This window comes from Schistocerca nitens, chromosome 8 (genome assembly GCF_023898315.1).
Source record: "Schistocerca nitens isolate TAMUIC-IGC-003100 chromosome 8, iqSchNite1.1, whole genome shotgun sequence".
Taxonomy (NCBI): domain Eukaryota; kingdom Metazoa; phylum Arthropoda; class Insecta; order Orthoptera; family Acrididae; genus Schistocerca; species Schistocerca nitens.
In genome coordinates this window covers 584826484-585114841 of record NC_064621.1, presented here as the reverse complement: position 1 = coordinate 585114841, position 288358 = coordinate 584826484, and positions in this window count along the sequence as shown.

The following is a 288358-nucleotide window of genomic DNA, read 5'->3' as shown; positions in this document are numbered from 1 at the left end:
GTAATGAGTGCAGAATATGGACTGAGAGTAAATCGAAGAAAGAGAAAGTAATGAGAAGTAGCAGAAATAAGAACAGCGAGAAACTTAACATCAGGATTGGTGATCACGAAGTAGATGAAGTTAAGGAACTCTGCTGCCTAGGCATCGAAATAACCCATGACAGACGGAGCAGGATGGATAGAAAAAGCAGACTAGTACTGGAAGAAAGGGCATTCCTGGCCAAAAGAAGTTTACTAATATCAAACAAAGGCCTTAACTTGAGGAAGAAATTTCTGAGAATGTACGTTCGGAGCACAGTATTTTATGGCAGTGAAATTGGACTATGGGAAAACCGGAAAAGAAGAGAATCGAAACATTTGAGATGTGGGTTGTAGAGAAGAATCTTGAAAATTAGGTTGACTGATAAGGTAAGGAATGAGGAGGTTCTTTACAGAATCGAAGAGGAAATGACTATATGGAAAACACGGACAAGAACAAGGGACTGGTAGGACATCTGTTAAGACATCAGGGGGTAACTTCCTTGGTACTAGAGTAAGCTGTAGAGGATAAAAACTGTAGAGAAAGACATTCAGGAAATAACTGAGGACGTAGGTTGCAAGTGCTAATCTGAGACAAAGGGATTCGCACAGGAGAGAAATTCGTGGCGGGCCGCATCAAACTAGTCAGAGGACTGATCACTCAGAACAACAAGAACAACAAATCACTTCTCCCTCCCCCTATCTTTTTCCTGTCCCAGTCGCGGATTGTGATCGGAAAAACGACTGCTGTCATGCTTCCGTACGAGATCGAAACTATCTAATTTCACCTACATGGTCTCTTTGTGAGATATACTTCGGAGGAAGCAGTATGTTGGGTGACTCATTAAGGAAAGTACGTTCTCGGAATCTGAACAGTAAAGCACACCACTATGCACAATGCCCTTTTTTAGTGTCTGCTACTTGGTTCAAATGGCTCTGAGCACTATGGGACTTAACATCTGAGGTCATCAGTCCCCTAGAACTTAGAACTACTTAAACCTAACTAACCTAAGGACATCACAAACATCCATGCCCGAGGCAGGATTCGAACCTGCGACCGTAGCGGTCGCGCGGTTCCAGACTGAAGCGCCAGAACCGCTCGGCCACCACGACCGGTAGTGTCTGCTACTGAAGTTAGAATAACATCTCCGTGGAACATTCGCTCGTATTAAACGAACTTGATACGAATGCTGCAGCTCTTCTTTGGAACTCCTGTATTTCCCTGACGAATCCTGTGTGGCAAGGGTCCAGGCCTGACGAGTAACAATCATACATCGGTTGATGGAGAGTTTTGTAATCCACTTCCTTCGTGGGTGGACCACCTTTCCAGAGGATTCTTCCCATGAATCTGTTTGGTATCTGCCTTTCCTTCGATTACTTTTATGTCGTTGTTGCACTTTGACTCTCTTCGTAAGCGTACTCCCAGATATTTGACGGATTCACGTTTCCAGTGCTCGTTCGCAGGCGTGTAACCATTGCCCTTTCTGCCTGTTTGTGCGCAATGTGTTACGTTTGTTTATGATGAGGGTCAACTGCTAATACTGCACAAAGTGTCGATCCTCTGCAGGTCAACCTGCACTGCGCTTCAGTTTTCCAGCGTTGCCACCTCTCCTGTAAAGGGCAGCATGGCGCTTTCCAGAACATCATTTGTAATGATGAGGTCCCATACTCCAAGGAGCGTAGGGGGACAATGCGGGAGACACGCACTGCCGACTAGGCAAGGTGCTAGCGGAGGTGGTTTACCATTGCCTTCCTCCGACCGTAATGGGGGTGAATGATGATGATGATAAGAACACAACAACACCCAGTCATCTCGAGGCAGGGAAAATCCCTGACCCCGCTGTGAATCGAACCTGGGACCCCATGCGTGGGAACCGAGAACACTACCGCAAGACCACGAGCTGCAGACTATCGTTTGTATGTACAGGGTAATTCCGTCAGGATGTTACGAATTTTCAGAGATGACGGAGACGAGAAAATTTCAGTTTGATGTAAGGGACCCTGGTCCGGAAACGATCGAGTCGAAAACTATGAGAGAAAATCGTTCTCAAACTTCCCACAGTGGAATACATGCACCAGTACTGTTGTTGCTAAGATGTAGGGTAGACAACTTTGAGAGCTGGTAGGATGTTCCAAACAAGAAAAAAATGTCTGGTAAACATGGCCTCCGAAATACATACACTTGAGCACATGTTCATCTTCAATACTGTGAAACAAATCTACTGCAACCCCTTTGTTTTCCATAATTTTGGGAGGAGATACTTGAGCCATGCTCACTCCGAACTATGCATTTCATTGAACTTGGCTGGCTATCTGAGTTTGGTTTCCCGCCGTTGTTGCCGTTATGCCATGGTTCTTCCTCCTTCTACAAGTGGCAGCAGCGATGTATATTGATAATTGCACCGTGTACCATCTTTGGTCTTGAAACTTCCTGACAGATTAAATCTGTGTGCCGGACCGAGACTCGAACTCGGGACCTTTGCCTTCGCGGGCAAGTGCTCTACCGACTGAGCTGCCCAAGCACGACTCACGCCCCGTCCTCACAGCTTTACTTCTGCCAGTACCTCGTCTCCTACCAGTCGAAGGTAGGAGACGACTGTCTCTTGGTTGGGTTACCAACAGATCAAGTGTAGTTGGGCCCATCACCTGTCTCAGCTAAGTGAACGTTAATGTTTCCTGGGCAGCCCTTTCCACCCCCCCCCCCCCCTGGAGGCGTCTGTGCCGTTGTCTATACTGTCCTTTTCATGGGTGTTTAAAGTTCTGTTGGTAATCTATTATAGCCAATGCTTTAAAAAAAATTTTATTGTGTTTTATGTAAATCAAGGGTCTTCAGCCATATAATTAAGTTTGAATTCTGGCAAGTGGATATTTTGCTGAAAGTTACTGTCGTTGTGCTATCTTTACATTTAGTGCGCTGTCAGCTACTTAAAATTTAAAAGTATAAGGTACTTTGAATGTGTGGAAAATCAATTGTGGGCCTTCAGCCGCTTAAAGCCTTATCCTTAAAATTTCCCCTTAAGCGAAAACATTTCGGCCTTTTGCCTTAAAAGATTATGGTAATATATTTTTAAATTATTATATACATATATATATATATATATATATATATATATATATATATATATATATTTGCAATTTTAACTGCGTGTCTTCAGTCACTTGAAATTTATCTTGTTGATTTTTAAGCTTCGTGTTTGGAGGACTTCAACCGTGAAAGAATTGGATTTTGAAACTCGTTGTTGCAAAGGTTCGGCTATGTGCAGTTTTGGTTTAAATGTGTTATTAAATTACAATAAATTACAATTTTGAAGTGAAACTGACCGCCACCTTATTTGGCCCTTTCCACAATCCTAATCACCTGTTCTGCCCGGCGGGTTTAGCGGGCGTTTTAACAATGTGGATCAAAACAATAAACACTGTCTGGTAAATGTAGATTCTAAAATACAGGGTGCCCGTAATTAAAGTTGCAGTTTCAAAATATTGTAGAAAGAGTACCACAGCTCAGAATGGCATCAAATTTGAACAGTATATTACTGATGCAGGTGGAAACGCTGTGGAACAAAGTAATTTAACGAAACTTTTACCAACAGATGGCTATGTGAGCGTCTTTACACAAATCGGATCGGCTACAAATGACATATGAATCGCAATAAGACGGCTGTAGCTTGAGTTACACATTACACCATGTGTATTGTTCATTGTGAATGACTGTGTAAGTTCGGCCGTTAACCATTGTGGCACTGTTAGTAGGAAGAGCCCATCAACCAATGCAAGGTTTTACCGGATTGTAAAAATCGGTTTTTAATCTTTCTGAGGCCAAAAACCGCATAGAAAGCATAATGACATCGGTTTTTGATTGTCCTGGAGCCAAAAAACGCATAAAAATCAAAATGACATTGGTTTCTACTTGCCGTGAGACTGGCAATAAACATGTTCAGTATGCTGTCCACCATTTTCTGCAACAAGTTGAAATCGAGAAACAGCTTTGGAATGTCTCGGGCGTCACGTTCAGAACGTGTTACGCAATGCAAGCCTTCAATGCAGCCTTGTTCGTAACTGGAACACCGAACACAACTTCTTTCAGATAACCCCATATCCAAAAGCCAAACGGTTTAAGATCAGGTGGTCAGGACGGCCAGGCTGTAGGAAAAACGACCGCTGGTAATTCTAGCATTTCCTAACTACCTCTGCAGCAGCCGAAGCACTGGCTGTGCAATGTGCGGAGAAGCGCTGTCTTGCACAGAAATTATCCTACCCACAAAATACTCTCATAGCGTTTACCAGTGACGATACAGGTAAGAAGGCCCCCAGGACTCATCTCCTCGAAACAATATGGCCCTACGATAAACGATGTTATCAACGCTCATCACTCACTCGCTTTGCAGAATTAAGTGGTACCGGTAGATGTTTACTTGCGGATTTTCGTTGCCCGTATTCTGCAGTTCTACGTATTTACATTTCCTTGGAGACGAAAATGGGCTTCGTCTGTCAATAGAATGTTCCATGGCCGTTCATTGTCCGTTTACATGATACCAAGAAATTCCAGAGCGAGCTTTTAGCTTGCTGGGACATCAGGAGGAAGCAACTTCTGAACATGGGTGATTTTGTATGGATAGCAATGCAGGATGTTTCGTTCCATTTTATGTACCGTGCTGGCAGGCATGTCCAACGTTCGGACAATTCCCCTTGCACTGGATCTTTGCACATCGCTGCTCGACCCCTTCTGCATTGCTGTGGTAACGTCTTCGACAGACGTCGTATTACTTTTCTCCTTCTGGTACACTGCAATTCAAAAGAACCTGTCTCTTCGAATTCTGTAATCATTTTCTCCAGGCCCTTAGCAGACATCCACCGTTCTAGTAAAAGAGTTTTACCAGCAGCGCGAGATCCTTCGTGGAGATAGTCATGATGCGCGTCTCGGACTGAAATTGAGGAACAGGCGCCTGCCGCGCGATGTTGATGTGCAGCTTCTGACGCTTACAGCGCCATCTATTTGTCAAATTTTCGCTAATTTTTCCATGACTTTTCCCCCTACGTCAGTAATATGCTGTTCAAATTTGACGTCATTCTGAGCAGTGGTTCCCTTTCTACAGCGTTTTGAAACTGGATCTTTAATTCTGGACACCCTGTACAAATCTTAAGAGCCAAGAGCACTTATTCAGTATAAGCGATGTGTTTCACAGTAGCAAAGTTGAACAAGTGCTCAGAACTCTTAAGGTATGCATTTAGAAGTCCATGTTTACAAGCCTTTCTTTTTCTTGTTTTGGTTGGTAAGACCACCCCTGAAAGTTGCCTACCCTACAATCTTAGCGACAACAGTAGCAGTACATGCATTCCACTGTGAGAGGTATCAAGGCGATTTTCTCTTATAACTTTCGACTCAGTCGTTTCCATACAGGGTCCCTGTGATGTTTTTAACATAATCACGCGATTACCCTATATATTGCGAACAGTAATGACCCCATGGCACTCCCTTAGGTACCCCCCACGCTGTTTTTACGCACTGTGATATCTCAGAAAGGAATTCTTTCTGTCTGGTTCTTTACTCAATGCCGAATAAAGTTTATACCACCATTCTATGAGGCTATGTTGCCTGTCAAGATGAACTGCGTCCTGCCTACAAAAGGGACATTACTGTGACTACATGTAAGAAAGAGAAGCAGAACTAATCCATGGTCGCATCGACGATATTACAAGGAGACCAGGAATATATGAGAGCTTCCACAATAATACAAGTGCGACATAATCGCAGCAAAAATCCACATCGATTCGGGAAGATATTTTTATATTTATTCCATTTACGGACTATGATAACCAGCTTCGTCCTTACAAAACAATGCAGTAGAGGTGTTTTGCCTTGTAAAGTGCACCAAACTTGCAAAGCAGTACAACCAAAAATTAATTTACACGTAACTGAGACTTCACATACCTGAATATAAACAGTTTTCCAAGCACATCAAGCCAACAAAAATGAATATGATGCAGTCAAATCAATAAGAAAAGCAAGGTTCGTTGTTGTTATTTGAATATTTACGTGCGACATACACTATTCTAACAAGAATTTTGACTCAATGAAACCTGTTAATGGACTGCCGTGAAACGATGACGGACGTGCCTGACGTACAGCGCTCTGGGTGTCGCTGCAACAAATCCAATTCATACGAATTTCACGTAAGTTATTTATGGGAAAACAGAAGCTCACAACCGTTTCAATAAGAGTCAATAAACTTGCTACAAGTGCATTCAGCAGAAATCATATTACATAGAAGTACAAACAGGAGAGAGACTTTTTTAATAGAAGTAACAAATATTACAAAACAGACAGTAAAAACTCAACATTGCGTAATTTGAAACAGTCGGTAACAAAAACCAGCTTTAAGTAACATTTCTAATGCAACATGAAATCAATATCAAACTAAAAATCTCCCCCTAGCGGAAAATTTGAAAAGTGAAACTATCGATGTATGTACATGAATAAAATTAACATCCACTTATTGTACGCCTATGATTTGAGTGTTTGATAGTTTCTGGTAATTTTTAAAATACATTTCTCGTCATAATGAAGAGGTGCCAATACAAAAATAAAATGTAATAGTTCTTCGTGGGCCAAGATTTCAACTAAGACGAGTGCAATACGACAATCTATCTTCTGACAAAAAGTAATAAGCAGCCAGTTTTATAAATGCATGTTGGCTCTGATAGGTTGGTGACAAGCGGAACTTAATCTTTAGTATAACTCTCTTGATTGATGATAATCGCCGGCCGGTGTGGCCACGCGGTTAAAGGCGCTACAGTCTGGAACCGCGTGACCGCTACGGTCGCAGGTTCGAATCCTGCCTCGGGCATGGATGTGTGTGATGTCCTTAGGTTAGTTAGGTTTAAGTAGTTCTAAGTTCTAGGGGACTCATGACCTGAGATGTTAAGTCCCATAGTGCTCAGAGCCATTTGAACCATTTTTTTTTTTTTTTTTTGATTGATGATAATCCATTTGCCTTGAACCATAACGTCGCGTTTTCAAACTTTCACTAGCTGCCTTTTCACGAAAAGGAGTGCTAGTCGTATACTTGTGTTATCTATAAAAGAAACAAAACTAGGATCTTCTGATAGTGCAAGTGGAACGTCATTTGTGTGTACGACAAAACTTCGAGGCACCTAAAATAAAAACTGCGATATGTCAAATCTGATTGCTTCCAATTCTGAGTGCCTTTCGCTATGTGATTGAAATGGAACAGGACACGATACTTTCTGACAGGCTGTTAAAATATACTTGATGTGTGTCGTATTCCGTAATATGTTGTCAGTTGCATCTGTCTTGCTAGCCATCAGTCTCACTGAAATGTATCATAAGTATCATTATAAACGATAAGTTAAGTCTTAAGTCTCTCAACAGCCGCTGTAGTAACTCTAATAAATCATTTTGATCCTTTTGTGAAAGAGCTACTATAACAGATATTTATGGCGAATAGTGCGATTTATAGTAGCAGCTGTTCTGTCTCACATGAAGCGGAAAATATCATGTGCAAAAAGAGTGTAAATAATAGAGAGCACGAAAGACTTGTTCCACCCCAAAGGACACCATTAGACCAAAGTCCTGTCGGTCTGTTTGATCCTCCAGTTCGCTTTCTGCAAATTAGCCGGTTCTTTCCGGTGTTTTTCTGCCTCCATCCTTTTCATAGCCTCTGGGTCCCCTACGTCGCTTCACGGTCGGGCGGGAACATATTCTGTCGGCGAACCCGGACGGGGTAAATACTGCGTGCTCTGGCGACGCCAGCGCTGCGGCGAGAATTATGGGTGTAGTTCGCGTTGACAATACGGTCGAGGGGTGGGGTCGCGGCCCACGCGCGCGTCCCCACAGTCCGCTGGGAATTTTTATCGCTGCGCCTGTCTCAAATGTGTAGGTTCATAACAGCGCTCTCTTAGACAAATTGTCCGTTCGTCCTCCTGCCTGCTGTATCTTTTTATTTTTTTTTATTTTGCAGGGTGTGTTCTGCCCCTTACACTGCATGCGAGAACAGCTAGCTGCAGCGGAATGGTATGCAGCAGTTATGTTCTCGGCACTGTTTAATGATGCAGAATGAGGAAGATTAACATTTTCACGCCATCAGGCACTGAGAATGGCTTGCGTTGACCCTGAAATTCAAGCTTTAACCTGTATGCCACTAAGCTTAAACCTGTATGCCACTCGAACCTCTGTCTCCGCTGTTACTTTCCCATTTGAGATCTGTTGATGATTAAAATACACTAAAATTATTATGCCTAGCAGCAGTGCTCATTATATAGGGCAGCCCTCTACAAGACTTACGTCAATATAACTTATAGCTAACGGTTCGACACGCATTGGCATTACTGAAAAGCCTTTTCTCAAAAGGTACATTACACAAATTCTTTCACTACTGGTAATGCGTTGCTGAAGACGTTCACGTAAGCTCCTCATTACGTTGTCAAACATTCCTTGAGAAATGGCATCTGTCTCTTCCTGTATTGTCGATCGCAGCTTGGCTTGCAACTCATCAGTATTGTGAAGTCGCCGAAAGATACTTTTCTCTCTAGATGACATCTCAGAAAACAAATCTGGAGCTGAAAGATAAGGTCACTTCGCCGGTCATTGTTTGTGTCCGAAAAATATCGGTAGTTTATTTGCAGACGAGCCCATTCTGATGACAGTTTGCCTCTTCAAAAACGACAAAATTTGAAACTTCGTGGTATATTACAACTATGCGCCGGACTAGGACCTTTGGATTCTGCGGGCAAGTGCTCTATCGACTAAGCTAGCCGAGCGCATGCCCACAAAAGACAAAGATCCCGGGTTCGAGTCCCACACTGCCATAGTTTTAATCTTCCAGAAAGTTTAATTTCAGCGCACACCCAGCTGCAGAGTAAAAATTCATTCTGGATCAGTTTTTTTGTAAGAAAGGTGTCATCGTGGACAACTCTGTACAGTACTGTTGTGCAGAAATTGCGTGAAACTTTAAATACTGTTACACAATCTTGTGCAAAGACTTGAGACAGATCTGTGATGTTCTGGAACGGCAACTGAGATATCGCTATGGGTTTCGTTGCGAAGTTGCACGAACGCTTCGGATATTTCCCGGTGTTCGAGCTGTCGTTGCAGGTCCCTTATGCTTCACATAGGTTATGTAACACGTCTCACCTCATTTTCTAGCCGCAAGGATATTTTCATCCGTTTGGAACAGGGAAATGGTGGTTCCTTCCAAGGCACTTCGGACAGCTGCAACAATCTGCACACGACAGAACTCCTCTACTGCCTCAATACGAGCCTTCACTGCCAAGTTCCCACGGGTCTGTACAGCATACTGCACTGCTCAAAAGAATTAGGGGAACATGACTTTGGGCGTCTGCCATACTCCACTGAAAAGTAATTGAGGACCGGGTATGTTACCAAGTTATATCTTTATCTTTCAAAAATTAAGTACTCAACAAAACGTCATTACATCCTTGATCGTTTACATAAAAACAATTTAAATGTCCGTCAGTTGTCGAAAGCAAAGTCTAAACAATCATTTATCCTGTCATTGGACTCTATGAGCTTCAATAATGTGTATGTCCACAGCTTGTCACGTACGTGGCATGCCCCGTATGCCTGCGGAGATCACCCTATGGTATCCGTTCCCATTCATCACTGAGAATCTATGAGAAAAGTTTTTGGAGAGGCTGTGATGGAACAGGACGCCCAAGAACGGTTGTGTCAAGAATGTACCACATATGCTCGATTAGGATTTAGGTCGGGACTCATCGCCGATTATTCCATTACTTCAATGTCAGGCTTAACAAGACATCCCTGCTGACGTACGCACAAATCAAACCATTACCCAGGAGAGGAAATAGGAGTTATCCGCCGAATTACAGATGCTTATTACCAACGTCGATTTGCAGTAGGATTTTGGAACATATATCGTGCTAGAACATTATGAATTACCACGAAGAAAACAACAGCGTAGATTTCCAGAACGCTTTTGACACCGTTCCTTACAAGCAGCTTCTAAACAAACAGCGTGCCTATGAATTATCATCTCAATTATGTGACTGGATTCGTGATTTACTGTCAGAAAGGACACAGTCTACAGTAACTGACGGAAAGTCGTCAAGTAAAACAGAAATAATACCTGGCGTTACCCAAGAGAGTGCTATAGGCCTTCTGCTGTTGCCATGATGAATTAGGGGACAATCTGAGCAGCCCTCTTAGATTGTTTGCAGATGGTGCTGCCATTTACCCTCTTGTAAACTCATTAGATGATCAAACGAATTGCAAAATGATTTAGACAAGATATCTGTATGGTGCGAAAAATGGTAATAACCCTAGTTAATAGAAATTGTGAAGTCATCCACTAAAAGGAATACGCTAAATTTCGGTTACGCGATAAATCGCATAATTCTAAAGACAGTAAACTTAACTAAATACCCAAGGATTATAATTATCAATAACTTAAATTGGAGCGATCACACAGATAATGTGGAGGGGAAAGCAAACCAAAGACTACTGTTTATTGGCAGAACACTTAGAAAATGTAACAGGCCTACCAAAGAGACCGCTTACGCTACATTTGTCCGCCCACTTCTGAAATACTGGGATCTGCATCAAATAGGATTGACGGAGGACATCGAAAAATTTCAAAGAAGGTCCGCTCACTTTGTACTACCGTGAAACAGGGAGAGATTGCCACGGATGTGGTACACGAATTGTGGCGGCAGTCATTAAAACAAAGGCGGTTTTCGCTGTGGCAGGACCTACTCCCAAAATTTCAATAGCCAACGTTCTCCTCAGAGTGTGAAAATATTTTGCTGACGCCTAGCTACATAGGGATAAACGATCATCGTAATAAAATAAGGGAAATCGGAGCTCACACGGAAAGATTTAATTGTTCGTTTTTCCGGCGCGCCATTCGAGAGTGGGACGCTAGAGAAGTGGCTTGAAGGTGGTTTCGATTAACTCCCTGTCAGGCATTTCAATGTGAACTACAGAGTAATCATGTAGATGTAGATGTAGACGTAGATGTAGATCAATAAGAGTTTTGTAAGTGACATCTTTCATGCATGAATAACACTTCTCCAGGATTTTTCGGATAACCGTTAGTGTGGCATGCACCTTAGTTACGAACTGATGTAAGTGGTTGTTGTACTTGTAATTACTAGGGTCAAAGCAGATTCACCACCGCCCAGTCGTCAACGGGCAAAGTAATATCGAATATTTTTTGGGACTCCCATGGTGACACGCCAAGGGATTATACTCGTTAGGGGCTAACCGCCGCTGGCATGTATTTCCGAAATCCCCTGGCGAGGTTACAGGAAGCTGCCAAATCACAGCATCTCGATAGTTGACCGAGGGAGCGTGTACGCTCCACGACAAGACACACATCATACTGCTGAGCACATACTTAACTTTTTTCGCCTCCCCCCTCTCTGCCCTAGCCCCTCCCCCCTCCCTCAAAAGTATAGCGTTACACCAAATGATTCATTCGTTTTCGTGGTACAAATATGATTGATGGACCAATATGACTGATGCAAGAATAGAACCATAAACTCACCAGGTTTGCATTTTCCACACTATAGTTGCTCTATGAGAGCCCCTCTGGTCACACGATACACGTCCACGCGATAGGTTCGTTCCATATCCTGTGTAGCAACATTCTGTCAGTGGTCATCATAGCCGCACTGCTGCGTTCTCTGAGGTGTTCTAATGTTCTTTGCAGTGGGGATACGTAAACATGGGGCTTAATGTAGCCCTAAGAATAAAGTCACAAGGCATTACGTCAGTCGACTTGGGGAGCCAAAGGGAACAGAGTCACATCATCTTTACCACTATGCCCAATCCAGCAGTGCGTTTAGGTATCGACGAACATCGATGCTCCAGTGAGAGGGTGCTCCATCTTACTGTAAGGTTAATCCTCGGTATCAGCAGTCAGTTATGGAAACAACTACAACTGCAACATATCGAGGTATGAGGTACCCGTCACAATTTCCTCACAGAAGAAGAGCGGCCTACGCAGCTTGCACAGATAAGATCAGCGAATCTCGTTCATGCACCACGAAGCCATAAAGATATTCAGTGCCCTACGTTCTCACATGGTGGTGATCAACCTCTCCAGAAAATGGAAAGTTGCTTCATCGCTGAATTCCAACTTGGAGGCGAAATGTTCAGCCTCAAGTGCTTCCTGCATCGCGATGCAAAATTGAAAGCGCCGGCCATAATCTTCCGATTTTAATTCTCTGCGTACGAAAATTTCCCTCGCTTTCTTGACAGTTGCATCTGGCACACTTGGTCGACAGGCACTTTTCCGTTTACAGAGAAAACCAGTGTCCTTAAACTGTCGATGACTGCGCAAAATGGACTAACTGCTTGGCGCTTCATTTCCGTATTTCCCTCTGAATACACGCTATGCTATTGTAACCAACTGATGGGCACAATACCAACTCGGTGAGTTTATGGTTTAGTTCGTGCAACATACATATGTACAAATGTAACACTGTGGAATTCACGCGGCAGTCACATTTGTAGATGAAATACTATGGAAAATATATAATCTTGAAAACGAGTCATCTACAGTAGCCTCGTATTTTCCTGACAAAGCACCCGACTACTTGCTTCTTCCTCGGATGAGAAACCAACTGCATTTTAGAAAGACGACGAGGTGGTTTTCGAGATGGAATGGCTTCTGAACAGCCAAAATTTGGACTTATGTGATCGACGTCTTTGTCAAGTCATCCATCATTGGAAAAAATGCGTCACACTTCCCGGCGATTTGGTTTGCATTCAGTGATCTGTCGCTCGGCTATCATTAAAACAGCTGACAGTATATGAGGGTTACAGCATAAGTTTGCGCTTAGCACCCGCCCAGGAAAAGTAAGCTCTATCTTACAGATCTCAAAACTTCCTCTACGACTGATGAGAACAGTTTTTATGTATGGTTTGTCTTCGACTATCTCGTCTTTTAATTCTAAATTCCCCACTTTCCCGATCAAGTTTAGTTGAGTCTGTAGCACTCATGAAAGTGTTATTCAATATACTGGCATAAAATGAATGAATTCCCACTTTCTCAAGAGACGTTCATACTGATTTTATTGAAACAAAGCCAAAAATTTTCTCAAAAATCCATGACCCCCAAGAATTGTGATAATTCACACTCATTGCTCTGTTCTTCATTGTCGTACAAGGCTTTTAAATGGTCATTGCACCATTAGAACTTCTAAAGCCAGTTTTTTTCTTATTTTCATCAAAATCTAGCATTTGTTTCTATTCTGCTGGCAATGATTTTAGTGAATGTTGGTACATGTATAGTTTTTACGTCTTGTCTATCCACTTTATTACAGCAGTGTTCTCATTTTGCGGACTTGTCTTTTACCATAGATAGTTTGTAATTAATTTGCCAAGTTCATTTTTTATTATGTTTTCCTTTTTTTTCTCTGCTGGATCATTATCATCTACAAGTGCCAATCCTTTCTTCATGCCTCAAATGATGTCATATATTAGTCCGGCATTAGTTTCTGAATGTCATTTCTATTATTAGTTGTCTACAGTTCTAATTCATCTCTTGAGCTATACGAGTCTTTACAGGAATCTTCAAGTACTTGACTGTTTTCTCCTTTTCATTAGTTACTATTCCTCCTACAATATTAATCGATGCAAAGTGATACCTACCTGATATAGATCTCTATTTCGTTTCCTTCATATTCTTATTGTTTCCAGTTGTTTTCTCTTATGAAATTTTCATTCCTTTGTCTCCCATCGTCTTGAAATCATTTCGAATAATTTCGTTTGGTTCAGCATACTCTAATACAAACTTATCATTGAGTGTTTTAAATTCTCGCCTTTTCTTTAACAGTTAACTGATTTCATTTTTGATTTTATTTTCTTTCCCTTTCTTCACACCAGCAGTGTCTCTCAAATAGCTGCCCCTTTCGTCTACGTAAAAGCTTCATTTTTCAAGGTTTTGAATTTTTTCCTAATTTGGTTTTGGTACATCTCCCTGTTCTTAGTGAAACTGTGGTAGGGGATGGCCTGGCATGGTTGTCACATTTTTTATTTCAATTATTTCACGCCATCACCAACATAAACATTCGCACTCTTATTTAAATAATTTGTATTCTACATTTTTTACAGTCTCTATAAAAATAATTTATGGCTTCATAATTATTATGATGAAATTAGCATTGCCTTTTCTATTACGCGATGTCTGTGACTTCCGTCTCCAGGACTGGGATTGTTGTCACAGCAATCAGGATTGCTCGTCACGAATCAATATTACGTGAAAGACACAGGTGTTTGAAGAAACTAAATCCTCCCTGCATTCATATAAGTTACTTCAAGCCAAGTGAGTATTCAAAATTGAAACCTAACTAACCTATTTAACATAGTGACAACCAAAATAATTCTCATGATTGTACACAAAAAGTTCAGTTGTTGAAATCACACAAGGGAAAAATAACTTAAAAGCTAATATCATTTGCCTACAACAATACCCTTCAGTGAAAACTGATAACAGCCGTGAAATAAAATTGTTAGGACTCTATAAAATTAATCTGAAAAACCATTCTGGTAATTTTGACAAGTAAAATGGGCACCTCCTGATGTACATTTCTCATATGCCCATTTCTTGCGGTCTGTACATTGTACCCACATTTTCCTTGATCTGCTATTTCTTTTATTGCTTTTCCTTCTTAGTTTTAGTTTTTTTCAGCTGTGGAAAGACGTTTCTTGATATACGAGGAACTTCGCTTTTTTTTTCCTTTCGAGTTCCTCTTTCACAGGAGTGTCTGTGAAGACTGCCGAGCATCTATTTCTGTTGTTGTTGCTTCGTTGTTTTCTTTCTCCAGCTTTACGGGAAGGTCTGGTGTCTTTTGGAGAAACAATAGTAGTCCTAGACTAAACATTCTCCAAGCCACTGCTAGAAGGCTGGGACTCAGTTTGCCTATGTCATTAATTTGGTTCGTTCAAACCTCCAAGGTTGAATTTGGTTGTCCCCTTCTTCTATGTCGTCAGCACTTAGAGCAGTAGGCCTATTTAGTGTTTGATCGATCTGTTACGAAGCCAGGAGCAAATTTGTCTCGCCAAAAACGTCTCTATTGAAAGCACAAATGCCACAAGTCTTGTAACTTTTTTGGTATTTGATAGCAGAAAGGCAAGAGGATACGCAGAAGTCACTATTCCTGGAATTCCATACATTGTCATCGCGTAACCCGGATGATTTAATATCCACGAATCACTTGCAGTATTCACGCACTTCTTTAATGATCCGTACACTGTCTAGTCTAATGTGTGCAATCTATGGGAACATTGAGAATGAAATGACAAGAAAACAATGCCATTATCTTTCGCGTAGTTCAGCGTATTAATCAACAGATGAGAACTAAGGTTATCAAGGAGAAGAAGACACGGAAAATGTTTACAACGCTTTGTGTTAATAACAAAGAGTTTCAAAATCTCGCAAAAATGTTCTTTCATCATCCATTCAGAACGGTTACTCGCTCCATACGAATGTTCTTCGAAGTGTACCCGAGGAAAAATGAAGAATGGTGGAATAGAGTTCCCAGTAGCAGAAACAGCAGCAGCTAATGTAACAAGGCTACCTCGTTCTCCAGATGTGACTGACCCCACTTGTTTGAAACTATTTCGTGACACAATACGGTTTGCCTTTTGGCCTGTTGTAATACCATTCTCACCAATGTTCCAAGTATCTTTCGATTCAAAGTTGTACCGTTTTATTACAGTAGCCAGGTTACCGAAAAAGGGGCCGAAATTTGTTTTATTGGAGCTAGAAGCTCGGGTTAAGCTGGTAGCTTCAGGAGTCCTAACAGACAAGTGTTTGTATCTCTTCATGAACCCAGAAAACCAACCAGACCCGGTTTGTCGAGTTTCAGCCCATTTTGCCGGTACTTCCCGCCCATTAGAAATAGCTGACTGATAACACAATTTTCGCACTTCTTTTGGAATGAGACCGAAGTATATATCAGACGCAGCTTTTATGCATTCTGCCAGTTCATTTTCAAGAGCAACTGTCAATAGTAAGTCTGTTACAGTAGTAGCCTACATGCAGTGAAGGGCAGGTGACACCATTTCTTATATCCTCATAAGAAAACTTTTTACAGTAACGAGCCAATGTCCGGTACTTTATATCGCAATCATTGGCAACACTACGCATGGATTTATTTTCCAATATCACTATTCGAGCCAGTTTCAACATAGTGTCTGCGGGTGTTAGACCCTTATCTGTTTTACCTTCGAAATTTCTAGGTATCTTGATACTGAAAACAACAAAAAGATAGAATGGTATCAGAATTTGAAACGCAAATACCTTCGCGGGGATGGTTGTCCCGTTGGTTGTGTGACAAGCAAACGCGAAACGCCATTATGAAAGCTTTAGCTAGTATCCAGCATTGTGTGTTTCATAACGATTTAGAAAGACCGTACAAAATTTATTAAATTATACGCTACATGACTAGAATCCGATCGTCAGTGCAGCAAAAAGTTCTGTAGTTAAATCGAAAGAAAATAATGCATCATATTTTACTCGCCAGCACTAGCAACACAAAAAATGTGGATAGCTCCTCACTCAAGTGAAGGAAACAACTAAACCTTCACACAGCATACGCCAACAGTGCTGCCACTCTCAACAAAGTCATTCCAGTGCAGTGTGACATCTAGTGGCCGAGTTATTAACTGTGGGACAACCAACTTGTGTGACTACTATACCCGGTCTCCACTAATCTAAATTTTTAATTTTCAGCCTGATGAGTTTGTTCCTTTCCAGTTTTGTGTCTACTTTTCCTATGAATCATCATCCTAGGCTATGATCACTTGAAATTTTAAAGTCACGCCACATCTGGTACAATTATTTCATTCTTTAATAAAATATAGTAAATCTTAATTTATGTTCTATTTGGTATTTATCAAATCTGCTGCCTATTTGTTTTCTTCCGAAATGAACATGTTTTTCTTCTCCACAAATTCTGCTAATGTACGACGTCTGTCATTTCTGGTAACATACTCAAAGTTTCAGACTTTTTCTAGTTTTCGTTCTGGTTTTACATGAAAGTTTCCCATTATCGCATATCAGTGAGAAATGCTGTCAATAATACTTTCTATAACCGTTCATAAAAGACTTCCGCCTCTCAGCAAAGCCTGAGCAAGTTGTTGGATAGGCTTAAACGACTCCTGTTTGCCTTTCGTATACTCTCAGATTTCTGTGGACCAAATTAACTTTTTCAATGGAAATCAGCATGGCTTCTGAAAAAGAGGATCACGCAATACTCAGATCACCTCTTCTCACCGTGCGTCTCCTTAGCGGTGCTGTGGATAGAGTAAAGAAGACAGATTCTGTATGTCTACAACTTAGAAAATTTTTTGATTCGTCTACACCAAAAATTAAAATGCGCTGCCTGACGAAAGAATTAAGCACCCAGAATTGAAGAAGGAAATGAAATGAAACTCAACAACTTTCAGCATGCTGGAGAAATTGCAGGGCAGCAACTTTTGTTCGTAAGTACAACGGAAAAGCAGCCAGAGCTGCTAATCTCACTTTTATTTACTTGATGACTAGTTTCTAGTTGGCACCAACGACGCCTGTCGCACGGGTTCTGAGGCGATCCGCAGTTCATACAGGCGGCTGGTGGAGATGGTGAAGACTGAGGGGTGCACACAGAGCTCGCAATCTGCAGCAGCGTCCCAGGAGTTGGTCGGGAACCGAGTGGAGGATCCCAACCAAAGAATTCGTCGACTCTGTGACTGTCTTGGCTGCCAATTTCTAGACATGCATTATCGTGTGGGGATTTGTAGGACGCCCCTTGATAGGTCAGGGGTGCACTACGCAAAGGAAGGAGCTATTCGGGTAGCAGAATAATTGTGGAGTCCAGATGAGGGTTTTTTAGGTTAGGCTCTGATCAACACTCGCCGGTTGGTATACAGCAAGGGCAGTAAAATGACGTTCAGAATAATTTTATCTGTAAACTATTGAAGTATTCGTAATAAAGTTCCAGAATTTACTAGCGCTCAAACTATTCTTGGAACCAAGAGCTGGCTGAAACCCGAAGTGGAAAGCTCCGAGATATTTGACGAGTCGTGGAATGTATATCTAAAAAAAAAGATTAGATTCAGTAGGAGACGGAATATTCATTGTTGTTCAAAAAAATAGTGTCTATTGAGGTTGAAGTTGAGTGTGCCAGTGAAGTCATCCGGTCAAGTATAACAGGTGTAGGTGAAGCCAAGTTAAGTGTTGAATGTTTTTACCGGGCGCCCGAGTCAGCTGAAATTGTTCTTAGAGTCATTCAAAGAAACTCGACGTCAATGGCGCGTAAATAGCCAGATCACGCAATACTAGTTGGAGGCAAGTTTAACCTATCGAGTATCACAAATTCTCCAAGAGAGGCGATCTTTTACAGAAGCTCGAAATTTAGTGCAGACATCAATGCGAGATGCCTATAACAGTTTCTACAACGAAACTTTGTCTCGAAATCAGGCAGAAAATCCAAAGAGATTCTAGTCGTATGTAAAGTATACTAAAGTGCGCGTCATTTATGTTGGCGCCCGAGTTTAGGTTCGTCCTGCGCATCTGACGTCGCAAAACACAGTCAGCCAATGAACAGAGAACGACGTTGCCAGATCTCGACTGCAGTGCAGAGCACAGACGAGTGCCTTCAGTTTTAGAAACGTTCAGTCATAAATAAAGTAATAGAACAAAAGCAATGTCTTGATAGCAGACGTTCTTTTATAGAAAGTTTGGAAAAATCATTCTTTATACCAATTGCTTCATATTCTATTAATTCAAGCAATAAGACTCCTAATTCAGGCGATAGCAAGGAAAGGTGTTTGTATCAATCTCACGAACCGCTTTTTCGCAATAAAGAACAGCGGTAATTGTTTATTTCCTATTGTACTTCGACGAAGCGTGAGTAATTCATAGTCATACCAACAGTGTTTATCAGTATTTTGCGTGGCGTGTTAGAGGCCTCTGGCATTCTGTCATCAGACGAGTTACTCAGTTCCGTTTCAGCCGCGCTCGCGAGTGGCCGCTGTTAACTGTTGCGCTGCACTTCACTTCAGTGTTTACATCGCTGCACTTGTGCTCCGCCGAGTGCCGTCCGTCCGTTATCTCCGTGTTCGTTCCTGTTCCTTGTGATCTGATCGCTCTTTCTGGTCTTGCTGCTGCTACTTGGAATTTCGGTTGTTTAACCGAAATTGCTTCGCTGGATTAACCATGGCTACGAACCTCAGGAAGAATACTCTGGTATTTGCTTTTGACAAGGAATCCCGTCCTGTTCAGCCGACAGCCCTGGAAATAGATGACTGGATTACACAGGTAATTGGTCTAAATTCTGAAACCGTTCATGCCTGGCAACTGGATCAGGAAAAATACTGTGTTTTTGTCAAGTTAATCAGTGCTTCGACTGTTGATAGAGTGTTACGAAAGTGGGGCTATGAAGTAGATTTTGTGCATAAAAATGGTTATAAAAGTAAGGTTTCCATCTATAGAGCGGACATTCATTACAAAACCGTTCGTGTCTTGAATCTTCCCATCGAAATTGAAAATGATATGATTAAGGAAGCTCTTTCAAACTACTGAGACGTTAAATCAATTGCAAATGAAAGATGGTCGCCTCGCTTTAAACTGCAGTGTTTTAACGGGGTCCGCTGTGTAGAGATGGACGTTAAGACGAATATTCCGTCTCACATAACTGTTTGTGGGTATAAGGCACAAATTGTTTATACAGGTCAGGAAGCTACATGTCATATATGTAACGAAACCGGCCACTTCAGACAGGAATGGCCGCCGCGAACTGTTGTTCTTAAAAGTAATTTGATACAGCGTCAGAAGCTTACCTTAAATGATCTGTTACCAAAGAATAGCCCGGAACAACTGGTTGAGGATGTTAACGCAGCGGGCCAAGCTGATGTCTCCCTTCACGATAACAGTCAATTTCCCCCGTTAACAACAAAAGGAAACCCTGTTGCCACTACTCGTGAAACTGAAACGCAACCGAAAAAACGACCTCTGGAGATAACTGATAGTTGTTCAGAGGACGAGCTGTCTTATCCCACTCCCTCACTTCGCAAGCAAAAAGAGTGCGATGAGGAGGCAGAGGAACCTGAAGGCAAAATGCGAATGGAAACTAATGAACAGAAAGATAATACACATACGGTACCAGAAAATAAAGGGGGTGTAAGCAGCATTAATTTGCAAGAAACAACAGGTGCAGTAGCCGATTGCAAAGATCAGAATCTATCTGTTAATAAACAAATTCAGGGAGAGGTTGCAAAACTGCAGTCTCCACTTGTTTCCCTCGATCAGAAAGTGAGTGAAATTAATAAAGAACGAGGAAGTGGTGGCCAAACTGAAATCACGGTCAACACCTCAGGGCAGGCGCCGGCAACCGAAATTGCGAAAGCGTCTGCTGCTGCTCCAGATAAGCCGCTAAGTAAAATACCGACGCAACCAAATGAGAATGTAGCTCGTAACCAAGGGAAGGGAAAATCCGGTAGGGGCGACCCAAGCCCAAAGAATGTTCAGTCCGAAACGGTCGTACACGAATCACTGGAGGAAAAATCAGAAAGTTTACCAGGAAATCAGTCTGCTTGCGTTACAAGAGAAAACATCAGAACCAGAAAAAAACGGGACAGTAACTAATAAACTGATTGAAGTGTTATTCCATGTTCAGCCTTCCGAGAAAACTGTTACAGCTTAACTGAACCCCGAACCACATGAAACTATATTAGTTCATCAAAACAACTACATAGTGACAGCACAATGACGCAATCTTATTCTGTCACCACTATAAACATAAATAAAATCACGACCGGTTTGAAATTATCGGCCCTTAAGGAATTTTTGTACGAATCCGCGACTGATATTGCCCTGTTACAAGAAGTTCAAATTTCGGATTTGGTAATTCCCGGTTTTGTCAGTTACATAAATGTGTCTCCCGAAACAAGTGTTGGAACAGCTATTTTGGTGAGGGAAGGGATTACAGTAAGCGAGGTGGAACGACTGGAATCCGGAAGAGGAATAGGACTAAATATCTATGATGTGACTATCGTCAACTTGTACGCCCCTTCAGGAAGTTCTCATCGAGCTGACAGGGCACGTTTCTTCAAAGATGCCCGCATCTCGTGGTCGTGCGGTAGCGTTATCGCTTCCCACGCCCGGGTTCCCGGGTTCGATTCCCGGCGGGGTCAGGGATTTTCTCTGCCTCGTGATGGCTGGGTGTTGTGTGCTGTCCTTAGGTTAGTTAGGTTTAAGTAGTTCTAAGTTCTAGGGGACTTATGACCACAGCAGTTGAGTCCCATAGTGCTCAGAGCCATTTGAACCATTTTTTTTTTTTCTTCAAAGATGACCTGATATACTTGTTAAGGAAATCGCCAAGACAGTTATTACTTGGAGGTGATTTTAATTCTGTTTTAAATCGAAAAGATCAGTTACCTAATTTTAATTTTTCAAGTGAACTAAAACAACTAGTTACTGGTTTAAAATTAAAGGATGTATGGGAAATCAAATACCCCTCCAGTGTTGAGTTCACTTATGTCACGGCAATATCACGCAGCAGGATTGATAGACTATATATTTCTAAAAATCTTGAAACTTCCGTGACAAAAGTAGAAACCATTCCTACGTACTTTTCAGACCATTCAAGTGTCTTAGCTTGCATAAATCTAACAAGACAGCCGGTTCGCCGATTCAAGAATCAGTGGAATTTGAACACTTCCTTGTTAGTAAATCATGATTTAGAAGATCTGATTAAAGAAACATGGGCAATATGCCTCCGAGCCCGTAGTAGATATGCCACTGCTATTGAGTGGTGGGTTAAAATGGCAAAGCCAAGGTTGAGGAAAGTTCTTATTCAATACAGTGTCCAGAGCGCAAGGGAAATGAAATGCACTATAGAGTATTACTATTCCGTTTTGAGAGATCTATATGATCAAGTCTCACAGGGTTCCTCACTTCGGATAGCAGACATCAAAAAAGTCAAAGCCAAGTTACTTAATATCAAGAGAAGTCAAATGGAAGGGTTGAAAATAAAATCGAAGGCAAATCTGTGTCAGAAGATGAAACTACTTCCCTATATCATTTAGTGAAGCATTCGAAAAACGGGAGAAGGACTTTTATTGATGAAATTCGAACAAAACACGGTACAATTCTCAGAACCCAGCAGGATATCATGGACGAGATTTATCGCTATTATTGCGAGCTATATTCTGTACATCAAAGTAGAGATGCTTCCTTGGAAGAATTCGTTGACATCCTAGCCCCACAGCTGACAGAAGATGACAACGAAAATTTTCTCGAGGTTGTCACTGAAGAAGACCTGTATGAGACTCTGTGCGCCTCACCACCAAAAAAATCCCCAGGACCGGATGATCTGCCAGCAGAGTTTTACATCCGTTGCTGGCCAATAGTAGGTGCAAAAATCACGGACATTCTAAATGAGGTTATTCAGGGTAAAATGATTCCGGCTGAGTTTAAGGAGAGTAAAATTGTTCTGGTGCCAAAAAATAATGGAAACAAAGATTTAAATAATTTTCGTCCAATTTCACTGCTGAATTCTGATTATAAATTAATACCTAGAATAATAAACAAGAGAATTTCATGCCTTACAGATAAAATTATTAGTCAACATCAGAACTGTGCGCAAGGCAGAACCATTTTTCAAAATCTAGCGGAATTCAGGGATATCATTGCAATAACTTCTGTAACAAACATAAAGTGTGCTTTATTGTTTTTAGATTTTTATAAAGCGTTCGATGTAGTAAATCATGAATATCTTCTACAGACATTGAAGAAAATAGGTTTCAACGATAGGGTCATACAGCTGATTAAGAACATAGCAACTGGAATAAATGCTAAAATAGCGGTGAATTGTCTACAATCCAGGCCGATGCAAATACAACGAGGTGTTCCTCAAGGAAGTCCTCTGTCCATGTCGCTCTTCGCCATTTCGCTGGAACCTTTCCTCCGACATGTCCATGCTAGATTAAAAGGCTTAACATTATCAGGAAATAAAACAGTTATAAGAGCCTATGCTGACGATATAGGGGTCATTATAAGGAATAATGACGAGGTAACCACGCTAGCAACGGTGATTGATTCGTACTGTAGAGCATCTGGAGCCAATGCAAACGAAAAAAAAGTAAGATGTTAAATCTCAGAGGTTTGATAATTTCAACGTCGAGTGGGCAAAAATAGTCCGACAACATAAAACACTTGGGTTCACCCTGACAGCATGTCCTATGAAAATGACGGCTTTAAATTGGAAAGATGCAGCAGATAAAGTGCAAGGAGCCATTGTAGAGAATTTAACTCGATATATGAACCAAGTTCAAAGAACACAGTATATCAACTCATGCATCCTTGCTAAGGCTTATTATACTGCCCAGCTGTTTCCAATACCGAGAATGATAGCGAGGAGAATAATGTCCAAAATCACCAACTTTTTGTGGAGAGGTGAAGTGTTCAGAGTACCTGCTAAAGTAGCCACTTTAGATCCTAAAAATGGTGGACTAGGATTAACTGATATAGCGGATAAAGCCTCTGCTCTTTTTATCAAAAGGCAAGTTAATTTAATAAGAGACTCGCGAGAAAGCATAACCAGCCAATTTTTCGAGATCATGAAACCTCCAAGCCTGCTTCCCCGATTGACGTGCAGAATATCAACAGTCGCTTACAGCACGTGAGGATTTTCTATGTTGAGTTTAGTTATGTCAGTGTCGAACTCAGGCAGTCACGACACTTAATATCGAGAGCCATAATGCGGGAACGAAAGAAAAGCGAAGGAAGAAACAAAATAGAACGACAGTTTCCAAACATTGAGTGGACTGAGATTTGGAAAAACATTAGTTCTAATGTGCTCACGTCTAACATAAAAACGGCATGGTACAAGACAGTTAACAACATAGTTAGCACCAATGAAAGACTGCACGCAATCGGACTCTGTGAAAAAAATTTATGTCAACAATGTTATCTAGTTGACACAGTAATTCACAGATATAAATGCAGTGGTCACATGAATAGTTGGAAGTGGGTCCGAGAGCAAATAGCTCTGATTACAAGAACATCCCCTGAGTATATATCGCTGTCATTGATACACAGGCCTGACGCACGCTATTTCCCAGAAGCAAAAAATAGCGCTGTGTACTAGTTGCTGGGAAATTTTGTTAACTACGTCCTTAACAAATTAGGATCCGATAGCATCATAGAGTTCAAGGTACACATGCTATGTGAGTTTCACAAAATTAGAAGCTATTCGAATCACAAGAAAAAGTTCGGTAATATGTTAAAAATTGTGTTTGAAAGAATAGGCATTGGTTAATATAAAAAAGAAGACTGCGTTGACAGTGATGTAGTTACCTTAAGGATACTATTTAAGATTACAGTATATTTATGATGTGTACTTTTTCTACTTCAGAGAGTAGTTTTTGCAACTTATAAGCTAATGTACAGAACTTATGTGACATTGAGATTGTGTGTCTAAATAGTGTCAAAACACAAAACATTAAAGGTGCATTATTGGCTTATACTAGAAATTTGGAAATAGACAGTTTTTATAGAAATGTCCTTATCGATTATTTAAAACCATAAGATTCTATCTGATAAATGTAATATTCAATGGCTGGCACATTGTCCTGTTAATTTTTGCACTGCGATGTGTTAAGTCAGTTTCTCAGTGAAAGACTGATTATATAGATCTGATCCAGTGAAAAACTGATTATATAGATCTGATCACTTCAGATACTTAAGATTCGATAAATGTCCAGAAAGTGTAGTTGGAAGGCTAGTCAACTTTATTATATATCTCCTTTCCGCCATTCTCAAGTATTTCAGAAATTATCTAATATGATTATCAAATTGTTTTATCATACAATGTAAACTTTCACGGCCGGTATTGACTTCACTTAAAACTTCCGGGCTGATAGGCCGTGGTCGAAGTATAAAACTGTCTCCTAACGTTTCGTCGCCGCTTTACCTCCGATGATGTCTCCCGCAGTCGGAGACGAAACGTTAGGAGACAGTTTTATACTTCGACCACGGCCTATCAGCCCGGAAGTTTTAAGTGAAATTGTTTTATATTAAAATTATCCCATCAACTTGCTGATATCCATCATAAAGAAATTATGCTTCTGTAAAGATTGCACCTCATGTAATTCAAAGTGCAGATTTTACTTCTTTGAAAGAAGTTTGACTGTCTTTAAAAATTTTGTTCTTGATGTTTAAATTAATTCTTTCTGGTAATTAGTCAGTAACACAATCCTCTGTTGTCTATCCTTAACGTCAGCGTAACTGAAATGATCAAACCGTTTTGTTTAAATAACTTCATGTATGCATAACTTAGTATGTATTTGGAGTGTAACATTGTTTTTTTAATAAATGTTTTTATAAAAAAAAAAGTTGCCATAGCGTAACGGTTAAGGTGTTGGGCTTCTACGCGAAAGGTTATGAGTTCAAACCTTGTGCGGTGCTTAATATTTTCATTCTTTAAAAATAATATCTAAGTGCCGTTCTTCATGAATTATATTCGTTTGAATGCAATTTTTTGAAATTTCTAGTGCTTTGTCTCTTCATTAACCCTTTCGCTGCTGCAGACACGTGCTCTCCGCATTCCGCGCTGTGCGCGATTTTGTCATCACTGCACTGCTCGCCGGTGCAGACACATGATGTTCTCACTGCTTTGACACACGTATCATTCGATTTCACAAAAACTATTTGTCCCAAAAATTTGATTTTTACAGTTCTTCTTGACTGATACCTTCCCCCCATAAATGACTTAATTTTGTTTCGATGTTCAACGCAGTTATTATGCAGCATTAAATGTAGTAAACCATTGCCCGAAATTTTGAAGAGTTTGCAGAGGTATAAGTCCATAGCGTATACTTTCCGTATGGTCGATTTTAGTTGCCACAATGTTGAGAATGAAATGTGGACAAGATACCTAAATTTCATATAAAATTTACTGTATAACAATATCTCATTTAATTTAAGTACCACATAGGTGTCGTATGTAATATTGAGAAATATTCCGTTCTTCGCGACTGTAATAAAAGTTTTATTTACACCGGACGCGTTTGGCTTTATTTTAAAGCACTTGAATCAATTAAAGGTATGGCACATACACAATGGTACTCATATTCTCTTTCTTGTTTTTGTTCCACAGTCGCAGTTTTACCAATGGTACTGAAATATATTCCTCTTCTGCAACTGTAATAAGCGACTTATTTAGACCAGACGCGTTTTTCTCTTTTGAAGCATCTTCAGTGGACAGTATTTTGTCTCCTCCATTACCAAGTCACCTTTCGTAGTTTTGTCCTGCGGTAACACAATATTCAACGTTTGTGTTGGTTGATCAGTGTTTTAGCAAATAAATGATGTTTGTGTGTGCCACACACAAAAATTGTATTTGACATAGCTCAGAGCACTTCACTGATAGACGGTATATTCAAGTCCTAATGTTTTTGTAAGTCCACAGTTTTGTTTAATGTATTTTGTCTACTTCCTTTTGATTGATTGAAGTGCTTTAAAATAAAGCCAAACGTGCTCAGTGTAAATAAAACTTTTGTTACAGTCGCGAAAGACGGAATATTTCTCAATATTACATACGACACCTATGTGGTACTTAAATGAGATATTGTTATACAGTAAATTTTATATGAAATTTAGGTATCTTGTCCACATTTCATTCTCAACATTGTGGCAACTAAAATCAACCATACGGAAAGTATACTCTATGGACTTTTACCTCTGCAAACTCTTCAAAATTTAGTGTAATGGTTTACTATATTTAATGCTGCATAATAACTGCGTTGAACATCGAAACAAAATTAAGTCATTTATGGGGGGAAGGTATCAGTCAAGAAGACGTGTAAAAATCTAATTTTTGGGCCAAATAATTTTTGTGGAATCGAATGATAAGAGTGTCAAAGCAGTCGGAACACGATGTGTCTGCACAGGCGAGCAGTGCAGTGACAAAATCGCGCACAGCGCGGAATGCAGGGAGCACGTCTTTGTAGCAGAGAAAGGGTTAATGCGGCCGTGGTGGCTTTACTTCATGAACTGCGCGCTCCCCCCTAAACGTAAGCTTGCGAACTATGCTATACTATGGCGCTGCTTCTATTGGCGCGTGTGTCGTGTGCAACTGGCAACGCAGCAATCTCCCGCGTCTGGGCGGGCATGCGCGAGCCGCCAAGATAAAAGAATTGAACTATAGTGGCAAGACACAATCGACGCCTTCTCTGCGTGATAGCAATGGAAATACTATGGACGGCAGTGCTGCCAAAGCAGAATTGCTAAACACAGCCTTCCGAACATCCTTCGCCAAAGGCGAAGTAAATATTCCAGCCTTCGAATCAAGAACAGCTGCCACCATGAGCGACTTAAAAGTAGATATCATCGGAGTAGTGAGGCAACTTAAAGCACTTAATAAAAGCAAGTCTTCTGGTCCACACTGTATACCAGTAAGGTTCATTTCAGAGTAGGCTGATGCAGTAACGCCATACTTAATAATCATATACAACCGCTCGCTCGGGGAATAGTTCCGTAGACAAAGACTGGAAAGTTGCACAGGTCACAACAGTATTCAAGAAAGGCAATAGGAGTAGGTCACTAAATTACAGGTCCATCCATATCATTAACGTCGATACGCAGCACGATTTTGGAACATATATTGTATATGAACATTATGAATTACCTCGCACAGAAAGGTCTATTGACATACAGTCAACACGGATTTAGGAAACGTCGTTCTCGTGAAACACAACTAGCTCTGTACTCACACGAACTGCTATTGACAAGGATTTCAGATTGATTCCGTATTTCTTGATTTCCAGAAGGCTTTTGACACTGTACCATACACGCAGCTTGTAATGAAATGGCATGCTTATGAAATATCGTCTCGGTTGTGTGACTGGATTCGTGATTTCCTGTCAGAGAGGTCATAGTTCGTAGTCATCGGGTAAAACAGAAGTCATTTCTGGCGTTCCAAAAGGTAGTGTTATAGGCCCTCTGCAGTTCCTTATCTTTATAAACGATTTAAGAGACAGTCTGAGAAGCCGTCTTAGGTTGATTGCAGATGATGACGTCGTTTATCATTTAGTGAAGGCATTAGAAGAGTGCAAATTGCAAAACAGTTTAGAAAAGATATCTGTATGGTGTAAAAATTGGCAATTGACTGTAATTCATGTAAAGTGTGAGGTCATCCACGTGAGTGTTAAAAGGAATCCGTTAAACTTCGGTTACAAGCTAAATCAGTCAAATCTGAAGGCCGTAAATTCAACGAAATACTAGTAAATACAATTACAAACCACTTAAATTGGAAAGAACAAAAATGGTTCAAATGGTTCTGAGCACTATGGGGCTTAACATCTGTGGCCATCAGCCCCCTAGAACTTAGAACTACCTAAACCTAACTAACCTAAGGACATCACACACATCCATGCTCGAGGCAGGATTCGAACCTGCGACCGTAGCAGTCGCGCGGTTCCGGACTGTGCGCCTAGAACCGCGAGACCACAGCGGCCGGCTGGAAAGAACACATGGAAAACGTTGTGGGGAAGGCAATCCAAAGACTTCGTTTTAGTGTCAGAATACTTAGAATATGCAACAGATCTACTAAAGAGATTCCTTACACTACCCCTTCTCTGTCCTCTTTTGGAGTACTGCTGCGCGGTGTGGGATCCTTACCACACAGGATTAACGGAGTACATCGGGAAAGTCCAAAGAAAAGAAGCACTTTTTGCATTATTCCGAAATAGGGAGACAGTGTCACTGACGTAATACAGGATATGGGGTGGACATCATTAAAACAAAGGCGTTTATCGTTGCGGCGGAATCTGCACACGAAATTTCGGTCACCAACTTTTGTCCTCCGAATGCGAAAATATTCAATAACATTGTAAAACAAGGAGGGTACAAAATAATCTACTGGTACCGATATGTGGATGGCATAATCTCTCCTGTAGATGAAACACATAACAGGATAGAAGATCTGAAGAGCTATACGGTAGCATCAACACAGTACACCCTCAAATCCACTTCACAATGGAATTAGAAAATTGGATCTTACAATCACAAGAAACAACCACCAACATGAATTCTCCATCTACAGAAAACCCACATCCACAAGCACTGTCATCCACAGCTCATCCAACCACCCGACAGTGCATAAATATGCCAGTTTCACACACATGCTCCACAACATAAACAGAACACCTCTTAAACCAGAAAACTACACACAGAAACGAAACGTAATCAAACAAATTGCTGTTGAAAACGACTCCAAAACAGACATCATAAACACACTCAACAACAAGGTAAAATGGAAACATGCAGTACACACAGACAACACAGTAGACCACACCACTTCAGAAAAAAAAATGGTTCAAATGGTTCTGAGCACTATGGGACTTAACATCTGTGGTCATCAGTCCCTAGAACTTAGAACAACTTAAACCTAACTAACCTAAGGACATCACACACATCCATGCCCGAGGCAGGATTCGAACCTGCGACCGTAGCAGTCGCGCGGTTCCGGACTGCGCGCCTAGAACCGCTAGACCACCGCGGCCGGCTTCAGAAAAAAGAGAGATGGTACACACTAACATACAATAACAAAATATCGCATAGAATAGGAAACATCTTAAAAAAGCAAGGGATCCCAATAACATTCAGAACAAGCAATACAGTTCAGAAAAGACAAAGACCAGTCAGAAATACCTCAGACAAATTCAGCAACGCTGGTCTATATCAACTCACTTGCTACTCCTGTCAGGCCCACTACATAGGACAAACAAGCAGAAATTTCCGAACGAAGTATATAGAACACATGAGAACTCTAAAAAGTGACAGCACACATTTAACGTTTGCAGAACATCTAATGAATAAAAACCATAGCCCCACTAATATCGAAAACGATCTACGCATACTGAGAAACAGCATCAGTCTATACCGACAACTAACAATAAAAGAAAATTAGGGTCTAGTTTAGCAGCGGATACAACCCGTCGGCTTTGACCAATGACGTCATACATTAGTCATAGATAGTAAGGTCTTCACTTCGAGGCATAGATAATAAAACAGTTCTGTGTTCCGGATAAGCGCTATCATTGTACATTAAAATAATTATTCGTAATGATATTGAGGTAATTTGGAGTATTAGTTTGTTATTGAAGAACAATTTTTAGTGTCTTATTTTCGTTTATAGAAATGGATTTGCCTGTTTGTGGGTACGTAATTTTCGTTACTGTCTGTCTAGACGAGCTTCGGTTATTCCTCGATATTTCCGTGTGGTAAGCTCACTTTTCCATTTGCTTCTTTCACTGTATTTCACAATTTTGACATATTTCACAGTTTTATTCCACCAATATGTGTGTTTTCGTGTTGTGAAGTACGTAATAGAAAATCGTCAGGTGTCGGTCTTCTTTCGTTTCACAGCACTAGTATCAGTTCGACATTTACGAATGTGTACTTGCTATATTACAGGCGAAACTCCCGACACAACTAAAATTTGTATCCCGTCCTTCACTTCTCCTTTACACTGACGACACAACTATAATTTGTATCCCGTCCTTCACTTCGCCTTTACACTGACACTATATATGTCAATTGGCGAGCAAGATACAAATGTTGCGTATAGCTATATAGCTCAAGTAACGAATGGGATACTATTAGCGTCCAAGGCAACAAGAAAACTGTACCCCATAGTGAAGTACGGGATGCAAATTGTACATGTGTCGTCTTCTTGTCTCCGTGTAGTTCAATTGAGGTACAGGTTGCAAATGTAACGTACATGTATTTCCATCTTTTCGTTACCAGTGTACATATATCGAGGTCAATGGAAGTCTGGTATACATATATTACATACGTAGGTCCTTCTGTCATCAGTAATACTGATATGTACGTAAGAAAAGACTGTTAGTAATAGCGGAGACGAAATAAACAGCACATCTACAATTTGTATCCCGTGTTCCACTTAGGGTTTACTGAAGCGGAGGATACATCGTTCAGGTGAAAAACAGGACAGTAATGCTAGTGAAAACGAAGAAATCGACTTGCGACAAACTCGTATTCCGGACTGTACTTAAGCAACACACTTCGAATGAGCTTTTAATATGTATCGGGTGTTTCATTTGCGGTTTAGTGAAGCAAGGGATACATAGTTCAAGAGAACAACAGGACAGCAATGCTAGTTGAAACTAAGAAATCGACTACGCTGAACTTGTATCCCGTACCGCACTTAAGCAATACAGTTCGAAAGACTTTCGAGATACAACTGACATACATGTAACGTGATGTACTCTTTGCTAGTAACATATTTCATTCATTTCTTTCCATTGTATTTTGCGGAGAAATACTAAGATACAAACACGCTATATCGTTAACGTGAAAATACTACTGGCCCTTACATATGTGAAGTACAGTTTTTCTCTCTGGCATTCCTTTGTTTCTGAACATTCTTCTCAGCTCTTTCATCTTTGTAATACATGCTCTCTGGCGAATTCTGACGTCATTGGTCAAAGCCGACGGGTTGTATCCCCTGCTAAACTAGACCCGAAAATTACTAAATATAAAACGCTATAGCCGAAGGGAAAAATGTAATAAATGAAAACACAACACACCCTTTACCGCTCTGAGAGAACTGACCAAGGACACACAACAGAAAGCACACACACACAAAAGAACCACTTCCCCATCACACACAGAGACACAAATAATGAGCAGAAGTCGTCATAATTCGCGCTACAGTTTTTCATAGCCTTTCTCGCCACATGCGATACGCCTCTCACGACACACGCGAACAACAAGATGGCGTAATATTCTGGATCAGAAACAAAGTGCAAAAGTCTTGTTTTTTCTGCGTATAACAGCAGCCACATACCATCATACGAACGTGAATACACGAATAACTAAGCAACAGCTCGGTACACACCAAATAACTGGTTTCCACAACACTACCACAACTCCAAGTATAAACTGTTGACATACGAAGTTCACCTTTTAGTATTTGTTTACTAACAGCCTCTCACATGGTTGCAGGTGACATGATGTTCGCTAAGTAAAAAGACGGCAACAGACAAAAAGAGCACAGAAAATATGTCGCAAACAGCGCCAATAATTACTTAAAACATGCTGTAACATACAATACATAAGTTAGTATGAAAGTATCAATAGAAAACTATATTTCAAAAGACGAATTGTAAAAATGTAATAATGTTTTACTGTGTTTGTACAACCATGCCATTTTCTGCATGTTTTAGATTAAAAAACCCAAGATAATATTATTAGACTGTTTTCTTTTGTTAGAAATATGGTTAGGTTAGGTTGTTACTGTGACTGATTACATCCAGAAAAGAAAACGTTTTCGGTCAATATTCTCTCAAAATAATTGTTATATATATGTATATATATATCAGGTGTTTCGGCTCTGCTTACGTATATTACATGAGTTTGAAATGTCGTTACTAGTGCTTTTGTGTACTTTTTCCCACAAATGGGTTAGTTAGTAATTATCGAAACGTGTTTACAACTTTCAAGTAACAACGGAAAACAATTATGTGAAGCCATATATTGGAAACCTTCCAAATTATCGCGCATTTATGACTTAAGCCACACTGTTTGGCAACGAAGTCAGCCTACGTTCCTCTACACAATACTACAAGAATTGAGCATTGTGTGTCCCTGATTTGGCGTGGCCAAGTGGTGCCGGCACAGTAGCTCAGCGTGTTCGGTCAGAGGGTTAGCTACCCTCTGTAATACGAGTTGAGTGAACCGATCAACGAACAACCTGAACAGGTGTCATGAGACGTCCGCCCCAAACATTTACAACGAACAAAATAGAGCAAAATGAGATCAACAAAAAAGGAAGTTGTTAGTGCGCGGGAATACGATACGTAAGGTCACGGGTTCGCGCATGGGTGGATGCAAAATTATTTATTCCTCTTCATATATGCAGATCGTTCTGTGACATTGTTATTAGTGTAAGTTAAGATTTTTCTGCAATATTCGTTATTAAATGTAAGAGCGCTCTTCCTCAGTAATGATTCCGTGATTTCTGTGTATTTAAAATACGAAATATGAAATTGCTGTGAGCGAAACAACCGACAGTGACCTTTATATTTTTTCTTGTCAGAAATAATTCACCATTTTTTTCCGAATATGTAGCGTTTTCCAAGTATGCTGTTAGACAGGTATCTAAGAGCACAGCTTAAATTACTGGGAATGTAACTAGCAGCAGTCATTTTTATAATCTTGCTTGTCACAAGTATTTATCCGCGATCGAATCCTCAATCACAGTAGACAGAGATGAAAGATCTCTGCCGCAATATTTTTAGTTGCAGCACCATATACGAAACATTTTCATTCATGAGATGCATGTTATACACTTCGACAAACTTCAGGAGCTCTCGAAAATTTTTTTTTTTTTTTAAAGAATCAAATCGTTGACGTATCATATAGAGAAGTGGGCTACTTATCATTTGGATCTCTAGGAGCAAGTTATAACCACATTCTGTTTATCTTCTTATTCTTTGAAAATCTCAGAACCAATTTTTCGGGTGTTTTTATAGATGTATTAGTACAATGTGGTACTACAGACTATTCCTGACTCGTTTTCCGAAACGTAAAAACCAAAACACGATGTCAGTGTAAATGAGAATAAGATGACATAACGCGACATTTACGACAATCTGCAGAATACAGTCAAATACGCTATCGTTAATATGCATGCATGGAAACATGCGATCAGAGAAACTGTAAAAATTTTTATGCATTTCAGCTGAGAATCATGGAAATGGATATACTGCACCTGATACAGTTAAGGAGGAGGCTAGGGCGATGAAGCACGTCAGCTCGATGGAATGCAGCGTCATGCATTATGGCAATGTAAACGCAATTTTCGGTACTTCGAAGAATAGCGCACCTGTGTCGTCTGCTAGCCGCTTTGTGTTCATGGCGCTGTGCGCGCTGCAGTGCGCATGCGCGGATCTGTGGCCGCTTGCTTTTGATTGGCTCGTGGGACGCTAACCGACAACAGGACTTTGGTTCTCTAGACTCGAACGGTATCGCTACCGAAATTCATATGGAGTAATGCAGGGACTCTAATTCGAGTACTAGACCGTTCGGTGCTCTTGAGTACCAAACGATCGCCACAATGGCGAAAAGGCACCCTGGGATCTAGAACCTGTTGTATACCATGCACAAAGCGGGCCAGCTGTGTCTCGCATGGCCGCTGTTTCCTAAAACTGTGCTGGTTTCTGCAGATGAGCTTCTCAGAGTCTAGAAAGGTCATTATGTCTGAACAAAAAAAAAAAAAAAAGAAAGTTCCATGATCCTACAACAAATCAATGTCAGTGAAATTGCCGGTAATTATGTGCATCCGATTTTCAACCCTTTTCATAGATTGCCATGACCTGGGCCTTCTTCCAGCCCTGTGGAACTTTCTGCTGTTCCAATGATCTCTGATAGATGATGGATAAGAATTGTGCTATATTTATAGCATAGTCAACATAAAATCTTATGGAGATGCTGTCTGGGCCAGATGCCTTCCTGGCATCTAAGGATCTTAACTGTTTTACACAACACTACATCAGCCATCCTTTCGTTTGTTCGATAATTGAAAGGAAGAATGGTGCTGCAGTCCTCTACCATAAACGAGTTTATAAAGTCTACTTTTAGAATTTCGGCCTTCTGTTTATCATCATCAGTTACATTACCCATACTGTCAGCAAGAGAAGGTATTGAATTTTTTGTAGCGTTCATAGATTTTACATACGACCAAAATTAAAATGTAGATTTCTTAAAAGATATGAATAGGAAAAATGAGCTAGAATCTTTGTTTGGTTATTTCAATCTAGTATGTATCGTAAATTTTCCAACTCGTGTGCAGCAGGATAGTAGGTCACTTATCGATACCATTTTCATAGACAGTGCTCAGGCAGAAACAATTAATGTGTACCCATTTGTTAATGGGCTATCTGATCATGATTCACAGTTAATGGAAATAACATACACAGCACCTTACAGGCTTCAGGCAGGTTCATACAAGGCAGGGAAGCTTATTGATGAGGACAGGGTACAGTGTTTTAAGAGCAGCCTAGAAGAGGTAGAATGGGATGAAGTACACACAGAAAATTATGCTGATGCCAAATTCAATTTATTCCACCGTAAATATGTCTCAATATTTGAGAGTTGCTTTCCTGAAAGGTTATCCAATAAATCCATTACAAACTAAGCCATGGATTACTAAGGGAATTAAGGTATCGTGTAAGAGGAAGAGGGAAATATATGGACAGACCAGAATAAGTCAGGATCCGACATTACTTGCTTACCACAAAAGATACTGTAATATTTTAAGGAAAGTTATTAAGAAGTCGAGAAGCTTATGTGTTCTGACAGAAATTAATAATGCAGATAATAAGATTAACAATATATGAAATATTGTCAAATGGGACATGGGGTAGCCTGACAGTTCACTGCATACCATAGCAATAAAGCTAAATGATTATGTTGTGAGTGATAATTCACAAGTTGCAAGTATTTTTAACAATCACTTTCTGAATGTAGCAGCAAAAATTGGGTTAAAGGGCAAAAAAATATATTAAAAATGTCATTCGTCAGGACTTTAGAAATAGCACCAACATCCCCCACTGAAATTAAGGGAATTATGAATATATTGAAAAACAAGAGCTCATGTGTTGTTGATGTGTTGTTGATGGACTCTCTAATAGAATTTTGAAGTGTTGTTCTAAGTTAATAAGTGGAGTCTCTAGTGATATGTGTAATGCCTCTCTGGCACAGGGAATTTTTCCAGACAGACTGAATTACACAGTTGTCAAATCTAGTCATAAGAAAGGGGACAAGAGTGACTTAAATAGTTATAGATAAATCTCACTGCTGACTTCATTTTCTAAAATATTTGAAAAAGTTATGTATTCAAGAGTAGTCTCACATTTAAGTGAAAGTAATTTACTCAGCATGTCACAGTTCAGATTCAGGAAGGGTTACTCAACTGAGAATGCTATCTACACATTTACCCATCAAACAGTACAAGTCCTAAATATCGCCAGTTGGTATTTTTTGTTATCTTTCCAAGGCATTTGACTGTGTGGATCATGTCACACTCATAGAAAAACTCAGGTTTTATGGAATTGAAGGCTATACACACGGCTGATTTGAATCATACTTAACGAACAGAAAGCAAAAAATTGTGCTGAATAACACAAATATTGTTGGGAGGGTGGTAAATTCTAGCGAATGGGGAGTTATGACAAGGGAGTCCCACAGGGTTCGATTTTGGGTCCTCTGTTGTTCCTGATTCATATGAATGACCTCTCACTTAACGTTCAGCAAGCATAACTAGTACTCTTTGCAGATGATTCAAGTGTTATAATAAATCCCATTCCAGAAAAAGCAGCTGAAGATGTAGTTAAGGATGTCTTTCAAAGAATTATTAAGTGGCTCTCAGAAAATGGACTATGTCTTAATTTTGAAAAAACTCACTATATTCAGTTCTGTACACCGAATAGCATCATACCGACAATTAATGTAGCATATGAACAGAGCTCAGTTAACAGGGCAGATTTCTCCAAATTTTTAGGTGTTCACATCGATGACAACTTGAACTGGAAGAAGCATATTACTGAGCTTCTCAAACAATGAAGTTCAGCTTCTTTCGCTCTTCGTATAATCGCTAGTCTTGGTAATAAACAGATCAGCATCCTAACGTACGTTGCACTAGTTTTGTGGGGTAACTCACCATTTAGACATAAAGTATTGATTGCACAAAAGAGAGCAGTGAGAATAATTAGTGGTGGTCACCCAAGGACGTCACGTAGGCACCTATTCAAGGAGTTAGGTATTTTAACTGCACCATCAGAGTACATATATTAGCCAATGAAATTCTTTATAAATAATCCATCACAATTCGTGAAGAACAGTGATGTTCATACATACAATACTTGAGGGAAAAATGACCTTTCCTATCCGTTATTGAAGCTGTCAGTTGATCAAATAGGAGTACATTATTCAGCAACAAAAATCTTTGAACATCTGCCCAACATCAAGTGTCTGGCAGGTATCAGATAAAGTTTTAAATCTAGCTTAAAATCATTTCTTTTGGACAAATCCTTCTATTTCATGGACAAGTTTCTGTTTCAGAACTGGTAAATGTAGTTGCATGTGTAGAACTAAAAATTTCAGTAATATTAATATTAGCACCATTCATATATATATATATATATATATATATATATATATATATATATATATATATATATATATTGTAATCTGACTTGTTCCACATCATATCGATAAAATAATCGTAAAACTGATCTAAGGAACATGACATAACTAAACTAAGGAATCTATAATAGAAATTCTGCAAAATCTCAGTCGACATACACTCGGAGACAGACGCATTACGTTTTATAAGGCCTGCTTTGAAAACTTCAAAAACAGTTTTTCAAGCTAAAAGTTACGAATATTCTTCCGTCCACTATGTGTCTGTCGAATCAACCGCTCATATAAAACCAGGCATGTAACAGCTAGCACAGAGGTGTATATGCAGTTGTTCTTCCAATGTTCCAATCGTGAATGGAAGTGGGACCACGCACTTCGTACGGTTCGCAAGTGTAGTTGTAGATGTAAAAACTTTACGTATTTGAATTGCTCCACGGGCAGTGAAAAGACAATGAACCGTGCAGATAGACCAGTGAAGCGGCAGAAAGCACAGTGCTTTGGGCTCACTCGCTCCCGCGTGTTCCGACATTTCGTTGCCCAGAGGCCAAACGAGTGACGTCTTTTGTCGTCACGGCCGCCCACGCGGCGACGCCACTTCAACCCGCATCGCGCTCGCCAGCTGTTTGTGTTCATGCTCTGATGAGCGTCAGTGCCGCATTCTTCCTCTTACAATGTCTGACTGCCGCAGGACGAAAAACAGCACGGAGTCTTTCCGCAGAGGAAACAAACAGGATGCCTAGCTTCCACTTCTGGGCATATGAAGTGGTAGCAAGACGGTGTAAATGCTTGACGCAGCCATGTGTGTGTGTGTGTGTGTGTGTGTGTGTGTGTGTGTGTGTGTGTGTGTCAACAGAACGCCCTTGCAGAATGGGTATTCGTTAGCTTGTTTCAGTACTGTATACGAAATACCACAAAATCTAGAATTTTTAGTATCCCTCAATTCACTACATTTATTGTTTGAGCAACTCACGTAACAATTTCTTCAAGAGGAAGGTGCACTATGTAGAACTAATGAAGCAGGTTGTCTCTAACTGTCGTAAATTCTCTCATACTTGAGCATGCCCGAGTCGGATAACTATAAATTAACATTCAAGTCTGCAAGTCTCCAAGCCACCTTAAGGTGTGTGGTGGAGGGTACTTCTGGTACCACTGTCATTAAACCTCTTCCCTATTCCTTAAGTGAATGGGGTGTGCGAGAGACGACTATTCTGATCTCTCCGATATTCTGGCCGTGCTTGTTTGACGAGACGTACGTGGAACAATATATGTTGTCCGACTGTTCTTGGAGCACACTGCGTAGGAATTTCGACTGTAAACCTCTCCTTGATACATAGTTCATCGCTTACAGCGTCTGCCATTGAAGTTTGTCGAGCATCCAAGTAATGTTCTTGCATTCACTGAGAGAACCTATGACGAAATGTGCCGCTCTTCATTGCATCTCCTACATCTATTAATCCAACTTACTAAGGATCTCAGACTTACGGGCAGAACTTGTGAGCCGTTTCTTTCGTGGACGAATTACATTTCCTTAACATTCGTCCAGTGAGTATCAGTCTGACATTTGCTTTTCCTACGAGTAGTTCTATGTGGTCTTAACGCTTTTGGTCGCTCCAGACCGACGTATTTGACAGATGTCTCCCCCCCCCCCCTTCCCCAATTTCTGTCAGTCATGTTAGCTGACTGGCATAATGTTTGATTTATACTCCTGCTGAATTACTTAGTTAAAGCTGTTTATGGGGTGCTTAAAGTCGAACCCGTTGGCGCTGTTCAATCGCTGACTGCCTATTTTGTGGAAATTGCCGTGCTCTTCCACTGACTAAATCAATAAATGATGAAGCGTTGAGCCCTCCCTTGAATCTTTCTGTCTCTTCCATTAATACAGATGGGTAATGGTTTCAGACTGATGAACAGCGTTCAAGTATTAGTCCAGCACGTCTTTTGTTACAACTTTTGGTCTTGGGCGGAACCATGTATCCCAGTTTTCGGTCTAGAAATCTTCCTAGCAAGTCAAACATATTTCAAGGTGGTTTTTTTATTTTAGTGCTTCAATAATAAAAATTATTGTGCAACCGAAGCATGAGACGCTAGTGTCAGTCAACACAGCAACAAGAAGAATTTGCCAAAAATAATGAATATAATTGTGTCAGACTTGACAAGACAAATATTATCACATAGCATTAAAGAGTCATCATCAGGCAACAATAATTTATGTATCTAACCACAAATAACCATGGAGAAAAAGATATCAAGTTTAGCAAAGCAGCAAATCACTTAAAAGTAACCCTAACCTCACACCTTCTATAGGAGAAAAGAATATCATCATGAAATCCCAAGAAAATATCATCATCATCTACACAGTCTCTCCTTAACATGGTATCTTCAAAATAAATATATTGTAATGACCCATTATAATACTAGAAATACGTACAGAATATCATAAACATCATACCATTTGCCGACATCGGCAAAGCCCGACATATTCTCAATCCAGTACCTGCTGAGAAATGGATAAGTACAAACTTGGAAATTCCATTGGGTGTAAAACCATGAAACATGGTCTGCCAAAGCGTCTGCCACATGACCACTAACCATTTACTTCTGTATGTACCAAGCTGACTGTACTAAGGTGCTGAAGTATATAGAGCTGTCAATCCTTAACAAAACTAAGACGATGGTAAAAAAAAGGGAACATTTACAAGCACAAGGTGGATCTGCAACAGTAAAGTGCATAGGATTAAAATTTGCAAGTGGTAAAAAATTGGTTCATCATAAACATCAAAGAAAATATATGCCATAGTCTATAACGTATATGCCTATAGGTAATAAACCAACTGCAAAGCACTCTACAATCTGTCCAAAACACAAGACAAGTAAAGCATAGTATGACCTGCATACAACATTCTTGAAAAGACAATGCATGAGTATGGAAAATTATAAGATACAAATTAGGTGTAGTAGTATCAGTTGTGTGTGTATGTTGTCTGTCAAGATGTTTATGTGTTTCCTAATTCACTCAGCACATGTGAGAAAATCGTAGCTTCCACAAGTACAAATAGGCAAGATAATGCAGTAGGTTATTACTGTGCAAGAAAAGAAAATGTCACAGTACACAGTAGTAATTAGACCAGAAATGTACATTGCTGTAAGATGTAGCATGGCTGTAGCCTGTTGTATTGCTCTCATGGAAAAAAAATATTCATCAAGTATATCCAAGGTTGCATAAAAACTTCAAGAAAGTGACAACTGCATATCATACAAAAGAAACTTTAGTGTAGTACCAAATAGATGCAGAAAAGTTACTACTGTCAACCTGCCATGACTGATCTAAACTCATCTTTTATACTTGTTGTCGTCTTCAGTCCTGAGACTGGTTTGATGCAGCTTTCCATGCTACTCTATCCTGTGCAAGCTTCTTCATCTCCCAGTACCTACTGCAACCTACATCCTTCTGAATCTGCTTAGTGTATTCATCTCTTGGTCTCTCTCTACGATTTTTACCCTCCACGCTGCCCTCCAATGCTAAATTTGTGATCCCTTGATGCCTCAATACATGTCCTACCAACCGATCCCTTCTTCTAGTCAAGTTGTGCCACAAACGTCTCTTCTCTCCAGTCCTATTCAATACCTCCTCATTAGTTACGTGATCTACCCACCTTATCTTCAGCATTCTTCTGTAGCACCACATTTCGAAAGCTTCTATTCTCTTCTTGTCCAAACTGGTTATCGTCCATGTTTCACTTCCATACATGGCTACACTCCATACAAATACTTTCAGAAACGACTTCCTGACACTTAAATCTATACTCGATGTTAACAAATTTCTCTTCTTCACAAACAATTTCCTTGCCATTGCCAGTCTACATTTTATATCCTCTCTACTTCGACCATCATCAGTTATTTTGCTCCCTAAATAGCAAAACTCCTTTACTACTTTAAGTGTCTCATTTCCTAATCTAATCCCCTCAGCAGCACCCGATTTAATTCGACTACATTCCATTATCCTCGTTTTGCTTTTGTTGATGTTCATCTTATATCCTCCTTTCAAGACACTGTCCATTCCGTTCAACTGCTCTTCCAAGTCCTTTGCTGCCTCTGACAGAATTACAATGTCATCGGCGAACCTGAAAGTTTTTACTTCTTCTCCATGAATTTTAATACCTACCCCGAATTTTTCTTTTGTTCCCTTTACTGCTTGCTCAATATACAGATTGAATAACATCGGGGAGAGGCTGCAACCCTGTCTCACTCCTTTCCCAACCACTGCTTCCCTTTCATGCCCCTCGACTCTTATAACTGCCATCTGGTTTCTGTACAAATTGTAAATAGCCTTTCGCTCACTGTATTTTACCCCTACCACCTTCATAATTTGAAAGAGAGTATTCCAGTTAACATTGTCAAAAGCTTTCTCTAAGTCTACAAATGCTAGAAACGTAGGTTTGCATTTTCTTAATCTTTCTTCTAAGATAAGTCGTAAGGTTAGTATTGCCTCACGTGTTCCAACATTTCTACGGAATCCAAACTGATCTTCCCCAAGGTCCGCTTCTACCAGTTTTTCCATTCGTCTGTAAAGAATTCGCGTTAATATTTTGCAGCTGTGACTTATTAAACTGATAGTTCGGTAATTTTCACATCTGTCAACACCTGCTTTCTTTGGGATTGGAATTATTATATTCTTCTTGAAGTCTGAGGGTATTTCGTCTGTCCCATACATCTTGCTCACCAGATGGTCGAGTTTTGTCATGTCTGGCTCTTCCAAGGCCATCAGTAGTTCTAATGGAATGTTGTCTACTCCCGGGGCCTTGTTTCGACTCAGGTCTTTCAGTACTCTGTCAAACTCTTCACGCAGTATCTTATCTCCCATTTCATCTTCATCTACATCCTCTTCCATTTCCATAATATTGTCCTCAAGTACATCGCCCTTGTATACACCCTCTATATACTCCTTCCACCTTTCTGCCTTCCCTTCTTTGCTTAGAACTGGGTTGCCATCTGAGCTCTTGATATTCGTACAAGTGGTTCTCTTCTCTCCAAAGGTCTCTTTAATTTTCCTGTAGGCAGTATCTATCTTACCCCTAGTGAGACAAGCCTCTACATCCTTACATTTGTCCTCTAGCCATCCCTGCTTAGCCATTTTGCACTTCCTGTCGATCTCATTTTTGAGACGTTTGTATTCCTTTTTGCCTGCTTCATTTACTGCATTTTTATATTTTCTCCTTTCATCAATTAAATTCAATATTTCTTCTGTTACCCAAGGATTTCTATTAGCCCTCGTCTTTTTACCTACTTGATCCTCTGCAGCCTTCACTACTTCATCCCTCAGAGCTACCCATTCTTCTTCTACTGTATTTCTTTCCCCCATTCCTGTCAATTGTTCCCTTATGCTCTCCCTGAAACTCTCTACAACCTCTGGTTCTTTCAGTTTATCCAGGTCCCATCTCCTTAAATTCCCACCTTTTTGCAGTTTCTTCAGTTTCAATCTGCAGTTCATAACCAATAGATTGTGGTCAGAATCCACATCTGCCCCTGGAAATGTCTTACAATTTAAAACCTGGTTCCTAAATCTCTGTCTTACCATTATATAATCTATCTGATACCTTTTAGTATCTCCAGGATTCTTACAGGTATACAACCTTCTTTTATGATTCTTGAACCAAGTGTTAGCTATGATTAAGTTATGCTCTGTGCAAAATTCTACAAGGCGGCTTCCTCTTTCATTTCTTAGCCCCAATCCATATTCACCTACTATGTTTCCTTCTCTCCCTTTTCCTACTGACGAATTCCAGTCACCCATGACTATTAAATTTTCGTCTCCCTTCACTACCTGAATAATTTCTTTTATCTCGTCATACATTTCATCAATTTCTTCATCATCTGCAGAGCTAGTTGCCATATAAACTTGTACTACTGTAGTAGGCATGGGCTTTGTGTCTATCTTGGCCACAATAATGCGTTCACTATGCTGTTTGTAGTAGCTAACCCGCACTCCTATTTTTTTTATTCATTATTAAACCTACTCCTGCATTACCCCTATTTGATTTTGTATTTATAACCCTGTAATCACCTGACCAAAAGTCTTGTTCCTCCTGCCACCGAACTTCACTAACTCCCACTATATCTAACTTTAACCTATCCATTTCCCTTTTTAAATTTTCTAACCTACCTGCCTGATTAAGGGATCTGACATTCCACGCTCCGATCCGTAGAATGCCAGTTTTCTTTCTCCTGATAACGACGTCCTCCTAGTCGTCCCCGCCCGGAGATCCGAATGGGGGACTATTTTACCTCCGGAATATTTTACCCAAGAGGACGCCATCATCATTTAATCTTACAGTAAAGCTGCATGTCCTCGGGAAAAATTACGGCTGTAGTTTCCCCTTGCTTTCAGCCGTTCGCAGTACCAGCACAGCAAGGCCGTTTTGGTTAATGTTGCAAGGCCAGATCAGTCAATCATCCAGACTGTTGCCCCTGCAACTACTGAAAAGGCTGCTGCCCCTCTTCAGGAACCACATGTTTTTTTATACTTATAAACCAGAAATATCATCACATGCAATAAAATCGACTTCAACGAAAACAGGGTCACTAAACCCTAACCATTACCTCAATAATACTCATCATCATCATTATCATCTTCTCATCAGTAGCTTCACGTAATACATAATATATGTAAGCCACATAAATCATAATCATATACCTCATTAAACATCATCAGTAATCATCATCATCAAATACACAAATATGCAGTAACTTCATTATACAACACATCTGACATCTACCAAAATAAAATTCCCTGTTCTGTCTACATCAGTTGTTTCCCACAAAAAAAAAACCTCATAGCCATAAGTATAAAACATCCAAATACTGTACACAAAACACTTGCAATGACAATAGATCCTGAGAAAAAGTAATTGCAGCTCTTAGCAAATATTCCTTCTAACAGTAGACAACAAAGTATGAAAGCAACAGGCTGTAGATAGCATCAAATAAATGGTAGAAAATTCTTCTGAGCAACGGCAAAGTAAATCCAAATATAAGTACAAGTCCAGAGTTATAAGATACGACAAATAGGCTGTAGTGATATCAATCCAGTAGTAATCCAGATCGCAGAGTAAGTGTGTTGTCTGTAAAGCTGTGTCTATGTGTCCTATTCAAAGAACTCTTTGACAAGTTACAAAATCAGGGAAAATCGAACATTATAAAGCAATAAATAACAAAGTAGGTTGTGGTCATACCAATCCAATAGCAAACAAATTCTCAGCGTAGGTACGTTGTCTGTAAAGCTGTGTGTATCCTATTCGTGAAATTCTTTGACATTCGTAATATGGTGAAAACTCAGACTACGTTTGGTTCTCTTCCAAAACATTCGGATGACAAATTCGATTAATTCTGTATGGTCCGTTACAGCAAAGAAAGTATTTGCCGAATAAGCGTTTTCCTTTATTAGACAATCTTTGTGATCTGACGAGTACTTTTTTACCTACCGGAAATGTTCGTTTGAATCCCGAAGGCTGCTGGCGTTTAATCCCCCTTTCCTCAGCTCGTTTGACGTTGCGTAAAGCTATTTCCACGATTTGATGGTGTCGTAAGCATCGTGATATAGGTATCGGCACAAGCTCTGATTCTGTCAGGCGGCAGTTAGTTTTTCAGTACAAGGTACGGAGAAACTAACAAGGGCTCCTCCCGATCGCACCCCCCACAGATTTAGTTATAAGTTGGCATGTCCTGGAATTTTGGAGAGCGAAGTTGATTATGTGTGAGTGCCTGAACTTTGATAATTGCCTGAAAATAAAAAATTAATTTTTTCACTCGGTGGAAGACTTGATTGAACTAAGGACCTCCCGTTCCGCAGCTGCTCACGCTAACCACGGGACCACGGCGCTCGTGAGCTCACACGGTCCTTGATGTTGCCTATCTTGCGCATGGACTACTCAGTTTGTAAATTTTGCTTATTTTTTTCATAGTTCCACACAACTTCTTCCTGTTTTCTCGATTGATCTGTGTTCAGTTTTTCAAGGCCTATCCACTGTGCCAACTTATAACTGAATCTGAGGGGTTGCGATGGGGAGGTTCACTTGTAAGGAAGAAGCGTTGGGAATAGAGTTGATAACATTCTAAAATGTGTAAATGTATTTGTCCCAATCACTGTGTTTCTGGTGGCAATACAATATGCATAGTTTACCCATCTCTTTTCATAATGCGTTCAGATGGATTTGAAGAAGCGTCATAACGGTAAATGTAAATGGGTTTGATTTTCCTGCTCGAGAGAGTGCAAGTCCAGTAACTTGACTTAAATTGCGGATAACAAAGGCGGCGGACACAGTTTTGCCAGTAGCTTTACGCAAAGGTGTGAATGAAACAAATTTCGGGGTGAGCTCTTCAGCTACGAAAATATAATTAAGAAGCCTTGTCTGCTGGTAACAATAGAACCATATAAGTCAACGGTTGCTGTTGTTGTTGTTGTGGTCTTCAGTCCTGAGACTGGTTTGATGCAGCTCTCCATGCTACTCTATCCTGTGCAAGATCTCCCAGTACCTACTGCAACCTACATCCTTCTGAATCTGCTTAGTTTATTCATCTCTTGGTCTCCCTCTACGATTTTTACCCTCCACGCTGCCCTCCAATACTAAATTGGTGATCCCTTGATGCCTCAGAACATGTCCTACCAACCGATCCCTTCTTCTGGTCAAGTTGTGCCACAAACTTCTCTTCTCCCCAATCCTATTCAATACTTCCTCATTAGTTATGTGATCTACCCATCTAATCTTCAGCATTCTTCTGTAGCACCACATTTCGAAAGCTTCTATTCTCTTCTTGTCCAAACTATTTATCGTCCATGTTTCACTTCCATACATGGCTACACTCCATACAAATACTTTCAGAAATGACTTCCTGACACTTAAATCTATACTCGATGTTAACAAATTTCTCTTCTTCAGAAACAATTTCCTTGCCATTGCCAGTCTACATTTTATATCCTCTCTACTTCGACCATCATCGGTTATTTTGCTCCCCAAATAGCAAAACTCCTTTACTACTGTAAGTGTCTCATTTCCTAATCTAATTCCCTCAGCATCACCCGACTTAATTAGACTACATTCCATTATCCTTGTTTTGCTTTTGTTGATGTTCATCTTATATCCTCCTTTCAAGACACTGTCCATTCCGTTCAACTGCTCTTCCAAGTCTTTTGCTGTCTCTGACAGAATTACAATGTCATCGGCGAACCTCAAAGTTTTTATTTCTTATCCATGAATTTTAATACCTACTCCGAATTTTTCTTTTGATTCCTTTACTGCTTGCTCAATATACAGATTGAACAACATCGGGGAGAGGCTACAACCCTGTCTCACTCCCTTCCCAACCACTGCTTGCCTTTCATGCCCCTCGACTCTTATAACTGCCATCTGGTTTCTGTACAAATTGTAAATAGCCTTTCGCTCCCTGTATTTTACCCCTGCCACCTTTAGAATTTGAAAGAGAGTATTCCAGTCAACATTGTCAAAAGCTTTCTCTAAGTCTACAAATGCTAGAAACGTAGGTTTGCCTTTCCTTAATCTTTCTTCTAAGATAAGTCGTAAGGTCAGTATTGCCTCACGTGTTCCAGTGTTTCTACGGAATCCAAACTGATCTTCCCCGAGGTTGGCTTCTACTAGTTTTTTCCATTCGTCTGTAAAGAATTCGTGTTAGTATTTTGCAGCTGTGACTTATTAAACTGATAGTTCGGTAATTTTCACATCTGTCAACACCTGTTTTCTTTGGGATTGGAATTATTATATTCTTCTTGAAGTCTGAGGGTATTTCGCCTGTTTCATACATCTTGCTCACCAGATGGTAGAGTTTTGTCAGGACTGGCTCTCCCAAGGCCGTCAGTAGTTCCAATGGAATGGAACGGTTGCCAGATGACATAATTTCACAGGATACAACTGAGTATAAAAGGAAGATATTGTTGTCTTGGCTTTCTGGCATGATCTGCACTTCATAAGAACACGACGAATGCGTTTCTCCATATTAAAAATAAATAAATAAAACGTTTGACGAAGAATGAAAAAGCACCTGCGGGCTCGAGAATGAGCGTATGTATGTACCACATTAGTTTGTTAACTGGATGCTAGGGAATGCAGAAATCCAGGTAGGACTGTCAGGTGTTGACCGTTTAAACAAGATATTATTCCGAACGAGATAGTACAGTCTGATAGAAGATTTGGTTTTGTCGCGCCATTGCCGTTTGTTGTCTTTCCAGATCGGATCCTTGTCTTGCTCTTTAGCAACATCGGTCATCGCCGAAGAAATAAATTTTTCGAAAGCTACCTGTTGAATGTATAACACACTGAAATTGGATTGACAAAATTCTGTTGAAGAACCAGACGGAGTACTACTAACTGAGCGAGATAATGCATCATCGACATTATTTTCAACACTGGGAATATAGATGACCGTAAAGCGAAATTGTTGTAAACAATTAGCCCAATGAAGTAAACGCTCATGAAAAGTTTTGCTGACCTAAGAAATTGCAACGCTCTGTGAGCAGTATAAATCTTTGTATGTTTGCACAAATAAGAAGTGAAGGAATTTGAAAAAGGCCCACAGGACTGCTAAACATTCAAGTTCTGTTGTAGAATAGTTACGTTCAGCAAGAGACAAAACGCGGCTAGCGAATATTTTTTTTTTTTAACAACAAAATGCCGTGTTCTTCGATCTCTTGAAACAGAGAGACACCAATGGCCGTTTTACAACTGTCAGTAGCCAAACAGGAGTCATGTGGAATATCATGATGAGAAAGTAGAGGAGCGTTCAATAAAGCTTGTTTTAAACTGACAGATTCTTGTTGAGCTTGTTCTTCCCAGAACCAGTTGGAGTTTTTGCCGCTAAGTTGGCACAAACGTGGGGTATCGAGAGCCTTGTAGTACATAAAACGATGGAAAAAGCTGAACAAACCGAGAAAACTTCTGACTTGACGTTTGGAAGTGGGTGTGGTGATGTCACGGATAGCTTGCAACTTATCCGGGTCACTTTCAGTGTCAGAAACAGACGTGACGTGACCCAAAAATTTGATGTTGGATTTGTAAAATTCAGATTTGCTCAGGTTGACTGTAACACCACGGTCAGAAAATACTTGTAATAAAGAATTCAGGGTATCATTGTGCCCATCTCAGGACTTTTCGAACAGGAGAATATGATCGACATAAGTGGTAATCTTATTTTTCAAATGATCTGGTAAAATAGAATTTAAACCTCTGATGAATGGTGCAGACGAAATGTTTTATCCAAAAAGAAGTTTAGGGAACTGTTAGCATATGCCAAAACAGACAAAGGCCGTATATTTGTGGCCATTAGGGAGCAATTCAGTCCGCCAGAAACTATATTTTAAATCAAGGGAGGAGAAAATTGTGACGCCATGAAATTTCTTAAGAATCTCTTCCAAGGTTTGTGGTCTATCAGTTTCCGGTATAATAATGTTGTTAATTTCCCTCTAAGCGAGAACAAGACTCAGCGAACTATCTTTGTTTCGCACAATATGAAGCGGACTGTTATAAGGGCTGGTTGCCGGCAACCAGCCGGCTTAATAACACCTTGTTGAAGCATGGAATTAATTTCTTCTTTAACTTTCTGACGATAAATAAAATGGATGGTATAGTGTCGTCCAACAAAAGTATTGCGTGGCTTAACTTGAAATTCATAAAGAAAACCACGAATAGAGCCAGGTGCATTATCAAAAATGTGAGCATGAGTTTGTAAGATTTTCCGTAATTGTTGTTTATGAAAATCAGAGGTGACTTTACAGTTATCAACTTCTGAATCGTGTCAAAAATGTCAATCACAATGCCGTCAACGTTGTGGTCACAGTACGGGCCAGCAGAAATAAAGTGTGTGGTGTACCAGTCGATATTTCTATTTGAAGAAAGAAAATGCAGGTGACTGATATCTTGTTCCTCGCTAGAGAGGCTCTGATCAAAATTTAAAGATATGTTGTCGTCATTTTTTAATGAAATACAAGAGTTGTTAAAATCGAGCACTGCTTTATTTCTGTTTAAGAAATCGATGCCCAGAATGACTTTAGTTGTTAATAATGGAACTATAAGAAAGTTGGCGAAAAATGTGTGACTTGAGTAGAAAATTGTAAATGAGTTTGCAATTTAGCTTCAACGCTTTTACCAAGTACAGCATTCGGGAGGACGACGGTTCAATCCCGCGTCCGGCCATCCTGATTTAGGTTTTCCGTGATTTCCCTAAATCGCTCCAGGCAAATGCCGGGATGGTTCCTTTCAAGGGGCACGGCCGACTTCCTTCCCCGTCCTTCTCTAACCCGATGAGACCGATGACCTCGCTGTCTGGTCTCCTTCCCCAAAACAACCAACCAACCAAGTACAGCACCATTTATTTTAATTTTATTAAGAAGTAACATGGGACAAGAATCATCAGAATTGCAACGGTTGAATGCTGTGTGACTCATGACAGTAATGGGAGAACCAGAATCCAGAACTGCTTTTAATACGTGTTTGCCAACTTGAACGATTTCAACAGGATGATAAAAATGTTTCCAAGACTGTTCAGGTTCACGTAACAGTTAATCCTTGATGTCTTCTAAGCGGGTCATATGCTCGATGATGTGTGTAGAATGCGACGTACCCTGTGTGGGCGCGGCGTGGCATCATCTGACACCTTGTCCGCTAGTCATTGTTGCGTAGTCTGCACCGTTCGGTGTGCTGGCAGAAGTGACTACAATGATTTGAATAGTGTGCTGAGGTTCTGAATGATTTAGATTACCTTGTCGCGAATGAAAATGTGAATCTGGTTCATTTAAGCATAAGGACTGGTTGTTATTAAAGTGCCCTTTACTCCTGAAATTATGATTAAAATTTCTATTTCCCGGCTTGTGACCTTGAAAATGCTGGGCATTGCCATAAGAGATTTGCTGGTACGGCTGCTGTCTGTAATGGAAAGTGTTCTGTGTATAAAATTATTACCAGAATCATTTTGCGAGAATGGTTGCTGCTGTGACAGCTGTTGCGGCAAAGAATGATTCATGTGTTGTTCGGAATTAACATATTGCTGACTATAATGTTGAAAATTGTGATTCTGCTGTCGGTAGTCATTAGGAAGACTTTGGTTCTGCTGAAAATGTCGTTGCTGATTACCATTAAAATTCTGGTGGTTGTCAAAATTTCTGTTACTTTTTCATTCCCAAAATAGTTACTCTTATTGTGATTGAAAAACGTACCAGAAGGACCACCGTTGTTTGTAGCGAAAATTGTGGTTGTTGTTAGAAAATTTATTATTATTATTCTGCTGAGTAATTGTAAAACGTCACTAAAAGCATGTATGTTAGATGTTTGTTACCCTGCTCTTAACGCACATTTCAAGCTTCCTGGAAGTTTTGAAATACAGAGGTGGGTCAAACCTGACGGGCTGAGTGGCTCAAATAAATGCTGGTTTTGTTGTACCATGTGTTCAAAGCATTTTGTTAGCGTTTCAAAATTCGAATTTTATCAGTTTGTCTTTTACAGCACTCTGTGTCGTCTCAGACCAGTACGCTGCAAGGAAAGCGCTTTGAAATTCTTCAACTAAAAAACACTGGCGTGCAATAGGTCGCATTCTCGTTGATAGTTTCCCTTCCAAAAAGCTACATATAAATTCTAATTTGTGAGAAACAGGACAGTTTGGTGGCAAAGGAGGACATTGCTGAATCCAATCTAAGGGATGTAGACAATTAGAACCATTACGAAATACTTCGAATTTTCTGACACACAAAAAATTCATTGTAGTCGAAACCATCGGTTCTAAAATTACACTGGGGCGCAATTTGTAACTTAATTTCTGTTAACTTCGATTCTTAAGCTGGTTTAGAGGTAAATGGACATGCTGATTCCAAAATTATAATTAGTTTTTTTCCTATCACGTCAAGTTTTGTTTCTACCGTTGTTGCGCATGCGATTACGCTTCTGACAGGTAACTTGTTTGTTACAGAAAGCAGTGCTGCACTCCGTCGGCGAACCTTAAACTAGTGACGACTGGAGGGGATAGTGACGCGGCGCGACAGGTTTAGATTCATATTGCCTAGACCAGGGGTTCCCAACAAAATTTTCTTGAGGACCCCCTCATCGACCATGATTGGTACCTTGTCATATCACAGTATCAAGTACCTAAAAAAGCCAAATTAAGAGTCTTTTTATACGTTTTCTATGTTTGGTACTTAGAAAAAAAATTGGCATATTCATTATTGAAAAAATATTGAGCTTAAAACGTTTTCAATTTAGCCATCATTGTTATTGTTAAAGTTTGATTATTGTTCAACATCTTTGTCCTCAAATCTGGGTGTTTAGTATAACAAACTCCTTTAAAAAAATAAAAATTGAGTGTGAACTGAAAATGACAGGAAAAAATTTAAACTGAGTGACGTACTTGCTTGAACATCAAATGCATTATCTTCCTCTTCATCTGTAGGCCTTTCTCGTTTTAACGAACCACTTTTTAACGAACGGTCCTTTTTTAATTACGCGAACTGTAGCTTCCGTGAAAAATAACGCTTTACAAATACTACGGTTTTAATACAGAATATTGAATATGTAAACAACAAGGTGTGTGAAAGCACTGGCAATAAGTTAACAATGGCCGATTGTCGTCTGAAATGCGAGTTTCTGTGTAAAAAGTGACTGTCAGTTGTCAGATGCAAAGAGGCAGCGCGCGCAGTCTAACGGCATACAGCAGAACTATTTGCCTCTGTCCAATTCTAGTTTTGCGCTAGAATGTGCTAGTGTCAGTTGGCTCTAAGAAGGCGCTAGACGCAGAAGTTAGCGTTCGCTAAAGCTCTGCTCCTGCAGGAAGCGGCCAAAACAAAAAATTGTTTCACACTAAATATATTTAATACATTTTTTATTCTAATAGCATCTTGCGGACCCCTCTAGCATAGCTCGCGGACCCCTGGGGGTCCGCGGACCACCTATTGGGAACCAGTGGTCTACACTACAGTGATCAGTTACGCATGAGACGCTGTAGTCAACAGGTGTACTTGTCGCTCTGATATAGTGTAGCCGGCTTCCGACGCGTAGTGCAAGAATTTATAGTTACACAAGATTAGCAGTATTTACTTCTTATTTATATATAAACGAAAAAGTTTCTATATGTCTGCCGCTGGTAGTTCGCGTCGTAAGTGCTTAAACAGTCCCGATTCGTTTTATATATGTGGCAGTTTTACCATTCCCAGTCAACGGACAAACATCAGTAATTTTCTCAGGGAAGCCTATTTTGCTTATTTTAAAGTAAAAATTGGCGACCAAGATAAATCTTGGGCGCCTCACAAAGTCTGCAAGCAGTGTTTGGAGGGTTTGAGAATGCGGACAAAAGGAACACGCGATAAACTTCCGTTACGTAGCCATCTTGCTAACTTTCCAGAAAATCTTGGTGCTGTTAGAGATGAAGAGGGTGAGCGATTCCACCAAGATCTGAAGGTCACGGAAGCAAGGTATCAAGGTAGATGGGATGTCGGTATGATGGCTGACTACTGCTGGAGCATCAAGCGATAATGTCCCCAGATGGAACATTGTAGGAAAAGTTATAAGCGAAAATTTGTACCCTAATATCTTTGTTTTTATTATTTGTATATACACGGTGTTACTTTGAATATTATAATAACCTTTGAATTAATGAAATATTCTAATATGCTACTACGTTTGGTTAGTACCCACTTTATTTTCCTTTGTATGCCCAGTTTTAGTGACTTTTAGCGTAAAGAGTGAGTATCCTGTAGTTTAAAAACTTGACGTGATAGAGAAAAACTGCTAACAGTTTTGAATTCAGAGACCAAAAATTAGTTAAGAACAAGTCACAGATCTAGGACAACAAAATGGCTGTTCCCCAGTGTTATCAAAAGAATGCTGTCGGTTGAAAAAGGTGCCAGAGTTGTCATGTGATTGTAAAGCGTCTCTTTATCTGACCGGTTTAGTAAACTGAGATTGCTGAGAATGTTCTGTATTCTGATCGGGACAAAGAGTGGCAAAATTATGTGAGCAGTCCTGAGAAGTGGTATCGTTCTTACTGTCAGACTAGCGAGCATTAAGATTGTTAAGTTCATGTTTGATTTGACGATTAACTTGCATCTGTTCCTCCCGAAAGTTTTCAGGTGGTTGAAATTCTTCAGTGTCAGTGAATTTTAATTGTGCTACAGTGTCGACGAGTTTTCATCATATTCGGCTTTCAGATTGTCGTATTGGTCGTGAATTTTCGTAGTATCATCTTTAAATGACTGTAACTGTACAGCATGACTACGCGTTTTCTTTTGCAGAGTAGCAACAATTTCAATGGGTATCGACTTTCTAACTTTAGCAGTAAGTAGTGCTTTGTCTTGCCGCTGAGTTTCAGAAATGGTATTACGTTGTTCATCAACGGCTGCTTCTCTGTCTGGCATAAGTTGATGAAGGTCGTCATGAGCTGTAGTTAGTTTGCTTAAACGAGATGTGACATTGATAACCTCTGCTGTAATATCATTTATGCGATCTGCTAAAGCTTTCTAACTGTCTTTTAATTCGTCAGAGAGTGCTTTCTGATTATCACGGAGAGCATCTAAAGATTTTTTATGCTCTTCGAATTTGTGATTAAGCTCTTCCAAATGAGTAGCCTGTGCATCAGAACGTGCTGTAAGAGATTCACGATTAGTACATTTGTCAGTAAGTTCTTGAAGTTGCTTTGTAAGGGACTCGTTACTGTTTTTAAGGTCGTCAAAACGAGTGGACTGTTTATCAAAACGTTTCGTAAGTGTGTTATTGTTTTCTTTAAATTATTCAGCAAAACGCTTGGATTGTTCCTCAAAACGTTTATTATTGTTTTTATATTTCACCTAAGAACTGAAACAAAGGATCGAAATGAGCTTGGTGCTCGAAATTCATATTATCTGTACTCAGATGAAGCTGTTGCGTGACAGTTCTGTCGAAAAAATTCCATAAGGCTGGGTGTCTAATTTTGGAAAGGTTGTGAATCTTACATAGTTATGTGTGTGATACTACTTTTCTCAGAAAATAAAACATCAGAGTTACAACAAACGTTACTATTGAATGCAGAATAATGTCACTATGAAGAGTGTATACAATGTTCGTGACTTGACTATCCGGTTCCAAAAACACAGCGTCAGAAATATGTTTAGTATTAGTAGCTACAGAATGATCAGCCAAGTTATTATTGTTGCTGTCGGTTGCATTTTGCAAATCAGATTTTTGCGAATTCGACGTAGTGCGTGATTTGCCGACAAACGTACTACGTGGCATGAGGATAGAGAAATATAAAAACAAATCACAAAATCACAGATGTAAAGGACAACGTAGAGAACAATAATATCAAAGCTGAAAGGCAAAAAACAGTATTAACAAAATATGCTTTTTCCTAAAGTACAATAATAGTTAAAGTAAGATGGAGCTGTATACAATATCTGGTTGTTTCTCAAAACATTCCTACGTCGCCCCTACTGTACAAGGACATCGCCAAGTGCAAGTTACCTAAATAAATAAAAATATTATGTTGCAAGTTATCTAAATAAACAAAAATATGTCTGAAGTACTCTGTTTCTGATTGAAAGCCTGAGCTGTGATAATAAATGAATTGTCGTAATGAAACTTGTACTGTCATGATGTGAAAGCAAAGCTGCACTGTAATAATACTTAACTATCGTAATAAAAAGGGAAGTCTCTCATACTGTAAAAGTTAGCAATGTGACTGCAAGAATTTTGAACAGTATGAACTGCCTGAATAATTAACTTGGACATGAAACGTAGAGTAATTGACTTTGCAAAATTTGATCACTAAAACGGTCTCTGAATAACGTAAGATGGCCCTAATTGAATAAATAAAAAAGGACATAATATTTTCTCATTACTTCTATTCTGCGCAAATCTGGATAACGCGTTGCAGTACTCTCCTCTGTCTTGCGCGCCGCTAAGCTAACGCTCTAAATTAATATATCTACACAGACACCTGAGAGGTGCAATGAGTTCTCTGTTAACTGCAAATCGAAATGTTTATCGAACATACTTCGTTGGATAATCCATTAAAAAGAACTGCAAGAGAAAGTTGGCAAGAAAACGAAATTGCGCATAAATGACAACACCGTGGTTTTTTTGTATGTTGAGAAAAAGTGCTGTAGGCAGACTTTAGATTCAATGAACTTCTCTATATCCAAACAATACACTTTCCGAACTCTGAAATTTAACTACTTCCAGTACAATAACCAAGTTATTTCGATGCTGCAGCAACAGTGCAAAAAAGTAATATCATTATTGCATTTACCTGACGTTCCATTGGATTTCTTCCTTCACAAATCAGTTTCATCATCATGTCGACTGAACAAATTTTTGAGACTTTAAATTTGAATCATAATATTGCCACAGCTTCCCTGCTTGCCTAACTCTAACACAGTTGATCTTCGACAGCTCTCTCTATCAAAGCTAAACATTGTCTGCTCCACTGCGCCCTCGTGCAGCTCAAAGATACTCATTTAACATCTGTGATACAGCTTAGAACATCGCTGCTCGCTCACGGTCGATTCAGATACCAAAAAATTCCGATACCAAAATTATACATGACACCTGTGAACTCTTTCATTTTTCTACGACCATTTGGTTTAGGTTAGGTATTACTTGAGATAATCGAAGATTAACTACGTTCATCACCTGAAAAGCTGAATAGCATTTTCATCATCTCGGAGGGTTTAACTTTTACAAAATCATTTTTTAAAAGTTATCTTAATTATATAGTAAATGTCCTATCAACATTTCACGTTCCTAGGACTAATTGTTTAGACTGGTCATTCATACATCGACAGAACTTTGAACAACCATTCAACCAACTTACAGGTTGAATTTTGGGAAACAGTTCCTTAGTGTGCATCTAAGTTTGGTGTATCTTGGACCAGAGTTCTAGGCTGGGCATCTATTCGGCAAAAAACTTCATCAGTGGATCAAGTTCGAAAATCTTCATAGTGAGCACTTACGCCATGCGCAAAATATTCACGCCAAACTTTACAGTTATGCGGCCAGTAGAGTAAGCAGCACGTTGTTATGTCCATCAGTCAGTTTCTTCTTCTTTTGCTTAATACAAGCTTCACACAGATAGCACTAAGTATTAACGACTGGACGTCCTGTTCGGCGTCGCGTTAATTTTGTAAGTGGACCACTGCATAGAGTTCAGATTTCAACAACGTTAGGTAATTGAATATTGTTGTTGTGGTCTTCAGTACGAAGATTAGTTTGGTACAGCTTTCCTTGCTACTCTGTCCTGTGCAAGCCTCTTCATCTGCGAATAACTACATCCTTCTGAATCTGCTTACTATATTCATCTCTTGGTCTCCCTCTACAATTTTTGTCTACCGCACTTCCCTCCAGAACTAAACTTGTGATCTCTTGATGTCTCAGAAAGTGCCCCATCAACTAATTCCTTCTTCTAGCTAGATTGTGTTATAAATTTGTTTTCTCCCCAATTCTTTTCAGTACTTCCTCGTTATTTACGTAATCTACCCTCTAACCTTCAGCATTCTTCTGCAGCAGTACATTTCGAAAGCTTCTATTCTTTTCTTGCCTAAAATACCTATATTTTATGTTTCACTTCCATATATGACCACATCTCATACCATTACTTTCAGAAAAGACTACCTTGAACTTAAATCTATATTCAGTGTTAACAAATTTCTCTTCTTTAAAAACGCTTTTCTTGCCACTGTCAGTCAGCATTTTATATCCTTATTACTTCACCCATCGACAGTTATTTTGCTGGCCAAATAGCAAAATTCATCTACAACTTGTAGTGTCTCGTTTCCTAATCTAAAGCCTTCAGCATCCCCTGATTTAATGAGACTACAATCTTTGTTAGCTTTTGTTGATGATCATCGAAAACCATGCTTTCAAGACTCTGTCCTTTCCATTGAACTGCTCTCCCAAGTAATTTGCTGTCCCTGGCAGAATTACAGTGTTATCAAAAAACCTCAATTTTTTTCTTTGTCCTTGACTGTTATTCATACTTCAAATTTTTCTTTGGTTTCTTTTACTGTTTACTCTAAGTAGATATTAAATAACATTGGAGATAAGCTACAATCCTGTCTCATTCCCTTCTCAACCATAACAGCAGGGCAATGGGGATACAAGCACAATATATTTATGTGGGTTGCATACATTCAGGGGCAGGCATACACTCATGGGCAAACCTAATGTATGCTAATTGATTTATGACTCCATGGGGTTGATTTATGATCCCCCAAAGGATAATATAGCCTTATGAGAAACCCTCAAACCTCCCCCTGCTCCTTCCCTTCTCCTCAGTGAAATCCCAAACCATCCCTCTCCCCTGCAGCAATACGAGCACACTTTTGATATCAAATTAGTTGACTAATTAGCGAAATTGATCAGTAAATTACTCCCTCTTCCTCCTGGGAAACCTCCCAGCCCTCCCCTCCTCTCCCCAACTCGCCGTCTCCCCCATCTGGAAATTGGTCGTAAAAAGACTAGGGTCTGTGCTGAGAGAGGAAAGACATAGAGTACTTTACTTTTTTATTTTGGGTGCAACACTGTTGGCAATTGTCAGGAACAGTCCCTCCCCTCTGCCCCTTCTCATCTCCCTTAACCATCTCTTCATGCTGATACAACTGCTCTTTTTGAATTTCATGCGCTTTTAAAGGGAGTTTCTGGTGCACTTTCTTTGTGATCACCCCCTTAACCTATTGTTCTGTTCCATGTCACTACATCTGATATCAAATTAATTAACTAATTAATTAAACTGATCAAAAATGGTGGGAATAGCTCAGTTAGGGTACTCTCTTAACCTGTTGTGCCTCTTTCGCTATTCTGTCGAACACGAGCTGCTTCAGGTCAGACCTGAGTTAATCAAATAGCCCCCATCCACACTATCAATTAGCTTGACTAATTAATTAAATCAGTACCCTTTTTGTGTCCGTGGTAGCTACAGACCCCTTCTGGAAATATTGATTGACAGTCTGAACGAACCAAGAGGCTGCACTACATGCTGGCTGCTGGAAGCTGCAGTCCACCCGGGCCATAAGACTACACCGCAACACAAGAGATGCCAGCCATCTGCTATTAAGTACGCATCTACCGGTATTAGCATGTTGCACATACAGGGATTGTTAATCAATATTAAAATTACATGATGCATACTCAGTACCCAGAGAGCATCATTGCCCTCAACTAGGGACACAAGCTCCATTTTTTGTGACTGTCTGGCAGCCAGGTCATCCCCCAGTCATGGTCTCCCATGTTTTTGACAGTGTACTCTGCTGGGGAATTTCTGTCTAGGTCCACTTGCAGCACCTTCACAATCTACTCCCAAACAAAAATCTTCCACACCAGGCCAGTGGAAGTAACTGCTCCCTGTTCTCAACCTACTGTTCTAACATTCTGCGTGGTGTCTGTTTGTTCTAAGTTGTGTCTCCCTACCACTTTCGCGCGATGACGCTCTGAGCGTATTTTTTAGGGAATTGACTAGTTTGAACCTGGGACCTGTTGCTGGTAAGGAGACGCCAGACAACACATGACATGTAGAGTTCAGAAGAGTTCAGTGAGACTAGCGATGATATAACCAAATACTTAATGATTTCAGCATCAGCTCCACTGCACTCACTGTAAAAGAATCTTAATGCTAACTAAATTTAGTAGAAGGGGTTCAAGGCTTTCCTATTTTTAGTTAGCTGGTAAAATAATGTCGAAAAAGCAGTTAAGTTTACCACTGGAAATTTTATTCTACTCACAAAACATTGTTTATAAATTGCACTATTGATAAAAGGAAATGTTTTAATACAGGATGATAAAAACCAACTGCGTTCAACAAAAATGTGAACGAATATTCCCTGAATGGGTTTCCAAGTTCTACAATGGATCGAAGGATGACCTATGCCATCTCACATCTATAATCTAGGTTTAAATTAAGTTTCACAAAAGAGAAAACTATCAAAATGGTCTACAGTGACCCTCAATAATCTTTAATTAATTTAACTTGTCGTAAATTACAGTGGCTGATGTGGCTTCTCAATAATTATATAACAGAAAAATCATCGCGTTTCAGATTTTTACTTCAAGTAGCAAATGTGAACACCATGAGATTTAATTGACGATCGACACTAGTAATACGTAAAAAGGGGGTGTAACAGATGAGACTTTTGCAGTTCTGAGTGAAGCTTTATGCGCTGTTATGCGGCATCACGTGTGTTCATTACCTTGTCGTTGGTTAGGCAGCGTCAGGGGTGGCGGGCAGCACAGCTCCATGCAGCTCGCCGTCTCGGAAGCAACTCTCTCCTAACTTCTCCTTACTACAATTTACCGAAGTTGGTTTAAAAAAAACTAGCTGGCTGTGTTTTCATCTGACCAATCAGGGTCTCAATGTTAACCTTAAGCTCCGCCTACAAAAATTCTGTCTATCCAATGAGAAACATTATACTTTTCATGTGGGGCAATGTTTTTAACGTTTGCAACGTAACGGAGACGTGAAAAAGTCTCACGCTAAAACTTGCAGCTGGTGTGGCCCTTTTAGTGTTATCGTAAGATCTATACTGTTCTTCTGGAGGGCTCTATCTTTTAACATTGGCTGGGGGGAAGTCCTGGCGGTTGGCTGGCCACGTGGGTGTCCGTCCCTTATCGTAGGGCCTTCTAGCTTAACACGGTTCTGCTCTCGGCTTCTGTTCTCGTTTCTCACCTCGGAACTGCGTTTGTTTCACGGTGGGTAGGTATGACATGCATTTAGGCGTTCTTGTGTTAGTCTGTGGTATTCCATTTGCTCACTCGTTGATCGTATTACTTTGGTTAATTTAATGTCAGGATTTATTCGGAGCTATGTGACATACTGCCGGATTTGCTTATCATGTCATGGAAGGTGTTGGATTTGCCTGACACCTTACACTGTGCAGATACTGACTAAGTTAGTTCATAACACTACCAGCAGAGGACGCTGGGAGAAGCAATCTCCCCAGCACTCCTCACTCTAATCCCTTCCTCCACTCCCCCTCACTACAGTTACTTCCTGTTGAAAAAAGCGTTAGATGACAGCAACTCTTTGTTATTGCCACCAGAGAAATTCCTGCCAAAACACATTCTCAATCCTCCACTCTCCCCCACACTCTGTCCCACTCTCCTCCACTCTCCCCCTTCTCACCCACTCTGCCCCATTCCTCCAGCTCACCCTCACACTCACCCACATTACCTCACTCTCCCCCTCTCCTCCTGTCCTCACCTAATCTCCCCCTGCCCTCTCCAATGCTCACTGTTCCTCCCCCCCCCCACTGCCCTTCAGTAGGCCCCACGACCCACCCTCACACCAACTTTCACTCTCGCTATTTCACCCCCCTCCCCCCCCCAGTCTTCCCCTTGCCCTTCTCCTGGCTTTGCCCCAGGTATCCCACCACCCGAATACCCATTCCCTGCTTAGCAGGTTCAGGAGGTTAGCACCTTAAATTGGAAAAGCCCATTCGTTCGTCACTGGCTTCCTCTGTGATACGCTCTTACTCCAGGCAGAGCAGTAATAAAAACCAACCACACTGAACAATGAATTTACTTTCAAAATCTTTTCTTAAAGAATTAACTTTATTTACTAGCGATTCATCAAGAACGTTAACACATTTAATCACACTATATGAGCATGGAAGCAGTTGCCAGTGGGTAGCCGATGAAAACAAATTTCTTTCAACAAATGGAAATTTTATTCCTAAAAACCTTTTCTTTAAAAAAAAGATTTAAAAATTATAATCAGAAAGCACCCTCTAAATATCAAGTTACAACTTATTCAGAGGCAGAAATAACTTTTTTTTTTTGACACTATGAGCTTTCGGGCTGAGAAGCTTGCTGCTCCCCTTTAACACGACCATAGTCACGACCACTCACAACGATCTCTGGAAGACTACACTGGTGCAAATCTGCAACACACTGGACTACTTTAAACTAAAAATTTTAACAACTCACACAAATACATAAACTATGCACCCTGTAGGACGGATGGAAATGGTACAAAACACTCACAAAAAATTACTTGCCACCGAAGGTGTAACTTGTTTTTAAAAGAAAACTCTAAGGGTGGAAGGGTGGCAACTTCATATACTAAAATTACCATTTAAGTAAGAACCCATGAAATGCCGTCTTACATAAAATGTACAAACATGCTCTACATTACACATATACCGCCTCTCAAGATGGTAGGCAAGATTAAAACATATTAAGGAATTCGGCCTTTACACCTTAAGCAATAAATTCGTTAACACCGAATCCGACAAACATGACACAGGCAGCTATTAACGTACGGCAGACCGACAGACAGACAGACAGATACTAACTGCCCAACAACTGCGGACGGGGAACAGACGAGCAGGCTGGCGACGAGAGACTGACCAAGAAAACAAGTAGAGTTTAACAAGTAAATGAAACAACATATCACGAATCACTTAACTTCTAATAAACTGCGATGTCTGGCGAAGACCTGGCGGAGCACCCCCAAAACGCTCTCCCGAACCGTCCGCTGCCAGCCGCTTCAACGGACGCAGGAAGGCACGCCGATCTCCCGTCTCACGGCGTCGCAGCTCGCACCAGCCAGCCCGACGTCGTGGGTTGACTTCTGTCGCTCTCGTGTCGGCCGCGAAGCCACTACCCCTCGCTATACGGTGCGGCCCACTGGACTCACGTGGCGACCTTACATGCGCCGACGCTCAATGCGGACAAGTCATCTTGTGTCTCAGTGCGCGACCGACTAACCGATCGATCCAACCGCCAATGACCGTTGCCTGAGCAACTCGAGCAGACTGGAGGCCTGACACATACTAGCACTCAGGACGACAGACAGACATTAACTGCCTCACCAATGCGGACGAGAGACACCAGCAACTGGTGACGCGAGACTGACCCAGACTTACTCCGACTGACCAACTGACAGCTTGGCAAGCTTTTTTTTTTTTCTTTATTGTGATTTTAAACACCTTATACAAAGGCAGGCTGTCAGCAGCACAATACGCCGCTCTTCAGCCTTGAGGTCGACAACAAGTAATACATAAAGGTGGCACAGAGTAGACGGTAAAAACGGTGGGCAAAAAATGTAGACACTAAAAATCGAAAAAACATGGAACCGTTCACGCTGGACGAGAAACATCACTAACACTCGGCGACACGGTGCACAAAACATGGATGATGGTGACGGCACGTGAACGGTGGTGGCGTGACGGCGAACAACACTACACACAAACGAAGGCACACCCACGAAACACTGACAGCGATAATCTCCGGCGCGCGAATGTTCACTGAGCGTGTACGAGTCCGGGGACCTGCCAAGAGAGGAGGAGGAGGAGGAAGGGGAGTGGGAGAGCGAGAGGGGAGACCAGAGATGCCACAGGTAGGGGAGAGAGGGGAAGGGAGGAAGGGGGAGGGGAAGCCTGGGGGAAGAGGGGTCGAGGGAGGGGACAGGTGAAAAGGAAAGAGAAGGGAAGGGAAGAGAAGGGAGGGAGGGTGCCTAAAGGAAAGGACACCGGAAGTGGGGGGTGGGGCAGGGTCACAGTTGATAGGAGGGGTAGATGGAGGGGAGGAGGACATCATCAGGGAGGGGGAGCTGGCGGAAGCCACCTTAGGAGAGGGTAAGGAGGGTGGAGAGATGGAGACTGGGTGGGACGTGGGAATACAGGCGCGGCAGCGGGCGGGGGTGGGAGAGGATCGGGGAGACTAGTGGGTGGGGAGGATCTAGTTTACGGGAGGTGTACAGGATCCATATCCTTTCAAGGAAAAGGAAGAGGTGGGGGAAGGGGATGAGATCGTACAGGATCCGCGTGGGGGAGGGGAGACGGATGCGATAGGCGAGGCGGAGAGCATGGTGTTCAAGGACTTGGAGGGATTTGTAAAAGGTAGGGGAGGCGGAGATCCAAGCCGGATGGGCATAACAAAGGATAGGGCGGATGAGGGATTTACAGGTGTGGAGGATGGTGGAGGGGTCCAGACCCCACGTACGGCCGGAGAGGAGTTTGAGGAGACTGAGTTGGGAGTGAGCCTTGGCTTGGATTGTCCGGAGGTGGGGAGTCCAGGAGAGGCGACGGTCGAGGGTGACGCCAAGGTACTTAAGGGTGGGAGTGAGGGCGATAGGACGGCCATAGATGGTGAGATAGAAATCAAGGAGACGGAAGGAAGGGGTGGTTTTGCCTACAATGATCGCCTGGGTTTTGGAGGGATTGACCCTGAGCAACCACTGGTTGCACCAAGCGGTGAGCCGGTCAAGATGGGATTGGAGAAGGTGTTGAGAGCGCTGCAGGGTGGGGCAAGGGCAAGGAAGGCGGTGTCATCGGTAAACTGGAGAAGGTGGACGGGGGCTGACGGCGGCGGCATGTCCGCCGTGTACAAAAGGTACAGAAGGGGGGAGAGGACGGAGCCTTGGGGCACACCGGCGGAGCGGGAAAAGGTGTAGGAATCCATGTTATGGATGGTGACATAGGAAGGACGGCGGGAGAGAAAGGAGCCGATCAGACGGACGTAGTTAATGGGAAGGGCGAAGGTTTGGAGCTTGAAGAGGAGGCCGGAATGCCATACGCGGTCATAAGCGCGTTCGAGGTCCAGGGAGAGGAAGATTGCGGAGCGACGGGAATTAAGCTTTTCGGAAAGGAGATGAGTGAGGTGAAGGAGAAGGTCGTCGGAAGAGAAGGACGGCCGAAAGCCACACTGGGTAACGGGAAGGAGGCGGTGCTGGTGGAGATGCTGGTGGATGCGTCGGGTGAGGATAGATTCCAGGACCTTGCTGAAGACCGAGGTAAGGCTGATGGGACGGTAGGAGGAGACGGCGGACGGCGGTTTGCCAGGTTTAAGGAACATGAGGATACGGGAGGTTTTCCACAGGTCGGGGTAGTAACCGGTGGACAGGACAACATTATAGAGCCTTGCCAGGGTGGAGAGGAAAGAGACAGGAGCTTCACGAAGGTGACGGTAGGTGACACGATCGTGACCAGGAGCGGTGTTGCGTTTCGTCTTGGCAAGCTTATCGCGCCCCCTTAAATGCACGTGAACAGGCAACGTCTCCCCCTTTTCCACCAGAGGGAGACACCAAAGCTGCGATTGCCACAGCGGCGCCACCCCCAGAAACGGAGGGCGACTGCTTCACACAACGCGGTGCGGCGCGCTCTTCAAAACAGCAAATTTTACCACGGTTCACACATATTTATTGGTGTAATTATAGTTGAATATTACGATCGTAGCCACAATCTGGTGACATTCAACAATGAGTGAAGTATCGGAAATATCTCTTCCTTACGACTGTGGCTCCGGAAATATCAGTTTCTCATGTTAATCTATATCCTCCTCATGACTGGACATAATTTTCCAAGTAAAATCTTTCATCCAACTTATGGTTATCAATGCGTTGAAGTCGCACTTTTCCACGTCAGATCTGTACCTCCCTAACGACCAGATGTAGTCACACCCTCGTCATTTTCTTTAGGCACTCTGAACACATTTACGTTACGTTCCAGCAGCATAATATTTCCAGTTATCGTTTCTATGTGCGTATGGGATCCGAAAAAGTTAGGTGTATCCACACTCACACTAGCTCAGTATCGTTTCGCACTGCCCAATAGCAGAACACCTCCGCCACATCGTCGTTATCATATTTGTTGAGGAATAAATGGCGTAATTACAATTAAAAAGCTCTCGCGTCTTTTATTTATTTATTTCAAGTACGTTCTTGCGCGATATCCAGCATTCGACGTACCATGAAGAACTGACACTACCAGCTAAGTCACAGACCACTGCTAATTCTCTCGAAATTTCATCATGTCTCACAGCACTGTTCCCTATTAGAAGGCTGTCTATCCTCCTTCCGTCCACTGACTTTGTAGAGAGATATCACAGCGAGAAAAATAGCACACTAATTTGCAAGAGGAAATTCACAAACATGTAGAGCATATGCGGACTGCATAAAGAAATTCAGAAGAATAACACCTACAATTCATTGATAACGAATGAGAGTGTATAAATATCCTCATGTACATGTCCTAATCTCCTCTATTTTATTCCTGTAATTACTACGCTAGAAATACGACAGTGTAAAGGTGTCAAAGTCTCCTCTGACTTCACAGTGTCTTATTATCCTCCATCAATGAGAAAAGAGGAAAAGTGATAAAATGGACAATGGATATAAACCTTCTGAAAGACGGTGAAACTAATGTGGATCCTCCAGAAATAGCAAGTATTTTCGTCAAATATTTCGCAACTTCAGCATATAAAAGCAACAATATAAAAGATAATGGATAATGTGTGCAATCTAGAAAAAATCTCAATGAATTCCATGGCATTCATACAGAAGCATAGACAGGTTTCAAGTACAATAAGACATCTAGAATTTCCACTTTCATCTCCCCCAGAAGCTGTTAAATCATATCTCACAAAAGGAGTGGAGGGGAAATTTACTAAAACCTTTAAAATATGTGTTGAATGCTGTAGTAGAGCAAGTTACTTTTCCAGATTTACTAAAACTAATTAAAATAAATTCCGTGTTTCACTAAGAGGTGAATTAGGAAACTACAGGCCGATATAATTGATTTCCATTTTTGCAGACCTCTATGAAACAATAATAAAGAACGGAATTACAATATAGATTTAGTCATATATGTTCTGAGGACACTATGAAGACAACGTAAGAGTTATGTGGTTCTAGTGGACCTGTTTAATCCATTCGACTGTATGAGTCATACCCGACTAATGGAGAAAAAGTGAACCACGGTGTATTGTACGATTCTGTACTCAATACAATAAATACGTAAAATACTTCTCACACATTATTAATCAGAAGCTTATAGTGCATGCTGATGACATGACGATTATCTGCACAACTCATACAAAAGAGAAGGTTAAAAACAAAGCAGTCCTGAATATTGAAAATGTGAGCAGATCTATGCCTCTACTACAACACCATCTTTTTATAAAATCAGTCAAAAACAGTTTATGTAAGGTTCATATTGTGGAGTTCATAGCGTTTGATCTCAAGCGTGCATTGATACTGAACTGCAGTAGTACTTTATACATTTATTTCTGAAAAACAAAAGGCTACTTGCTTTGCCTATGTATGCGCAAACAGAGCGGCAAAGTCAGCTGCTACTTTCCGCAGGTAAATACCGTAGCTAAATTAATACTTACTGCTTAAATACAAACGAAAGCGCAGTGAGAAAACTGAGGAGTAAGACACTGCGACGCAAAGAATGAGAACCAACAAATTATAGTAGACTACGTTCTGATCATTTTCGTTAGGCTGATATTGATTGAAAGCCGTTGTAATACGTTTAGGCAAGAGACTCGGTCGTACATAAAGAATGTAAGTTGCACTAGACGTTTCTTAAGTGATTGTAATGCTTCATTGTGTCATGTATTTGCCGCACTTTGGTGTTAGTAGAATTGTACTCTGTGGTCATGACAACAGATGTGGGTGCACTGTATATATTTAAATGTTTATATCTGTAGCTAATCCAGGAAGTGAATTTTGTCGCCAGGAAAGAAATCATTCCTTCAACATATGATTTTATTTTTGTTCACATGTGGTTGTCGTGTTCTGTGTTGATGTGTATGTGGAGTGATTCCTACTTCTCTTGAAAGAACTGTACATAGCGTTAGGTTGCATTGTGTATGTACCTGTTTTAGCAAAATTGATAAGGTGTAAGATCGGAACGTAACTTATAAATGGTGTTGTAAATTTCGGTTGAATACATATTCATTTCTGAACTGTTTACGACTGTGTAACTAAGGAATATGATGCATGCTGTGATAAGATGACCGATGTAGAGAAACTTTCTCTTATAACAACATAAATCGGTTGATATGGACTTGAATCTGGTTTCTCTTTTATTTCATTTAAAAGTTCGTTTTATCTGGTACATAAATAAATCTGCCTGTTACTGCAAAATTCAAGTAGTATTCCGTAACTAAACGAAAAAAAATATTGTATTGCCTATTTCTAGTTTAAGGTCTGTTTGTTTAAACAGACAATACAAAATAGTTGTGTGTTTTGCAGGGATACTTTGAAGGGTAGTAGGTGTAAATAGTGGTTTTCATTAATCTACATTTGTCATTAGTACATAGTTTTATAAGCCCATGTCTTTTACTGTGGTGACAGCTTAAGTAAGCACAATTAACAAGTATTGTTCATTGTATCCCTGCAGCTGTTTCTATTAAAAAAATTAACACAGTCTGAAATTTAATTGGAATGTCTCTGAGGTTATGTTTTGCTATATTTAAAAATAAATCTGCTTAAGTCCTTGTATCAGACAATTAACATCAGCTATACTCCCTAGTTACTGCCTGTATTTAAACTTCAGTACATAATTTTTCGAAGTCTTATAATGTTTTATATTCTGATAACGCCCCTATGAATTACACAACTCCATTATATTCCAAAATGTATACATATTCAGAATTAAGGTCTTGGGCACGGCTTGTTTAACATATGTTGCATTCTGATAACGTTGCACGTTTCCAAACAGAGACGTATTTTGGAGGAACAATCACCTGAAATGACATCTGTGAGATGTAATGAAGAAGATGAGTAGCCATCAGGTTCCGAAGAAGATAAGGCTTTTTTTAAAGTGTCAGTCTACTTGTACAGTGGTTCCCAACCTTTTCTTCTCCTGTGTAGCTCTTTTTCAGACCGATTTTCTATGGCAGAGCTCCTTCAATTTGCTGAATATCTCACCTCTTACTTGTGTTTAAGAGTAGTGTTATGAAGGAGTGAGTTTGAAGAAACGTGTTACTGGTCTGAAATACATTATCAAGACGCCGCAGAAGAAAAACTATTTACAGGAAGATCAAGCTGTTAAAATTTGCATTTTTACTCTCAGAAAAATATTCATCAAATCTTTCAGCTTGAACAGCACCTTCCTTTTTTTCTTTTAATAACTCGTTTGCTACCTTGTGTACCACAGAGCTTCTTCAGGCCGCTCATCGTCTGCGATAAGCTCATACTACTAAAAAATATAATACTAGCTTAAGTATGCTATCACGACAACTGACAAAGCGAAGCGTGGGCTATCCATCTTTTCAAACAGCAGGCTGTTCTTTGTGTGTGTGTGTGTGTGTTTGAGACCAAGTCACGCAGTCTACATGAACACTCTGCCAGGCACTTGAATCTGATTTACAGAGTATCTACGTACATGTAGATATAGATGTTTTCTGTGATAGGTCCGATGCTACTATCCTTGTAAAGTTCCTTGAATTCTACCTGCGCTGGCCAACCAGGAGTCCTGTTTGCCATCTGACGTCACAAGTCTATCACTTCATTAATGGTGATAGTTATTGTGATATTTCGAGATTAAGTAAACTACAGCGAGAATTGCGTTTGGTGCATGTTAGATCATATGTTGCTGTCTATTAAATGTAGCTAACGTATTGAACCATTATTTAAACTGTCTATCACCAATCTTGAGGAAATGGATTTATGTAAAGCGCTTCACCGCGACCTCGCCCGCCAGTGAAACAGCCAGAATCAAATATTCATAACATTCCTCTTACCTCATAAACGGTTTGAGATAACGAAACAAGATTTTGCCAAACGATAGTGTGCAAAGGGCAGAGTATTTTGGCATATGATCAGTATGCAAAACTTTCTTATCTAGTGTGATATTCAAGCAACTACAGATTTTTGCAATGAAATAATGTGGTTTTTGAGGCTCATCGATAGCTGGTGAAACGAGAATTGTTGTAGGTTTGGGACAACATATGAGAAGAATTGACAATTTATTTTTATGTAGTGAATGGGCATTTTCGTAAACTATTGACTTGACTTTCCCTCAGTTGCTGTTCTAATAATTCTGTCGCAGTTTCAACTGTATTATAATATCAATGGGATGAATATTTATGAAACACTCCGTTTTGGCAACATAAGTAAATTTTAACGTGGCCGCAAGGCAACTTCCGTATTTCTGAAAACTGATCCCTGGCATATGTATAAAAACAAAAGGAATAGTCTGGACAAAATAAATTGCTACTTCTGTTGAAATTTTGGCGGAACTTTATGTGATCTAGTGTATTTTAAATAATGAATGGTATGGACTGAAACTGGCCCACAGTTTTTATTTCTTTGTTTCAGTTATCTAAGGAATATGAAAACAATTAACAGCATGCAGTGTGCTATCTTTTCTTTCTTGTCCCTACTCAGAATAAAGGATCGAACTTTTTCGCCATAAACGTCTTTTAGTTCGTCGAAGACGTTGATAATCTGTTTACATATCGATGGTTAGCTTACAGGATTCTGCAGATTTGAATGTCCTCATGTTTCAAAGATCTTTGAGATATATAAATAAAATCCATTGCCCATTTTCAGTGCATATCATTCAGTACTAAAAATATTTTGAAACTTCAATAGAAGTAGTGATTTATTTTCGCCCCACTTGTTATTCCTTTTTTTCCTTCAGAGAAACATTACCAGTGACAAGGTTTGAGTAATACCTCAGTTACCTTGTTGCCTTGTTAAAACCTGCTTCTCTTGCCAAAGCACAGCAGAGCCTACAATTATCCATCTCATTCACATTCTAAAATAGTTGAAATTTCGACAGAATACTGAAACTGTGTATTGCTAAACTAGCTACTGACGGAAAGAAATGTCAATAGTTTATGAAAATTCCAATTCACAGTAAAACTTTAAGTTCTTCACATATATTGTTCCAAACGCACAGCAATTCTCGTTTCATCTGCAATCGATGGCTCTTACAAGTTACGTTATTTCATTAAGGAAAGCTGTAGTTGCATGAATATCGCGCTAGATATGGATGTTCCGCATATTAATCATATAGCAAAGTACTCTCCTCTTTGCACACTATCATTCGCCAAAACCTTTTTGCGATATTGCAACCCGTTTATAAGATACAAGGAATGTTACGAATATTTCATTCTGGATTTTTCGCTGGCGCGTGAGTTAGGTATCATGTGCTTTACATAAATTACATTTTCGTGAGACTCGTGACACATAGCAATGTTCTTCCAAGTTTAAAGAATAATTCATTCCGTTGGCTACATTTCATATATGCAGCAACATATGACCTAACATGCACCAAACGCAAATTCATACCAATCCCTATCTTTAAATGCAGTTTTTCCGAAATTCTTGCTGTCGTTTACTTACCCTCGAAATATCACAGTAACAATGAATCAACGAAATGATAGGCAGTTATGATGTAACTGACGAATTTAGCTATGAGATGTGTGAGAATCAATTTTTTTCTGCCGAGTAGTTTGTTTACAATTGTTTGAAAAACATCGGCGATCGGCGAACTTGCGCACCCTGTTGTTCACGAAGTCATACGAGCCTACTAAGCATCTGCGCTGAATTTCGCACTATGTGAGAGAAGTTCAGCGTGCGAGGTAGCCGTAGACCTCCCTGCTGGCCGGCAGTCAGGCACACCGTCCAGCAAACTTGAGAGATGGTCTTAACTTGAAACGTCCCTTAGAAAAATTATACATGACTGTGCTTAAACTGACACACAATATTTTTAGCGCAACGCAATCTGACTTTCAAAAATCCCTACAAAAGAATGGCCCTGACTAACATTAACCTATACCTTTCATGAATCACTTACCTCACAAAAATCTTTGTTACACGAACTACTGCAATACAGCGAGCGCCACTACTGCCAGCTAAATAAAAGATTCCAACTACTGAAGGCACTAACTACAGATAGGCATAGTTAGCAAATGAAAGATTTTGATAGAGAACAAACAATGTATTTACCTTAATAGTGTTCAAAAGTCATAATATATATAGCAGTTCATGACATCCAGTCTTACAAATTTCAAAACTCCGCCATTTCTCTCCCCACATCCACCACTGCTGGCGGCTCACCTCCAACTGCGCAGCGCTACGCGCTGATAACATCCAGCTGCCCAACACTACAATGGCAGGCAACAATGCAAACTAGCCACAGACTGCACACAGCACAGCCAGTGATTTTCATACAGAGCGCTATGTGGCGTTACCAATACGAAAACCTAAACAGCCTGCTTACATAGCCCCCATGCTCCCCACAAAAAATTTTACAAATTGTTTTGGGCAGTGGCCAATACATATTTGTTAAATTTTTTTCACAGTTACAATAACAATGAAATCAAATGCACACACTTATTGATACAATGTTGGTCAAAAGATAAAATTTTCTCACAGTCCATAAAGACAGTCCTGATCGTTCATCACAGTAAAATAGCAGTGTTTTTCTCAAAGTCTGAGCAGTAAAACAAAATGTACACAGAAGTAGAGGATTTCCATGCAGTCTTGAAGTAGTAGTGTTGTCCTTTCAACGGAAAGACAGTGCTGACTCTAGACATGCAGACTGGTAATGGGCCACAACAGAGCAAACCCACAGCAGAGTCAGTCGACGTTTTGAAGAATATTGGTAGGTAGGTCATCACAGAGCAGACCTACTGTAGTCCTGGTAGAGATTATGGTATTGGTGGGCCACCAAAGATGCAGACCCAGTGCAGTCCTTGTAGAAATAATGGTATTGGTGGGTCATCAAAGATGCAGACCCACTTCAGTCCTTGTAGAGACGACCAGCAGCCATCTGTTGCGACTGTGCAGGTGCACCATCAAAGAGTCTTGTGGACAATATAGCAAGTCCATGAACCACCACTTGTGCACTCACAAAATTTTTTTTTGAAATGTCCTTAGAACCAGCAATGCTGTTATCCAGTCCCTTGCTGAATTATTAACACACGTGCAAACACTAACAGTCCCTACTTCTCACATATTGTCCATATACTATGACCAACAGAAACGTGTGCAGTGAAATAGAACTTACAAGTTAATAATATGATGAACTGGTGTCAATTACAATTTTAAACATAAGAATACAATTACAAAGGTACAAAATACATCATTAAAGAACATAACAATACAGATAACATTTGTAAAAAACAGGCTTTACAAAAGAACAGAAATAAGCATGTACATCAGTGTTACAGGAATTATGACATAAGTAAATATATAAAATAATGAGAACAGTTTTCGAAACATTAATGTCACACTTGAGCATAGAAACAGAACAGAATTAATAATGTCTAAACATCTTTACAAAGTGAATAACATATTATTAATGCAAATTATATCTGAGGATAACAGTATTCCTCATCCTAGTGAATGTACCTTAGTACTAGAAAAATTCTACAACATAAATCGTATTAGCTAAACACATAAAGACAGGAAGAGCACAAATATACAAGAGTACACAAACACATAGCGGAATAACAGAAAGGGAAAGGACAGGATTTGTTTTACTACAGTATCTTGCAAACAAAACTTTCTTTACTTCTTGGAGATCTCCCTTCGTTCGTCATTATTGCACAAGGTGCTATCTATACCTGCTTTCTGTACTTTTTTCGTAAAACTTCTCAATGCATTTCTTCCAATTCATCGCAACTCATTCTCTTATATAGTCTACCCCTCTTAAGCTAACTTAAATCTACTGAGCTCAGATGCTAAACTAAGGGACGAGGCAATGCAGCAGCACAAAACAATTAATACAAACATCAATGAAAAAAATGCAAATTGGCAAAGCTAGCAGCAGTAAATGTAATAACTTATACCTAAACATGACAAACCCACAAGCAGAAAAAATAGTACACTGAAGACAACAATGCAGATAAGGGAAATATATATTCACATCTTAATGTCTATGTAATTAAAGTGGTCCACCACAAAAACTAATTCTACAAAAAAATACCAAGTAATTGAAAAGAAAATTATATATGCAGTTACTGTTATTAGTCCCTTCTTATTGTTCTTTCCATTCCAAGAGCTCCTTTTTCGAAGAATGTGGATCATAAAATAATTATTTAATAGATCTGTTGACAGAAAGTGTTCACATTAGCAAATGCATTTAAGTTTATTTTATAAAACCAATGCTGCAACACAGCTGGAAAACAGATATCAAATGAAATAAGCAATTACGCAAACCAAAGCATAAAAACATCATTCAACAGCTATGTGGCATTTCATAAGTCAGTAGAAATTCTCTCAATTCTCGTAGAGAGACACTTGTCATAATCAGGTATGCAGATGTACGAATATTTCCCATCAATTCATAAGCATTTCAGTAAGTAGCACAAAGTACGAGTAATCATGTTTCCAAGTAATGAGCGTGTCGTATTTGCGATGCTTTCTACAAAGAAATGTCAATAGCGAGGATAACGGCCTCTTTTTTTCTCCACCTGTGCCTCTGAAAGGCACACACTAATGGCTTTTTTCCAGGCAGGTGGTACAGCTGGGCGTCCACGACGCATTACGTGAAGGTCACTTAACTTTCTTACCGAAATATTTACGACAGCAGTGACAGTCTCATATAAAAAATTTCACAGGTCAAGAATTTGCGTTACAAATCTCTAGAAACAAAATCCTATTGATATAACAGTGTCCAAAATAATTTTTGTAGGCATTGTAATACATTCATGCATTTACATTGAAACACGTATGTATTCAGTGTATTCATTAACAGTGATGGCGAGGCATGACAGAATCTCTGACCAGAGAGTTATTTATCGTTGATAGTATGCACTTGACCACGCGAGTGTTCAGTTGCACTCTGTCTGCAGTAGTAGTTCAGTTGCGAGTAGGAGTTGCATGTAGGGAGTCGCGAGGAACAGTTGAGAGTTGGACTCAGTTCAGTTGCGTGTAGCGAGTCGGCAGGAACAGTAGTAGTGTGTGAGGAGTCGGCTGAGTGAGTTGTCAGTTGTGAGTTGCTGTCAGTCGGCAGCGCTAGTAGCGAGTGGACGGTTGTACTGAGCGGGCGTCGACTTGGGTCGGCGGCGTGCTCTCTTTGCATCTCTGGTCAAGGTTCTGGACAAGGTATATTGTTATCGAAGGTAATGAAGCAGCATTGCGCTTAGCTAATAACATATGTTAATTGTAATTAATTTGTTCAAGAATTGCCCCAATAATAATTTTTCTACAAAGTAACCCTTTTTAAAGAAAAAGATTCATTTCAAGTTAAATAATATTTCCTATGCATTCCCTCTAAGAATCAAAATTAAACATGGGCCAGCATTGCACGGAGCTGTGCCGATAAATAAGAGCAGATATAGATGCAGTTTACTGAGGTAAGAATTTTGGTTTTTGTGTTCAGGTTTAATTATTGCACAGGGCCGAAGGTCAGCGTAGCTGCCCTTATAAAATTTATCAGGTTCATCTTAACGTTAATTTTGTGGGGACTTAACATTTTTGCACATTTTTATTACCACTGAGTTTTATTACTGTGGCTCTATTTGCATTTACATTCAATTCTTTTCATTTATTATTTTTGCGGGGAGTTTACATTTGGGTCATTATTATTCTTTAATTTTGCAAGAAGTTTACGCTTGATTTATTTTATTATGCAGTTTTGTGGGAAGACAACATTTGAGACAATTTCAGTAACATTGTCTTTTTTTTTAAATTTTACGGGGAGGTTACACTTGGCGACATCCGGACCAGGATCGTATTTCTTGGAGAATCTTCTGAAAAGTAGTCAGATATCGGCTGTTATTTACTAAAATATAATTAGCATTTGGCGCAACGCTTTTACTAATTTTGTGACTTTCTCCCACAGGTCATCGGCAATTCGTTGCTCTTTGTTGGATTTTGCATTGTCTTTGTCTCATTTGTGAATAATTGTGACTAGTGTAAAAATGCCGCGAAAGACTGTTAATAATGCATCGCGAGGTATAAAGAGTGAAATAACCGACTTAAACAACTTGACCGATAGTAATTGTGACACGCAATGTAGTGATGACAATCCTCCATTTAGTGACAATCAGTGTGTACCGACCACCAATGTTGATTTTGATCTTATTGATGAACAGATAAATTCAATTGCGTCGTCTGTTAATTTGACGACAATTGATGACGCGGGGCGTTCTGTTGCAATGAGCGCTGCCCAGCTTAACGTACCTGGTTTGCAGGATTTACGTGACGAACGGACAGATTTTTTTAATGAAAATGAACAGTGTAATCAGAATGCGTCGGATCTATTTAATTCCAAGGTAGTGACGCACAGTGCACATCCTATTGGCAAACCTTTCTGTAAATTACAGAGTGACCAAATGGTCACACAGAACGTGACAATTGCAGGTACGCCGTCAAACAGCACAGAGAATAGAGTAGGTAATGTTACTGTGGATCAAGCTATCGCAATTTTACTAAAATTAGGTGATGAACTAGACAACAAATTCAAACAACTTAGTGAGAAAATAGACAACAATTCCAAACAACAGAGTGAAGATTTTAAACAACTACTTGATGAACATTTCAAACAACAGAACGAAAGTTTCGACAACCATTTCAAACAACTTAGCGAAACAATTGATGAAAATTTCGAACTGACGAACGAAAAACAAGACCAGCTTAACCAACAGAACAAACAAGTTAGGGAACAGATTACAGCGGTTACCGTGCAATGTCATGACACTAAAGTACAATTACGTGAGGATACTAAGGCTTGTGCTAGTAACAGTAATGAAGAAGTTGGAACTGTTGCACAAGAATTAGATAATAGACATGTAACCACAACAGAATCACATATAGACGAAATTAGTGCGGTCGCTGAACAATGTCCTAAAAACGCAACACAGTTACGCGACGAGTTTAATTTAAAGTCACCAGAAGTTTCACACACTCTGAATACGGAAGTCGATAATAAATGTGAACAACAGAACAACCAAATTGACGAAAGTATTAAAGTAGCAGAAATGAAAATTATAACAGTTAATAACACGTCACAGAATACGCCACGTTGCGAATATCTCTCACACTCACACAGCCAGTGTAACTTAAACAATTTACAGAGACTACGCGACTTAAAATCCGAAAAGGTACGCGACTTAAAATCTGAAAAGCTACGCAACTTGAAATCCGAAATGACACAGACAAACAGATTCTCACATAAACCTGAACGTGTTCTCAAATTCAGAGACAAGAACGTAGATTACAAGCAATTTTTATCCATAAGAAAATCTAAGGAATTTAATAATGACAGAACACAGGTACACGCTTTGAACTGGATACGTCGATTTATTTTTGTATTTTCAATAGCATTGCCTGTAATACAGAAACTACAATTAGCATGGATACAGCAATTTATTTTTGAATTTTTACCGCCATTGCATGTAACGCAAAAGCTAAAATTTATTTGCAGCGCGTAATAGACCTCAGGGGATTCATTACGCTTTAATGAATATGTGCCGTAGCGTGCATAGGGCCCCGAGCTGTAGTAGTGCTGTTTCATCTTTAGTTTTCTGCACTGCTGCCTTCCTTCTACTATCCTTTATATCTATCAAAATAGCTCTTTAACTATTGCTCTACCTAGTATTAAGAAAAGTGAGTAAAGAAAACCCGACAAGACAAGTTATACCGAAAGTGACACTTTTTCATTAGACGCTCCAGAAATGACAACTACGAGAACTTTAATATCAGAGAAAATCTTAAATCATCAGTATGTACAAAATTTTCAGTAGTCGCAACCACATTTTAGTAACAATAGACGTTTTTCACCGCAACAGCATGAAAGTCAGCCGGTTAGCATACCTAACCAACAATGCAGTCTACAAGGTCAACCATACTTTAATGTTTCGCCGCGTGCACGTATAGTCCCATCTACAACAAATAGTAACGCACGGCAGCAAGGAAATAACTACGTACAGAAAACACAATATTTCAATTCCTGTGGCAATGCACCATATAGAAATGACTATCATGACAGACGTAAAATTAATGAGCACAATTTTCAGCGTACATTTAATAACAGTAGGTCTTATCAGCAGCAAGAACATCCGCCACAACATATTATCATGAATGAACCAGACAGTAGGTGTCATCCATAGCGTAAGACGTCAGGAAGAAATAACAGAACAGTACAAATAGTGGAACTGCCACAGCATCCTCCCGAAAATAATAACACGTCAGATGGAATTTGACTGGTTACAGTACAGATTGCATATTCCAGTAACGCAATCAATAATTTTGACACGCAGAATCTTGTTCACGAAAACGTTATCTGAAACATGCTTTGTTGAATGCACTACTTTTATCACACCCAGATCTTACCAAAAAGTTTTCCATTGCCACCGACAGTTCTAACACCGCTTTAGGCGTACATATTTTCCAGGAAATTGAAGAAGATGGTTCTACAAGAATTAAAAACATCGCATTTGCAAGTCGCATTCTGTCACCTGCAGAATGAAATTATTCTGTTACAGAACTGGAAACGTTATGTGTTGTTTGGGTTTTTACGAGATTTCGGCACTTTCTTTATGGCAGACATACCACCGTATACACAGACCACAGAGCGATTCAATTTTTACTTTCGGCTAAATTCACACACGACAGAGTAAGTAGATGGAAGCTTTATCTACAGGAATTTAATTTTACAATTGTTCACATTACCGGCACACAAAATGTTATAGCAGACGCACTATCTCGTTCTCTCGGCAACAATCAGCAAGACGTCGCAACCATCTTCTGCAAAGCAAATTCCAGCGTCATGTACATTCAACAAGTTGCATTTGAAAATTTTATTTCGTCGTCATTACAGGACATAGCACAAGAGCAGAGTAAAGACAATGTGTGGAAAGAGATTAAACACCTCTGGCAAGATAGGAATAATGTTACGATTAGAAACCATTACACTGTACGCAATGACATTCTATTTCGCCGCTCTCATCCTGACAGCAACAATTGGTTATTATGCATTCCTGACGAGCTGGTTAACAAATTAATCTGGTATACTCATTTAAGTTATGCACATTACGGAGCTAGAAAATGTTTTCTTATACTGAGACAGAACTGTTATTTTACGAACATGGAGAAACGTATACGACGAGTTTTGGCGTCATGTAAAATCTGCCAGAAACCTAAGTCAGACACAACTTCACATATTCCTCCATTATATCCCACTGTACCTGTTAAATTGAGACATATGGCCGCTGTAGACATTTTTGGTCCGATTCCCAGAACTAATAGAGGTTTACGTTACATCTTTGTCGCTGTTGAACTTACTTCAAAATTTGTTACCTTCACTCCGTTACGCAAAGCTACTGCTAAACCTGTTTCGAAAGCATTTGTAAAACATTTTCTATTTCATGTAGGGCATGTGATGAAAGTAATTTCCGACAATGGATCACAGTTTCGTTCTGCTATATGGACACGTATGTTACGAGCTAGAAACATTTCTCCGATCTATATATCTAAGTACCATGCTTCTTCGAACCCTTGTGAACGATTAATGAAAGAAATTGGTAAACTGTGTAGAATATACTGCCATAAAAGACATATTGATTGGGACACACACATACTCTCATTTCAGGATGTAATTAATGCCATACCAAATGAATCCACTATGCTATCTCCGTCTGTTATACTGAAAAATGCTGAACCACCTAACAAAATTAAAGAATTAGTAAACTTTCCTACATCTCGTCGACTACGACACCATGAAATAATTGACATTGCACTGAACAACATCAAACGTGCCGCAGAGCGCCGGAGAACACAACAAAAACAGGTTTGTATACGCCGTGACTTTCATATTGGACAGAAGATATTAGTACGTACACACCATTTATCTAATAAAGGAAAAGGTAGGTGCAGTAAATTTGAACTTCTATACGCAGGTCCATATCGGATTCGCAGCATTCCTCACCCCAATGTTGTACACGTCAAAACTTTGAGAACCAGAAAATCGAAAGGAAACCACCACTGGTCAAACATCAAACCTTTTATTGAATAAAGATACTTTATGATTTAACATGCTATAATGCCATTTGCTAATTTTATGATCACTTATGCAATTATATTCACATGACTACTTACTGATGATTATCGTATTTTTTCTTGGCAAGTGCCCGGCAAGGTAAGGTTAGCAGGTCGCTCTTCTTGTCGTTACATATCAGACTGTGCACATTTTCCAGATAAAATTACGTATGCTATGAATAATTATGCAATTTTATCTAGAGACATATTAATTTTATTAAATTCTCTCTCCATTAAAGTCTTTAATTCTCGCCTCTATTAACTACACAACATACAAGCTGAAATCGAAGAAGGTCACATTTCTTGTCATCATTTTTTTTATGTATGTACGATTGTTTTCATATTTTGTTTGTATGCACTGTGAAATAGTTAAGAAAAAACACACACCAGTTGACTTGGACATTTTGCCTTATGACATCTCAACATCGTGACTATTTTGCTGCTGCATTGTGATATTCTGTGTACATTCTTGCATTTGAACACTGTCTATTTTTTTTGACATATTACGTTTTCTGTCATGGTATGCTGTATGCTTAATTATGTTACCATAAACCAATCATTATTTAGTGAGTATGTGATGTAAATGCAAGACATTAATCTTTGTTCATCAATTTCAGAAAGAAATGATGCGTAAAAGAAATAAATTAAACAGAATGGGAATTTCACCTTCGGAATGAACGAAAGAAGATGCAAACCTCGTGATGAAGAGTAAATGGATCAGGATTAACAAGCATTAACAAGAATATACTATACACATCGTAGAATAGCAGTCTTAACTAATTTTTTCTTTCAGAATACGAAGCGATTGATGCAGGCTGTCTGACAGAACTACACATCTTAGTTTTAGTGATGAAATATGGTAGAAATAATGAATATTTGTATAATGAATAATGAAGTGATTTTTTGCAGATGATAATGAATGCTGATGAATAATGATGAAGAATATGCTACTATGGATAATGAAGTTTTTCTTTACAGGTGATGATGATAATGGAGTTATGATAATATAGATAATGATGTGATGGATAATGAAGTTTTTTCTTTACAGATGAGGATAATGTTGGAGTTATGTATTTATGCTATGTAGTTATTTAAGTATTTGTTGTAGTTCGTTTTGACAGTAGGTATTATATTGCATAGTATGATGACTGAAGGTTTTGGAAGGGACAGCTATGGAACACAATTTTATACACATTTCATTACCTGTTAATCCGAAGTTCACTACTTTTCAGCATAAAATTCGTTTCTTCTTTCAGTTTAATAATCCATTTTGTATTTTTTGCAGGAGAAATTATTCATGAAATTAATGTGCTATAAGCAGTTGGTCATTAAACCTGTGTCACTTATGATTGTGATTACATATACTCTATTTGTTTCATAATCTTGCTACAGCTGACTCATGACGAATGATGTTACACATTTTCATTTACAGCAACAACCCAAAAGCAATTTTTTTATCTTTCCCCTGTAATTACCCAACGCAATGCATTGCTAACAAAAAAATGTATTACCAGACCCAAATAATGATACCAGTTTAAGAAAGTTATGAGTACTACTGCTCAGCTCTGAATAGTATGTCACTTGAATAATGAATAATAATGCTTTGTAACTGGGAAATGAATGCTACTGATTACTGTATTGACATGAGCAATGATTAATTATGAACATTATTCTGTAATACTATGTTATTGACTACCTCCTGTTTTAAGTTATGACTTCTGATGATTTGTAATTAGAAAATGAGTGCCTATGTTTTCTGTAAATCATTATATGAATATTATTGTGTAATGACTTCTGATGATTTGTAATTAGGTAATGAGTACCAATGTTCTCTGTAAAGCACCACATGAATATAATGACTTCTGATGATTTGTAATTAGGAAATGAGTGCCTATGTTCTCTTTAAATCATTATATGAATATTATTATGTAATGACTTCTGATGATTTGTAATTAGGAAATGAGTACCAATGATCTCTGTAAAACACCACATTAATATTTCTGATGACTTATAATTAGGAAATGAGTACCAGTGTTCTTTGTAAAGCACCACATGAATATAATGACTTCTGATGATTTGTAATTAGGAAATGAGTACCAATGTTCTCTGTAACACACCACATGAATATAATGACTTCTGATGACTTATAATTAGGAAATGAGTACCAGTGTTCTCTGTAAAGCACCACATGAATATAATGACTTCTGATGATTTATAATTAGACAATGAGTGCCAATGTTCTGTGTAAAACGCCAATTTATGAACATTATTCTGTAATACTACATACATGGTACAGAAATGTTCAATAACTGGGCAATGAATGCCGCAAACTACTAATGTAATTCTCAGTGAAGACTAATATGTGACTTAATGTCCTTCACCTTCTGGCCTAACTACCCTGAATTACTGCAATATCCGTTTATCCTATATATCCTCTTGATCATGGAGCACTATATTTGGTTTTTGCACTAATTCTACGTTGGTGTACCTTACAAGAACGTGGTGTTGACACGACATGCTGTCCACCACCTTGAGCGATGGAGATGTTATTATGGTCCCACTGTTTGGTGTACCTAAAGTACTGCTAAAATGATAACATGGAATATTACTACATTTCAGTGTCTTGGCTACGCTGATAAATACTTCTGGGAAAAGAACTTCAGATTGTTTCACTTGGTGTTGTGCTACAGTAGAAAGATATGGACTTTCAGTGCAGCTGCGTGCAATCTAAAGTGCTACAAGCATGATGCAATCCTTCCCTTTCATATCCTAATTCTTGTAACATAGTGAAAATCATTTTTTGCTAATATGATTTATATTCATGACCAATACATTTTTTTTTGATTTGCTGATATATTCTGAATTATAGTGCGTGTGCACTTTTGTCATTTTTCTAACATGATTTCTACTCATTGTATGTACATTTTTTTTCATTTGCTGATATGTTCTGAACTACAGTACATGTGCACTTATGTCATTTGTCAATGAGATTTGTACTCATTATGTCTATTTGTTGTGAAGACTTTGAAGAATTTTTCAGTACATGTGCACTTATGTCATTTGTTAATATGTTTTGTGCTAAACTTCAGTGAGTGTGCACTTTTGTCATTTCTCAATATGATTTGTACTCGTTGCCTAGACATTTGTGATTTCCTGATATGTTCACTACTTCAGTAAGTGTGCACTTTTGTCATTTATCAATATGATTTGTATATACATTTTTTGTGATTTGCTGATATGTTCTGTACTCATTGTATATATATTTTTTGTCATTGTCTGATATGTTTTGTACTCGGTGCATGTGCACCATATTTACTTCATGTTCTACATCTGTTTGTAAAGTTAATTAGTTAAGAAAAAATTTGTTGCTCATGGTAAGTCCAAATGACTCACCATCGCTGCCAAATTTTTGCCCCCCCCCCCCCCCCCCGTGGAGGGTTATGAAACACGTATGTATTCAGTGTATTCATTAACAGCGATGGCGAGGCATGACAGAATCTCTGACCAGAGAGTTATTTATCGTTGCTAGTCTGCACTTGACCGCGCGTGTGCTCAGTTACACTCTGTCTGCAGTAGTAGTTCAGTTGCAAGTAGGAGTTGCGTGTAGGGAGTCGCGAGGAACAGTTGAGAGTTGGACTCAGTTCAGTTGCGTGTAGCGAGTCGGCAGGAACAGTAGTAGTGTGTGAGGAGTCGGCTGAGTGAGTTGTCAGTTGCGAGTTGCTGTCAGTCGGCAGCGCTAGTAGCGAGTGGACGGTTGTACTGAGCGGGCGTCGACTTGGGTCGGCGGCGTGCTCTCCTTGCATCTCTGGTCACGGTTCTGGACAAGGTATATTGTTATCGAAGGTAATGAAGCAGCATTGCGCTTAGCTAATAACATATGTTAATTGTAATTAATTTGTTCAAGAATTGCCCCAATAATAATTTTTCTACAAAGTAACCCTTTTCAAAGAAAAAGATTCATTTCAAGTTAAATAATATTTCCTATGCATTCCCTCTAAGAATCAAAATTAAACATGGGCCAGCATTGCACGGAGCTGTGCCGATAAATAAGAGCAGATATAGATGCAGTTTACTGAGGTAAGAATTTTGGTTTTTGTGTTCAGGTTTAATTATTGCACAGGGCCGAAGGTCAGCGTAGCTGCCCTTATAAAATTTATCAGGTTCATCTTAACGTTAATTTTGTGGGGACTTAACATTTTTGCACATTTTTATTACCACTGAGTTTTATTACTGTGGCTCTATTTGCATTTACATTCAATTCTTTTCATTTATTATTTTTGCGGGGAGTTTACATTTGGGTCATTATTATTCTTTAATTTTGCAAGAAGGTTACGCTTGACTTATTTTATTATGCAGTTTTGTGGGAAGACAACATTTGAGACAATTTCAGTAACATTGTCTTTTTTTTAAATTTCACAGGGAGGTTACAACATACATTTCATAATTTTTAAAGTACGATTCTTGGTTTCCAACATCCTTTTTCACAAGTCAGAGTTCCTAACCACTACTCCTTATTCCTTACCTTATTACACATATGCATATTCATCAACACGTCTGCAATGTTTCATCATAATAAATACATAGCATAATCAGATTCCTCATATAGCATCATCTCATTGATCATAAACATACCTCAACAGCATAATACACATCGTCGTCGTAATAATAACATCATAACAGATCAATCACATCTCAAAATCGTCGTAGCTTTCTGAATATTTTAAAACCTAAAAAAAATTCTCTGCTCATTTCAAAAGTGTTATCTACCTCAAACGTACTTTAAAAATCATGATCCCATACCAAATACGTCATTCAAAGCTCTCATAGTATCACAATGGTTCTGAAAAAATATGAAGAATTCACAAAGTACAGACAAAATACAATTTCATAAGTGTGAAGTTATCCAACGGTGTAATTACGTAAACATCTGTCACTGATGTAGTAAAATAAATGTTTGTCCCTCTCAGTTAAATAATCAGACAGCTGTGTAATTTATGTGTTAGAGAAATATGGTACTGATGTGTAAAGTTGTATAAGCAAATACCATATTAGTCTAGGGCTCCTTGTGCTTGCCAAACACATGGTACACAAAGTCAGCGTGTAACACCCTGGGGATTAATGTTATTATACCCTCAGGTGTTACAGATTACAGCAATGGAATGAAATGTATCATGGAAAACCTTTGTATCATTGTACTTCAAAAATCTTTAAAAATAAATGTTTTAAGTACAAAATTAATCACTCAAATGCGTGTCCTGTAGTGCTAAATTGTGCGTCTTGTTGTAACATAATCTCTGTCATTACTTAATGGTAAAAAATGTGCCAAGTGTCGTAATTATCGTCCTCCGAAAGCTAAATTCTGCAGAAGTCAATGTACTTACCTCATGATAAACAAAAGTGAAATGCTTTGCATATCTTACTTATTACGCTTATTGCCGTAATGAAGAAAGTACTGTGCTGTAGCGTATTGTTGTGCTACGGAAAAGGCTGTCTCATTGTAGCTATACCACAAAAGTTACTACTAATACATGTATTCCTTTCCAGAAGAATTCAGAATTCTGTGCAGATACACCGCAAAAGCAACCATGTAAATTGTGTCACACATTAGTCGCGTCGTGATATAGTCGTGTAGCTGTCACATAAACTAACCACTGTGTCATCTGGTATCTCTCAGAAAGCACTTTAAATCCAGAATGTATTTTCAAGTAACTCAAAATGTTGCATTAAAATCTCATTAACAGTACCAGTATATGTTCTAAGTATGTAAGCCTTATAGTCGTTACATAATCGTGCAACTAACAAACAAGAATGTACACACACAATAACACTGTGTTGTCAGTTCACTATAACAATGCATTTGTAATACTTGTCTAAATAAGTTGCCCAGTTTCTTGACTGGATAGTTAACTTTAAATCATTGTTGCATGTTAACAGTTTCTATGTGTGACAAAGCATACTAGTAACGTGAAGTGAAAAATTTTATAGCAAAGACTAAGTTAAAAAGCAGATTATCTCTCAATAAGCAGTTTTACATGTGAAATGTGGTGTAATTCTTTACCTTTCCTCAGTACACAGCAAATCAACTTGAACGCAATTATCATGCGGTATACGTCGGTAAAGAATACTGGAAGTTTCCTCAGGGTTAGCGTCTATGTTATTTTTCTCTGAGCCAGCCGGTGCACGTGGCTGCCTGCGGTGCGAGTCACTGTCTGTCTCTTTGTTGGCGCGCATCGTTAGGATTAGGAGACCTAACTTCTACAAGTTCACCTTGTCGAGAGGGCCCTGCCGTGTTTGAATCTCACCAGTTCTGATGCAATTAAGGTCTGTCGTTACGATTATATCGTCTGTCGTCATGTTGGTAGATGCCAGTTTCTTTCTTGTCGGTCACGTGGTGGAGAATTTCTCCCTGAATCGTAACTGCGCGGTGGACCGTTGCGTCTGAAGTTATTCTGTCTCCCTTGATAATAATTGTTTTGGTTCCCATATTGTCTGTTTCTATGGTTCTCTCTGTCATATTCACTACTACGGAAATGCGATCTTTCTCTGTAACTATTACTACCTTGCCAACGGTTGTCAAACGCGTGGTATCTGTTTTGGTCACGATTTGTGTTGTGAGAAAAGCCTTGTCGTGTATTATTTCTGTCATCGCGGAATTGTGACAGATGTGACCTGTAATTGTTGTGCTCCTGTTTTCGCATTCCGCGATTGTCAGTGTCAATTTCCAGTTCTTGCAACAGTCCCTGAAAAGTTTCAATGTCGTCTTTGCAACGTCCTGCTAAAATAATATGTCGTAAATGTTCAGGCAATTGGATTAAGCAAATGCGGATGAGTTCTGAGGGGCTGTATGGGTATGAAAGATACTGATTCTTATGCAACATGTCTTCAAAATATTTCATAAGACTGGAAAATTCGGATTGTTCGAAAAGTTTCATCATTATGATGCTATGTTTTACTCGGTCTTGTGTAGCTTGAGACCAAAACGCTGAGAGGAAGGCATGATAAAATTCTCCTTCACTGTGACAATCGTGAATGACCGATCGCATTCTTACAGCTGGTTCATTCTCCAAGTAGCCACACATAATTTCTAACCTGTGCTCCAATGACCAGTTGGGAGGAAAAACAATGAGAGAATTGATGAAGCCATGCTTGTGGATGAATGTCGTTGTCATAATTCTTAAATGTTTTGAATTTACGTGTAGTAATGAACAGCTTATAGTCAAAATCATCGTGTCGGCGAGTCGCACATCGCTCATTGTTACTTCGTTTCGGCGGTTCCATCTCAAAATGCAATGCGCCTTGCCTATTTCTTTCATAATTTCCGAAGTGTCCTGTGTTATTATTTTGTGGTTGTTCCGTATTTCTATGTCCCTCTTCCTGTACTGGAAAGCGAGTGTCCTCTGAAATATGTAATTCTTGTATTACTTGTGCCAACTGATCTTGTACTTCCCGGATTTCTCTTTTGTACTGTGTATTGATTTGATGTCGATTTTGTTTGAATTTTCTAATTTGTTCATACTCTTCAGTGTCTGTGAAGGCTACAGGCCTTGTGTCATTCAGATCATCATCTACCTTTGTAGATAAGTTAGTGAACTGATCTGAAAGTTCGGCTACTTTATCCGATAGTGAAATTATTTCCTCTGTGTATTTTTCTGAACCAAGTTTCAGAGTGTCCATTTGTGTTGAAAAAGTATCTACTGTGTCCTTTAAGTTTTCCTGAGTTTTTGCATGTTGCGTAACCGAATCGGTAGATGCAATTGAGTCAGTTTTAGCTTGCAAGGTGTCGTGATTTTCATGAACAATAGTTTGCAGTTCTTTTATGGCTGCTTCGTGATTCTGTAATGCATTTTCATGACGCGAAAAAATAGGTTGGAAATGCTCACAAATTTGTGTTTTTACGTCATTACAGACTTTTTGACATTTCGATTCAATGTTATGTAACTCAGTAGTTAAATCTTCACGTGTTTGTTCAAGTGTGGTGTCTAACTTCCGAAGATTTTGTTCCCTTGTGTCTAACTTTTGAAGCTTTTGCTGTGTTTGTCTCTGATTTTGTTCCATTGTGTCTAACTGTTGCTGTGTTTGTCTCTGGTGTTGTTCCATTGTGTCTAACTTTTGAAGATTTTGTTCCATTGTGTCTAACTTTTGAAGATTTTGTGCCATTTGTTTCTGAATTTGTTCATGCGTTGTGTCTAACTGTTGTAGCCTTTGTCCCATTTGTTGCATTAACTGTAATAACAGTGCACTGTTATCTGAAACATGTTCCTCAGTGCTATTCGGCAGTGCATTTGAACCGGCAATATTCGCATTTTGAAAAGCAGAAAATGTGTCTTGATTTATTTGAGAAAACGGTGAGGACGCAAAACCTGAATCTACAGTATTTGTAAGATTGTGTCCTGTCATTTCGGAATCCTGAGGCGAGCTGTTGCCGACCGATCGATCGATAATGCTTCCCTGTTCACTAATTGTTTCACTGCCTACACCATTATTTGCAGCCCGCTCCATTTCCCTATTCACAATTACCAAATTACTACTTTGAACATTAGTTAATTCATTACATGGTGGCGCTAACACACTGCTTTCGTCTTCACTGTCATTTCTCAGTTTACTTTGGAGCCTAGTATTACGTTTTTCACACGCCATTATTGTCACAATATTTCACACGACAACACAGAAAAACACAATTTGAAGAGCAAAATAAGAAAACACATTAACATAGCAATGGAAATAATATCTACTTAATTGCAAGCGCAGCTGCGAAATACTTGGTGCAAATCTACATGCATGTGACAACTGTTTTACTGTACAACAATGAAAAACTACAATTACAAAGGAAATTCTCTCTATGATTACGCGCTAGCAATAAAGAAAGGCTACACTAATTACACAAACTACAAGAAAAAATCAGAAGATTCCAGTGAGGTATCCTAGGCTAAGGGTCGACATATGCAACGTCTCCTTAGAACAATTATACAAGACTGTGCTTAAACTGACACACGATGTTTTTAGCGCAACGCAATCTGACTTTCAATAATCCCTACAAAAGAATGGCCCTGACTAACATTAACCTATACCTTTCATGAATCACTTACCTCACAAAAATCTTCGTTACACGAACTACTGCAATACAGCGAGCGCCACTACTGCCAGCTAAATAAAAGATTCTAACTACTGAAGGCACTAACTACAGATAGGCATAGTTAGCAAATGAAAGATTTTGATAGAGAACAAACAATGTATTTACCTTAATAGTGTTCAAAAGTCATAATATATATAGCAGTTCATGACATCCAGTCTTACAAATTTCAAAACTCCGCCATTTCTCTCCCCACATCCACCACTGCTGGCGGCTCACCTCCAACTGCGCAACGCTACGCGCTGTTAACATCCAGCTGCCCAACACTACAATGGCAGTCAACAATGCAAACTAGCCACAGACTGCACACAGCACAGCCAGTGATTTTCATACAGAGCGCTACGTGGCGTTACCAATAAGAAAACCTAAACAGCCTGCTTACAAACTCCACACCTGTACAGGGCCAGTACAAGAGCAAGTGACTTATCATTTGGCACTCACCCTTTTTCCCTCATACACTTTCGGCTATGTTATTTTTTGCTACGAATTGTAATACACACTGGACACGGACCTTACATCTGAGCTCCTGTGGCACCCCTGTTAGCCTGGAGCCAGAAACAGCCCCTGTTAATCATGATACATCCTGTACAGAAGTATTACAGCTTAGCGCCCCAAGTGGCGTCTTACGTCGCTTGGGGCTTAAACCGATCCTCGCCCACATAAAAATGAACTACGATGTCCATCAGTAGTGGTAGTTGATCTGCCTATGACGAATAATATGCAAAAGTCAAAATTTATCAAACAGTATTATTGAGAACTATATGTCACCCAATATGCAAATATTTGGACCTGCTTTTTACACTACTTACCTTTAAAAAATTATTAAAAGTATCTTTAACTTTTGTAATTTCTTTGAACAGTGCATTATTTACTGGTCAATCTCTACTTGCATCTACATCTACAGGACTACTCTGAATTCACAATTAAGTGTTTGGCAGAGGATCATCGAACCACTTCCGAGCTATTTTTCTACATTTCCATTCTCCAACTTACTTTTAAGTAACTTACTCATTTATTTCATATCGTTTTCCTATCCCACTTTTTATTATTTTTCGAATTGTTTTTCTACAGTTGCTGGAGGAGAATCCCCCTTTTCATGAAAATACCTATATCGATTCTCTGATGATCGTTCTTCATATTTACTTTACATGGTACTCTAATACTGTTGCAACCAGATTTTAGAAGCATTTATTACACTTGCAAATGTTGTTTCTTAGGACAACAATTTTCTAAGTAGCTTTTGACTGTTACAGAGTACATTGTATCTTTCCAATCTGTATGTTGGAAATACATTCTGAAGTTCTAAATTATTGTTTCATTTACTAGGTTCGTAATGCAATATTACGCGGACTGCTGTTCCCACATCCGTTCTATTTCATTCATCTATGCGGAAATGCGCATGGTGGCTGCTGAAAAAGAATGTTGGTAATTCAGAAGAGAGCAGTGAGGTACTTACAGTAAAAATATCACTCACATATAGGATGTTTCCGTAAGAGAATGCAAAAATGTAACAAAACATAGAGAATGCTCCACTGAACAATTTGAGGTAGGGAACCTGGGATCGGAGTAAACTTGTCTACGGTAGTCAAGTCTAGCATTACTCTTTTCCAGCTTATTTACAACTAACGTGGGTACAAGATCACACGTACTGTGCTCACGCTATAGTGGAGTCACACCATCAAGTACGTTTTGCTGTGAATATCTGGGCCGGCACTGTAGACGAAAATCTCACTGGGCCATATGTTCTACCTGGCCGTCTGAATGGGCACCTGTACTTGAGGTTCGTGCAGAGTGTTCGACCTGCGTTGTTGGATATAGTACAAATGGTACGTTCATTGTGTCAATGATGGTATTCGCAGCTAACTGTACTAATGTAAATAAAAAAGTACACAGCAATATGATTTTACTCCTATTATCTCCTTACGCTGGTTTCTCTGATCCCAGATTCCCAACCTCAAATAATCTGAAAAGCTTGTAAGAGGTTGCAGGGTAGGTTGTACCGAGAAAAAATTATTAAGAAAAAAATTAGATGCGTTGCGCCGATTCCGATTTAATTAGCACTGAAATTAGCCAATCACTTCCTTCGTCAAACTGAATAAACGTAGCTTTCGCGCACCTAGCTTCAATTTAACACTCCCGAAAAGGGACATTTTAACTGACAATGAGCTTTTCAACAAATGGTAACTCACTGGCCCACTGACGTATGTACATTACCACATTTTAGTGCGGGCAAGAGCTTGAATTTGCACGAACAGTGACCCGATTGGCTAACGACAATACTAATTAAACCAGAAACAACTTTGATGTGTAGAAAGGTCTTGATCGCAATATTCTTTATTAAGCATTATGCGTTTCAAAATTTCGTCATCAGACTGAAGTTGTGGAATTAAGTGTACAAGGAAATTAACAATAGCAAATATGTGCACTATAACACAAATATGCATATTAGTATTCCACATACAATAATTTCAGTTGGTATTGCATATTTAAATCAAATTTTAGTAACAATCTCATGAAAGTGAGGACATAGACTGAATATCATGCATATCTCATCTCATATAAGCATATTTGACGATGCCTTTGTTTATCCGAAGAGAACCAGTGCCAAACTGACTGTCACCGAGCGACGTGGCGTAGTGGTTAGCACACTGGACTCGCATTCCAGAGGACAACGGTTCAAACCCACGTCCGCCCATCCAGATTGAGGTTTTCCGTGATTTCCCTAAACCGCTTCAGGCAAATGCCGGGATGCTTCCTTTGAAAGGGCACGGGCGATTTCCTTCCGCATCCTTTCCTAATTCGAGCTTGTGCTCCGTCCCTAATTACCTCGTTGTCGACGGGACGTTAAACACTAATCTCCTCCTCCTCCAAACTGAGTGTGGCGATTAAATTATCTAAGAAGTAAACGGAGGTCAGTAGGTGGTGCTAGCATTATCAGTGAAGTCAGTGAATAAGTTTACAGACAACTATACATTGCGATGAACTACATGCCAGAACATAACGAACAACTTAACAAAGCTATATCTGTACTACTTTTATGGAGGAGAAACTCATACATTGACAGCATCAAATGTGCGTTGTTAGATAGCATCGTGAACGTCTTTACAGAGATAGTCGTTAGTCAATAATCAAAACAGAAGACATATTTGCACATATTGGTACGGCACAATATAAACATAAAACTGACACTTATCAGAAATAAAATATAAGTTGTGAAAGAATAAGTTTACAATCATCACTATATAAAATTTGCATGCACTGATGAGCCAAAATATTATGACCACCTGTTTGTAGCGTGTTGGTCCATTTTTCAAACACAGTAAAGCAAAGATTCTGCTTGGCATAGATTCTACAAGTCTTTGATAGGTTTTTAGTAGTATATTGCTTCAAATGTCTACTTGCAGGTGACTAAATTCCAGCAAATTACGGGACGTTGGTTTGTGGGCACACAGCTGACGCCCGATACGTGTTCCAATGGGCATAGATCAGGGGCATTGCTGGCTAAGACGTCAATGTGAATTCACTATCGTGCTCCTCAAACCAATTCAGCACGATTCTGGCCTTGTGTCGGGGAGAGTTATCTTTCTGAAAGATGTCGTCGCCATCAGAGAGGGCTTCAACAACGATAGCGTGCAGGTGGTCTGCAGTATTGTTCACATAGTTCACTGCTGCCATGGCGTCTTCAAGTGCTACCACGGGTCCCATAGAAGTCCAACTCAGTGCACCCCGTAGCATAGTTCTGCTGTCGCCGGCCTGCATCTGTGGCGCGGTTCACATTTCAAGCAGCCATTCGCCTGGATGACAACACGTAAGGCCCTAACCATCGATGTGGTGTAATAAGAAATGCGATTCCTCGTATTTCTATGTCTTGTGATTATGCGTTATTCCACCATCATTCAACAACTTTTCATAGGGACTAACGACAGTGGTACGCCAACAGCCGACCACTTTCGCAGTTTGAGAGATTACCGTTTCCAGCTACAGTGCCACAACAATGTGCCCTTTTTCAAAACTACTTACATCAATGGATTTCCGCATTTACGACCCGTATCTTCGCTAAAATGACTGCCCAATCGTCTTTCTTCTGTTTATCGTTTCTTACTGCGTCACATGCCCGCAACACCACCAGGAGGCATTCAACCTCGCGGTGGGCAGTGGTCATAATGTTTGGACACATCAGTGTAGGCCTATGCATAACCAGATGTAGTCCTACTAAAATAGTCGAAGATATAATAAATGACATACGACAGAATGATTTAGGTAAGCCTAGATTAGTGGCAACAGGAAATTTAAAAGAGAGAAGTTATTAGGATAAAAGGAACTTTTAAATTTTTTTAAAAACTTTAAGGGTACAATATTAGATCTTAATAACAGTTCGGCTGTTAACAGTTTACGACCATCACAATATCAAACATTACAAGAGTATGACTAACTGTAGTCCTATTACAATACCCGAACGAGCAACGGATGATACTCAGATACCATTTAGATAAGCTTAGTGGTGGTGGTAGTGGTTAGTGTTTAACGTCCCGTCGACAACGAGGTCATTAGAGACGGGGCGCAAGCTCGGGTTAGGGAAGGATTGGGAAGGAAATCGGGCGTGCCCTTTCAAAGTAACCATCCTGGCATTTGCCTGAAACGATTTAGGGAAATCACGGAAAACCTAAATCAGGATGATCGGAGACGGGATTGAACCATTGTCCTCCCGAATGCGAGTCCAGTGTGCTAACCACTGCGCCAAGGTAAGCTTAGATGAGTGGCAAAAATCTGAAATGAAACAGAAGCTAACATCAAAATTTTCTTTTCTCTCTCTTATTTCTTTTCATTTATTTCGTGTTAAATATTCTAAAGATATAATACTAGAATGTATAACAGCCTAGCTCGAAGTAGACGGGTGAGGACAAAAAAACCAGTCCCCTAGAACTTAGAGCTACTAAAACCTAACCAACCTAAGGACATCGAGTCAGGATTCGAACCTGCAACCGCAGCGGTCACGCGGTTCCAGACTGTAGCGCCTAGAACCGCTCGGCCACTCCGGCCGGCACCCAAAAAATATACTAGCATATTGTGGTTAGGACGTAGATTGTCTAGGCAATCGTAATGCTGAAATAGTAGTCACAGTGTTTCGGGATTAATGTATTCCCTTTGGACATGTAGTTATATGCAATGTAAAGCGAACGTGTATAACAGTGTGGAAATGTCGAATTATACCTAACAAAAATAAGGTCTTTGAAATGGTAGCGAAACACGAATGTTCAACTTTCATAATGTTCATTTTATTGTTAGTTCATCGTCACACGTCTCATATGGTTCAAATGGCTCTGAGCCCTATGGGACTTAACATCTGTGGTCATCAGTCCCCTAGAACTTAGAACTACTTAAACCTAACTAACCTAAGGACATCACACACATCCATGCCCGAGGCAGGATCCGAACCTGCGACCGTAGCAGTCGCGCGGTTCCCGACTGAAGCACCTAAAACCTCTCGGCCACCGAAGCCGGCACACGCCTCATATGGGAGGTGGGATAACCTAACAGCGGTACAGGTAACCTGCTCTTCAGCCAAGGGACAACAGAATAGTAAAGTAGATGAGAAACAAGAAACCAATAGTAGAGATACATAAATTGAATTTAAAACTTTTTAAAGACGAAACATAAAATGGAACTTTTGAGATTCACGATGGATGACTTTTTACACTGATAGTTAACAACAGTAATAAGAAAAGGTAAAATGAAATACAATAAGAGCATGTTTAGAACATTTAAAACATGTTGCCGAAACACTAATATGTAAAAGAAGCACTTTCCTGTCACTATAAGCACATGCTACAGGGTAGGGAGTCAATTGCTGAAGGAGAAAAGGTTGGCTGGTGAAGAGACTAGAAACGTGGTGGCATGAAGATGGAGGACTGGTGCATTGCAGCGATGGGGTAAGAGTGGATGCTGGGACAGAATAATGTGTGGTGTAAAGTGGGGAATTGGTGACACCAGTGGTAATTGGAAAAAGGAGGTAGGGAAAGAAAGGTAAAAAGGAAAAAAAGGGAGTGAGGAGAGAGGAAGCCCTGATAAGTTGGACTGGGTGAGGTGGACAGCCTTGCCGCAGTGGTAACACCGGTTCCCGTTAGATCACCGAAGTTAAGCACTGTTGGGCTGGGCTAGCACTTGGATGGCTGACTATCCGGTCTGGCGAGCGCTGTTGGCAAGAGCCCTTGTGAGGGAAACTGAGGAGCTACTTGATTGAGAAGAAGCAGCTCCGGTCTCGTAAACTGATATACGGCCGGGGAGCAGTGTGCTGACCACATGCCCCTCCATATCTGCATCCAGTGATGCCTGTGGGCTGACGATGACACGGCGGCCGGTCGGTACCGTTGGGCCTTCATGGCCTGTTCGGACGGAGTTTAGTTTCTAGTTTAGGGTGAGGTGGACCTATAGCTGGTAGGATGGGTAAATGTTAGGGTGGAGTTTATAATCTCAAAGGGGGAGATGGTTGAAGTTTCTTTGGGAGAGCATGTGCGGTGTGTAAGTAGAGGGTGGATGGAATATATCGGTTAGGGCGTGGCAGCGTGTGATGATTAGGAAGTAGAGGGGAAACAATAGGGTTATTGGAGCCGAGTTTGCGGACGGAGTAGATTGTCAAGAGATGTTCAATGTGAGCGAGGAGAGGCAGGAATGAGACGAGCTGCTAAAGCAGATGTAGAAAGGGAGGTGGAGTGCATGGTGGTCGAGGATCTGGAGGGACCATGTAGCATTTGCATAGCAAAGGATGGGGTAGATTAGGGATTTGTATGTGTGAAAGACAATGGAGTCAATGAAGACGTTTTACTCTGTCGGCTTTCTGTTGGATGGTTGGTAGGTGGGGCTTCCATATCAGTTACTGTAGGCGGGGCTTCCAACTGAGTTACCGGTTGAACGTTAGTCCTAGGTATTTTATTGTGTTAGTTAGCTGGACAGGACAGTCGTAAATGGTGAGGTAGAGGTCATGGAGACGGAAACTGCGAGTGGTGCAGCTATAAGTATTGCCTAGGTTGGAGGGGTTAATCTTAAGGAGCCGTTGGTTCCACCAGGAGATAAAGAGATTGAGGTGGATTTGGAGGAATCGTTGGGATTTCTGGAGCATAGGACAGAAGGTGACAAAAGCAGTGTCATCAGAATACTGAAGAAGGTGGGTGGAAGCAGGTGGTCTGGTCGTATCAGCAGTGTATAAGGGGTAAGGAAAAGGGGAGAGAACAGAACCTTGGGGTACTCCTGCAGTGAGTTGGAAGGTAAACGAATTGGTGTTATTAACAAGAACATAGGATGAGCGACTGCAGAGGAAGAATGTAATAAAGTGGACATAGTTGATGGGAAGTGCATAAGTCGGGAGTTCTCTAAGTCAAGGGAGAGAAAGATGGAGGATTTAGGGTTTTAGCTGTTGGAATAGGAGATAGTTGAAGTTCAGGAATTGATCATCACCAGAGGAGGAGGGACAGAAGCCACACGGGTAATAGGAAGCAAATGGTGGTGAATGCAATGGAAGAGGATTGATTTAATGACCTTGCTAAACACTGAGGTGAGTTAAATGGGGCAGTATGAGGAGGTATTGGGGACGGAGTCTGTTTGGTTTGAGGAAAAGTGGGATTTAGAAGTTTTCCACAGGTCAGGATAGTAGCCTGTGGAAAAGAATAGTGTTATACAGGGTTGCAAGGGTCATGAGAAAGGAAATAGGTGGCGACAGGTAATACAATTTTCTGTGAAATACTTGTTTTATGTCCTGTGCTGTGATTGGAATGTTTAATTCTGTTTCTGGTATGTCGTTCAGGTACTGGAATTTGGGAACCAGTTTTGGGACACAGATCTGTGCATTCATGGACAGCAGAAAATGGGAGTAGTCAAGTGAGGGTCGTCAGGGATGGAGCGGTTGTCAGAGACACCTGGCTTTGCTCAGGTCGTCAGATAAGGGAAGGTTGTTGTGAAGGATTGGTAGTGAGGGATTGGATGGGTACCGGTAATTTGGTGGAATGCATTCCAGTATTTAGAAGAGTTAATAGGGAATGTAGCATTTCGACTGGTGCATGTCTGGCGCTAGTTCCGAAGTTTTTTTGCACTGAATAAATTTCTAATGTGTCGCTGCTGTTGCCAGTGGCGTGTGAGTGTATCCTGGTCATGAGTCTGGAAGAAGGAGTGATATAAGCCTTAAAATTCATACAGGAGTACAGCTGATGGTGGGAGAGGGGGCCGATGAGGTTATATAGCTGTAATAGGCGGAAACAGCATCTGACAAGGTCTGCTGCACGAAGGCTGTGGCATATGGGACATCGTCAGGTTGCTGGATAGTTAACGATGGCTTCCTATCTGGGTATCTATGGATTCCTGGTAGGCATGGGAGTAGTTATAGACCATTTTTGCATGGAGATGGGGATGTCACACATGAGGATGAAGTAGTGTGTAGGATATGGTGAGGATGAGCAGTAGGTGGTCACTTCCTGTTGAGTCAAGGACTTCCACAGTGACACTTCCAAGGAGGTTGGTAGAAGCGAGGATGAAATCCTATGTGGCATTGCTTCCAGGATGGGTGTGCTGTGGGACGGGAACAATGTCAGTCTGTAAAGTGATGCTGCTGCCGGCTTTCTGCAACGGATATGCTATGTATGTTAAGATCAATCTCAATAATGTATGCGGAAAAGGTACAGTCATGGTTGAGTAAATCATGGGGGTTGGGTGTATTAGGTTAGATGTAGACAGTAGCACAGGTAACAGTTACGGTTTTGAAGAAGAGGCTAAGGATAAAGTGTTCAGTGGGAATATTGAGTAAGGGTTGTCAACAAGAAGGGATGTTTTTGTGGTGGCCGATTGCAACTCCACTTCTGGCCAGGGGGAGTGGATTATCTGTACAAGGGAGGATATAGGGAGAAATTCGAATGATATGATATCGTTAGAGGAAGGCATTGAAGTTTTTTGGGAGAGTGTGTGCCTCAAAAGAGGCTTGTTAAAGGGTGGGGAGTGGATGTTGTAGTATTGTATGCTGTATTCCTGTCACACCAGGATGAGAGGCAGGGTTGTGTAGGTGAGGAAGTGGCGAGGTTTAAATAAGGGTGTTGAGATTGGTGGAAACGAAGTGTACTTGGTTTCAGGTAGTAGGTGGCTTGGCTGCTGAGGTGCGAAAAACAGCAGGTGGGAAGAGAAATTTGTCACAGGGTATGTGGTCGTTGGAAAGGGTGGCTATTTTAGAGGACAATGGTGAGGAATCTGATGTTTTCAGTACTGGGAGATGGATGGAGTGACTTATTGAGACGATCAACAGGACAGATGGGTACTCTTAATTCTGGTTTGATTTTTGGATATTTAGCCTTGCGCTTGACAGAGCAGATAGGTAGGCATCGTTGCAGCTGTTGCAGGGGGGGGGGGGGGGGGAGAGAGAGAAGCGAGGTTGGGATAGTGTATGAGAAAGTGGGAATCTTTCAAAAATGGTTCAAATGGCTCTGAGCACTATGGGACTCAACATCTTAGGTCATAAGTCCCCTAGAACTTAGAACTACTTAAACCTAACTAACCTAAGGACATCACATACACCCATGCCCGAGGCAGGATTCGAACCTGCGACCGTAGCAGTCCCGCGGTTCCGGACTGCAGCGCCAGAACCGCTAGACCACCGCGGCCTGGGAATCTTTACACTGAAGTGGGGAGGAGGGGAGTCTTACAGTCGGGAATGAGATGGTCATTATAAACAGTGCATGTTTGGAAACGGTAGGACTGGAGAGGGGGGGGGGATTTGGAGAGATCGATTTTATGCTAGCAGTTGTAAATCAGGGCTCCCTCCATGAGGAGGTGATCGGTGGAGGGGGAGAGACTGTGGAAACTCGCATTAGGTAGGTGGGACCTGAGTCATCTTAGATACAGGTGGCTGCACAGATGTTTAAAGCAGCATTGGAAGTGGCTTCAGAAACCACCTCCTCTGTCACAATCTCAGGACCTATCTTTGTTATCACAGCAGTGAATGTGCAAGGATGGTGAGGAAGCTGTAGTTGTTTGGATGTGAAAGTGGTGCTAAAGGGAGTGAGGATGGCATGAGAGACAAAGATAACACACGGGATTTTGGGGAGGAAATCAGAGTGGAAGTCGGGATTCATGGATTGACAGAACCTTTTTAGGGAATGATTTGAACGATCGGAACGTGAGGGATGTATTTTCGAATTTTGGCATTTACGTATTTGGGGTCAGGTATGGAGAGAAAGAAAGTGGAAACAGCCAGAGGAGAAGATCCAGGGGGTGCAGTGTCCATGTGTTTGGTAGGATCTGGAGTTTTTTGTGGTTTTTTGGTTATGTTGCTAGTAATGGCGTCAGCGTTAGGGCGCTTCTGTGGTTTTTTGGTGATCGTCAGATAGGGTAGGGTTGAGGAACTGGAGGAGCTGGGATGTGACCTTACAGTAGGCTCTAGTAGGTTCGGTCACATGTCGATGATAATGTGGTTTCAGGTGTTGCGACGGTAGCTTGGCAAATAGTTATTGTAGTGGGAGTTGCAGGGAAGGAGGTTGGTGTGGGAAACGTTGGAAGTGGTGTAATATGTGGTAGAGATCGTAGTAAGGGCAGTGTAGGCGAAAGAAGCGACTGTGGATGGGGACAATACTGTTGGAAAAGGAGGGTGGATGTAGATCGGTGCGCCAGAGGAAGTGCTCCACATAGTGATTGTGGCAGCAGAGTAGGGGGTTGTGAAATAATGGAACTGGAGTGTCTATGTGAGCAAAAGAAAGCAGGGAACAGAAGATCGACGATAATTAACCGCGGCGGAGCGCCACTGGGATGGCGGGGAATGACGGCAGTGACGTCCTGTGTGATACAATGACAGCAGATAAGGATAGCAGCGGCAGTGAAGATGAAGACGACGGCGACGAGTAGACTGTGGTGGTGGCGGCAGCGAAGACAGCGACAGAAACGACGACGGTGACAAACGAGGTGGAGGGACGTCTGCGGCGACGATCGGAAGACAACTGCAGGTGGCGATGGCAACGGTGGCAGCGACAAGAAAACAGACACACAAGAAAATGATGTAAACACACAGAAGATAGGCTCGACGACAGAAGCAAATCATGTAGGTGAACATATACATACGCAAAGCACAACGGAGTGGCCCCTACGTGACTATGTACAACAAGAGTAGCAGCAAACGAATGTAGAGGCAGAGACCTCCACTCAGTTGATACTGACGTGCTGTTCATAAGTTTTTTTTTTCTTTATTGAGTTTCGATTACCCCAAAGGGGGTCCGTTGGCATCAGCTTAGTATACTGCTCTTCAGCCTACAGAGTTTTTAAAACATAATAAAAAGGTAATAAATAATAAAAGCAGGCGATATAAATGGTGACTCTTGTAAAATGGCGGAAATTTGTGGAAGTTAAAATACAAACATCAAAAAAAGTTTTGCATCACCCAGGTTCCCAGAACTCCTGAAGACAGACGTTGACTGTTGATATTGTATCACAGACACAGTCCCTTAGACTGTTCACAGATGTCACTAACCCCGCCCAAAGATGTAAACAACCATGCATGAGCAGCCCCTATTAGACGGAGGAGGTCCGACAGCCGATCAATTCCAGTCATTCCGCCAGGAAGGAGGTACATGGCTCATGTTGTCTGTAGTTCAACCATGCGCAACTTTACTCCCAACGTTCATGGTGAAGTCCATCTTTGCAACCACGACACCATGCAGCCCGGTAGATGGGCCCAACAACATGCAAAATAGAGCGCTCAGGATTGGCATCACGTTCTCGTCAACGATGAGTGTTGCGTATGCCTTCAACCAGACAATCGTCGGAGACATGTTTGGAGGCAAACCAGTCAGGCTGAACACCTTAGACACACTGTCCAGCGACTGCAGCAAGGTGGAGGTTCTCTGCTGTTTTGGGGTGGCGTTATGTGGGGCCAACGTACGCCGCTGGTGGTCATGGTAGGCGCCGTAATGGCTGTACGACACGTGAATGCCATCCTCTGACTGATAGTGCAACCATATCAGCAGTATATTGGCGAGGCATTCGTCTTCATGGACGACAATTCGCGCTCCCCTCGTGCACATCTTGTGAATGACTTCCTTCAGGATAACGACACCGCTCGACTAGAGCGGCCAGCATGTTCCCTATAGAACATGCCTGGGATAGAATGAAAAGGGCTGTTTATGGACGACGTGACGCACCAACCACTCTGAGGGATCTACGCCGAATCGCCGTTGAGGACAATCTGGACCAACAGTGCCTTGATGAACTTGTGTATAGTATACCACGACAGATACAGGCATGCATCAATATAAGAGGACGTGCTACCAGGTATTAGAAGCACTGGAGTGTACAGCTATCTGGACCACCACCACTGAAGGCCTCGCTGTATGGTGGTACAACAGGCAATGTGTGGTTTTCATTAGCAATAAAAAGGGCGGAAATGATGTTTACGTTGATCTCTTTTCCAATTTTCTGTACAGGTTCCAGAACTCTCGGAACCGAAGTGATGCAAAACTTTTTTTGATGTGTATCTAAAACAAAGGGTTGATGGTGCTAATTAAATACACAGGAAGCAGACAGGTACAATAGTAGATAGACAATTAAAAAACACGGTGACAGTCTGTTTTCTATTTGCAAGAGATAAAAAAATCAGAGCCAGCGACAGCATGGTTTCTGTTCGCTACACTTCGGAACAGATGCATAACACTTAACACTCACTTAAAACACTGCACTTAAAAGTTGTCACAAAGATGACACACCTCAGCTGAGGGCAGATGGTGGGGGACCTGGACAGATGGGAGGGAAAAAAGTGAGTAGGAGAGGAAAAAAGCAAAGTGGTGGGAGGAGCCGATAGAGGGAGAGGTCTCATAACAGTGGGTGGGGCTGGGTGGGCAGGGCAGATGCGAGAGGGAGTGGGGAAAAGCAGAGGAGGGTAATACAACAGGGGAGATAGGGGAGTCAAAGAGAATGTAGGTGGGGAAGAGGGAAAACAGGATGGGGGGGATGAGGGAACCTAGGAAAAGGACAGAGGTAGGGAAGGGGAGTTGAGGATCAGAGTTGACAGGAGAGGTAAATAGAGGGAGAGAGGGCATCATCTGGGAGGGGAGTTGACAGAAGCCACCTTGGGAAATGAGATGAAGGTTGTAGAGGTGGAGGGTAGGTGGGACACAATGGTGAAGCCATGGCAGTGGGTGGGGGTTGGAGAGGAGAGGAGCAATCAAGGGACAGGGTGATCAAGTCCATGGGAGGTTTAGAGGACTCAGATATGTTCAAGGAAAAGGAACAGATGGGGGAAAGGAATCAGGTCATAGAGGATCGGCGTGGGGGATGGAAGGCATATACAGAAGGTGAGGTGGAGTGCATGGTGCTCGAGGATCAGGAGGAATTTTGGGGGAGGGCAGACATTCAAGCAGGACTGTCATAGCAGAGGATGGGATGGATCAAGGACTTGTAGGTGTAGAGGATGGTAGAGGGGTTCAGCAGCCATGCCCAGCCAGAAAGGAGTTTAAGGAGATGGAGGCGATTGTGGGCTTTGGATTGGATAGAGCAGAGATGGGGGGTCCTGGTAAGGTGACGATCAATTGGGAGTCCAGCATAGGTGAGGGTGGGGGAGAGGCGGATAGGACACTTGTAGATGGTAAGGGAAAAATCAAGGAGCCAGAAGGAGGGAGTGATATGATCTATGATGATTGCCTCGGTCTTGGAAGGATTGATTGTTAGGAGCCACTGGTTACACCAAGTGGTGAAAAGGTCAAGGTGATTCTGGAGAAGGCGTTGGGATTGCTGAAGGGTAGGAGTGAGGGCAAGGAAGGTGGTGCCAACGGCACACTGCAGGAGGTGGCCTAGAGTGGTGGGTTGGGGCTTATCTGCTGTGTACAGGAGGTAGAGGAGAGGAGAGAGGACAGAGCCTTGGGACACACCTGTGGAGGGGTAGAAGGTGCAGGAATTTATGTTATGGACAGTGACATAGGAGGGGCACCAATGGAGGAAAGAGGCAATCAGACAGACACAGTTGATAGGAAGAGCGTAGGTCTGGAGTTTAAACAGGAGACATGGGTGTCATGCATGGTCATAGAACTTCCTGAGGTCTAGGGATACAAGAATGGCAGAATTACAGGAGCTAAGCTGGAGGGAGAAAATATGGGTGAGGCGTAGGAGTTAGTCGTCGGCAGAGAAGGAAGGTCAAAAGCTACATTGGGTGTTGGGGAGGAGGTGCTGCTGGAGGAGGTGGTGATGGATGCGCCGGGTGAGGATGGATTCTAAGAGCTTGCAGAACATTGAGGTGAGACAAATAGGGTGATAGGAGGAGGCATGAGATGGAAGCTTGTTAGGTTTGGGGAACATAAAGATATGAGAGGTTTTCCACAGGTTGGAGTAGAAGCTGGTGGCAAGGATTATGTTGTAAATGAAAGCTAGGACTGCAAGGAAGGAGGAAGGGCAGTGTTTGAGATGGTGGTAGATAATGCAGTCATGGCTGGGGGCAGTGTTGCGTTTAGTGCAGAGTGTGAGGATGATGGCCTGTGTAGTGATGGGAGTATTAAATTCCGATGGTAGTGTGTGGCCCAAGTACTGGAAAGAGACATTGGGGAAGAGGGAATAATCAAATTGGGGATCATCTGGAAAGACTTCAGCTAGGTGGGAGGCAAAGTGGTTGGCCTTACTGAGGTTGTCAGTAAGGGGATGGTCATCATGGAGGAGAGAGTATAGCAGGGTAGGACGATTCCCAGTAAGACAGTGGAAAGCAGACCAATATTTGAAAGAGTTTATTTGGAGCCTGGCGTTGAGTTGTGTGCATGTCTGTCGCCAGGCACAGTGTTCCTTCGCAGTAAGCACGTTGTGGATATGACGCTGTAATTGCCAGTGGTGAGTGAGTGTGTCCCAGTCATGAGTGTGGAGGAAGAACTTGTAGAGGAGACGGGATTCAAGAAAAAGGATGGCCTGTGGAGACAGGGCTGGAGGTTGTGGTGTTCGACCTAGGTGTGTATGGAGTTCTAGTAGCCATCCAGTTGGCGTGGGAGTAATCGTGGACTAGTTTAGCAGGAATGTCGGGTTGAGGAATGGGGCAGGGAAGGCGACCATCAGAAATAGTAGGAGGACAGGGGTGTGATCACTGCCAGTGATGTCAAGGACTTCTGTAGTGATGCGCCCAAGGAGGTTAAGAGAGGATAGGATCACATCAGGAGTGGTGTTGAATTCAGGTTGGGTTTGTTGGGGATGGGGAACTAGGTCTCCCTGGAGGGTGGTGATAAACCGATGCCACCGCTGGAGATAAGCAGGAAAACAGTTGTGATATTGAGGTCTGTGGCAGTCATGTAGGTGGAGAAGGTGTGATCAGTGTGGGCCAGGAAATCACATGGGATAGGGATGTGAGAGCAGATATAGTATGGGTGGGGAAGAAGAGGCTGAGGGATTGTTGAGCAAAGGTTGGGGCCGAACAGGAAGTTGTTTAAGGTGGCCGATAGCAACCCCACCACACACTAGGGGTATGGTTTATCAGTGTGGTGAAGGGTGTAAGGGGCTGTGGAGATGGAGAGATGGGGTTGGATGAAGGTTTCATTTAGTATAAAGGCATCCATGGGGTGTTGATTGAAGGTGAGCAGGAAGAGGTGTTCGTGGATGGGCAGGGAGCAGATATTATGGTAAAGGATACTGAGATGTTGTGAGGGTGGTGAGGGGGTGAAGGTGAAGTGGGTCTGTTTGTGAGAGTAGGTGGAATAGGTGGTGAGATGAAAGATGGAATGGGCAGCGAGGGCAATTTGGGAAAGGGTGTGGGAGCATTGGAAAGGGTGGATGTTTTGTAGGACAATGGTGATGAAGTGGATTATGTCCCCTGTAGTTGGAGGAGGGCAGAGGGAGTTGTTGGGGTGGATGGAATCTGGATGAATGGAAATGATGAGCTCTGGGGTGATGGGAGGAGGCTTTGCTTTGCATTTATATGAGTAGGTAGGATGGGAGTCATGCAGGTATTACAGGAGGCAGGAGAGGCAAGGTTGGGACAGTTCTTGAGGAAGTGTGATTGTTTGCAGTGGGAACAGGTAGGGGCACTCTTACAATTGGCAGTGACACGCACATTATATTTAAGACATTGTTGGCTGCAGTAGGATTGGAGGGAGCAACAGGAGGGGTCAACTTTGTGGCGTCTGTCAAGGATGAATCCTCCCTCTGTAAGAAGGTAGTCAGTGGAGGAGGAGGATTCGGTGAACATTTTCATAGGGTAAGTCAACCCAGCATCATTAAAGATGTGATGGGTCGAGTGGATTTCAATGTCAGGGTGGGAATTGAGTTCCGCCAATACCTCAGCATCCATGACCATGGGGCTAAACTTCCTGATCATGGCGCTGAATGTTGGCAGACGTCAGGGAGGCTGAGGCTGAGGCTTTAAGAGAGAGGAGGGGGTGTTGTAGGGGGTGAGGGTGGCTTGTGGGCCAAAGTGAACAAGTGGGATTTTTGAAAGGAGATCGGTGTGGAAGGATGCATTGGGGGATTTGATGAAGACTGAGTTCTTGCAAGAAATGAGAAGGAAGAGGGGGCTTTGGCAAAGTATTAACGGATGGTCAGGGTTAGGGTGCAGGCATCAAGGAACGGAGGGTCAAAATTTGAGATGATAAATGTTTGGGTCAAAGGAGATGTAGAGGTGGGGGTTGGAGTCACATCGATGCGGGTGGGTGGGTCACAGGGATCAGGGGGTTTCTTCGTGAATAGGGTGGGAGCAGGGTCAACATTAGGGCATTTCGTAGGTTTCTTGGATAGGACAGGTTGGGAAGGGGCTGGGGGATGGGTTGGAGGGTTAGGTGTCAGGGGATAGGTGCTCCCTGAGGAGCAGATGATGTAGGGTATGGGGGTATGGGTGTGGCAGAGACTGTGTGCATTATACTGAGATTTGTGCTGGCTAGGAGCCTGATATAGTTAGTGCAGAGAGTGGTGGGAATTCTGAAGATGGCAATGGAGTTGCAGCTAAGGGTGGGGAAAGTGACAGTAGAAAACAGTGCAGGAGTAGGGAGGACATGGAGGCAAGGGATAACAGAGATGGGGTCTGTAGATGAACTCCATGTGGTGGTGGTTGGAGCAGTGGAAGGGCAGTTGAAAATGATGGAGGTGGTAGGGTGGACCATGTTGGTGGTGAATATGGCGATGGTGGTGATGGCGACAGTGGTGGTGATGGTGGCAGAAATGAAACAACAGCGGCGATGACAGCTGTGTTGGCAAAGGACAGTGGCAGTGGCGGCAGCAGCAGAAGTGACAAAGTACCCCTCAGCAAGGGAGGGCAGTGGAGGCTTGACCTGGGCAGTGCGGCTGCCCCTCTGACAAACAATGAAAGCAGTCTGTCAAATCCCTCCAGGTAGTGGCTGGACGATGATGGCAACAGGGGCAGTTTGGTATCCACAACTGGGGACAGTGGCGATGGCAGGAACTTGGGTGGGGCAGAGGTCCACCAGGGTGGCGGCAGCTCATGAGTGGACGGCAGCCAGCTGGATAGACGGACAGAGATGGCAGTGGCGGCGGCATTGGCAGCAGCAGTGGGCTCTCCCAAAAGCGTTGATTGCACCCTGAGAGTAGCACAGGCAGTGTAATTCTCCAATTTGGAGGTGAGGGGATCCAACCCTCGAGATGCTGTTCATATTTTTTTTTTTTCTTTATTGTACTTCAATTCCCCATCTGGGGCAGGCTGGCAGCAGCATAGGAGCTGCTCTTCAGCAAAAAGACATTAATTATACAACAGAAGACGTTTAAAATAACATAAAGGAGAAAATATGGCGGTATAGATGGGGGAACATTATGGAAGAGAACAAACAAAAAGGGGGCGACTGTAAAATGGAGACACAAACCTTAATAAAGTAGCGCACACAAGAAGCCGCACACTGGGACAATTACAGGAACACAAGGTGAAGTATGGCAGGAGCATAAAAGTTGTGATGGGCAGTGTATCACAGGATAATCATGGACAGCAACATTATGTACAAGTCCAGTGCACAATTAAAATCACAGCTCCTGACAGCACTGGAGAACAGCATCAAACACAACACAGATGAAGTACATCAACTACGACAAACAAACTGCAAGGATCTGCCAGTGGTACGGAGACGATGGAGAAGGTAAGAAAGTGGCACAGGCAGTGCTAGAGGGGGGAGAGAGGGGGAGAAGGGCGTGGGCGAGCCGAAGTGGGCCAGGGCAGGAGGGACAGGGGAGGGAAACTGCTGAGGATGGGGTGCAGAGGGGGTGGGAGGAAAAACTGTTCTGGGGGAAGGAGGGGAGAGGAAACAGGGGGGCCCTGGGGAGAAGGGGGACAAGGCCAGCCTACAGTTGGTAGGAAGGGTAGATGTCATGGTGAAGTTCGTCATCCTGGAGGGGGAGGTGCTGGAAATTGCCATGTTGAAGGAGATGGAGGGTGTGGAGGTGGAGAGAGGGAGGGATACAGCGAGAGAGGTGTGGGAACAAGTGGGGGGTGGAGAGGAAGGAGGAACCAGGGGGGCAGGGATAAGCCTGTGGACAGTGTAAAGGATGCTGAGGAAAAGGAGGAGGTGGGGGAAGGGGATGAGGTCATACAGGAGTCGTGTTGGGGATGGAAGGCGGATATGGAAGGCAAGGCGGAGCAAGTGGCCTTCTAGGATGTGGAGGGCCTCATAAGAGCAGGGATGGGTGGAGTTCCAGGCAACACTGGCATAACAGAGGATACAACAGATGAGGGATTTGCAGGTGTGGAGGATGGTGGAAAGATGCAATCCCCATGTCCGGCCAGACAGGATTTTTAGGAGGTGGAGGCGGGAATGGGCCTTCTGCTGGATGGTCAGGACATGAGGGGTCCATGTAAGGTGATGGTCGTGGGTGAGGCCACGGTATCTCAGGGTGGGGTTGAGCTGGCTGGGACGACCATAAATGGTGAGATAGAAATCATGGAGACGGAAGGAGTGGGTGGTGTGGCCTATGATATTGCCTGGAGTTTGGAGGGGTTGATAGGAAGGAACCACCGATTGCACCAAGTGGTGAACAGGTCAAGGTGGGTTTGGAGGACGCGTTGGGACTATCGAAGGGTAGGATAGAGAGCCAGAAAGGCGGTGTCATCAGCATATTGGAGTAGGTGGTCAGGTGGGGGTGGCTTGAGCATATTGTTCATAAGGTTAACCACAATGAAATGTACATGTAATGTAACTACATTCAAGACGAGGAGATAAATTTACTGCACCCATAATGTGGAACCATGGCAAGAAACCATTTACATGCTGCGAAAAACTTTAAAGTAAGTCAAATGAATTGCATAAAGTACTAATGTTGGTGAAATGCGAAGTACTGATCCACTACACAGAGACTGTAACTAAAAGAGCTTCACAGCGAGATAGGTACATTGTGATGGCGGCCTGCGAGAACAGTAGCTCCGTCTCTTGAGGTGGAGTGAATCTATAGAGAAAGCCTGGCAAGATAGCTACGGTACATCAGAACAGCCCATGAAAATTGTGGCACCATCTAACAGGGCATAAGTTACTAACGTCCATTCAGCTATAATGGCTGCATCGTATATAGTTCACGAATTCTAGATGATTATTGCTATTCTAAGCGCTCTTACAAAGCTTGTATCAAGTCTGAGGTACATTTTATATAGTGTCATCAAATACATCTAAGAACCAATTCCTGCTGAAACACTCCTGCTCATTAAGTAACTGATGAGATTGACAATTTTAGTTGAAGACAAAGAAATATCTCGAAACCTACACATCGAATCAAAGAAGTTACGATTCCACTTGGAGACACATCCAATAATACCACACTCGACTCCTGACCCCACCTATTGTTCTAATGGGAACCCGCGTTTTTTTATTGCAGGTTACGATTCTGCGGCAGAATTTATCTACGTTTTGTCTGAAGCATTTTCTTCATTGAGTCACAGATGGCGCTGTAATGGGAGGAATAGAACTGGGTATACAATCATAATTTATGACATACCACTCAACGGCCCTTGAAGATTCAATATAGAACCGGTAGTTCCTGTTCAAAAAACGTTCGATATTTTCAACCATTCAGCGTGCCGTCGACAAAATATGGACTACTGACTTTCTTCCCCATGATGCCACACCATACGTTAAGCGACCTAGGACGTTGATGGTCGACTTGCCGTAACGAATGGGGATTGTCTGCACTCCAGTAATGCATGTTATGCAGCTTAACGCTGCCATGGTTTGTGAATGTAGACTCTTCAGAAAACCGTACCTCAGCAAAGAACGTGAGGGGTTGCTTGCGTTTGTTGACGTGCCCATTCGCAAAACACGACCCAGTTATGGAAATCGGTGCCATGAAGTTCTTGATGCAGTGACATGTGGTACGGATGATACTTATGACGATACAGTTCTGTGACAATACCACTTGTAGACATACTACGTAAAATCGTGGTGCAACTGTCAGACGCTTATCCGTGGGTTGTGATCCACTACCGTTAGTACAGCTATTTCATTAGCTTCTCCTGTAACACGTTTGCTTCGTTTCCCTTTACCAGTCTGTACACTGCCATCACACATAAATGGGTTCACGACCTTGTAGAAGAACGAACGTGAGGGAGCTTTCTCTGGAAAAAAGCAGTCTCAACATTTCTCCTACATTCTTTGTAGATCAGGATCATTTCAATTATTTCTTCTGTGGTTACAACACTCGTACATCTGTACTCCAGATGGTAGGTAGGTAGGTTTGCAGGCAATAAACACTGCGCGAGTATTGTAACGTGTAGAGCCGCTATCTGTCCCACTTCTGCACGACATGTCAGCAGTGTACTGCCTGTTACGATATAGTTGGCTACACGGCCACGGTGACGCGTTCATTAGTCCCCTCTTCGATATTTCAGAGGAAAACAATGTTGCGAATGAGGTTCTCAATTAGAAGTTAAGAAATCCTGGCGTGTCCCACCACCGCAGCAAGTGGGGTCCCACGTGTCATTGGATATTCAAGGGCCATTGAGCAGCATGTCCTAAATTACGGTTGTGTATCCATTTCTATTCCTCGGATTACACTGCCATCTGCGGCGAAAAGAAGAAAATGCTTCAGACAAAACGTATGTAGATTCTGCGGTAGATTCGTAATCTGTAATTAAAAAACTTGGGTTCCCATTGGAGATTTCAAATTTGCCTCCCGTCATCCACGCACAGGAATGGGTGGGGGTTTCGAGACAAATAAATTGGAATTATAACTTTTTTTGATCCGATGTCTAGTTTCAGAAACACTTCAATGTCTTTAGTTGAAATGAACACTCTGTATATATTTCGAGTTCTTCCAAAATGTCTGACAGATAACAATGGGGGGTGACGTGCAAAACCTCAAGTACGTAAGCTATTGGAAACAAGCCGTTCTTCTTCGTTTTCAAATGTTGTCCCAGAGCACTGGCATCACTGGGATTAGCAATGAATTCTCTCCCGACCATACCAATATAAATATCATCACAATCACCACACTGTATCTTATATACACCAGATTTACCCAAAATACTTCTTGATTTCAGTCCTACGTCACGCCTTAATCATATGTGTAAATTATCTCTCGTTTTAAACGAAACATCATCAGCCGTTTTCAAAACTTTCGCAATTTTGTCACAGTGGAGACCATTGTAGACTAACAAAACGCCCTTTTTTATCCACTTTTTGAGTACCTTGGATTCTGCTTCTGTACAGGATAAAACAGTTTACGAATACTTTTAGTTTTATACCCAATTGCAATACTACTTGAACAACCCTCTTCAATTGCTTACATCTTGCCTCCTGATTAATGTCGAACCTCAAAATTCGTGTATCAGGGAGGGAAAATAAGCCCATTTGTAGATTCGTGAATGACATGTATCGTTACTAATTATAACATCGATGCAAGTGGGTTTACAAAATACTCCGAAAGTAAGATTGTCTCTTCTAGTAACAGAGCTCTAAATAATTAAAGGAATTGCTCACTTCCACTTCGAAAGTAAATTCAATGTTTGGGTGCATGGAAATGAAATGGGCGCATAAATTAGAACTACCCTTCATGCAATAGTAATATGTCATCTACATAACGATAAAATGATTTAACTTTGGTGCAAACTTTGCATGTGATTCAAAAAATGTGCTTTACAAGTGACTGACAAAAATCTGTGCCAAGGTACCAGAAGGTAAATTACCCATAGCTAAGCCATTTTGTTGTGAGTAGATTTTGTTATTGAGGGTAAAGGCGTTGGGAGACAAGGATACCTCTAGCAAATCAATTAATTCCATAGCCTCACCATGGGAAAGCACATTATGGGTCAATAAATGCTTCCCAATAATATCAAGAGTTTCATTAAGTAGTATACATGAGTACAAGTAACCAATATCCAGTGATACAAAAAGGATGCCATCTAGGACTTGAAGGGTTTTGATTTTGTCTGTGAATTCATAAGAATTTTTTACACAAAAAAGGAGACCAGACAGCGAGGTCATCGGTCTCATCGGATTAGGGAAGGACGGGGAAGGGAGACCTATCTACGACAATATTTCTTTGCTTGAAGAAGTGAAAATGAAAATTAATGAAGCGCCAGGTGAAGTAGGGGAAAAAGTACACAAACGGTTTTGCAGAAGAACACTGGCCTGAAGGAGTTGTGTGCAGCTGCCGACATACTTAGTGGAAAATGCAGCACTCCTGACTGCAGCATTCCTGTCCAACGTGTGCCGAAAATGAAGTACGCCCCTGTCACATCTGTTGATGTAGAACGTTCTTTTTCAGCGTATAAATTGATTCTGATTGACAAGTGCCACATTTATTCTCTAGAAAACCTAGAAAAGATTTTGGTTAATGAAGCCAACTATGGTCAGAATATGTTAAACTACGAATGTATTAATTAAACCATTGCCATATCTTTTTTACGGAGATCTTTATCTTGCAAGAACTCAAAAATATTTGGAGTTTCGTTCAACATTAATGTTGTAGATTGCTGTGCTCTGTAACTGTGTAAATATTCATTCTCCTTGTTTTAATGACTAATAAGATGTTCATACTGTCAACACTGTGTATTTTAATTTATTTTTATTTTCTCTGCATCATTTTTATTAGAGCCTATTTTAGGTTTTATAAAGCCTAAATGAACTAGTGAAGGAGCCTATTTTAGGTGCCTAAAACACTTTTTTATGGCCTAATCCGTGGTCTAGTAATTAATGCTACTCCACGATAACTCCCGCCCGCATTCTACTAGACTGACGAAAAACACTATACAGGAGTTGTATTGGCCAAGTCATTCCGCATCCATCTTATGCACCTTATCTTTCACCTGCAGATTATCACCTTTTTCGCGCTCTATCGAACAACCTTCAAGAAACTTGTTTTCCGGATGAAAATGCGCTCCGAACATGGCTGGTCGAGTTCTTCACTTCAAAACCAAGTGATTCCTACAGTTGTGTAATTGAAAAATTCTGCTACGTGTATCTATTGTATTTACTAAACTTACGGAAAAACTCTACGAACTTATGCACCAACCCAATATCTTCAACGATAATGTAGGCATCAGTAGACATTTTACAGCGATGGACACAAGTAGAACAGAAGATGCTGTGAGCTGTGCATTCCACTGTTCCGCAACGGGGTGCTTGGAAAAGTTTAAATTTCCTCTACGGACTTCCATTTACAAGGTGAAGTCTATTGAGTCTATTGAAATACCGAAGACAGTGCAGTACGCTTCTGCTCTTACGGACGCAATGACGTTGACACCATCAGATGCAAGAAATGTGCTCCAGTCTGTTGAACAGCAAAAATGATGAACATGTATAGATAAATCCGTGATGCATATATGGTCTCTGTCCAGAGAGCTCTCCCGCAGAAATAATATATTTATTTCGTCTGGATAAAGGCACCTGTAGGATGCTACAACAGTAAAATAGTGAATAATCTGCCAACGGAGGCTACTACGTCCGGAGACCTCTCAGTATACGTTCGGGAGACCTCTCAGTATCAAAAGACCGTTTACAGATCTGTTGCAACACGTACACACCAATATTAAAAAGTTCTGGACGGGAAACAGTGAAAAGTCAAATAAATAGGTTCAGTATTATGCTTCAGTCCAAGTAGAGATTCCACTTTGGCCCGGGTACGACTCAGTAGGTTGTCGAGAAGTTACCACATCAGTGGTATGTGATTTAACCATGACAGTTCCCCACAACATTTCACCCTTGAACTTAAATGGTACGGATGTGCATGTAGCGATTTCTGCGTACAAGAGTGGTGTAGACCGTTTGTTTTTTAAAAGAAGAAAAATGTGAGAGGTAGGGGAAACCAGTAATCGAATTAAAAAAAATTGAAAATAGCCTTCCTGTTAATATTCAGTGGCTTCTGGCATCAAACATTCTAAATGCTTACAGATTTACAAATATTTTGTTTTAGGAAGTGGTCTAAAAATTTAAAATCAGAATGTTATTGTTGATCGCTCCTCATACTTTTATCTCTGTTATGAACGAGACTTTCATTAAATATTTGTAGGTTATTACCGATAGCTTTTGCAATTCGCATCATATGTCTTAAATTATTTGTAATCTTTATAAATTAACTGTGAAAATCATGTGAATATGCTCGTCCAAAACTATCATCAATATCTTTTGTAATATGAATTTTTCATTGTATAAGGTAATGACTGGATGATGCAGCAGCACGGAAAGCCAAGTAAATCAGTATAAAAAACACTGGTGATTGTTCCGCTGCAGTAACTAGCGAACATTTTACTATCGGTGTGATGCTTAAATTGGTTGGTACGGTACATGAATAGCTGAGACGCCGCTAGTTACATTTTCATCCTGAAACAAGTTTAATTTCAATGTACTTTCAGGCATAGCAATATTAGAGCATCTGTACTGTCAGAATTAATCGTAATACGGGAAGAAATACGCCACAACAACATATGATGGTCCAACAAAGCTGTGGTAAGTTTCATACAGCGGTAATTTGGTGTCATTTCACTGTTCAGTGGATTATTATTTTCAGAAGTACCATTAACATACATATTAGTGACAGTCAACGTTTCCATCTGTGTGCTACCGTATACTATTTTAAATGTTTAACTTCAGGTCAAAAAAACTGCACTTGCAAATCCTCTGACAGCCACCATGGCGAATAATTTAGTGCTTAACTCGCAAATAAGTTAACTGATAACAATAAGAAAAATAAGTTACTACTGGTACTTAATTTCAAAATCCTACATTTAAATTATGTAAACAAATTAAACAAATTTTAACCAAATAACTATGGTTTGCAATGTGTTTTATCAAAATCTGAGTTAGAAATCCTTTAGTTGTTAGGCCTACCCCCAGCTTGAACGAATAGCTGTCAAATTCGACATGTTTGCAAACTACAGTTATTCGCCTGGAATAAAAATCATTGTGCGGAAGATGTTGTGGGATGTTTAAAAAAAGACTGTAGTTTCACTTTAATCCTAAATCTAAAGTGGCAGTGAATTTCGCCGTCGCTAAAAACACTGGCGTGCAAATCTTAAGAACCAAAGTAACTTTTACTGCCAAGTAACAGCTCGTCATACTTGTGCCATACACATAAAGAATAGCTACGGTATGTACAAAAAGTTAAGTAAAAGTAATACAGAATAAGTCATTCCATGTGAAAACTACCAATAAAAAAATAATTTTTGAAACTATGATGATTTAGAATTTTGTATTTTTTTGTCATTTTATTAATGATTTAAAATTTTGTAATTTTTTGTCATATTATTCTGCCCATTAGAATATGATAAAATCCAAAATTAAAGGTATTTTGGTCATTTCGTTTACGACGAAAAATTTTTAAGTTTCCGAAACAGTGCGCTTTTTGTGGTATTTTGAAACATTAATATGGCTATTTCTCACACAATAGTTGATGTACAGACATGGAATTTATACCATTTTATTCAGTTAATTGTAAGATTTAAAACCGTGTGATGCTTGACCAAATTCATTAAAACGCAAAATTTTTCGAAACCAACCCTTTTAAAAATTTTGAAAACTTCAAACTCGGATTTTTTGTTTTGGAAAAGAAATGTACGTTAGTCGTACACTACTACATAAAGTGGTAAAACAGAAGATTTTTACAAACGGAACATAGATAAATTACTTTTATTTTACAGCTATTTGTGTTGTCGACTGTACGTCAACTGCACTGGCTTACGAAGCTGCTGTTTCGTTGACAGTAATTCACTTAAGTAGACACGAATTGTTGAGGTAAAATTAGTTAAACACTAGTGAGGGAAAAATGGACCAGGGTTCTGTGTGCATGCATAATTCATTAAGCACATGTTCTCAGGGAATAGAGTGGCAAAAAAACTGTGACAGAAAAGTATTTCTCTCTTAATTTAAAATGCTTAATAATCCAATAAAATTTTGAAGTCACTTCGAATACAAGTGTCAGAACGAATGAAGTGCAATTTGTACTTGCTATATTCCAGCAAGTACTGTTCAACATTTTATTGGGAAATTAAGGATTTTAAATCATGAAGCTGTCTCATTTGTGCCACTGTCACCTGAGGCTCTCATATATGGTTTAATAAATGCGCATAAAAGTCGAAGTGTTTTCATAACATGCATATTAGGCCTAATCAGTTGTGGAAGTACAACATGATCAAATATTATCAGCCTTATAGTTGTTTGAGTGTGGTAATGCAAATATATACCATCCATCACTTTTTCTGTGTGACAAATGATGAACATATGCAGCATTTATTTATTTATTTATTTATTTATTCTTTGCCCATGGACTCCAGCTGAAAATTCAGCTGAGAGTATTGGGTGTGTCATACAATAAGCTATTAACATCATACTTGATTTCATTATATATAAATGAAACAAATGATTAAACAGAAATAGTCCATAATCATACAAAGGTATTACATGTTTCACATTATATGTACACACAAATCCAAACAACATACATGATAATTTTAAACGTACATTTCAGTAATGATATATCATATTAAACACCATCTTAGTATTCACTCAAACTGTATATACATTTCTCTGTGAGATACAGTTTCAAATGATTTTTAAAACATTTTAGGTCTGTTTCTTTTTTAATGATTTTGGGGAGTTTATTAAAAAACCTTTTGCCTGCTTCTTCTGGGGCAGTCATAGACAGTTTTAGATTTCTGTTTATCATGTAGTAATTTTCATTTCCTCTTGTACCGTGTTTGTGTATATCTTTATTTAGGAGGTGTTTATCACTTGACCTTACTGCCATTATGCTTTGGTATATGTACAGTGAATATACTGTCATAATATTATAGTGTACAAAAGCTTGCCTACAGGTCTGTCTTGGTGGTATTTTTGCAATGCATCTCACTGCCCTTTTCTGAATTGTGAATATTCTTTTTAGGTAGCCAGCTTGTGCACTTCCCCATACATGAACTGAATAAGACAAATGTGGGAAGACAAGTCCATAATACATTGATCTGAGGATTTTATCATCCACAGTCTTAGCTGTTTTATGCATGATGAAGATCTGTTTGTTTATCTTTTTACACAGTGCATCTATGTGCTCCCCCATCCCAAATGTTTGTCTATTATAGTTCCTAAAAAATTTGTGCTGGTTACTTCTTTAATAGTCTTTCCATTTACATTAACATTTATATTATAATTTTCACTATGCTTGGTCTGAAATACTACATTCATTGTTTTAGACTGATTCATAAACAGGTTGTTTTGTGTTAAATATTTATTTGCATTTTCGATAGTCAGGAGAACTTCCTTCTCAAGCTCCTCCTTTGTGTCAGCTGTGCAAATGATTGTTGTGTCATCAGCATACATTATAAGTTTCTGATTTATATAGCTAGGGAAGTCATTTACGTAGAGTATAAATAGTATTGGCCCAAGCACAGACCCTTGAGGCACACCGTGTTTAACTGTTTGTAATTCTGATCTGTAGTTTGTTATATTTCCCCCACTAGTATGTCTGATTTCTGTGCATTGTTTCCTATTTGTAATGTATGATTTAAGTATGTCATAGCATTTTCCTCTAATTCCATACTGATATAATTTCATCATTAATTTTGAGTGGTTCACACAATCAAATGCCTTAGATAGGTCCATAAAAATCCCACAAGTCTTTTGTTGCCTGTCAAGTAAATTAAGAATGTGCTCAATTATATCTGTTGATGCTGTTTTTGTTGACTTCCCTTCTCTGAAACCATGTTGTGATGAATGCAGTATACTGTACTTTGTTATAAAACTTACAATTCTATTCTTTATTATCATTTCATAGATTTTAGCAAATGTTGAGATCAATGATATTGGCCTGTAATTTCCTAGTTCATCCCTGTTCCCTTTCTTAAATATTGGTTTCACTTTACTTACTTTCAATGAATCTGGAAATATACCTTCTTCTATCGCAGCATTCAGCATGTGTGTCAATGGTTTTAAAATACATTCTCTGCATTCCTTTACGAGATGTGATGTAACACCATCCAAGCCAGATGAATGTTTAATTTTAAGTTGTTTTATTAGGTTTGACACTTCTGCATCCGTTGTAGGTATGAAAACCATAGTGTGATTTGTATGTGGGGGGTTTAACAATTTACTTACTGCATTTGTTTTATTTTGACTTATTAATTCGTCTGCTACAGTAATATAATATCTGTTAAAAGTATTGGCTACTTCTAGAGGGTTTGCGTTGCTTTTCCCACTCATCAGTGGGCAGATGTCCTCTGCCCGATTTGTTACTTTCCCTCTCTCTTCATTAATGAACGACCATAAGCCTATTGAGTGGTTCTTTCCCTTATCTATGGACATCCTGATGAACGATGCTTTAGTTTTTCTGATAAAACTACAGTACTCTTTCTTTTTTATTTTATACAGTGTGTTGTAGGCCTCAGTATTTTTTTGTTTGGATAGGTCATAATACACTCTCAGATTATTTCTGGCATGGATTACTTCTCCAGTCACCCAGCTTTTCTTTTTTTGTTGCTGTTTGACAAGCCTTTTACTAACGGGACATGTAACATCATAATAATAATTGAATAAAGAAAAAAATTGGTTCCATTTGGTGTTTGCATCTTTAGCTGCATATATTGTTTCCCAGTTTTCTGCCTCTAACATCTTTTTTAGCAGATTTATGTTATGTGGGTAGTTCTGTCTTCCCATCTCCCATATCTTCTGCACTGAATCACTATTCTTTATATTTATGTCTATCATGATTGCAAAATGGTCTACTAATGTGGAGTTTATTACCTGTGTGTCACAATAGCATGTAGGAATATTTGTTATTACATGATCAATTATAGTTTCACTATGCTTTGTTACTCTGGTTGGTTTATCTATTTTTATTTTTAGGTTGTATATGCACAATAAGTCCAATAGGGTCTTAGTATTGTCTGTATTTTTACTTGTGTCTATGTTCAGATCTCCTATAATTATCAAATAAGCATATGTTTTTGAGAGGTGTTGTATTATATCTTCCAGCTGTTCAAAGAAGGTTTTCATTATACCATTTGGTGATCGATACAAACCTAATACACAACATAAATTCCCAGCAATTTTAGTTTCCAGTGCTGTAGCTTCAAAGCTCAATTCTATAGCATATTTTGTTATATTTATGGCTTTAGTTGATTTATAGTTAGAAAAAATGGCAACCCCACCACCTTTATAGGAAGTTCTGCAAAAACTGGCTACTCTCACATAATTCTTCAAGTTGTACATTCCTATGTGATTTTCTTTTAGCCCATGTTCTGTAACTACTAGAATGTTTGGCCTATACTCCTGTAATATTACCTCTAGTTCCTCTGTTTTATTGTTTATGTATTGAACATTTTGGTGAAGTATTCTAACAGTTGGCTTTAAATGTAATAGTTCCCCTTCCTGTAATATACTAAGCACTTCACTTGCTGCCTTTGCTACTGGTACTATGCAATGTTTTTTTTCAGTTTGTGTCATTAAACCTGGATCGTATCTTTGTCCGGTGTTTATGTTCCTCTCACTATTGTCACACTGGTATTTAAGATGGACAGTTTTACTTACATCTTTTTCCATGTTCTCTTCCTGCTTACTCGGTACCATAAAAAATCCTCACTTAGTGTAGCAGGTCTCCTAGTTCTCAGGCATCTGTCTTGATTGGAACCTGCTTCTGCTGTTGATCTCCCAGGCCTCAGGTACCTCTTCTGTGTGGTTGCTGTTGCAGGTGGCTCCTGTGCTCCCCGACTTGGTGACTGCCCTTCTTTGTTAGCTGCTGCGGCTAATGACCCTTGTATGTTTTCCTCACATGCATTTTCATTGCCTTGAGGTAGTATTATGGGGTCTGCTGTTCTGGATGCTGTTGCTGATGACGACAACTCTGCTGATGATTGTGGTGATTCTGCTGCTATTGGTTTATCTGACACTGCTGCTGAGAATATCTGAGCCTTTGCTGCTGCTACTGGTGTTTGTTGTAGCTCTACTGCAGATAATGATGGTTCCACTGTTACAGACAACTCTTGTTTTGGCGGAATTGGGATTGGAGACACTTCCATTACAGATGACTCATTAATAAATTTAAGTATTTCGGCACTAATAATCTTTTTCCCTTTTACGTTCATGTGGAGACCATGTCTTGTGAAGTGCTCTCTGTGAACACTGTTTATCTCTACGAAAGTCGTATTCTGGAAACCTCTACATATTTTCTCAAACAGCCTGTTTGCTGTAACAATCTCGATGTTTACGCACGAGTTTTCCATCAGATCGTGTCTCCTGGGGATACTAACAATGTAGAAATGCACTCGAGGCATCCTTTTGACAGTTTCCTTCAGGATTCTCGTTGCACGCCAAGTTTCATTACAGTAAACATCATTTGCGCCTCCTATTATGATGCAGCTGTTACCGGTCGTTAATATGTTGTCACTGTTTTTCAGAATCTCGCGTAATGGCGCGCCTGGTTTGATTATGCCTGTTAGATTAAGGTCTGGGTGATTTCTTCTCATAATTTCCGTAATTCCTCTCCCATGACTATCTGCAAAAATATATGTCTGTTGTTTGTGTCCTTGCTTATCCATAACGTGGTTGTTTACTTTTTTTTCTTTACGAATATTTACCTTGTGTTTTTCTCCGTTTAATCCACTTGTATATTTTTGTGTGGATAGTTTGTTCATTTTTTTATCCATAGATGCACTATTAACACTTTCTTTTCTTGCGTTTAATTCACTTGTGTCTTTTTGAGTGATCAGTTCGTTGATATATCTAGTTACAGTCGTACTGTTTACACTTTGTACATTTGGTTGTGCAGACCTACGAATTTTATGGCTAGCATTAATGAGATCTTGTTGCCTTGACGATTCAGACAGTTCCCGTATGGTTAGTACCAAATTTTCCATTGTTTTTGTATATTTTTTTATAATGTCAAGTTCTTTTTGAAGTTCGTCATGCACGCTGTCTTCTATTCCCGCGTAGTACTTTCCACTCGCGATCTCGCGGCCGTTACACTCTATGTCACATTTACACTGTATTTGTAAATCTTCTTCAGCAAAGCAGTGCGAATGGCACCATTTATGTTTAAACACGCATATTCTAATTCCATTTAGCACTGTTTCGTCACAAACAATACACTTGATTGAAATTAAGTCCTCAAAAACTGCAGAGCGATTTAAAGTTACACGTACACTTGCCGCCATCTTATCTTATCTGAAACCTTGGCTAAAAGATTTTAGGAAGTCACAGCAGTCACAGAGACTCGGGTGTATCATGTGTTTATTCCTATGAGCAAAGATAAAGCAAAAACTGCTTCTGACTTTATTGATTTGGATGTTCATTAAATTAAAGTGGTCCAGGTGATACAGCTTTTGAACAAATTACTAGACTTGTTGCTTGTGTGTATAACAACAAATGGTGGATGGCTTGTCTGCTATCAGGTGATGTAAAAGGAGAAGTAAACATTTTATTTATAGATCCTTAAGGGACCCACTCTTTCTTTTTAGAAAAAAGATCAGATAAATTGATTGCAACCTCATGTTTTGTAATTAAATCCCACAATTCGCCATCATTGACTTGAGGCCTTATGCCTGCTGCAATGCGGGGCTGGCCTTATTACTATTGAATTGGCAGTGTTAGTTGCCACCCCGAACCCCCCGGGATGGAATTAGTGTACCCCAGCTGTCTGTGTCTAGTGTAAATCATGGACTAGTGCGAATGTGTTTCAAATGTATGCAAGTCGTGTAACTGAAGCAGAGCATGGGGACCAGCCCAGTATTCACCTAGTGGGATGTGGAAAACCGACTAAAAACCACATCCAGCCTGACCAGCAAACCGGCCCTCATCATTAATCCACCAGGCGGATTTGATCCAGGAGCGGCACGCTTACCAGAGTCCATCAAGTAGTGCATTAATGCTTTTGGCTACCCTGGCAGGTCAATTAAATCTCACAATTGCCACTCGAAAGAATATAGATTTTCAGATGAAGAACTGTGAAAAGCTCCAGATTATACTGGAAAAGAATGTATTGTTACACCAATAATCTGTCATTACTGCTTTGGAGAATTAGGTTATGTCATTTGAAAGAAAACTGCAAGGGACAATCTTAGACTCTAATAAGATTGTTAGCGTGTCACCATAACATCTGCCTTGTTGAAGATGAGTAAAATAATTCTCTTTTCAAGGCCTTCAAATAACACACTATTAAATAATAACTTCTATATCTTTGTGTAGTTAATAATATTGATTAATGTTAATTTATTTGTAAAATAATGCCTGTGTGATGTAGTGATTTTAAGGTTTATGAACATATAAAATCTTAATACTTTTGGGGGTTTTAAAAATTAATTACTCAAAATCAGAAAGCCCAAAACAATTTTTAATTTCAGTTTTTCATGCAACCAAATACTTACTACCAATGTACAAAAAATAAAATTAATTTGAGATCGTAAGAACCAGACCAAAGATCATTTACATGGACGGACACAAACGGAAATGACACACTTATGCAAAGACAGTAATTACATAGAAGTCACAATGATTCACTATGATCCCCTGGACAATACAAAAGATGGAATATGGTTCTTAATAGGCTGTGTGATCACTGCAGGTGGCAGTGCATTCTGCCCTCAAGGTTGCTAAGGAGTTCTTGTGATAGAGCATGCCATTCCTCTACCAGCACAGTTGACAACTGCCGGATTGTCAAGTCAATGCATTCACTGGAAATTTTCTCTTTCCAAGAGATCCTCCACTTGCACCATTTGGTACTATCAAACAGTGTCATCCATAAACAGGTACCAGAGCTGAATGCACCACTGAAAAGGCATTCTTGCAAAAGGAGTACAGTGTCACAACAACATGGGTCAGTGACTGTACTGCGTTTTAAGATTTAGAAGTATACTCTTGGCACATTCGCAAATCTTTGAACATGATACCCTCACCAGTCAGTATTACTGTGACACTGTTCTCCTTCCCCATTTGCATCTTGTCAGGGGTGCATGCCACCGTGACTTCATTTTTATGGATGACAATGCATGGTCTCATCAAACAGAGCCCCCAACTTAGCCCTACTGAGGCTGTGTGGGATATATTGAGAAGATGTACTGCAGCAATGACCATCCAGCAGTGCTATGCTGGTGGAAGAATGGGACGTCCTACCATAATAACTCTTACTAACCTCGTGCACAGTATGGAAGCATGCATTGCCATCCATGGTGATCACACACCCTATTAATAACCAGGTCTCAACTTTTATAATGTCCAGGTGCCATCATGAATCTTGGCAACTTCAGTGCAATTATTGTCTTTGAATAAAAGTGTAATTTCTTTTGTTCTCATTGCATATGTCTTTCAGTTATCTTTTGTGCTACACTGCAGCAGCTGTTTGTGTGTATGGTCCACTTTTCATTGTGCTATGTGGGACAGTGTCACATCATGCAAAAGTTGCTTTCGTCCACAATTTCTACCTACCAGTCTATCTAGAAATGACGACAGTTTCTGCAAATGTAGAAATCTGTTTCTATAGTTATGAGGATATAAAAACACTTTTTATTAATTTTTATGCAGAGGCAATATAAACTGTGCTGACATTGTAGAAAATTAAAATAGTTTAAATATACATGAGCAAAATTTGTGCACAGTTAAAAACAAAAATACGTAGGCCCACATACAACATTTCTTTTGTTGTGTAACATATTTGTACAGTTCGTCACTATTCTTGTGCATTGTGACCTTGATATTAATGAGGATTTTTTCAAAATGAACAAAATGTCAAGACAGGTAATTTGTCTACAGTGAGATACAGTACTCTTTTTCAATAAATAGTTTTTTTCATTAATACACATTGTTCAAATAACCAATATATAACATGTAGCCCTACATAAATAGCTAAATATGCATAACTATATACATACAATATTGTTTGATAAATGTTATATGTTTATAGCACTATTGTTTTGCACAATGTAACTTAGTAATAGCATTTCATTTTTTAACATGAACGTTTGTCTAAATAATTTTATGTCACTTTAAGTAATCAACAGTATAATAACTCTTACTTAACAAATAGGTTTTTACAGCTTACCTAAAGGCCTGAAGTTCACTTTTGTCTTTGACCTCTTGTACATCTATTATTACATTTTATTGTATAGATAAATTTGTGTTTTAACTGTTTCTTTCCTAATGAGTGTGTGCCCCTATACCACTATGTCATCGACCAAAAGCTAATGTGTAAATGTCTTTTCGTCTGCGTGTCTGCAACTTAATGTGTCATGTTTGCCGTAAGTATCAGTCTATCTTTGATCTATCTTTGTTGATATTCCAACCTGGCGTTCCCATTGTTTAAAAACAAGTTTGGATACTTTTTGAGCAGCTTTTGTAATTCTCTCAGCTGTGCAGTGGCGCAAGAGCTACTCATAGATTTTTCTTATGCTCTGTTATGATGGTCATGGTCGTGACCACTGTAAGCATTTTGTCGAGCATCTGTCTGTGTAGTCCTGTGCTTCATATTACATGTATTACTCTGTAATGCCAGGTTCTTCAGAAGTCTCTTTGCAGTCACTGTATACCATTGAATATCCTTACATTCATAAACTGTTCTACTAGGTACATATGTATCCAGTGCTTGGTCAAGTATTCTTGTAAACTAGAATCACAGTTCTTATATACGATACTGTCAAGAGCTAAATGTTTCATGTTCCATCCACACTATTTATCAAAACTCTGATTATATGCACTATCAAGTGAAATTTGTGACTGGATTGAAGATTTTTTGGTAGGAAGGATGCAGCAAGTGATGGTGGATTGAGAGTCTTTGGCAGATGTGGAAGTAACTTCAGGTATTCCCGAAGTAAGTGTATTGGGGCACTGGTTATTCATGTTACTTGTTATTGACCTTGTGGATGATATTAATAGTAACCTCAGACTTTTCACAGATGATGCAGGTATTTATCCGTAATGAAGTACTGTCTGAAAGAAGTTGCACAAGTATTCAGTCAGATCATGATAAGATTTCTAAGTGGCACAGGGATTAGCAACTTCCTATAAATTGGTAACTTGCTATAAATGTTTAGGAATATGAAATGGAACAATCACAAAATTTCAGTCATAGGTGGCAGACTGCAGTTCATTTATAGCATACTAGGGAAATGCAATCAATCTACAAAGGAGACTGCATACAAAACATTCTTTGTGACCCATCCTGAAATATTGCTCAAGTGTCCGTGAACTGTTCCAAATAGAACTAACGGGTTATACTGAATGGATGCAAAGAAGTGTGGTATGAATGGTCATAGATTTGTTTGGCTCATATGAGTGTGTCACAAAGATACTGAAAGAACTGAACTGACATGCACTTGAAGAGAGGCACAGACCACCCCATGGAAACCTACTTAGAGAGTTTCTGAAACTGTTTGACTCTAAGTGATGAATCTAGGAATATATTACTACCCTCTACATACAGATTGCAAAGACAAGATTAGACTAATTATGGTGCACACAAAGGCGTTCAAGCAATCTTTTTTGAGAAAAGCACACTTGTGTCATTATCTGTATAATTACATGTTTATTCTCTACCAGTATCAATTATTAGTCATCTTCACAGAAGAAACCTGTAACGTACAAAACAGTTGAATAAAGAATATGTGCAAGCATCATAGAAAAATGTGGAATTAAAAACAGTCAATTTAAAACCAAAGTATTTACACAGTGTGCATCAAATACATTTGTTACAAATATAACCAAATGTAGATCATATATAACTGACATTAACACAGTCAATATAAATGTGCTGAGCAATGCACACTTGCTGATAACTCCACACTTAATAATTAACACATGACAATCATCAAAGGTACAAATAATATGTGATAGTCAAAGAGATCATGTTGAAACACATGCAAAGTATGAACAACAACATAAATGCATAACCTGTTATAATGTGGTATATCACATTTAGTGTTACAGGAATTAAAAAGAAGGTGTTTATTGGAACTAAACACTTTGAAAGAAGTCAATTTAAAGGATTTTAATGGAGTTGAACGATAAAAACAGTTATAGTATGTGACAACTGTAGATGACATTATTGTGTGTATAGATCAACAAAGGCAATAAAACTATGATAAATACTGAAAAAAGGTGTAGAAACCAACTGTCTGTATTAATCATTAATCCTGTCCACTCATAAAATTGTGTTACAAGTTAATACCAAATCTTATTTATGTGCTATGTGGCTCTTGTAAGAACCAGTAGCTGACAGTAAAAGCTCTAAAGAATAATTCAGTTTAGCACATGTGGACAAGGGATCATTCCTCTGAATGTATCTAGTAGTGTTACGGGTATTAAATTACATATTAGACAGTGAAGGTAGTTTATGCAATTTATTTATTGTTTAATAGTGAGTTTCAGCAGAAAGCCCACAAAAAATGTTAGGTCTTGCTGTGCAACATCTAATTAACAACCTTCAGTTGTAGGTTTAGTAGAACCCCAAAAATCAGATGACATACACACGTGAAACCTACGCCTCACATGATGTGATGTGGAACGTAGACCCCGAGTAATGGAATAAAGGATAGAGTAAATCCCAAGTACCCTATGATTTATACCTTAAATCATGTGTCTATAATTTAAACAGTAAGTGACTGTTTACATGATTTTTGGATCTCCAGAGATGGGAATTATCATCTCAATTCCTGGGTGGTCAAATCATGGCGTCAGGAATGTTAAACTAATACATCAGGTGAGAGGTGATGTAACCCTTAAGTAGCAGATAACCTTTACCTTGAGAGTATGCCTCTAAAAGTATGAGCCATAATTAACAATTTAAGAATTGCAGCACCTAACTAGTGAAGTAACATATATTTCTTCTCTCGTTCCTCTAAGAAGATGTGATTGTTGACAATGAACATGAAGCTTACATCTTCAACATTAATTATATGACATAAATTTTGGGTGCAGCTAGTGGCATAACATTAAGCTGAGGTTCATACAACCACAGATAAAAACTTGTACCTGAACTACCTCATATTGAGGCTCAGATTCTTAAGTACTCTGCTAGGTAAACACTGATCTGCATCAACATTCATACTCTGCCAACCACTGTGAGGTGCATGGCAGACTGTATGTCCCATTGTGCCAGTTATTAGGGTTTCTACCTGTTCGATTCATGCATGGAGTGTGGGAAGAACGAGTGTTTGAATGCCTCTGTGCATGCAGTAATTATTCTAATCTTATCTTCACAATCCCTGTGTGTTCAATACATATGGGGTTGTAATATATCTCTAGAGTAATCATTTAAAGCCAGTTCTTGAAACTTTGTTAACAGACTTTCTCACGTTAGTTTATATCTGTCTTCAAGAATCTGCCAGTTCAGTTTCTTCGGCATCTCTGTGACACTATCCCACGGATTAAACAAACCTGTGATCATTCATGCTGCCCTTCTCGGTTAGTCACATGAGTGATTTGTAAGCAGTGTCTTGGTTTGAAGTCTACCATTTGCTTTACCCATGAATGAACCTATTTGATCATTCCATTTCATATCCCTACAAAGTGTTGTAACACCCTGGTATTTGTATACATCTCATACAGGGATAGGAACACAAGAATTCTTACTGACATAAATACAACAAAGGCTGATATTTTGTTGGAATAGGAAATGCTGAGTATAATCTCTCATTGGCATAAATTGTATTACATTACCTAGATTTATAATTGACAAATATTGTAAAGTATAGCTAAGATAACGAAATCAGTAAATATGCTTATTCTACAGGGTATTCCACATAAAACTGGTATGCCTCATGTACTAGTTAATCAAATCTAGTCAAAGTTCTTATGAAGTCACAATTCTTTCTGGAAAGTTGGCTACACTGCAGTTTATCAGTAAGTTGACTGCAGCTGTATATTCATGCATGAGCTCTTGTGAGAAGCTGGCATTGTAGAGTTCTTACAGAAATATGGCAGGTTGCATTAGAACAACAAATTGATATTGTGGAGTGTTACGTAAAGGCAGGGTCCATCAAGGAATGTAAAGAAACACTTCAAGTGAAGTATCCTGATAGGAAACTCATTATCAACTGTACTGTTCAAAGGTCTGTACAGGAAATTGAGGGCTGTAGGATCCATTCTGAACGTGTAGAGGAATAGGCAGCTGACTTCGAGGGCCCCTGAAATTATAGACTGAATTCCCATGGACATGACAAGAAGTCCTCAGAAGCTGGTAAGGAAGTTGTGGCAGCATGTTGGTGTACCTCTTATATTGTGTCATAGTCTACCAAAAGATATGAAGTGAGTTGCTTTATTTCATATCATATTAGACCTGGTTTTATTTGTAGGGTAATTTACACTCCCAGAACTGCGGATTCTGGACACAGGACAATCCACACATGAAGTACCTCTTCACTCAGAGAAGATAAGTGTTCCGTGTACGTTGTGTGGCAAGTGCATCATTGGCTCCGTGTTTTTCAATTACCACTTAAACATTGCTAGATATTTAGAGATCTTTGACTCTTTCTATGCACGGTTAACAGATGCAGAGAAGCTTTATGCACTCTTCCAACAAGATGGAGCAACCACTCACACATTCAGCTAAAGTTGGCCAACATTACTAAGGTTTTCTCTGAAGACAGACCTGTTATTAGAGGCCTCTGGTCCCCAAGGTCTCCAAACTTAACATAATGTGGTTTTTATCTATGGGCATACTAAAACACAAAGTATATGCTGACAATCCTCGTTACTTCATTGTTACTTGAATCTCGGGTGCGAGGCATATCAGTTTTATGTGAGATACCATGTACTAAAATATTAAAACAATACCCTATCCGAAATGTAATAGGAGGAAATCATTTTAAGACGTATTATCTTCAAAATAAAGTAATCAGTAATTGGTACTATTATCACACATGACTAATTGTCATATGAGGTCCATATGATGGAAACGTCTCGGGGATGAGTCCTTGCCTGGCTTGCGGAAAGCATATACGAATGGTTTGTGGTTGGTAAATACCATGAGACGGTGACCTCCAATATCGTCTTATAAATGTTTGATAGTGTCATAAATAGCAAATAGTTCCTGTTCAGAGGTCAGCCATTTGTGTTGGGAAGGGGACAGTTTGTGGGAGAAGAATCTGAGCGACTGTACACCAGAACCTACAGATTGCTGAAGTACCGCACCCACTGCTGTATCACTCGCGTTGGTAGAAAGCGAGATGTGTGCATCCGGGTTGGGATGAGTGAGTGTAACGGCCGTCTGTAAGGCTGACTTGAGGTTATGAAATGCGCGTTGCATGTCTGGATTCCACTTGACTGTCCAAGACCCTGAAGTGTTGTTGCCTGCGAGAGCGTCTGTGAGTGGGGCTTCTATATCGGCAGCGTGGGGAATGTGTTTGTGGTAGCAATTTACGGTTCCTGGGAAGTGGTGGAGGTCCTGAAAGTCTTTGGGCAAAGGCACCATACTAATAGCCTCGACCCGTTTGGGTAGGGGGCGGATGCCATTGGCAGAAACGACTTGGCTCAGAAAAGTGACACACACTAGTGCTGCGTAGTTGTGACTTGGCATTGTTCACTGCGACACCATTTGCTTGTAGTAGTTGTAACACTGTATTTAAGTGCAGTTCATGTTCCTCGAGTGAGGGAAAGAAAATTAACAAGTTGTCCAGTTACCCATATGCGAAGTCCAGTTTTCCAGCGAAATCCAAATGGGGTAATGATGGTAGTTTTTCAAACATCTTGGGTGTTATTGGCAGTTGGTAGTAAGCCTTGTGACAGTCGATTACACTGAAAATTTGTGCTGCATGCAGTTGGGAAGCAAAATCTTGAAGTTTTGGGACAGGATAACTATCTAAAATTGTTCTGGTGTTAAGCACCCGATAGTCACTGCAGAGGGGGAAAGTGTCATATTTCTTAGGCACCAAATGAATTTGGTGATGAGCAAATACTAGAGGAAGGGCAAATAGTCTTACTGTCTAAAAGTTCCTGAGTAATTGCTTTGACATGTTTTTAAATTTTTCAGGGTTTAAACATCTAGCTTTCTTGTGCACTGGGGAATCTTTTGTGGTATTGATTCTATGGACAGTACCATTGTTGATCACAAAAACCTACGGGTATGATGGAGCTGCACCCAATGAAGTATGACTAACTTGTAATGCACATGCTTGTTTATCCCAGGCCATGGATCACTAGCAGTGATGGTGATCCACTAGTAGTCTCTGTCGTGGAGCTCGGTGAGGTACTCGGGGTGTCGGAAAAACAGCTTTTGTCCAGCAGTAGAAAAGTTACACGGCTTCGGCAGTGGGTGCAAGAAGGCAGCGCGGGGCGTTGGGGCATGGCCGTGTGTCACAGCTGGGCGACCTTACGAGTGTCTGTGAGCTTGGCTTGCACAGCAGTGATGTGTAAGCAGAGGGCTTCGTTGTTGTCCTGAAGCTCGTCGGGTGATTTAAGAGAGAGGACTGCAATGGCAGCTTAAGTTAGCTCACACAATAGAGTGGTGCTCTCAGATGACAGGGAAGAAATATTGGAACCAGTGGTACAGTTTAGTGTACCTTGTTGTAGGTTAGGTGAACGAGCATGGGCTAAGAGAAAATCTACCTTGAGCACGGGTTCATCCACATCAGCGTAATGAAAGTCCACTGTAAGGGAGTGTTATTCTCCTGCAGTTTAAGGTTTAAATTAGTTATGCCATGAGATTGCATCAAGGAACTGTTGGCAGCTCAATGTGGGGAGGGGGGGAAGGGAAGGCTGACACTCAAATTTAATACCCGTGGACAAAAGTAAGACACTGACCTCGGGCCCCATTTCGACTAGAAATGAAAGACAAGACACTGTGTCTTTCACGTAAAAGTGTCCTAGAGCATGAAGTAAAGAAGTAATAAGATGCAACGTGGCCTGTAGTGCCTGAGTGGGGTCGCGGTAGTAGTTCGGGAACGCATGTGGGGGGTGACATTTCTTAGCCTCGTCGCCAAAGTGGGAATGGAAATAACACCAAGCAGAATGACGCATAGTGTCGTTCGTCAAGCTGCCTGAGGCTGAAGTGGCAGTGGAGGGGGTAATGTTTGTAGATTCCTCCGATGCAACGGCAGTGGCGCAGTAGAGCTGGTAGGAGAGGAGCTATGGCGATGGCTGCCAGGTGGCATTGGGTCCGCACACATGTGCGGAGCGAATCGTGCGCACTCTGTACCGAACGATGGAAACTGCAGTGCAGGTATGCCAACCCCTGAGGCCTGAAGGCTCCTGAGCGGGTATGCGGGGGTGGCAGGATGTTGTAAACCTGGTCTGCGATCTTCAATTTAGATTCCAGTTATCATGAACCCTCTCTGCTATGCTGGAAAAGTTATCTCCATAAGGACACCGTTACGGTGTGGCTAATGGCTGTATAGTACTTTGTAGAGCTGGCCATGATGTCTTCATTGTTGATGCTGTTGATTCTGCATTGTTCATGTGGCTTCTCATTGTCTAGGCAGTCTACATCTACATCTACATCCATACTCTGGAAGCCACCTGATGGTGTGTGGCGGAGGGTACCCTGAGTACCTCTATCGGTTCTCCCTTCTATTCCAGTCTCATATTGTTCGTGGAAAGAAGGATTGTCGGTATGCTTCTGTGTGGGCTCTAATCTCTCTGATTTTATCCTCATGGTCTCTTCGCGAGATATACATAGGAGGGTGCAATATACTGCTTGACTCTTCAGTGAAGGTATGTTCTCCAAACTTTAACAAAAACCCGTACCGAGCTACTGAGCGTCTCTCCTGCAGAGTCTTCCACTGGAGTTTATCTATCATCTCCGTAACGCTTTCGCGATCACTAAATGATCCTGTAATGAAGCGTGCTGCTCTCTGTTGGATCTTCTCTATCTCTTCTATCAACCCTATCTGGTACAGATCCCACACTGCTGAGCAGTATTCAAGCAGTGGGCGAACAAGCGAACTGTAACCTACTTCGTTTTCGGATTGCATTTCCTTAGGATTCCTTTGCTGCTCTGGGTCCAAGAAGAGGTGCAGGTTTTTAATTATTACTGTACTAATAAAATCATGACGCAGTATTCCACGGTTTGTTTAAAAAAAACACATATTTATTGCCAGAACTTGAAAACGACTACTCTCGACCATGGCCAAAACTCAAGAGGCCGAAAACCCGTTGGTGACGAAAGATCACAGTCTTAGCTGCAAAGAACATACAATATCAATATTGATTATTGATCGCAACACCTAACCTAACATAATATTAAGCGAATGGTTTGTAACACAACTTTAATTAGTGTATAATATAACAAAATGTCTATTTGTCAGTTCCATTACAATAGCCCCCCAAGAATTTTGTAAGTATGAACATGCGAACAAAATTCTGACACCAGAATAATGAAACCTCCAAGAATATGATTTTAGATAAATTAAAATTTTCAATATGACTGTTTTCTTTGAATTTTGCTTGCTTTCCGCCAATAGCAGTTGGCATGGCATTAGGTTTAACACTGAAATTGTATTACACAGAGTAAAGGAAAACGTACAAAAGATTTACAATTTTCACTTAGATGAGTCCATAATGTCGTAGCACTTCACATTAAACCATTGAAAGGTTGTAACTTTCGACTACTGGTTTGTTTTACTTTCTTTTGTTGACCACTTTTCTCACTACTCACAGTAATGTCCCACATTGTCCATCTGCACTTAGCTGACCTCCCTTAATAGTTCTGATTTCTGCTTGTACTGCAGCAAGTCCATTTCCACAGCATAGCTGTTTGTATTGCTTCATTGATTATAATGCCATGTTATCTAAAAATCAAATAGAGAGATCACCTTTGGGTTACATAATGTTTATATGTAAGTACATGGTTAGGATACATATTTATCCCTCTGGTAATGTTTATCTAGTGGGAGAAGTTTACAGGATCTGTCTGAGTGATACTACACAGGTATGGACTGGTCCAAAAAGGATCCTGTAACTAACAGTAAATTCAATAAACTTGTAATACAAATGTATTAACATATTTGGTGCAAAATGTCTTATCACAAACTATAACACTTACACCAAGGATAAACAAAAAATTAAATTGTTTTCAAAAGTAAAGTTACAGTCAGTCTGATACAGGGGTTCATATTCACAGTAAAAGTGCAAGGATAGAATCATGGTTGTTTGAAAGTTTTAGGATAATATGTATATATCAAAATCAGAAAAATATTACTGCCTATGCTTTGCAGTGGTTGAGAAACAAATATACAGTAACTGATGTTTACTTAAAACGATTCTCCTAGTTTAGTTGGACACTTAGGTGTGTAGTAGTTACAGCTCTGCCTTTAAGGTTAAAACATTTACAAAAATAGTTAATTGTTGCAAGACAGATTTAGTGCTGATTAGTGATTTGCATTTTAAATTATGTCTCGACGAGTGTGGCGTGAGAAGGTTACACAAGCTAAAATTACACACGTTATCAAATAACATTCAAATTACATAGCATATAGAAATATCAAGGACCAAGAACTAACAAAAAATAAGCGTACTACACAGAGAAAATTCTTTGCAAACACTTCATATAGCAAATACATTTTAAGCAAATAATAAACATTTTCAAGGACACAAAAGTGTATCAAAATCAGTCAATTTTTATAGATAACATTTAATAATTTCCAGCAAAAAACTTTTGTTGAGTCAACTTTTAACTTTCTCAGAATAGTCTTACCCTTTTTGTTTATACAGTTTCAATGAAACAATATTCCGTAGCCTGAGAGTTATCCTGGATTGAGGATACACCAACCAATATGCATTAGGGTGTGGATTCTCTATAATCACGAATGGACCAGTGTAGATATCAAAGAAATTCTTTATTTCAGAAGTTAACATTTTTGATTTCTCATGTGACTTAACTAAAAGATAAACTCCAACTTTAAACTTTGTTGCTTTGATCTTGCTAACGTGTCATCTTTTTCTAATTTCCCCCTATTTTATTGCCGGCCGCGGTGGTCTCGCGGTTCTAGGCGCGCAGTCCGGAACCGTGCGACTGCTACGGTCGCAGGTTCGAATCCTGCCTCAGGCATGGATGTGTGTGATGTCCTTAGGTTAGTTAGGTTTAAGTAGTTCTAAGTTCTAGGGGACTGATGACCACAGCAGTTGAGTCCCATAGTGCTCAGAGCCATTTGAACCATTTGAACCCTATTTTATGATGGTTTCTTTGACTAGGGCTTCATGTTCACGCATATCCATCATTGTGCATGATGGAAATTCTATGAGTTCACTGATAATGTTGTCTGGTTTTAGATGAAACATAATTTCATAAGGTGAAAATCCTGTGGAAGTATGTTGCAAGCTGTCCATGACGTCTCTAAAGTCTCGTACATGGTCGTACCATGCAGGATGTTTATGACTGCAATATGTACAACATAAATGAGGAATGTTGTGCATATACCTCTCAGATATTTGAACATGTCTGATTCACGATTTATCAACAAAGGCTTTCCAAATTTTTGACAAAAACTGCGAACCATTATCCGACAAGATCGCTTTTGCTTTTCCAACAATTAAGAAAACTTTTTTTTTAAAACTTTTGTAACTATCTCTTTACCTGTGGCTTTTCTACCAGAATACAATTTGATTTGTTTAGAAAATACATCCACCATGACACAAATGTAGCAGTGGCCACTCCTGCTCCTTGGAAGAGGCCCACAGAAATCAATAGCGACTAAGTCTAGAGGTTGTGCAGGAGTAATGTTTTGCATTTCACCTTGACATTTTCTGCTACTTACTTTGATTTGTTGGCACTTATCACAAGTTGACAATTCTTTTCTAACTTTCTTGGCCATATTGTAGAAGTATATATTTTCTTGCAGTTTCTGCATACATTTCTGAATGCCACAATGACCATAGCTCTATTGTGTATACCTAATTAACCTTTCAGCTTCAGACCAGCATAGTTTCCAATTGTCTGAGTCTTCATCAGTTCTCCTAAATAGATTACCCTTAAACATCTTTTAGTACTTGTCTAATTTTTCATAGTTCTTTTTCCCAAAACAACTCTTTATTAATTCCCAATTTGTATCACGGTTCTGGCTCCTTCTGATTTTATCACACAAGATCTAACAACTTTTTCATCTGTGACCACTTAATATACCTCATTGTAAACTGTTTTTCTTCATTCTGATAAAAAATTTCTGTTTCCCCTCCTACTGGAAGCCTTGATAGAGCATTTGCAACTATTTTGCCAGTGCCTTTAATATACTTAATTTCAAAGTTGAATTGTTGTAAATACAATACCCATCTTGTAAGTCTATCATGATAGAGCTCACACTTTTGTAAATAGCTTAAGGCTTTATGATAGGAGTACACTATTACCTTAAGTCCATGTAAATAAATCCTGAATTTTGAAAATGACCACTGTATGGCTAATAACTCTTTTTCTGTGACTGTATAGTTTTTTCATGCTTCAGTAACATTCTGCTTGCAAATGCAATTGTAGAATGAACTGTCGTCCAATTGACTTCTTTCTCTTGAAATAATTCAGTGCCTAGCCCGTAATCACTACTGTCAGTACGTAAACAGAAAGGTCAATTGAAATCTGGTCTGTGTAACAGGTTCTGGTTATTCAGTCCTTTTTTTATTCTGTCGGAAGCCTCTTGACAATCTTTACTACATACCCAAACAGTGTCCTTCTGTAACAAGTTACTTAGACCAGGGCACATTTAAGCTTTGTTTGCTTACAAACTTCCTGTAGAATCCACATAGCCATAAAATGATTTCAGTTGTTTTGTGTTACAGGGTATAGCAAAATCTGTAATAGCTTTAATTTTGTCTCGATCTGCCAAAATTCCTTTTCTGTTACGACATGTGCCAAAAATTTTAACTCAGGTACTGCAAATTTACACTTTTCCAGTTTTAATGTCATTCCCCCCCTCTTCTAAGTTTCTCACATGCCTTCTTAAAAGCCCAACATGCTCATTACAACTTGTCCAGTTATTAAAATGTCATCTACATAAATCACTAACTTCGATACAAGTTCCTGCCAAAGCACATGGTCTAAAGCTCTAATTAATTCTGCTACCGATGAGTTCAAGCCAAAAGGGACTACACAATACTGATAGCAATGGCCACTGTATAGAAAAGCGGTGTATTTTCTAGAGTTGGGTGCCAGGGGTACTTGGTGAAAGCCTGACGTAAAGTCTAGCCTTGACATTAATTTTATATCCTTGAACTTATGCAACAGCTCATTGATGTTTTCAGGGTGGTCTGTTTGCCTGTACAAGATCTTGTTTAAAGGCCTGGAGTCAAGAACTATTCTCGCTCCCCCATCTCTCTTTGACACAACTACCAGTGGGTTATTATAAGTGCTGATACTCCTTTCAATAATACCACACACTTCCATCTTATGGAATTCTTTCTCAACCACTGTCAGTTATGCGGTTGGCACACCATACGTTTTTATGAAAAATGGGTCATGTCGTCTCACTAGCAAAGTACATTGGTAACCCCTAACTTTGCCTGGAATGGTGCTAAAGACAACACTGTATTCCCATAACAAAGACTCTAGTTCTTGTTTTTGCCCATTGTTTCGACCACTAGCTTCTGAAATCTTAGTGTTTACAAGTGTTCTGAAATCTACTTCACTTAAGTCTAGCACTGTTATGTCTTTGTCAACATATCTTTTCTCCTTCACAATATTTATAGTATTAAATTTATCGTTACACAAAACTGTATTTGATCTGGCGAACTTGATGTAGATAAACCCCCCATTTGGTGTTGCTATGATAAGTTTTTGCCCCCCTCCCCCCCAGGCAAATCTTGCATCTACACTCTTAATCCATGACATCCCGAGAATACAGTCCTCGCTGAGCCCTGGTATAATTAGGCATCCATGTGTAAATGTGACTCCCTCAATTGTAAAAGATAACAAGGGTTGACTTTTCACAGTTTTCCTATGTTTTCCTGTAGCATCTCTTATTTTCACCCCAGTGACTGGCATTTCAGTGTAGTCTTTCTCGCACTTCAGCTTTTTGCTTGGTATTTCAGATATCTCGTGCACTTGACTCCCTGTGTCTATAAGGTACTTGTCTTCCCAGGTTCCAACTTTTACTGCAGTGAATGGACTACGTATGTCATCACCTTTCCCAGACTGAACATATTCATACAACAAATCATGTTCAATTTCACTAAAACAATGACTTCCTGAATTACAGTTACCTATATTACTGTCACCTTTGTTACCTAATGTCATTGCATTAACATACACATCCTAACACTGTCACTTGCATTGATAATTTCATTAATCCAAACATTTTTGTCATTATGACATTGTTCGTTACTAAGGGATTTATCCTTCAGTTGTTCAACAATAATATGTTTAATATTTTGCCACCAATCAGGATATAAAATTTGAGACATATTAAGAATCATTTTTCTAAAATTACTATCATTCTAAATGCCTCACTGTTCATTGCAAATGGTAGCCTACTTGCACAGTCAGTTTTACTGTTCAGAGAATCTTTACCATCTACACATGTTCCTTCGTAAGATGTTGGATTACAGAACCTATTGGTTGTGACACTGACATTAACACCACTTAAATTGTTACCAACATCCTTGAGTATATCTACAACATGCATATAAGTTTCACCCACAGCACCTAATGCTTCCATTCCCTCTTTCAAACAAAGTTCTCACCATCATCATGTACCATTAAATCTTCATTTTTCCCAAATACTACAATCATCAACCTCTCTCTCCTGAAAACGTATCTCGTTGCTATCACACCCAAGTGTATTTAGGTCTTTGCTCATTAAATCACTGTAAAAAATTTGCTCACCTGATTCCCTCATCAGTGCTTCAATTCCTAAATCATGTGAATCGTTAACCTGCTGGTCCTCTGACAAACTACAAGTTTCTGCCCATTTATAAAATTCAACGAAGTCAGTTACTTCTTCTGGCTCTTTATTACAACTAATGTGTTCATTCTTACAGGGTAGTACACATTCATAAGATAACTACTCATTACTTCAGATGTATCTTTTGGTACAGTTTAGTCACTGTTATCGGTCCACCTATTATCTATGCTTTTCGCCCCTGCCTTGTGGACCGACAATGGAGCGCATACTAGTTTTTTACCTCATGACTTCCCATAGCATTTTGACTCCTGGTGTCACTATGTTCACGCCAATTCCTGTTTACAAACTCCCTATTATTACTTCTGTTCCAATTGCTCCCAGATTGTCCTCTTCAATGGAAATTATAGGTTTCCCTTGAATGGAAATTATTATTATTATTGTGATTATGTTGTTCCCTATGATGAAAACTATGGTTGTTAGACCTACTGTTTTCCCTTCTGTTAAAATTAGTATTTCCCTAACTATGATCCCCACCTCTCTGTGTGTGACTGAAATAGTTTTTTGGTTTCCCCACTTTGTCTACAATTCCATGTAGTTTATAAATTGTTCAAAGCTGTCATTTGGTCCATAAACTAAGTCCAATTGCACATCAGTTGACAACCTTCTCTTTAAAGCATCCATCTGCGTGAGCTCATCATAGAGATTACTCAAATGTACAAATTCTTCAATTGATTTTTACAAACCTGGTTCATAGTCCCACGTGTTTCCCTATAATTTGGTCCATTCAGGAACTAGCTCTTTCTCCTGGCTTGTTCAGTTTCAGACCAGAACCATTTTAAGAACTCAATTTTAAATTCTGCATAAGACATGTCCATAAAAAATATTGATTGGCCCATGACAAAGATTTCCCCCTCCAAAAATTTTGTCACTAACTTAATTTTCAAACTTTTCACTCATACTAGGCAAAAAGTTGTCCCTACAATTGTGCAGAAAGTCGACAGAATGCAAACTACACTCATTAGAAAAGTTTTTAACTGGAATATTGGATAATAAGGTACATGTGTTCATAGAAAAATTTTTGCTAGCTACATCGTTGGTAAGTATTTCAAACTTATGGTTTAACTCTGATATTGTACTTTTTAGTTCACTAATGTCTGTCTTAGTTTCAATCTCTTGGAGTTTACTGAGTTACTGACTGTTTCCACTTTATCATTCACAACAGTTAGTTTTGAATCTACTCTACATTCAAGATCTACAGACACAGCTTTTACATTTACACAAACCGTATCTATTTGACTGTTAACATTAACAAAACAATTTGCATTTTTCTCTCTGTCTGTGACCAGTTCATTTTTTACAGATTGAATTTTGTTACTCAGATTAGGTATTACTTCTCCCACTTTAGATTCTACAGCCAAAATTTTACTTTCTGTCCTGCTAAGTTTCTTGTCTATCTTGCATGTGTCATTGCAAAGCTTATTACCCCAAAGTAAGACAAAGTCAATTTTTTGTTCATCACTCCCTCTAGGTGCGATACTTTCTGATTTATGACCTGAAAACTGTCCGCGACCGTCTGATTCATGTTTTCTAACTGTTCCTCATTAGCTTGTAAGTGTGCTGCAACTGTTTGATTTAAAGCTAACAATTGTTCCATCATTTGTAACATTGATTTTATGTCCAACATCTCCCTTACTGATGAATTAAGACTTTGATCCGCTTCTTTGAATGACTCGTCTTCCATTTTTATTGGAATGGGTAAGTCCCCAGAGAGTAACAAATTTTCACAATCCTGCTCAGATTCAACATCACTTTCCTCTTTTATAATGGGCATTTTCATAAAAATTCACAAATAAAATAATAAAAGGAATAAAAAGCACTACACAAATGTACTTATCTTTTCAGTGGGTCTTCACTCACATGGTCAGTCTACTTAACCGTTTTGTTTTGTCACCCTTGACTTCCACGTATTGCACTTCTTCTTTACACCACGTGGTTATTTAGACACAAGGATATATATATATATATATATATATATATATATATATATATATATATAAATTAATAGAGGGAAACATTCCACGTGGGAAAAATGTATCTAAAAACAAAGATGATGTGACTTACCAAACGCAACCGCTGGCACGTCGATAGACACACAAACAAACACAAACATACACACAAAATTCAAGCTTTCGCAACAAACTGTTGCCTCATCAGGAAAGAGGGAAGGAGAGGGAAAGACGAAAGGATGTGGGTTTTAAGGGAGAGGGTAAGGAGTCATTCCAATCCCGGGAGCGGAAAGACTTACCTTTTCCCCCTAAGTCACATCATCTAGATGATGTGACTTACCAAACGAAACCGCTGGCACGTCGATAGACACACAAACATACACACAAAATTCAAGCTTTCGCAACAAACTGTTGCCTCATCAGGAAAGAGGGAAGGAGAGGGAAAGACGAAAGGATGTGGGTTTTAAGGGAGAGGGTAAGGAGTCATTCCAATCCCAGGAGCGGAAAGACTTACCTTAGGGGGAAAAAAGGAAAAATGGACAGGTATACACTCGCGCACACACACACATACACTCCTGGAAATTGAAATAAGAACACCGTGAATTCATTGTCCCAGGAAGCGGAAACTTTATTGACACATTCCTGGGGTCAGATACATCACATGATCACACTGACAGAACCACAGGCACATAGACACAGGCAACAGAGCATGCACAATGTCGGCACTAGTACAGTGTATATCCACCTTTCGCAGCAATGCAGGCTGCTATTCTCCCATGGAGACGATCGTAGAGATGCTGGATGTAGTCCTGTGGAATGGCTTGCCATGCCATTTCCACCTGGCGCCTCAGTTGGACCAGTGTTCGTACTGGACGTGGAGACCGCGTGAGACGACGCTTCATCCAGTCCCAAACGTGCTCAATGGGGGACAGATCCGGAGATCTTGCTGGCCAGGGTAGTTGACTTACACCTTCTAGAGCACGTTGGGTGGCACGGGATACATGCGGACGTGCATTGTCCTGTTGGAACAGCAAGTTCCCTTGCCGGTCTAGGAATGGTAGAACGATGGGTTCGATGACGGTTTGGATGTACCGTGCACTATTCAGTGTCCCCTCGACGATCACCAGTGGTGTACGGCCAGTGTAGGAGATCGCTCCCCACACCATGATGCCAGGTGTTGGCCCTGTGTGCCTCTGTCGTATGCAGTCCTGATTGTGGCGCTCACCTGCACGGCGCCAAACACGCATACGACCATCATTGGCACCAAGGCAGAAGCGACTCTCATCGCTGAAGACGACACGTCTCCATTCGTCCCTCCATTCACGCCTGTCGCGACACCACTGGAGGCGGGCTGCACGATGTTGGGGCGTGAGCGGAAGACGGCCTAACGGTGTGCGGGACCGTAGCCCAGCTTAATGGAGACGGTTGCGAATGGTCCTCGCCGATACCCCAGGAGCAACAGTGTCCCTAATTTGCTGGGAAGTGGCGGTGCGGTCCCCTACGGCACTGCGTAGGATCCTACGGTCTTGGCGTGCATCCGTGCGTTGCTGCGGTCCGGTCCCAGGTCGACGGTCACGTGCACCTTCCGCCGACCACTGGCGACAACATCGATGTACTGTGGAGACCTCACGCCCCACGTGTTGAGCAATTCGGCGGTACGTCCACCCGGCCTCCCGCATGCCCACTATACGCCCTCGCTCAAAGTCCGTCAACTGCACATACGGTTCACGTCCACGCTGTCGCGGCATGCTATCAGTGTTAAAGACTGCGATGGAGCTCCGTATGCCACGGCAAACTGGCTGACACTGACGGCGGCGGTGCACAAATGCTGCGCAGCTAGCGCCATTCGATGGCTAACACCGCGGTTCCTGGTGTGTCCGCTGTGCCGTGCGTGTGATCATTGCTTGTACAGCCCTCTCGCAGTGTCCGGAGCAAGTATGGTGGGTCTGACACACCGGTGTCAATGTGTTCTTTTTTCCATTTCCAGGAGTGTATATCCATCCGCCATCCATATCCGGATGGATATGTGTGTGTGTGCGAGTGTATACCTGTCCTTTTTTCCCCCTAGGGTATGTCTTTCCGCTCCCGGGATTGGTTTGACTCCTTACCCTCTTCCTTAAAGCCCACATCCTTTCAACTTCCCCTCTCCTTCCCTCTTTCCTGACGAAGAAACAGTTTGTTGCGAAAGCTTGAATTTTGTGTGTGTGTTTCTGTGTCTATCGACATGCCAGCGCTTTCGTTTGGTAAGTCACATCATCTTTGTTTTTAGATATATTTTTCCCATGTGGAATGATATATATATATAGTCTTAGGCTCCTGAAAAACAGATTTCATCAATCCGTGTACATATAAACGTCTTAATTATGGCACAGAGCCCGCAGTTTTCATTAACCCTCTCTTCTACACTGGAGAAGTTAACTCCATAAGGACACTGTTATAGTGTGGCTAATGGCTGTACAGTACTTTGTAGAGCTGGCCAAGATGTCTCCGTTGTTGATGCTGCTGAGTCTGCGTTGTCCATGTGGCTTCTCGTTGTCTAGGTCATGATTACTTTGGGATTAACAAAATCATGACACAGTATTCGACGGTTTGTTTAAAACAAAAACACATATTTATTTCCAGAACTTGGAAACAACTACACTCGACCGCAGCGAAAACTCAAGTGGCCGAAAACCCGTTGGTGACTAAAGATCAGTCATAGCTACAAAGAACATAAAATTTCAATATCGATTATTGATCACAACACCTAACATTATATCACGTAAAACAAATGCCCCCCCCCCCCCCCATGAACCATGGACCTTGCCGTTGGTAGGGAGGCTTGCGTGCCTCAGCTATACAGATGGCCGTACCGTAGGTGCAACCACAACGTAGGGGTATCTGTTGAGAGGCCAGACAAACATGTGGTTCCTGAAGAGGGGCAGCAGCCTTTTCAGTAGTTGCAGGGGCAACAGTCTGGATGATTGACTGATCTGGCCTTGTAACATTAACCAAAACAGCCTTGCTGTGCTGGTACTGCGAACGGCTGAAAGCAAGGGGAAACTACAGCCGTAATTTTTCCCGAGGACTGCAGCTTTACTGTATGATTAAATGATGATGGCGTCCTCTTGTGTAAAATATTCCGGAGGTAAAATAGTCCCCCATTCGGATCTCCGGGCGGGGCTACTCAAGAGGACGTCGTTATCAGGAGAAAGAAAACTGGCGTTCTACGGATCGGAGCGTGGAATGTCAGATCCCTTAATCGGGCAGGTAGGTTAGAAAATTGAAAAAGGGAAACGGATAGGTTAAAGTTAGATATAGTGGGAATTAGTGAAGTTCGTTGGCAGGAGGAACAAGACTTTTGCTGGAGATACTAAAAGGTATCAGATAGATTATATAATGGTAAGACAGAGATTTAGGAACCAGATATTAAATTGTAAGACATTTCCAGGGGCAGATATGGATTCTGACCACAATCTCTTGGTTATGAACTGCAGATTGAAACTGAAGAAACTGCAAAAAGGTGGGAATTTAAGGAGATGGGACCTGGATAAACTGAAAGAAAGAGAGGTTGTAGAGAGTTTCAGGGAGAGCATAAGGGAACAATTGACAGGAATGGGGGAAAGAAATACAGTAGAAGAAGAATGGGTAGCTCTGAGGGATGAAGTAGTGAAAGCAGCAGACGATCAAGTAGGTAAAAAGACGAGGGCTGCTAGAAATCCTTGGGTAACAGAAGAAATATTGAATTTAATTGATGAAAGGAGAAAATATAAAAATGCAGTAAATGAAGCAGGCAAAAAGGAACACAAACGTCTCAAAAATGAGATCGACAGGAAGTGCAAAATGGCTAAGCAGGGATGGATAGAGGACAAATGTAAGGATGTAGAGGCTTGTCTCACTAGGGGTAAGATAGATACTGCCTACAGGAAAATTAAAGAGACCTTTGGAGAGAAGAGAACCACTTGTATGAATATCAAGAGCTCAGATGGCAACACAGTTATAAGCAAAGAAGGGAAGGCAGAAAGGTGGAAGGAGTATATAGAGGGTTTATACAAGGGCGATGTACTTGAGGACAATATTATGGAAATGGAAGAGGATGTAGATGAAGATGAAATGGGAGATACGATACGATACTGCGTGAAGAGTTTGACAGAGCACTGAAAGACCTGAGTCGAAACAAGGCCCCGGGAGTAGACAACATTCCATTAGAACTACTGACGGCCTTGGGAGAGCCAGTCCTGACAAAACTCTACCATCTGGTGAGCAAGATGTATGAGACAGGTGAAATACCCTCAGACTTCAAGTAGAATATAATAATTCCAATCCCAAAGAAAGCAGGTTTTGACAGATGTGAAAATTACCGAACTATCAGTTTCATAAGCCACAGCTGCAAAATACTAACGCGAATTCTTTACAGACGAATGGAAAAACTGGTAGAAGCAGACCTCGGGGAAGATCAGTTTGGATTCAGTAGAAATGTTGGAACACGTGAGGCAATACTAACCTTACGACTTATCTTAGAAGAAAGATCAAGAAAAGGCAAACCTACGTTTCTAGCATTTGTAGACTTAGAGAAAGCTTTTGACAATGTTGACTGGAATACTCTCACATTCTAAAGGTGGCAGGGGTAAAATACAAGGAGCAAAAGGCTATTTACAATTTATACAGAAACCAGATGGCAGTTATAAGAGTCGAGGGGCATGAAAGGGAAGCAGTGGTTGGGAAAGGAGTGAGACAGGGTTGTAGCCTCTCCCCGATGTTATTCAATCTGTATATTGAGCAAGCAGTAAAGGAAACAAAAGAAAAATTCGGAGTAGGTATTAAAATTCATGGAGAATAAGTAAAAACTTTGAGGTTCGCCGATGACATTGTAATTCTATCAGAGACAGCAAAGGACTTGGGAGAGCAGTTGAACGGAATGGACAGTGTCTTGAAAAGAGGATATAAGGTGAACATCAACAAAAGCAAAACGAGGATAATGGAATGTAGACAAATTAAATCGGGTGATGCTGAGGGAATTAGATTAGGAAATGAGACACTTAAAGTAGTAAAGGAGTTTTGCTATTTAGGGAGTAAAATAACTGATGATAGTCGAAGTAGAGAGGATATAAAATGTAGATTGGCATTGGCAAGGAAATCGTTTCTGAAGAAGAGAAATTTGTTAACATCGAGTATAGATTTAAGTGTCAGGAAGTCGTTTCTGAAAGTATTTGTATGGAGAGTAGCCATGTATGGAAGTGAAACATGGACGATAACTAGTATGGACAAGAAGAGAATAGAATCTTTCGAAATGTGGTGCTACAGAAGAATGCTGAGGATAAGGTGGGTAGATCACGTAACTAATGAGGAGGTATTGAATAGGATTGGGGAGAATAGAAGTTTGTGGCACAACTTGACCAGAAGAAGGGATCGGTTGGTAGGACATGTTTTGAGGCATTTAGGGATCACAAATTTAGCATTGGAGGGCAGCGTGGAGGGTAAAAATCGTAGAGGGAGACCAAGAGATGAATACACTAAGCAGATTCAGAAGGATGTAGGTTGCAGTAGTTACTGGGAGATGAAGCTTGCACAGGATAGAGTAGCAGGGATAGCTGCATCAAACCAGTCTCAGGACTGAAGACCACAACACAACACAAAATTAAATGCTTGTTAACACAATTTTAATTAGTGTATAATATAACTAAATTAGGTCTGTTTGTCAGTTCCGTTACACAGTGAGGCCAAAGTTAGATGGAGAAGGTAAATTTAAACTTCTGGAGGAAGTCTGAACAACCAGATCATCCAAAGTGTAGTGTCCGGCATGTGATGTGTGTCAGCCGTAGCGCAGAGATGATGCCAGACTGACAGGGATCTGGAACCAAGCGAAAAGTGACTGATGAGACGGATAGCTTCCTCTGTTGATCTGGATATGCGCTCGAGGATGGTGTGTTGGGCGAATGCATATTTGTTCATAGCAGGAGGCGAAGCCACAATATAGCAGATCAGGTCCGGTTCATTATGGGAGTGATATAGTAAGCAAAGGAATTTAGAACTGTCGTCAGTGATGCCATGTAGCTGCAAGAGATGGTTGACCAAGGCAAACCACGTGCCTGGGTGGTCCTTGTGAAGGGGTGGTAGTTTAGGCCAATGGATGGGGGAGTCTTGGCATAACGGTTTGTTGGAAACTGTCCATAGCTCTGCAGCTTAACTGGCTTGGATGCAGTAGCAATGTACCTGTTCATGAGACTGTCAGTGACACATGGAACAGTAGGCGCATCTGCCTCAACTGTTGTCAAGAAATCAACAAGTTGGGCATTCGACAGAGTAACGCCAACAGGTGTAGAGTAGACCAGCACAGAAAAGTTGACTGTAGTTGACTGATGTGTGGAAAACAACAGAGTACAGTTTCAGAGCCCATCACCTATCATTTGTGGAAAATGCGTGGCAGGAATGGCATTTGCCACTCGTAAAGTCGATGCTGGCAGTGGGGGGTAGGGGTGGGGGGCTGGTTGCAAATCTGGAGTTCCGGGATGCACATGAAATTTCCTGTCCTGAGCGTCCAGCTTGATTTGTAACACCACCGACCCAGGTGGGAAGTTCACACTGGCACTTGGGAAATTTGTAAACATAGTCACTGGTGTTTGAGCACATCATGTTGGCCATTGTTGAGCACTCAGAACACATGTAAAATGTTCGCATGTGAAGTTCTGTGCACAAAAAACATTCTGTTGGTTCAGGACCCTGCCACACGATGGCTGATTCCTGTAGGATAAGGAAAAGTTGTTGATCGTACCTGATGCCGGCATACGTGGCTGTGGGAATGTAGAAACACTGTCCTGTTGGGTACAGCTAGTCGTGTGTTCGGAAACTGCGTCGAACTATTGTGAACACAAGGTAGATAATTAGAAAATGATGCCGGAGAGTCCACTGGAAAACCCAGTTGGCTTATGTGCAGTTAACGGACGGCAAGTGATCCATTGTGTACTATGTGACGAAACGAGGGTTCGTTGTAGTACTTGTGAATATATTTGGGGTCACCAGTATGGGTTTAGTGTTGTAGATCTAACGATGTACACTGTACCACATGTAATAAGCACGATTTTACTGGTCCAAAGCATATATATAACAACAAAGATGATGTAACTTAAAACTTTGTTTTTAGATATATTTTTCCCACGTGGAATGTTTCTCTCTCTCTCTCTCTCTCTCTCTCTCTCTCTCTCTTTCTCTCTCTCTCTCTCTCTCTCTCTCTCTCTCTCTCTCTATATATATATATATATATATATATATATATATATATATATATATAGAGGGAAACATTCCACGTAGGAATACACACAAAATTCTAGCTTTCGCAACCAACGGTTGCTTCGTCAGGAAAGAGGGGAGGAGAGGGAAAGACGAAAGGATGTGGGTTTTAAGGGAGAGGGTAAGGAGTCATTCCAATACCGGGAGCGGAAAGACTTCCTTAGGGGGAAAAAGGACAGGTATACACTCGCACACACACCCATATCCAACCACACATACACAGACACAAGCAGACATTTGTAAAGGCAAAGAGATTCGGCAGAGATGTCAGTCGAGGCAGAAGTACAGAGCCAAAGATGTTGTTGAAAGACAGGTGAGGTATGAGCGGCGGCAACTTGAAATTAGCGGTGGTTGATGCCTGGCGGATAACGAGAAGAGAGGATATACTGAAGGGCAAGTTCCCATCTCCGGAGTTCTGACAGGTTGGTGTTAGTGGGAAGTATCCAGATAACCCGGACGGTGTAACACTGTGCCGAGATGTGCTGGCTGTGCACCAAGCCATGTTTAGCCACAGAGTGATCCTCATTACCAACAAACACTGTCTACTTGTGTCCATTCATGCGAATGGACAGTTTGTTGCTGGTCATTCCCACATAGAAAGCTTCACAGTGTAGGCAGGTCAGTTGGTAAATCACGTGGGTGCTTTCACATGTGGCTCTGCCTTTGATCGTGTACACCTTCCGGATTACAGGGCTGGAGTAGGTGGTGGTGGGAGGGTGCATGGGACAGGTTTTACACCGGGGGCAGTTACAAGGGTAGGTGCCAGAGGGTAGGGAAGGTGGTTTGGGGATTTCATAGGGATGAACTAAGAGGTTACGAAGGTTAGGTGGACGGTGGAAAGACGCTCTTGGTGGAGTGGGGAGGATTTCATGAAGGATGGATCTCATTTCATCAATCATTTCAATCCTACCCACTTCACCAAGAGTGTCTTTCCGCCGTCCACCTAACCTTCGTAACCTCTTAGTTCATCCCTATGAAATCCCCAAACCACCTTCCCTACCCTCTGGCTCCTACCCTTGTAACCGCTCCCGGTGTAAAACCTGTCCCATGCACCCTCCCACCACCACCTACTCCAGTCCTGTAACCCGGAAGGTGTACACGATCTAAGGCAGAGCCACGTGTGAAAGCATCCACGTGATTTACCAACTGACCTGCCTACACTGCGAAGCTTTCTATGTGGGAATGACCAGCAACAAACTGTCCATTCGCATGAATGGACACAGGCAGACAGTGTTTGTTGGTAATGAGGATCACCCTGTGGCTAAACATGCCTTGGTGCACGGCCAGCACATCTTGGCACAGTGTTACACCGTCCGGGTTTTCTGGATACTTCCCACTAACACCAACCTGTCAGAACTACGGAGATGGGAACTTGCCCTTCAGTATATCCTCTCTTCTCGTTATCCACCAGGCCTCAACCTCCGCTAATTTCAAGTTGCCGCCGCTCATACCTCACCTGTCTTTCAACAACATCTTTGCCTCTGTACTTCTGCCTCGACTGACATCTCTGCTGAATCTCCTTGCCTTTACAAATGTCTGCTTGTGTCTGTGTATGTGTGGTTGGATATGGGTGTGTGTGCGAGTGTATACCTGTCCTTTTTTCCCCCTAAGGTAAGTCTTTCCGCTCCCGGGATTGGAATGACTCCTTACCCTCTCCCTTAAAACCCACATCCTTTCGTCTTTCCCTCTCCTTCCATCTTTCCTGATGAAGCAACCGTTGGTTGCAAAAGCTAGAATTTTGTGTGTATGATTGTGTTTGTTTGTGTATCTATCGACCTGCCAGCACTTTCGTATGGTAAGTCACATCATCTTTGTTTTTAGATATATTTTTCTTGCGTGGAACGTTTCCCTCTATTATATATGCGCACACACACACACACACACACACACACACACACACACACACACGCACGCATGCGCGCGCGTGTGCGCGCGCGTTTAACATTTCACGTGCGACTACAGACTGGTCACAAAGAGCTTGAAAGACCAAAATATTGATATGCGATTTGATCGATAGTCGTCACACTGGAATTTCTTCATCTGCTCTGAAGGCATTAAATGTGAATTCTGTAGCATCATTGTCAATTCTGCTTACTCTGAGGTGATTACTTTTAATTGGCTTAAATTGATTTTCTCTTGTTCCAGCCATTGTAGGTCTCCTGGAAAACTCTGTTCCTTGATCACGCTGAAGTTTTTAAATTCTTCTTTTGGTAAACAAAAAAACCTTATTCCTGGACTACTATCATCACATAATTTGAGCAAACGATATGGAGTCAATATTACGTAAGGGTGTCTATAGATTAGCATGGGCTGCTAGTCTTTTCAGTGTTCCTCCAATGCCATTATAAGGCGATTTAGTGTGGCTTGTTCCAAAAAAAGTTCCATTTGACAGTGATGAGAAAATATTTTCCGTGCAGACAAAAATTGACAAAATTTTTGAAGTTCTGGTTTTGATTAGCTGAACCAGTGAAGAAAGGCATGGACATCAATGGTATTACGACAGAGGCAGTCACGATCACACAAATGCTAACACTTTGACATTCTTTGCCTCCAAAATAGACAACAAATGGATGTAATGTAGCCTGACTATTCTCCCAATGAAATCCTGGACAGCATCTTGAAAAACAAATGACTAATTCTCAGCAAAATCCATCAATATAATTGATTCATTTTCTGAAAGATTTTCTTTTAGCTTCTTAAGGTATAAACTTTGGTATTTTGACACAAAGTGATGGCTTCTTAAACTGGTAATTTTCAAACTAAGTGGTACAACAAAATCTTTATTACTAGTTCTCTGACATGTCTCCAATGTATGTCTGTCAGGATTGGTACATCACTTGTATTCCATTGTTTTTTCTGGGTCATAGTCTTCAAAAGCATCTTCAAGAAAAGCCTCTACCTGCATTTTTCTTGAATATTCCTTACAACACTGCAGCATACAATCTTTCAATTCCAACCTGCAAGCAGTTTTTTTTTCCATCAAGTCCTTGTTGTCATCTTGGATGGATGTTGCTGAAGCAAACATTAATTTGACATTTCCATGAATTGCACATACACGTACTGAAAGTAATCCAGAAACACCAACTGTAGTAAACCATTTTGGCCTGAGCTCACAAAATTTTGAGAAAGTCTCATCAGCTTCAAAAAACATGAAGACATTTTGTTTTACTTCATCATTGACCTTTTCCCCTTTTTGGTGTGTAGTTGTTGCCAGAATCCCACCTTCTTAAATTTCCTAGCTTTCTTTACCACTGTCATTGAAACAGCAAATTCTTTAACCATTTTTCAATAGTCCAACTATTTGGAGCCAGGGTCAAAATTTGATCTTTCCTACAATTACTTGAAGTTTGAAATTCAATCGTAAGTGTTTCAATTAAGATGTTAATATCTTTAAATTTTTGGCACTCTTTCATTTGTATTTGAGCAATATCTACTTGGCTCACGCCAGTGGCTTTGTCAGTGAACTTAATAATGCTGCTTTGGGCTTTCAGAACTTTGCACTTTGTGTCCCACTGAATCCCTTTCGCTGCTTGATCTGTTGAAGCTTCAAGGGTGACTTACCAAGTGGTGATTATGAAGTACTAGCAGTACAGCAAGCATCAACAACATCCAAGTCTTCAGTGGATGGTGATTCTTGCTTATCCTGATGGTGTGATTCTCTTTGAGCCTCTTAATGTCTACATTTGGTATAAATTTTCTGACCAGGTTTAAAAACTTCATTACTTAGTGACATCAACGTATTAGACATTGCAATGGTCACTGGTGTTGAATCCTTCGTGGTTAAGTGTTTTTCTTTACCGAAGGGGTTGCAGCAAGTCCTCCTTCGGAACTGAAATTTTGTCATCATCAAGGCATTATGGCATGAACAAATTTGAGCATCTCCAGTAAAATCAAGCTCAGACATATGTCGTAGAAGCTCTTGGCCCATTGTTGACATTTACTTAACTGATAACAATTGACTTTTGCCATAATAAAATAGTGATGACTTACAACAGTCAGCTCCGCTTGATCCACCTAAGTAGTGGGGTGGAAGGGTCTCTTGGCCCCTTTTGTACGATAGTTTATTAACCTATAACAAGCAATTTTGAAAGCTCATGAATATTACAGATTGAAGCATAATCTGAGATGAGATGGCTGTTACATACAGTGATTTCATATGAATCATTCACTCAAAATCTCTCAGTTCTTCTAATTCACTTGTAACAGATACAATCTTGTTTGTATATGAAATACACAAATTAGGCTATCAAAGCATATTTTTTGTACTTACCTACAGCTACAACAATGAGAATTGGCTGATTCAAACAATTGGCACTCAACACTATGATTATGCAATGTCAACACAAAAGATAACCCAGGATGGAAGACTGCCACTGTGAAAATTTCTAGTAATGTTGCTTTATAATGTTGAACTGAGTGACAGTGCATATGCACATCACCATGTGTTGTAGAATTAAAATGTTCTAAGCAACATAGCATCCCATTATTGTATTCTAGATTTTATAATGTTAAGAGCATTTTATGAGGTTTTATTGTATTTATATTCTGTACTGCAAAATAATATAAAATACTTCTCATTAGCATAGATAAATTCCTTAAACCATAGGCAAATCTTATGCTATTAAGAGAGACTACAAGTTATACATATTTTGATTTACAACTTCAAATTGTATTAATTTGTATTGTATTAATCCATTTTCCCTACATTTGATACATATTCTCACTTATCAAAATGCAAACTCCAGGGTTCAAATAATATAACTTTGAAAGCTTAAATCCTGCTCTTTCCGGCCATGGCAAGAAGAAAGGATTGAACGAGGCATAGCTGAGATACTGCCCCACCCTCAAAAATACCCTAAATGTGCACATAGAAAATTTTCACTGTTAATTAAATTGGATCCATATATAGACATCATAGGTATCCTGTGACAAATGAAATTATTCAGATAGTTAAGGAAGATGAAAATATAATAGTCATGGGTGACTGGAATTCAGTAGCAGGGAAAGGCAGAGAAGGAAAAGTAGTAGGTGAATATGGACTAGGGGGTAAGGAATGAAAGAGGAAGCCACGTGGCAGAATTTTGCGTAAGGCATAAATTAATCATAGCTAATACTTGGTTTAAGAATCATGAAAGAGGGTTGTATATGTGGAAGAGGCCTGGAGACACTGAAAGATTTCAGATATATTATATAATGGTAAGACAGAGGTTTAGGATCCAGATTTTAAATTGTAAGGCATTTCCAGGAGCAGATGTGGGCTTCGTTTTATTGGTTATGAACTGTAGACTAAAACTGAAGAAACAACAAAAAGGTTGGAATTTAAGGAGATGGAACCTGGATAAACTGAAAGAACCAGAGGTTGTAGAGAGTTTCAGAGAGAGCATTAGGAAACGATTGACAAGTACAGGGGGGAAAGAAATACAGTAGAAGAAGAATGGGTTGCTTTGAGGGATGAAGTAGTGAAGGCAGCTGAGGATGAAGTAGGTAAAAAGACAAGGGCTAGTAGAGGGTCTATACAAGGATGATGTACTTGAGGGCAGTATTACGGAAATGGGAAAGGACATAGATAAAAATGAAATGGGAGATACGATACTGCGTGAAGAATTTGACAGAGCACTGAAAGACCTATGTCAAAAAAATGCCCCAGGAGTATACAGCATTCCATTAGACCTACTAATATCCTTAGGAGAGACAGCCACAACAAAACTCTACCATCTGGTGAGGAAAATGTATGAGAGATATGAAATACCCTCAGATTTCAAGAAGAATATAATAATTCCAACCCCAAAGAAAGAAAGTTTTGACAGGTGTGAAAATTACTGAACTATCAGTTTAATAGTCATGATGGCAAAATACTAACACAAATTCTTTACAGATGAATGGAAAAACTGGTAGAAGCTGACCTCAGCAAAGATCAGTTTGGATTCTGCAGAAACATTGGAACATGCGAGGCGATACTGACCCTACGACGTACCTTAGAAAATAGATTAAGGAAAGGCGAACCCATGTTTATGGCATTTGTAGACTAAGAGAAAGCTTTTGACAATGTTGAAAGAAATAGTCGCCCTAGAATTTTGAAGGTGACAGGGGTAAAATACATTGAGCGAAAGGCTATTTACAATTTGTACAGAAACGAGATGGCAGTTATAAGATTCGAGGGGCACAAAAGGAAAGCTTTGATTGAAAAGGGAGTGAGGCAACGTTGTACTCTATCCTCAATGTTATTTAGTCTGTATTTTGAGCATGCAGTAAAGGAAACATAAGAAAAATTTGGAGTAGGAAATAAAATCCAAGGAGAAATACCCTCAAACTTGAAGAACAATGCAGTAACGCCTATCCCAAAGAAAGCAGTTGCTGACAGTTCTGCCAGTTTAGTTATGGTTGCGAAACACAAAACACAATTTCTTTACAGAAGAATGGAAAAACTGGTAGTACACAACCTTGCAGAAGATCAGTTTGGATTCCAGAGAAATGTGAGCACATGCGAGGCAATACTGACGCTACAACTTATCTTAGAAGATTGATTCAGGAGAGGCAAACCTAGATTTATAGCATTTGTAGACTTAGAGAAAGCTTTTGATAATGTTGAGAGTAATACCCTCTTTGAAATTCTGAAAGTAGCAGGGGTAAAATACAGGGACCAAACATTAACAGCTTGTTGAGAACCAGACGACACCAAAGCAAGCAGTGATTGAGAAGGGAATGAGACAGGGTTGTAGCCTGTCCCAGACGTTATTCAGTTTGTTTATGGATCATTCAGTAAAGGAAACCAAAGAAAAATTTGGAGAAGTAACTAAAGATTCAGCGAGAAGAAATAAAAACTTTGAGGTTTGTGGATGACATTGTAATTCTATCTGAGAAAGAAAATGATCTGAAAGAGCAGTTGAACGGAATGGACAGTGTCTTGAAAGGAGTATATAAGACGAATATCAACAAAACCAAAATGAGAATAATGGAATGTAGTCAAATTAAATCAGGCGATGCTGAGGGACACTTAAGGTAGAGATGAGTTTTACTATCTGGGGAGCAAAGTAACTGATGATGTTCGAAGTAGAGAGGATATAAAATGTAGACGCTCTGGCAAAGAAAGTGTTTCTGAAGAAGAGAAATTTGTTAATATTAAGTATAGATTTAAGTGTCGGGAAGTCTTTTCTGAAAGTATTTGTATGTAGTGTGGCCATGTATGGAAGCGAAACCTTGACAATAAATAGTTTAGACAAGAAGAGAATACAAGCTTTCTAAATGTGGTGCCACAGAAGAATGCTGAAATTGATGGGTCAGTCACATAACTAGTGAGGAGATGCTTAACAGAATTGGGGAGAAGAGGGATTGGTCGGTAGGACATGTTCTGAGTCATCAAGGAATCACCAGTTTAGTATTGGAGGGAAGTGTGGAGGGTAAAAATCGTAGAGGGAGACCAAGAGATGAATACACTAAGCAGATGCAGAAGGATGTAAGTTGTGGTTGTTACTCGGAGATGAAGGAAGCTTGCACAGGATAGAACAGCATGAAGAGCTGAATCAAACCAGTCTCTGCACTGGAGACCACAACAACAACAGGTAGAAATAATCCTATGGTGGTTTATATTTATATGGATATGGTATCTGTTCTTTCAGACATGTCCATATAAGTATAGAGTTCTGTCAATACCGGCCATGACCTCCTCCTTCTGTGCAGATGCACACATATTCCCCAAACTCTTACAAGACTTGGTAAGAATGTCTTCCATGAGTAATGAGTGTGTTGGGGTGGGACAGTATGAATGTAGTGTGTGGACATAAAAGGTGAGAATGAGGGTCTTGCAGGAGGCATGCATGAGATAGTTCCTGCAGCCGCACTTTCCTTTGTGCCCTCAGTGGCTCATATGGATAGAGCATGTGCCATGTAAGCAGAAGATCCCGGGTTTGAGTCCCGATCGGGGCAAACATTTTCACCTGTCCCGGTTGATACATACCAATGCTCGTCAGCATCTGAAGGTATTAATATAATTCTAATTTCGCTCTGATGGTTTGGTGTGATTGGTTCATATGAAAAATGGCAATGGTCAGTCAAACCTTGGCTCTCAGAATTGTGCGACAAATTTTTGGCCGCTTCAGAGGCTTGTATCAAAATTTCAGTGTGGCTACATCCCTAAATTTTGCAGTCATGTGATTCAGCATAAATGCTTGTCTAAGTATATTTAAAAAATGACCATACGTTTGCTAGAACTTTTAAAAAAGCCTAAGAAACTCGACACATCTGCATCTCTGTATGTGATGCAAAGGTGAGTAGCCTCTCTTCTAAATCCCCTAAAAATTCAACCACTGAAGATACTGAAATGAAATTTGGTATGTAACCATCAAAGACCATATAGAATGTTACATCAAATTTCATTACATTTGGAAATGCAAGAGTGGGGACGCTTTTTAATATTGGTCCCTTTGACATGGAATGACCTATAAATAGGATTTTGTATTCACTTAAATACAATATTAAGACTGGACGGGCTGAATGGTTATTACAGACAGTTTGTTTCTAAAACTATTTTCAAAACTTCTCATACTTTTATTGCCTTTGTCAATCTATATACATAATAACTTCATCTAAAATTATCACATAGTATAACAGTTTTAAAGTTCAACTCCATTACAGTCCTTTAAATTGACTTCATTCAATATTTAGTTCTGATAAATAACTTCTTTCTAATTTCTGTAACAACTGAAGTCAGTATACCAGATTGTAATGGGTTCATGACAATATGACAAAAAGGATAGATTGCTACTCACCACATAATGGAGGTGTTGAGTAGCAGACAGGCACAACAAAAAGTCTGCTACAAAAACACACACACACACACACATTCACACAGACACAACTCATGACCATTGTCTCTGGCTGCTGATGCCTGACTGGCAGTATGATGAGTAGCAATCAATCCTTTTCATAATATTGCTCTTGTAACAGGTTACTTATTTATGTTGTTAAGAGAAAAAGGGGCCATTTATATTTGTATTTGTGTTATTATAATCTTTGACTGGATCGGAGAACATTCGTAACTTTTTAGGTATTCATACTATGCATGTGTTTCAACTTGATTTCTTTGACAATTATGTAATATTTGTACCTTTGGCAGTTATAATGTGTCAATTATTAAGTGTGGAGTTAACACAAAGTGCATGTTACTGTAAATGCACCAAGGCATGGCACATTTATATGGACTATGTTAAGACGGAGTATTAAAGCAGTTATTTATCTGCATTTAGTTGGATCATGCTTGATGTAAATGTATTTCTGATCCATTTATGTGCACTGTGTTAATACCATGGTTTAAAACTACCTTTTTAAATTCTCTCATTTTCTGCGATGCTTTTGCATATTCTGTATTCATCCGTTTTGTACTTTACAGTATTTCATGTGAAGATGATTGTAATAAATGATGCCAATAGAGAATAAATGTACATTTCTATAGTTGATGGCACAAATATGCTTTTTGCAAAATATCTAAAAGCTGTAGACAGTCCCCCACATAAAATTCTATTAAACAATCATTTGCCTCCTACTCCATACATGAACAGAATGAGGAAAAGCCATAATAATTGATACAGTGAATCCTCTGCCATACACTTCACAGTGGTCTGTAGAGTATGAATGTAACTGTAGATGGAAATGATATATGACACTGTTGCCTCTTTATCATGTTTGCTGAACATACAAATTTTCTACTTGTTTTAGTTGCCATTTGTATGCTGGTAAATGTTGTTGCTATAACATGCTCTCTGACACAAGTTTCAATATGAACATCCTCAAAGAGGTTTGGTCTCTTTTACAAGTTTTCTGTACCTAGTAATTATGTGAGCTCAACTACTTTTTAAGCGGAAATACAAACTCTGGCGCTCTGTTGCAAATGCTTCTTAGCTAATCACTGTAATTTCAATAATCTCACCAGTGGGATCATTACTTTGAGTATGAGCAATCATTATCTAGGCGGGATGAAATTTTTCCCAATTTAAAGAGACTGGTGTGTAACTCACACTCATTCAGATATGTGTATAGTGCTCACATGACCAATTTCAGATAACTATACAGCTCTCAAACAGGTGACGCAAGTCCAGGAGCCTAGCTAGTAACAGAACATTTGAAGCCCTCCATTTGACTCAGTGTAAAGGGACATGACCGGTTTCATGGGACAATAAGCAGTTGGTTGCACACTGTTCTCTCACCAGCTCCCAGAATAGCCTCTTCAGTTCGTTGATTGAAGCCTCCAGTCATACTTGTTGAGTGTACAAGATGATTTTTCCTGTCCCTTGTGGCCATTTCTCTAAGAGTTATTAATATTCATCTACACTTTTTTATTGCTTCCTTCAAACATAGGATGTAGAAAGTTTCCCAACAACTAAAGAGTGGCTCACTGGCTGAGTTTGTGGAAGACAGCACTTGGAACATACTTGTTAGGGGTATCTGTGTAATACCCTGAGCTCTCCCTAGTCACTATCTTCCTTGTAGATGGTCTTAGATCTATTACTGTTATTCTACTCGCAGTCAGAAGGATGAGTGTTCATAGATCCTTCACTTCTAGTAGAAGAACCGGAGAGGATAGTACTTAAGGCACCTTTGATATCTCTGGTACATGTCTCTCAGTAGTCCACCCAGGACACCCATTTGCATCTACTTCCAATTGTGTGACAGCTGTCAGTATGATTTATAGCTACAGCTAACTCATCCTGTGCCTGAAACAGCTTTCACAGTGGCAGTGCATTGTAGTGGGTATAGTGTGACGCTTACCAATATGGTACTAGCTAACAAATGATTACAGCAGCTCCACAAGTCAACAACAATTCCTGCAGAACTTTCGCATTCCACAGTGCTGTGAGATAGTGCATATAGTCGGATCTAGACTTCTGAGAGACAGACAGTCACAGTTTTTATTTTTATTTTTTATTTTTTTTATTTTTTATTTATTTATTTATTTATTTATTTATTTTTTTTTTTGCACTGCACGATGTTTTCAATAAACAGATAGCACAATAGAGCAGCTCAAGTGGAAAGGAACACTTCCTATTTAAATTTCTGCATCCTACACTGTTGGCAGTTCTGTGTAGGTGGCAGTTACGTGATTTTATTTCGGTGGGTAATGAATGTATTGAACATGCTGCAAACCACTACAGGGAGCCTGTGTGTCAGAATTCTCATCCAGTGTGGCGCAACGTTGGTATGATAGAAAAATGAGTCACAGAGAAGAGAATTTGGTGGTCTGTCGGATTGATGTTGGGTTCATATACTTACGGTCTGGGTTCGATTACAACTTCTGCTGATGATTTTTGATAAGGAGAGACAGATTCTATTCACTTCTGGCTACGCCAAGTTAAGAAGGTATAACGGCACTGTGGTCTGAAATTCACGTTAAATATGATATCCCTTCTCTACCAGGTAGACGTTAGTTTGAACCCAATAAAGTCAGGAGTCGCGACACGTAGAAACTCTATCGGCAGTAACCTTTCTTATACTAGTTATTTATTTCTAGTGATGAAACAAACGCTATTTAGGCTCACAGGACACTTATTCCATTTTGTATTTGAGCCTCTGTATGTCGATAAAACTGGTTCTGAACTGGGAATGCAACTCAGACCTCCCTTAATGCGGAATTTGATCCCTTCATGACAATACAGCTCGACTACAATTTGTTGTTTGTTCAAAACTGCAGATTCCTCAACATCTCCACATATTGCACGTGAATGGGTTCAAATCCTGGCCCGGCACTAAAGTTTTCATTATGTATTATCAAGCTCTAGCATGAGAACACTTATCTGCTGGTGGATAATAATTTTGATTTTTAATGTATTTTCATTCATTGTCAAAACTTACGATATCTGACGTTTTTGATGTCCAGTGAGACACAGAGCTATTTGCGAGATCACTGTAGGTTCAAGGATGTCATTCTGAGTTGCTGGTGGAGAAAAATTCGGTAGTTGGTGTCTCTTTGTGTGCAGTCAACAACGATATGTGTGGGGTTTGATTACCAGTCAGCACTGAACTCTTCGTCATATTTTTTCTAGTTCAAACATGCTCACATGTTGCTGCTGGTGTAACAAACCCATATTTAACGTTCGTTTTCTCTAGAATATAACAGTGATAGGTGCCAGGTTGGAGTCCTGGGAAGAAAAAAATTAATGTTTTGTCTCGTCATTACAGTTAAAACATCTAGCTACTGCCGAGAAAATCCGATATGTCACAGTTGATTGTGTTTCGATATCAGTCCGATTAGGTTCTGGGTTCATATCCCTGTCCAACACACAGCTTTATCTCATGGCATTTCAAGTAAGTTACTTGTGAAGAAGCAGTATTTAACATCTCTTGTAATTCGTTAACAAGGACAATAGATGCTGGGTAGGAATTCGTGTACATTAAAAATGTTTACGTTGTGTAGTTTAAAGTTGATATTTGCTAATTGATACTGTCTAAAATCGAGGTATATCATTCTCTGTATGCCTAGTGAGGAATGGCTGTTAGTTTCCGTCGGTCACGAAGTATTTGCTTGGGTTTGAATCCATATGCAGAAGTTCATACATATTCTCAACTAGCTGCTCATGAATAACTTAAATTTTTAATGTCTTCTTGTGTTAACCAATAAGTACAGTATGTTACTTTGAAGAGGAAATCATGAATATGACGAACTTACTACGTGCATTACCTATCTGACGAAATAATGAGAGTGGTAACATTTCAGGTATGTAATTTATTGTAATAAATGTGAGCTTACAAGCCTTAAGGAAAGGCTTATCTGTGATAAGGTGTTCCCTGATATTTGTAGTACCTTGGTATTACTTTACATCTTGAGTTATTGCGATACAGAGCATTGTTTTCTAGTGGTGACTTGTTGGAACCATTTTCAATAGTCAAACAACTGTACCGAGAAGCGATTAGAGGACCTGCTAGACATCTGCGTTATGTGGGTTGCATGCGAATCGGGCAAAATGCAATTCAGGTCGTTTGGATACTTTTGAACATGACTGTACCTTAGTCAAATTACCTATACTCTTAAGTGCAGAATCTAAAAGAAATTATATTTCCATTGCCTCCATCTCTCCATCTATACCCTGCACACTCTGCCAGACAGAGCTCTGCTCTTCCCTTGTCTGTACCCTGCTATGCCTCCCCCTTTCCTGCCTCACTCCAGAATACTGCTCAGTATGACAGTTGTATTCTGGTCTGAGTTGCCGGAGATGGAAGGTGTGCTTGCTCATGTGAATGTGTGTGTTTTCTTTTCTGAAGAAGTCTTTGGCCAAAAGTTGAATGCCTAACATTCTGAAACTCAGTGTGTCATCTTTAAGGTGAGTAGCAATTATCCTGTCACTAATGTTGTTGACTGAAATGTCACACTTTCATGATGCTACTATGAGCTGACATGTTTGTAAAGTACTCTTGCCTATTAATGTACACTGAAGTGCCAAAGAAAACGGCAAAGGCAAGCGTTTTTAAATACAGAGATATGCAAACAGGCCGAATACTGTGCTGTGGTTGGCAATGCCTATTTAAGACTACAAGTATCTGGAGCAGTTGTTAGATTGGCTGTTGCTGCTACAACAGCTGGTTATCAAGATTTAAGCGAGCTTGAATGTGGTGTTATAGTCGGCGCATGAACAATGGGACACAGCATCTCCGAGGTAGCAATGGAGGAGGATTTTCAAACAGAACCATTTCACAAGTCGAGTGTATTATGAATGTCAGGAATCAGGTAAAACATCAAATCTCCACCATCGCTGCGGCCAGAAAAAAATCATACAAGAATGGGATGAATGATGACTGAAGAGAAACATTCAACATGACAGAAGTGCAACACTTTTGCAAACTGATACAGATTTCAATGCTGGGCCATCAGCAAGGGTCACTGTGCAAATCATTCAATGAAACATCATCAGTACGGGCTTTCAGAGCCAAAGGCCCTCTTGTGTACCCTTCATGACTGCACAGCACAAAGCTTTATGCCTCGCCTGGGCCCATCAACACAGACATTGGGCTGTTGATGACTGGAAATATGTTGCATGGTTGGATGAGTCTCGTTTCAAATTGTATTGAGCGGCTGGACGTGTACATGTATGGAGACAACCTCATGAATCCATAGACCATGCATGTCAGCAGGGGACTGTTCAAGCTGGTGTAGGCTCTTTAATATTGTGGGGCACGTGCAGTTGGATTGATAAGGGACCCCTGATATGTCTAGATATGACTGTGACAGGTGACAGATAAGTAAGCATCTTGTTTAATCATCTACATCCATTCATCGTGCATTCTGGCGGACTTGGGCAATTCCAGCAGGACAGTGTGACACACCACACATCCAGAACTGCTACAGAGTGGCTCCAGGAACACTCTTCTTACTTTAAACACTTCCGCTGTCCACCAAACTCCCCAGACACTTAACATTATTGAGCATATCTGGGATGCCTTGCATGTGCTGTTCAGAAGAGATCTCCACCCCCTTGTACTCTTTATGTATATGGACAGCCCTGCAGGATTCATGGCAATTCTCTCTGGCACTACTTTCAGACATTAGTTGAGTCCATGCCATGTCACGCTGCAGCACTTCTACATGCTCACAGAGCCCCTAAGCGATATTAGGCGGGTGTACCAGTTCCTTGACTCTTCAGTGTATTATGCAATAGTAGCATTGATTGCACAGTTTGATGTTATACAGTGTAGGAGTTCATCTACCAATGAAATAGATAAAAAAAAAACAGCTCCCTCATCCAGGCCCTGAGGTCTCGACGAATGTCGACTGGCCATCTTACTGCATTTTGCAATGTGGCATCATGTGGATGCGGTATGGAGGGGCATGTGGTCAGCAGCTTTCTCAATGATGGAACTGATATTGCCTAACCACATAAATAAAATTATAATATTCAAAGTCCTGAAAGTGACTGAAAGACTAGCAGTATACTCATGGAGAAAAAAAAATTATTAAAGGAAATATTGAGATGAAATTCTTGTGAAGAAAAATATACTTCTTAATGGGTAGTAACAATCCCCCCCCCGGTCAGAACCAAAGATATTACATAAGAACATTACAAGTAAAATGTAAGTATAAATGTGTCCAGGGCAACTTTTTCAAAATTTAGCAATCGTCCATAAGAGACATCCTGTATGTTTCTGACCATGGGTTAACAATTTCTTTTAAACATAGGAATACAGTTGAAATTGAAGGAAGCGTATAAGTCCTAGTAGACCTCTGAAATGACATTAACAAAATAAAGATTGTTCAATTGCTACACATGAGGATCACTTAAGCACAGAAAACAAATTATCACTGTAACAAACAATTAAATTTCTTTCTGTAGCTCCTTTGGAATATCACAAAGCTTGTGCCCCATGCTAAGTGCTACAGTTCTTGCATCACTCTGGCCTCTACAAGTAGGTGTAATATTTTTTCCACATACATTTGCAAAATTATTAAAAAAAAAGGGATAAAGACATTCCCATTATACCTTCAAAATTATGGGCCTGCTACGTGAGTTTCGGAATCATGATTGTGTGGAATAATTATTTGTATTTTTCTTCTACCAGTCAACTAATGCATTGGTTACACTAATAATGTTTTTGATCTACTTTCACTACACAAATGTCGCTTCATGTATGTAAAAAGTGTACCTTAAATACAACAAGATAGTGAAAGTACATCGAAATTAATAATAGTAGAGTAAGCAATGGAATAGTGTAAGAGTGAACAACAGCTCTGCCAGATGGAGCTCTGGGATGTCAAAATCACTATGGTATCAATCACTACTATGATGCCCAGCTTCATGTCAGCACACGACAACAATGGACATCATTTTATGGCCAGCCACTGCCCACCCTGGCCACAAATACCCCAGTAGCCATTCCAGCAGCAGAAAATTAACGAACAAGTTCTAGGTTAATTTAGACCAATATGTTTTATCTTTAAGTAGCATCTTTATGCATGTGGCGGTGCAACATCTCTGACCAGCTAAAAGGAAGGTCGCTGCCCTGCGAGGTAAAGAGTTTAGTATAGTATACTCTGTACACTCGTAATGATTACACGAGATTTGTATATTGTGCTCAGTAATAAACAATGTCGAAAAGTCAACAATATTCACATAAACCAAATCAGGGTGCCACATAAGAAACCATCGCGTCACAATAATGCAAATTCCTGGGCAAATTCCGGGGCATGCTGTCCACCCATGTCCACGAATTGCTCGTGAGGGGGTGAGGAAAACACCCCGTGGTAAACCTGCACCGCCACTGGGTATGCTTGGATGAGGAGGTGGAGCCAAAACCTCCATGGGCGACGGGGGCAGCGTGACGACAGCCTCAGTGTCCATCGGTTCTGGCACCGTGGAGGAACATGGCAGTGGCGGTTGTGGAGTCGTGGCAGCGGTGAGAGGCACCCGTCTGGTGCAGGTGACCGGACCGGCAGCGGCGACGACGGCAGGAGCGCCCACGGCGGAGACGCAAGTGGGGAAGGCACCATCGGTGGAGTTGTGGGCTGAGGCGGCTGTTGCTGCAAAGCCTCCAATTCTGCAGGAAAAGAACCTGCGGCAGAAAACCGAGGACGGCACAAACGGATCTGGTTCCGGTGTCACTTGACAGTGCCAGAGGGACCAGAAATGACAAACAAGGTGCAGCCAAGCTGGCAAAGAATGCACCCCTGCTCCCAGCGCTACCTGCCAGAGAAAACGCGATAGAACACCGAATCATGCGGTGCCAAGCCATAATGAGGGAAGCAGCGGGAGCGCGCAGTGGCGGGTGCAATAGCTGCAGGAGCAATCGATGGGCGTGGCCATGTAGCAATTCAGCTGGGGAACGGATGCCGCGTGGCTGGCAGCGATATGAAGCAGGGAAAGTCCAGAGCATGTGCTTGTGAGAGTGCGTGGCATGCAACTTGCTCATCTACGACTTAAATGTATGCACAAAGCGTTCAGCCTTGCCATTTGACTGGGGGTGGAATGGGGCTGAGGTCAGATGGCGAATGTCATTAACAGCACAGACGCTTCAAACTCTGATGACACAAATTGGGGGCCATTGTCGAAGACAATAACTTCAGGAAGGCCCTCAGTGCAAAAAATAGACGTCAAAGCCCTAATAGTACTGGCAGATGTAGTAGAAGACATAGGTACAATGAAAGGAAAGTTGCTGTATGTGTCAATAACTATCAACCAGTGGGTGTCACAGAAAGGACCCGCAAAATCAATATGAACACGCTGCCAATGCGCAGTAGGAGTCGGCCACGCAATGAAGCGCAGGCGGGAAGCAGATTGATGTTCCGCGCAAGAGCGACAATTAGCAAGCAAATTCTCAATTTGTTTATCAATGCCGACCCAAGTGCAGTGACAATGCGCTAATTGCTTCGTCCGCACTATACCCCAATGACCAGCATGCAGCAGTTGGAGGATTTCCAACTGTAACAAATGGGGTACAACCACACGAGACCGATCATTGTCAGTTCATAACAAGATGACACCGTGGTATACAGACAAGTTGTGACGTTGCACAAAGTAACATCGATCAAGTGGATTACGAATCTGCGTAGCAGATGGAGGCCATTGAGTACGAATATACTGCAAAAGAATCAGCAAGGAAGCATCAGCGGCTGTCACGGAAACAATGTGACGAAAATCCACTGGAAAACCATCAGCTAATACCTTATCTTGCGAATCAATAAACATGCATGACAATTCGGAAGAATCAACACATCTTCAGGACCGATAGGTAGACGAGACAAAGCATCAGCATTGCCCTGCTGGGCTGTAGGCCGAAACAAAATTTCGTAATTGTATTTAGACAAAAACAAAGATCAGCGTTGTAACTTTTGGGCAGTGCGGTCCGGAACTGGCTTTGACGGGTGAAACGACGACGTCAAAGGCTTATGGTCGATGACCAAATAGTACTTTCAACCATACAAAAAATCATGAGAGTTTGTCTCTCCGTAGACAATAGCTAAGGCTTCTTTCTCAGTTTGAGAATAGTTTTGCTGGGCAGAATTGAACAACTTACACACTAAAGCAATCGGGCAATCAACAGAATTAATGTGGTGTGAGAGAACTGCTCCAGTGCCGTGAGAAGATTCATTGACAGCGAAAACAACTGATTTGGAGGGATCAAAAGGAATCAAACAGCGATCACTCAACAAAAAGATTTGAGCTTGTGGAAAGCAGCATCACATTCCGATGACAAACAAAAGGAACGTTCTTATGCCGAAGGCAATGCTGAGGCGCTGCAATCTGCTTTGCATTCGGTATAAACCAAATATAATATGTAATTTTGCCCAACACAGACTGAAGTTCGTTCAAGTTCCTGGGTGCTGGCTAGTCTCTGATCGCACTGAGATGTGACAGCGAGGGGCAGACACCCTGTCTGTTAATCATATGTCCTAAATACTGAATCTCAGTTTGAAAACATTTGCACTTGTCTCTGTTACACTTTAGTCCTACCTGCAACAGTACAGTAAATAAGACACGCGAATTCTGCAAATGTTCGTCAGGGGTGCGACCTGAGACAACTATAACATCAAGATAATTGGAACAACCAGGGACAGTGGCACACAGCTGCTGCAAGTAAGACTGAAAAATAGCAGGAGCCAAAGCACAACCTGAACGGAAGGCAGCGAAACCTGAACAATCCAAGGTGGGTGTTGATCACAAAATAGCGCTGTAACTGTCTTGTTGAGTGGAATCTGAAAGTATGCGTCCCGCAAGTCAATCGTGGAAAAGAATTTTCCCGCACCAAGCTTATCAAAAATGTCTTCAGGACGCAGTAAGGGAAACGTAGCTACCACTGTCTGGGGATTTACTGTAGACTTAAAAGCCAGCACAAATACGGAGACAACGGAGATTGATTTCTTTACGCACACTATAGGCAAAGCCCAGTGCGAAGCAGAAACAGGTTCAATGACACCACTGTCTTGCAAATGCTTAAGTTCAGCAGCTACGGTGTCATGCAGTCCGTGCGGTACCAGGCATGCACGCCTAAAAATGGGCATGGCATTGTCTTTAACTACAACGTGCACTGCAAAGTCCTTGGCACAACCAAGGCCATCAGAAAAGAGTTCAGCAAAATCATCGCATAGTGCAGCAACACTGCATGGTCACTAGCGTTGATGCAAAGTACATTGTCCTGAATCGTGAGGCCAAAAAGTTCAAATGCGTCCATGCCAAAAATGTTCGAAGCATCACTAGAGCGAAGCACATGGAAAGACACTGTACGTGTCGTTGCACCATATGTGGCTTGCAAACTACACACACCAAGCACTAAGATTTCCTGTCCAGTAAATGCAGTCAGTACAGAATGTGAATGACGAAGTGGGGGCGAACCAAGCAAGTCATACGTTGATTTGTTCAGTAAAGAAACTGACACACCAGTGTCCAGCTGCATGTGAACAGAACGTCCACAAATGTTCAAAGTCACAAAAAGTTTCCTCACATCATACTGAATGCAAGAGGAAGTATCTCACAAAACTTGATTCACACGACGAGCTGTAGAAGCACATGAAGCAGAAGGCTTTGAGTAAATGGCTTTGAAATCCATAGGTTGATGTGAATCATGAGCACGGCAGTTTCCGTTTTGGTGACACCCACGCGAGTCACACAAATGGGAGACAAGTTGTGAATTAGAGTTTCTCTTACTGCACACAGCATGCACATGTCCTTTCTTATTACAAAAATAACGCTGTGTTTGACGGGATGGGCAACTGCCCCATGGGTGGGCACAAAAGCAGCTTGGACAAGATTTCAGTTTCTTAGTGGGTGCCTGGTTTGAAACTTGTTTATTTGTGTGCGAGCAGTGCGGCGTGGCATGCTGTGCTGGGGCCGGGCTGGAGGGCAACGTGTCGTGCCGCACTAACAGTACACACACCTGAGGTCACGTCGAACGTGGAAGTAGCCATACCTAATGTATCTTGACTGTCTAGCAAGTCCACTACTTCCTGCAAAGACGGGTTTTTAAATTTTAGGATTTGTTCGCAGATGCGGTGATCCACCACATTCTGCGCAGTGGTGTCTGTAATCATTATACCCGCATATGAGTGTCCACATGAGCAATTAAAGTCACAATCAGATGTAAGTTCCTGAAGGTCCGCTAACCATGATTTATTGGACTGAGTAGAGCCACACCAGAGACAAAAGAATTTGTAGCATGCAGCAACCACATTTACACAGTCACGGAAGTGGGAATTCAAAGCAGCAATCCCTTCGTCCTAAGTTTTAGTTTCTGGGTGGGTGATGGGAAACAATTTTACGAGCACACGGTATAACACTACACCTGCATTGGCAATGAAAAAGGCAAGCCGCTCTGTACCTGGTGTGTTGTATGCTGCGAAGTGTGCCTCAAGCTGGGCGATGTATTCTGGCCAGCGTCAGGATTGAAGGCACGAAATGGCAGCGCCGTGGGCACTGGCAGTGGTACCTGCGGCAGTGTCGGAGGTGCTGTAGTAGCTGCAGTTTGTAGTGTGACCAGTCCATTTACAGCAGCAAGCAGCTTCGTCATTTGCTGAGCCTGAAAACGTACAAGATCAGACAGCAAAGCCTGTTCCTGTGGTGAAGCCGTGGTTGCTACAAATTAAAGTCTTAGAGTGAAGGGTGGAAGCAGTCACACTGGGCTAGCACAAAAAGGAAGCAGTACCAAGCAAAAAAAAAGAAAAAGAGAAAAAGACATATTCTCGGCATCAGTTTTTGTATCCCGCCTGGAAGGCGGCACGTGGGTCTGCTCCTGTAAACTGAAGGGTACGCCGAATGTAGGAATCAAGTAGGAGCAGGAAAAGGTGAAATGCTTCGGTACTGCGTATAGGTTTAAACTCGTTTACCGGGGTATGAACATATACCTAACTTTGCACTGAGGAGCATGTAAGTGTGAAACCGGATGTATTAAAGCTCACCAAAGTTACTACACAGGCAAAATCTGTAGTGGCTTGCCCACTATGAAAACAAAATAATGTTGGTTGGTCGTCTTGTTGGCATCAAATGGGCTGAATCTGAGCGGCGCTCGTGGAGCTGCACTGCGCCAGCTAGAGGGCGCTGTCGTCTGTGTCGGTGTCAGTGTCGTAGTGCCAACCTACAAACTTGCACCTACGTCTTGGCATCATAGCTTTCGATACCAGACCTAGCACAGGAAAGAGGCTTTATGCCCCGTAATTTATTATCAGGAAGCGTAGACCAATGTGTGTGCCATAAAAGAGCAACATGATGACATAAAATGCTCTGTAGATCGGCAAGGGAACCATGCGAACAGCTGGCCTTGTCACTTTTTTAATTGGCTGCCTCATTTCCGTGGATTCCAATGTGCCCTGATCATAACTGTCATTAGTATAATTTATTAGGTATTCAATAAACTGTTCTGTCCAACATAGCTTCCCACAGTCAGAATTTACATATTTATTTAATGGTTCCCATCCTTTGACCATTTTATATACATATGTTTAAATTTCTTTTCATCTTCAGTTTCAAGTAAACACTGACCTGCCCCCACTGGTGACCAGTTTTGCTTGGAATTCTCATGTAGCCTTCAGTTTATATGGGTCAGGCAGACTGTTCTTAACAGAGATACAGTATCCCAGAAATTTGATCTCTTCAAATTTTCACTACTACAAATTTAAAGTAACACCCCTCCCCCCCCCCCCCCCCCACCTACTTTTATCAAAGGTCTCCTTTATAAGCCAGTTATGATCTTCCCAGTTCTGACTACACTCAAGAATATGATCTACATAGGTGATTAACTCAGACCCCAACACTTGTCCTAAGGTTCTCATAAACTAAGCTCAGTCCAAATGGAATACTCTGATATTGATAACACTTCCCAATGTACAAGAAAGTTGTATATCTTCTTGACTAAGGAGCTGTTGGTATTTGGTGAAATCTTGCAGCTGAATGCAAGTTTTACACACTGAAATTTATGGAGTAACTCATCAATATTTTCAAGTGATCATTGTCTCGCTGTAAATATTTAAATTCATAGAGTCCAATACCTGCCTAATCTCAACCTTAGCAACTACAACTAAGGGGGTGCTGCACTCACTACTGCTCCTTTCAATGATGCCAAAACATTCAAGCTTCTGTAAATCTTTTTCAACAGCAGGTTTTATTTGTGATAGTGTACTGTACAGTTTAATATATAATGGCTTATGTGATTTTAATTTTTGTACACATCAAAACTTTTCACCACACCTGGAACATTACTAAGCACACCACCGTAATCCCATATCAGTTACTTTAATGTTTTTCTTTGCATCTCAACTAACCCATTAGCTTGAGATACTTTCTCCTCCATTAACTTAATGAAATTCTCATCATCACTCCTTCATTTCTTATTGTCCATTACCATATGAGACTTCCCATTTACACAAGATAGAACATTAAGTTTGTGCTCTCTTATTCTCTTGTAGATATCTTGTGAAGTTACTTTAGCTCCTTGACTTCTGGTTGACACTGAGCTGGCGGCATTGGACAAACTGGTAAAACAACATTTTTCCCATGTCTGTATACCCCTCCTAACACTCATGGTATGCAGAAAGTATTCATCCATAGTGTGTTAAAGAATTGTGAGCATGTCATGCTTCATGACAACACTATTCAGTGAGCTCTGCAACTGCTTTATTTTGGATCAGATAGGGTCCTACAGTGCAAGAAACAGACTTTCAAGATATTACTGAATGGTAAGTGCTCCACAGTTTCCATCCAATGTTTGAAATTGGCGTGGGTGTCAGTGGTCCAGAGGCAGATGAAGAAGACCTCCTGCCAACAACACACACACACAATCTGATGAGTTTCAGTACCATTCATGTAGTACAATGAATGTTGATTATGCTTCACCCTCATCCCTACTGGATTACACCAACCCCACATCTGCTCTCTGCTGGGTTTTAAGCACTTCAGTTCTGGAAGGGAACTTACAATAGATTCAGAAAACAGAGAATCAGCAAGCATATTTGAAAGCTAATTCTACATCATTCTGTAAAACACTGTACCCACTACGATGCACTGCCACAATTAAAGCTGTTTCAGGCACAGGATGAGTTAGCTCTAACTATAAATCACATTGACAGCTGTCACACAATTGGAAGTAGGTGCAAATGGGTGTCCTGGGAGGACCACTGAGAGACATGTACCAGAGATATCAAAGGTGCCTCAAGTACTATCCTCTCCGGTTCTTCTACTAGAAGTGAAGGATCTATGAACACTCATCCTCATGACTGCAAGTAGAATAACAGTAATAGATCTAAGACCATCTACAAGGAAGATAGTGACTAGGGAGAGCTCAGGGTATTACACAGATACCCCTAACAAGTATGTTCCAAGTGCTGTCTTCCACAAACACAGCCAGTAAGCAACTCTTTAGTTGTTGGGAAACCTTCTACATCCCATGTTTGAAGGAAGCAATAAAAAAGCGTAGATGAATATTAATAACTCTTATAGACGTGGCCGCAAGTGACAGGAAGCATCATCTTGTACACTCAGCAAGTATGGCTGGAGGCTTCAATCAACAAGCTGAAGAGGGTATTCTGGGAGCTGGTGAGAGAACAGTGTGCTACCAAATGCATATTGTACCATGAAACTGACTGTGAGCCATTACCCTGAGTCAGATGGAAGGCTTCATACATTCTGTTACTAGCTAGGTTCCTGGACTTGCGTCACCAGTTTCAGAGCTGATGATTGGGTATGATTGCTCATACCCAAAGTAATGCATCTCACTGGTGAGACTATAAAAATTACAGTGATCAGCTAAGAAGCATTTGCAACAGAGCGCCAGAGTTTGTATTTCCTCTCAAAAAGTAGTGGAGCTCACGTAATACTAGGTACAGAAAACTTGTTGTTGTTGTTGTCGTTGTTGTTGTGGTCTTTAGTCCTGAGACTGGTTTGATGCAGCTCTCCCTGCTACTCTATCCTGTGCAAGCTTCTTCATCTCCCAGTACTTACTGCAACCTACATCCCTCTGAATCTGCTTAGTGTATTCATCTCTTGGTCTCCCTCTACGATTTTTACCCTCCAAGCTGCCCTCCAATACTAAATTGGTGCTCCCTTGATGGCTCAGAACATGTCCTACCAACCGATTCCTTCTTCTAGTCAAGTTGTGCCACAAGCTCCTCTTCTCCCCAATTCTGTTCAATACCTCCTCATTAGTTATGTGATCTACCCATCTGATCTTCAGCATTCTTCTGTAGCACCACATTTCGAAAGCTTCTATTCTCTTCTTGTCCATACTATTTATTGTCCATATTTCACTTCCATATATGGCAATGCTCCATACAAATACTTTCAGAAATGACTTCCTGACACTGAAATCTATACTTGATGTTAACAAATTTCTCTTTAGAAACGCTTTCCTCATCATTGCCAGTTTACATTTTATATCCTCTCTACTTCGACCATCATCAGTTATTTTGCTCCCCAAATAGCAAAACTCCTTTACTACTTAAAGTGTCTCATTTCCTAATCTAATTCCCTCAGCATCACCCGACTTAGTTCGAATACATTCCATTACACTCGTTTTGCTTTTGTTGATGTTCATCTTATATCCTACTTTCAAGACACTATCCATTCCGTTCAACTGCTCTTAGAAGTCCTTTGCTGTCTCTGACAAAATTACAATGTCATCGGCAAACCTTAAAGTTTTTACTTCTTCTCCATGGATTTTAATTCGTACTCCGAATTTTTCTTTTGTTTCCATCACTGCTTGCTCAATATACAGATTGAATAACATCGGGGATAAGCTACAACACTGTCTCACTCCTTTCCCAACCACTGCTTCCCTTTCATGCCCCTCGACTCTTATAACTGCCATCTGGTTTCTGTACAAATTGTAAATACCCTTTCGCTCCCTGTATTTTACCCCTGCCATCTTCAGAATTTGAAAGAGAGTATTCCAGTCAATATTGTAAAAAGTTTTCTCTAAGTCTACAAATGCACTATACATAGGTTTGCCTTTCCTTAATCTAGCTTCTAAGATAAGTCGTAGAGTCAGCATTGCCTCACGTGTTCCAACATTTCTCCGGAATTTCTACCAGTTTTTCCATTCGTCTGTAAAGAATTCGTGTTAGTATTTAGCAGCCGTGACTTATTAAACTGATAGTTCGTTAATTTTCACATCTGTCAACACCTGCTTTCTTTGGGATTGGAATTATTATATTCTTCTTGAAGTCTGAGGGTATTTTGCCTGTCTCATACATCTTGCTCACCAGATGGTAGAGTTTTGTCTGGACTGGCTCTCCCAATGCTGTCAATAGTTCTAATGGAATGTTGTCTACCCCTGGGGCCTTGTTTCGACTTAGATCTTTCAGTGCTCTGTCGAACTCTTCACGCAGTATCATATCTCCCATTTCATCTTCATCTACATCCTCTTCCATTTCCATAATATTGTCCTCAAGAACATCACCCTTGTATAGACCCTCTATATATTCCTTCCACCTTTCTGCTTTTCCTTCTTTGCTTAGAAATGGATTTCCATCTGAGCTCTTGATATTCATACAAGTGGTTCTCTTCTCTCCAAAGGTCTCTTTAATTTTCCTGTAGGCAGTATCTATCTTACTCCTAGTGAGATAAGCCTCTACATCCTTACATTTGTCCTCTAGCCATCCCTGCTTAACCATCTTGCACTTCCTGTCAATCTCATTTTTGACACGTTTGTATTCCTTTTTGCCTGCTTCATTTACTGCATTTTTATATTTTCTCGTTTCATCAATTAAAGTCAATATTTCTTTTGTTACCCAAGGATTTCTACTAGCCCTCATCTTTTTACCTACTTGATCCTCTACTACTTTCACTACCTCATCCCTCAAAGCTACCCATTCTTCTTCTACTGTATTTCTTTCCCCCATGCCTGTCAATTGTTCCCTTATGCTCTCCGGGAAACTCTGTACAACCTCTGGCTCTTTCAGTTTATCCAGGTCCCATCTTCTTAAATTCCCACCTTTTTGCAGTTTCTTCAATTTTAATCTACAGTTCATAACCAATAGATTGTGGTCAGAGTCCACATCTGCCGCTGGAAATGTCTTAAAATTTAAAACCTGGTTCCTAAATCTCTGTCTTACCATTATATAATCTATCTGAAACCTGTCAGTATCTCCACGCTTCTTCCACGTATACAACCTTCTTTTATGATTCTTGAACCAAGTGTTAGCTATGATTAAGTTATGCTCTGTGCAAAATTCTACCAGGCAGCTTCCTCTTTCATTTCTTCCCCCCAATCCATATTCACCTACTACGTTTCCTTCTCTCCCTTTTCCTACTGACGAATTCCAGTCACCCATGACAATTAAATTTTTGTCTCCCTTCACTATCTGAATAATTTCTTTTATTTCATCATACATTTCTTCAATTTCTTTGTCATCTGCAGAGCTAGTTGGCATATAAACTTGTACTACTGTAGTAGGTGTGGGCTTCGTGTCTATCTTGGCCACAATAATGCGTTCACTATGCTGTTTGTAGTAGCTTACCAGCACTCCTATTTTTTTATTCATTATTAAACCTACTCCTGCATTACCCTTATTTGATTTTGTATTTATAACCCTGTATTCACCTGACCAAAAGTCTTGTTCCTCCTGCCAACGAACTTCACTAATTCCCACTATATCTAACTTTAACCTATACATTTCCCTTTTTAAATTTTCTAACCTACCTGCCCGATTAAGGGATCTGACATTCCATGCTCCAATCCATAGAACGCCAGTTTTCTTTCTCCTGATAACAACGTCCTCTTGAGTAGTCGCCGCCCAGAGATCCGAATGGGGGACTATTTTACCTCCGGAATATTTTGCCCAAGAGGACGCCATCATCATTTAACCATACAGTAATGCTGCATGCTCTAGGGAAAAATTGCGGCTGTTGTTTCCCCTTGCTTTCAGCCGTTTGCAGTATTAGCACAGCAAGGCCGTTTTGGTTAGTGTTACAAGGCCAGATCAGTCAATCATCCAGACTGTTGCTCTGCAACTACTGAAAAGGCTGCTGCCCCTCTTCAGGAACCACACGTTTGTGTGGCCTCTCAGCAGATAGCCCTTCTTTGTGGTTGGACCTACGGCATGGCTATCTGTATCGCTGAGGCACGCAAGCCTCCCCACCAACGGCAAGGTCCATGGTTCATGGGGGAGAACTTGTAAAAGTCATAAATTTACAGGTTTACAGGTACGAGTTTTTTGGGGGAAATTTATGTGTATCAAGGATGAGAAAAGAAACTTTTAACCCTCTACTTACCTTCAGGTCAATTACTTAGTCATACCTCCATCACCAGAAGAGATAATCATATGAAAATTAGCTGCAACAATCAGTTTTATAAGAATTGGGCATCACAAGACATCCTGCAAAACATGAAATGACTTTTAGTAAACTACCTAGAACTGATAGTTCATGAGTCCACTAATGATTGAAATATTTTAGACCTAACAGCAACAAAGAGACCAAAGTTCTTTGAGGATGCTCATATTGCCAGAGACCACACGGCAGTTACAGCAACAATGTTAACCAACATACAAATGGCAACTAAAACAAGTAGAAAGTTTGTATGTTCAGCAAACATGATAAAGAGGCAACAGTGTCATATATCATTTCCATCTACAGTTACATTCATACTCTACAAACCACTGTGAAGCGTATGGCAGAGAATTCACTGTATCAGTTATTATGACTTTTTCTGATTCTGTTCATGTATGGAGTAAGGGACAAATGATTGTTTAATAGAATTTTATGTGGGGGACTGTCTTCAGCTTTTAGATATTTTGCAAAAAGCATATTTGTGCCGTCAGATATAGAAATGTACGTTTATTCTCTATTGGCTTCATTTATTACAATCATCTTCACATGAAATACTGTAAAGTACAAAACAGATGAATGCAGAATATGCACAAGTATCGCAGAAAATGAGAGAGTTTAAAAAGCTAATTTTAAGCCATGGTATTAACACAGTGTACTTCAGTGGATCAAAAATACATTTTCATCAAGTGTGATCCAACCTAATGCAGAACTCCGTCTTAACATAGTCCATATAAATGTGCCATGCCTTGGTGCATTTACAGTAACATGCACTTTGTGTTAACTCCACACTTAATAATTGACACATTATAACTGCCAAAGGTACAAATACAGGGCGAGTCAAAAACCCTTCGACACCTTCATAAGTTGGAAGATTAAAGGCAAAATTAATTGAAATGTGATGATGGGAACAATGACTCCTTACCCTCTCCCTTAAAACCCACATCCTTTCGTCGTTACCTCTCCTTCCCTCTTTCCTGATGAGGCAACAGTTTGTTGCGAAAGCTTGAATTTTGTGTGTATGTTTGTGTTTGTTTGTGTGTCTGTCGACCTGCCAGCACTTTCATTTGGTAAGTCACATCATCTTTGTTTTATATATATATATATATATATATATAAAAGCGCTGGCAGGTCGATAGACACACAAACAAACACAAATATACACACAAAATTCTAGCTTTCGCAACCAACGGTTGCTTCGTCAGGAAAGAGGGAAGGAGAGGGAAAGATGAAAGGATGTGGGTTTTAAGGGAGAGGGTAAGGAGTCATTCCAATCCCGGGAGCGGAAAGACTTACCTTAGGGGGAAAAAAGGACAGGTATACACTCGCACACACACACATATCCATCCACACATACAGACACAAGCAGACATATTTAAAGACAAAGAGTTTGGGCAGAGATGTCAGTCGAGGAGGAAGAGTAGAGGCAAAGAAGTTGTTGAGAGACAGGTGAGGTATGAGTGGCGGCAACTTGAAATTAGCGGAGATTGAGGCCTGGCGGATAACGAGAAGAGAGGATATACTGAAGGGCAAGTTCCCATCTCCGGAGTTCGGATAGGTTGGTGTTGGTGGGAAGTATCCAGATAACCCGGACGGTGTAACACTGTGCCAAGATGTGCTGGCTGTGCACCAAGGCATGTTTAGCCACAGGGTGATCCTCATTACCAACAAACACTGTCTGCCTGTGTCCATTCATGCGAATGGACAGTTTGTTGCTGGTCATTCCCACATAGAATGCATCACAGTGTAGGCAGGTCAGTTGGTAAATCACGTGGGTGCTTTCACACGTGGCTCTGCCTTTGATCGTGTACACCTTCCGGGTTACAGGACTGGAGTAGGTGGTGGTGGGAGGGTGCATGGGACAGGTTTTGCACCGGGGGCGGTTACAAGGATAGGAGCCAGAGGATAGGGAAGGTGGTTTGGGGATTTCATAGGGATGAACTAACAGGTTACGAAGGTTAGGTGGACGGCGGAAAGACACTCTTGGCGGAGTGGGGAGGATTTCATGAAGGATGGATCTCATTTCAGGGCAGGATTTGAGGAAGTCGTATCCCTGCTGGAGAGCCACATTCAGAGTCTGGTCCAGTCCCGGAAAGTATCCTGTCACAAGTGGGGCACTTTTGTGGTTCTTCTGTGGGGGATTCTGGGTTTGAGGGGATGAGGAAGTGGCTCTGGTTATTTGCTTCTGTACCAGGCCGGGAGGGTAGTTGCGGGATGCGAAAGCTGTTGTCAGGTTGTTGGTGTAATGTTTCAGGGATTCCAGACTGGAGCAGATTCGTTTGCCACGAAGACCTAGGCTGTACACGATCAAAGGCAGAGCCACGTGTGAAAGCACCCACGTGATTTACCAACTGACCTGCCTACACTGTGATGCATTCTATGTGGGAATGACCAGCAACAAACTGTCCATTCGCATGAATGGACACAGGCAGACAGTGTTTGTTGGTAATGAGGATCACCCTGTGGCTAAACATGCCTTGGTGCACAGCCAGCACATCTTGGCACAGTGTTACACCGTCCGGGTTATCTGGATACTTCCCACCAACACCAACCTATCCGAACTCCGGAGATGGGAACTTGCCCTTCAGTATATCCTCTCTTCTCGTTATCCGCCAGGCCTCAATCTCCGCTAATTTCAAGTTGCCGCCACTCATACCTCACCCGTCTCTCAACAACTTCTTTGCCTCTACTCTTCCTCCTCGACTGACATCTCTGCCCAAACTCTTTGTCTTTAAATATGTCTGCTTGTGTCTGTATGTGTGGATGGATATGTGTGTGTGTGCGAGTGTATACCTGTCCTTTTTTCCCCCTAAGGTAAGTCTTTCCGCTCCCGGGATTGGAATGACTCCTTACCCTCTCCCTTAAAACCCACATCCTTTCATCTTTCCCTCTCCTTCCCTCTTTCCTGACGAAGCAACCGTTGGTTGCGAAAGCTAGAATTTTGTGTGTATATTTGTGTTTGTTTGTGTGTCTATCGACCTGCCAGCGCTTTTGTTTGGTAAGTCTCATCATCTTTCTTTTTAGATATATTTTTTCCACGTGGAATGTTTCCCTCTGTTATATTCATATCATTAATTTGAACCCAACAATGACGTTTGTTATTGTCACTGTTACATTTCGAAGTCTTTTCTGTCGTCTTATTTCCTCCTTCTGTTTTTGCCAGTAGTTTCCCTTTGTATTCACCTTCTCCTTTTTTACCGTAATCCACTATACAATTTTATCCCGCCGATATATACTCAACAATACGTAATAATACGTAACCCACTTCCAAACCATAACCAAAGAATTTTTTCTTCCGCTACTGCTATAAAATCCACCGTTTCCAGTTCACAAACAGTTCCTTTCAGCTATTAAACAACCTTTTCGGCTAGTTTTAATAACTTTTGCTTTATTTCGATTTCCGTTTTTTCACATCACCGATCATTTTTAGCCGCTTCCCACAGGTTTTAACGTTATTATTTCTCCACCAGACAATTGTTAGCCTCATTTCCATAATCTGCCACCACCATACCACTACTTTTAATACATCCTCACGTAGTTTTCGAAATTTTCCCGAATTTCTCCACCCTTTAACGTATTTTGGCGGCAACACAACCACCTAACCTTTATGCACATCGTTTTCTACCTACACTATTTCACCACAGGATCAACATAACCCAGCTCCAACCAACCCCTTTTCGCCTCTTTTCACACCAGATCTCCATTTGCTTTCTACTTCACCTTTATCTCTCCCCACATATTTTTATATTCATTTTCATTTCAGCCTCACGTTACACTTTCGACCTTCTAGTACCATGTCACCCGCACAACACCCCCACAACGACCCCATTAAGTTTTATTTACATTCCCTCCGCAGACATGCCTTCGCCCTAGCCAGATTACGCTCCCATATTCTATTTTCTCAGGCTTGTCTGACATTTGGCATTACCCCCAAAGGCCTCACACTTAAAGTTCCCATCTCTGGCTGCAACCCTTCCTTCCATCAGTCCCTATACCAGTTCCAAACTGAACAATCCATTGCCCTCACCCACCTAATCCTTCACCTACACATCAACTCAGCCAATGAACACACCCGTCAACTCCTATCCTTAATAAAAGTCCTTAATCTTTCCTCTCCCACATCCACACCGGCTGTTCAGAGCATCCTCCTACAGGCCAACCGTAAATTAGAACAGCATGCCACCCTCCACCTCAAAAAACTATCCAATCTCCTGGTTTCCCACCTCCGGAAAGGCAACTCACTCACCCTTCACAACCTTTCCAGCAAACCTCAACCACCTCTCATTGCACACAAACCCAGTCTCTCCCATCTACTCAATCTCCCACTTCCAGCTCCACTCCCTCCAAAACCTCAAAATTCCTTTCAACACAATCTGGAACCACAACACCCTAATTCAGTAGTTAACCTTTCCTCCAAACCTCTCTCCCAATCCGAAACCTCTGTCCTATCCAAAGGCCTCACCTTCAGCCCCACTCCCAGATTCAACCAAACAGCCCTCGTCAAAGATTTACTGTCCTACACCCGTACTCTCTGCTGGAAATATCACTTTGCCACGAAGAAAAATGATCCTAATCCTACTCCTAATGATCCAACTCCCCAAGACACCATCCAAATTGAACCCTGCCTGGTACAGTTCCGTCCTCCGTCACAGCGGGACCCACCTCCTCTTCCTCAAAATCACCCTCTCCAAACCTTCCAGGAATTTCTGACTTCCAGCCTTGCATCTCAATCCTTCTTACAAAACCTTAATCCTACACCCAACATCACCACTGCTGAAGCCCAGGCTATCCGTGATCTGAAGGCTGACCGATCCATCGTCATTCTTCCGGCGGACAAGGGTTCCACGACCGTGGTACTTGATCGTCGGGAGTATGTGGCTGAGGGACTGCGTCAGCTTTCAGACAACACCACATACAAAGTTTGCCAAGGTAACCCCATTCCCGATGTCCAGGCGGAGCTTCAAGGAATCCTCAGAACCTTAGGCCCCCTGCAAAACCTTTCACCTGACTCCATCAACCTCCTGACCCCACCGACACCCCGCACCCCAACCTTCTACCTTCTTCCTAAAATCCACAAACCCAATCATCCCGGCCGCCCCATTGTAGCTGGTTACCAAGCCCCCACAGAACGTATCTCTGCCTACGTAGATCAACACCTTCAACCCATTACATGCAGTCTCCCATCCTTCATCAAAGACACCAACCACTTCCTTGAACGCCTGGAATCCTTACCCAATCTGTTACCCCCGGAAACCATCCTTGTAACCATTGATGCCACTTCCTTATACACAAATATTCCGCACGTCCAGGCCCTCGCTGCGATGGAGCATTTCCTTTCACGCCGATCACCTGCCACCCTACCTAAAACCTCTTTCCTCATTACCTTAGCCAGCTTCATCCTGACCCACAACTTCTTCACTTTTGAAGGCCAGACATACCAACAATTAAAGGGAACAGCCATGGATACCAGGATGGCCCCCTCGTACGCCAACCTATTCATGGGTCGCTTAGAGGAAGCCTTCTTGGTTACCCAGGTCTGCCAACCCAAAGTTTGGTACAGATTTATTGATGACATCTTCATGATCTGGACTCACAGTGAAGAAGAACTCCAGAATTTCCTCTCCAACCTCAACTCCTTTGGTTCCATCAGATTCACCTGGTCCTACTCCAAATCCCATGCCACTTTCCTTGACGTTGACCTCCACCTGTCCAATGGCCAACTTCACACGTCCGCCCACATCAAACCCACCAACAAGCAACAGTACCTCCATTATGACAGCTGCCACCCATTCCACATCAAACGGTCCCTTCCCTACAGCCTAGGTCTTCGTGGCAAACGAATCTGCTCCAGTCCGGAATCCCTGAAACATTACACCAACAACCTGACAACAGCTTTCGCATCCCGCAACTACCCTCCCGGCCTGGTACAGAAGCAAATAACCAGAGCCACTTCCTCATCCCCTCAAACCCAGAATCCCCCACAGAAGAACCACAAAAGTGCCCCACTTGTGACAGGATACTTTCCGGGACTGGACCAGACTCTGAATGTGGCTCTCCAGCAGGGATACGACTTCCTCAAATCCTGCCCTGAAATGAGATCCATCCTTCATGAAATCCTCCCCACTCCGCCAAGAGTGTCTTTCCGCCGTCCACCTAACCTTCGTAACCTGTTAGTTCATCCCTATGAAATCCCCAAACCACCTTCCCTATCCTCTGGCTCCTATCCTTGTAACCGCCCCCGGTGCAAAACCTGTCCCATGCACCCTCCCACCACCACCTACTCCAGTCCTGTAACCCGGAAGGTGTACACGATCAAAGGCAGAGCCACGTGTGAAAGCACCCACGTGATTTACCAACTGACCTGCCTACACTGTGATGCATTCTATGTGGGAATGACCAGCAACAAACTGTCCATTCGCATGAATGGACACAGGCAGACAGTGTTTGTTGGTAATGAGGATCACCCTGTGGCTAAACATGCCTTGGTGCACAGCCAGCACATCTTGGCACAGTGTTACACCGTCCGGGTTATCTGGATACTTCCCACCAACACCAACCTATCCGAACTCCGGAGATGGGAACTTGCCCTTCAGTATATCCTCTCTTCTCGTTATCCGCCAGGCCTCAATCTCCGCTAATTTCAAGTTGCCGCCACTCATACCTCACCTGTCTCTCAACAACTTCTTTGCCTCTACTCTTCCTCCTCGACTGACATCTCTGCCCAAACTCTTTGTCTTTAAATATGTCTGCTTGTGTCTGTATGTGTGGATGGATATGTGTGTGTGTGCGAGTGTATACCTGTCCTTTTTTCCCCCTAAGGTAAGTCTTTCCGCTCCCGGGATTGGAATGACTCCTTACCCTCTCCCTTAAAACCCACATCCTTTCATCTTTCCCTCTCCTTCCCTCTTTCCTGACGAAGCAACCGTTGGTTGCGAAAGCTAGAATTTTGTGTGTATATTTGTGTTTGTTTGTGTGTCTATCGACCTGCCAGCGCTTTTGTTTGGTAAGTCTCATCATCTTTCTTTTTAGATATATTTTTTCCACGTGGAATGTTTCCCTCTGTTATATATATATATATATATATATATATATATATATATATATAGAGAGAGAGAGAGAGAGAGAGAGAGAGAGAGAGAGAGAGAGAGAGAGAGGGAAACATTCCACGTGGGAAAAATATATCTAAAAACAAAGATGATGTGACTTACCAAACGAAAGCGCTGGCAGGTCGACAGACACACAAACAAACACAAACACACACACAAAATTCAAGCTTTTGCAACAAACTGTTGCCTCATCAGGAAAGAGGGAAGGAGAGGGAAAGACGAAAGGATGTGGGTTTTAAGGGAGAGGGTAAGGAGTCATTCCAATCCCGGGAGCGGAAGGACTTACCTTAGGGGGAAAAAAGGACGGGTATACACTCGCACACACACACATATCCATCCACACATATACAGACACAAGCAGACATCTCACAAGCAGACATATTTAAAGACAAAGAGTTTGGGCAGAGATGTCAGTCGAGGCAGAAGTGAAGAGGCAAAGATGATGTTGAATGACAGGTGAGGTATGAGTGGCGGCAACTTGAAATTAGCGGAGATTGAGGCCTGGTGGGTAACGGGAAGAGAGGATATATTGAAGAGCAAGTTCCCATCTCCGGAGTTCGGATAGGTTGGTGTTGGTGGGAAGTATCCAGATAACCCGGACGGTGTAACACTGTGCCAAGATGTGCTGGCCGTGCACCAAGGCATGTTTAGCCACAGGGTGATCCTCATTACCAACAAACACTGTCTGCCTGTGTCCATTCATGCGAATGGACAGTTTGTTGCTGGTCATTCCCACATAGAATGCATCACAGTGTAGGCAGGTCAGTTGGTAAATCACGTGGGTGCTTTCACATGTGGCTCTGCCTTTGATCGTGTACACCTTCCGGGTTACAGGACTGGAGTAGGTGGTGGTGGGAGGGTGCATGGGACAGGTTTTACACCGGGGGCGGTTACATGGATAGGAGCCAGAGGGTAGGGAAGGTGGTTTGGGGATTTCATAGGGATGCACTAACAGGTTACGAAGGTTAGGTGGACGGCGGAAAGACACTCTTGGTGGAGTGGGGAGGATTTCATGAAGGATGGATCTCATTTCAGGGCAGGATTTGAGGAAGTCGTATCCCTGCTGGAGAGCCACATTCAGAGTCTGGTCCAGTCCCGGAAAGTATCCTGTCACAAGTGGGGCACTTTTGTGGTTCTTCTGTGGGGGTTTCTGAGTTAGAGGGGATGAGGAGGTGGCTCTGGTTATTTGCTTCTGTACCAGGTCGGGAGGGTAGTTGCGAGATGCGAAAGCTGTTGTCAGGTTGAGGGTGTAATGGTTCAGGGATTCCGGACTGGAGCAGATTCATTTGCCACGAAGACCTAGGCTGTAGGGAAGGGACCGTTTGATGTGGAATGGGTGGCAGCTCTCATAATGGAGGTACTGTTGCTTGTTGGTGGGTTTGATGTGGACGGACGTGTGAAGCTGGCCATTGGACAGGTGGAGGTCAATGTCAAGGAAAGTGGCATGGGATTTGGAGTAGGACCAGGTGAATCTGATGGAACCAAAGGAGTTGAGGTTGGAGAGGAAATTCTGGAGTTCTTCTTCATCTGTAGTCCAACTTTAGCGGTTGGCAGGCTGGGTAACAAGAAGGCTTCCTCTAAGCGACCCATGAATAGGTTGGCGTACGAGGGGCCATCAAGGTACCATGGCTGGTTCCCTTAATTGTTGGTGGTTGGCCTGTCAAAGTGATTAAGTTGTGGGTCTGTCTGGCTTGAAGCTGGCTAAGAGTTGAGGGTAGGATGAGCTGGGTAAGGTGTGGGAAAGAGGTTTTAGGTAGGGTGGCAGGTGATCGGCATGAAAGGAAATGCTCCATCGCAGCAAGGCCCTGGACGTGCGGAATATTTGTGTATAAGGAAGTGGCATCAATGGTTACAAGGATGGTTTCCGGGGGTAACAGATTGGGTAAGGATTCCAGGCATTTGAGAAAGTGGTTGGTGTCTTTGATGAAGGATGGGAGACTGCATGTAATGGGTTGAAGGTGTTGATCTACGTAGGCAGAGATACGTTCTGTGGGGGCTTGGTAACCAGCTACAATGGGGCGGCCGGGATGATTGGGTTTGTGGATTTTAGGAAGTAGGTACAAGGTAGGGGTGCGGGGTGTCGGTGGGGTCAGGAGGTTGATGGAGTCAGGTGAAAGGTTTTGCAGGGGGCCTAAGGTTCTGAGGATTCCTTGAAGCTCCGCCTGGACATCGGGAATGGGGTTACCTTGGCAAACTTTGTATGTGGTGTTGTCTGAAAGCTGACGCAGTCCCTCAGCCACATACTCCCGACGATCAAGTACCACGGTCGTGGAACCCTTGTCCGCCGGAAGAATGACAATGGATCGGTCAGCCTTCAGATCACGGATAGCCTGGGCTTCAGCAGTGGTGATGTTGGGAGTAGGATTAAGGTTTTTTAAGAAGGATTGAGATGCAAGGCTGGAAGTCAGAAATTCCTGGAAGGTTTGGAGAGGGTGATTTTGAGGAAGAGGAGGTGGGTCCCGCGGCGACGGAGGACGGAACTGTTGCAGGCAGGGTTCAATTTGGATAGTGTCCTGGGGAGTTGGATCATTGGGAGTAGGATTAGGATCATTTTTCTTCGTGGCAAAGTGATATTTCCAGCAGAGAGTACGAGTGTAGGACAGTAAATCTTTGACGAGGGCTGTTTGGTTGAATCTGGGAGTGGGGCTGAAGGTGAGGCCTTTGGATAGGACAGAGGTTTCGGATTGGGAGAGAGGTTTGGAGGAAAGGTTAACTACTGAATTAGGGTGTTGTGGTTCCAGATTGTGATGATTGGAATTTTGACGTTTTGGAGGGAGTGGAGCTGGAAGTGGGAGATTGAGTAGATGGGAGAGACTGGGTTTGTGTGCAATGAGAGGAGGTTGAGGTTTGCTGGAAAGGTTGTGAAGGGTGAGTGAGTTGCCTTTCCGGAGGTGGGAAACCAGGAGATTGGATAGTTTTTTGAGGTGGAGGGTGGCATGCTGTTCTAATTTACGGTTGGCCTGTAGGAGGATGCTCTGAACAGCCGGTGTGGATGTGGGAGAGGAAAGATTAAGGACTTTTATTAAGGATAGGAGTTGACGGGTGTGTTCATTGGCTGAGTTGATGTGTAGGTGAAGGATTAGGTGGGTGAGGGCAATGGATTGTTCGTTTTGGAACTGGTATAGGGACTGATGGAAAGAGGGGTTGCAGCCAGAGATGGGAACTTTAAGTGTGAGGCCTTTGGGGGTAATGCCAAATGTCAGACAAGCCTGAGAAAATACAATATGGGAGCGTAATCTGGCTAGGGCGAAGGCATGTTTGCGGAGGGAATGTAAATAAAACTTAATGGGGTCGTTGTGGGGGTGTTGTGAAGGTGACATGGTATTAGAAGGTGGAAAGTGTAACAAAGGCAGAGCCACATGTGAAAGCACCCACGTGATTTACCAACTGACCTGCCTACACTGTGATGCATTCTATGTGGGAATGACCAGCAACAAACTGTCCATTCGCATGAATGGACACAGGCAGACAGTGTTTGTTGGTAATGAGGATCACCCTGTGGCTAAACATGCCTTGGTGCACGGCCAGCACATCTTGGCACAGTGTTACACCGTCCGGGTTATCTGGATACTTCCCACCAACACCAACCTATCCGAACTCTGGAGATGGGAACTTGCTCTTCAATATATCCTCTCTTCCCGTTACCCACCAGGCCTCAATCTCCGCTAATTTCAAGTTGCCGCCACTCATACCTCACCTGTCATTCAACATCATCTTTGCCTCTTCACTTCTGCCTCGACTGACATCTCTGCCCAAACTCTTTGTCTTTAAATATGTCTGCTTGTGAGATGTCTGCTTGTGTCTGTATATGTGTGGATGGATATGTGTGTGTGTGCGAGTGTATACCCGTCCTTTTTTCCCCCTAAGGTAAGTCTTTCCGCTCCCGGGATTGGAATGACTCCTTACCCTCTCCCTTAAAACCCACATCCTTTCGTCTTTCCCTCTCCTTCCCTCTTTCCTGATGAGGCAACAGTTTGTTGCAAAAGCTTGAATTTTGTGTGTGTGTTTGTGTTTGTTTGTGTGTCTATCGACCTGCCAGCGCTTTCGTTCGGTAAGTCACATCATCTTTGTTTTTGGATATATATATATATATATACACACACACACACACACACACACACACACACACACACACACACACACACACACACACACAAAGATGATGTGACTTACCGAACGAAAGTGCTGGCAGGTCGATAGACACGAAAACATACACACGAAATTCAAGCTTTCGCAACAAACTGTTGCTTCATCAGGAAAGAGGGAAGGAGAGGGAAAGACGAAAGGATGTGGGTTTTTAAGGGAGAGGGTAAGGAGTCATTCCAATCCCGGGAGCGGAAAGACTTACCTTGGGGGAAAAAAGGACAGGTATACACTCGCGCGCGCGCGCACACACACACACACACATATCCATCCGCACGTACACAGACACAAGCAGATATGGAAAATGTCTGCTTGTGTCTGTGTATGTGCGGATGGATATGTGTGTGTGTGTGCGAGTGTATACCTGTCCTTTTTTCCCCCAAGGTAAGTCTTTCCGCTCCCGGGATTGGAATGACTCCTTACCCTCTCCCTTAAAAACCCACATCCTTTCGTCTTTCCCTCTCCTTCCCTCTTTCCTGATGAAGCAACAGTTTGTTGCGAAAGCTTGAATTTCGTGTGTATGTTTGCGTTTGTTTGTGTGTCTGTCGATCTGCCAGCACTTTCGTTCGGTAAGTCACATCATCTTTGTTTTTAGATATATTTTTCCCACGTGGAATGTTTCCCTCTATTATATTCATATATATAATGGGAAGGGGGTGTATGACACATCAGATAACACTTGCTTGAGCTCTGGACTTTAGAGGTGTATTTTGTTTTTGTTTACCTTGTACAGTTTAGAGGTTATTAATGTTCAAAGTTGGGAAATTACCTTCATACCAAGTGCTACAACACATGTTCTACGTGTTGTCCATCCCATGTAGTGCACAACTGTAGTCGCCGCAACCACTCTGACTGCACGTGGAGGAGAGTGTCTCCTGCAATTTGGTCACAGGCATGTTGTATGTGTTCCTCCAGGTGTCTCAAATCATGGATGCTCTCAGCAAACACTACGTGCCTAAGATGTCTCCATAGATAAAAATCAAGGAGTGTTAAGTCAGGGGATCTGGGCGGCCAGGGGCGTTGAGTCAGGGGATCTGGGCGGCCACTCCTCTGGAGCACGGTGACCAATCCACTTCCCTGGCAGTTGTTCCTCCAACCAATCACGGACACCAATGCCATAGTGTGGATGGGCTCCATCGTGCAGAAAATGAGATGGGAAAATGCTGTCAGCATTCGGTGTGGAAGGGAACACAAGGTCCTGCAGCAGCATCAGATACTGTGGTGCAGTTAAGGTGTTGTAATTGAAAAATTGCCCAATGATGCGTGTGTCCCATATGCCACACCACACCATCATCTTCACTGGACTATGTTCTCGAATTGGGGCAACCCAGTTCGGATTTATGTCACTCCAGTATTGACAATTATGTCAATTAACCTCCCCATTCAAAGTGAAATACGCCTCATCGCTGAACAGTATACCCATGGCAAACAAAGGATCCAGTTCGTGTTGTTCAGTAGCCCACAGGCAGAACTCCAACCTGTGATCAGGGTCATCCTTGTTAAGTTGATGTTGCATCTGCAGCTTGTAAGGATGCCATTTATTGGTGTTCAATATCCGGACAACGGAGGTTTGGCTTGTTCCACATGCTAGGGCCACACAACGGGTACATCATTTAGGACTTTTCACAAACGACGCAACAACTGCAGTTTCAGTTTCCTCATTGGTGGCAGTCCTTGGTCGCCCACTACGTGCCCTATCATGAACAGTGCCCGTTTCCCGGAATTTGGTGATCATGTGAGCCCGTCTCCTGGAATTTGGTGATCGTGTGAGCCTCTGTGCTGTCCGACACTGGTTCTCTGTCTGGGTGCCGTCTGTTGTAATCAGCTGCTATTGTTCAGTAGCTGCGTTCCCCTGATATAAGGATGGTTTTGATCTTCTGTTCACATGTCACACCCATTTTAGATCACCTGGAACAAAGACAGACATAAGTTGGTATCAAGGTAACTTTGAACATTAATATCTTCGAAACTGTACAAGATAGACAAAAACAAATTATGCTGCTCAATTGTGTTATTTGATGTGTCATTCCCCCCTCTCCCTACCATTTAAAAAAAAAGACTTGAATCCAAAATGACAGATTTCAAGATGGGGGCCATGAATAACATTCACTCCAAAAGTTGCGGCCCCAGATCAAACCGTATTCCCATCACCACATTTCAATTTTCGCTTTAATCTTCCAACTTATGAAGGTGTCCAAGGACTTTTGACTCACCCTGTATTACATGGTTGTCAAAGAGATCAAGTTGAAACACATGGAAAGTATCAATACCTAAAAGGTTACGAATGTTCTCTGATCTAGTCAAAGATTACAATAACAGAAATACAAAAATGAAATGGCCTCCTCTTCTCTGAACAACCTGTTACAATGACAATATTATGAAAAGGATTAATTTCTACTCATCATACTGCCAGTCAGGCATCAGCAGCCAGAGACAGTGGTCATGAGTTACGTCTGTGTGAATGTGTGTGCCAGTTGCATCTGCATGAATATGTGTGTGTGTGTGTGTGTGTGTGTGTGTGTGTGTGTGTGTTTGTAGCAGGCTTTTTGTTGTGCTGGTCTGCTACTCAACATCTCCATTATGTGGTGAGTAGCAGTCTATCCTTTTTGTCATTAACCCATTACAGTGTGGTATATTGACTTCAGTGTTACAGAAACTAAAAAGAAGTTATTTATCAGAACTAAACACTGAATGAAGTCAATTTAAAGGACCGTAATGGAGTTGAACTTTAAAACTGTTATACTATGTGATAATTTTAGATGAAGTTATTATGTATATAGATTGACAAAGGCACTAAAAGTATGAAAAATTTTGAAAACAGTTTTAGAAACAAACTGCCTGTAATAACCATTCAGCTAGTCCAATCTTAAAATTGTACTAAAGTGAATATGAAATCTTATTTATAGGTCATTCCATGTCAAAGGGACCAATATTAAAAAGTGTTCCCACTCTTGCATTTCCAAATGTAATGAAATTTGATGTGAACATTCTATATGGTCTTTGATGGTTACATACCAAATTTCATTTCAGTATCTTCAGTGGTTGAATTTTTAGGGGATTTAGAAGAGAGACTACTCACCTTTGCATCACATACAGAGATGCAGATGTGTAGAGTTTCCTAGGCTTTTTTAAAAGTTCTAGCAAACATTTGGTAATCTTTTTTAAATATACATAGACAAGCATTTATGCTGAATCACATGACAGCAAAAATTAGGGATGTAGCCACATCTAAATGTAGATACAAGCCTCTGAAGTGGCCAAAAAATTTGTCCCCCAGTTCTGGGATTCAAGGTTTGACTGACCACTGCCACTTTTCATATGAACCAGTCACACCAAAACTTCAGAGAGTTATTCCTACCTGTTGTTGTTGTGGTCTCCAGTGCACAGTCTGGTTTGATTCAGCTCTCCACGCTGCTCTATCGTGTGCAAGCTTCTTCATCTCTGAGTAACAACCACAACCTACATCCTTCTTAATGTACTTAGTGTATTCATCTCTTGGTCTCCCTCTACAATTTTTACCCTCCACACTTCCCTCCAGTACTAAATTGGTGATCCCTTGATGCCTCAGAACATGTTCTACCAACTGATCCCTTCTTTTAGTCAGGTTGTGCCACAAATTCCTCTTCTCCCCAATTCTATTAAGCATCTCCTCATTACTTATGTGACTGACCCATGGACTTCAGCATTCTTCCGTAGCAACACATTTTGAAAGCTTGTATACTCTTCTGGTCTAAACTATTTATCGTCCAACTTTCGCTTCCATACATGGCCACACTCCATACAAATAGTTTCAGAAAAGACTTCACGACAATTAAATCTATACTTGATATTAACAAATTTCTCTTCTTCAGAAACGCTTTCCTTGCCAGAGCCAGTCTACATTTTATATCCTCTCCACTTTGACCATCATCAGTTATTTTGCTCCCCAGATAGTAAAACTACCTCAAGTGTCCCTCAGCATCACCTGATTTGATTCGACTACATTCCATTATTCTCATTTTGATTTTGTTGATTTTTGTCTTATATACTCCTTTCAAGACACTGTCCATTCCCTTCAACTGCTCTTGTAGGTCAAGTTTTTATTTCTTCTCGCTGAATCTTTAGTTACTTCTCCAAATTTTTCTTTGGTTTCCTTTACTGTATGATCAATAAACAAAGTGAATAACGTCTGGGACAGGCTACAACCCTGTCTCATTCCCTTCTCAATCACTGCTTGCTTTGCTGTCGTCTGGTTCTCAACAAGCTGTTAATGTTTGGTCCCTGTATTTTACTCCTGCTACTTTCAGAATTTCAAAGAGGGTATTACTCTCAACATTATCAAAAGCTTTCTCTAAGTCTACAAATGCTATAAATGTAGGTTTACCTCTCCTGAATCAATCTTCTAAGATAAGTCGTAGGGTCAGTATTGCCTCGCATGTGCCCACATTTCTCTGTAATCCAAACTGATCTTCTGCAAGGTTGTGTTCTACCAGTTTTTCCATTCTTCTGTAAAGAAGTCATGTTTCATGTTTTGCAACCATGACTAAACTGGCAGACCTGTCAGCAACTGCTTTCTTTGGAATAGGTGTTACTGCATTGTTCTTGAAGTGTGAGGGTATTTCTCTTTGGATTTTATTTCCTACTCCAAATTTTTCTTATGTTTCCTTTACTGCTTGCTCAATATACAGACTGAATAACATCGAGAATAGGGTACAACACTGCCCCACTCGCTTTTCAATCACTGCTTCCCTTTTGTGCCCCTCGAATCTTATAACTGCCATCTGGTTTCTGTACAAATTGTAAATAGCCTTTTGCTCTCTGTATTTTACCCCTGTCACCTTCAGAATTTTTAAGACTATTCCTTTCAACATTGTCAAAAGCTTTCTCTAATTCTACAAATGCTAGAAACATGGATTTGCCTTTCCTTAATCTATCTTCTAAGATAAATCGTAGGGTCAGTATTTCCTAGCGTGTTCCAACATTTCTGCAGAATCTTTCCTGTGGTCTGCTTCTACAAGTTTTTCCATTCATCTGTAAAGAATTCTTATTAGTCTTTTGCAACTATGACTTATTAAACTGAAAGTTCAGTAATTTTCACACCTGTCAAAACTTGCTTTCTTTGGGGTTGGAATTATTATATTCTCCTTGAAGTCTGAGGGTATTTCGCCTCCCTCGTACATTTTTCTCACCAGATGGTAGAGTTTTGTTGTGGCTGTCTCTCCTAAGGATATTAGTGGGTCTAACGGAATGTTGTCTACTCTCGGGGCCTTTTTTTGACTTAGGTCTTTCAGTGCTCTGTCAAATTATTCACGCAGTATCATATGTCCCATTTCATTTTTATATATGTCCTTTCCCATTTCCATAATACTGTCCTCAAGTACATCACCCTTGTATAGAACCTCTACATACTCCTTGCACCTTTCTGCTTTTCCTTCTTTGCTTGGAAGTGGTTTTCCATCTGCGTTCGTGATAATCATACAGGTGGTTTTGTTTTCACCAAAGGTCTCTTTCATTTTCCTGTAGGCAGTATCTACCTTACCCCTAGTGATATATGCCTCTACATGCTTATGTTTGTCCTGTAGCCATCCCTGCTTAGCCATTTTGTACTTCCTGTCAATCTCATCTTTGAGACATTTCTATTGCTTTTTGCCTGCTTCATTTACTGCCTTTTTATATTTTCTCCATTCATCAGTTACATTCAATATCTCTTCTGTTGCCCAAGGATTTCTACTAGTCCTTGTCTTTTTACCTACTTCATCCTCATCTGCCTTCACTATTTAATCTCTCAAAGCTACTCACTCTTCTTCTACTGTATTTCTTTCCCCCTGTACTTGTCAATCGTTCCCTAATGCTCTCTCTGAAACTCTCTACAGCCTCCGGTTCTTTCAGTTTATCCAGGTCCCATCTCCTTAAATTCCAACCTTTTTGCTGTTTCTTCAGGTTTAGTCTACAGTTCATAACCAATAAAATGAAGCCCACACCTGCTCCTGGAAATGCCTTACAATTTAAAACCTCGTTCCTAAATCCCTGTCTTACCATTATATAATCTATCTGAAATCTTTCAGTGTCTCCTGACCTCTTCCACATATACAACCCTCTTTCATGATTCTTAAACCAAGTATTAGCTATGATTAATTTATGCTCTATGCAAAATTCTGCCACGTGGCTTCCTCTTCATTCCTTACCCTCTAGTCCATATTCACCTACTACTTTTCCTTCTCTGGCTTTCCTTGCTATTGAATTCCAGTCACCCATGACTATTATATTTTCATCTTCCTTAACTATCTGAATAATTTCATTTGTCACAGGATACCTATGATGTCTATATGTTGTTATTGTTGTTGTTGTGGTCTTCAGTCCTGAGACTGGTTTGATGCAGCTCTCCATGCTACTCTATCCTGTGCAAGCTTCTACATCTCCCAGTACCTACTGCAACCTACATCCTTCTGAATCTGCTTAGTGTATTGATCTCTTGGTCTCCCTCTAAAATTTTTACCCTCCACACTGCCCTCCAATGTGAAAATTTTCTATGTGCAAATTTAGGGTATTTTTGGGGGGTGGGGGCAGTTCTCAGCTGTACCTTGTTCAATTCTTTTTTCATGCCATGGCCAGAAAGAGCAGGATTTAAGCTTTCAAAGTTATATTATTTGAACCCTGGAACTTGCATTTTGAAGAGTAAGAATATGTATCAAAAGTAGGGAAAATGGATTATTGATAAATATAATTAATACAATTTGAAGTTGTAAATCAAAATATGTATAACTTGTAGTCTCTCTTAATAGCGTAAGATTTGCCTGTGGTTTAGGGAATGTAACTAGGCTAATGAGAAGTATTTTTATACTATTGTACAGTATAGAATGTAGATACAATAAAACCGCATAAAATGCTCTTAACATTATAAAATCTAGAATACCATAATGGGATGCTATGTTGCTTTAGAACATTTTAATTCTACAACACATGGTGATGTGCATATGCATTGTCGCTTAGTTCCCATCAGCGTTATAAAGAAGCAATAGTTTTTAAGGCTTCATCCTCACAACGATATGTTGCTGGATCACACCACTTTCAATTGTTGTATTTATTATTGGAAATTTTCACAGTGGCAGTCTTCCATGCTGTGTTATCTTTTGTGTTGACATTGTATAATCATAGTGTTGAGTGCCAATTGTTTGAATCAGTTGATTCTCATTGTTGTAGTTGAAGGTAAGTACTAAAAAATATGTTTAGGTCGCCTAATATGTATATTTTATATAGATACAAGATGGCATCTGTTACATGTGTGTGCGTTTTCTGGCTGTAGCGACTGACAGCGCACATCAAACTCCAACCAATTACGGTCAGGCACTTTTATTAAGTTCATGGAATTACGCAAAACGCAAGAAAAACCTGTAAATTCACAGCATGCACATTGCAACCAAAGTCCACATACCAAACCAAAGAACCACAAGTCCTGAAAAACTGTTTACTCTGCACTTCTTAGGTGGCAGTTACTCAGTGTTGATCGTCGCCACAGACGAAACCCCTCTCCTTGGAGTGCGGAGCACTGGGGGATGCAAATCTTGAGCATCCAGTCGGTGCTGAACGTTGCAACTATACCAGCGGTAACTGTCCCATTTGGGATGGGGACTGTGCGAAGGATGGTGATATGTGACGTGGGGGTGGACGTGCGTGAAGTGTTCACCATGCGGAGGACGAAGATGGATCCCTCATGGAGCTGCAAGGAAAGCTCATCACATGGGCACTCAGAGGTTTTGATTGAGATGCAGATTTTGTCAACAGTGGACATAGGGAGGCACTAGGGGAGATGGTGGTGAAAAATAATGTAGTTCAGGAAAAACACTGGAACACTCTGAGGGCATTGGCTGCCAACACTTGCGATGGGGTAATGTCACATGCAGCATCTGGTTGGGCCTGTGGTTGTGGATTGTCACACGCAGTGCCTGAGTAAAATGAGGGTAGAGTATCAACACATGCAACAACTGAGCTGCCCACAGGTGTAGGCTCGGTGCACATATGAGCATGGTGGGGCTCAGGGGAGTACACAGTCTATGTGAGATCGGAGTTGTCACCTGACGGAGGAACACTCAACTCGAAAGGGTGTGGTACAGATTCCTCGATCATCCAGGCTGGTTTCACATGTTAAAGGGAAACTGTCTGCCTACGGCCACTGATGAGAATGTCCATACTATGTCCGTGTGAGCCACTACTCGATGCGGACCAGAGTAAGGTGGCTCTATTGCTGGCTTGACTGTGTCATCCCGTAACATAATGCACTCACAAGAGTCCAGTGCCGAATGCATAAACATCTGAGAACATGTGTGTGGTCATGGAGGGGGCATGTAGATCACAGCTGTGTGTGTCCGGACGTGCTCAACTAGAGCGGGGAGGTCGGACAGGTCGAAGATAGCTTAATTGTTGACGAACTCTGTGGGGAGAACTAGGGTCTCACCATACAGGACCTCCACAAGTGAAGCCTGGAGGTCTGTCTTGTAAGCCGTGTGTATTCCTAACATAACCCAGGGAAGGGCGTCGGACCACTCAACGACGTTTCACATGAGGGACACTTTCAGAGTCCTGTGCCACCGCTCGACCAGTCCATTGCTCTGTGGGTGGTAAGCCGTAGTGCAGAGTCTATCCACCCCACAGAGTACGCAGAGTTTGTTAAACAGCAGGGACTCAAACTGCCTTCCCTGGTCGGTGGTGATGGATGTAGGGCAGCCGAATCGAGGTATCCAGGAGGATACAATTGCATGTGCTACAGAATCCGCTGTGATGCCCTGCAGGGGTATTGCCTCCACCCAACGTGTAATGCAGTCAATGACAGACTGGAACCATCAGACACGGGTAATGGTCCTACGAGATCCAGATGCATGTGTTGTATGCGGCCTTTTGGGATGGGTAAACAAGCACGAGCCCAAGTACGACAATCCCTCTTCACACCCAGCTACACAAAGTGTTCTGTAACAAGGATGTGAAAGGTTATGTAATGTAGTGAATACTTGGTGAAGCAGCGCAGGGTGAACAATAGGATGGGCATTGCCCATGGACGTATTGCACCATAGTGGCCTGACCAAGCCTGGTAGGTTGCAGTAATTCATCTGGAGGGAAGGCTATGGGTCCTGTAAGAGGTTGTGTGGTTCGGTATCATTGTCCTGTAAGCAGGCCAATTCATCAAAATTAATGGGGGACAAAATTGCAGTGATACATGATAGGTAGTCGGCCACCATTTTCTGAACCTTGGATGTGACAGATGTCTGTTGTGTAGTGGCAAATTAAGTCCATCTGCCGAAACCCTCATGGGGAAGGTCAACAGTGGAGTTACGGATAGCCTCCGCAAGGGGATGATGGTCTGTGAAAATTGTTATGTTCCTTCCTTCAGTGTCTGTGCAGAAATATTTTGCAGCTTCATAAACCACAAGCAATTCTCTGTCAAATGCTGACCATTTACATTGAGCCGTAGATAGTTTTTTGGAAAAGAAACGGAGTGGTTGTGTCGTGTCACCAACGTGCTGTTGGAGGACTGCACCGATTACAAAATCACTTGCATGTGCTGTAATAGAGATGCAGGCATCTGGCAAAGGGTGGGCGACAGTGACACCACGTGGTAATGCTGACTTAAGGTCTTCGAAAGCTCTTACCATGTTGTCAGAGCACTGTACTCGGTGATTGCCCGAGGTTTGTTTCCCGGTCAATGCGTCAGTCAAGGGGCTTGAATTGCTGCCACCATCAACAGGTTATGACAGTAGAAATTCATAGTTCCTAAAAACCGGCGTAATACATGAAATGACACTGGGAGAGGTAGATCGCGAATGCAGTCAACCCGCTCCTAAGGGGGGCGTATACGTTCCGAGGAGACGGTGTACTCCAGAAAAGTGACATCGGTGCAGCGGAGTTGTGACTTGTCATTATTGATCTCGACTCTGTTACGTGTCAATAAGTCCTGTATTGTGGCCAGGTGGAGTTCGTGTTCTCTGTCAGAGGAGCAAAAAATGATTGTCATTGACGTATGCACAACAATATGTGCAGTTAAACAGAAGTGAGTCTATAAAATGTTGCCAAGTTTGGGCCTCGTTTTTGAGACCATAAGGCATGTTTCACCAACTGTGACATAATCACATACACAAACAGTGATCCAATACTGTTAAATGTTTTTTATTCCAGTCTCTGATCACATCAAATCTTTAGACGGTCCGGTTTCAGTCCGTAATGACCATCCTCAGATCTGTTTTACATCATGTCCTAAAGTGGTAAGGCCATAATGGCATCATTAATATATATATATATATATATATATATATACAGGGTGTTTCAAAAATGACCGGTATATTTGAAACGGCAATAAAAACTAAACGAGCAGCGATAGAAATACACCGTTTATTGCAATATGCTTGGGACAACAGTACATTTTCAGGCGGACAAACTTTCGAAATTACAGTAGTTACAATTTTCAACAACAGATGGCGCTGCAAGTGATGTGAAAGATATAGAAGACAACGCAGTCTGTGGGTGCGCCATTCTGTAGGTCGTCTTTCTGCTGTAGGCGTGTGCTGTTCACAACGTGCAAGTGTGCTGTAGACAACATGGTTTATTCCTTAGAACAGAGGATTTTTCTGGTGTTGGAATTCCACCGCCTAGAACACAGTGTTGTTGCAACAAGACGAAGTTTTCAACGGAGGTTTAATGTAACCTAAGGACTGAAAAGCGATACAATAAAGGATCTGTTTGAAAAATTTCAACGGACTGGGAACATGACGGATGAACGTGCTGGAAAGGTAGGGCAACCGCGTACGGCAACCACAGTGGGCAACGCGCAGCTAGTGCAGCAGGTGATCCAACAGCGGCCTCGGGTTTCCGTTCGCCGTGTTGCAGCTGCGGTCCAAATGACGCCAACGTCCACGTATCATCTCATGCACCAGAGTTTACACCTCTATCCATACAAAATTCAAACGCGGCAACCCCTCAGCGCTGCTACCATTGCTGCACGAGAGACATTCGCTAATGATATAGTGCACAGGATTGATGACGGCGATATGCATGTGGGCAGCATTTGGTTTACTGACGAAGCTTATATAATAAACAGAACTGGCGCATATGGGGAACCGAAAAGCCCTATGTTCCAGTCCCATCATCCCTGCATCCTCAAAAAGTACTGGTCTGGGCCGCCATGTCTTCCAAAGGAATCATTGGCCCATTTTTCAGATCCGAAACGATTACTGCATCACGCTATCTGGACATTCTTCGTGAATTTGTGGCGGTACAAACTGCCTTAGACGACACTGCGAACACCTCGTGGTTTATGCAAGATGGTGCCCGGCCACATCGCACGGCCGACGTCTTTAATTTCCTGAATGAATATTTCGATGATCGTGTGATTGCTTTGGGCTATCCGAAACATACAGGAGGCGGCGTGGATTGGCCTCCCTATTCGCCAGACATGAACCCCTGTGACTTCTTTCTGTGGGGACACTTGAAAGACCAGGTGTACCGCCAGAATCCAGAAACAATTGAACAGCTGAAGCAGTACATCTCATCTGCATGTGAAGCCATTCCGCCAGACACGTTGTCAAAGGTTTCGGGTAATTTCATTCAGAGACTATGCCATATTATTGCTATGCATGGTGGATATGTGGAAAATATCGTACTATAGAGTTTCCCAGACCGCAGCGCCATCTGTTGTTGAAAATTGTAACTACTGTAATTTCGAAAGTTTGTCTGCCTGAAAATTTACTGTTGTCCCAAGCATATTGCAACAAACGGTGTATTTCTATCGCTGCTCGTTTAGTTTTTATTGCCGTTTCAAATATACCGGTCATTTTTGAAACACCCTGTGTGTGTGTGTATATATATATATATATATATATATATATATATATATATATATATATATATATATATATATATATATATATACGAATTTTGTTACATGCCTTATGAAAATGTTTTTTATTCCAGTCTCTGATCACAATATCAATTCTTTGTACGATGACTGGTTTCAGTCCGTAACGACCATCCTCAAATCTTTTTTACACCATGTCCTAAAGTGATAAGGCCGTAATGGCATCATCAAAACATATAAATATAATCAGCACAGCATCGTCACACCTTATTTTAGATCCATGTGACGATGATGTGCTGATTATATATATATCTAAAAACAAAGATGATGTGACTTACCGAACGAAAGCGCTGGCAGGACGATAGACACACAAACAAACACAAACACATCATCTTTGTTTTTAGATATATATATAATCAGCACATCATCGTCACATGGATCTAAAATAAGGTGTGACGATGCTGTGCTGATTATATTTATATGTTTTGACGATGCCATTACGGCCTTATCACTTTAGGACATGGTGTAAAAAAGATTTGAGGATGGTCGTTACGGACTGAAACCAGTCATCGTATAAAGAATTGATATTGTGATCAGAGACTGGAATAAAAACATTTTCATAAGGCATGTAACAAAATTCGTACAAAACACTGAAGATACGTGCTCCACTAAGTACTTGCACAAAGTCTTGTAAATGAGGTATTGGATAACTGTCCAATATGGTCCATGCATTGAGACGGTGATTGTCGCCGCAGAGGTGCACTGTGCTGTCCTTTTTCGGAACTAAATGTACGGGCGAAGACCAGTTACTGTCCGACGGACGAATGATACCTGCCCGCAGAAGTTCCTCCACTGTGGCCTTAGCGAGATGTAGTTTATGTGGCGGCAGTTGGTGCACTTGACGCACTGGTGGCCCGTCTGTTGTGACAATTTCGCGTGTCATGCCATTCATGGTAGCGTTCAGCTGGGCTGGCGAACTTGCTTGGGGGGCCATCGCAAACGAGAATCAGTAGCATGCGAGAGTCACTAACCTGTTGTGCTGGGGAAGCTGTCCGCATCGAGTTCCACGATGTGCATGTCCGGTGTCGGGGGGCAGCAGTGTCAAAGTGCCACATGGTGCGTCCCTGGTGTTGGAGGGTGGCGGCGTTGATAGGTGTTGTACGAGGCATCGTGCCTTGGCGGCGTGGCCAGCACAGAGGTCGTCGACTGCAGAGCACTCGGACTGAAGCTAAGCGATGGAAGTTGCGAGGCTGTCTGACCAAAATCCAAGGCATACAGATGTCCCCATGAGGTGGGAGATCTGACAGAATGCAATGTCTGTGGGCACCCTTGCATGCATCCGCTAGCTGTGGCACCTACTGCGGCCGTTGTGTGGAGTTTGGGAATGCGCAGGGTGGGTGGCAGTTGTGAGTGGTGTCCCTGTAAGTGGAGTGTGTAAATGGTCCGCCTGGTCGTAGATATTGCTAATTGCTGTAATCGCACTATTTCACTCCAATTTACGGAGCTTGTTAGCACTTGATGTTAGGTTGGCGCCATTAATCTGCATTGTATTGTAGTAATCGCTGCTGCTTGCTGGATCGCTGCTGTGTCTCGATGCTGATGCTGGCTCTAAATGTGGTTGTCTAGGGTTAAAAACATGAGGTCCCGTGTTTTTCATGTGCTTTTGATGATAAAGAACAAACGAAACCAACACATATGTAAACATCAAATATTTATTACTTTGGTGGCCATCTTAATTCCACTGTCCACCAAAGACCATAACACAACACAAAGTAGTACTTCCTTTACATGTTCTTTGCATTGTTTTTCCATCCCAAACAATAACACAGAAACACACTTCACCAAAGTGACATTCCGACTGCCCCACTGCCTCCGGCTGCTCTTTCGACCCTTCTCGCTGCTTGTATTTATAACATTGTCAAAGAACTACTAAAAAGAGATATAGTTTATGAGTCACATGTACATCTGTTATCATAATTTGTGCAGAAAAGTTATTAATTTGCATCGAGTGACATAATTTAACATGTTATGAAAATGACAGACAGATTTGTTGACTTGACAGAATAATTCTCTGTTACAAAAAGGCCGTTTTTTAGAAGTTTGTCAATTGACTTCTCTAATTTGCATAAATAAGTAAGTAACATGAATTATTAAGAATTACATTGGTTTTCGTCTAAAATAGGATTGATTACGTGAATACTGAGTGAAAACGCTCCTAGTGAACAAATAGGTTTCACTGGGTGATTTTTATTTAAGGAGATCCAAAATACCTAAGTTGGCCACTATTTTTCGTACTTCATATTAATTATTTAAGATAAACTTAGTGTTTTTCATGATGACATTTGCTGTATCAGTGATCAAGTGATATAAACTTTTGTGTGGGTCAGTTATTCAGTATAATTTAATTGGTTGACTGTTTATGGAGACATGTTGTGCAATCATTGTTAACATACACAATAACTTTTCTATAATCATAAATACTCATTAAACTGGTTGAATTTGGAGGGTATCGCATACTTCGGGAAAGTAAAGCCTTTAATATGTTCCGTTACAATACCCCCCTCGGGTAATATCATTTACAGAATGTTAATGATATTAGCCGACTAGGACAAATGTGTCAATTACTATGCATAATGTGTATGTATACAACGGCCATTACACCATTTCAAAATGACTTTTTCCTGCAAATATTTTAGTTGTGTTGTTTCAAATGCACTTTGTGTTATGGCTCTCAGTATGACAGCATCATAAAAATATTTAGTAATATATGAAAGTAAAAAAAAAATGTTAATCTTTGCTCCCAGTGAGCCACATGAAAAATGATCAAAAACAGACACAAATATATCACATGCGATCTTAAGATATATAAAAAAGATATATGTAAATTATTTCAAAGTCAGCTCTCATTGAGTCACAGAATAATCAAGATAATAGAAGGAACATAAATATATTACATAGATGGACAGGTCAGATGTCCATAGGAAAAACAATGCAACTGTCTGCTCGTTTTGAGCCACATAAAGGAAATGAAAACAAAGAACATAATTATAAGTATGGACATGATATATAAACACAGACACTAGAGAAGTCACATGTATGAATGCATTTAAAAAAAAAAAGGAAATATTTAAAAAACTTGTCTCCCATTGAGACACATAGTCAAGACAGTACAAGAACATATGAATACCAAAATTGGACACTTAAATTGGTCACAACATAACACAAACATCAAACTTGGTGAACATCTGATTAGGTGTAGAAAATTGTACACAAATCTTATGCCTGAGAAAACAATAGTAACAAAATGATGGATCTTGCACAACAATTTTTACATTGTCTTTTATATTTGGTGCAAGTATGTCCCATATTCAACAATACCAAAAGAAAGTAATAAATATTTGTCACCTTCTTGCCCATTGCAAGTAAAGAAGATATCACAATATTTAATATTCAATAGTGACAATAAAAATATAAAAACATTCTCTCAGAGATCTGGAACTTTTCCAGGGTCTGTAGCATGAGTGGTAGTTGCTATTTGACACACCCAGTAAAAACTTTGCTGATAACATGCTTTATGGAAACTGGGTAAGTAACTGTATTCAAACAGGGAAATGTGCTTAATCATGTTTATATGGTTTCAATTCAGTGATGTTTCTTAATCCAAATAACCTTCTTGATCTGGGAAAGATAGGTCTATAAGCATTAGGATGTGGGCTTTCTTTTATTTCAAATGGACAAATGTCAATGTTTACTTTAACATATAATACATCATTTTCAATTTCTTTAGTTCCTAAGTCTAATGTCTCTTTCCTACACTTAGACACATCCCTCTCTGTTTGCAAAGCATTGACATTTAAACATAAACCTTTGTTTTCATCTGTTCCTCTTAACACTGTGTTGCCACTCAGCAAATTATTGTTTTCACCCCATTTTTTATAAAGTCCACTACGGATTCTTATCCACCATATAGGATACAAGGTTGCACTTACCTTTGCTAATTCTTTCCAAAAGGCATCTTTGTTTATACAGTTCCCATAGTTGTTCCACAAAACTTCTAAAAACTTTTCCCCTTTTTCTTGAAAACACACATTTACATTCCATCCCTTTATATTTTCTTTAATATTATTATTATTGTCATTCTCATAGATTAGTGTTTCATAGTTCCCAATAGGCACTAGCTTGTCCTCAGATACACATTCCCTAGTCTGCATTTCACTTAAATTAACCTCATTATTACCCATGTTTGTCACATCACTTACCTTTACCACATCATCACTTTTCAATTCTACAAATACTTTTATTTCTTCCTCCACACTCTCATCAATAACGTCACTTGATTTAGGATCATTATTTAAATGTCCCTCTATTACTTCTTCCTCCTCCTCAACAACAACCCCATCTGCGGTTTCCCCCCTATGTATCTGAATCTCAGCAATTGAGTCTTTGGCTCCATTAAACACTTCGTCATCCCCCTTCTTATCAAATAAACCCCCCAAAATAGATTCTATTTGTGGTGTGTCTGACTTGTTATTAACACCAGTATCCTTTTCAGCCCAACTATGGAACTCTGCAATACCTTCAACTTCTGCACTTTCACTAACTACCTGTGCTTGAATACTGTTTTTATTAACTGTATCACTTTTACTCATAGTATCCCAAAACCTTTTATTAAATTCTAATTTATTCATTCTAACAACATCAGTATTTTCATGGTATTTACTCTTTACATTGTATCCTCTCCTTTTCCAGTTTCGGTTATGTGTTGTCCTGTCGTAATATTGTCTAGCCCCAAAACTACGGACATCTAGTGGGACTGTCCACCGTTTCCCGGCTGGTTCCCTCGGTCTGTCCGTTTGTAGTTGTCGTTTTGTTCACTAGTTTCAACAAACCCCCTTCTCTCTTGTTCTCTTCCCCAATACCTATTTCTATCATTCCTGTTATCTCTCCACCATCCTCCCTCCTGTGTATTGTTTCTGAAATCATTTTCATATCTCCTATCTCCCCTATTTGGAGCATTATTTCCAGAATTTTCAAAGTCTCTCCTCCCATAATAATCTCTATTTACATTCCTGTTCCACCCCCCATACTGGTTGTTGCCAGAGCCAAAACTTTGGTTATTTTCTCTTTCCAAGGCCCTATCTAATCTATCTACAAATTTCAGGAACTCTTCCATTGAATCGTCTGGTCCATGGACCAATTCCCACTGCAGTCTCTCTGGTAACCTTCTTTTTAAAACATCAATTTGTGTCATAATATCAAAAGAGTTATTTAAATGAGCAAGTTTTTTCAATTGATCTCTGCAAAATTTTTGCATTCCCCCTACTTTCCCTCTATACACTGGTCCATTTAGAAATTCTGACTTTAATCTGGCTTGTATGGATTGTGACCAAAATTTGCAAATAAATTTAGCTTCAAACTCTTCAAAAGTATTCCAAGAATCATTATTCTCATTTTCCCAGGATAGGGCCTCCCCTTCTAGAAACCGTTTTACTAACTTAATTTTTATGTTATCTGACATTCCTACAACAAACATATCCTTACATTGGTGAATAAAGTCAATAGGGTGCAGATTTTCACCAGGAAAGCATTTCACTTGGATGTGCCCATACATTGTATTTTGATTGTAAATCGTTTGTTTGGACATCAATGCATCCTCCAATTGTGTATATTTAGTGTGTATATTTTCTACTTTTGTATCTACATTAGTGGTGTACAGGTTGTATTCCTGTTTAAGGTTTTCTGATGTTTTGTCTATTCTCTGATCTAATCTTTTAACTTCAGTATCTACTCTGTTGTAGATGACAGCAATGCTGTCTGTGTTTGCTTGTATGTTTTCATTTAAACTTTCAACTTTAACTTGAAATTCTTTTCTGAAGTGTATCAACTGTTCGCTAGTGTTCTTACTGAGGGTAGTTTTAATTTCCTCACACTTCTCATTGAGATGAGTACTTAATAGATCAAAATCCAAACTTAACTTATCCAGTCTATCTGTGTTTTCTTTAAGCTTCAAACTTACTTGTTCATTTGATTGTTTAAAATCCAAACGTACTTGTTCACTTGATTGTTTGGAATCCAAACTTAACTTATCCAGTCTATCTGTGTTTTCTTTAAGTTTCAAACTTACTTGTTCACTTGATTGTTTAAGTTGCGAGCTTATTTGAGTTGCAAACTCTGCTAGCCACTCTGTTAAGTTTAATTGTTCACCACCCCCTGGTTCAATTTTTACATTTCCTACGATCTCATCACTCTCAGGTAGAGACATGTTCACTATTAATTTTGTAAATGACAACAACAACAAAATACCTTGCTTTATGTAGGTAGCTATGCTATGATGTCGTGATCGGTGTTCTTGTTGGCTTTCTTCACATCTGTTCGGTTTTATCGAAACTGAAGTCTTGATTGATGAATTCCATTGACATAATCCAGACGTTAATCTTCCGAGCGGTGTGATAATAGTTTTTCGTAGTCGCACATACACACGTTTTTTTTTTTTCTTTTCACTTTGACATATTTTCACTGTTGCCACACTGCACAAATAAACTTTTTCGGAATGCTAAGCACTTACGAAATTTATCGCTGCACTATTATCATCGATGCACTTAAAGATCCCGGACGAGCCCCCACTTTTGTAAATGGTCCGCCTGAGTTTTAGATATTGCTAATTGCTGTAATCGCACTATTTCACTCCAATTTACGGAGCTTGTTAGCACTTGATGTTAGGTTGGCGCCATTAATCTGCATTGTATTGTAGTAATCGCTGCTGCTTGCTGGATCGCTGCTGTGTCTCGATGCTGATGCTGGCTCTAAATGTGGTTGTCTAGGGTTAAAAACATGAGGTCCCGTGTTTTTCATGTGCTTTTGATGATAAAGAACAAACGAAACCAACACATATGTAAACATCAAATATTTATTACTTTGGTGGCCATCTTAATTCCACTGTCCACCAAAGACCATAACACAACACAAAGTAGTACTTCCTTTACATGTTCTTTGCATTGTTTTTCCATCCCAAACAATAACACAGAAACACACTTCACCAAAGTGACATTCCGACTGCCCCACTGCCTCCGACTGCTCTTTCGACCCTTCTCGCTGCTTGTATTTATAACATTGTCAAAGAACTACTAAAAAGAGATATAGTTTATGAGTCACATGTACATCTGTTATCATAATTTGTGCAGAAAAGTTATTAATTTGCATCGAGTGACATAATTTAACATGTTATGAAAATGACAGACAGATTTGTTGACTTGACAGAATAATTCTCTGTTACAAAAAGGCCGTTTTTTAGAAGTTTGTCAATTGACTTCTCTAATTTGCATAAATAAGTAAGTAACATGAATTATTAAGAATTACATTGGTTTTCGTCTAAAATAGGATTGATTACGTGAATACTGAGTGAAAACGCTCCTAGTGAACAAATAGGTTTCACTGGGTGATTTTTATTTAAGGAGATCCAAAATACCTAAGTTGGCCACTATTTTTCGTACTTCATATTAATTATTTAAGATAAACTTAGTGTTTTTCATGATGACATTTGCTGTATCAGTGATCAAGTGATATAAACTTTTGTGTGGGTCAGTTATTCAGTATAATTTAATTGGTTGACTGTTTATGGAGACATGTTGTGCAATCATTGTTAACATACACAATAACTTTTCTATAATCATAAATACTCATTAAACTGGTTGAATTTGGAGGGTATCGCATACTTCGGGAAAGTAAAGCCTTTAATATGTTCCGTTACAAGTGGAACCAGCATATGGATGGGTCAGCTGTACTTGTCCCGCCAGCCGAAGCGTCAGGCGAGGAGAAGGTGGGGTGGGTAGGCGCTATTTCGGTTGGGGTGGGGAGAGGTTGCTGCCAGCCCACTCTCAATTCCCAATCTCAGCCGCTAGATGGTTGCTGTTCCGTGTGCTGTCTGTGATACGCACGTGCCCAGCCTCTACTGCCCGACGGTGGAAGTATAGTCACAGGATTACCAACCTTGGTGGTATTAGACACTGTACTCTGTGGAGGGAGGTGGCGGTGCCGAATAATGGCATATGCCTGGTCTGCCAGCCGTAGTTTAACCTTGAGTGATGCTGCGGTGTGTGGGAGCAAATGTAATTGTAGTTCTTGCAGCAGTTTCACCAACCATGATGCCCAGGGTGCTAAGTTTGGCAAGATCTCGGTACTGACCTGCGCACACAAGTGTCGCCACAGCTGTGAGGGGGTTCTGTCACTTAAAGTCTCGTCATAAATAATGTTGTGAATCATATCGGCTGGTGGACGAGAAAGACGTTCGATGAGTAGTGCTCAGGCAGAGGCATATTTGTTGCTCTTGGGTGGGATCAGCCACTAGTCACTGATGAGATCAGGGTGGTCATGCAGGTGGTTCACTAAACACACAAAATGAGTGCTGTCATCCACAATACCATGTATGTCCATGTTGCCCACCAAGGTAAATCATGTCACTGGGTTGTCTGGTTGTAACGGCAGCAGCTTTGGAAAATGACCGGGACCAGTGCTAGCAGAGCTGTAGGAAAGGCACAAATCGTACAGGGATTCTGCATGGTGTTCACTGATGTATACTGTGCCTCAGTGATGGGCGATGTGTTGCATTGGATGTCTGTTAGCTGTGCAGGCGAGACATGATATCCAGTCCTTGTGGGCAGGAAATCTGTATCGCCACAAGACAAGCACGGCACAGCAGGTGCAGAAGTATCAACGGCCGATGCAGACGAAATCTCAAGCAGAGTTGAGAAATCGCCATTGAGTGCCGAGTGATAGGGCGGAACCACGGCAGGTGTGTCGCCTGAGGTGCGCGTGGGGTGGCAGAACAGGTAGGCGTATACATGGCCTGGCACGGTTGACGCGAGTGTCCCTTCGACTGGCATGGAGAGGGAAACGTTAAACAGTGGACCACTCTGAGGAGGGGGCGGCAGTGCATGTGGACCCCAAAACTGGACAGTAGAAACTCAGGCAAGGGGATTCTGGGATCTTGTGCTGGAGGAGTATTCTGCTGAGCATAGAATGCCGTAGAAGGTGTCCACGTTGATGTGTACAGTGCCCGGTGTCATATGCCGGTGGAGGTTAGGGTCGTCTGGCCGGTGAAAGCAAACATGGGAGATACGAACACTCCCATCTATTAGTAGCACACAGTGCCAAAAATTTAAAGATATTAACATCTTAATTGAAACACTTACGATTGAATTTCAAACTTCAAGTAATTGTAGGAAAGATCAAATTTTGACCCTGGCTCCAAATAGTTGGACTATTGAAAAATGGTTAAAGAATTTGCTGTTTCAATGACAGTGGTAAAGAAAGCTAGGAAATTTAAGAAGGTGGGATTCTGGCAACAACTACACACCAAAAAGGGGAAAAGGTCAATGATGAAGTAAAACAAAATGTCTTCATGTTTTTTGAAGCTGATGAGACTTTCTCAAAATTTTGTGAGCTCAGGCCAAAATGGTTTACTACAGTTGGTGTTTCTGGATTACTTTCAGTACGTGTATGTGCAATTCATGGAAATGTCAAATTAATGTTTGCTTCAGCAACATCCATCCAAGATGACAACAAGGACTTGATGGAAAAAAAAAACTGCTTGCAGGTTGGAATTGAAAGATTGTATGCTGCAGTGTTGTAAGGAATATTCAAGAAAAATGCAGGTAGAGGCTTTTCTTGAAGATGCTTTTGAAGACTATGACCCAGAAAAAACAATGGAATACAAGTGATGTACCAATCCTGACAGACATACATTGGAGACATGTCAGAGAACTAGTAATAAAGATTTTGTTGTACCACTTAGTTTGAAAATTACCAGTTTAAGAAGCCATCACTTTGTGTCAAAATACCAAAGTTTATACCTTAAGAAGCTAAAAGAAAATCTTTCAGAAAATGAAGCAATTATATTGATGGATTTTGCTGAGAATTAGTCATTTGTTTTTCAAGATGCTGTCCAGGATTTCATTGGGAGAATAGTCAGGCCACATTACATCCATTTGTTGTCTATTTTGGAGGCAAAGAATGTCAAAGTGTTAGCATTTGTGTGATCGTGACTGCCTCTGTCGTAATACCATTGATGTCCATGCCTTTCTTCACTGGTTCAGCTAATCAAAACCAGAACTTCAAAAATTTTGTCAATTTTTGTCTGCACGGAAAATATTTTCTCATCACTGTCAAATGGAACTTTTTTTGGAACAAGCCACACTAAATCGCCTTATAATGGCATTGGAGGATCACTGAAAAGACTAGCAGCCCATGCTAATCTACAGAGGTGCTTACGTAATATTGACTCCATATCGTTTGCTCAAATTATGTGATGGTAGTAGTCCAGGAATGAAGTTTTTTTTCTTTACCAAAAGAAGAATTTGAAAAAATTCAGCGTGATCAAGGAACAGTTTTCCAGGAGACCTACAATGGCTGGAACAAGAAAAAATCAATTTAAGCCAATTAATAGTAATCACCTCAGAGTAAGCAGAATTGGCAATGATGCTACAGAATTCACATTTAATGCCTTCAGAGCAGATGAAGAAATTCCAGTGTGACGACTATTGATCAAATCACATATCAATATTTTGGTCTTTCAAGCTCTTTGTGACCTGTCTGTGAAACGTTAAACACGTGTGTACCAGGAATCGACTATATACATATATGCTTTGGACCAGTAAAATCATGCTTATTACATGTGGTACAGTGTACATCATTAGATCTGGCAATCCTACAACACTAAACCCATACTGGTGACCCCAAATTTATTCACAAGTACTACAACGAACTCTCGTTTCGTCACATAGTACACAATGGATCATGTGCCGTCCGCTAAACCGCACATAAGCCAACTGGGTTTTCCAGTGGACGCTCCGGCATCATTTCCTAATTATCTACCTTATGCTCACAATAGTTCAACGCAGTTTCCGAACACACCGACTAGCTGTACTCAACAGGACAGTGTTTCTACATTCCCACAGCCACGTATGCCGGCATCCAGTACGGTCAATAACTTTTCCTTATCCTACAGGAATCAGCCATTGTATGGCAGTGTCCTTTACCAACAGAATGTTTTTGTGCACGAAACTTTGCATGCAAATGTTTTACATTGAATATGAACTTTCCATGTGTTCTGAGTTGTCAACTATGGCAAACATGATGTGCTCAAACACCATTGTCTATGGTTACATATTTTCCAAGTGTCGGTATGAACTTTCCACGTGGGTAAGTGGCGTTACAAATCGAGTCGGATGCTCAGGACACGAAATTTCAAATTTTACGTGTGTACTGGAACTCCGGATTTGGCATCAGCCCCCCCCCCCCCCCCCCTGCCGGCATCCACCTTACCGATTTTCTTTTATCTGATAACCATGTGGTGCAAGGAAGTGCAATACGTGGCAGTCTAGAGTGACAAAACGAAACAGTAAAGTAGACTGACCATACGAGTGAAGACCCACTGAAAGGATAAGTACATTTGTGTAGTCCTTTTTATTCCTTTTATTCTTTTTTGTGTAATTTTACGAAAACGACCATTATAAAAGAGGAAAGTGGTGCTGAATCCGAGCAGGATTGTGAAAATTTGTTACTCACTGGGGACTTAACCATTCCAATAAAAATGGATGACGAGTCATTCAAAGAAGCAGATCAAAGTCTTAATTCATCAGAAAGGAAGATGTCTGACATAAAATCAATGTTACAAATGATGGAACAATCGTTAGCTTTAAATCAAACAGTTGCAGGACACTTACAAGCTAATGAGGAACAATTACAAAACATGAATCAGACGGTCGCGGACAGTTTTCGGGTCATAAATCCGAAAGTATCGCATCTCAAGAGAGTGATAAACAAAAAAATTTACTATGTCTTACTCTAGGGTAATGAACTTCACAATGACATATCTAAGATAGACAAAAAACTTGGCAGGCCAGAAAGTAAGATTTTGGCTGTAGAATCTAAAGTGGGAGGAGTAAAATCTAGTCTGAATAACCAAATTCAATCTGTAAAAAATGAACTGGTCACAGACAGAGAGAAAAATGCAAATTGTTTTGTTAATGTCAACAGTCAAATAGATACAGTTTGTGTAAATGTAAAAGCTATGGCTGTAGATCTTGAGAAAGTAGAGTAGATTCAAAACTAACTGTTGTGAATGATAAAGTGGAAACAGTCAGTAACTCAGTAAACTCCAAGAGATTGAAACTAAGACAGACATTAGTGAACTAAAAAGTACAATATCAGAGTTAAACCATAAGTTTTAAATACTTACCAATGATGTAGCTAGCAAAATTTTTTCTATGAACACATGTACCTTATTATCCAATATTCCAGTTAAAAACTTTTCTAATGAGTGTAGTTTGCATTCTGTTGACTTTCTGCACAATTGTAGGGACAACTTTTTGCCTAGTATGAGTGAAAGTTTGAAAATTAAGTTACTGACAAAATTTTTGGAGGGGGAAATCTTTGTCATGGGCCAATCAATATTTTTTATGGACATGTCTTATGCAGAATTTAAAATTGAGTTCTTAAAATGGTTCTGGTCTGAAACTGAACAAGCCAGGAGAAAGAGCTAGTTCCTGAATGGACCAAATTATAGGGAAACACATGGGACTATGAACCAGGTTTGTAAAAATCAATTGAAGAATTTGTACATTTGAGTAATCTCTCTGATGAGCTCACACAGATGGATGCTTTAAAGAGTAGGTTGCCAGCTGATGTGCAATGGGACTTAGTTTATGGACCAGTTTATGGACCAGATGGCAGCATTGAACAATTTCTAAACTACATGGACAAACTAGATGGAATTACAGACAAAGTGGGGAAACCAAAAACACTATTTCAATCACACACAGAGTGGTGGGGATCATAGTTAGGGAAATACTAATTTTAACAGAAGGAAAAACAGTAGGTCTAACAACTGTAGTTTTCATCATAGGGAACAACATAGTCACAATAATAATAATAATAATAATAATTTCCTTTTAAGGGCAAACTATAATTTCCATTGAAGAGGACAATCTGGGAGCAATTGGAACCGAAGTAATAACAGGGAGTTTGAAAACAGTAATTGGCGTGAACTTAGTGACACCAGGAGTCAAAATGCTGTGGGAAGTCATGAAGTAAAAAACTAGTATGCGCTCCATTGTCGGTCCACAAGGCAGGGGCGAAAATCATAGGTAATAGGTGGACCGATAACAGTGACTAAACTGTACCAAAAGAGACATCTGAAGTAATGACTTATTATCTTATGAATGTGTACTACCCTGTAAGCACAGTATCTGTTAAGAATGAACACCTTAGTTGTAATAAAGAGCCAGAAGAAGTAACTGGCTTCATTGAATTTTATAAATGGGCAGAAACTTGTAGTTTGTCAGAGGACCAGCAGGTTAATGATTTACATGATTTGGGAATTGAAGTACTGATGAGGGAATCAGGTGAGCAAATTGTTGTCACTGATTTAATGAACAAAGACCTAAATACACTTGGGTGTGATAGCAACGAGGTAAGTTTTCAGGAGAGAGAGGTTGATGGTTGTAGTATTTGGGGAATATGAAGATTTAATGGTACATGATGATGGTGAGAACTTTGTTTGAAAGAGGGAATGGAAGCATTATGTGTTGTGGGAGAAACTGATATGCATGTTGTAGATATATCCAAGGATGTTGTTAACAATTTAATTGGTGTTAATGTCAGTGTCACAACCAATAGGTTCTGTAATCTAACATCTTATGAAGGAAAATGTGTAGATGATGAAGATTCTCTGAACAGTAAAACTGACTGTGCAAGTAGGCTACCATTTGCAATGAACAAAGGTAAATTATTTCTTTATAATATATGGCTGAATAGTGAGGCAATAAGAAATGATAGTAATTTTAGAAAAATGATTCTTAATATGTCTCAAATTTTATATCCTGATTGGTGGAAAAATACTAAACATATTATTGTTGAACAACTGAAGGATAAATCCCTTAGTGACGAACAATGTCATACTGATGAAAATGTTTGGATTAATGAAATTATCAATGCAAGTGACAGTGTTAATGATGTGTATGTTAATGCAATGACATTAGGTAATAAAGGTGACAGTAATATAGGTAATTGTAATTCAGGAAGTGATTGTTTCAGTGAAATTGAAAATGATTTGTTTTATGAATATGTTCAGTCTGAAAAAGGTGATGACATATGTAGTCCATTCATTGCAGTAAAAGTTGGAACCTGGGAAGACTAGTACCTTATAGACACAGGGAGTCAAGTGTCGGGAATATCTGAAATCACTACTACTACTGCTACTACTACTACTACTACTTTTATTTATTTATTTATTTAGCGTCCAATAGATCACACATGTGATATAGGATTTGTCATTTGATTACACGTAACACATAACAACACATACACATAATAAATTGACAAACATATACAAACAGCAAACAAATTACATACACATAGTACATAAGTAGTGTACAAGAACTTATTACCCAAAAAACAAAAGTGCGTGCTCACAATAAACAATTTTAGATAATGAACTGTGCCTTATACACAAAACGTGTTACGGATATTTAACAGATTTTTCCTAAGTATCATAATTGTTGTTGTTGTTGTTGTTGTCTTCAGTCCTGAGACTGGTTTGATGCAGCTCTCCATGCTACTCTATCCTGTACAAGCTTCGTCATCTCCCAGTACCTACTGCTACCTACATCCTTCTGAATCTGCTTAGTGTATTGATCTCTTGGTCTCCCTCTACGATTTTTACCCTCCACGCTGCCCTCCAATGCTAAATTTGTGATCCCTTGATGCCTCAAAACATGTCCTACCAACCGATCCCTTCTTCTAGTCAAGTTGTGCCACAAACTTCTCTTCTCCCCAATCCTATTCAATACCTCCTCATTAGTTACGTGATCTACCCACCTTATCTTCAGCATTCTTCTGTAGCACCACATTTCGAAAGCTTCTATTTTCTTCTTGTCCAAACTGGTTATCGTCCATGTTTCACATCCATACATGGCTACACTCCATACAAATACTTTCAGAAATGACTTCCTGACACTTAAATCTATATTCGATGTTAACAAATTTCTCTTCTTCAGAAACGATTTCCTTGCCATAGTCAGTCTACATTTTATATCCTCTCTACTTTGACCATCATCAGTTATTTTACTCCCTAAATAGCAAAACTCCTTTACTACTTTAAGTGCCTCATTTCCTAATCTAATTCCCTCAGCATCACCCGATTTAATTTGTCTACATTCCATTATCCTCGTTTTGCTTTTGTTGATGTTCATCTTATATCCTCCTTTCAAGACACTGTCCATTCCGTTCAACTGCTCTTCCAAGTCTTTTGCTGTCTCTGACAGAATTACAATGTCATCGGCGAACCTCAAAGTTTTTACTTCTTCTCCATGGATTTTAATACCTACTCCGAATTTTTCTTTTGTTTACTTTACTGCTTGCTCAATATACAGATTGAATAACATCGGGGAGAGGCTACAACCCTGTCTCACTCCTTTCCCAACCACTGCTTCTCTTTCATGCCCCTCGACTCTTATAACTGCCATCTGGTTTCTGTACAAATTGTAAATAGCCTTTCGCTCCCTGTATTTTACCCCTGCCACCTTCAGAATTTGAAAGAGAGTATTCCAGTTAACGTTGTCAAAAGCTTTCTCTAAGTCTACAAATGCTAGAAACGTAGGTTTGCCTTTTCTTAATCTTTCTTCTAAGATAAGTCGTAAGGTTAGTATTGCCTCACGTGTTCCAACATTTCTACGGAATCCAAACTGATCTTCCCCGAGGTCCGCTTCTACCAGTTTTTCCATTCGTCTGTAAAGAATTCGCGTTAGTATTTTGCAGCTGTGACTTATTAAACTGATAGTTCGGTAATTTTCACATCTGTCAACACCTGCTTTCTTTGGGATTGGAATTATTATATTCTTCTTGAAGTCTGTGGGTATTTCGCCTGTCTCATACATCTTACTCACCAGATGGTAGAGTTTTGTCATGACTGGTTCTCCCAAGGCCATCAGTAGTTCTAATGGAATGTTGTCTACTCCTGGGGCCTTGTTTCGACTCAGGTCTTTCAGTGCTCTGTCAAACTCTTCACGCAGTATCTTATCTCCCATTTCATCTTCATCTACATCCTCTTCCATTTCCATAATATTGTCCTCAAGTACATCGCCCTTGTATAAACCCTCTATATACTCCTTCCACCTTTCTGCCTTCCCTTCTTTGCTTAGAACTGGGTTTCCATCTGAACTCTTGATATTCATACAAGTGGTTCTGTTATCTCCAAAGGTCTCTTTAATTTTCCTGTAGGCAGTATCTATCTTACCCCTAGTGAGACAAGCCTCTACATCCTTACATTTGTCCTCTAGCCATGCCTGCTTAGCCATTTTGCACTTGTCTAAATGACCATACTAAGTTGTCTGAATAAGGGTCTACAGTGAGTTTGTGGTGGGCTGTGTGTTATGATACGAATAGCTCTTTTTTGCATAATAATAATGTCATTTAATCTTGACCTGGTTTTTCCCCAAAAACTTATGCCATAGCTTGCAACTGATTGGAAATAACTGAAATACACTGCTGTAATACATTCTTTGCTGCATACCTTGGATATTATTCTTGAGGCAAAACATGCTGAGCTAAGTTTCTGAGTAAGATATACACTGTGCTCATTCCAGTTTAAATCTTGGTCAATTCGCATTCCCAGAAACTTTGTGGGGCACACTTTTTCTATTTGTTTGCTATCCAGCATAAGGCACATATTTTCCCCTTGACACTTGCTTCCATACTGTATAAAGTTTGGTTTCTTTGTATTTAATGTCAGCTTATTTGAATAAAACCATGTCTGTATGTATGAGAGTGTTTTCTCTGATGTAGTACACAATGATTCTTTTATATCACTAATTATGATACTCGTGTCATCTGCAAATAGTAGTATTTTGGCTGAGCTGTCTGGAGCCTGTATATCATTGATATAAATTAGAAATAACAATGGGCCCAGAATGCTACCCTGTGGAATACCTATTTCAATTTGTTTTGGTTCAGATATGAGTTTAAAATTGTGAAGATTGTTGGATGACCTCAGCTCAACAACTTGTGACCTGTTTTGCAGATAAGATTCAAACCATTTTTTAACAGTACCCCTGATGCCTATTGCTTCAAGTTTCTCTAGTAATATTACATGGTTCACAGTATCGAAGGCTTTGGATAAATCTAGATTAATTCCAACAACCTGTTTATTTGACTCCAAATTTCTTACTATTTCTGTTGTGTAGTCCAATATGGCTGTTTCTGTACTGTGCCCTGCTCGAAAGCCATGTTGACTGTTATTTATTAGTTTATGTTTTTCTAGATATTTTGTAACCCTGATTTTCATTAATTCCTCAAGTATTTTGGAGAAGGCTGGGAGGAGAGATATAGGTTGGTAATTTTCTATTTTATGTCTGTCACCATTTTTGTATAGAGGTATCACTTTGGAGATTTTAAGTTTGTCCGGAAATATCCCTTTGTCCGGAAATATCCCTTCCTAAGGGACAAGTTTGCTATGTGCACTATAGGTTTGACAACACATGGAGCAATTTTCTTTGATACAGGTACATCATCCAACCCAGAGGACATTTTGGATTTCAAGCATGTAATGACTTTTAGAACTTCATGCTCATCTGTTGGCATTGCCATCATGCTGGTATTTACCATTGGAGTTGTCACTGGTGGTTGTTGCTTAAATTTACTACTTAAAGCAAGGGGAATATTTACTAAATAATTGTTTACATAGTTTGCCATGGCCTCTTTTTCTATGGGAATATTTTCATTGTTTTTAAGATTGATTTCCTGTTCTTTTGTTTGACCCCCAGTTTCTTTTTATACCATTTTCCACATCATTCTGGACTTGTTACTAGCCTGCCTTATTAATCTATCATTACTTAATAATTTTGCTTTTGCTATTACTTTGCTGTAAGTCTTTTTGTACGTCCTCACATACTCAACGAACTGCTGATCATGACATGTTTTTAACTTTAAACTTAGTAATTTCATGGTTTCACTTGACTTTTTAATTCCAGGTGTAATCCAGGTCCCTTTGGATCCAGATGATCTATAACTCAAAAGGTTTTTTGGGAAACACATTTCAAAGTATGTCATAAAAGTGTAAGCAAATATATTGTAAGCATCATTTGTGTTTGTTTGTGCCAGGACCTCTGACCAAACTGCATTTTTTAAATTATTTTTGAACTGATTACAATTTTCAGTAGAGAAAAATCGTTTGTACTCCTTTTTATTTTCCTCCTCCTTGGGAGTTGCAGTGAGATTAAAGGTTAGTGCATTATGATCTGATAATCCTATATTCACATTTGTAACTGCAACTTCATGTGTGTCCACATTTGAGAAGATATTATCTATTAGGCTTTCACTGGAATCTGTTGTTCTAGTGGGAGCTGATATGTGGGGGAACATGTTGAAGCTTTTTAGTATGTCTAAAAACTTGTTTTTTACTGGACTCTGGACTAATAGATTAATATTAAAGTCACCACAAAGAATTATGGTAGAGTTCTCATTTGAGAAAATGTTGAGCATTTCTTCCAAATTCTTAAGAAAGACTTCAGTATCTCCAGATGGTGACCTGTAAATTGCTGCAACAATTATTTTCTTCTTTAAACTATATAACTGAATGGCTACTGCCTCAAAATCCTTTTCTATGATTAATGGTTTAGCCTCGTATCTTAACTTAAATTTAACCACCTTTGGCATTTTGCCTACAGTACTGACTGGCAAGTTTATATTGGCTTAAGTTTATGCTGTTTAGTTCACTGTCCCTGCACCAATGTTCCATAACACATAAACAATCAATATGGTCACTATTTGCTGCTACCTCAAGTTCAAGGTACTTGTTTTTAAGACACTGAATGTTCAGACTCATAATTCTTAGCTGATTTGAACAATCTTCTCTTACACTGTTACAAGATTTCATACCTTGTTGTAGATTCCTCTGCTTGCAAACATTTCCCTGTTTCCCTGTTATGTGCTGTTGTTCACTGTTTTGCCCCATCAAAAATCCTGGCTTCTCAAGGGTGGCTGCCTTCTTCTGGTGTGATGACTGCTCCTATTTCCACTGCTGCTGCTGTGTGCTGTTGCAGTGAATGTCAGTGATTCTGGTTGCTTGGTTATTGATGTTGGAACTACTGCTTCTGGTGTTGCTGTGACTGCTAATGATTCTGGTTGGTTGGTTTTTGATGCTGTAACTATTGCTTCTGTTGTTAGTTCTGCTGCTGCTAATGTTAGTCCAGTAGTAGGTTCCTCTGTTGCTACTGTTTTTTGGACAGTCCATTTGCGTGCTGCTGCTGTTTGTGCTGGTGTTTCTGCTATTGGAGATTTATACCATCCCAGTTCAGTGGCTGTCGCTTTGTAATTACATTTAATTGCTTCCCTTATTAAGGTTCCTAACTTGGCCTTCCCATTTGTGTTAAGGTGAAGCCCATGTTTCGTAAAACATTCTCTATCAAGTGTGCTTGAGTCAATTAATTTCACATTGCTGAATAGCCTACAACTACTTTTAAGTTTCACATTAATTCTGTGAATTTCCTTATTCACACATGACCATTCAGGTAAATCATGCCTGTGGGGAAAGTTCACCAGTAAAATGTTTGTATTTGACAGTACTAGCAAAACACTCAAGAGCTGTTTATACATTTTCATAGCATTGTTTTCGTAAATGTCTTTAGCTCCAGCACAAATTACAACACTGTCCTGCTTGTCATAGTTATATTTTACGATGTTTTTCGTCACTTCTTTGAAATCAGCACCTGGTTTAACCATGCCTGTGACCGTCGTTGATTTACTATTTACTTGCAGTTCTTGAGAAATTCCTTTGGCGTGACTATCTCCAAAGATGTCGACTTTTGATTCTTTCTTCTTTGTCACACGCGTCGGTTTTTGTTTGTTTGTATTTTCACTTTGTTGCAAAATGTCGTATTTGTTTTTATCGCAAAATGTGATAGATTTTACAGAGTTTGTTAGTCTTTTAGTGGACAAGGGATTACCTTTGAGCGACACTTTTATCCACTCGGACGCTGTTTCACTGTCTTGTATCACTTCACTAGCGTTTTGCTTATCCTTATTGCAGGCATCAATACTATTCGACAGAACACTATACCTGTTTTTATCTGCAATTATAATTGCATTTGCTGCCTTTGATGCCTGTCTATCGCTTCCTTTCCACTTCTCATAACTCACCAGGTTCCCGTTTTGTGGCTTAATTGTTTTATCATTTAGAAGATGGCGCAACTTCTTCAGCTCACAGTTTTCATTAGTTATATGCGAAATCTCACGTCTTAGAACATCTACAATTTTTTGTGAACTAGAAATGCGTTCGTTTAGTTTTTCGATTTCACTTTTACAGTTTTCACAGGATTCCTTTTTTACGACAGAACAGTAACTTTTATTCACTCGTTCACTATGCATCACTACACTTGTCGCCATCTTGTTATCTCCACGTGATCAGGCCCAGTGGACCGCACGCATGTACAAGTTTCCTCCTCCACTATATTCTGTCCATTGCTGCTATCTGCCATCCATTCACATCTATTGCCACTTGGTTTAAATCTCCATGGAGTCCATCCCTCCAACGCTTCTTGGGTCTCCCTGGCAGTCTCTTTCCTGTAGGTGTGAAATCCAGGAGCTTCCGAGGCCATCTGTAATCCTCCATCCGGGCCACATGGCCGGCCCACTGCATTCATTTGGCTTTGACAGTTTCTGATATGTTGGGCTGCTGGTATAGTTCCTCAAGCTCTTGGTTGTATCTGATCCTCCATTCCCCTGTATCTGCATCCAGAACCGGACCAAAGATCTTCCGAAGCACTTTTCTCTCAAAAACAAGAAGCTTATGGAAGTCCTGTTCCCGGTTACTCCATGTCTCACAGCCATATAGAACAACAGGCTGGATCAGGGTTTTGTACAGTTGAATCTTGAACTGTCTGGAAAGATATCTGGACTGAAGCAGTTGTGCTAGGCTGTGGTAAGATCGGTTTCCTGCTTGTATTCTGGCATTGATCTCTGCTTCACATGACGAGTTCTCAGTGAAAAGTGCCCCTAGGTATTTGAATTCTTGCACTCTCTTGTAGGACTGGTCCCCAACTTGCAGTGATTGTAGATGATCAGCAGTCTGACAATGACCACGCGTCGTAACGAGGTACTCTGTCTTGGCTTTGTTTATATTTACCCGAATTTGCTGGCAGCCTCCTTTAGTGCTTTGGTCATTTGCTCCAACTCCTCTTCCGACCTAGAGAGTAAACAGATGTCGTCTGCATAGGCTAAGTATGCCAGTCTCTTTCCTTCAATTTCAATCCCTTCGTTCTCTTGGAAGGTCTCACATACGATCTTCTCGAGGACAAAGTTGAACAGGATAGGGGACAACCCATCTCCTTGCCAGAGTCCTGTCACAATTTCAAACTCTTTAGTTACGCAATTTCCCATCTTCACCTTTGCACGTGTTTCGTTCAGACAGATCTTTATCAGACCATTGTGTGATAAAATCAGGAGGAGCCAGAACTGTGATACAAACTGGGAATTAATAAAGAGCTGTTTTGGGAAAAAGAACTATGAAAAATTAGACAAGTACTAAAAGATGTTTAAGGGTAATCTATTTAGGAGAACTGATGAAGACTCGGACAATTGGAAACTACGCTGGTCTGAAGATGAAGCTGAGAGGTTAATTAGGTATACTCATGAGAGCTATGGTCATTGTGTCATTCAAAAATGTATGCAGAAATTACAAGAAAATATATACTTCTACAATATGACCAAGAAAGTTAGAAAAGAATTGTCAACTTGTGATAAGTGCCAATGAGACAAAGTAAGCAACAGAAAATGTCAAGGTGAAATGCAAAACATTACTCCTGCACAACCTCTAGACTTAGTCGCTATTGATTTCTGTGTGCCTCTTCCAAGGAGCAGGAGTGGCCACTGCTACATTTGTGTCATGGTGGATGTATTTTCTAAACAAATCAAATTGTATCCTGGAAGAAAAGCCACAGGTAAAGAGATAGTTACAAAAGTTTAAAAAGACTATTTCTTAATTGTTGGGAAACCAAAAGCAATCTTGTCAGATAATGGTTCGCAGTTTTGTCAAAAATTTGGAAAGCCTTTGTTGATAAATCATGAATCAGACATGTTCAAATATCTGAGAGGTATATGCACAAGATTCCTCATTTATGTTGTACATTTTGCAGTCATAAACATCCTACATGGTACGACCATGTACGAGACTTTGGAGACGCCATGAACTGCTTGCAACATACTTCCACAGGATTTTCACCTTATGAAATTGTTTCATCTAAAACCAGACAACATTATCATTGAACTCATAGAATTTCCACCACGCACAATAATGACTATGCATGAACGTGAAGCCATATTCAAAGAAACCATGATAAAACGGGGGAAAATTAGAAAAAGACAACATGATAGCAAGATCAAAGCAACCAAGTTTAAAGTTGGAGATTGTGTTTTAGTAAAATCATATCAGAAATCAAAAATGTTAAATTCTGAAATAAAGAAATTCTTTGATATATACACGGATCCATTCGAGATTATAGAGAATCCATGCCCTAATGCATATTGGTTGGTGTATCCTAAATCCAGGAAAGCTCCCAGGCTAAGGAATATTGTTTCATTGAAACTGTATAAACAAAAGGGGTAAGCCTATTCTGAGAAAGTTAAAAGATGACTCAACAAAAGATTTTCACTGGAAATTATTAAATGTTATGTATAAAAATTGACTGATTTTGATACACTTTTGTGTCCTTGAAAATGTTTATTATTTGTTTAAAATGTATTTGCTGTATGAAGTGTTTGCAAAGAATTTTCTCTGTGTAGTACACTTATTTTTTGTTAGTTCTTGATATTTCTATATGTTAATGCAATTTGAATAATATTTGATAATGTGTGTAATTTTAGCTTGTGTAACCTTCTCACACCACACTCATTGAGACATCATTTAAAATGCAAATCACTAATCTGCACTAAATCTATCTCACAACAATTAACAATTTTTTAATCTTAAAGGCAGAGTTGTAATTACTACACACCTAAGTGTCAAACCAAACTAGGGGAGAATCGTTTAAAGTAAACAACATCAGGTACTGTATATTTGTTTCTCTACCACTGCAAAGCATAGGCAGTAATATTTTTCTAATTTTGATATATACATATTATCCTAAAACTTTCAAACAACCATGATCCTATACTTGCACTTTTACTGTGAATATGAACCCTTGTATCAGACTGACTGTAACTTTACTTTTGAAAACAATTTAATTTTTTGTTTATCCGTGGTGTAAGTGTTATAGTTTGTGATAAGACATTTTGCACCAAATATGTTAATACATTTGTATTACAAGTTTATTGAATTTACTGTTAGTTAAAGGATCCTTTTTGGACCAGTCCATACCTGTGTAGTATCACTCAGACAGATGCTGTAAACTTCTCCCACTAGCTAAACATTACCAGAGGGATAAATATGTATCCTAACCATGTACTTACGTGTAAACATTATGTAACCAAAAGGTGATCTCTGTATTTGATTTTTAGATAACATGGCATTGTAATCAATGAAGCAATTTGTTTTAAACAGACTGTGGAATACTGCATCATTATTTTGTTAGTCCAGTTATAATTAAAAGCCCACACCTTTCCTTGGACCCAGAGCAGACTACGACAATCCACATGGACAATGCAGACTCAGCCACATCAACAAAGGAGACATCATGGCCAGCTTTACAAAGTTCTATACAGCCTTTAGCCACACCGTAGTGGTGTCCTTATGGAGATAACTTTTCCAGTGTATTGGAGAGGGTTCATGATAACTGGACACTAAACTCAAGATCGCAGACCAGGTTTACAACATCCTGCCACCTCCGCATACCCCCTCAGGTGCCCTCAGGCCTCAGGGGTTGACACACCTGCGCTGCAGTTACCATCGTTTGGTACAGAATGCGCATGATTCGCTCTGCACATGCGTGCAGACCCAGTGCTGCATGGAAGCCGCCATAGCTCCTTTCGTGCCAGCTCTACTGTGGCACCGCTGTCGGAGGAATCTACAAACATGACCTCCTCCACTACTGCTTCAGCCTCAGGCAGCTTGACGGATGATGCTACGTGCCGTTCTGCTTGGTGTTATTTCCATTCCCACTTTGGCGATGTGGTTAAGAAATGTCGTCCCCCACCGCATACCCAAACTAATACCGCAACCCCACTCAGGTGCTACAGGCCACATTGCATCTTACTACTTCTTTACCTCATGCTCTAGGACACTTGTACGTGAAAGACACAGTGTCTTGTCTTTCGTTCCTAGTCGACATGGGGACCGAGGTCAGTGTCGTACCTTGTCCGCATGTATTAAATTCAAGTGTCAACCTTGCCCCCCACTTTGAGCCACCAACAGTTCCTTGATGCAGTCTCATGGCATAACTAATTTAAACCTTAAACTGCAGGAGATTAACACTCCCTTCCAGTGGACTTTAATTACGCCGATGTGGATGAACCCATGGGCAGGGTAGATTTTCTCTTAGTCCATGCTCTTTCACCTAACCTACAACAAGGTACACTAAACTTTACAATGAGGTACACTAAACTTTAACTCAGTAGACTGTATCACTGGTTCCGATATTTCTTCCCTGTCATCCGAGAGCACCACTCTATTGTGTGAGCTAGCTTTAGCTGCCATTGAAGTGCTCTCTCTTAAATCACACAACGAGCTTCAGGACAACAAAGAAGCTGTCCGCTTACGCATTGCCGCCATGCAAGCCAAGCTCACAGATGTTCGTTAGCAGGTCACCCAGCTGTGACACATGGCCATGCCCCCATGCCCCGCGCTGCCTCCTCGCACCCTTTGCTGAAGCCGTGTGACTCTTCTGCTGATGGACAGAAGCTGTGTTTGCGTCACCACCAAGTACCTCACCGAGCTCCACGACAGAGACTATTAGTGGAGCACCGTCACTGCTACTGATCCACCGGCCTGGGACACACAAGTGTGCGCATTGTAGGTTAGTCATACTTCATTGGGTGTGTGTCCCAGTCTGTGTTTGCGATCAACAACGGTACTCTCCATAGAATCAATACAATGGAAGATCCACCGGTGCACACGAAAGCTTGGAGTTTAAAACCAGAAAAACTTAAATCACGTAAAAGCAATTATTCAGGAACTTTTAGACAGTTAGACTATTTTCCCTCCTTCTTGTAGTTGGTCATCACCCATTTAATTGGTGCCTAAGAAAGATGACACTACATCTACATCTACATACATACTCCGCAATCCACCATACGGTGCATGGTGGAGGGTACCTCATACCACAACTAGCATCTTCTCTCCCTGTTCCACTCCCAAACAGAACAAGGGAAAAATTACTGCCTATATGCCTCTGTATCAGCCCTAATCTCTCTTATCTTATCTTTGTGGTCTTTCCGCGAAATGTAAGTTGGTGGCAGTAAAATTGTACTGCAGTCAGCCTCAAATGCTGGTTCTCTAAATTTCCTCAGTAGCAATTCATGAAAAGAATGCCTCCTTTCCTCTAGAGACTCCCACCCGAGTTCCTGAAGCATTTCCATAACACTCGCGTGATGATCAAACCTACCAGTAACAAATCTAGCACCCTGCCTCTGAATTGCTTCTACGTCCTCCATCAATCCGACCTGATAGGGATCCCAAATGCTCGAGCAGTACCCAAGAACAGGTCGTATTAGTGTTTCATAAGCAGTCTCCTTTACAGATGAGTCACATCTTCCCAAAATTCTACCAATGAACCGAAGACGACTGTCCGCCTTCCCAACAACTGCCATTACATGCTTGTCCCACTTCATATCGCTCTGCAATGTTACGCCCAAATATTTAATCGACGTGACTGTGTCAAGCGCTACACTACTAATGGAGTATTCAAACATTACAGGATTCTTTTTCCTATTCATCTGCATTAATTTACGTTTATCTATATTTAGAGTTAGATGCCATTCTCTACACCATTCACAAATCCTGTCCAAGTCATCTTGTATCCTCCTACAGTCACTCAACGACGACACCTTCCCGTACACCACAACATTATCAGCAAACAGCTGCACATTGCTACCCACCCTATCCAAAAGATCATTTATGTAGATAGAAAACAACAGCGGACCTACCTCACTTCCCTGGGGCACTCCAGATGATACCCTCACCTCCGATGAACACTCACCATTGAGCACAGCGTACTGGGTTCTATTACTTAAGAAGCCTTCGAACCACTCACATACTTGGGAACCAACCCATATGCCTGTACCTTAGTTAGGAGTCTGCAGTGGGGCACCGAGTCAAACACTTTCCGGAAGTCAAGGAATATTATTTTGAAGGTAATAAGTCTTAAAATGATTTCCTCCTATTACATTTCAGATAGGGTATTGTTTTAATATTTTAGTGCGGGGCATCTCACATAAAACTGATATGCCTCAAGCCTGAGACTCAAGTAACAATGAAGTAATGAGGATTGTCAGCATATACTTTGTGTTTTAGTGTGCCCATAGATAAAAACCACATTATGTTAAGTTTGGAGACCCTGGGGACCAGAGGCCTCAAATGACAAGTCTATCTTCAGTGAACACCTTAGTAATGTTGGCCAACTTTAGCTGAATGTGTGAGTGGTTGCTCCATCTTGTTGGAAGACTGCATAAAGCTTCTCTGCATCTGTTAACTGTGCATACAAAGAGTCAAAGTTCTCTAGATATCTGGCAATGTTTAAGTGGTAATTGAAAAACATGGGGCCAATGATGCACTTGCCATACAACGTACATGGAACACTTATCTTCTCTGAGTGGAGAAGTACTTCATGTGTGGATTGCTCCGTGTCCAGCATCCCAGCATCCGCAATTCTGGGAGTGTAAACTACCCTACAGATGAAACCAGGTCTAATACGATATGAAATAAAGCAAGGAGCCCAGGTAACAATTAGCAGTTGATATTACAAGCCAGCTACAATAATAAACTCTTTTTTCCTGATCCTCATATTTCAACTCTTGCACTACACTCACTCACTTCATGTCTTTTAGTAGATTATGACAATATATGGAGTACACCAACACGCTGCAGCAACGTCCTTACCAACTTCTGAGGACTTCTTGTCGTGTCCATGGGAATTCAGTCTATAGTTTCAGGGGCCCTCGCAGTCAGCTGCCTATTCCTCTACGCGTTCAGAATGGATCCTACAGCCCTCAATTTCCTGTACAGGTGTTTGAACAGTACTGTTGATGGGGAGTTTCCTATCAGGATACTTCACTTGAAGCATTTCTTTACATTCCTTGATGGACCCTGCCTTTATTTAACACTCCACAATATCAATTTGTTGTTCTAATGCAACCTGCCATATTTCCGTAACAACTCCACAGTGCAAGCTTCTCACAAGAGCTGATGCATGAATATACAGCTGCACTCAACTTACTGATAAACTACAGGGTAGCCAACTTTCTAGAAAGAATTGTGACTTCATAAGGACTTTGACTACATTGGTTAAATATTACATGAGGTATACCAGTTTTATGTAGAATAGCCCGCAGAATAAGCATATTTACTGATGTAGTTACCTTAGCTATACTTTACAATATTCGTCAATTATAAAACTAGGCAATGTAATACAATTTATGCCAATGAGATATACTCAGTATTTCCTATTCCAATAAGATATCAGCTTTTGTTGTATGTATGTCAGTAAGAATTCTTGGGTTCCTATCCTTATACTGATGATGCACTTAACAAAACAATTTATAACCGTTGATGAGATATTATGTGACTTGATGTAACAATGTATGAGATGTATACAAATACCTGGGTGTTACAACACTTTGTAGGGACATGTAATGGAATGATCACATAGGTTCACTCATGGGTAAAGCAAGCGGTAAACTTCACTTTATTGGCAGAATGCTGGGAAAGTGCAATCAGTCTAAGACATTGTTTACGAATCAGTCATGCGACCCATCCTAGGATACTGTTGAAGTATGTGGGACCCGTAACAGATAGGACTAACAGAGAAGGGTAGCATGAATGATCACAGGTTTGTTTAATCTGTGGGAGAGTGTCACAGAGATGCTGAAGAAACTGAACTGGCAGATTCTTGAAGAGAGGCATAAACTATCGTGAGAATGTCTGTTAACAAAGTTTCAAGAACTGGCTTTAAATGATTAGTCTAGGGATATATTACAACCCCATATGTATTGAACACATAGGAGTCATGAAGATAAGATTAGAATAATTACTGCAAGCACAGAGGCATTCAAACATTCACTCATTCTTCCCACAATCCATACATGAGTGGAACAGGAAGAAACCCTAATAACTGGCACAATGGGACATACAGTCTGCCATGCATCTCACAGTGGCTTGCAGAGTATGGATGTTGATGTAGATCAGTGTTTACCTAGCAGACTACTTAAGAATCTGAGCCTCAATATGAGGTAGTTTAGGTAGAAGTTTTTATCTATGATTGTATGAACCTCAGCTTAATGTTATGCCACTAGCTGTACCCAAAATGTATGTCCCATAATTAATGTTGATGATGTAAGCTTCATGTTCATTGTTCACAATCACGTCTTCTCAAAAGAATGATAGTAGAAATATATGTTACGTCACTAGTTACGTGCTGCAATTCTTAAATTGTTAATTATGGTTCATACTTTTAGAGGCATACTCTCAAAGTAAAGGTTATCTGCTACATAAGGGTTACATCACCTCTCACCTGATATATTAATTTAACATACCTGATGCCATGATTTGACCACCCAGGAATTGAGATGATATTTCCCATCTCTGGAGATCCAAAAACCATGTAAACAGGCACTTACCATTTCAATTATAGACACATGATTTAAGGTATAAATCATAGGGTACTTGAGATTTACACTATCCATTATTCCATTACTCAGGGTCTACGTTCCACATCATGTCACCCGTGGTGTAGATTTCACGTGTGTACATCATCTGATTTTTGGGGTTTTACTGAACTTACAACTGAAGGTTGTTAATTAGATGTTGCACAGCAAGATTTAACATTTTTTGTGGGATTTTTGCTGACACTCACTATTAAACAATAAATAAATTGCATAAACTACCTTCACTGTCTAATATGTAATCTAATACCTGTAACACTACATAGATACATTCAGAGGAATGATCCCTTGTCTACATGTGCTAAACTGAATCATTCTTTAGAGCTTTTACTGTCAGCTACTGGTTCTTACAAGAGACAAATAGTACATAAATGAGGTTTGGTATTAACTTTAACACAATTTTGAAAGTGAACAGGATTAATGATTAATATAGACAGTTGGTTTCTACACCTTTTTTTCAATATTTATCATACTTTTATTGCCTTTGTTGATCTATACACACAATAATGTCATCTACAGTTGTCACATACTATAACGGTTTTCATCAGTAAAATTCGTTAAATTGACTTCTTTCAAAGTGTTTAGTTCAGATAAACACCCTCTTTTTAATTCCTGTAACTCTAAATGTGATATACCACATTAACAGGTTATGCATTTATGTTGTTGTTCATACTTTGCATGTGTTTCAACATGATCTCTTTGACTATCACATATTATTTGTACCTTTGATGATTGTCACATGTTAATTATTAAGTGTGGAGTTATCAGCAAGTGTGCATTGCTCAGCACATTTATATTGACTGTGTTAATGTCAGTTATTTATGTTCTACAATTGGTTCATCATATTTGTTACAAATGTATTTTTGATTCATTGATGCACACTGTGTAAATACTTTGGTTTAAAATGACCATTTTTAACTCTACATTTTTCTATGATACTTGCACATATTCTTTTATTCAACTGTTTTGTACCTTACACGTTTCTTCTGTGAAGATGACTAAGAATCGAAACTGGTAGAGAGTAAACATTTAATTGTACAGATGATGCCACAAGTATGTTTTTCTCAAGAAAGATTGCTTGAACGCCTTTGTGTGCACCATAATTAGTCTATTATTGTCTTTGGAAGCTGTATATAGAGGGTTGTAATGTATTCCTAGATTCATCACTTAGTCAGACAACTCCAGAAACTCTCTAAGTAGGTTTCCATGGGGTGGTCTGTGCCTATCTTCAAGTGCATGTCAGTTCAGTTCTTTCAGTATCTTTGTGACACTCTCATATGAGCCAAACAAACCTATGACCATTCATACCACACTTCTTTACATCCTTCAGTATAACCTGTTAGTTCCATTTGGAATAGGTCACACACACTTGAGCAATATTTCAGGATAGGTCACAAAGAATGTTTCGTATGCAGATTGGTTGCGTTTCCCTAGTGGGCTATCAATGAACTGCAGTCTGCCAACTGCTTTACCTATGACTGAAACTTTGCGATTGTTCCATTTGATATTCCTAAACATTTATAACAAGTTACCAATTCATAGGAAGTTGCTAATCCATGTGCCACTTTGAAATCTTATTATGATCTGACTGAAAACTTGTGCAACTTCTTTCAGACAGCACTTGATTATGGATAAATACCTGCATCATCTGTGTAAAGTCTGAGGTTACTATTAATATCACCCACAAGGTCAATAACAAGTAACATGAATAACAAGTGCCCCAATCACTTACTTCGGGAACTCATGAAGTTACTTCCACATCTGCCAAAGACTCTCAATCCAGTATAACTTGCTGCATCCCTCCTACCAAAAGATCTTCAATCCAGTCACAAATTTCACTTGATAGTGCATACAATCACACTTTTGATAAATAGTATGGATGGGACATGAAACATTTAGCTCTTGACAGTATCGTATATAAGAACTTTGATTCAAGTTTACAAGAATATTTGACCAAGCACTGGATAGATATGTCCCTAGTAGAACAGTTTATGATGGTAAGGATATTCAGTTGTATGCAGTGACTGCAAAAACACTTCTAAAGAAACTGGCATTACAGAGTAATACATGTAATATGAAGCACAGGACTATACAGAAAGGTGCTGGACAAAATGCGTACAGCGGTCAAGACATCTACATGTGAAGCCTTCAATGACCACCGTAGCAGAACATAAGAAAAATCTGTGAGTAACTCTTGTGCCAATTCATAGTTGAGGGATATTCAAATGCTGCTCGAAAGTTATACAAACTTATTTTTAAACAATGGGAACTCCAGGTTGGAATATCAACAATATAAGGAAAAGATAGTCTGCTACTTATAGTAAATATGACACATTAAGTTGCAGACAGGCATTACAAAAGACATTTGCACATTAGCTTCTTTTGTTGAAGCCAATAGTTGTATAGGGGCACACACTCATTAGGAAAGAAACAGTTAAAACACACATTTATCTATACAATAAAATGTAATAATAGATGTACAAGAGGTCAAAGACAAAAGTGAACTTCAGGCCTTTAGGTAAGCTGTAAAAACCTATTTGTTAAATAAGAGTTATTATACTGTTGATTACTTAAGGGGCTCCGGAACGCCCTATACTTGCAATGTTAAAATAACGCTTATAAATTACATCTTTCCTCACAAAGTATTTGAGGTAGGAAGTTGAACTTTTTACAGATTATTTATTGGAATATGGGCTACAACTTAACACAGGGATTTTACAAAATTTTAGTTCAGTTATTAAAGATGATTTTTTTCAATTGTAATGAAAATTCACAACATTTTTTTGCAATTTTTTATTTATATATTCAAAAATATACAGTTTTTTGGAAAAAGGCTGTGTTAAATTATGCAGAAGGTACTGTGTAACATTTACTGAAAGTTTGAAACAAATATGTTTGGAAGATCCTTAGAAAACATGTAATTAGTATGAGAAAATAAAAGTTTTGGGAATCCAGCGACAAAGATTGGATTAACTTTTTAGTGCATTCCAGGTCCATAGGATGGATTATCTTCATCCTCTGCAAACTCCTCCTCCAGCTTCCTCTTGTTCCTCCTCCTGTTTACTCTTGCTTGTATTTCTAGACTCTTTACAGCCCTGTCTGCAGCCCGAATGCGTTCCTTGTCTAAAGCAAGCATCGCTCGTACCATGTTAGAACCTATCTTCATTCCCATATTTCTAAATACCTTGCACCTTACAATGTTGCCATCATTGAAAGACGCAACAGCATCATACACACCAAAGTGAAATGTTTCTATTCCAACAAATACAGTCTTGGGGATCCTCGACCATATAACACTATTTACACTTTCATTGGGGTTTTGAGTTTTTCCGTGAATACACTTTTTCAACAGTTCAGGTGCTGCTAAGTCTCTGAAAATAGGTTTTATCACCTCCATTATTGCATGAGACAGACTATGCTTATGAGTGTACACTTCACCAGTTAGCAATCCTTTGTTATATTTACACCAACTGTCTTCTTCTTTGGGACACAAGCTATGTTGGGGATTTTCATCATCTTTATTGTTTACAGTAATAACACATACCTTTGGCTTTTCAACATTTCTCCTTTTCTTAAAAGCCTTCAGAGGATTTCTAATAACTTTACTTTTACTCATTATTATACTTCAACAAAACAGAGACTCAAGAAACAGAATTAATTACGAATATTTTCGAGATAACGACAGAGTAAATAAACATGAAACAATCGACACCAGCGATATATATTGAACCATCACAGTTAGCCACAACACATACTTTATCTCACATCACTAAAATGTACCTGATGAACACGGACGTTAATAATAACACCATTTGACACCAGTTTAACATCGCCACAGTGGGTCACGCCCATGTAGAACACATTTCAAAAAAAATTTAAAAATAGTTGTAGTCTTCGGAATTGAATAAATTATATATCTATTAAAAGGTAATAGTCTGCAGATTCAGAAAACGCAAAACAGTAAAAATTGAACTTTTCATGATTTTGAGGCTCAAAGTGACATAAAATTATTTAGACAAACATTCGTGTTAAAAAATTAAATGCTATTACTAAGGTACATTGTGCAAAACAATAGTGCTATAAATATATAACATTTATCAAACAATATTGTATGTATATAGTTATGCATATTTAGCTATATATGTAGGGTCACATGTTATATATTGGTTATTTGAACAATGTGTATTAATGAAAAAAAAAACTATTTATTGAAAAAGAGTACTGTATCTCACTGTAGACAAATTACCTGTCTTGACATTTTGTTCATTTTGAAAAAATCCTCATTACTATCAAGAGTCACAATGCATAAGAATAGTGACAAACTGTACAAATATGTTACACAACAAAAGAAATATTGTATGTGGGCCTACGTATTTTTGTTTTTAACTGTGTACAAATTTTGCTCATGTATATTTAAACCATTTTAATTTTCTACAATGTCCGCACAGTTTATATTGCCTCTGCATAAAAATTAATAAAAAGTATTTTTATATCCTCATAACTATAGAAACAGATTTCTACATTTGCAGAAGCTGTCGTCATTTCTAGATAGACTGGTAGGTAAAAATTGTGGACGAAATCAACTTTTGCATGATGTGACACTGTCCCACATAGCACAATGAAAAGTGGACCATACATACAAACAACTGCTGCAGTGTAGTACAAAAGATAACTGAAAGACATATGCAATGAGAACAAAAGAAATTACACTTTTATTCAAAGACAATAATTGCACTGAAGTTGCCAAGATTCATGATGGCACCTGGACATTGTAAAAGTTGAGACCATGATCACCATGGATGGCAATGCATGCTCGGCAACATGCTTCCATACTGCGCACGAGGTTAGTAAGAGTTATTATGGTAGGACGTTCCACTCTTCCACCAGCATAGTTGACAACTGCTGGATGGTCATTGGTGCATTGGTCATTGCTGCAGTACATCTTCTCAATATATCCCATATATGCTCAATTCGGTTATGTTGGGGACTCTGTTTGATGAGACCATGCATTGTCATCCATAAAAATGAAGTCACGGTGGCACTCACCCCTGACAAGATGCAAATGGGGAAGGAGAACAGTGTCACAGTAACACTGACTGGTGAGGGTATCATGTTCAAAGATTTGCGAATGTGCCAAGAGTATAAGGACAGGACCAACAAGGAGGGGGGTCACCACGTGCTCTTCTTGGGGTGAGGGTATATTTAGTAACAGTAGTGATTCTGGATGTACCCCCATATGGTGAGAGGAAGGAACACTTATGCAGCCAGGAATACTGTCAAACAAGAAAGTTATGGTGATTTAGGCGTTATGACGTGTGGAGGCATAATGCGGCTTGGGCGTTCTGACTTCTAAATCTTAAAACACAGTACATTCACTGACCCATGTTGTTGTGACACTGTACTCCTTCCGCAAGAATGCCTTTTCAGTGGTGCATTCAGCTCTGGTACCTGTTTAAAGATGACACTGTTTGATAGCACCAAATAGTGCACCAAATAGTGCAAGTAGAGGATCTCTTGGAAAGAGAAAATTTCCAGTGAATGCATTGACTTGACAATCCAGCAGTTGTCAACTGTGCTGGTAGAGGAATGGCATGCTCTATCACAAGAACTCCTTAGCAACCTTGAGGCCAGAATGCACTGCCACCTGCAGTGATCACACAGCCTATTAAGAACCATATTCCATGTTTTGTATTGTCCAGGGGATCATAGTGAATCATTGTGACTTCTATGTAATTACTTTCTTTGCATAAGTGTGTCATTTCTGTTCGTGTCCGTCCATGTAAATTTATCTTTGGTCTGGTTCTTAACATCTCAAATTACTTTAATTTTTTGTACATTAGTACCAAGTATTTGTTTGCATGAAAAACTGAAACTAAAATTATTTTGGGGGCCTTCTAATTTTGAATAATTAATTTTTAAAACCCCCAAAAGTATTAAGATTTTGTATGTTCATAAACCTTAAAATCACTACATCACACAAGCTATTTGACTTACAGACCTAAAATTTGAACAATTTTATTCAGTTTCTTATAGGCTTTAAAAGTATGAGCAGATTGGTTACATTCCTAACAATGCTAAATTTTTTCAGATTAAATTATTTTTTGATTTTGAACATTTCAAAAACAAAAGTTCTTTTGGTTTGAAACAAAGTGTATGTTAGTCATACATTATTGTTAATATGTGTGCCAAATTTTGTGATGGTGTTCCAGTGGGAACATTCTTACATAAATTTTATTTTACTGGTAAATCCAGCACCTATAGTAAATAGTGTCTAGGGCTTTGTACTTATTACTTAGATGTAATATGTCATAACCCAAACAAAGCTATCAATTTATTATTCTTGATGTAGTGACATTCAAGTTATTACATTATTAGAAATATGGAATTAAATTTAAATTTAGACATGACTTTTCCATGTTAACTGTGAAGATATTTTAACGTATACCATAGCAACACATTCTCAAAAAGAGTACGAATAATTTACTTAATTATACCATTGTTTTACAAATAAATTAACATTAATCAATATTATTAATTACACAAAGATATAGCAGTTATTATTTAATAGTGTGTTATTTGAAGGTCTTGAAAAGAGAATTATTTTACTCGTCTTCAACAAGGCAGATGTTATGGTGAACCGCTAACAATCTTATTAGAGTCTTAAGATTATGCCTTACAGTTTTCTTTCAAATGACATAACATAATTCTCCAAAGCAGTAATTACAGATTATTGATGTAACTATACATTCTTTTCCAGTATAATCTGAAGCTTTTCACAGTTCTTCATCTGAAAATCTATATTTTTTCGAGTGGCAATTGTGGGATTTAATTGACCTGCCAGGGTAGCTAAGAGCATTAATGCGCTACTTGCTGGACTCGGGTAAGCGTGCCAGTCCTGGATCAAATCCGCCTGGCGGATTAATGATGAGGGCCGGTTTGCTGGTCAGGCTGGATGTGGTTTTTAGGCGGTTTTCCACATCCCACTAGGTGAATACTGGGCTGGTCCCCATGCTCTGCCTCAGTTACACGACTCGCAGACATTTGAAACGTGTTCCCACTAGTCCATGATTTACTGTAGACGCAGACAGCTGGGGTACACTAATTCCATCCCAGGGGGTTCAGGGGGGGCAGCAGGAAGGGCATCCAGCCACCCTCTGCAACTAACACTGCCAATTCAATAGTAATAAGGCCGGCCCCGCATTGCAGTGGGCATAAGGCCTCAAGTCAATGATGATGATGAATTGTGGGATTTAATTACAAAACATGAGGTTGCAATCAATTTATCTGATCTTTTTTATAAAAAGAAAGAGTGAGTCCACTAAGGATCTATAAATAAAATGTTTACTTCTCCTTTTACATCATCTGATAGCAGACAAGCCATCCACCATTTGTTGTCATACACACAAGCAACAAGTCTTCTAACTTGTTCAAAAGCTGTGTCACCTGGACGACTTTAATTTAATTAACATCCAAATCAATAAAGTCAGAAGCAGTTTTTGCTTTATCTTTGCTCATAGGAATAAATGCACGATACACCTGAGTCTCTGTGACTGCTGTGACTTCCTAAAATCTTTTAGCCAAGGTCCTTTCCTATGCTGCATATGTTCATCGTTTGTTACACAGAAAAAGTGATGGATGGCATATATTTGGTTTACCACACTCAAACAACTATAAGGCTGATAATATTTGATCACGTTGTGCTTCCACAACTGATTAGGCCTAATATGAATGTTATGAAAACACTTCGACTTTTATATTTATTAAGCCACTGGTGCCTTTCTATATGAGAGCCTCAGGTGACAGTGGCACAAATGAGCCAGCTTCATGATTTAAAACCCTTAATTTCCCAATAAAATGTTGAACAGTACTTTCTGGAATATAGCAAGTATAAATTGCACTTTATTCGTTCTGACACTTGTATTCAAAGTGACTTCAAAATTTTATTGGGTCAATAAGCATTTTAAATTATGACACAAACACTTTTCTGTCACACTTTTTTTCCACATTATCCCCTGAGAACATGTGCTTAATGAATTATGCATGCACACAGAACCCTGGTCCTCTTTCCCTCACCAGTGTTTTGCTAATTTTATCTCAACTATTCGTGTCTACTGAAGTGAATTACTGTCGATGTACAGCAGCTTCACGAGCCAGTGCAGTTAACGTACAGTCGGTGACGTACAGTTGGCAACATAAATAGCAGTAAAATAAAATTTATTTCCATATGTTCATTTTGTAATATCATATTGAAATTTAGCACTTTATGTAGTAGTGTATGACTAACTTTTTTTTTTTAATGAATTTGGTCAAGCGTCACACGGTTTTAAAGCTTACAATAAAATGGTGTAAATTCCATGTTTGCACATCAGCTATTTTATACAATTTGGTCATTTTAAGGTTTCAAAATATGGCAAAAATCGCACTGTTTCAAAAACTTAAAAATGACCCAAAAAAACTTTAATTTTGGATTTTATCTTATTCAAATGGGTAGAAAAAAATGACAAAAAATTACAAAATTTTATATCATTAATAAAATGAGAAAAAATACAAAATTCTAAATCGTCATAGTATCAAATTTATTTTTTTATTGGTTGATTTCACATGGAAGTATTAGTTTTACTTACCTTCTGTACTGTACTGTACTGTAGCTATTCTTTCTATGTTTGGCACAAGTTTCATTGAGCTGTTACTTAGCAGTAAAAGTTACTTTGGTTCTTAAGTTTTGCACATCAGTGTTTTTAGCGATGGCGACAATCGCAACAAATCTAGAATTAGATTTCTGATTAATGTGCATCTACGGTAGGTTTTTGAACATCGCACAACAATAACGCTGATCTTCTGCACACTGGTTTTTATGCCAGGCGGATCAATTGTACGAGGGTTATTCGGAAAGTAAGGAACGATCGGTCTTGAAATGGAAAATACAGTGAAAATCTGATGAAGCTTTGCACAGATTCGTTGGGCACTGTGTCTAGTACACCCGTCGATCATATCATGTCACTCTTTTCATTTCTGAGCTCACAGTGAGAACGTAAAGATGGCCAGAAATTAGTGGCTCCCGCCAAGTACGAGGGCCTGGCGAAAGATTTCACCTGAAGCTATGCAATCCACATAACATAACTGTCATGCGGTTCTTTCTACATGAGAATTCTCGGCCACACTCTGCAGGGGCAATGTAGATGCTCCTTCAGCGTTTTCGATGGGAAGTGTTTGGTCACCCACATTTCAGCTCGTAATTGGCTACCCCTGAGGATCATCTCTGCTCAAATGAACCGTTGGCTATGAAGACAATATTTTGACACAGACAACGAGCTGCAGTCCTGACTAGAAAATTGTCGTAAAGCACTGGTGGCTGTCTTCTATAACGAGGGAATTGAAAAGTTGGTACAGCACTATGACAGATCTCTTAAGTCTGAGTGGCGACTGTGTAGAGAAGTAGCTGGTAGGTGTAGCTAACTGTTGCAAATAAAACAGTTTTAATTTTCACTGTGGTTTCCATTTCGTGACCTATCGTTCCTTACTTTCCAAACAGCCCCTGTAGTTTGCATACATGTTGATTTTGAAGGCTCTTCGTTCAAGCTGGGGATAGGCCTAATAACTAAAGGATTTCTAGCTCAGATTTTGATGAAACAGTTTGCAAACAAGAAATATTTGGTTACAATTTGTTTACATAATTTAAATGTAGGATTTTGTAATTAAGTACCGATAACTTATTTTTCTTATTGTTATCAGTTAACTTATCCTTGAGTTAAGCAGTAAATTATTTGCAATGATGGCTGTCAGAGGATTTGCAAGTGCAGTTTTTTTGACCAGAAGTTACGATTTAAAATAGTATATGGTACCACAGATGGAAACATTGACTGTCACAAATGCATATGTTAATGGTACTTGTGAAAATAATAATCCCCTGAACACTGAAGTGACTTCAAATTACTGCTGTATGAAACTTACCACAGCTTTGTTGGACCATCATATGTTGTTGCGCCGTATTTCTTCCCATATTATGATTTATCATGACAGTACAGATGCTCTAATATTACTATGACTGAAAGTACATTGAAATTAAACTTAATTCAATACGAAAATGTAAGCAGCGGCATCTCAGCTATTCGTGTACCATACTAACCAATTTAAGCATTACATCAATAATAAAATGTTCGCTAAATCACTGCAGTGCAACAATCACCAGTGTGTTTGCATACTGATTTACTTTGCCTTCGGTGCTGTTGCGTCATCCAGCCATTATCTTATACAATGAAAAATTCGAATTACAAAATATATTGATGATAGTTTTAGCCGAGCATATTCACATGATTTTCACAGTTAATTTATAAAGATTACAAATAATTTAAGACATATGATGCGAATTGCAAAACTATTGGTAATAACCTACAAATATTTAATGAACGTCTTGTTAATAACAGAGATAAAAGTACGAGGAGCGTTCAATAATAACATTCTGATTTTAAATTTTTAGACCACTTCCTAAAACAAAATATTTTTAAATCTGTTAACATTTAGAATGTTTGATGTCAGAAGCTACTGAATATTAACAGGAAGGCTATTCTCAATTTTTTTTTAAAATTCAGTTATGGGTTTCCCCTACCACTCACATTTTTTCTGCTTTTAAAAAACAAACGATCTACTCCACTCTTGTACTCAGAAATCTCAACAGGCACATCTGTACCAGTTAAGTTCAAGGGTGAAATGTTGTGGGGAACTGTCATGGTTAAATCTCATACCACTGATGTGATAACTTTTCAACAAGAACGTATACTGAGAGGACTCCGGAACGTAGTAGCCTCCTTTGGCAGATTATTCACTATTTTATTGTTGTAGCATCCTACATGTGCCTTTATCCAGACGAAATAAATATATTATTTCTGTGGGAGAGCTCTCTGTACTGAGACCATGTACGCATCACTGATTTATCTGTACATTTTGATCATTTTTGCTGTTCAACAGACTGGAGCACATTTCTTGCTTCTGATAGTGTCAACATTATTACGTCCGCAAGAGCAGAAGCATACTGCACTGTCTTCAGTATGTCAATAGACTCAATAGACTTCACCTTCTAAATTGAAGTCCCTGGAGGAAGTTTAAACTTTTCTAAGCACCCTGTTGTGGAACAGTGGAATGCGCAGCTCACAGCATCTTCTGTTCTACTTTGGGTCCATCGCTGTAAAATATCTACTGATCCCTACAGTGTTGTTGAAGATATTGGGTTGGTGTATAAGTTCATAGAGTTTTTCCATGGGTTTAGCAAATACAATAGATACACGTAGCAGAGTCTTCCAATGCTGTGGCAATTTTTCAGTTACGCAGTTGTAGGAATAACTTGGTTTTAAAGTGAAGAACTCGTCCAGCCATGTTCGGAGCGCATTTTCATCCAGAAAGGAAGTTTCTTGAAGGTTGCTCAATAGAGTGTGAAAAAGGTGGTAATCTAAGGGTGAAAGATAAGGTGCATAAGATTGATGCAGAATGATTTGCCAACACAACTCCTGTATAGTGTTTTTCGTCAGTCTAGTAGAATGCAGGTGGGCATTATAGTGGAGTAGCATTACTTCAGGCAGTCTTCATGGTTGCTGTTCTCGGATTGCACCTGTAAGACGTCTCAGCTGTTGACAATAAATGTCAGCAGTGACAGATACACCTCAGGGAAGCAATCCATATTACATCACACCATCACTATTCCACTAGATGCATAGCATTTCTTTTGTGGATGCGTGCAGGTCTTTGTATGGGGAGTTGCGTTTGTTTGGGCTCAGCCATTCCTTTCTTTTTCTTACATTATCAAAAGCACGCCATTTATCATAACCAGTAACGTTGCAGGTTACGAGTGGTTGGAGTTGCTCATGAGCCAGGTAGAGATGCTTGTATGGCTGCCCGCTGATTTTTGTGATTTTGGCTTAAGAGTGTGCTGTACCTATACACCAAATTTTTAACCTTCCTCATTGAATGCAAATGTCACCTGATGGTGGAATGATCACAATTCATCATATTTGCCAGTTATTGAGTACACTGACCTGGATCACTGTGAATTAATGTGTTTAAACGACCTTCATGAAACTCAAAATGTTTTCCTGAATGGGAAGTCACTAATGTCAGAACGATGCTCCATAAAACGAGAGGTCATTTTCTTGCCATGCTCTTTCCATTGTCATTATCCATACATGCCGCAAATGTTCCCGGCTGCTTCCGCTGTTGTCATCCCCCTGTTGAACTCAAATGGAAGAATATATCTGTAATGTTCCAATTTCTCCAATGCGCAGTCCATTTTCTAACGTCCCCAGCTCCACTCACTATTTTCAAATGACAATATGTAAACTCAAAACTACAGTTAAAAAATGAGAATCCATAAATAAACTCATAGCAACCGGAATACCAACATGCAGAACAAAAATGCTATGAACTTATAGATCAACGTAATATTTGTAAGTTCTGATGTTAAAGTTTATTTTGCTCCAGCTAAATGACAAGCAGAAGTTGCATACAGAGACAAATATTGCAATTCTGCTCCTTTCTGCGAAGTTCAGCTCCTTTGTTGCCACGAATCCTGGGCCCAATTATGTTTTCCGTGTCATATTTAAATCATTCTTTTTGAAATGTTTGTTGAGACACCGAATATCCAAGATGCTGGTAGTTCAGTTTGCCTCAGTTTTTCCACAAAAACTGGGATTTGAACAATGTCATGCACTGTTGCAATATCTAGAAAAAACTGGAATGGTTAAATTCTTCCTCTGCAATTCGGAAAATTTATCTGATGAAAGTATAAATATTCTATTGAAAATTGATCCATGTGAAAACCAGACTAAGCCTTCCGCTGCAATTCATCGAATTCCTACCAATGCTGCAGACACTTTTTTATGAGGGAGTTTTTCAAGACAGGATATTGCAGTTGGCTAATTAGGGGAATAATTACAAGGATTCTTTCCAGATTTTAGAAAGGGAACGATTATTTGAGTGGCTTATTCCTTTAATAAGTTACTGTTTAGTCTTCATTTCATTGAAAATACATAAAAATAAACTGCACGTAGGAGGGAATGCTACGTTAGGGCACTGTTTTAAGAAATGGGAGGCCTTGCAGTGTGGACAGGTAGGTGGATTTTTACAATCTGCAGTAAGGTGGTCATTATAATGGAGACATTTTTGGCAGCACTAGGACTGAGGACAGGATTTTGAAAGTTCGATCTTGTGGCAATAATGGAAGGTCAGGATTCTCTTGTCAAGGAGAAGGTCTATGATGGCGGCAGATTCAGAGAAGAGGTAGACAGGCAAGTGGGACCAAAGTCATTATCGATCCAAAGGGCTTTTCAGAGTACTGAATCCAGGTGGTCGTTCACCGTCCAGTATGGCTGAGTGTTTCTAGACGCTTCAGTCTGGAACCGTGCGACCACTACGCTTGCAGGTTCGAATCCTACCTCGGGCATGGATGTGTGTGATATCCTTAGTTTAGTTAGGTTTAAGTAGTTCTAAGTTCTAGAGGACTGATGATCTCAGATGTTAAGTCCCATAGTGCTCAGAGCCATTTGAACCAGGTGATTGTTCAGTTCAGATGCCACTTCCTTGTCTGTGATCTCAAGATCGCCCTTTGTGATTACTGTGGTGAGGGCATGAGGATGGTAGGGAGGTTAGGGTGTTTGGCCTTAGGCGAGGTGGTGGAGGGTGTTAAGGAGGCTTTGGGGCCAAAGGTAATGTGATGAATTTTGGAGAGAAGGACATATGAAAGTTGGGGTTTAGGGATTTTAGTAAGACAGAGTCTTGTCTTGCGATGATTCGTTGGATGTGGAGGCTTGGTAAGTACTTTTTGATTTCGAAGGTGAGGGCTTTGTGTTTAAGGAACTTTGGATCAGCGTCAGAGAGAATGAAGGTGTAGATCACAAGGGAAGAAGATGGAGGAGGAGGAGTTGTATCGATATGCTGAATGTGGTCAGGTTCAGATTGCAGTTTTTTAGGTGTAGGGTTGGGAGAGATGTCAGTGGTTTGACGTTTTGTATGTTTCTTAATGGATGTTGGGAAGAAGGGTGGTTGTGGGATGGGGGTTGACGGGATGTGACGTTGTTGAAGGTTATCTGGGAGTTGCACAGGCCATCAGCATGGCTTGCATTGGTCAGTGCAGAGAGGCTCAATGAGGTGATGCTTGTGTCATCGACCGTTGCGACTGTTACTCAGCAGGCGTTGACTAGGGTGACAGAGGTGGAGGTGGCTGGCGAGTTAAATGTGAAAGCGAAAAGGAGGAGAGAACTGAGGACAGAGAGAAATGTATGTGTAACTGCTGTGGTAGAACAGGATATGGTAGGTAAGGGGAGATAGGTGTAACAGGGTGGATTAGAGGACATGCTTTTCGTGGTGACAGTGAGAGCAGGAGATGGAGAGATGTAGATGACTGATGTAGTAGGGTGTCTGTGGTAGTGAAGAGTGATGAATGTCTTTGATTGTTGTGAGTAGCCACTGAAGTGGCGCTGGGGCGACGGTGACAAGCTGTGGCAAAGTTGTGAATGATGAGAATTTCTCTGATGTGACAGGGATGAAAGCAGCTAAAACAAGTTTAGATCTCAAGTGAAATTACATAAGGAACTTTTTCCTATAAATCAGATAGTTAATAATTGTTCCAACTCTAGTTATAAACTTAACACGTTTTTAAACGAAGAGTTAAAAGAAGCCTATAATTTACCAAAGATGTTTTTTGTAAAAAATTCTTATGAATTAACAGACAAAATCAAAATCCTTCAAGTCCCGGATGGCACCCATTTAGTTTCACTGGATATTGTTTACTTGTACTCGTGTACCCTACTTCATGAAATTCTTGATATAATTGGGAAGAATTTATTGGCTCATAATGTGCTTTCCCATGGTGAGGCTACGGAATTAATTGAGTTGCTAGAGGTATCCTTGTCTCCCAACACCTTTACCTTCAATAACAAAATCTACTCACAGCTAAATGGCTTAGCTATGGGTAATTGACTTGCTGGTACCTTGGCACAGATTTTTGTCAATCACTTGGAAAGCACATTTTTTGAATCACATTCAGACTTTGCATTAAAAATTAAATCATATTATCATTATGTAGATAACATATTACTATTGCATGAAGTGTAGTTCTAATTTATGTGTCCATTTCATTTCCATGCACCCTAACAGTGAATTCACTTTCGAAATGGAAGTGATCAATTCCTTTAATTATTTACAGCTCTATTACTAGAAAAGACAATCTTACTTTCACAATATTTCGTAAACCCGCTTACATCGATGTTATAATTAGTAAAAATACATGTCATTCACGAATGTACAAATGGGCGTATTGTCGCTCCCTGATACACAGAATTTTGAGGTTCAACATAAATCAGGAGGCAAGGTGTAAGCAATCGAAGAGGGTTGCTCAAGTAGTATTGCAATTGGGTATAAAGCTAAAAGTATTCATAAACTGTTTTATTGTACACAGAAGAAGAAATCCAAGGTACTCAAAAAGTGGATAAAAAAAGGTCGTTTTGTTAGTCTAACCTATAATGGTCCACACTGTGACAAAATTGCAAAAGTTTTGAAAACGTCTGATAATGTTTCATTCAAAACGAGAGATAATTTACACATATGATTAAGGCATGATGTAGGACTGAAACCAAGAACTATTTTGGATAAACCTGGTATATATAAGATACAGTGTGGCGATTGTGATGATTTTTATGTTGGTATGATGGTGAGAGAATTCACTGCTAGGTACAGATCCCAGTAACGCCAGTGCTCTGGGACAACATTTGAAAATGAAGAAGCACGGCTTGTTGCCAATAGCTTATGTACTTGAGGTTTTGCACGTCGTCCCCCCATAGTCATCTGTCAGACATTTTGGAAGAACTCGAAATATATACAGTGTGTTCATTTTAACTGAAGACATTGAAATATCTCAAAAACTACATGTCTGATCAAAAAAAGTTATAATTCCAATTTATTTGTCTCAAAACCCCCACCCCCTCCTGTGCGTGGATGACGGGAGGCAAATTTGAAATCTTCAACGGGAACCCCAGTTTTTTTATTGCAGATTACGATTCTAAGGCAGTATCTACATATGTTTTGCCTGAAGCATTTTCTTCATTTCGCCATAGATGGCACGGTAATCTGAGGAATAGAAATGGGTACAGAATTGTAATTTAGGACATGCTACTCAATGGCCCTTGAATATTCAATGGCACATGGGACCCCACCTGATGGTAGGACAGGCCAGAATTTCATAACTTCTAATTGAAAACCCCATTCGCACACAGCACCAAGCACCAAGTTTTTTATTCTGGAGTGGTTGCTGACACACAATGTTAGGGTTCTCCATTGTCCAGTAACTCGTGTTCTGTAAATTCACATGACTGGAAAGATACAGCCACACTTCAGTACTCATGATGTAACGGAGAGGGCCTTACAAATCATTGTTGATGTTCTTCAAAAGTAATCTACACATTTATGATGTCATCCTCCTGTAACTGCTGCACAACCATCATACAATATGGCTCCAAATTAAGGCTTTTTCAATATGCCCTGGCAACTCCTCCTACCGACATGTGCCTATTGGGCCAGTTTATGTGTAGACTTATTTGGACTCTGCCAGTGTTCCAGTGATTGTCTGCAACAATTTCTGGTGTGCAAACGGAAGGAATTCCTTGTTTTACATTTTGTACAGATATTTATGTATGCCAGTTCTTATACAGATCTTTGCTTGTAGTTCTCTATTCAAATAATTGACCCTGAGAACTTCAGATGTTTCCTTAAACCTGTTTTCACATATGCTTCCACAATTTTAATTCTTTCTTCTATTGAGCTTTTGAGGAAGTCAGTTTGCAGACCACAAATAGAAATGTCTAACTTCACTGATGAAATGGATTGAAATGCTGACAGAAGAATGCTAACGATTGATTATTGCATAAAACTGGTTGCAGCTGTTTACTCTATTTCAGAAGTCAAAATATTACATTCACATTGAAAGGGGAGGTAGGCTGCTTTTAACTGTGCCACCCCATACAACTTGTTAGGTCCTGGGTTGTGAAAATACATACTTGTTTCCAGATTTGGTGTTTTATTCCAATCAGTATAAATTACCACAGAGTCACAAACACTGTCAGTTTTCACTTGGAATCATAAATTAATACGGAACTGATGTATTACAAAATCGTTCATTGCCTTCACAACCACATCATGTAAAAAGACCTTCACAAAATTTTTGTGATCACAGTCCCAGTATGAGTGATGCATTTGTCGCCAAAAATGATAGTGTATTCCTTGAGTATTGTCCCAGGAGCTTCCATAAAGCTGTGTATGTCAAATAAGTCAAATTAATATCCAGATGACATCTGTTTTAAAGTTTTACCATAATTTAAATTTAGTGAACATATTTTACATGTGTAAATTATTTTAAACAATAAAAAAATCCTGGATGGAATTTTACAATATTATGAAAAGGAAAGTTGCTACTCATCATAGAGTGGAGATTCTGAGTTGCAGATAGGTACAACAAAAAGATTGTTAAGCTTTTGGGCAACAAGGCCTTTGTCAAAAATAGATGATGCACACACACACACACACACACACATACACGCAGAAAAGCACAACTCACACACACATGACTGCATCCTCCAGCAGCTGAAGCCACACTGCAAGCGACAGCTGTTGCTTGTAGCAAGGCGTCAGTTACCAGAGGCGGCAGTCGTGTGTGTGTGTGTGTGTTTATTTTTGACAAAGGCCTTGTTGGCCAAAAGCTTATATTGTTAGAGTCTTTTTGCTGTATCTATCTGCAGTTCAGCATCTCCACTTTATGTTGAAGAGCAACTTTCCTTTTTATAATCTTGTAAATTATTTTAGAGCTATATGAAAATGACAGGTGATTATAGTATTGTAAAATAGTGTAAATATTTCTAAAGTTATTGACTTTATATTATGGTGATACTGTGGCGTAGAGCACCATAAATATCGATATTTGTTCTGTGTGCAAGTGTGCTATCTTTGAGGAGAGGGCTTTGGGGCAGGATGTTGGACGCTAACGGCAGTTAGCCTCCAGACTTGTATCTGTGTAGAAGCTAAGTGAGAATAAATCTGTATATGAGAGAATTCTAGTTGTTTACCTACAACTATACCATATTCACTCACTGGTGACCCCGTTTTTGTGTAATATGCGTCCGAGTTACCGCCCGAAGGTTATTTACGCGCCTACCGCGTCGGGTTTCTCCACGATCGCGAGGGCCTTTGTTCATCTCCAGACAATGGCCTTTCAGCATTCACCGCCGCCCGAATTCCAGCAACATCTCTCCAGCACTCCTGCCGTCGTAGTGGACATGCCGCAAGAATCTTCGGAATCCTTCAGCCAGAACATGCAGTGGAATTCATCGAGTGCCACCAGTTTCTTCCAACCGCCAACGGTCGTGGACTCTGGCTTTGTTAGCCTGGACCTTCCCACGTGTTCTCCACAGAGTGTTGGTCGGAACATTCCTACTCCTGTGTCGAACACACAATTCAATACAGTTCGTGGTGTCGAGCGAGGTTTTGCTACTTTGGAAAATCCAGTAGTAAATTCAAACACGAATCAGCTCCCGCCACGTGTGTATCCTTCCGCGCCGGCTAGCCAACAGTTGTTCAATGCTCGCCAAACAGCAAATATCACACTGAGTGTGCATCCTAGTGGACATGTGTGGGATCCTTGTGTTGCTTCTAATCAGGTCAACAATTCTGTGCTGGACAGTAATTACTCCGACATCTACAACCAGCCCCACCACTCACGGTCGAGTGAATACTGTGTGCATAACGGACATTCACCGGCATTGAAATTTCCTGGCAGATTAAAACTGTGTGCCCGACCGAGACTCGAACTCGGGACCTTTGCCTTTCGCGGGCAAGTGCTCTACCAACTGAGCTACCGAAGCACGACTCACGCCCGGTACTTACAGCTTTACTTCTGCCAGAAGTAAAGCTGTAAGTACCGGGCGTGAGTCGTGCTTCGGTAGCTCAGTTGGTAGAGCACTTGCCCGCGAAAGGCAAAGGTCCCGAGTTCGAGTCTCGGTCGGGCACACAGTTTTAATCTGCCAGGAAATTTCATATCAGCGCACACTCCGCTGCAGAGTGAAAATCTCATTCTGGATTCACCGGCATTCTTAAGCACTTGTGGCTTCTCTCCGAGCTACCATATCAATGAGAATGCACATTTTGACTACGATCCTCACACCGTTCGAGCATCCGTCGCTTCTCAGCCGACACCCCCCCCCCCTCCCCGGCGTCAAGTGAATTTCGCGATTCCCGCATTACGGGACGCCAATAATTTGAACTCGCAATCTTCTGCATACTCTACTTCCGTCCAAAGTAATAGGCGCACCTCCGCAGTGACTGCAGTGCCGAATCTGCCGAAATTACCAGACTTCAAACCCGCTCACACGGAGTTCTGGTTTAACCTGGTTGAGCAAACATTCAATGTCTGTGCTTTGGACGACGAAGCACGCTTCGCCTGCCTCATGAACCATCTTCACGACCGCGTCGATTTAATTTACGATCTGGTCAAAGCACCCCCCTAGCAGGGAAGTATGCTGTGGCGAAACAGACGATACTGGAGCGCGTCTCTAAAACCAGGAGAGAAAATGTGCGACAGCTCATCTACGAAGAGCGTCTCGGCGACAGGTCTCCGTCCCAGCTGTGGCAGTGCATCTGTCTTCTCGTCGATGAGCAAGTTATGCCTGATGACACGCTCGCAGAAATCTGGGCTGAAAAGCTGCCTTTGCCTGTCCAGACTGCAATCTCTGCGTATGAAGATAGGCCAGTAAATGAACGTTTATGCGCCACCGACAGAGCATACTCCGCCAGGCAACGTGAGCTCCGTGCACTGCATTCTGGATGTGACCGCACTAAGACGCTTTCTGACGCCACGCCCTTGTCTGGTGCTGCTAATAACAAGTTTGTTAAACTAGCCGCCCTGCCTGCACCTTCAACTCCCTGCAACGACAGTGCATCGGCCTCTGTGGAAGACTCTGGGGCACATACTCCGTCACCTAGCAACTACCCACAGGAGCACAGGCCCGCCCAACCTTACTGTTTCTTCCACGCGAGATTCGGGGAGCAAGCTCGCAAATGCCAGTCACCGTGTTCTTACCCAAACTCCAACCGCAGGTAGGCTACGGTGCCACCTCCTGCGATGTAAACAATGGGCACCATCCCACCTTGCAATCCGTTTCGGACAATAACAGTAAGTGTGGCCGGGTCTATGTTCGCGATTTACGATCAGGTGTATGTTTTCTGGTAGACACTGGCGCAAACGTCTCTTTGGTGCCGGTTCGCCTAGCAACCAATAAAGTGCAACCACAGAAAACAGTACTTCGTGCAGTGAACTTGTCTACCCTACAGTGTTCGGGTTCCACTTTGTATACAGTGAAACTTTCGCCCGAGTGCAAGCTGGAGTGGACGTTTCTAGTGTCAACAATTGAAGAACCTATTCTCGGAATTGATTTCCTCAAGCACTATCAGTTGTCACTAGATTTTGTGCAAAATACTGTGTTTTACCCCTCCCTTAACAAACATATTCCTTTCGCTTCGCCGAGTGACAGTTCGGCTAACACCAAACATGTGTGCTGTGCTAAGAAGTGTGTAAACCTATCCTTGGAGCTGCAATCTTGGACAAACAAGTGGCTAGTGGAGTGCGCCAAGTCTTCGAAGTTGCGGATGGAACGTAAGGAAATGCTGCTGCATCTCCGCGACATACACCACGAGTTGACCTCCACACAACAACGCCTCGCGGCACTGCAAGCAGACGACTCGTCGGCTACAGACAAGGTCAGTCCGTGCCAATCTGGTGTTCCCGTGCCCACGCACGGTAACGACAATGTTGTGAACTCTGTAAACTGTCAGCACCCCCTGTGCATAGGGTATGCCCGAGTGCTCATGCTCCTTGCGTTCCGAATGGACAATTAACTTGCCAAGCTCGTGGCAATGAACTACGGCCATCTGCTGTCCGGCCACGCCCACTTGTGCCTACAGTGCCCGTAGCGGCACAGCCCGCTACCAAGAACCAGTGTACCAACCTCGCCCATTTTAACATGTGTGCGGCCTTTACGCAGCCTACGAGCGGGTGGCACACCTGTACTTCCGTGCCCTCAGCGCCACAGCTTGGCCCGTCCGCCACTGCCTGCTCCGCTTCACGGAGTCGTGCCACGCCACATATTGCAGTAGTCATTAACGGCACAGTTCATCGGTTACGTCTAACCGATGGGCCGCCCATATTGCAACGCCCACGCCGCCTCAAGCCGGAATTTATGAAAATTGCAAAAGAACAATTGGACGATCTGTTACAAAAGGGAATAATTGAACCTTCTTCCGGTTGCTGGGCTAGTCCTATCCTGTTTGACCAAAAGAAAGACAGTACTTGGCGTGTGGTCGGAGACTATAGGCGTTTAAATGCCTGCACCATCATTGATAAATATCCGGTTCCACACATCGCAGACTTCAATCATGCGCTCGCAGGTGCAAAGTACTTCTCTGTTTTGGACTGTAAGCATGCATTTCATCAGATTCCTATGGCTCCGGAGGACATTGAAAAGACTGCCGTAACCACTCCCTTCGGGCTGTTCCAATACAAATTTATGCCGTTTGGGTTGAAAAACGCCCCCCAAACGTGGCAGCGTTTCATCAATCAAACTTTATCCCATCTAGACTTTTGTTTCGTATACATGGACGACATATTGGTTTTTGCTTCTACTTTAGAACAGAGTGAGGAGCGTGTTCAAGTCGTGACAGATATTTTAGCAGCCGCTGGTATTGAACTGAACAAAAAAAGACTCAATTGCACCAGTCATCCGTCACATTCCGAAGGTATGTTGTGTCATCGGACGGTCTGACACCACCACAGGACAAGATCACGCCTGTTCTCGAGATGCTACGCCCTCAAACCTATAGGGAATTACGCAGGTTCATCGGAACAGTTAATTATTACCAGAAACATTTGCCAGCCGCTTCTGCGGTGCAGGCTCCTCTCACAGATGCTCTCACTGGCCCACAAACTTCTGGCACCCGCCAGGTACCATGGACACCAGACATGGACAAGGCATTTAATGAACTCAAACAGCTGTTGGCCTCCACTGTCACTATTGCTCACCCACGGGCGGACGCCACAATGTTTATCACTACTGACGCTAGTGACAATGCTTTCGGCGCAGTACTGAGTCAGACATATAACGATGTTACGACCCCCCTGCAGTTTTTCTCAAAAAAGCTAAACAACGCGCAGAAGAAATACTCAGCATTCGACAGAGAATTACTTGCAGTTTACGAGGCCATAAGACACTTCAGAACTGATGTTGAGGGACGAGATTTCTATGTGCTCACTGATCACAAGCCGTTAGTTCCTGCCATAAAAAATCCTGCGGCTGATCCGCCCCCGCGACGCTTTCGTCACATCGATTACATCTTGCAATTTAAAAATGACATTCGCTACATCCAAGGAGCAGACAATGTGGTCGCTGATTTTCTCTCGCGTGTTGGTGCTGTCACCACCTTAATTGACTTAACGGACCTACCTCGGTTGCAATCGGCACACCCTGATACCATGCAGTTAATTTCAGACCACAGCTCCTCTCTCCAACCGGTACGCTCTACTTTCCCTGGCATATCTGACTTAGTGTGGTGTGATGAATCGACTGGTACGTTGCGGCCATTCATTCCTAAGCCCCTTCAATGCCAGGTCTTTGACAAACTACACACATTAGCACACCCCGGTGTCAAAGCTTCCACCCATCTGGTAACTGAACGGTTTGTCTGGAGAGACATGCGCCATGACTGTCAGTCTTGGGCAAGGGCATGCATGGTGTGTCAACAGAACAAAGTTTCCAGGCACACTTCTCCACCCCTTGGCTGTTTTGCCCAACCGCCAGGCCGGTTTCACCATGTTCATGTCGACCTCGTAGGCCCTTTGCCCCCCTCCGAGGGTTTCCGATACTTGTTTACAGCTATTGACAGGATGACTCGGTGGGCTGAGGCTGTGCCTATTCTGAACATTACCTCCGAGACAGTAAGTCGAGCATTCTTAGATTCATGGATCTCTAGATTTGGTTCACCTGTTTACCTCACCACTGACCAGGGGCGACAATTCGAGTCTTCAGTTTTCTCTGACTTATGTAAAATGTGTGGTATTGTCAAAATTCATACTTCTGCATACCACCCCCAAAGCAATGGGCTTGTTGAGCGATGGCATCGCACCTTAAAGTCTGCCCTGCATTGCCATGACTCACTATGGACAGAGGCACTGCCCTTCGTGCTCCTTGGCCTTCGTGTGACTTTCAAGGAAGACCTCAAGGGTTCCGTAGCCTAGTTTGTGTATGGCCAACCTCTGGTTTTGCCTGGAGAATTAGTCACTCCGACCCCACTTCCATGGCCCTCTGAACTCCCTTCACTTCTCGAGCGGGTGCGCTTGCACTGCAGCCAAATTCAGCCGCCACCTCCGGCTGCTCATACACCTCTGCACGTGTACGTACCGCGCACGCTAGACTCTTGTGGGTACGTGTTTCTCAGAGACGACTCAGTCAAAGCCCCGCTTCAGTCGCCCTACACAGGTCCTTACAAGGTCATCAAACACTCTGATAATAACATGGATCTCCTCATAAAAGACTCTGTAACCACGGTCTCCCTCAACCGAGTGAAACCAGCTTTCATTGAGCCTCAGGTGAACCTCCCTGATTCTGCCCCTATTTCTCCCACTCCTGCTTCGAGTGGCCATCCATCTTCCCACACCATGCATTTGGGTATTGATTCTCCACAGCGTGCTTCTCTGCCGAGCACTGCTCCTTCTCCGCGTTCATCTAATTCGAGTGGCCAATCTTTTCGGGGCTTCACTCCTCATAGCCCTCGCAGTCGAACTGCCAACCACTCGGATTCTACCATTGTGTTACCATCTTTGTGTGACAGCTCTTTGTCATGCTGTTCAATCCACGCTGGCTCCTCGTTGCCTTTGGTCACGCTCCCTCGTCTGTCAGCTGATCGCCCGAGGTTGTCCCCTGTGCAGTCCAGTGCACCTGCCACCCCCCTCTTAGCAGATGCTTCCCCCTGCCATGGCTTTCCCACACCTCCCTGCCTCCCTACCATTGCTTGTACAGGTGCCATCCAGGAATTCACAACACATGTGCACCCTGATGACATACATAAATTATCTGTTGTCGTAGATGGCGATACGGTGTGTGTGGTACTCGCGTGTGACAATACTGAGGGAGGAAGTGCAGAATCTCGTGTGGTGCGCCACTTTAAATTGAGCAGAAGTGCTGCGTGTGGCAATTTGCGTGCCTTTGTTAGGCCTTCTGGCAAGGTGATTCTCCGTCTGCCGGCTGACGAAGTGCTACACCTCCACTCCAGGACGGGACGTCGTCTTCAGCCGCCGGCATTGCTTGCTGACTTCACCGTCGACGTACCGGGTTTCACCCCCCGGTTCCCTCAATACTTTGGTCAGATATCAATTGTAATTCAATAAAAATACTGATAGTGACATTTGCTTTGAGAACTATAAAATGACTTTGCAAGATAAGAATAGGTGATAATATTCTCATTTGGTGGAAAAACTAATTTTCATTGTATAATATTGTAACATATGTAAGTATTAATATATAAATGGAAAAATATATACATAGAAAAGTTTTGTTTCAATGCAAGAAAACTTCATAAGTGTCCAAAATCTTGAATTAAATACTTTACAATGAAATAAGTTCAAACATGGCCAGAAACCAGATGGTATAAATTTCCATAGTTGAGAAATCCTGTCAGGGCTTGATTTATTACAGTATCTCCCTCACACAACATCAGACATCCAAGCTGTACAATATTCTGTCACTTTGTGCTCTATACTTGTACTCCATATTGCGAGAGAAGGGCTCTGACAGTTGACGTGGCCTTGGCACATGTGCTTTGAGCATCCACGTTGACCAATCAGATCGTGAACTTCCGTTTACGTTACCGTGGCAACGTCCCAGTGTTTCTGTAGTGTTGGGAGACCACTGCTTTGTCAGTTCTGCCATGTGCTATGTTCAGGTTTGTGTGTAAATGTGTGCATTCGGCTACTTCTGCGAGTTTCTTGCTGTGTGTATAAGTGGAAAAGTGTGTATAAGTATGTATAAGAGGAAAATTGCTGCTTGTAGTGCAGAGAAGAGGGCTTTTGGGAAAGGAGCTATGCTGAAATCCCAAGCATGCAAGTTTATATACAGATTGCCTGTTTACTTTGAAAGAGAAAGGGACAATGGTGAGCCTTTGATATCACTGAGTAAAGTGGTTGACAGAGTGTTGGAAGCATTGAACATCTGTACAGCAACAGTGAAGAGAGTCACAAAAGCTGCCAATGCAGCTGCAAGCCCTGTTGTTGTGATGCCTGGAAAGTCAAGGAAGAGATCGTGTCATGTGACTGAAACAGACAACTTTGACAAAAGTACTATCAGGCAACACATATACACATATTACAGCAGGAAGGAGTATCTGTCACTTAAAATGTTGATGGCATCACTGTCGGACAGTGGTTTTTTCACAGGCAGAACATCAAGTCTCTCCATTGTTGTAGAAAAAATTGTCTTCCATTGGAAAAAGTTCTCAGGCGAAGGGTATTAATGGAACGCAGAGACATTGTAGCATGGAGAGTTGTTAGCAGTCAATCCAGAAAATGTAGTATGGATTGACAAAACATGGGTCAACATGTGTCATGCACATTCTGTCGCATGGACAGACGACATGCACCACGGAACTGAGAGTGCCAACTGGTAAGGGAGGGTGACTAATTATAGTTCATGCTGGCTCTATGAACAGTTTTGTCCTTGGTGCTGTGATGATGTTTCAGTCAAGAAAAACTGACTACCATGAGGAGATGAATGCAGATACATTCAAAGACTGGTTCATTACTCGTTTGCTACTAAATGTCAGTTCTGGTAGTGTTTTTGTAATGGACAATGTGCCATATCATTCTGTAAAATTAAATCAAGCACCAACGGCTGCTGCAAGGAGAGATGAAATAGTCAACTGGTTGAAAGATAATAAAATACACTTTGAACAGAATATGCTGAAAGCGGAACTTCTGGAATTACTGAAACGATACAAGCCACAGAAGATGCATTATGTGATTGATACATTAGCAGAGAACAATGGCCAAAAAGTTATACGTCTTTCAATGTACCACTGCCATTACAACGCAATTGAACTCAACTTGGCTCAAGTAAAAGCAGGTGTTGCGGAGCGAAACAAAACCTTTATGTTGCGAGAGACAGAGAGGCCAGTAAATGAGGCTGTCACATGAATAATGCCAGAAAATTGGAAGAACGTTGTGAAACATTTGTGGAAAGAGATTACAAGGTCAAACATAAGAGAGTGTAAGAGAAAAATTCGTTCATAATATTGTAATTTCTATATCAGAGGATGAGGACAGCAACAGCAAAGACACCGAAGACAATGTGGTCATACAAGAAATGACCAGTCAGATGACAATGATCTCGGGGTTCCCATTCTCCCACAGAAAAATAGAGGTAATTTCCTTATTCAATATTTTACATGTAACATTTGTGCAATTCGCTTTACCTTGTTAATGTTGAAAATCTGATTGTGTGTAATTTTTTATTTTGGCTGGAACCATAGTCATGGTAACTTTTTTTTAATGATGTTACCACCATTTGATGGTAATAATTTTTATTTTATTGTTATACAATCCAGAGTTTGGCCATAGGCCATTTTCAAGTACAGTAACTTATTTATACATCAGAAGATATGTCTGGTATGAAATACAGTGAAATCTGACCTGTAAAACAAAAAATTGTTGCAGTCAAATGGCTGCAATATTATTGTAGTAGCCACCAGAAAGATCGCGGGAGGCGCACATTGGCACGGCGCGTCACGGGCGGTAGTTGCCGCAAGTAGAGTCCCGTCCACCAGAGGGCACGCGAGAATTTGGACGCGACCTCTGCCGGCCTAACAACAAGAACAACAACAACAACAACAACTCTGGCAGCACGGGCCGTGCCCAGTCAGTTAACATCGGGCATGCGTAGAACACAGTCCCGGTCTACGCTAAGTGAAGTGCGACGTAACGTGAACAGTGTTACTACAAATATTAAAGAAAATATTTATTTGTGTGTGTGTGTGTGCGTGTGTGTGTGTGTGTGTGTGTGTGTGTGTAAGGTGACAAACACTGGTAGCGTATGTGAAAAAATATTCCATCAAGGAACACATTGATCAGCAGAATGCTACCCCTACAGGAATGCTGCAACGAATGGTGTGGCAGTGTTAGGTTCTGAAGGAGCCGAGTGTTGCTGTGGGCCGAAGGGTGGGATGGGAAGGTCTGTCACCCCGCTAGCCCCACTGCTGACTTGCTGCCCGTCTGTGTTGAATATTGGCAACCATGCTGCCAGCTGTCAAAGTTGTTCTCTCGACGTATGGAGTATAGTTGTCCCATAAGAAATTTTATCTATTTTGTGAACTTATTAGATAGTGTTACAATGCAGAAGGTCATTTTGTAATGACGTTGTTATAAAATTGAAAATATTTGTTACTGAAGTACCAGTTTTTGCGTGAACGCTACTGTTTCCTGTACATCTACCCCGACATCAATGTGGGATATGAGCACCATGCATACATGCACAGGCCGCACAACGGGGCATACTTTGGGTCAGGTGGTCGAGCAGCTGCTGGAGTATAGCCTCCCATTCTTGCACCAGTGCCTGTCAGAGCTCCTGAAGTGTTGTAGGGGTTTAAACATGTGCAGCGATACGTTGACTGAGAATATCCCAGACATGCTCGATGGGGTTTAGGTCTGGAGAACAGTCAGGCCACTCAATTTGCCTGATATCTTCTGTTTCAAGGTACTCCTCCACGATGGCAGCTCGGTGGGACCATGCGTTATCATCCATCAGGAGGAAGGTGGAACCCACTGCACTCCTGAAAAGGCGGACATACTGTTGCAAAATGAAGTCCCGATACGCCTGACCTGTTACAGTTACTCTGTCGAAGACATGCAGGAGTGCAGGGCACCAATCATAATCCCACCCCACACCATCAAACCACGACCTCCATACATGTCTCTTTCAAGGACATTAAGGGGTTGGTATCTAGTTCCTGGTTCACGCCAGATGAAAACCGGACGAGAATCACTGTTCAGACTATACCTGGACCTGTCCATGAAAATAACCAGGGACCGCTGTTCCATTGACCATGTACTGCGTTTTTGACACCAGGCTTTATGGGCTCTCCTGTGACGAGGGGTCAGTGGAATGCACCTTGCAGGTCTCTGGGTGAATAAACCATGTCTGTTCAGTTATCTGTAGGCTGTGTGTCTGGAGACAACTGTTCCAGAGGCTGCGGTAATGTCCCAAGCAGGGCTAACTGCAGTACTCTGTGGCCGTCTGCGGGCACTGATGGTGAGATATCGGTCTTCTTGTGGTGTTGTACACTGTGGACATCCTGTACTGTAGCGCCTGGACACGTTTCCTGTCTGCTGGAATCATTGCCATAATCTTGAGATCACACTTTGTGGCACAAGGAGGACCAGTGCTACGACCTGCTGTGTCTGACCAGCCTCCAGTCGCCCTAGTATTCACCCCTCATATCATCAATATGTGTTCTTTGAGCCATTTTCAACTCACAGTCACCATTAGCACGTCTGAAAACGTCTGCACACTTACTTGCTGCACCATACTCTGACATGCACCAACACAACTCTGCATATGTGGACTGCTGCCAGCGCCACCGTGTGATGACCGCATGTCAAATGCACCGCATGGTCATACCCTGAGGTGATTTAAAGCCGCAAACTGCCCACCAGAGTGTTGTTTCACCATGCATCAGCATTGTCCTTAATTTATGAGCATGAGTGTCCATTCTCATAATCATGGAAGACTAAAATAAGTAAGTAGTTTCAATTTTCTGATTTTGTATTATTTCCACGTTTTAGAAATCAACCATTAATCATCTCGGTGAAGTTTTTTTGTCTGTATGTTAGGCAGTCAATTTATTTGAAATGAAATGTTTACTCCAGACTATTGGCTAGTTTCTACTTCGTTCAGTTTCAAGTGCACATTTTCATTTTCTGCCACGATGGCATTATATCATAATAAAGAACCAAACATGAGATAATACAGTACTGGTGCCCCAAGAAAATTGGGATCCCAAAAACCACATACAACACAATGTTTTATAATCACAAGACATTTGTCTAGTACTTTCTCTAGGCTTGGCGTTATTTCTTAATTTCTGTTGTTTACATACTAAATTTATGGGATGCCATTCTGTGCTAAATTGTAGAGTGGCAGCATATCGTGTTGCATCATTTTAACTCCCCATATGGCTTTATATTTATTCCTGGAATAGAATATAAACTATCAGCTGTAGAGTTTCTTTGACTCACAGAACTCCTTTAATTTTATTAAACGTTTTGAAATAGTCATGAAATAATTTATTGTCCTTTATTCTGAGGTAAGCTATACAAGTAACTGTTTCTTTTATTTTTGGAAGAAACTTGTATTCCTTCTTAATAGCTTTTTGCAGTGCTGTGTGGATGTAAACCTGATTGGAAATGCAACATAGCAATACTGCTGATACAAATAAAAAAAAGTCTGTGTTAAAGTCACCACATAGCAAAATGTTAGGGTACTTTGAGCTGTAGAGTCTAGTTTTGAAATGAATATTATGCTGAGAACTGCTTCCTTATTTGCATTACTTAACTGGGTAGGATATGATAAAACAATGGCTCCAGGTGCAACTCTTATGTCCTCTCAATAACATTCCACAAGGCTGCACATGGCCACGTGATGCCTCACGAAATTCCAAACAGAAATGCGACGAAAAGCCTATGAGCAGGGCGAATACCAAGCACATACTACCTACATCATCATAGCTGTGCATGCATAGTATGGTCTGTTTTTTGGCATTCTTGGTAACTGCTCTACATCTACATCTACATGGATACACTGTAAATCACATTTAAGTGCCTGGCAGTGTGTTCATCAAACCACCTTCACAATTCTCTATTATACCAATCTCATATAGCATGTGGAAAGAACGAACACCTATATCTTTCTGTACGAGCTCTGATTTCCCTTATTTAATTGTGGTGATTGTTTCTCCCTATGTAAGTCAGTGTCAACAAAATATTGTCACATTCGGAGGAGAAAGTTGGTGATTGGAATTTGGTGAGAAGATTCTGTCGCAACGAAAAACACCTTTCTTTTAATGATGTCCAGCCCAAATCCTGTATCATTTCTGTGACTCTCTTTCCCATATTTTGCGATAATACAAAACATGCTGTCCGTCTTTGAACTTTTTCGATGTACTCCATCAGTCCTATCTGGTAAGGATCCCACACCGTGCAGCAGTATTCTAAAAGAGGATGGACAAGTGTAGTGTAGGCAGTCTCCTTAGTAGATCTGTTATATTTTCCAAGTGTCCTGCCAATAAAACACAGTGTTTGGTTAGAGCCTTTCCCACAACATTTTCTATGTTTTCCTTCCAATTTAAGTTGTTCATAATTGTAATACCTAGGTGTTTCATTGAATTTACAGCTTTTAGGTTAGACTGATTTATCATGTAACCAAAGTTTAATGAATTCCTTTTAGCACTCATGTGGATGACCTCACACTTTTCATTATTTAGGGTCAACTGCCAATTTTCGCACCATTCAGATATCTTTCCTAAATCGTTTTGCAATTTGTTTTGATCTTCTGATGACTTTATTAGCCGATAAACGACAGCGTCATCTGCAAACAACCTAAGACGGCTGCCCAGATTGTCTCCCAAACGAACCTCTGGGGTGGTGGTGAAACTGGAGTATCGTCCGGCAATTTAACATCTTCGTTTAGTAAATATGCAGGTTTCAATTGGTCAATGGAAATGTTTTTTTACTTGGTCTTTCATTTTGAGTCCAAAAAATTTTGGTTTTCTTTCCACGACTTCGTATGGGCCTTCATATGGAGGTACTAACGACTTTTTAACTCTATCAACCTTTACAAATATGTATATCTAAAAACAAAGATGATTTAACTTACCAAACGAAAGCGTTGGTATGTTGATAGACACACAAACACACACAAAAAATTCAAGCTTTCGCAACCCACGGTTGCTTCATCAGGAAAGAGGGAAAGAGAGGGAAAGACGAAAGGATGTGGGTTTTAGGGGAGAGGGAAAGGAGTCATTCCAATCCCGGGAGCAGAAAGACTTACCTTAGGAGGAAAAAAGGACAGGTATACACTCGCGCGCACACACACACATATCCATCCGCACATTACAGACACAAGCAGACATTTGTAAAGGCCTTTACATATTAAATTTACAAATATGTATGTTGATGTGCTGAGGTCCTTGTATACTAATGTTGTTGTTTTACTTTGTGAGCTATTTGCACAGGTTTCAGTCGGTTCATATATTGTTTTAGTTGTGAAACAAATTGGGGTAAGTCTGAATCCCATTTTGTTTCGTCTTCTTGAAAAAAATCACCAGGTATCCTGATGGTTGAACCATAAACCATTTCTGCCATCATAGCATTTGTGTTTTCTTGATTGAGCAACGAAGACCAAGAAGGATTACAGGTATTGTTTGAGTCCATTTCGTAGTTGAATGTGAATGGATTGCTGCTTTTAAGTGAGCGATGAAATCTTTCTGTTTTTCCATTTGATTGGGGATGATATGCAGTAGTTTGAGTTTGATTACAACCACATATTTTTGATAGTGATTGAAATATCTCAGAATTAAATTGTCTTCTGCAGTTGGTTACTACTTTGTAAGGTGTGCCAAATCTAGTAATCCAACAATTGAAGAAAGCTTGAGCTACAGCTTGTGCTTGTATATCCCAAAGTGGTGTTACCTCTGTCCAATTCATAACTCTATTGACGCATGTTAAGCAGTACGTATATTCATCAGAAGGAGGCATTGGCCCTATCAAATCCAGATGAATTAGTTTAAAATGTTCATCAGTGTTGGGAAAGTGTCCTATTGGTGAATGCACGTCATGATACCTTTTTTTTTTTTTTTTTTTTTTTGACAAGCATTACGTGCTCGTGACCAATTTGCAATGTCCTTTTTCATATTCATCCAGGCACATCTTGATGTAATCATTTTTACAGTTGTCTTGATACCTGGATGAGCCAAATTATAATACTGTTGAAAAATACCATAACGGAATTGTTCAGGAATATAAGGTCGATTACCTTGTGTCGAGACATCACACCACAATTGCTTTCCTGTCTGAGTCAAATAGTATTTTAATTAAAACGAAGTGTTATTGCCAGATTGCAGTTGATGAAGCTCTTCATCATTTTCTTGTGCTTGGGCTATCTCTTCATAGTTAATTGGAGCCTATTCTTCAAGCCTTGAAAAGCTATCAGCCACAACATTTGCTTTACCAGAAATATGTTGCAAATCTGTTGTAAACCGTGAAATATAATGGAGATAATGAAATTGGATAGATATTGTTTTCCCATTTTTATGCTTGAATGCATATGTTAGAGGGACATGATCAGTATAAATAACAAAGTCTCTACCTTCTAACAGATATTTGAAATACTTGACAGCCATATATATCCCAATAGTTATGTCATATGTGGAATACTACTTCTGTGTCAGTGTGAACTTTTTTGAAAAGAATACAATAGGTTTCCATTGTTCATCTTGCCACTGTTGGAACACAGCACCAGCTTTAAAATCTGATGCATCCATAAATAATTGGCTGTGCAAACCCGGAAATGTTAAAGGCGTTGCATTTGTGAGATCTTCTTTACATTTTTGGAACTGAGCAATTGCTTCTTCTGTCCAGTCAATATGTCTTTGGTCATTTTTAGTTGCTCCTTTTAGGTAATCATTCAACAAGGCTTGATTTTCTGCAGCATGTTCTAAATGCCTAAGAGAAAAATGGATGATTCTTAAAAATTTTCGAGTTCGCGAACAGTTTGAGGTCGCTTGTAGTTCATCAGTGCAGACACTTTTTCTGGAGCCAGCTTTGTTCCTGCAGGCGTAATTAATTGTCCTAAGAATGTCAATTCTTGCACTCCAAATATGGATTTTCCAACATTTATTACCATACCACACTGATTCAATTGTTTAAAGAGTAAATTTAGATGCTCAATATGTTGTTCTGGAGATTCTGATGCTATTAAAATATCATCCAGATAAGGAAAGCAGAAATCCAGCTCTCTCTCAATTTCATGTATAAACCTTTGAAATGTGCTAGGTGCACTTCGAAGTCCGAAGGGCATATAATTAAATTCATACAGACCAAAAGGAGTAATAACCGCTGACTTTGGTTTGTCTTTTTCGGCTAACATAATTTGATAATACACCTTTAGTAGGTCAATCTTGGGGAATATCTTCATATTCTGCAGCATAAAATTTATGTCATCTACTTGAGGGACTGGATACTGGTCTGGGAGAGTCCTGTCATTAAGACGACGATAATCACCACAAACTTGCCACTGACCATTTGACTTCATAACAAGGTACAGTGGACTGGCCCATTCTGATCGTGATGGATGTATGATACCATTATTCAACAGACACTGAAATTCTTTCTTAGCTATTTGCAATTTATGTGGGTCCAATCGATGAGCTTTACTATACACCAGTGGCCGACTATAAGTAGTGATATAATGTTGTACTTTATGCTTTAACACCTTTGGTGCTATAGATGAATTTTTGGCTCAGGAAATTTCTCTAACAGCTTTGATACTGACATTTTGCATAGAGTTAGCTTAATGAATCGTTAGCATTCACAGTGGTTCCCTCTGCAGAAATTTTTAACTTAGTAATGTTATCTATCAGCTTTTTATTTTTCAGATCTACGAGTAAACCAAAATGATGAAGAAAATTGGCTCCCAATATTCCTTTTGATACATCTGCTACTATAAATGGCCATTCAAACTTAAATGGTTAACAGATTTGACCCCTAAGTTTTTATTTCAGAACCATTTGTGGCATAGAGACTAAAGTCAGAGGGTTCAAGTTTTTAGTTTTTGACACTGGTATAACAGAGAAATCTCCCAGATTAGATCATCCGCAAGTTCTGTCTTTAACAAATAATCGATATTGGCGGCTTAGTGTAGGAACTAGGGTAGAACACTCAGCCACTTTTGACTCTCTCCTGTTTTGTTTTCCTTATTTTTCCACTGGCAACGAAGTACACACTTTTCAGGTTTACAGCATGAGTCAAATTTGAGTGATAATAACAATATTTGCCATTTGTTTTGAAGTGTGTTCTGTTTCTACTTCTGCTGCGCAATCTGGATTTATTTGATTCTCGGAGCGTCTTAACTTCATTTTCTAAGTCTTTAATTTTTACAATAAGATCTTGGACTGATAAGGATGTGGAAGAAATTGATTGGGATCAGGTAATTTGAAGCTCCTCAGCATTTTGCATTTCCACTAAACGATCGGCCACCTGCACAATTTTCCCCGTCATTTCTTCTGATATCACTAATATACTGTGACTATTACTAGGAAGTTCATCAAGCCACAATGTTTTTAAAGCGTTTTCCGACAAGTTGGTCCCAGCATAGTTTCACATTTTTCGTAATAACTGGCTAGGTTTCATATCTCCCAGTTCCAACCCACTCAACAGTTTTTTTTTATTTTACGCTCCTCACTTTCCTTGAAAATTTTTAAGAGTCGTTCTTTTGCCAGCGAATATTTATTATTTTCGTCAGTGGTTACCAGATCCCAGATGTTTTCAACATATTTCGGTTCAAGCTGGGCCAGCAGATAATTGAACTTAGTTGCTTTCATTTGCTATAGCAGCGATTGTAAACTGAGATTCGGCTTGGCGAAACCAAATATTGAGCTTTTCTACCTAAAAGGAAGGAAACTTTATGCTTACTTATAGATTTCCGGAGCACTCATAGGATTGCCTCCATCAAGGCCACTTCCTGTTGGCGTTTTGACTATTTTTATTATACACTGTCTGTGATGAATTCCAGCAGATCCCATGTTGGAAAATTTGCTGATAATTACGTTGCAGGATTTTTTTTTTTTTTTGTTGCCTCGCCAATCAGTCGGGGTCACCACTTATTGGTGGTGTCTAATTAAGGTAAGTAGCGTTCTCGTTTCCCGCGTATGAGGTCCTGGGTTTGATTCCCAGCAGGGTCAGGCATTTTTGTTGCCTCGAGATGACTGGGTGTTGTTGTGTCATCTGCATTATCATCATTCATCCCCATTGTGGTTGGAGGAAGGCAATGGCAAACCACCTCCATTGGACCTTGTCCAGTACGGGGGTGCGGGTCTCCCGCATCGTCCCCTACGCTCCTCAGAGTATGGGATCTCATCATTAACTAAGGTAAACACACACAAATAAGAACTCATAACTTCTTTATTGTTGTTGTTGTGGTCTTCAGTCCAGAGACTGGTATGATACAGCTCTCCATGCTACTCTTTCCAGTGCAAGCTTCTTCATCTCCCAGTACCTACTGCAGCCTACATCCTTCTGAATCTGCTTAGTGTATTCATATCTTGGTCTCTTTCTACGATTTTTACCCTCCACACTGCCTCCAGTACTAAATTGATGATCCCTTGATGCCTCAGAACATGTCCTACCAAGCGATCCCTTCTTCTAGTCAAGTTGTGCCACAAATTTCTCCCCAATTCTGTTCAATACCTCATCATTAGTTACGTGATCTACCCATCTAATCTTCAGCATTCTTCTGTAGCACCACATTTCGAAAGCTTCTATTATATTCTTGTCCAAACTACTTATTGTACATCTTTTAACTTCCATATGTGGCTACACTCCATACAAATACTTTGAGAAAAGACTTCCCGACACTTAATCTACACTCGATGTTAACAAATTTCTCTTCAGAAACCTTCTCTTTGCCATAGTCAGTCTACATTTTATATCCTCTCTACTTCGACCATCATCAGTTATTTTGCTCCCCAAATAGCAAAACTCCTTTACTACTTTAAGTGTCTCATTTCCTAATCTAATTCCCTCAGCATCACCTGATTTAATTCAACTACATTGCATTATCCTCGTTTTGCTTTTATTTATGTTCATCTTATATCCTCCTTTCAAAACACTGTCCATTTCATTCAACTGCTCTTCCGTGTCCTTTGCTGTCTCCGACAGAATAACAATGTCATCGGCGAACCTCAAAGTTTTTATTTCTTCTCCATGGATTTTAATTCCTACTCTGAATTTTTCTTTTGTTTCATTCACTGCTTGCTCAATATGCAGATTGAATAACATCGGGGATAGGCTACAACCCCGTCTCAGTTCCTTCCCAACCACTGCTTCCCTTTCATGCCCCTCGACTCTTATAACTGCCAGTTGGTTTCTGTACAAATTGAAAATAGCCTTTCGCTCCCTGTCTTTTATCACTGCCACCTCCAGAATTTGAAAGAGAGTGTTCCAGTCAACATTGTCAAAAGTTTTCTCTAAGTCTACATATGCTAGAAATGTAGGTTTGCCTTTCCTTAATCTATTTTCTAAGATAAGTCGTAGGGTCAGCATTACCTCACGTGTTCCAACATTTCTACGGAATCCAAACTGATCTCCCTCGAGGTCGGCTTCTACCAGTTTTTCCATTTGTCTGTAAAGAATTTATGTTAGTATTTTTCAGCCGTGGCTTATTAAACTGATAGTTCGGTAATTTTCACATCCGTCAACACAACCCAGTTCTAAGCAAAGAAGGTAAAACAGAAAGGTGGAAGCAGTGTATAGAGGGTCTATACAAGGGCAATGTACTTGAAGACAATATTATGGAAATGGAAGAGGATGTAGATGAAGATGAAATGGGAGATATGATACTGCGTGAAGAGTATGACAAAGCACTGATACACCTGAGTCGAAACAAGGCCCTCGGAGTAGACAACATTCCATTAGAACTACTGACAGCCTTGGGAGAGCCATTCCTGACGAAACTCTTACCATCTGGTGAGCAAGATGTATGAGACAGGCGAAATACCCTCAGATTTCAAGAAATATATAATAATTCCAATTCCAAAGAAAGCAGGTGTTGACAGATGTAAAAATTACTGAACTATCAGTTTAATAAGTCACAGCTGCAAAATACTAACGCGAATTCTTTACAGACGAATGGAAAGACTGATAGAAGCCGACCTCGGGGAAGATCAGTTTGGATTCTGTAGAAATGTTGGAACACGTGAGGCAATACTGACCCTACGACTTATCTTAGAAGCTAGATTAAGGAAAGGCAAACCTACGTTTCTAGCATTTGTAGACTTAGAGAAAGCTTTTGACAATGTTGATTGGAATACTCTCTTTCAAATTCTGAAGGTGGCAGGGGTAAAATACAGGGAGCGAAAGGCTATTTACAATTTGTACAGAAAGCAGATGGCAGTTATAAGAGTCGAGGGGTATGAAAGGGAAGCAGTGGTTGGGAAGGGAGTGAGACAGGGTTATAGCCTATCCCCTATGTTATTCAATCTGTATATTGAGCAAGCAGTAAAGGAAACAAAAGGAAAATTCGGAGTAGGTATTAAAATCCACGGAGAAGGAATAAAAACTCTGAGGTTTGCCGATGACATTGTAATTCTGTCAGAGACAGCAAAGGACTTGGAAGAGCAGTTGAACGGAATGGACAGTGTCTCGAAAGGAGGGTATAAGATGCATATCAACCAAAGCAAAACAAGAATAATGGAATGTAGTCGAATTAAGTCGGGTGATGCTGAGGGAATTAGATCAGGAAATGAGACATTAAAAGTAGTAAAGGAGTTTTGCTATTTGGGGAGCAAAATAACTGATGATGGTCGAAGTAGAGAGGATATAAAATGTAGACTGGCAATGGCAAGGAAATCGTTTCTGAAGAAGAGAAATTTGTTAACATCGAGTATAGATTTAAGTGTCAGGAAGTCATTTCTGAAAGTATTTGTATGGAGTGTAGCCATGTATGGAAGTGAAACATGGACGGTAAATAGTTTGGACAAGAAGAGAATAGAAGCTTTCGAAATGTGGTGTTACAGAAGAATGCTGAAGATTAGGTGGGTAGATCACATAACTAATGAGGAGGTACTGAATAGGATTGGGGAGAAGATGAGTTTGTGGCACAACTTGACCAGAAGAAGGGATCGGTTGGTAGGACATGTTCTGAGGCATCAAGGGATCACCAATTTAGTATTGGAGGGCAGCGTGGAGGGTAAAAATCGTAGGGGGAGACCAAGAGATGAATACACTAAGCAGATTCAGAAGGATGTAGATTGCAGTAGGTACTGGGAGATGAAGAAGCTTGCACAGGATAGAGTAGCATGGAGAGCTGCATCAAACCAGTCTCAGGACTGAAGACCACAACAAACAAACAATATCTGAAGCCAACCTTATTGATGTCAAAACACTCACTAACACACACTAAAACACCATATGACAGATCAACCTGCTCCAACAGTTCTTCTAAATATGGAAGCTGAGACATTTTTGTTTGTTATGGAGGAGGACTGGCATACAGTATTATATAAAATATACAGACTTTTTTCTGCTCAGTGTCTGGGTGTGAATATTTTGATCAGTAACAATAGAAAAAAATTATTAGTATGTCCAGTAACAACTGATCAAGCATACAGCTGCATCTATAATTTTAGGAATGAACATCTACCTGTAAATAATTACTTGATATTTTCACTCACAGTCATATATTTTAAAGATCAGATAAATACTCAGAGTTGCATTAAAAACAGTAAAAACCTGTAAAATTGGATGCACAATATTTGTAATCCTGTGACAAAGGATACATAGGTAATGGAACAATAATAAAAAGATACATAGTAAGTTATGGGGCATTAGTTTCTTTGTCTCAACTTGTGCACTGGAGTGGCATAAGTGTAGTTTCATAAAAACATGAACAGCGTTACCAATTGCTTGCTATTTTCTAGGTCTCTTACTTTCAAGAACAAGGGAAAAATATTTTTAAGTACATGTCGTGCCTAACATCCAATTTATTTAAACACAAGAATGCTCATAAAATCACACATTCATGAAAAATTTTCTGTATCTTCCAGTGCAAACTGAATGAAGATATCATACAGAGAACTTTGTTGTAATAGTGTCACAAAAAATTATAAAATATTTCTTTTCTACAGTAATTGAGACCAGGACAAGAATTAGGATTAATTTATGGAAAACATCTGGAAAAAGTGGTCCAATCTGATGCGTCTTTTATCATTCCCAAACAAATATTTTTATTTAATAACAATTCTGTCATAAGCCAACTAACAGTTACCAAGATTTTTTTCCTAATTCATACAAATAGTTAAGTTTTTAAATTTATATCACAATGCATAAAGACATTTGCATTATACATAAAATTACGAATGGTACTCAAAGAACATATTGACTGTGGCCCAATTACAAGCAGTTAATTGATTAAATAAACCTGCTGTGGCACTTTGTCCATGTGACCAGGATCACAACTGTGGGCTAATCCTACAACAGGTGTCGAGTATAAGTTCAACAAACATTAAATAAAGGACATTAAAATGCATACATCTCCACTGAAACAATAAGCTCCAGGTCTACTCTAAGGCAAGAAATTAGAAACAAATACATATGTATAATGTTGGTATCTGAACTCCATTAGCCACCTCACCACTAGGAGGTACACAATATAATTAAATTTTCATTTTACTAACAGTCATAGCGAGCATAAAGTAAATGACAACACTTTGGTGTCATAAGTCAATGTTATTCTGTTCCCAAATAGACAAGATGGCCAAACACTACCCACGTGTAAAAACTAAAGCAAACAACAATACTTGTCTGACTGGTCACATGGTTGTTACACATAAATCAAGTGAAGTACTTAAATAAACTACAGGGCCCCTAAAACAGTATTAAGATGGTAATGACAAAAAAACTTTTTTTTTTTTTTTTTTTTTTTTTTTTTTTTTTTTTTTTTTTTTTTTTTTAATGAAGAAACTCAGTGCTCAGGTTGCCCAAAGGCTTTCATCACATGACTGCAATGACCTTAACAATAATAGAAACACTGAGTAATTACTTCCCCAAAATCACTAAAGGCAAGTTCTAATCTGACAATACCCCTACCACCATGGGCACAATACCAAAAAAATGGCAATAAACTACACAATTTGAGACTGGAATGAGAGATCCGCAGAAGCGCATGTGATCTGCCAACACCTAAGCCTTGGGCGAAACGCTGTCAAAACAGAGGGAGAAGTATCCCTGCTGTGAACCAGCAGAACAGCAACATGTCAACTGCTGTCAATATAAGGCTGTCAACATACACCAATCAACCAAAGGCAAACAAGTTTGGTAGAAATTAACATACACAGCAATAAAATACATCAGTGATGATTATTTATGGACATATCATGGCTGTTTACATTTCAAAACATCCGAACTTGAATAAACAGTGAAAACAAAAAGCGAAATTATAAAGATATTACAAGGTGATATTGAGGTGTTGAAAAGTGAAGTCTTCACTCTAAAGCAAGAAAATGATAAATTATTACAAGAAAAAGAAATCAGTGTGTCTGAAAACTGTGAAACAAAGACAAAACAACATTGTGACAATTTGCATGCCTATACCAACAGTGGACCAATAAACATCAAAACGATGACTCCAGATAAAGATAAAATGATAAATAACATACGTAAAGTAATAGTGTTGGTGGACAGTCATTGTTGTGGACTATTGGAAATTTTCAACCAGAAAACAAACTAAAATCAACAGGTTTTACTAAACCAAACACCCCATTTTCTGAAGTAGGGAAACTAGTACAATCTATCGATTGTACTAGTCTTAATCAAAATGATTTTGTTGTATTATCAGGAGGGTCAAACGAGGTATATAAAAATGAAACTGAAAAGGCCTAACAAAGTCTGAAAAGATGCTTAAGCCACCTTACTCAAACATGGTAGTGTGAAATATTTCACATAGATATGACTTACCAAAATGGCCCTGTGTGAACAAAGAAATTGCAGAGGCAAATAAACATCTGTTAGGAATGTGTGAGAATTTCAAAAACGTGGTGTCTACAGACATTAGCAATATTGGTCGAAGGTTTCATACTGTGCATGGCCTACATCTTAACCTTTTGGGGAAACAAGCGATAGCCAAACAAATAGCCAATATTGTGTCAGAAAGGCAGAAAAAATCCTGTGATAAAAAGCTGATTCTTCATTGGCATTACCCTCTCAATTCAAATACACAGAAACATTCAACGGGCTCTAAATCAAAACTACAAAGTCATTCTTCATCGGAGGAAACAAAAGAAATGGAAAACAATACAAAAAATATAAATCAATCCAGTGCCACTGAAGAAGTGAATCTGACCTCAAAAATATCTCTGCAGGAGAAAAGATGACAGCAAAATCACCATCTATTGATGAGCAACAGAAGAGGAATAAGCCAGCGGTTCCAGTGCCGAGACGGAAGATTACAGCCTCACCAGAAGTGAAGTGCTCAGCATCAATAGAGCCAACAATGGTACATCTACAGAAGAGGAAAGCAGTAACTCCAGCTCACTTAAGTAATTTTTTTCTGATGGGAGCCAGAAAAAGGGCAAAAAGTTAAGTACAGGAGGAGTAAATACCTCAGTCAATACATTAATAATGACACATCAAAACATTCAATCAATCAAAAAGAAACTCTTAAACTTACAAGTAGCTGTAGAAAGCAATGGTATAAGACCTACTGTTCTCCGTGTAACTGAACATTGGCTAAAAACAATGAAATAACTTGTATAAACTTAGAAAATTATAAGTTAGTATCATACTTTTGCAGAAAGAATTTAAAAAATGGTGGTAGCTGCATATTTGTTAGAGATTGCATCTCCTGCCCTGTAACTGAAATTCCATTTTTTGGAAGAACAAGTTAATTTTATGTGGAGGCTTGAATGTTACTCATGTTACCTGTATCCGGCAACTGAACAAGAGATAAGAAAAATAATAGAGAAACTAAAAAATAAAGCATCCACAGACATAAATGGCCTGTCAAATAATATTTTGAAGCTAACTACTAGGGAAATTGCTAAACCCCTTTGTCATTTAGTCAACTCACGTCTCGAAAAAGGAATATTCCCAGATAGAACGAAGATTGCCAGAGTACTACCACTATTCAAAAAAGGTGATCAAATGTGCCCAGATAATTACTAACCAGTTAGCCTCCTTCCCATTTTGTCAAAAATCCTAGAAAAAATATTATTTGTTAGGTTAATGGCATTTTTTGATAAAAACTGTATCACAAATGGTAGACAGTTTGGGTTCCAGAAGGAAAAATCTACAGTGTCAGCTGCATTTGAACTTATTAATATAATCTCTGCAGGCCTAGATCAAGATCAAATCCCGGTTGGTGTTTTTTATGACTTATCTAAAACTTTTGATCTTGTCAATCGTCACATATCAATAATGAAGCTACACCACTGTGGAATTAGAGCAGGGCTTCACAACATACGTGCTCGCGGAGCAAGCTGTGAGCAGCAAGGCGCGAGCACGGAGCAGCACGAGCACGCTACCCCCACTACCGGACCAGAGCGGAGAGTGGGGAAAGTCACGTGGGGCACACAACAGCTGCCACCAGTCAATGTAAATCCGCGGCCACCTGCAGGGATATCATTCACGAATTATTACTGCGACAAATGAAACAAATAAAGGAGAATGTACACGTGCCACATAATTTTATTAGGTTAGTGTATGCCTCTACCATCTGTAGACACTGAAACTAAAGAATTCCACGACAATCCTATATTTTCTACACTTTCTTCAACACTACTTAAAATATCACCTCTGGTTGTAGTGTTCTTCATGGCTACTACATCGAGGAGCTCCTCCCTCACCTGAAGATCTCTATTAGCACCTCTAATAAATATGGCAAGCTGCGCTGTTCCAGTGATATCAACACTTTCGTCCAGAGCTAGAGAATACGCCATAAAATCTTTACAGATATTTGCAAGCTGGCTCTGGACGTCGTCTGCCATGTCCTGTATGCGACGCATAATGGTCGTGTTAGATAATGGCACAATCCGAAACTGTTCAACTTGAGATGGACACAAATGTTCCGCTGCAACTACCAAACATTCTTTTATTAAATCGCCATCAGTTAAGGGGCGCAGGGATTTTGCTAAAAGCAAAGTAATTTTGTAACCCACTCAGAGCTGCCTCAGCTGATTTTTCTTCGTCATCCAGATCTTCTTCGGATAGCTTCCTTTTAAGTTTAATAACTTCCTCTGCACGACCTGGTCAATCACATTTTCCACGTCCGTAGTCTTTCGCGTGGTACGACATATAATGTCGCTGAAAATTAAATTTCGTAAAAGAATTCAGCGTTTTGTGACATACTAAACATTTTGCAACACCATCTTTTTCAGTAAACAGATACAATTCCTCCCAATGGGGGTTGAACTGGGAAAACATGGTTGGGGTTACACAACGGTGACTTCACATGATTCTTAACCAGCGAAGTGACTTAAGAGCTGATCGTAGTACTTTAAACGTTACACAGTCGGCGCGAATTCAATAGGCACGCTGCGGCCCTATTCAAACGTGCGCGCGCATTTCCCCTCCCTCCCCTCCCTCCCTTCTCCGCGACCTTGCAGCTGCTCGTGAGCACTTGCCTGAGCAGACGCGAGTACTCGCGCTCAAAACCGGCCAGTTGTTAAGCCCTGAATTAGAGGAACTGCTCTTGATATCATAGTCATTTCTACAGAGCAGAAAACAAACAGTGGAAGTGTCACACAATCAAGGGAAACAGCTATCAGAACTACAAGATATAAAACATGGGGTGTCACAGGTTAGTCTTCTAGGACTCCTATTTTTCCTTACATACATAAATGATTCACCTTGTAACATAGACAGTGAATGGATTGGATACTCTTCGCAGATGACACAAGCATAACTGTGAGACCGAGCTTACAGGAGGCCATAAGTAAAAGTAATCAAATAGTTGAAATGATCACCCTCTGGCTTGAAGTGAATGGGTTAATTCTCATTTACAATAAAACTAATGCAATCCTATTTGGGAACAACAAAAGAAAAACAAGTGAACTGACAAATTTGCAAGAGCTAGATGTAAGAGTAGTTGAAATTGCTAAATTTTTAAGGATCGCCGTGAACAGTTGTTGGATGGAAAGATCATATTTCCAATATAAGCAATAAACTTAGCAGTGCTGTTTTTGCTCCAATACAAATTAAGCCACTAAGAACTGAAGATGATGTGCCCATGGTGTATTTTTCATACTTCAATGCTATAATGAGCTATGGTATAGAAATCTGGGTTCACTTGACTGAAGCAATTAAAATATTCAAATTACAGAAGAGAGCAATCAGAATAATAGGAAACAAAAGAACAAGAGATAGTTGCAAGCCTCTTTTCAAAAAATATAAGCTTCTAACCTTTTACAGTTTGTAAATATATAAAATTCAGCTCCTTGCTTAGGATCATGAAGGTAAATTAAACAAAAATGAAGATGTACACCACCAGCACACCAGAAACACCAAGAAATTAAGAATTCCGCAGCATAACACAACTCAATATGAGAGAAGCAGTGGTTGCATAGCAGTAAAGTTGTTCAACTCGTTACCACGACAAATCACTAATGCCAAATTGAAGGATAAGTTTAAAGAGTCAATCAAACAACAGCTATTAGAATCCCCTTTATATTTAATCAGAGAATCTCTTTCAAATGAAAATAACTTAAGCAAACAGGCATAGTACACTAAAACAAAAATGAACACAGGTATAGAGATAAAGAAAAAGTAAATGTGTTAACTTCTTAACAGCATTGTTTTATATAAATATTTTGTTTTCTACAGTATTATTGCTGTTAAATCTTTTTATAAATGTAAACAAAACAGGATCTAGAATATGTATGTGCTGTAATAATAATAATAAAATTTTATTGTCATTCGGCTGATTACAGCAATAGACAAAGTCAAGAGCACATATTTCTACATAAACTACTATATTGATGCAAATTGATATACATAAAATAGGTACACATTAGAATACAGTATTTAATCTTCAAAAATTTCATCAATGGTGTAAAATGGATCGTTCACTAGTAGCTTCTGTAATGTAGCTTTAAAAATTTTACAGGCAGTTCTTTAAAGTCAGCACTTAGTCTATTAAACATCCTTAGTCCAAGAACTAGGTAGGAATTCTGCGATTTTGATAATCTATGATATGGTACATCTACAGATGTTCTGTTTCTAGTATTATGGCTATGAATATCACTTATTTTGTAACTGTCGTTGCTGTGGTCTTCAGTCCAGAGACTGGTTTGATTCAGTTCTCCATGCTACTCTGTCCTGTGCAAGCTTCTTCATCTGCCAGTACCTACTGCAACCTACATCCTTCTGAATCTGCTTAGTGTATTCATATCTTGGTCTCCCTCTACGATTTCTACCCTCCACACTGCCCTCCAGTACTAAATTGGTGATCTCTTGATGCCTCAGTACATGTCCTACCAACCAATCCATTCTTCTAGTCAAGTTGTGCCACAAATTTCTCCCCAATTCTGTTCAATGCCTCAACATTAGTTATGTGATCTACCCATCTAATCTTCAGCATTCTTCTGTAGCACCACATTTCGAAAGCTTCTATTCTCTTCTTGTCCAAACTACTTATTGTACATCTTTTCACTTCCATATGTGGCTACACTGCATACAAATAGTTTGAGAAAAGGCTTCCCCACACTTAAATCTACACTTGATGTTAACAAATTACTTTTCAGAAACACTCTCCTTGCCATTGCCAGTACACATTTTATATCCTCTCTACCTCAACCATCATCAGTTATTTTGCTCCCCAAATAGCAAAACTCATTTACTACTGTGTCTCATTTCCTAATCTAATTCCCTCAGCATCACCTGATTTAATTCAATTACATTCCATTATACTCATTTTGCATTTGTTGATGTTCATCTTATATCCTCCTTTGAAGACACTGTCCATTCCGTTCAGCTGCTCTTCCACGTCCTTTGCTGTCTCTGGCAGAATTACAATGTCATCGGCGAATCTCAAAGTTTTTATTTTTTTTCCATGGATTTTAATTCCTACTCCAAATTTTTCTTTTGTTCTCCTTTACTGCTTGCTCAGTATACAGATTGAATAACATCGGGTAAATCGCATTAGTATTTTGCAGCTGTGACTTATTAAACTGATAGTTCGGTAATTTTCACATTTCTTTGAGATTGGAATTATTATATTCTTCTTGAGGTCTGAGGGTATTTTGCCTGTCTCATACATCTTGTTCAATAGATGGTAGAGTTTTGTCTGGACTGGCTCTCCCAATGCTATCAGTAGTTCTAATGGAATGTTGTCTACCCTTGGGGCCTTGTTTCGACTTAGATCTTTCAGTGCTCTGTCGAACTCTTCACGCAGTATCATATCTCCCATTTCATCTTCATCTACATCCTCTTCCATTTCCATAATATTGTCCTCAAGAACATCACCCTTGTATAGACCCTCTATATACTCCTTCCACCTTTCTGCTTTCCCTTCTTTGCTTAGAACTCGGTTTCCATCAAAGCTCTTGATATTCATGCAAGTGGTTCATCTGTCTCCAAAGGTCTGTTTAATTTTCCTGTAGGCAGTATCTATCTTACCGCTAATGATATAACCCTCTACATCCTTACATTTTTTCTCCAGCCATCCCTGCTTAGCCATTTTGCACTTCCTGTCGATCTCATTTTGGAGATGTTTGTATTCCTTTTTGCCTGCTTCATTTACTGCATTTTTATATTTTCTCCTTTCATCAATTATATTCAATATTTCTTCTGTTACCCAAGGGTTTCGACTAGCACTCGTCTTGTTCCTATTTGATCCTCTGCTGCCTTCACTATTTCATCCCTCAGAGCTACCCATTCTTCTTCTACTGTATTTCTTTTCCCCATTCCTGTCAATTGTTCCCTTATGCTCTCCCTGAAACCCCGTACAACATCATGTTATTTTATTTCATCTAGGTCCCATCTCCTCAAATTACCACCTTTTTGCAATTTCTTCAGTTTTAATCTACAGTTCATAACCAATAGATTGTGGTCAGAGTCCACATCTACCTCTGGAAATGTTTTACAATTAAAAACCTCATTGCTAAATCTCTGTCTTACCAATATATAATCTATTTGAGACCGTCCAGTATGTTCAGGGTTCTTCCATGTACACAACCTTCTTTCATGATACTTGAACCAAGTGTTAGCTATGAATAAGTTATGTTCTGTGCTAAGTTCTACCAGGCGGCTTCCTCTTTCATTCCTTCTACCAAGTTCCAGTCACTCATGACTATTAAATTTTCATCTCCCTTCACTATCCGAATAATTTCTTTTACCTCATCATACATTTCATCAATCTCTTCATCATCTGCGGAGCTAGTTGGCATATAAACTTGTACTACTGTAGTAGGTGTGGTCTTCGTATCTACCTTGGCCACAATAATGCATTCACTATGCTGTTTGTAGTAGCTTACCCACATTCCTATTTTCCTGTTCATTATTAAACCTACTCATCCATTACCCCTGTTTGATTTTGTATTTATAACCCTGTATTCACCTGACCAGAAGTCTTGTTCTACTGCCACTGAACTTCACTAATTCCCACTATATCTAACTTGAACCTATCCATTTCCCTTTTTAAATTTTCTATCCTACCTGCCCGATTAAGGGATCTGACATTCCACACTCTGATCCGTAGGATGCCTGTTTTCTTTCTTCTGATAACAGTGATGTAACTATGATGTTAATTTCCAGAAATGTTGTTGCTAAAATTTATTGGTTATTGTTACAAAACTATAGTTAGAATCAGTAAAAGTAATGTATTTTATCGGAAAACTGACAAAGCAAATATGTACTTGAACTTACTCCATAGGTGTACATCATAAGCTGCTAAATAAATAAATAAATATCCCACTACTTGTGGCTGCGGACAAGTTGTTCAATACATCTTGGGGTATTTAGCACACCATGACTGACTGATGTACTTCATAACCAGTGTTGCACACAGTGACAGTCGCTCCTTGCATGCTAAACTAATTGGTAGCAATGGTCAATGCTGCAGGAAAACACAGGCACCAACAGTCAACTTTTTCAGTATGCTACAATCACCAGGTACACCTGTCCCCGTGGAAGACCCAGGCATAAGACCTACCCAATCCACCCACCCAGCACTCCCCATTGTAGTTCTGTCTCAGACTTATCCTACACTATCAGAAGCTGGGCCACCATGTGAAAGCAGCAGTGTTGCATAACAGCTCTTCTGCAATCACTGCTCAGATTTTTATACTTGTATGGCCACTAGCCAGCTGTCCACCACAATGAATGGCCACTGCCAAACTGTGGCCAAGAGCATGGTAGACCAGCCTGTGGTAAACATGCAGCTACTGTCCCCACACACCCCATCCAACAGTTCCTGTTTCCTCTGTCCTATCACCTCCTCCCAATTCATGTCCCCTCACCCTCACTGTTCACCACTCTCCACCAATGCACTCAATTGACAGCTCTCTGCCAACTCACCCATTGATCTTTTCACCTTCTCTGCCCTTCTTCTCCTCCTCCAAACACTGCACCTGGCAGCCTTGTCCCTACATATTCTGCCAGACAGCACTCTTTTCTGCCCACCCATATCCAGCTATCCTTCACCTTTCCCCACCCCACTCCAGATTGCTGCTTTTGTTCAGTGTGAGAGTTGCATTCTGGCTGCAGTGGCTAGAGATAGTGTACATGTGTGCATGAGGTGTGCCTGCTAGGTGTGAATGTGTGTGTCTTTTCTTTTCTGAAGGAGCCTTTGGCCAAAAGTTCAGTGTGAAACAATCCTTTGGATGTGCCTGTCTACAAATTAGTGTGTTATCTTTATCGTCAGTAGCAGTCTATCCTTTTCATAATATTGTTGATATTCCGAGATAGACTCCCCACTCTTCAAAAGTATCATACATTTTCATAAAATGAAACTGAATATATGCACAGCAAAGTCATGTCAACATACAGCAAACAATGGGAAGGAAGGGCAAGTAAAGCTTGAAGCAAAATGTTGAAAGTGATAACACTCAACCAGTACTGCTCATAAATATCGTTTCATTAAGCATTTCTAAAGGTGAGATAATAAATAGTTGTGTGCTTACAAGGCATATTCAACTTAATGTTACAGGGAAGCCAATGAGAAATCACTAAAGAATGCCATACCAATAATAAGGATGATGATAAAAGTCTAAGCTCTCAGTATGAAGGTGTTCTTAAGGATTACTTGTCCAAAACACAAACAAATGAGTAAAGCAGTTGCGTTTCAGGTTACCCTGCTATACAACTCTCAAAAACTGCTAGGCAACAGTGGTAGAAAATTTAGTGTGGGACTTCTGGCTGTAATTCTGTCATTCATTGCTGTGTATGTATGTTTATAACATCCAATGAAGACAATTACATGTGATTCCTGTTGCTCAAACTGAATTCTGTTTCACAGAACTGCTTAACAATACTTTACTAAAGATTTGACATGCCACAAAGTTTTTCCAGTTGAAAATGAGTGTATGGTGTAACTATAAATGTTCATGGAGAATGGTATGGTGCTTTTTTCAGGCAGATACCATCATTGTAAAAAATAAATATCAAGGAAAAGATCTGACACATCTAGTGTAAGAGCTTCCCACACATCTCTTAGTTGCAACTTAAACTACACATCAATTTGTTGATAAGCTATCAAAATCCCTGGACCACAAAAGTAAAAATCATCAACCTGTGTCACCACACTAGATCACAATTATAGTAAGAACTTAAAGCAACAGACTACATAAGGGAAGGCATTTGTGGCAAATCATAAAACTTAATCACAAGTTGTGATATAGTCACAAATTGAACAGTGACCCGAATATAGAATAAATTTCCTTTACTTTAAACCTATAGCCACAAATTTTTTGTCATCAGACTACTGGCTTCAGTCTGTAATGACCATCTTCAGATCTGTTGTATAAAAACATGTCCTTTCTGGGCTGGTGAGTTGGTGTTGCTAAGTCCATAACCTTTATGTTCACTTACAGGGCAACAATTATTGAACCTCATGAAATAAAATCATAATAACTTCTGAAGGGTTTGTGTTAGAACATTGAAACTGTGAGGTTGGTCACGGGGCATGATGGGAATTTTGATGTGAACATGGTTTGGTTTAGCGATGAAGCCTAATTTCATTTGGACCGGTTCGCCAATAAGCTAAATTGGTGCATTTGGGGGACTGAGAATCTGCATATCACAATTGAGAAGTCTCTTTACTGTCAACAGGAAACTGTGGGGTGCACAATTTCCAGTCATGGAATAATTGTTGCAATATTCCTTGATGGCACAGTGACTACTGAATGGTACATGAAGGTTTCGGAAGATGATTTCATCTCCAACATCCAAAATGACCCAGATTTCAACAAGATCTTGTTCATGCAAGACGGAGCTCAAGCCCATCAAAGCAAGAGAGAGTTAGATGTCCTGGGGGAGCACTTTGGGGACCATGTTCTGGCTCTGGGGTTCCCAGAGGCCACTGGCATTGGCCTTGATTGGCCATCATATTCTCCAGATCTGAACATGTGATGCCTTTTGTGGGGCTACATTAAAGACAAGGTGTACAGGAATCAACGCAAAACCATTGATGAGCTGAAAACGGCCATTCAGGAGGTCATCGATAGCATTGATATTCCGACACCAGTGGGTCATGCAAAATTTCACTATTCATGTGCACCACATTATAGCCACTGATTCAGGCGTATTGATGACTTGAATGAAGTGTGTGCTCGCCGTACTTTGTAACTAATTTACTTTTTTTCATACAGTTCGGTAATGGAGAGTGGGTATATGGAGAATGCGTGTTATTTGACCAACTGGAAAAGGCACAGGTTCTAAATACCAGAATGTTATTGAAGAGAAACAGCTTGAGGAACTTAGTGCAGAAAATAATGCTATAGTTACATTGCAAACTAGGTGGCACACTTAGGCTGGTGAAAACAGGCTGTAAACATACTTATGGGCACAAAACTTGTGACACAAGGGTATACATATTTTTGAAAGGGTCACTTCTTAATGGTCCATGAAAGTGAATACAACAAGCATAGCCATCTCAAGGAGGAGTGTGAGCCTGGCAACAAAGCATAATACTAATGCAATCTTTCAGTTCTAGAAGAAACCTATGACATCACAATTCTCCAACAAGACTGAATAATGAAAATCAGATGCCAAAGATCTATACAATAAATTAGAAAGGGTGCCATTTAACAACTAAAAGCCTACACTCTTACATTTATGAATTGGTCCCTCATATGAAAACTAAACTTAATCATGGCAGAGAAGGGAAAGAAGTGGCAGAAGCTCCTTGCATGACTAGCTTATCGCAAGGTGACAGTTATGCCAGGCCATGAGTTTTCTACCATGTGGTCCACTAATCGCAACAAGTGTCACAGGTGACAGAAGCTGCAACTTAAAACTACTCCAAAAGCAACCTGTTGCCTGAGCTGTAAACATAGTGCAGTAAAATAAAAGTCTTAACTGTTTTGCTCCAACCTACAGCATAAACCATACCATTTTAGTATCGTGCCATCATCTTCAAACTAGTAGAGAAGTAATGATAAAATGTCGTTGCTGTTAATTGTTAAAGTAACAGAATCAATTAAATTAAATTACAAGACCATCACTATTATGAAAGTGGGAATTGGTGAGATTTAACAAGAAATGAAATTCGTAAAATCTGAGGAATGAAAGATAATTACCTTTAAAATCTCAATATTCTTATGTTTCAATGAGAATGAATGGAAAATTATTATCTGGTTTTCCCTTAATCATGTTTGAACCTTGAAATGAAGATCTTATAAACACACTACCACTTGGAGTTAATAAATGCAATGGGTTTAGGAGTGACTATGAGACCGTAATGAAAGTGAATTAGTTCATTGGCAGAGAATCCTTTTCCCTGTTAAAACAACCAACCCACTTCAATTGTGGCTAGCAGACAACAGAAAATTTGCATGTCACTGTCACACCATGACCAGTCTCAGTGCAACATCTGTGGATTTTTTCCCATGATTATAGGTGTGATGATAAGTGACACTACTGGTGGATTGACATGACTCAAGTTCCATTTTTATCTTTTATTAAATTAATTTGACTTGAGTGATCTATGTCAGATGATAAATGCTCACTAGCAAAGAACCATAGTGATTGCAGAGATAATGTTGTCAATATCTTACTTCCCCCTTTGTATACTATCGGAAGTAATTTTCTTCAATGTGGTGAATGCCGTATGGCAACTCTGCCTCCGAATGATGAGATCGAGGTCGAGGTCCATAGGTATGAGCAACCTAAACAGCTAAGAAGATGGGGTGAACCTATATGGCTGACCACTGAGCCAGCCAAGCAGTGGCATTATCTGAGCCTTGTGTCTATCTTCCTGCTGGCCTCATAATACTTCACTAAATATGCCTCACGCTATGTGTGGCCTGGCGGCCTTCTTGAGAAAATCAGTTAACACAGTTGACAGACATCTGAGAGTGGGCTGACGCACAGATTTAGTAGCTAGCTGGGGAAGTGCTCTACTGACTGAACAACGCAAGCACAACTCACAACCTGCCCTCACAGCTTTAATTCTGCAAGTATCTTGTCTCCTACCTTCCACACTTCACAGAAGCTCTCCTGCTGTGAAGTTTGGTAGGTAGAAGATGAAGGAACCTCTTCATGACATTTACTTCAGAACTGTTCCATAGATTCGACAGGCAGTAGACTGCTCCATTCGCACCGTCGACAGTACATGCTCTGCTAACAGTACACTACGCCTTCCACATCACTGGCAACGGATTCTACACAACGCTGGTGACTACTTCGAAGGACGGTAACAGGTGCAAACATGTAACTGTTTTTTATTGGTTGTGAATAAATAATTTCTACTATTTAAGTTCCAACCCTCATACAACTTAACATCACTCTCACTAGTAACTCTATTTAAAATTTCATCAGTTTGAATGTTAATATTTCGCATTCTTGAATGAATAATTCTTTTTACATTTTTGAAACTATACTAACCTACAGTTTTCTCCATCGCATTAATATATAGTTTATTATTTTTCGATGTAATATTTGGAATTCAAAAATTGTATGAAAACCAATTAATATAACATGTTTATAAGTTTCTCTTATTGGAAAATGTAAGCTTTTTAAAGAACAGATGACTTATCAATCAACTTAAGATGAACAATTTATACTAACAAAAATTTATTTCAATAAGTGACAGATTGGGAATCAAAAATAAGAATTCCAGGAAAGAAATCAAAAAACTTTTACCAAATTCTATTTGATGTGGAATCATAGGACCAAATGGATGTGCAGAAATGACATTAATGATTGATAGTTATATTCTAGCTCCAGGATGGTTGAATTGGAATAAAATTAATACGAGGGCGGTTCAGAAAGTAACCTCCGATTGGTCACAGTGCGGGTTGTGGGGGGAGTAGCGACGCCATCTGTGCGTTCATGCACTCAACAGGTCAGTCGGCATCAAGCCCTGGTCGAGTGAACGTCGTACCTGCGCTAGTTTAGTTTTTGTGGCAGTTTGAAATGTGTGCTGCAATAGAAAACCCCGCCAAATGTGAAGTGCGTGCTGTCATAAGGTTTTTTACAGCCAAAGGATATTCTGCAGCAGCTATTCATCGTGAGCTTTGTGCCATGTACGGACCAAGAGTTATGAGTGAAGGAGTTGTCCGTGAATGGGTACGTTTATTTCAAAGTGGACGAGAAAACGTTCATGATGAAGAGAGGAGTGGTAGACCATCATTGGTGACTGACGAACTCGTTCAGACAGTTGATGCAAAAGTTCGTGAAAATCGACGTTTCTCAATGTCGGAGTTGTCTACTGGTTTTCCACAGATTTCTAAGACTCTCTTGTACGAGATAGTGACAGCAAGATTGGGTTACCGTAAGTTCTGTGCACGATGGGTGCCCAAAATTCTTACCGACCACCACCAAACTCAAAGAATGGCCTCTGCATTAGACTTTCTGTCACGTTATGAGGACGAAGGAGAACCATTGTTAAACAGAATCGTGACCGGTGACGAAACCTGGATTAAGTACGTGAACCCTGAGACAAAAGAACAATCAAAGATGTGGGCACATTCAAATTCGCCTACCAAACCAAGAAAAGCCTCGCAAGATTTTTCTGCCAGAAAACTGATGGCAACGGTGTTTTGGGATGCCAAAGGGGTGTTGTTGGTTGAATTCATGGAACGTGGTACGACCATTAATCAAGACGTGTACTGTGAAACAATAAAAAAGTTACGACGGGTTATACAGAACAAACGCCGTGGTATGCTGACTTCCGGTATCGTTTTTTTGCACGATAACGCCCGTCCTCACTCTGCTCGCAGAACAACGGCCCTTCTTGAGTCCTTCAAGTGGGACGTTATCAACCATCCACCTTACAGCCCAGATCTGGCGCCAAGTGATTATCACCTCTTCATGCATTTGAAGAAATGGCTCGGGTCACAGCAGTTTGATGATGACGAAGAGCTCAAAGATGCGGTCACAGGCTGGCTCCAGGCACAAGCGGGTGATTTTTATGCAGAAGGAATTTCAAAGCTTGTGAAGAGATACAATAAGTGCCTCAATCGCTATGCAGACTCTGTAGAAAAATAGTGCAAAGATGTAGTTGTAAGATGTATATATTAAAATATTTTTATTTAACTTGGTGTATTTTTTTAAATCAACCGGAGGTTACTTTCTGAACGGTCCTCGTAGTTTGTATGTTTATTCAAAAGCATTAGATCAACAAAAATACAATTTACAAAAAAACATGAAAAATGGAAGATAACCATAACAAAAAACTACTTTTATTGAAAATAATGATGAATTTATTCCATTAGATCAATGTCTAGATAATACAGTAGTAATATTTGATGATTTCATTCTTTAAAATCAGGATGTAGTTAGAGAGTATTTTGCTAGCATAGACATAAACGAATATACTGTTTTTATTAGCTGATACACATTCAAAAATACAAAAACAATCAGGCAGAGATACTCTAATTTTTTAAAATATGAACAAATTTATATCATATAGATCATGAGTTTGTTGGAGGTGATTTAAAATTTGAGGATCAGATTAGATTAGATTAGTACTTGTTCCATAGACCATGAATACGACACTTTGTAATGATGTGGAACGTGTCAGGTTAATAAAAGGTGTCTATACAAGATGTTACATTAGACAAAATATTACATGACAATATTTTTATTTTTTTTTTGCTTTTTTATTTTATTTTTATTTATTTAATTACTTATTTATTTATTTTGGTGGGGGTTGGGGAAATTACCCACTTACGATATCCAAAAATTCATCTAATGAGTAGAAGGAGTTGCCATTAAGAAATTCTTTTAATTTCCTTTTAAATGCCATATGGCATTCCGTCAGACTTTTGATGCTATTAAGTAAGTATTTTGTGGCAGCATAATTTGCCCCCTTTTGAGCCAAAGTTAGATTTAACCTTGAGTTGTGAAGATCATCCTTTATCCTTGTGTTGTAGCCATGTACACTGCTATTACTTTTGTTTTCGTTCGGATTGTTAATAAGAAATTTCATAAGTGAATATATTTATTGTGAGGGTACAGTGAAGATCTCTAGCTCTTTAAATAAGTGTCTGCAGGATTCCCTTATTCTCATCATAGAGAAGATTTTGGAGATTTATCACCAATTAGACAACTACTCAGTTGGTCTGATGATGGCATCTCGTGGTCGTGCGGTAGCGTTCTCGCTTCCCACGCCCGGGTTCCCGGGTTCGATTCCCGGCGGGGTCAGGGATTTTCTCTGCCTCGTGATGGCTGGGTGTTGTGTGCTGTCCTTAGGTTAGTTAGGTTTAAGTAGTTCTAAGTTCTAGGGGACTTATGACCACAGCAGTTGAGTCCCATAGTGCTCAGAGCCATTTGAACCATTTTTGGTCTGATGATGATGTTGGTAAATATGGCTATACATTAAGTGAGTTAGATACACAAGTATGAAGAAGAAAGAAAAAGATAGCTGAAACTGAAGGTGCAGTTAAAAACTAAAGGAGAGTGATGTTAAAAATGAATATAAGTGAATGAACGTTAAGTTGTATCAACAACTGTGAAGATACAACTTTTAGATTAAGACCTGTTGGTGAATTTAAATATGTTGGTAATTGACTAGTTAATTTCAATTATGATAAATAATTATAGGCCTTTAACAATATGAAGCTACTCATTTATTAATGAATCTTTTAACTAAAAAAACTTTACTATAGACAGAATTGCTGAAAAAATTGGAGGATATTAATTTATCTAATTATGCCAGGAAGCTACCAACACAGCAATACAAGATGACGGCAAGTGATGGTGTTCAATCATGTGAAGCGTGCAAAAAAGTTATTAAAACGACAGATATAGTGCTAGTTTGTGGATTATGGTGTAATAAATCCTCTCACAACGAGTGTGTAGGCGTTAATAACAGTGAAGCTCGTACAGTGGCGTGTTCTGAAGACCGAAATAAGTTTCACTGTGTGTCCTGCTAAAAGAGGTTAAGTAGTTAAAATTTACATGAACCTGAAGTGCAGAAACACAAAAGTGATATTGAAGTGAACGGTGACGTAAAATTATTAGAATACTTGCACAATATACTCAAGTTAACAAATAAAATATCGGAAGATAACCTATTAATGAATAAAAAGCTGGATACAATTATCAGAGCTGATTCTAAGATTGAAGAATTGCAGTCTCCAAAATATAACGTAAGCATATGTTAAAAACCACTTGTAAATGGTGCTGACTCCTTGGAAAGTGGTTATAGCAAAGTAAGTGAATTTGTGCAGGAAAACATTGGTGCTGCAAACGGTAAAAAAAAAAAAGAAAAAAAAAAGAAAACGGATTTGGCGGCAGATAAACATGAACACCATATTGTGGTTAATGTGCTGTGCAACCCGACTCACACATCCTAAACAACTGTCAGTGATCGAGAAAACGGCGCTGATCAATGCTATAATAATGTAAGTAGTGACAGAAACTGTTCAAATCGTTTTTTAAAACCAGGAAAACAGATCATTCCAGACGAAAAAACTCCAACCGTAAATTGTAATCAAACTGATATCATGGAATCAAACGAGCGTTTTGATGTAAACAATGTATTGGTCAACTAAACAGGATCTGGCGTTAATAAAGACGAAAATAGTCTACAACTCTGCAGATTCCTCAGAAAATAAACTCTCACCCAATACAGAGTGGCGTGTAGTAAGTTCTAGGAAAAGAAGTGTTCGCCATAGGGAGAAGAAAACCCCAACAACTTCTGCAGAACAACAGACAAATAACACAGCGCTAAATACAGCTATACCATGCAAACTGCCACAGACAGTGACTATCAGATCAACTCCTCCAACCAATGCCATCTCAGTAGCTGGAAATTCAAGTGTTAGTGATAGGAAAACTAAAATAATAGGCACTGGTGATGACCAAGGACTGCTGTATGGGGAAAAGAGAGCATGGTTTCATTTAGGAAAGGTGAAAAGTGGAACGACAGCAGAAAACGTAATTAACTTTTTGAGGAAAATCCTACCAGCTCATAGCAACTTACACGTAGAAAAATTGGAATCTAAGGGTGTAAATAGTAGTTTTAAGATTGGTGTAGACTTTCATCTAAAAGACAAGTTAATGGACACTGCTGTATGGCCCAAAAATGTTATAATTAAGCGTTTTTTTGTTCCGGAGTCCAACCATTATGCCAATAAAATAGATTATGAAGTTAAAAACAAGGATCAAGGATCATTGTACAAGAATGTTGCTAGTACTGAAAACAATACGCCTATAATCATTGCAAGTGTAAATGTGCAGTGCATAAGAACCAAAATGGATCTCCTATCATTTTTTATAGAAGAAATTAAACCAGATGTTTTATGTATTTGTGAACACTGGCTAGCTGAAGCAGAAGGTGATTTCTATAAATCTGTTGAATACTTAGACATGGCCAGTGCTTGGTTTTGAAGAACTGCAACCCACAGTGGGGCCTCTGTGTATCCCCATAGATATCATAGCATCAAGGAAATTGATTTAAGCAGTTTTTGTGTGGATTTTGATCTTGAATTAGCTGCACTGTTATTAACAAATATTGATTTAGTTGTTGCTGTGTAACATTCACCAGATGGTAACTTTGAGAATTTTATTGGACATATGGAGAACTGTTTGTGTTACCTAACACGCCTAAAGTAAAAAATCGCACTGCGTGGAGATTTTAACATATACGTAGGTGATGGAGATTCCAGAGAGAGGTTCTTTATGAGATTAATTACCAGTTATAGGTTGTTTATTGCAAATAAGCACCCAACAAGGGGTGGTGCATGCCTGGACACCATAATCACCAACCACAACATCTGGGATGATAAACTCAGTGTAGTTGAACCAATGATAGCAGATCACTGTGCACTAGTAATGGAAACCAGTATGAGGAGCAAACCGCAGATAACCACATGGCATTCAAACTACACATTCAGAAGAAGATTTGTTAAAGAAGAGAGACTAAATGATCTCAAAACAGCTCTGTCTTGTGTAAACTGGCAGCAGAAAATTGCAGAGTTAGTAGGCAGTGATTCTTTCTTATTTCTGTTCCAAACCTTAAAAGCAATATTTGATGACAGTGAAGAATCCTGTGGACAAATCACAAGGCAGGCTGAAAGTTATCAATGTGAAACAATGGTACACCCCCGAGCTCAATAAATTGAAGTGTATTGTAACAATGTGCAAGGACCGAATGAAATCAGCTTTAGACATTCCAGCTAAATAATTACATCACCGCAAGTACCTAAATGCCAAAAAAGCTTATAGGAAGGCAGTAGAGGGAGTAAAAAAGAAATATAATGAAACATACATTAAAGATGCCGAAAATCCTTGTAAAGCTGCCTGGAATCTTGTAAATGAGAACAGAAAGAAGACTACCTCCTGATTAAATTCATGTAGCCCTGATGACTTCAATGAATATTTTGTCAGAATAGTGGAAAAGACAGTAAGTGAAATTCCACACTCTGACCTAGACCCGACTGCAAACATAAGAAATGCAGGCAGTTGCAGTATTCGGAACTGGAAGGAAGTACACCCTGAAGACATGATAAAAATTGTGAACTCCTAAAACACACAGAAAGTGTAGACATCTATGGCATGTCCTGCACACTGCTAAAGAAAATTATTGCAGAATTAGCTCAGCCACTAGCCATAGCAATAAACAAATGTCTATCTTCTGGTGTCTTCCCAGACTTCCTTAAACTGGCGCACACAGTACCAATATATAAGAAGGGGGATCCATGCGAGGTGTCCAGCTTTAGACCAATCTCAGTGGTACCAGTACTATCCATAGTTACTGAGTCTGTGATGCACTGCCAGGTAGTGAATTACTTTGAGGAAAACAACTTATTCCGAAACACACAGCATGGATTCCGCAAAGGGAGATCAACAGTGACAGCCACACTGGGTTAATTAAAAACAATTCGACAGAGTTTTGAAAAGAGAGAGAGAGAGAGACAGTGAGTGAGTGGCACTGACACTCTGTGACCTCAGCAAGGCCTTTGACTGCATCTCACACACAACACTAATAGCCAAGTTAAGATGCTATGGTGTTGGAGATGTTGTTCTATCAACACTCCAATCTTATTTGGAAAACCGAAAGCAGGTTGGTATCAGTGCACAGAGCAACTTCTCTTGAACAAAAACTGGAACATGGAGTGCCCCAAGGATCAGTCTTAGGACCTTTCCTATTCCTCATATATGTCAATGATATGAGCTGTAATAGTCAAATGTTGCAGTTTGCAGATGACACTACCCTTATTGCCAAAGGGCATACAGCTGCAGAAGCTCTTGGTGCATCAAATTTGATGTTTGAAGAAATAAAAGAAAGGTTCATAATAAACAAAATGAAGATCAGTGAAGAAAAAAATGGCTCTGAGCACTATGGGACATAATATCTATGGTCATCAGTCCCACAGAACTTAGAACTACTTAAACCTAACTAACCTAAGGACATCACATAACACCCAGTCATCACGAGGAAGAAAAAAATCCCTGACCCCGCTGGGAATCGAACACGGGAACCCGGGCGTGGGAAATGAAGAAAAAACCCAACATTTGATATGCAGTCTAACCAACACTGAAGACTAAGAAAACATGGAGACTGTCAGACTACTGGGCTTAAAGATTGACAGCAAACTCTCCATGAATGATCACACTGCATATGTATGCACCAAACGTTCTTGTGTGATAGACCTCCTGAGGAAGCTGAAGAGAGTAATAACTGACCAGTTTCTCACAATAGTCTACCATGCACTCTTCCACAGCCACATTAGCTATTGACTGTTGTTGTGGGGACACTCCTCAGGCAGCGAAGATGTGTTGCTATTAAAAACGAAAAAGCAATCAGGATCATATCCTCTAGCAAAAGACTGGACCACTGTAAGCCTATTTTCACCAGGCTAGGCATAATGACTGTTTTTAGCCAGTATGTGTTTTTCTGCCTCATTTATATAAAAGAAAATCAAAGGAATTTTAGCATAAGACAAGAAATACATAATCATGACACTCGCTGTAAGAGGAACACTGAACTGCCAAGGTGTTGCCTATCAGGTACACAAGACAGCTTTCCAACAGTCTCCTAAAAACGTACAATCAACTGCCTCCAGAAGTGAAATCCCTGCCACCTGAATTATTTCGGAAAAAAATTGCTCAGGACTTGAAACAACATCCAGTATCTACATCTACATTTATACTCCGCAAGCCACCCAACGGTGAGTGGCGGAGGGCACTTTACGTGCCACTGTCATTACCTCCCTTTCCTGTTCCAGTCGCGTATGGTTCGCGGGAAGAACGACTGTCTGAAAGCCTCCGTGCGCGCTCTAATCTCTCTAATTTTACATTCGTGATCTCCTCGGGAGGTATAAGTAGGGGGAAGCAATATATTCGATACCTCATCCAGAAACGCACCCTCTCGAAACCTGGCGAGCAAGCTACACCGCGATGCAGAGCACCTCTCTTGCAGTCTGCCACTTGAGTTTATTAAACATCTCCGTAACGCTATCACGGTTACCAAATAACCCTGTCACGAAACGCGCCGCTCTTCTTTGGATCTTCTCTATCTCCTCCGTCAACCTGATCTGGTACGGATCCCACACTGATGAGCAATACTCGAGTATAAGTCGAACGAGTGTTTTGTAAGCCACCTCCTTTGTTGCTGGACTACATTTTCTAAGCACTCTCCCAATGAATCTCAACCTGGTACCCGCCTTACCAACAATTAATTTTATATGATCATTCCACTTCAAATCGTTCCGCACGCATACTCCCAGATATTTTACAGAAGTAACTGCTACCACTGTTTGTCCCGCTATCATATAATCATACAATAAAGAATCCTTCTTTCTATGTATTCACAATACATTACATTTGTCTATGTTAAGGGACAGTTGCCACTCCCTGCACCAAGTGCCTATCCGCTGCAGATCTTCCTGCATTTCGCTACAATTTTCTAATGCTGCAACTTCTCTGTATACTTCAGCATCATCGGCGAAAAGCCGCATGGAACTTCCGACACTATCTACTAGGTCATTTATATATATTGTGAAAAGCAGTGGTCCCATAACACTCCCCTGTGGCATGCCAGAGTTTACTTTAACGTCTGTAGACGTCTCTCCATTGATAACAACATGCTGTGTTCTGTTTGCTAAAAAATCTTCAATCCAGCCACACAGCTGGTCTGATATTCCGTAGGCTCTTACTTTGTTTATCAGGCGACAGTGCGGAACTGTATCGAACGCCTTCCGGAAGTCAAGAAAAATAGCATCTACCTGGGAGCCTGTATCTAATATTTTCTGGGTCTCATGAACAAATAAAGCGAGTTGGGTCTCACACGATCGCTGTTTCCGGAATCCATGTTGATTCCTACATAGTAGAGTCTGGGTTTCCAAAAACGACATGATACTCGAGCAAAAAACATGTTCTAAAATTCTACAACAGATCGACGTCAGAGATATAGGTCTATAGTTTTGCGCATCTGCTCGACGACCCTTCTTGAAGACTGGGACTACCTGTGCTCTTTTCCAATCATTTGGAACCCTCCGTTCCTCTAGAGACTTGCGGTACATGGCTGTTAGAAGGGGGGCAAGTTCTTTCGCGTACTCTGTGTAGAATCGAATTGGTATCCCGTCAGGTGCAGTGGACTTTCCTCTGTTGAGTGATTCCAGTTGCTTTTCTATTCCTTGGACACTTATTTCGATGTCAGCCATTTTTTCGTTTGTGCGAGGATTTAGAGAAGGAACTGCAGTGCGGTCTTCCTCTGTGAAACAGCTTTGGAAAAAGGTGTTTAGTATTTCAGCTTTACGTGTGTCATCCTCTGTTTGAATGCCATCATCATCCCGGAGTATCTGGATATGCAGTTTCGAGCCACTTACTGATTTAATGTAAGACCAGAACTTCCTAGGATTTTCTGTCAAGTCGGTACATAGAATTTTACTTTCGAATTCACTGAACGCTTCACGCATAGCCCTCCTTACGCTAACTTTGACATCGTTTAGCTTCTGTTTGTCTGAGAGGTTTTGGCTGCGTTTAAACTTGGAGTGAAGGTCTCTTTGCTTTCGCAGTAGTTTCCTAACTTTGTTGTTGTACCACGGTGGGTTTTTCCCGTCCCTCACAGTTTTACTCGGCACGTACCTGTCTAAAACGCATTTTACGATTGCCTTGAACTTTTTCCATAAACACTAAACATTGTCAGTGTCGGAACAGAAATTTTCGTTTTGATCTGTTAGGTAGTCTGAAATCTGCCTTCTATTACTCTTGCTAAACAGATAAACCTTCCTCCCATTTTTTATATTCCTATTAACTTCCATATTCAGGGATGCTGCAACGGCCTTATGATCACTGATTCCCTATTCTGCACATACAGATTCGAAAAGTTCGGGTCTGTTTGTTATCAGTAGGTCCAAGATGTTATATCCACGAGTCGGTTCTCTGTTTAATTGCTCGAGGTAATTTTCGGATAGTGCACCAGTATAATGTCACTCGATGCTCTGTCCCTACCACCCGTCCTAAACATCTGAGTGTCCCAGTCTATATCTGGTAAATTGAAATCTCCATCTAAGACTATAACATGCTGAGAAAATTTATGTGAAATGTATTCCAAATTTTCTCTCAGTTCTGCCACTAATGCTGCTGAGTCGGGAGGTCGGTAAAAGGAGCCAATTATTAACCTAGCTCGGTTGTTGAGTGTAACCTCCACCCATAATAATTCACAGGAACTATCCACTTCTACTTCACTACAGGATAAACTACTACTAACAGCGACGAACACTCCACCACCGGTTGCATGCAATCTATCCTTTCTAAACACCGTCTGTACCTTTGTAAAAATTTCGGCAGAATTTATCTCTGGCTTCAGCCAGCTTTCTGTACCTATAACGATTTCAGCTTCGGTGCTTTGTATCAGCGCTTGAAGTTCCGGTACTTTACCAACGCAGCTTCGACAGTTGACAATTACAATACCGATTGCTGCTTGGTCCCCGCATGTCCTGACTTTGCCCCGCACCTGTTGAGGCTGTTGCCCTTTCTGTACTTGCCCAAGGCCATCTAACCTAAAAAACCGCCCAGCGCACGCCACACAACCCCTGCTACCCGTGTAGCCGCTTGTTGCGTGTAGTGGACTCCTGACCTATCCAGCGGAACCCGAAACCCCACCATCCTATGGCGCAAGTCGAGGAATCTGCAGTCCACATGGTCGCAGAACTGTCTCAGCCTCTGATTCAGACCCTCCACTCGGCTCTGTACCAAAGGTCCGCAGTCAG